General features: G+C 37.4%; 1 protein-coding gene across 1 annotated transcript; it reads left to right on the forward strand.

Annotated features, from left to right (window-relative positions):
* The first annotated feature begins 74,659 nt into the window (after nt 1-74,659).
* On the forward strand, nt 74,660-223,798 carry NEK7 (NIMA related kinase 7). The gene is made up of 10 exons (XM_032878204.1): nt 74,660-74,889; nt 130,431-130,515; nt 151,260-151,400; nt 164,615-164,677; nt 166,489-166,599; nt 182,349-182,457; nt 183,351-183,458; nt 198,475-198,569; nt 202,698-202,811; nt 220,740-223,798. The coding sequence occupies exons 2-10, from the start codon at nt 130,459-130,461 to the stop codon at nt 220,848-220,850; spliced, it is 909 nt and encodes a 302-aa protein (XP_032734095.1). The 5' UTR covers nt 74,660-74,889; nt 130,431-130,458; the 3' UTR covers nt 220,851-223,798.
* Nucleotides 223,799-288,358: the final 64,560 nt, after the last annotated feature.

Below are 288,358 nucleotides of genomic sequence, written 5' to 3' on the forward strand. Positions count from 1 at the left end.
GTCAGCAATACTGGTTTATAAGATACCTGAATGGGATTTGGGTGCGATTTATGGTCATGGACCTTTTCTGTTCATACTTCTGTCTTGCTCAATAAGTGCTCACACTGTGACTTCACTGTCATTAACACTGTGCTGTAAGCAGCTAATTAAAAGCTCACACAAAAGAACTACAATATAAAGGCCAATAACATTTGTCTGGAAAGTGGGTTGCTTTATGGAGTCATTGTTCTTTTCCTCTAGGATTTGGAGGGGAGGAGTCCTTTTGCCCCACCCCTCAAAATTTTCTTCCATTTGCCTATGGGTTATGCAAGACCTTCAGAAAGGGTAAGTTCAAGGTGATTATAAAATTAAATTTTCAAAGATGTTTTTAAAAGAACAAAGAACAGTTTTTGAGTATATGGATTATGTAAATTTGTAGTTTTATAAAGATTAATCCAACTGTCTGGTTTTCATTGGAAGGTATAATACAAATTTAGTTTGAATTTTAAGCAGTTTGTGGAAATAAACTTTAAAAGCAATGTATGATTTTACTTTGGAAACTAACTTACTATTATTTTCTTCTAGAATTACTACTAATATTAATTACAAAGAAATATCTGATATTTTCCTATTAATATATAACAGAATAAAAGGTCAAAGGGGGAGGTCCATTAACCTAGGAGTGCCACAAAGATCGTTTTTAAAGATCTTTTGTACTAAAAATAAGGGAGAGTGATTTACAATTCTAGGGACAATTCTGAAAATAAAAGTAAATTAAGCATTACAAGCATGATTTTTAGCACTTCTGTTAAAGCTCTTTTCAATTTTCCAGTTAATACCTGCCTCTTTTTTGTTTCTTCTAATCACCATGTATCTCCCTTCCTCCGGTCCCCAGCATTCAGGACTCACAGTGGCCTGGGAGGTTCCTCTCAAGCATCAGGGTGGCTGGTTATGAGCCCCGGTGCTCTCCCTGCCTGCACTGCCAAATGCTTAATTGGCTCAGCTAGAATAACTCAAGGCGAACTCTTCCAGAACGGAGATTCATGTTACATTAGCCTCAGTGACACCTTTTAATGCTTATGATATTTTTCTCCCTCTATCACAAAAGGGCTCAGGGATTTGCAGGATTGTGCAAAGAACTCAATTCTAACTATGTACATAAAACTTTTTCTTTAAAAAGACAGTGTAAAACATTTAAAAGCACTGCTTGTTTCACTTTGTATTTGCAAATTGATTTCTTCTGAAATATCTATCGTGTGTTCCTGAGATAAATCATACTTGGTCATGTTGTATTATTCGCTTTATAAATTGTTGAATCAGATTGGTAAAATTGTGTTTAGATATTGTACATCTATGTTAATGAGGGATATTGTCTATAGTTATTTTCTCATATATCATACGATTGATCCTTGGACAATATGAGTGTGAATACGCAGATCCACTTATATGTGGATTTTTTCTAATATAGTATCATAAATGTATTTAAAGTGCATTTACATTATGATATAGATATTATATACCAGAGAAATGACTGAGTTGAAGAGACATGTAAAAAGGGAATGCAGTTTTATATAACCAGTCCTCTAATACTTAAGATGAATGATTCAATCTCACAGTCCAAAGGTAATTTTTTTAAATCACTTTTTCTTTTTGCTGTTCTTTCTTGTATCTCAGAAAAGTGATAGAAAAACATAATTTTTGTGGGTATTCCTTTTATGTTTTTCTGTGGTATCTACTCACACTTTCTCACATGCGTGCATGGGTGGTAATTTTTTTTGGCTGCTGTGCATATGCCAAAATTTCTTTGTATCTTTCTCTCTGTATGTCTTCTTTTATAACTGTTAGTTTCTATTAATATTCCTTCAAAATGTGGAGAGGAAATTATTTCCTAGTGTTCTGGGACTCACTGAGGCTAAAGAGAAATCTGATATTCATTTCATCTTAAGATACCAGATTTTCCACTCTGGAAGCTTTCTTGATTTTTCTCTTTATTTTCAGAATCTAGACCATTTATAGGCATAGACAATTTTAATAATTTATTATGCTTGTATGTGGTAGGCTCTTTAAATCAAAATATACAACTATATTTTTAACTCAGAAAATTTTTGAGTTAAAAATGATAGTGTCTATAATTTAATTATCTTCTACTTTCTGTTGTCTCTGATTTTTGCTTCTGGAACTCTTATTCCTATATATTTGAACTTTGGAATCTACCCTCTGTGTTTCTGTACTTTGCTATTTTTCTTTTATCTTTTTGGCAAATTATTTAATTGTTCTGTGCTTCAGTTTTCTCTGTAAAATGGGAGTAATAATATGTTGTTGGATTATTTGGTCATGTCAATTATTTGGTAATGGCATTATATAATTTATTAGTTAGTAATGATAGTCAATTATTTGGTAATGGTAATGTCCTTAGAACAGTGTCTGGCACATAATAGGAGCAAAATTATGTTTTCTGTGGTATATAGTTGTCTACAAATAACTCTTATGTTTTGGAGATTTCTTTGATTTTTATGTCTTGGCTACCAACTTGGACTTGAGAGCTGTTCTTTCTAATCACATTACTCACTGAATTTTTATTTCAACAATCACCTTTTTAAAATGCCAAGTGTTTCGGGGCACCTGAGTGGCTCAGTGGGTTAAAGCCCCTGCCTTCGGTTCAGGTCATGGTCCCAGGGTGCTGGGATCGAGTCCCGCATCGGGCTCTCCACTCAGCAGGGAGCCTGCTTCCCTTCCTCTCTCTCTGCCTGCCTCTGCCTACTTGTGATCTCTGTCTGTCAAATAAATAAAATCTTTAAAAAAAATAATAATAAAATAAAATGCCAAGTCTTTCATTGTCTGATTGCTATTTTTTTGGTGGCACCTTCTTTTTTTTTCTAACATAACTTTGTGATTCCTTTAATCTCTGTGGATCGCATACACACACAAAGATATATTAAATTAGTTTATAATTATTGTAATTCCTGGTGTAGATGACTATAATTTACTTTAATAATAAGAGTAATTATAATCACTTCCAAATATATTACACTGCTTTCAATTCCCAAATGCTTTAACTTAGTTTCTTTATTTCTTTTTCCTTACTTCTTTTAGATTGAGTTATCTTATTCCCCTCTTTTCCCTGATATTGGTGTGAACTGACAGATTCTAAATCAAGTCTTTTAATTATTAAGGTGGAATTTTAACATGCATACTTGATATAAATGTCTAAAATTAATTAATGCCTATATCTTTTGTCCAAAGAGAATTAGGACCTTACAACAATTAAACTCTGAATAACCAATTTAAACTTAAATGTTCTTCTTATCAGAATTTATTTCCAATTAGTGTTTAATTACTCACAATTATTTTTTAATTACTCACATGTTCACTAATTTCTTTGCTTCCTATTGTTTCTTGCCAACACTCAGTTCTTTGGAGTTAATTTCCTTCTCAAAGTATGTTGTTGAACAGTTCTTTCACTGGGAAGATTTTGCTAAATTCAGTATTTGAAGTTCTAAAAGTGTGTGTTTTTCTTTCCCTTGAAAAACAACGTGCCATTTTGAAGAGATCGTTTGTGGCCTTTCCTTACAGTTCATCTATTTTTAGAGATAATTTGTCCTTTCCTTTTGGTTAATTTTAAGATTTCCCTTGCCGGGGCGCCTGGGTGACTCAGTGGGTTAGGCCTCTGCCTTCGGCTCAGGTCATGATCCCAGGGTCCTGGGATCGAGCCCCACATCGGGCTCTCTGCTTGGCAGGGAGCCTGCTTCCCTTCCTCTCTCTCTGCCTGCCTCTCTGCCTACTTGTGATCTCTCTCTGTCAAATAAATAAATAAAAATCTTTAAAAAAAAAAAAAAAGATTTTCCTTGCCTTTGATGTCCTGAGTTTATTAACAATAGGTCAACATGTGAGTTTCTTTTTATTTATTTTTCTTTAAGGGTAGCTCTCATTTTAGGATTCGTATCTTCATCAATTTTGAAAAATTCTCAACCATGATCTCATTGCCTCTCCTCATTTTCACTGTCCTCTCTTCTTGAAACTCTTCTCAGATATGTGCTGGATCTTCACATTTTACCTTCCATGTCTTATAATTTCTCTTTACTCTTCTCCAATCCTTTATACCTTTGTGCTATAATCATATGTTTTTCTCAAGTCTGTCATTTAATTTACTAATTATCTTTTTAACAGTGTCTAGTGTGTTTAGTCCATCCGTTTTGGTTTATATTTCAATGACTTTATCTTCCTTTTCTACCTGCTATATTTGGATCACTTTAAATATGTTTATTTCTTTTTATAGTGTCTTCTATATCTTTTGTAGTTTCTCCCTTCTTTTCTCATTTAAATTATTTGAAGTATAATTATCTTATGATCTATTTATGAGCATTATATCGTCTTAAGTGGTCGAGATACAGATCCTTTTGTTTGTTGTATCTTCTGACTCTTACTTATGCTTGATCATTTTTACATGTGTTCTGTAATTTTTGATCATGAGTTCATCTTCAATGGACTGTGGTTTTTCTGTGACAGTTCTTGAGTCCTGTTTGTGGGAGGGGTGACACAGAACAGTTTTAGGTTTGTTTTTGCCAGATATTAGATGTAGTGAAACCAGACTGGGAACAGTTTTTTTTTTGGCATGGAGAGTCTTTTATCAAATAGATTAAATTCTGACTCTGAATTCCCATATGGCTCTGATATATTTTCTTTGCTAACCTTAAGTTCTGGGCAAAGATAAATTTCCTTGTCATATACATGAATTATTGAACAGTATTTTTCTAGTCTCTCTTTGACTGAGAAAACAGACTGGTTTTATATAAATCTCTGAGTTTCAATTACTACACACTTATGCACCAAATGTCTTTTCTTCTATTCCACCATGGGAATTAGGACCCAAGTGCCTTGTTTGAATTTACTTCTTTGTGTTATAAGCCCCTAGATCTACAACACAGTATTTAATGTCTTTGCTTTTCAATTCCCATTTTTGTTTCTTAGGAATTTTCCTCTCTTTTCCTCCAAGTTCAAATTTGTATTAATTTCTTTTGTTGTTTTTCTATTTTAGATCATTGTTAGTTACTTTAGCTTCATATTCACACTGCCTACCAATTCACCAACAGAAATTCTGATGTATGTATTTTAAAGTTTATTCTTTTTCTTAAATTATCTCTGTTTTCTCTGATGGTATTTTTTTTTCTGTTATTAGTTTTCCTTGAGTGACTGGAATCTTTGTTTTTTGTTCATATTTTTGAATCAAGATTTAGTTGATTATTGTAGGCATTTGGTGTGTGTTTCTTCTGAAGTTGTATGGTTGTACAGTTCTCTTTTCCTGACTCTTAAATGAGAAGGCTAGTTCTAGACTCTACAGTATCCTCAAGACTATTGGAACTTTTATCATTCCTAAATTAAAGACAGCTTTATCTCAGGGTGGAGTGTTTTAGTGTATTTCACCACTGGATGGAGCTGCCTTCTCTTTCTATTAATTTCCTTAGTGACCAGTGTGATGGTTCATCGCTACCTTTGGTTTTGCTCTGCTTCTCTTGCAGGCTCCAACAACATATTGACTCCTTTCCCATTTGGGGGAACAAAATCAAGTTTAATCCATGAGGGCTAAAAACCCGGCTTTATATACTCTATCTATGAAGAGCCTGGGAAAGAGGAAAAGCTGTCTAAATGATTGAGTTATGTCAAAAGCTGCTATCTATTTAATTGTCATCACCATTGATTCTTTCTCTTTGTAGTGGCTGACACTGAGCCTTTCTTTAGAAAGGGCAGTTCTTCTTTTTGGTGTTTGGGAATAAAACTTTTCCTGACTTGTTTTCTCCATCAGTCAGAAATTTTCTGGTCCTTTGGTAGTCCTCCTTCTAGTTTACCAACCCTCTTATGGTTCCATTCCTTTAAAAACACTTTTTGTGTCTTTTCAGGAAGACCTCCTTAAAGACTAGAGGTAAATGAATATATTCGGTCTGCCATCCCAAACTAGAAGGAAGCTCTTACCAATATTTTAGAAGCCAAACATTTAAATAAAAGAAACAAATGCATTTTAAAATTTTTATAGTTTAAGTAGGACATATAAATACGAAAGTACACAGATATATGTGGTTAGATGAAGAAACACAGTCCCGGGGCTCCTGGGTGCCTCAGTCAGTTAAGCGTCTAACTCTTGGCCTCGGCTCAGGTTGTAGTCTCATGGGCTGTGATCTCATGGGTGGTGAGATCCAGCCCCATGTCTGGCTCTGCATTGAGTGGGGATTCTGCTTAAGGATTCTCTCCCTCTGCCCTTCCCCCCACGTTCTCTCTCTCCCCCCGCCAAATAAATAAATAAATAAATCTTAATTTAAAAAAAAAAATAGAAACAGAATCCTGCCAGAATCCCAACCACATGTGGCTTTTGATCACCTAAAATGTGGCTAATACAACTGAAGAACACAATTTAAAATTTTACTTGATTTTAATTATTTAAAAAATAATACCCACATGTGGCTAGTGGGAACTGTATTGAACATCTCAAGCCTAGATGATACAGGGTCTTGCAGTTCATATTACATTTTTTGTCCTATCCTAAGAGCAGTAGGAAGTTTTTCACAAGGGAAAGACATAAGATATTATCTTCAAAAAAGATCAGACTGGCTGCAAGTGGAGAAGGGCCTCTCTCAGCTATCTCATGGCCATTTTCAGTTTTGTTTTTTGTTTTTTGTTTTCTCCAGGGAGTAAAGGATCACTTTGCATGTTCTTCCTCAGTTTTTTGATTTACTGAAATGAGGATTGAACACAGTTGCAGGTGTCATAGGACATTTTTTCCTTGTTGCCGCTGATCACACTTAAATGTGCAATCTCAGACTGTTTCCTAAGGAGACTATTTTGTTTTTTATAATGTGTTGTCTGTACACTGGTCACTGCCACCAGAATGAGTCCAAGCATGTCTTTCAGGTAGCCCAGAAGTTATAGTAGTTTCAGCTTTCCAGCATAAAATTTGAGAAATCTAGAGATGTACAAATGTTTCATATAGAGGAATATGATGAGTGATAATACAACAGAATTTTAAATTTTCTCTTAAATACAAAACTGCAAGCATCATGATGCTGTGTATGTAGTTGCTAATACATGTGGGAGTTTTTTTCAGGTTTCATTTCCAAATATTTAGTTGATCCTATTAGCTGGACATTTCTTCAAGCTTTTGTAATCTAACTCAGGCCCTCTTAACTAGTTGAACCATTAACAATATATAGGTCCTTTTATTGTTCCATCAATGACTTATTAATAGTTTTCAGGTTCATGAATGATTATGTATAGATTATGACTAAGCATTTTTCTTTCTTCTAAAGTAATTATCTACTCTGGGGTTCTCCTTCTCTGCTGCTCATCTGTCTTTTATCCTGGAAGCATGATGAATTCATGGATTTAGAAATAGTTCTATGTAGCAGAAGTGAAGGGCATAAAGCAAAAGGGAAGAGCAGCAGAAATTTGCAGCAGAGAAGATTGTAAAGGCCTATCAGTGCTAGAGCATTATTTAGCTGAAAGCTGTAGGACACCACCAAAGGATTTTAACCATTGGGAATGATGCAGTATCCCAAGTGTTATCTATTCTATAGAGAGAAGAAGGAGTCAAAAAAATTGCAGCTCCCATCGTATTTCCCCGTAGTTCAAAAATTTTGAATGCTTCCTCATAGCCTTCTCAATCAAGATCAGACTGTTTTAAGATTTTCTAGGTTCCTAAAAGAACAAATAGCTGTAATTGATGTAAAAATGTTTTAACATACTGAGTTATGATTAAAAAGTAAAATAAACAGGTACCATTTCAAGTTAGTAAAACAGACTAAATAAGAATTAGATCATTATGGACATGGGACTTCATTAGGGAGATGGAAACTGAATTATATTTTAGCAAATACATGTATTTATATGCAGATACTTAGCTGATTATACGTTGAACAAAGATGGATGTGACTGGGCAGGAGGATATTTCAGGACAAAAGAATTACACAGATGCAGAGTGGGTATGAGCAGTACACGTGAGGAACTGTGAAGAGGTCTGACCTAACTCCACAGAATTGAACAGATCACTATCTAGAGAGAGACTGAACTGGAAAAGAGAGGATCATTTGACAAAGCCCTTGCTCTGAGCTAGTGCAGCTTCTTGAACAGAAATAGCACTTACAGGAAATTTTATTTTGAAATTTGGTAAGGTTCAAGAAAGACCTAAGGGGAGAAATTCTGAAGAAAAAGAAATGTTAACACCCATTAGTCAGCTGTATTCTAACAAATGCACACTAAGCTGAAGCATTGACTTTGTTTATCAGAACGTAGAGTTCTGAGGAACTGAGAAGCAGGAAGATTTGGATGAACTGGGGAATGAAAGCTGCAGGAAAGGCAGTGCTGATGGAAAAGTTGATTCCTGACTTGAGTGAGTCCTGAGCAGTGGAGACTTCTGTGGAAATTCTTAAGGTGGAAATGAAAACATGTATAGAACTCAGCCACAGTTGTGATTAGAACCTTGCCTAGCACTGTTCAACAATGTAAATCGTGATTCCTATTTATTTTCTCAGCATGTTAGTATTCCCCTGCATCCGTCTGCTTTAAAGGCTTCTCTAAAGTCGTAAAATAATAAAGTTCAATATTCTCAAAATAAACCCCCAACTTTGTAGTTTTACTATATTTACCTGTGCAGTCACACATGGTGTTAACAATTCCACATAGACTTGTAAGAGGCTTATCCTTCATCATATAGAAAAGTCTGTGATTCGTAGTATTTCTCTCAGCCGCTAATGTAAAAAGGATCCAAACCTATTCCGAAAATAAATAAATAATTGTTAATAGAAATAAAGGGAACACTATTTATAATGACAGAAAATACATCTTATGAAGAAAAACAATAGGGATCCAAACATAATGAGACATTCTACTCTATGGAAGGTAGCCTACATTTTTTAAGGGCTTTTATTCAAAGTCTAGGGTTACCGTTTCTTTTTTCCCTCCTCCCTCTTTCCCTTTCCCTACAATCCTTTTTTCTTTCTTCCAAGCTGAAAGAACTGATAGTTTTCATCAATGTGAACTGGTTTATCTTCACTTAGAAGAATGAAGAAAAAATTCTAAAGTAGCCTTAAAATTACTCATAAAATACAAAGTGATTGAATAGAAATCTTTGGAGGACATTATTCACTCATAAGTCTTGATAATTTGATGTTTTTTGTGTGTATGATTTGTGTGCAAGTTATGTTAATTATACATCATGTTTAGAAAAATACTTTTTTGTTGAGCAGTGTAAATGTCAGTCTCATTAGCCATCATTATTACCTGCCAGCAAGAAGATGCTTTCAATGAATGATAATTTCCCTTCATGGTTCTGTAGATGCATGCAAGTGTAAAATTGTTTTTAATATTATCTTATTTTCAGTGTTTATAAACTTTTTTCTTCTTTTCAAACTGTTTTCAAACCAACTTCTACACTTGAAAAAGAAAAAAAATTGGACTGATATTAAACCAATAGTTTGAATTAGTTCAGAATGATTCTTGGATAAAAGAGAGAGCAGGCTCATGGAAGACCCACTCTTTTAAGAAGCAGATGCTAATAATGGTAACAAGGTAGTTTTAAAGGGGAGAATGGGGGAGGTGCCATCTCTGATGTAATATTGATAATCTAAAATGTCCAATTTTTAGCATGACCAAGATAAGTGACTCCATCTTTGCTCCTCTTACAACTGTATAGTGCCTGTTAGGTCTAGATATTAGTGGGATTTTAATCAAATATGCTCTTTAAAAGAAATCATGTAAATATATTTATATTCCTTCAGTCCTCTAGTATCATCGCTATGAAAGATTTTATGCTTTTCATATAATTTTCACACCCATTGTCTTTTTCTTTTGACTTCTACAATAACATGCTATGGTATGATCAGAGAATTCTAGAGACTGTCTACCCCAAGTCCATATTTTATGGCTACACTGACACCCAAAGAAGGAGAATGATTTACTTGTATGCTGCACATTTGATATGGGACATGGGAGGCTCTTGATACATATTTGCTAAATCATATTATTACTCTCTTTATATGAGCAAAACCCAAAGGCACAGAGAAAGAGATGAGATATCATAAATTGATGGTAAAAATGGGGCTGGAAACTTGAATCATTGCTTACTTCCCTTTCCTACTCTTTTTATGGACCTGTAATAGAACTGAAAATCTAGATTCAAAAGAACATGTTTAAGGTTGGAACTTATAAAGAGCTAGTGAACAAGAGCCAGGGATCAAATAACAACAGAATATTAAACAGTTTTCACTGAGCAGGCCCAGAAAAGAATAGAAATTATTTAGGAAGTGTTCTGTAAGGGCACCATTCCCTGGTCCACACACCATAAGCCAACTGTAATTGCTGATGGGATCTACTAAGTTCCAGGTTTATCTCTTTAAAAAAGTGAGAAAGTTCTTAAGGTTTTATCAATACGGCAAAAAACCCTTTCCTTAAGAATGACTGAAACCACAGGGCACCTGGGTGGCTTAGGTGGTTAAGCCCCTGATTCTTGAGCCATCAGCTCTGATCATGGTCTCAGGGATTCAGCCCCGCATAAGCCTTCTGCGCTCAGTGGGGGGTCGGCTTAAAGATTCTTTCTCACCTATTCCTCTGCCCCTCCCTCCCTGCTCTCTCTCTCTCTCTTTCTCTCTCTCATAAATAAATCAGTATATCTTTAAAGACAAAAGAATAACTGAAACCACAATATAGAATGGATATAAAATGTTCACTAAACACATTAAATGTTATGCCACAAAATTCAAATAATATACAGAAATGAATTCAGTGGGATTCTAGGTTAAATTTTCAGGCTCTCTTCATTTATATACAGGTAAAGTACTTAGCCTGATCTATTTAAGGAAACTATTCCTCTCCCAGCTTAATTTGCAAACTTTTTTGTATTTATCATCTCATTCTGCATTCTTTATAGACTTCTTGGTCATATTCATCTGTTATACATTGGTCATTTCCCTGTGTAAGGGCTGATAAAGTGTACGTTGCTGGCTATTGTTCTCAGCTTGCTGGCAATTTTTCTTTTCTTTTTTTTTCTTTTTCTTTCTTTCTTTCTTTCTTTTTTTTTTTTTTTTCTGGCAATTTTTCAAAGATCAGAATTCAAATACAAAATGTGAAGCAATAGTAGGGGATGACAGAGGTTGTGGTTTAGTCTGCTGAATTATTTTCCTTTTGCCTTTTGGTATTTGTGCCTTCAACCCTCCCATTTAGAACTTGCCTCCCTCCCCCATCCCTATGTAGTATGACTGAGGTTATCAACCATGGTATCTTGACCCCCGTCTTCCTGACCAGACTAGATGTGTGAGTTGAATCTAGGCACACAAACCATTCATCCTACACACCAAGGGTTCAGAGATGAGCTGATGAGCTTAAGTTGGAACAAGGAGAGCTCTTCCTGAGACTTTTTAGCTAGGAGGAACCTGTCCGGCTTGTCTTTAAGGTTATGACACAAGAAAGTGTGCACTTGAACCTGCTTGCAGCCAGCTTCTTAAAACTCAGTCTTCCACTAATCCTTTAAGGAGACTTTGTATACATATGAACAAAGTATCCTTTCTCTTAGACAAACTTTTAATGATCAGCCTATTATTTATTTCTCAATAATAGCAATAAATGTAATGTCATTTTGTTTGGGCAAATTAAATGAAATTATTGAGCATGAAATAAGAGAAAATACAAATATTTCATCACAATAAATAGGCACCCAGAGTTACTGTGATAAAATAAATCAAGAACGGTTACCAGTTGCTCTTTTGGAATAAAATTCTTTTTGATGTTTATTGGTTCCAATATCTTGTTTTTTCTTGAGATGTTGCAGACATTAAGTAATTTTTAGTATATTTTCACTTGAAAATGGTATATTCTCCACTGGTGTCTGGTTTGAGAAAAAAATTTTTAAATTTAATTTTATTTTTTCAGTGTTCCAAAATTCATTGTTTATGCACCACACCCAGTGTGGTACTCCATGCAGTACGTGCCCTCCCTCTTTAATACCTACCACGAGGCTCACCCAACCCCCCTCTCCTCTCCCCTCCGAAACCCTCAGTTTGTTTCTCAGAGTCCACAGTCTTTCAGTGGTTTGTCTCCCCCTCTGATTCTTCTAATGTGACAGTCTGTACTAGGTCGTTATTTGATTTCAAGGGAAAAAGTTGACATAGATGTAATAGTTAAAGCCAAGATTTTTTCAGTATCATAAATCTTCCTTTTCATGGTAATAATTCTATATCCAAAATAGAAAATGTAAGTTGATTTTGGGAATTTAATTTTGGAATATAGACCCACTTGATCAGGGAATTTGCAGCCAAAATCAGTTCTTTTACTCTTTTCACTAGTATTATTTATGTTACATTGATACATATTGGTATCAATGTCAGGGGTTGCAGTTTGTTTATTGACAATTTTTAGACAACATTACTGCTTCATTTTTCTTCATAAAGATACTAATCCTTTTGACAGTTCCAAGAAAATCATGTACATCGATTTTTGATGCTTGTATAATTTTACTCATAACATTAAATTTACTTCAAATATCATGACTGATTAATCCTGACCATGTAAAAAGGAAATATTTGAAACTGGAAGTTTGGTTTGTTCCAGAAAATTTTTATTAATATTATCAATAGTTTCTAAGAGTAAAGCATCCTACTCTCAGCTTAGTTTTTGGTGACATGATTGCATCAATTTGTCCATCTCATAGCTTAGTCAGCAAAAATCTCAAGGTGTGTTTGCACTCCAAAGTTTGATTGTAGCTGAAAAATGGTCGTATTGATCTTGGGTAATAGAAAACTGATGATATCAAGAAAGAGCTTAACCTGAATTTTTCATTATCAAATTTACATAATGTACATTGTAAGTAATATACAATACCTAATTCTTTTTCTGAGCATTTTTTTTTTTTGCAATCTATTATGTTTTCCACACACACTTGTGACGCTGTTTTAAGCTTAGCCTTTGAGATTAGTTTTATCTACATCCAGTTTTTAAAAATAGGTCACTAACATGTGTATAATTCTTTTGGAGCCATGTGTTCCTGGACCAAATACTTATATTTTGGAAATCATTTGGAAATAACTTCTTAAAATACGCTGCATGGCTTATAGGAAAATTTGATCTATAAAATTGAAATACTAACATTAGTATATAATAATTGAGAAGCATTGTATCACCCAAAATAATATCATTCATTGCATCTGTTATAATTTTAACAATTTGATTTTGTATTTCATTCCCTAAATAGCATATATATTATAAATTATATATGCATGATATATAATGAATATATTATTATCAGATATTGCTATGGTTTCTGGCAAATGAAAAAAAAATCCCATTACTAGGTTCATAAATTCTCTTAGATGATTCTCTGAACGCATGATTATCTTGTCAAAAAATGGTATCACTTAGGAGTTCAATGACAGTATACAGTTTCCCCCATTTTTTAAAAAAATATTTATTTATTTATCTGACAGAGCAAGACAGGATAAGCAGGGGGAGCAGCAGAGAGAGAGGGAAAGCAGGGAGCCTGACGTGGGGCTCAATACCAAGACCCTGAGATGAGCCGAAGGCAGATGCTTAACTGACTGAGCCACCCAGGTGCCCTCCCCCATTTTTATATTGTTTCTTTCTGTAGCATTATTTTTTAAAAGATTTATGTATTTATTTTTGGGGGGAGGGGAAGAGGGAGAGGAGGAGTGAGAACCTCAAGCAGATTCCCTGTTGAGCGTGGAGCCCTATGCAGGGTTGGATCTTACAACCTGGAGATCATGACCTGAGCAAGAAATCAAGAATCTGGTGCCTAACTGACTGAGCCACCAGGATGCTTCTCTTGCTGCAGCATTATTAATAACATTTTTCAAATCAGATATCACTTTTTAACACTGAGCACTTTAGTATGGGCATATATTTCCATTTCTTCGTATTTACTAAAATCTGTACTAGGTGCTGCCCACCCTCAATTGCACCCTTTTTTTTTTTTTTTTACGATTTTATTTATTTATTTGACAGAGAGAGATCACAAGTAGGCAGAGAGGCAGGCAGAGAGAGAGGGGGAAGCAGGCTCCCTGCTGAGCAGAGAGCCTGATGCGGGGCTCCATCCCAGGACCCTGGGATCATGACCTGAGCCGAAGGCAGAGGCTTAACCCACTGAGTCACCCAGGTGCCCCAATTGCACCCTTCTTATTCTTCAAACTATCATTTCTTTTTTTATCCCCAAAGTATTTTTTTTTAACAAATGAAATGCAGAATCTTTTCAGATAGAAAAAGTGACTAGAATATGGGATTACTTGTAACCACTTGGATAGTTTTTGTGTGTTATAGGTTCCCCCAAACCTCCTACTTATGATGTGGTGTCATTTTTTAAACTTTAAATTTCTTACTTGATGTACGTAATTGTCAACAAAATTTTATATTAAATTATATTCAAATTTTATGTCTATGTACCTGGGTTGGCAGAAAATACATTTAGTTCAATGAAATTTTTAGTTTTTAAATTTTGTTTTGTTTTGCAGTTTTTTAATCATAAGTTTTGGTTGACATGGAAGCAGAAGTGAAATTCACAACCTCTACTCTCTGTAGAGAGCATGTTTCCAGGCTACATTTTGTTCAAAGTAGTAACTATGAACACTTGTCCTTTTACTGCAAATTTATATCTATTTTTGCCACATATATATTCACTATTCCAAACATTTTAAACTTTACTTCTCTAATGGCTTTCCATGTTCTGTTTTCTGACTCAGAAAATTTTTAAATTTATATTTTTTTCTGATATATGGTGAAAAATAATGTTATGATTAGTATTTTGTTTAAAAATGTGTAATATTTTGAAAAAATTATGTGTGATAAACTATTATATTTAATAGCAGTTAATTTTGTATTGATGATTTTCTGTAATAACAACATTGTTATAATCAGATTATTACATAATGATTATTATGTAATGATTAGATGTATAATTTATGTCTAAATAATACCTTGTGAGTTATAATTGATAAGTTAGTATGGTATTACATGAAGATTTGAAGCACAATGACTAATTTAAACATGTATTTAAATTGAGAACTCAGAAATTCTGTTTTAGCATAGTAAACAACAGATGACAAAAGCTGCCATTTGAAACATCAACTTATCCAGTCCAATCATACCCTAACAACAGATTTTTTAAAAATTGAGATATTTACCAATACCTCAGTCTAAAAAGCAAAAAAACTGCACCTTGTTTCGAAGCAGAGGTTATTTTAGATGTTGTTAGATCAATAAGTTTTTAAGTTAATTTTTTCTAAGTCAAAGTGGAATAACATACGTTTACCATGTTAGAATGAGACACCTACTGCCATCTGCCCCAAAATCGTCATAATGAGTATAGAAATTGCCCATCTTTAGAGTCAATAAAACTGTAATCATGGACTTAAAGGAGTCCATGAGGTAACTAGTATCTCTTTTCCAGAATTCATGTCGGTTGAGGTAAATTTGATCTCTTTGTCAATCCTCCCTTCTTTGTGGCATGTTTTTATATGACTGAAAAAGATATAAATCTTGCCAGCATTAAGCATTAGAAGTTATGTCTATGTAGTACTATTTAGGGAATATAAAGTCCATAACCTGGCAAGTTTTACTTCAATCACTGTAGCTGAAAATGTTGAAGTTTTTTGTCTGTGTTGAGGGATACTCTTTCTTTTTTCCTTTTGTCAACAAACTAGAGGGATTTGGAGTAGAGGGAAAGCCTGGTCTTTGCTTGGATGTGTGAAAGGACCACGGTTCAAACACTGGCCCATCTGGACGTGACTGCTGGATGTCTTTCACTTGTTTTCATTTGAGGTTAAAGGTGTGAGTGCACAGATGATACACAAAAGGGCCTGGGTTGGGTGAGGGATCTACTAGGAGCAAACTCATTGTGCAGGGAGTTGCCCAGGTCAATTTTATACCAAGGTACTGATTTGTTGAATATATACTGCTCAACTGAGATGATAAAAAATATGTATATATGTTAATATACATATAAATAATATGTATACACTTTGAGAAATATAAAGCTAGAAGGTGTTATTTATTTCACTCGTTTATAGCACACCAGCTAGGAAAAGAAAGGTACCTAAACAGTGGTTCTTGTTCTCAGCTTAACATTAAAATCACCTGGGTCCACATTAAAGGTAAGGATTCTTAGGCCTTCCTTCAGAGATGTGGGATCAGTAGGTCTGGTGTTGTGCCCTGGAATCTGTATATTTTTGAAACTACAGAGGTGATCTGATATCCATCCAACTACTGGATTTTCCTTTTCTTTTTCCATTCTGATTCTTCCAAATCTCTTTTGTTCTGTATCACAGAACAGGCCTGCCTCTAAAGGTAGTCATTTAAAAAAACCACCAGAGGGGTGCCTGGGTGGCTCAGTCGAGCTCTTTGTTTCTGCTCAAGTCATGATATCAGAATTGTGGGATCCAGACCGGCATTGCCCTTGGAGCTCAGCTTAGTGGGGAGTCTGCTTAAAATTCCTCTCCCTCTGCTCCTCCCCACTATACTCTGTTTCTCTAAGATAATAAATAAATACATCTTTTAAAAAAATTACCAGATATCTACCATGTACATAGCATTGTCAGCAGCATTCTAGGAAATACAAATGAGATCCAATTTTTTAAAAATTGTAGTTGACATGCATTGTTACATTAGTTTCAGGTGTATAACATAGTGATTTGACAATTCCATATATTATGCTGTGCTCACCACAAGGGCAGCAGTCATCTGTCACCATATAACACTAGTACAATATCAGTGACTACATTTCCCAAGCTGTACCTGTTATCCTTGTAACTATTCATTCCATAACTGGAAACTGGTACCTCATACTCTCCTTTACCCACTTTGTCTACCACCACACCACCTTCTTTTCTGGCAACCACAAGTTTATTTTATTTATGGTAAGTTTTTGGTTTTATTTTTTTGTGGATTTTTAAATTATTATTTCTTTTAAAAAATTCTTTTTATTTATTTATTATTATTATTTTTAAAGATTTTTGAAATTTATTTATTTGAGAGAGAGAGATTAGATGTATAATTTATGTCTAAAATAAATTATATTTATCTGGGATCATGATCTGAGCCGAAGGCAGATGCTTAATGAATTGAGCCACCCTCTTTGTATTTTTTAAATCCTGTACAGTTAAGATACACTGTTATATTCATTTTAGGTGTACAACATAGTGATTCAGCACTTCCATACATCTCCCAGTGCTCATCACGAGTGCCCTCTTTAGTCCCCATAATCTACTTAACCTATCCCCCTCAACTCCCCTCTGGAAACCATCAGTTTGTTCTCTATAGTTAAGAGACTGTTTGTTGGTTTGCTTCCCTGTCTCTCTTTTTTTTCCCCTCCTTTGTTTGTTTTGTTTCTTAAATTCCACATATGAATGAAATCATATGGTATTGTCTTTCTGTGACTTATTTCACTTAGTATAGTACCCTCTAGGTCCATCCATGTTGTTGCAAAGAAAATCTCATTCAAAATCCAGTTTTTGAGGAGGTTAGAATCTGGTAGGAGAGATCAAAGATAACCTGTAAATGGTAAGTAAGGCTATAGGCAAAATTGTTACACTACCTGTTCCATTCACAAGAAATTGATGGTGCTTCTCAAGGTCATGGTTGTTTTAACCTATGCACAGTGTCATTGGTAGGGCTTCCTAGCTGGCATTCAGAGATGAAGGGCAGGTGAAGTATTATATGCAGGCTCAAGACATTGAATATAGTAATTCTTGGTCTTATAAAAAAGATAGGAATAATTAAAAATTTCTACCCTGAGTTAATATAGAGAACTATATTTTAAGATTTAATATTTCACGGAGGTTTACTGTTCACCCTTTCATTATTGTTGTGGATCTATGATCTACGTTTACGTAAAAATATAGAAGTGTTATTTTCTGAACTGACCTGTAATTTATAAGGAACATAATCATAATTATAAATACTACCATATTACTATTTTTTTGTTCTGCATTCATTGTGTTAGAATGATAGCTTAATGCTTATGATAATTCCTTCCCTATTTCTCCACAACTGACTTATGACTTGTCTGACCCAACTTCCCTGCACACCATTGTTCTATTTTCTCTGTACCTCTCACTTCACAGAGGAATGTTAACAATGGAATATGTTATTCAGTTATTCATTTGCAGGCTTCTAAGATGCCATACTCTATAATTAATCACCATCACAAATATCCTCATATATATGCTTTATACATATGTACTCTTTCTGGGTCACTGAACTATTAAAACAGCTTATTCTAAGCATTGTTGCAAATCACAGCCTATGGTTACAAGATAGTTAGTAAAATGCATAAGATAAGCATAGATTTGCAAGGTATTTTTCACTCAGGTGCAAACATTGGAGAACTTTGTTTTGAGGTAATATATATGCTAACAGGATCAAAATTAACCATTTTGTATTATGTTTAATAAATAGTACTCTTCTTATGTATTTATAAAATAGTTTTAAAATAAAATTGGTGAAAAGGTGGGACTCTTTTTCTCCACACAGTGAAGTTTGTAGCATATCGACTCTAGATAGAAAATTTCACCTTTCACTAAGGTCAAGCAACGTACCACATATTAACCAATTAAGTGAAGTATCTTCCCTTTAACTGTATTTCTCTTGATCTGCAGAATAGATGGATTTCTCAAAAGATGGGGGGTTATAAGTAAATATATCTTCTTATACTTTGGGGAGAGTTTTATCCCCCTGGAGATGAGGACCCTCTATTCCTTTTTTCCCCATTAGTTTAATGGCACTGATCATAACATGGAATAGAGTTTATTTTCTTCCAGTTAGGATGAAAAAACTACAAGTATGATACTTGGGATTCAACCCAGCCCAAAATGCCAACTCTGGAGCAAGGATGTAGCCAGAAAATGAAATCAGAGTAAAATAATCAGATCAGTATCAGAAACATGGGAATCAGAACTTCAGCTAGGCAAAAGTGCCAGAAAAATTGATGTTAAGAAACATAGCTTGTTTGAGGTTTGCTCATCCATCCACCCATCCATCCACTCATTTGGGAAACATCTATGGATCAGTATGCAAGGTCCTTCCCTTTATGGGCCTTAAATTGAGGGGTGTAGGAGCTATGGGGGGGGTGGAGGCAGATAACGTTTTTCTTTGATTGGAATCCCTATAAGAATATTAATACACAGTACTATATAAAATGGGAACCCAGGGGCTAAAGAAAGCTGCCGTGAAGAAGCAAAGACTGAATTGAGCTTAAAGGATAACCAGGAATTTTTAGAACAGAATAATGAACAAAAGCATGAAGTCTGGGCTAGATTTCCAAGCTGGACTCAGTACAGTTAAGATGGGAGGCCAGATGGTAGGGTGGCATGGAATGTTCATGAGCACAGTGAGGGGCAGAGCTCGAAGACTGGGAGAACAGTTGGAGACAGTTCAAATCCCAGGTTCGCTTTTTACTAGCTACATTATCTGGAACATACCAACTTATTTGAGTCTCAGTTTCATAAATAAACATGTCATAGTAAAATAATAATGAATACTAACATCTACCTAACAATGGTGTTGGGAGAAGTAATCTTAGAATTCTAGTATTATTGAATTGATAACTTCATCCACATAACTAGCTAACCAGTAATAGTTCAGAGCTCCTTTGTGTTGTTTTTGCAGTTTATTATGAGTTATTCCCTAATGTGCAAATTGTGATATTTATTTGTCATGCAGTCAGGATTCCCATTAATAGTGTTCCCATGCATTCCGTAACATTTTTGTAAAGAATTTGGTCTAGGTTTCATATTCTGAAGAAGGAGGTGGGGGGTGAATTTTTATGAAATAACCAAAACCAAACCCAAAAATAGTGTATCTTGGAAGAAATGAATTGACTTGGTCACTAGAGGGAGACCTCACCAGGTTTTGAAACTTGCCCCAACTTTCACAGAGATAATTTTTTTCTTTCCCTTGGCGTCTCGGGAGAAATGATGATGTAGGAAAAGGCACTGAGAAAATGGTACTGGAACAGTTTTCTCTTCTCTTCTCTTTTTCCCCTCCTCTCCCCTTTATTCCCCTCCCCTCATCTTCTCTCCTCTCCTCTCTTTTTCCTTAACTAAGTGTGTTCTCTGCGGTGGAGAATAAACCTTAGGGGATACAGACACCAAGACAGCCTAGGTGACAACCAATGGTTTGAATTCACTTCCCTTGAGTTTGTGGCACTGTTATACAAAGTCCTGGAAGCATCACATGGGGCCAAGACTTCAGAGGGGTGCAAGTCCAAGGGGAATTGAGTGTCTTCTGATGGCAGCCATCTGAGAGAACATGGACATTTAATAAACACTGCATTTTCTCACTGGAATTTTCAGTGACCATAGACAGTCTATGAATATGCACATATATATATATATAATATATATATAATAGAAAAAAGTATCTACTTTTTTCTATTATATATTTTTCCACTAATTACATTTCACTATGTAATCTTGAATCATAAGCACCTGGGAAGAAGTGAGGGTGACCTATCTTGACCATTCTAGAGAAGGAGAAAGCCAAGGAGTACTAGGGAGAAATATGCCTCTCAAAAATGATATTCCATGAACTAATTACCCAAGGAACTAACTCATAGAGGGTGTGCTGACACAGGTGTTAGAATTATGTTCAGTTAATTATACTTCTTATCAAACAGCTTAGAACTTGGTTAATGGCAAGGCTATTTAACTTTTTAACTCTAATCTAGCAGTTCATATATTTTACTTTATAGAGAATACTTGGAATTAAAAATAATTTTATTTAGGAAAATTAAGAATTAATATCAGCATGAAATATAATTGGTCATGAAGCTGTTTTAAAAGATAATTTCAGGCATACTATAGATATTAAATGCTTCTAACTGTATGGTTTATAAATATCAAATTCTAAACCTCTTACCAAATGCCAACTTGTATTTAACAACTTGGCTATTGCCTTACTAAATGTCCTTTCTTAAGTTCTTGTGAATTCCATTAATATAAAGTTCAGAAGATTCGAATTATACTATGTACAGCTGAACTGGGTGTTTCTAGAAAACTAGTGGAAATTCTTTAAGAGTATCTTTTTCTGATTATAAAAATGAATGCATGATAAAGAAATTTTAAATCCTCTGTAATTTCTTCACTAAGTGATAACCACTATAGACATGTTAAGCTATTTTCTTTTAGTCCTTATTCCATGAAAATTTTTTAAGAAAGTTGAAATCATTCTGTATGTACAGTTTTATATTCTGATCACATCTTTCCCCCAAAGAACATGCTTTGGTGTTTCTATACTCAATGCTTTCTACAAATGGAGGACATTTCATACTCTCCTTTTAAGCACAAAATCACTCTATATTCATTTTTAAACTCCACAGTTACTCATCCTTTTATCATTAAAAAAGCCTTTGTAAGTATAATTTTACTGGTTATAAGATATTTTATCACAGGGATATATCCAACTTACTCTACAAACTCCTTATTGTTAGATATTTAGTTGTGTCCAATAAATAATTTTGTAATTAATGTCTCTATTCATTAAATTTTAGCCACATTTCATTGTATTTAATAAGGATCTTTGGCATAGATTAGATAATTATATTTTAAAATAAAAATTAGGGGCATCTGGGTGGCTCGGTGGGTTAAGACTCTGCCTTCGGCTCAGGTCATGATCTCAGGGTCCTGGGATCAAGCCCTGCATCAGGCCCTCTGCTCAGTAGGGAGCCTGCTTCCCCCTCTCTCTCTGCCTAAATGTGATCTCTGTCCATCAAGTAAATAAATAAAATCTTAAAAAATAAATAAAAATAAAAATTATAAACCACTAATTGTAGAAATACCAAAAGTATAAGAATTACTGTGACATGTAATTTCTTAGGACATTCATATTTTTTTCATGTCAGGAATTGAATATAGGTTTTAAATGTTTCCCACAGTAATGACTCCAGATTCAGCCCTTCAGTAACTCTCTAGGCATAGACATTGGGTTCCCTGGTAGTGTATGCTGAGATGGAGTTTGGGGATATATTTACTAGGGATCAGTATCTCTGAAAAAAAGGAGAAAGCAGGATTGAGGCAAAGGGAGAACTGCAAAACAGGCCTTACAAAATCTCAGTTAGTCTAGCAAGGAATTTATGCTTTTTCTTTGTTCAGTACCAGACCTATGGGATGCCCCCAAAAGGGTGTCATTGTGGAGGAGGCCACTCCGTGCAGCTGAGGCAGACCCTGAAGGACCCTGATAATGGGCAGCTATGTTGTCCCCATGCTTTCTATAGCTGGGTGGCAAATCTTGCCTACATGGGAGATATGGATGGTGTGTCTTTGGGTTTTCCACACTGGGAAATTTATCAGTGTGCTATAAGATTGGGTTAATACTGTTGTAAAAAAAGACCATAAATATTGAATGTTTCTTTGATAAAAGTCTGATTGATTAATTAAATCAATATTTTATTATTGATAATTTTATAACTTTGTAATTATATAATTAATTACTTAAAACTCTAGTTAAATAAGATTGATCTTTTCTTACCATGATAAGAACACATATTTCAAGCTATAATCCAGGATCATAATTTACAAGGAAATATTAGAAGCAGTTTCTATTAAAGTCAGAATGCCCACTACCATCAGAATTATATGATAGTTCTCTGGAAATTCCATCAATGCAGTGAAGACAAAGAAAGAGTAAAAGTTTTAAGTAAAGGAGAGAAAAGACAGTATTATCATTAGTGGCATGAAATAGGGTTTTTTAAATCTAGAAAACCCAAGAAAAATAAAAATGATTAAAACAGGGGTGTCTGGGTGGTTCAGTCGGTAAAGCATTTAAGTGTTTGCCTTCAGCTCAGGTCATGATCCTAGGGTCCTGGCATTCAGCCCCTCATCTGGCTTCCTGCTCAGCAGGGAGCCTGCTTCTCCCTCCCCTTCTGTCTGCTGCTCTGCCTGCTTATGTTCTGTATCTTTGTCAAGTAAATAAATGAAATTTATTTTTATTTATTTATTTATTTATTTATTTATTTATTTATTATTTTCTACTATTATTCGGTAGAGAAGTTGATTATAAATTAATATATAAAATTTAGTAGCTTTCCTATAGATCAGGGGTTGGCATACTTTCTCTGTAAAGGGATAGACAGTAAATGTTTTGTGTATTGCATTCAGTGTATTGCAATCCTTCAACACTGCAGCATGAAAGCAGCTATAGACAAGGTGAAAACACAGGGGCATGGCTACGTTCCAATAAAACTTTATCCAAAAAACAGGCAGCAGACCTGATTTGGTTCATGTTGGTAGGTGGCTGACCTTTGCTATATACATAAAAAAAAAAAATTGAGAAATTACAGTGGAAGAAGAACTCTTATTCATAACAGCAAACAAAATGAGTAAATATTATAATCTTGATTAAAAATGTGCAGGACGGGGGCACCTGGGTGTCTCAGTGGGTTAAGCCTCTGTCTTCGGCTCGGGTCATGATCCCAGGGTCCTGGGATGGAGCCTCGCATGGGGGGTGTGTGTCTCTGCTCAGCAGGGAGCCTGCTTCCTCCTCTCTCTCTGCCTGCCTCTCTGCCTACTTGTGATCTCTCTGTCAAAAAAATAAATTAAATCTTTAAAAAAAACTGTGCAGGATGTTAGAGAAGAAAGACATAAAAGAAATTTCTTATTTTTTGTAGAGATTTATTTCTTTATTTTAGAGAGAAGAGCACGAGCAGGAGGGGCAGAGGGAGAGAAAGGATCTCAAGCAAACTCTGTGCTGAGCACAGAGCCCCACACAGGGCTTGGTCTCCGGACCCCGAGATCATGACCTGAGTTGAGACTGAGAGTCAGTCATTTTTAATTGACTGTGCCAACCAAATGACCCCCTAGTTTCCTTCTTAAAGAAATTTAGGCGAAGAGATAGTATTTGACATTATGAGAGAAGGTAGACATTTTTTTTTTTCATATGCTCACTGACTGCAGGTATTTTTTTTCTAAATTGCTTTTTTATACCTCATTTTCAATGTACTTGATTGCTCTCTTACTGATTTATGTGAGCTCTTTATTAGTTGTGGAAACCATCTCTAGGTCTGTCATTTTCCTTGCAAATTGGCTTTCTCAGTATATGAAGAAATTATATATATTTTTCTTTTATGAGTTTAAGGCTTTGTGTACTTCTTAGAAATGTCAGTTCTTTATGTCACTCAGGACTGTGAAAAAAAGACACCTTCTGTGAAGCTTTTCTTAATTACCTACCTAAAATTGTAGTATTTTTAATCATTATTTAGATAAGGAAACTAAAGATCAGAGAGAATAAGTAACTGGCCCAAGATTACAAAGCTAGTGGATGGTTGAACATGGAGCCAGAATTTAACCTCAACATTGTGTGACCACAAAGCCAGTATTATCTATATTACCTTGTCCTATTCTGGCCTCACCCACCTCCCATGGATAGTGCTGGAAGGGACGCAGGTTCCTAAAAGATCCATCATGAAGGACATATAGATTTCTGGTAGTAGATATTTCATGCTTATCAGTTTGACCAACAGTTACTTTACTTGGAGTTTTTGGAATTATATTACCATCATGTACAAAACCTTTGTTATTGACTATTTTTATGAGCATTAATACACTTTCATTTTTAGGACCCATCATGGAAATTAGACATTATTATATGTAATTATTATTATTATTTGCCTTAGGAAAGTTGATTCCTAGCTATGATTCCTAGCTGGATTTAATAATGAATCCCCATAAGTATACTATTTATTATTCAGAACATTATTTCGTAGCAGAACCACGATTTTCAATAATTAAGAGTTTCTATGAAACTCTTTTGGAATGAATTTTCAGATTTAGGAAAAATAAAAGGCTGATTAATGACATATTCTTGCTAAATATCATGAAAACAAAACATATGCTTCTGTCAGTATATCAAAATAACTGGTAGTCCAGAAAGAATGCATAATCAGAAAAGTAGGTAATATGCTAACTCATTTTTGTACCTGAGTTAATAGATGAATGATTAATCTTTACTGACCATAGGAATTATATTATTTGACTTGAAAGTTTGGGGTTTAAGAGTTCTACTCAGCATGTCTCATTTGCAATAAATTCATGATTCAAAAGTAGAAAAACTAAAATAAAACATTTGATTTTAAATAAATGGTGAAGATATAAGAAAGGAGGATCAATTTGAACTTGATTCCAGGAAGATCCTCCTTTGAGAATGTTCATAAGTTTGTGTTTTGGAGAAGAGACACGCAACTTGGCACAAGTGATTGTTGTTAATGCCGTCAAATGCTGTAACTGCTATTAACTGGTTTTTCAACTTATAGAATCAACGTATAGGCAAACACCAAATACTTTGTTCTGGCACATAAAAGAATGTAAATGTTATCAGTCTTGACAATATAAAAGTAAAATTTAAGAAGTGGAGAGAAGGATGCAGGTGATAACGTGGTCATTTACAAAGAGGGAATATAGATAACCAATAGTGGGATCAATATTAGTGATATAACTCTATTGGGAAAGGAGGGAAGAAGAGAAGATTGTTACAGATAAACTAGGATCTTCATGTAACATTGCAGAAATCAGTAGATAACACTAAAGCTGATTATTTCAGAAGAACTAAATACATGTGGCTTTTAATTGATCCCTTAGTGTTCATCATCCCTTTCTATACAATAAAATAAATCTGGGTACATGACTACCCAGCTAAAAACTACATTTTCTTGCAGCTAGATATGGCCAACAGTAGGCTGAGATGCAGTATTGTACAATCTCTAGATCATGTCCTTAAAATAAAGAAGCATGTCCTGCCTTCTCTTTCTTCACCTTCCCTAGGCTGGAGTGCAGCTGAAGTAGAAAATCTATCAAGCCTGTAGAAAAGGGCCACATCCTCCACAAGGAGGCCAGAGTTTATATCGCTGTATTTTTGAGTTCCATCTTAGAACAGCCTGTATTCTAATCGAACGAATAATTGTTTAGAGACATAAAGACATGTAAGACTCAAAACAGAAATGATTAAAGGTTATTTTTTGGAAAGTAGAATCAAGTGTGGGGTGGTGGTTGGATAGGAGATAAACATAACATTTCATTGTAAATATTTCTATGCTATTTAATTTTTAAGCATGTACATGAGTTGATTTAAAAAAACCCAGAAGTTATTCTCATTAAAGAAAAACAGAACATATACAGTGTAAAATGAAAACAGATAACATATTCTCTCACCTCTCTAGGAAAACATTTTGGTGATTTATTTCAAACTGTTTTTCTACATGTAGTTTTTTGTTGATGTGACTGAAAGTTTACATTTGAAGTTTGGACAGAGGAAAGGAACTCCACCCAAGGAATAAAATGAAATATTTGGAGAATTAATGGATAAACTAAGAAAACTCAGTATCAAGAAAGCCAGGAGACAACAAAAGCTTCAGTAAAGAACAGATTGGTTAATGGCTTCAAACATAGTAGAAAAATCAGTAAGTTGAGATCTGACGATAGTTTAATTGAATTTGGCCTCTTCAGTCATTGATGATCTACAAGAGGGCTATCAACAGAGTAAATGTGATAGGAAAGAGTCAAGCTAGAAACAAAGAGTATTTCAGGATAAGGAAGAAAGTCTGTGTGTCTGGAACTCAGTGAGCAAATAGAAAATAGTAGGAAATGAATTTGGAGAGGTAGGCCGAGTACCAGATCATGCAGGGTCTTGTGGGCCATGGAGAAAACTATAGATTTTATTCTGCATATTAACTTAGAATATTTATTATTGTATATATGTATTATTTTATTTTTTTAAGATTTTATTTATTTATTTGACAGAGAGATCACAAGTAGACAGAGAGGCAGACAGAGGGAGAGGGGGAAGCAGGCTCCCCGCTGAGACAATCTCAGGACCCTGGGATCATGACCTGAGCCGAAGGCAGAGGCTTAACCCACTGAGCCACCCAGGTTCCCCTGTATGTATTATTTTAAATGGGCGTTTGACTCCTTTGTGAAGAATGGCATTTAAGAGATAAGATAAAAAGCAATGCAACCAGACAGAAGGTTTTTGTGGTCCTGGCAGGAATTAATAGTGGCTCAGACCTGAGTAGTAATGGTAGAAGTGATGAGTAAGTTTGGGGTTTGGATGCAGTTTCAAGTTTGGTGCTAAGAGACAGTGAACGATAGGATATGAGGTGTGAGGACATGGAAGAGCTACTGGGAAAATGGGAAGGAAACAATTCTCAATGATAAGTAACTTATGGAGGAGTAGGTTTTAGGTAGGAAATAAAAAATTCTGTTTTAGTCATACTGTTTCAAATACCTATTATATATTTAAATGGAGATGTTAAGTAACAAGATATAATAAGTCTAAAGCTTGAAGAGAATTTAGAAATATCTATCTATCTTAGGATCATCAATATGTAAGTTGTTCCTAAAATCAAATGATTGGATGACATCACACAAGGAGTGGGGGAGATAACGAAGGGTTCCTAGGTAATGCACCACATAAAGATCAAGAAGTAGAGCTGAACCTGGAGAAAGAGTGGTCAGAAGGTAAGGGAGAAAACCAGAAGAACATGGTCTGAAATCTAAGTGAGGAAGTGATTGAAGAAGGAGTATGCTGCAGAGTACATGTGTGTTTCCATGAAATTCTTTTTTTTTTTTTTTAAAGATTTTATTTATTTATTTGACTGACAGAGATCACAAGTAGGCAGAGAGGCAGGCAGAGAGAGAAGCGGGGTAGGGGGAAGCAGGGGAAGCAGGCTTCCTGCTGAGCAGAGAGCCCAATGCGGGGCTAGATTCTAGGACTCTGGGATCATGACCTGAGCTGAAGGCAGAGGCTTTAACCCACTGAGCCATCCAGGAGCCCCTCCATGAAATTCTTATGTTGACATCTAATACGCAGTATGTTGGTATTTGGCAGTGGAGCCATTGGGAAGTGATTAGATTATAAGAGTGGAGCCCTCATGAATGGGATTAGTGCCCTTATAAAAGAGATCCCAGAAAGTTTTCTCTGTTCCTCTCTACCATTTGATGGCATAGCAAGAAGGACCATCTATGAAGCAAGAAGCATGTCCTCAACAAACCCAACCATGTTGGTCACTTGATCTTGAACTTCCCATTCTTCAGAACCATGCAGAATAAATTTCTGTTGTTTATAAGCCACCTAGTCCCTAGTATTTTGTTACAGCATCCTGAATAGACTAATAGCGGGTGATTGTGTAAAATGCTGCTGACAGGGCAAGTGTGAGGAGTGCTGAGCACTGACTCTTGGGTATGTCATTGCACAGGTCAGTTGTAATGAGGGTAGATACAGACACTGGTCAGAATGATTTAAAGAGAATGGACGGTATCTTTATTATTTTTTAATTTTTTTTAAAGATTTTTATTTTTACTTTTTTAAGTTTATTTGTCAGAGGGAGAGAGAGAGAGAAAGCACACAGGCAGGCCGAGAGGCAGGCAGAGGGAGAAGCAGGCTCCCCGCCGAGCAAGGAGCCCGATGTGGGACTTGATCCCAGGACACTGGGATCATGACCTGAGCTGAAGGCAGCCACTTAACTGTCTGAGCCACCCAGGCATCCCTTTGAGGGTGCCTTTAGATGAGAGAGATGTGACTGTGTTTGTACATAGGATTTAAGATCAAAACATAAATTTGTAGGCAAATTTGCTCAAGCAAAGACCTGGTGGGGATTATAATAAATCAGTTCAAAAGAATAGGTGGAAACTTTGCCTTAAAAAAAGGACATTTCAGGGCACCTGGGTGGCTCAGTGGGTTAAGCCTCTGCCTTCCGCTCAAGTCATGATCTCAGGGTCCTGGGATCGAGCCCCGCGTTGGGCTCTCTGCTCAGTGGTGAGCCTGCTTCCCCCTCTCTCTGCCTGCCTCTCTGCCTGCTTGTGATCTCTCTCTTTCTCTCTCTGTCAAATGAATGAATAAAATCTTAAAAAAAAAAAAAAGGGACATTTCATCCTCCAAGACCAAAGGAAAAGGGGAAATTTGAGGAAAGAAGAAGTTTATCTTGTCATTAATGAATTAGTTTACAAAGTAGTATTTTAAAAGAGTATGTCCATGGGCTTAACAAGGAAAACAGTTTGAAAGAATTGACCTGGTGATTTCTATAGGAGACAAACTGAGGGTTCACCAACGTGTCCTGTGCACTTTGATAAGATTATCCATCATGGATATGTAACCAGCTGGATCATGGGAATTGATCCAGTAACTCCTAGCAGCTTAGAATTGGGAACAGAAATAAAGACAGTTGGGTTAGTCCAGGTTATTTTATTTTGCTAGTATTACCATTTCAGAACATTTAGGGTAAAAGTAGTTTTGATGTTTTCTATTTCATAGATAATTTAGTTATACTGAATAGCATGTTCACTAGTGGGTCAAATAAATTTGACACATAGCAATAATAAGTGTGCCTTCCTTTTTATTTATATAATGATTTCTGCTTTTTTCCTCACAGAAACTCAGTACATTTGTATAAGTCTTGCTCAAATTTATCTATTTTCTCCCTGCAGAAAAAGAAACACTCAAGGAATTTCTTTGATTTATTTGAAAAAATTAATAAATAAGAAAATAAAATGGAAACACATGCAGAATATATTTAAAATGTGTATTAAATCTGTTCAGCCATTCGAATTGGACTCATTGACTATTTCTGCCCTGATTATTTTGGACACAAGCTGCATGGGCCTATATTTGGTTCATAAAATACTAAAGGAATGGATTGTGATGTTTTCATATTTTCCTCTGTTTTCTGACTACAGAACTGACAGTGACTCTTTGTGACAGGAAGGGTTTAGCTCTAACCCTGTGGCAGCCTGGTAGGGGCCAATGGAGGCTGGTGATTTAGTTGTAATTATACTAGAAAATCTTGGCATGTTTTCTCTATATAGCATGAAAGAATAATCTCAGAAGTGTAGTCACAGTTGCTGAAATGGGTTCAGAATCTGATAAGAAGCTTTTTGTTTTGTTTTTGTTTCTCACAGTTTTTTTTTTAATTTTTAAAGATTTTATTTTTTTAATTTATTTGACAGAAATCACAAGTAGGCAGAGAGGCAGGCAGAGAGAGAGGAGGAAGCAGGCTCCCTGCAGAGCAGAGATCCTGATGTGGGGCTCGATCCCAGGACCCCGGGATCATGAGCTGAGCCGGAGGCAGAGGCTTTAACCCACTAGGCCATCCAGGTGCCCCTCTCACAGCTTTTGACTGAGCTTCAGATTCCCTTACAGCCAAGGTTATTTGTGCAGAATTTCCCCAACCTGTTCATACCTGAACATAACAAGGAACCTAAGGGCAGTTAAATAAAAATATAATTTCATCATACCAAGACCACTTAAGAGCTTTCTGTTATATTCTTTTCTCATACTCTCCTGCATTACCTTTTTTTTTTTTTTTTAAGCTCTGTAAAGGGCTTAAACAAAGTAAAACAAATGGCAGTTTAAAAAATAACCAAATGAGTTCTAGGTATACCTGCTGCTCTAGTAGTCCCTGCAAAACTTCAAGAATCCAAAGGGTCCTGAAAATACCCATTTGGAAATCACATTACCTACTAATTCTAGCTCATGTCAGTGTAACCAGGGATATTTTATTACTAGAAGACACGTTTCTATTTTCTGTATCATATCTTTTCTGGTCCTAAAACACAATTTCTCAGAAACCTAATGGCATCTTTTCTAAGGTAATCACCCAAGGAGCTAGGATTACACAAGGCAAGTGACAATCTTCCTTTTTCTTTTACAAACTTGTTAAACCCATTCATATTGTACTTGTCCCCAGAATTAGACAGGGAGCTTGGGGTCTCTGTATACACTTGGGTGGGGTTAGGGAGGAATTGGTCCTGATTTTTCATTTTCAGAGGAAGTGATGAGAATCAGAAGCACAGAAAAGCCTTGGGTTTCATTACCACATTGAAGTAATGCATTTGTATGCTGGTTGTACCTAAGACTGCAGAGTTTAAGAACAGCAGCACTATTCCATGAAAGATGAAATAAGTTTTATGATATGGAAACTATAAACCAACAACATATACATGAAGCCTATTTCAGACCTCCCCATGAACACAGGGACCACATATTTGCAGTCTCTCTTAGCCCGGGCACTGGTGGAGAGGAGTGACTCAGTTATTGTTTGTTTCAATAAAACTTAAATAAAAATTTGTGAATGCATTATTTGGGTAATTAGATTTAGCACATTCCTAAATTTTTGAGACTTAAGTCATAAGCCACTAGTTCAACCACCTGTCTGATCCAGTTTCACATTATGGTCTTAAAGCTGCATGCCAGACCTATTCGTAAAGATAATAAAATTGAAAATTTTTTGAGCTGGAGGGGACTTACAATTTGATTCTAAGATTGAACATTGCTTGACTCATCAAGATATTATAAACATCTGTGAATTCAGTGAGAGATCTCAAAGGAGCCTCGAAATATGTGTAAAGAGAAGGTTTAATAGCCTCCTAAGCCCTGAAAATTATTCATGTTGGTGAAATTCTGCTTTGGGCTTTGGGCAAATGCTCTCTCTTCTCTTTTCTTTCTGATTTACTGGCAATTTTAACACTTCAGCTGAAAGTAGTCATAACACACTGTAAACCACATTTCCAAACTGTTTAACTTTTGCTGTAACTTTCAATCTACTCTTAAGCACAGTAATGCCAGGAAGTAGGAGGGCGGTCTCTAAAACATTAAATGTGGCAAAGAAATAGCTGTTAAAAGGAAGAAAAAGAAAATGTCCGAGATGCATTTCACTTATATCAAACACATAAACACTTCCTCTGGAAAGAGGAAGAATGTGTTCAGAACTATGAGTTCTGCTCATCAGCAGTCAAATCCATGAGACAGTCTTAAGTTTCAGATTCTGCTATTGAGGACGTGGCTTTGTCTACATTCAGTGCTTTAATCACACAGAACCTGGAAGTTCTCCCTTACACATTCTGTGCCCCTGAACATGCAGAGTTGGGTTGAGGTTGCCATGTGCTGATGGAGCAGGGAAGCTATATCATTGGTGACCTCATAACTAGAATAAAGGCTCCCAGGATGGAAGGAACCTTGGAGACCATCTAAAGCCAACCCCCTCATTTGAACTTCTCCCACTCAATGAGGGGTGGCTTTTCTAGTAAAATTACATTTTTGTCCATTTCTTCTATAGTCAAAAGAGTTTTTGCTTTATGTATTTTGATGCAATGCCATTTGTCAAAAGTCTATGGCATTGGTTGGTGGGTGATAAGTTGGATCTTTAGATGATAGCCACCTGCACAATGCAAAGATTACAAAACAGAGATCCAAATAACCAGCCTAGAAGCAGAGAGATGGTGAGAGATGCAAAACCAGATACAATCTTCCTTTTCTAGCTATAGCCTGGAGTTTTTTTTGTTTTTGTTTTTGTTTTTTAATTCTTGTGCCATATCAGCTAGTTTGGGTTTTACGTGGCTATCACACAGAGACACAGCCTCTATGTATATCATTTTATTGCCAAGTACCTTAACTCTGTAAATAATGGGAGGTGAATATGCAAAATTTCTAGACATTGTTAGGTTCTGGGACAATTGGAATTAAATTTTTCGGAAGACAGAAAGCAAATCTAACCTTGGTTTAAAAGCTGGGCAAATGTAAATGACCAACAAAAATGCAACTATGCTTTTTGGCAACTTAGAGATTAAAGTTAGAGTATACATATTCCAGCCTTGCCTCTGCCATTTCTATCAAGGCCACCACTGGAGTAGCATGGACACATTAAGCCTGATGCCATGACATTGAAGAACCTAACTGTGGGCCCCTCCTAAGCAGTGACCATGAGAGCCCAAGCATGGTGCTAAGGCATAGAGATCAAATATGATCTTACTAAATTACCATAGAAAATCAGTCTCAGGCATTCTGGGTGAGTTTCAAATCAGGAATAGGCAGGGCCCCTTCAAACAATCTGGCATTTGTTTCTGGCCATGAGGTGCCAAGAGACTTTGATTATTGTGCTTCATTTTATCCTGTAAAATTCTTATGGGAACACCCCCACCTGTGACAGCCCCAAGCAGTGAAGCCTATTTAAAGGGAGACTACAAGGAGATCTAATACTTATAAAATGATAATTTTCCAGGCATTTAAAAATATATTATCTTATTTAAACTTCACAAAAACTCTTGGAGTCAAGAATCGTTTTACCTATTGGGCTGATGCAGAAATTAAAACACAGAAGTGAAAGGCAGAATTCAAATCATTTTTGTTTGATAAATCAAGTCTCTTTCCACTATATTATACTGCCTTCTACTCTAGGAAGCTGCATTGTCTAGCATATTGGGTGCTTCCAAAGAAAAACCATTCTAAGATATTTTATATTCTTATTACTATGTGCAAATGAATTGGATTTTAGAAGTCTGAGGGATAAAATCCTATGCATTCACTAAGGAAAATGGCAATTCTTTTGGCTTTCTGTTGGAATCTGAGAATTTCTCATTAAGGTCAAGGAAATTATCATTATTTTGCATAATGAGAAGAAAAAAGAATTTTATAGGTATAATTTTTAAAGACAAACAACCTTGAAAAGAGTCAAAATTATATTTTACCTTTGATATTAGTATTTTATTTTGCAATCTCAAAAGAGAGCATGCCAACATATTTTTATGGTAGTCTTCAAATAGTAAAGATGTAGTGTTAAAATTCTTCCCATTTTATGGTTGAGAAATATGAGAAAAAGAAAGGACTTCTATGAGGTCACCAGGTCAGAAACCAAATCATTAAACTGTGGTTTTAGCTCACGGCAGAAAGATTTTTTAAAAAGAATTCAGGGTATAGATCTCTGTAAACTGTGTAATACCACATGAATGTTTGTTATTTGTGTTATTATCTCCGGGTGATGATGGAGGTCTATGTAGGATATGAATTCATTTCAAGCAGCTGTCGTACTAATGACTTGGAAAACCACCAGCTGGTCTATACAGTATCAAAGAATTATGTTTATTATGTAAGTAAACATTCTTTAATATGATTTTTTAGCTCTTCATAAAATATCAAAAGAAGTAAAAATAAATCTAAGAAAATAGCATACCAAGCGCTAATTTCTGATAGCATTTTTTCCCCTGTCTTCTCTCATCAAACTTTCAGCTCCTTCTTCTTTCCTCGTCTTTCCTTTTCAAAGATAGAGATGATATTAGAGATGGGAATGCAGTGGAATTATTTTTAGATTGTAGCTCTTTTGACTTTGTCTCTCCTTGGATATTCTGGGACCATCATCATCGCTGGCTGTGATTTGACGGAGGCTTCTGAGAGCTCTTTTTGATCAGTCACCCATTTGGCTTGGGATTCCAAGGCACACAGCGCAAAAGACCCCAGCTGCAATCTGCTTCCCACCCTTCCATTGGAGAAACAGGTTTGGTCTTCATTTCCATTAAAATACTCCTCCGTTTTTAGTTTTAACAAGCTACACTTTTTTTTTTTTTTTAAAGAAAACCCTTGGAGCTCCTTACAATTTTTAAAACAAACTGACAAAGGACACAAGATACAATTTGAATGGTCTGTGAAGAATTGAGAAAGAAGAGACCAAGGAGAGGTATATATAAAGAAATTTACTCACCCTCCAATGATCTCTCTGAGCTTCTGAAACCTTCTACAACCCATTACTGTGCCTCTGTCACATAGTTGATGGTTTCTAAATGAGTAAACAAAACCCCAATACTTGATCTGCACTTGGGAGTTCAGTTTTGCTTCCTGTCTGGGGATGAAATTTCTTTAGAAGATATTGACATCATTCCTATTGAACACTTAGGTAGTTCAGCATTAGGGGCCTTGCTGCGGATACGGCTCCAAGGGTCAAATGCTTTGGAACCTGAGTCCCTTTCTTCAATGCAAACCTCTAAACCAGAAACGCTGCTCTGTTTGTCAGTTCTTCATTCTTTGCCCATAAAATTTCAGTAGAGCATGAAGCCCTTTTTCCTCTTGAAAAGTCCCCTTTTTTCTCTTGAAAAATACCTCCTTGTTCTGCCATTGGGCCACTTGCTGCTATGGGTACCTGTGTAGAACAATGATCCCCCAGTGATACTAATCACAGGAACATGTGAATATGTTAAGTTACACTACAAAGTAGAATTAAGGTTGTAGATGGAATTAAGGTCGCCAGTCACTGACTTTAAATTAGGAAGATTATTCTGGATTATTCACAGAAGCCTAATACATTTGACCCCTGACATTATGAGTTTGAACTGCACGGGACCACCTATATGCGGATTTTTTTTTCAATCAATGCAATTCAATACTGTAAATGAATTTTCTCTTCTAATGATTTTCTTTCTTTCTTCCTTCCTTTCTTTCTTTTTTTCTTTTTAAAAGATTTTATTCATTTATTTGACAGAGCAAGAGAGCACAAGCAAGGGGAACGGCAGAGCAGAGAGAGAAGCAGACTTCCCTGCTGAGCAGGGAGCACAATGCTCCATCCCAGGACCCTGAGATCCTGACTGACCTGAGCGGAAGGCAGATGCTTAACCCACTGAGCCACCTAGGTGCCCCTCTAATATTTTCTTAAAAACAATTTTCTCTATCTCACTTTAGGGTAAGAGTACAGTATATACTACATATAACACACAAAATTAGTGTTAATCGACAGTTTACATTATCAGTAAGGCTTTCAGTCAACAACGGGCTATTAGTAGTTAAGTTTGGGAGAATGAAAAGTAATACTTGGATTTTCCTCTTTGTGTATGGGGGAGAGGGGATGTCAGTGCCCTTAACTCTTACATTGTTCAAGGTTAATTGTACAATCACAAGAACTCTGATATGTGGAAGAAGAAACAGAAATGTCAGTGTCTGAGAGGTGAGAAAGACTGGACTGGCTCCTGTTGGGTTTGAAGAGGGAGAAAGGTGGTCTTGAGCTAAGAAATGTGGGTGGCCTCTACAAGTTGGGGAAGGCCAGGAAACAGGTCCTTTACAGAAGGAATGCACACATCTTGTTTTAGTTCAGTGAAACCCATTTCCGACTGCTGACCTCCAGAACTATAAAATAATAAATGTGTATTGTTTTAAAACACCACCTTTGTGGTAATTTGTTACAGGAACTTTTGAAAACTAATACATCCTACACGTTCTTTCATTTCTCCCCTTTGTGTTTAACCCCCTGGTGAGCCAGCCACCTCACTGAATCTTTTGTTAGCATTATTGAAATGGCTGTGTCTGTTGGTGAGTGTGGGTCATGGTAAGTCTCCTCTGCTATATGTTAAGGTTGTCCTTTCTATAACCATGTCACAGAAGTTGGTATCCAAAGGGTCACCATATAGAACCCGTGCCTGAATCTGTGCCTCAAATCCTAAGGCTCTGAGTCAGCCAGACTACGTCTATAGCTACCCATTTAGCTACACAGACCAGCTCCCCCCATGTGTGACCTTGGACAAAGGATGGTGCCTTTCAGAGCCCCGGTTTTTCCACCTGTAAAACGAATAGTAAAACTTTCAGCAGACAGGATGCTTATGACAGTTAATAGAAAACGCCAGAAAAGTGCTTAAAACAGTACGTGGCACAAAGTGACATTTACACAAATATAATTTTTTATTACTCTTACCAATATCTGGCTCATTATTTCTCATCTGGTACAACAGATACACGAATTTAACCAAAGACCTGGGTGAGATGCCATGGGAAATCAGGTCTGTGGTTCCCTTGTATTGTATGGATGGAGGTTTCTGTGATTTGTCCCACACCCCCCACCTCCCCGGCCCACCCATAGGCAGGCAGGCTAAAGCATAGTGTTTGTGAGACTTGTGCTGCATAAGTGACCTCAGGAGCCTGATGAGTTTGACATTAGCTGGCCTCCAGGTCAAAACTGGCCCTTCTGGTCTGGATGCTAAGAGCTATCTACACATTTTGCCTTAACATCCCCTCTCTGGCTCCAGGCTGGGCAAGCACAGCAAGCCCAGGCTCCTTAGATATGTAAAGATGTGATAACAGAGGAATGCAGCTTGCTCCAAACTGCAGGTAGGCAAACACATGTTTAATTTCAAACCCTATCATTTGCCTTATAACCGTGGGCCTTAGGGGGATGGTCAGTTGCATGTCTTAACCGAGGGGAGAGCTCTCTCTCCGATGAGACACCAGCCAGGCTGTCTCCATGGGGCTTCCACGGTGGATGAGGCTGGATGTTTTAAGTACCTGATTCGATGGAACTGTTATTTTCCTTTAGTGCTTACTATTGCCCTCATCTATGCACAGATTTCCCTTTCTGTTTCTGTTGATTTTTATAATATCAATAAAATGTTTTTTCCCCTTTGAAACTAAGAGTAGGTCTACTGACTCTCTTTTCTTCAGAACAGCCCTTTACATTCAAGAACCACTGACTGTGTTACTCCAGCATGTAGACTGTGAAATACCAATCCTGCCCCCCTAAAATCCAAAGAGCTTGGGGCATCTGGGTGCCTCAGTTGGTTAAGCATCTGCCTTTGGCTCAGGTTGTATCTCGGGATCCTGAGATGGAGCCCAGAGTGGGGCTCCATGCTCAGCAGAGGAGTCTGCTTGTCCTTCTCCCTCTGTCCCTCCCCCGACTCATGCTCCCTCTCCCTCTCTCTCTTTCTCAAATAAATAAATAAATAAATAAATAAAATCTTTAAAAAATATAAAAGCCAATACTACTGATAAGCCATATTAAATGAGGACCTAGAAAAAAAATATAAAAGCCAAAGAGCTTGAGATCCAGTGCAAATATAAGTGAAAAAATTGTATTGTCATTGGTAGTTGATGACTGCACTTCCTTTCGTACGTAGCATATTAAATAAATTGGTTCTTGGTGTAATCCTAAAACTGGTAAAGGAGCTTAGACAAAAACCTGACAGGCTCCTTCCACAGATTCAGCCCTTGTGTTGGAACCCCAGATTCCCACCAAGTCCCTGAAATGTGTGTCTTCTCAATAAATACTTCTAAGTAAAATGTGCTGGACGCCTAGAACCATGTGAATTAGTATTTATTATTTTAAAATATCAAGTCTATTTTTCAGTTCACATCTGTGTCTCCTAAGTTTTGGTCGTAAAAGCCAGTTCTCCCAGGGGTTTCTTGATCCTGGAAGAAATTGATTCTAAAGACTTACGATGGAGTGAAGTAGAGAATCAAATCAGGACCTACAGAAACATATCAAACCATCCCATGCCCTTCCCCAGATGTCATTTCTTCATGATTATGAATCTGCTCCTTTTTGTAGTGACAATTTGGTGAAGGAAGCAGGGTAGAGGCCAGGGATTCAAGATGACACTGGTGCCAGGGAGATAGAGCCTGTGTGTGTCCCTTGAGAAGGGTTTGGAGGAGATATGAGAACTTTGCTCTCAACCTGAAGGTGCCTCACAGAGCTGAGGGGCCTTGTTGCTCCTCCAACATCATGGATTAATAATTGTGCACCCGTCTCTTTGCACCCAGATGGAGTTGTGTTGTAAGAGTGGGAACAGGAATTTCCTGGCTTAGGTTTGAGGTGTGTGAACCTTTCGTTTATGGGAAGGAGAAAGTAGACAAAGAGAATGTGCTGTGTAACTTCCCCTTGGACCCCGAGACTGGCGATCCTGACCAGTCTGTGGAGCTGGTGTCATCAGAACCAGCCCACTGGCGACTAGGAAAAATTTAATCTCTCTTGATATGTTCCAAGATGAAATTCTATGTATAGACCTTAAAAGAGCCTATAAAACGGTGTCCTTATTTTGGCCTTATAATTAAGTAATAATAGAAGGGCTGCACTGTTTTACAAGGCAATATTCTAGTTCCTAAGGGGGTAAGAGACACAGATGCTTGCCAAAAATTGTAATTTATTCTGACAAGTACCCGCCACCCCTGCTCCCACCCCATTCTTGATGAGAGAAACAGGTTTAGCTGCACTGTGAAAGAGTTAAATAAAGATACTTAAGCTCATGTGAGGTTAAAAAAAAAAAAAAGGAGCAGCAAGGGCTGTTGACTAGAGCAAATTATGTTGGGTTTGCCATTAGAGTAGGCATTTTGAAGAAAAGTCCTGGGATTAGAAAATGAAGACTTTGTGGCTGTTGTCTCTTTCCCCATGTAAGGGGCCAAGCAGAAGTGCTGAAGTCCACTCCTGGTCCCAGGCAAACCACAGGAGTCACGGGAAGGTGCACCATCGTACATAAAGAAAAGTGAAATGTGTTTTCATTTTTCCTCCATAAAAATAATTTTTAAAGTACGGTTTGGTTTCCAGACAGTTTTAAGAGCTAAAAGGCTCAGGAGGTGGGGGTGGGGTGAGTTACGAATAGTAGTAACATTTAAATGTGCAAAAAATTACCTTAATTTGAGTGACTTTCAGGAATTGTATATTTGATATCGATTTCTTTTCAAATCACTGGCCTAATTCTTAAAATATTCACATTCCGCAGAGTCTGGATACAAGTATATTATAAAATGAGATGTTTGAAAAGCATTTGTTTCCAGAAAATATGGTCCCAAAGGCTCACATTTTAGTAAACTTGACTTTAGAAGACCTGCTCCAGGCAATTAAATCTATGTAACTTAACAAAGCCCAGGAGCAAGGCTGCCTTCTGCTGCACTATTAGAAAAAAAAGATTTCTCTAAAACTGGCTTTCTCTTATTCTATTCTAGAAAATGATTCTTTAAATATTGCTCTGCATTAAAGATAGATAAAGTAGAATGATTCTTAAATGAGCTCAAATTTATGTAAAAGGAAATGAATCTACAATTATTTGCATCCTTTCCTCTGGAAGGAGGAAGGAGGTAACACGAAAATGGAATATGTAGTGATTGGCTGAATCCATTCCTTGGCCCTTCAGAAATTATGTGCATTTCCCAAAAGCCTCTTCATTGCCAAAAAGCACAATGCTAAGTCATACACATTTTTCCCATTTGGAAAAAAAAAAGTGCATAATTGAAATGTTTCCAAAGCAAAATATTTGATTGTAGCTTTGAAAGTGGCTTTCAGAAAGGCCAATAAATCTATGGACCCAGTGATATGTAGAAAGAATCTAAATATGTCATTTTCTTACTTATGGTCTCTCTACCAAGTATCTGAAATATTCCATTAGACAGAGAAAATGATCGACAGCACTACAGATACCCCAGCATCTCCCCAGAGTTCTTTGTCAGTTATCTAGTGCTACATAAACACTTCCAACTTCAGTGACTGAAGATAGTAACAATGATTTCTCACAATTCTGTGACTTAGATGATTTTTCCTGGTCTCACTCATTCTTCTCCATTCATTTTCTCTTCTCAGCTGGGACAGTTGGGCCTCTTTTTCCAGGTAGTCTCACATCCTGGGATTCTCTATGTCATGGCAGCCTAGGGGAGCACTCCAAGAGGCTCAAGATGGAAACCCTAAAGGTCTAGGCCCTGGAATTGGGTTATCGTGTCACTTTTACTACTTTCTCTTGGTCATAGCAAGTAACAGATGTAGCCCAGATCCAAGGGGGTGGAGAAATATATTCCACCTCTGGATAAGAAAAGTGGCAAAGTCACACAGCAGGGGAGTGAGTATACTGGGATGGGAGGAATTTGTGTTCACTAATTCATGGTGCTATAACAAAATCCTACAGACTGGGTAGCTTGTGAAGAGAAATTTATTTCTCACAGTTCTGGAGGCTTGGAAGTCCTGCAAATCTGGTGTCTGGTGAGGAAGCCATCTTTTTGCTGTCACCTCATATAGAGGAAGGGGGAAGGGACCTTTCTCAGGTCTCTTTTATAAAGGTACTAATCACATTCACGAAGGCTCTGCCCTTATAACCTAATCATCTCTCAAAGGCCCCACCTTCAACTATCACATTTGGCTTTAGGTTTTCAACATATTAATTTTTTTGGGGGGGAGGACATAAACATTGAGTCTACAGCTGTGATCTACCACAGGTGTTTGTAAGATTTGGTGCTCAGGTCACGCAGGATGTGTGGGCATCTTTTTTGACTAGACAGATGCTAACAGACTAGGAAACAGACTCACTGGTATTTTTCCAGCAGCACCCACTGATTCTTTGTACCATCTTGATTTGATGAAGTATCAACTTGGCCCAGGAAGTGGCTGGCACATTGTAAAGCTAAATAGCTAAGTACATATTGAATGCATTGAATGAAGACAACACATACAAATAATTTATTTCTTTCATAATAAATTAATTTGCAAGAAAAGAATTCCATGGTTTTCCCAAAAAGGCAGTGGGGTCGAGTGGAACTGGGTCCACACTAGGAGTCAGACTCTCATCTCCTCCATCACATTTTTATGTTACAGTGCAGTAAAAAATAGTAATTGTACAAAGTGGAAGCTGCTGTGTGTGTGTGTGTGTGTGTGTGTGTGTGTGTGTGTGTAGTGGGGGACATTTCCTGTTGCTTGAAGGCCGTGGGGATCTATTTCTCAGAATGCTCCTATTTGTGGAACACCTGGGCTGAGACGAAATGAATGAACTACTGGATATGTGGCCCTGATCAGATCACAGGAGCTATTACAATAAGGCTAACACCCTTCCCTGCTTCCTCATAGGTTACTATGAGGATAAAGTAACACTGGAATAAATTTGGATGATAATACCTTATGCCTTCCAAATCCAAAGCTGGAATGAGAAGAATAAATTCTTTTTTCTCAAGTGGACAAAAGTATTTACGGAATGAGTGTAATCTATCTTACATCCATGTATTTGCTATTTTGTAGTGTGTAACCTCAAGGCAATATGCATCTGAAAGGGTGCCTGCTATAGTAACCATTGCAACCATTATTCTTGTTATTCTAGAATATATCCAAGCCCTGAAAGAAAAAGCCAAGTAAACTGTAATGACGAAGGACTGAACATCATGAAGACATTTGCCAATAGAGTTGAGTCCCAATAATAACTTTTATGAACAGAATGGTTATATGCCATGGTAAATAAAATGTTTTATATTTTATTTAACTCATATGACTTCTCATGTTTGGTATTATTTTCGTAAATGTAAGAAGATGACTAGAGAAATGCGTAAGCTCACTGGTGAGTATGCCCTCCAACAAAAGTTAAAAGTTACCCAAAGTGCGATTCCAGATCTTTCCTATCACTCCCAGATATCTCCAGCTTCCATGCTCTCATGTCCACAGCACTGCCTTGATTGTACTTGCATCGATGAGATTAGAAACACAGCTTTTCACTAATTTTATTAAAACGAAAACCTACGCTTACCAATCATTTTAAAATTTTAGAAATTTCACTGAGGATTTGAAGATCACAGAACAAAATACAGTCTTAGTTTGCAGTCTTCTTTGTGCTGTTTTGTTTTGTTTTGTTTTGTTTCTCTCTCTTCCTCTCTTCAAGAAACAAAGAAAACACTGTTCTCTTTGTCCTCAGGAGATCAGCTCCACCTTAGAATCCCAAGTGAATGTGTTAATCAGTTTCCCAGCAAAGATTTCTCACTAAAATAATCCTCAAGCAGTGAGTAAAAGTATCTTCATAGTTTAGCATAATTTTATCCCATGTTTATCCTATACGCTGATGCCTATATTCTGTTTTATTCACTGAGATTCCTAATTTCATTAATGTTAAAAATATTAAATTGGGAATTCTGTTTTAAAACTGTAGTATGACCTACCGGCAATCTCTCTGCATGTCCAAACTTCCCGGTTTCTCCACTGACAACATTGCATTCCTTCCCCAGCTAACTCTACCTTTGCAATCTCTGCCCATGTACTTTCTTGTTAAATCACAGATAAAACAGGTCAGGAGGCTTACATTCCTAAACTTGCTTCTCCTCCACCTTCCGTCTGGTCTCAGAGGAAATGGTAACCCCCCTCCAAGCTTGAAGTTAATTCTGCCAGCTATTCTCTTGATCCAGTCAACTTCTTTCCTAGTTGGGGGTTTATTTCATCATATCCCTTTCCTGACATAGTCAGCCTCTCTGTTTCAGCTGTTTGTCCTAAAATTTTCATTCACCCCATTCTAACTGTAGTTCTCTCTTCTTGCCTCTGCAGCCAGACTCCCTAAGATGGCAGATCATAATCACTGTGACAACCCACTTGTTTTTGCTGCTAGCCTGCCTTCTTAGCTTCTGATTTCCCTCTGAGGAGCCAGTCCCTCCTGCCCCATAGTGATGGAAACCCTGTCTAACCAATGCCTTGATTTACATAAGCAACACTGATTGAGTCAGAGATGGACATGTGACCCAAGTCAGGCCAATGAGACTCAACTTTAGGAATTGTATACAAGTTATTAAAGTAAGTTATTAAAGTAAGTATTCTTTTCTAAGGGCTCAGGGCCTGGAAATCCATGGTGCTAGAGCTGCAATGGGCTATCTGTCCACACAAGGAGAGATCCTAGCCTTGAAGGGAGCAAACACAGAAGAGTGGCCGAGAAAAGGAGAGGAAACTGGATCCTGGTGACGTCATTGGTGCTGCTGAGTCCAGCAGTGACTAAAGCCAAAAATAGTCTTGGATATTTTAGTTACATGAGCCAATAGATAGCTTTTTGCATAAGTTGTTTCAGTTGTATTTTCCTTGACATTTTCAGGCAAAAAAAAAATGTCTTATGGGATACTCCTCACTGTTTCCAGTTATTCGTTTTTTTCAATCCACTGTGATCCATTTTCTAGTCTCACCACACCACTGAAAGTTCTGTCACTCAGGTCATCCCCTCTTTGCCGGGTGTTATTTTGCTTGTCTTTTCTGTAAGATTTGAAAATACCCACCAGTCTCTCCTGGTTTGAAATTATCATAACCCTTGAATTTCTTCATTTCATTTTTGATTGGTTTTCCTCCTGCCTCTCTGTTTTCTTTGCTCCTTTCCTCAAATCTTAAATCTTATCACAATCAAAATCATCCTTTTCTTCTTCTCCAAATCTGCATTCTTTCCCTGGATGGTTTCACCAGCTCTCAACGTTTTAATTATCATTTATATTCTAGGAGTTTTCAAGTTTCTATCTCTCTGTAATAAGTCCTCTTTCAAACTCTTGACTCTGATAGCCAAATGGCCTTAGGCATCCTCACCTAAATGTCCAAAACTACAAGTACTATCTTTCCCCCAAACCCTTTTCTTATGTTTCCTGTATTTTCTTACATTTGTATATTCATCATGGCTAGCAACAACACTGCTAACATCTCCAACTTACAAGTTGGTCACCATCTTTGGCTCTCCCACCTTCACTCCTCCTCTTCCCTACACCTAATTCATCACCAAGGAGCTGCATGACCTTGTGGAAATGTTCTAGGCTCCAGTTTTCTCATAACTAAAATAGAGATCTCCATAGTATTTGTTAAGACTAAATGAAATATTCATATAAGGCACCACAGACAACGTTTGGCATATACAATGTCTTAGGTAAATTTTAGGTTTTGTATCAGTTGTCTACTGGTGTGTAACAAGCTACCCCATAATTTAGTAGTTTGAAACAAGCAACTGATGACTGTATTTGCTCATGAAACCGTAAATTAGTTATGTCTTGGAGAGGATAGCTTATCCCTGCCCTGTGCAACATCTGCCAGGGTGGCTGCAGTGGGTCTGGAGGGTCTTTTTCAAGATGGCTCACTCAGATGGTTGGGAAGTTGGTGCTGATTATGGCTGAGCTCACCTGGAGCTATGGCCCAGAAACCGAGGTTCTTCTCCATGTGTGCTCCTCTGCCCATTAGTTGTCCTCACAGTATAAAGAATGAGTCCTGGGGAGACAGGAGGTAAGTTCTAAGAATAAGCACCCTACAGACAAGAAGTGGAAACTGTTAGTATCTTACGGCCTGGGCCCAGAAACGGGCACACTGTCTCTTCTACCGTGCTCGCTTTTTCAAGCAGTCATAGAGCCCAGATTTGAGGAGAGGGGTTATAACAATTTTTGATGGGCAGATTGTCAAAGAATTGAGGGACCAAGTTACAATACCACTGTGGCTCTTTCCTTCCACACCACACTCTCCTCCTCTGCACAGCCACTGTTAGCACTTTGCTTTAGCTTCGAGTATATTTCCTGAACTCTTGTCACCGGATGTCTGCTTGTCTCCTTGCCTCTATTCTTACTCTCCTCTGATCTCTTCCCCATGCTGGTATTTCTAAGACTATGTTACTTCTCTGACACCTATTCATGGCTCCCCATGTTATAAATAATCTCTTAAATTCTCTAGTATTTTTTAGTATAGTGGCATAAACTGTGCGCCAAGTTACTCAGGGACATCTCATCAAACTTGGGAGTGGTAAGGTGGATTATTTAAAATTTCAAGATGAACAGAGACATCTATCAGATCCTGCAAAAATGACCTCTAGCTTGAGGTCATTAACACTTTCAATATCGGCTCGAGCTACCTTTCTTGTGGTGATGTCATACCTTTGCAAAGCTTTCTTTTGGGTAATTTCTGTGATGAAAAACAAGTAAATGTGATAAAAAACAAGTGTGAAAATCAGAGTGGGACTGGGAATAAGGCTGGTGGTGTGCAATCTGATTCCAAAGCTTGAGATGTTATTCATTGGCTGATAGACGTGCATACCCCATTAGTAAATGATTATTAAAGAATGATATGAAAATTTGCCTTTTTGTTCAATTTATGTGAATATAAATTTATTTTCAAAGAGTTATGTTTTTAGGACACAATTACTTAGGGAATTGTTTGGATCAATTACTTAATAAGCAGAACTGTTAGGTATTTCATTTGTCCCAGGAATCCTGTGAGAATAATTACTGAGTTGCAAAGGGCATGGCAAACTGAGGAAGCTTGGGAACCCTGCACATCTGAGACAGAAATTTAAGAAAAGGTATTTTTAAAACTCTTGACTACTTTTCCTTTGTAAAGCCTCTTCCCCAGCCACCCCAGGACCTAGTGAGGAGGAGGTACGTTGTTTGCTTGAGTTTGTGAGTATTATTTGACTTTGTGTAACTCACATCCTATTTCCTCTGTCTTTCCCCAAATTGTCAACCCTCTCTGGCCAACTTTATTTTTCCAAATTCTTGATCTCATAATACTTTCTGCCTCTTGTTCTGTAATCTGGGTTTGTACTCCTTAACTTCTGGTCATTATACTCTCCGGAACTTTGTCCATGATTCAATGACTCTCCCATGTCCTGAATTTCTTAATAGCATATATCCTACTCTTTAACCAAAGCCAAGTCCTCCTCTGTGTACGTGGCTTTTTCAATAGCCTTCTTAAATGGAAGCTTCTTATTCTAAGTATCTCCTTATATATTCTTTTACTAATTTGTTTTTAAAGCTAATACCAGACCTTTACTTCCTAGTCTTTTTGAATTACTCCTACTCCTGTAAGACTCTTGCTGTGAAGTTACATCCTTTAACCTCACCCCCAGCACCTCTGTCATGAAGAGCCTTTTGTTTTTGTCTCCTTACTATACCTTCCCCCATTAATTGATGACTTTGCTTTCTGGCTCACAGTCCTTTTCTCCACCCTGTCTGGTCTCCATCCTGAGTGACCTCAGCAGCCATTGGACTGAGTCACCCTACACCCAAGCCTCCCAATTCCTTGGTCTCCTCATTTCTAATTACCTGCTCTTCAACTCTGTGTCAACCAGCCAGAGTCATAGCCTAGCCCAGACTTCTCCAAATGTGGTCTTGGGGCTGGCTGGACCAGGATTGTCTAGGAAGCTTGATAAAATACATATTCTAAGGCTGACTGCCCAGTCCTACTGAATCACAGTTTTTGAAAAAGGGTCCTGGTATTTTAGCAATCCTCCCAGGTGATTCTTAGGCAAAGTGATATTGAGAACCACTGTGCTACACTTGGTTGTCATCAAAAACTACTTCAAAATCACATTCTTTAACCAGAATCTCCTGTCTTTCCAGATAATTTTCTCAATTGTTCCCAGTACAACTGCTCTTGTTATAATGAGGCCTTTCCCTTTGCATTCTTTTTCTTTAGGTGCTCTCTTTTGTTTTCACTTCCCTCTCTCTTTAGCTTAGATTTTTAAAATAATTAATAGTAATAATAATAATAATAATAATAATAATGATAACAATTCTTCCCGAGTATTTACTATGTGGCAGACACTGTTCTAAGTCCTTTACTGTATTAATTTTTTAACCCTCACAATAACTTAATGAGGGGAGTACTTGTTTTAATCCTCATATTTTTCTTGCCTGAACTTTAAGTTTTCTTATGCTTTTATGCCTTCTTTGCTTCTGCCTGGCATTCCTCAACCCAGGATCCACCCTCTAATGCTTGCACCCTGGCCACTGAGCACAGCAAGAAGGATTGGTACAGTATGAGTTCATGGGCACTTGCCCTAATGGGCTATAAACACTGTATTTCTGGAGTTGCTATGCTCTCTGTCTTGGCAAGCTAGGTCATACCTCCCCCTCCAACCTCTCCCTTCCTTTCAGCAGAAAACTTTGACTTCTACTTCATACAAAATGCGAAATTTCAGAAAAATGCAACCTAAACTGCTTACCATCAGATCTACAAAAATATTTCCATAGCCCCTGTGCTTCTTTCATTGGCTCACCTATTTAACAAACATTGACAGAGTACCTAATGAGTAATCGGCTTCTGCAATGCTGTTTCAAGAAAGACAAAAGTTCTATGCCTATTCCTATTTTACAGTGTGAAAACTAACAGAGAAGTCAAGAGGGTTTCCAGATTACAAATCTAGGCAGTGGTGCAGGAGCTAGTCAGACTCAGCGTTTGAACTCCTACTGGTGGATGGTACCGCTGCCCCACAACGCCCCAGGAGTGTCTTGGCTAAGGGATGGGGAAGTTTAGCAGCTGGCACTCTGCCTGGGGCTGCAATTCAATGAGAGCAGCTGTTTTCTTACTTGTATTATGTATTGGATGTGTCTTAAGATTTTTTTTAAAAAATTAATTAATTAAAGGAAAATACTTTGTTTTCTTAACAAAGTTGGAGAAACCACTATACCTCATTTCTCCAGTTCCCTTTATTAATAGCCATCCATGATCTATTTCTTCTGGGGATAGAGCTGGTGGTTCAAAATAACTTTGTTAACTCTGGGGAATCTATTTGTTTTATCCTCTGGACATTGAGAATTACATAATTTATTATAGTAAACTTTTGCTTTGTGATCCTGGAAGCTTAGGGCCAAATTCCAACTCAATGAGGAACTTGTGGCTTATCCGTTTGCATTGTTTTCTCTTGGGTCTTAACCATCCGTTCCATTCCCCCACTGTTGGTCCAGAGGTTTTTTGTTTTGTTTTGTTTGTTTCTTTAACATATGTTTTCAGCGAATTGCTTCAAATCCTTTTTGGAGCAAGATTTGATACAATCAGAGATAATGTATATGAAACATTTTCTAAGCTATCACTGTAAATGTACAAACATAGGAGATAAATACAAGAGTTTTAGTCTCTCAACAACTGCCTTATAGTCCAGCTCTGTGTCTCAGATATGGTCAACTAAAGGTTTGGAGCACTAGATAGAGCTCCGTAATTCCCCATCTCGACTTTAGGCAACATTTGAGGGGAGCATCTACTTGAGCTAAGGGTTCATTTGTCGGCAGTTCAAGAAAAATTGGGATTCCCGTTTCTTTTAGATAGAGTGCTTGTTATTTTTAGAGCTAGCTTACTACTCTCATTTAAAAGGACTTTATCCTATGAATATTTTCTCTAAATATTCAGCTTAATTTGATCTGTATACAATAAATAGAAATAACATGCACCTGTGGACAATTGACTACTCAATTTTTAAAGAGATGGCTACAGACTTGTTATGTTTACTTAAATTATATAGTTACACGGAAAAGCTCACAGAGGGAAAAAAAGTACACAATAATATTTTATAAAATAAAAAAACGTACAAAGGCATTCAACCAACTATTAAATATTTATTGAGTGCCTACTATATACCAGGTGGGGTTCTAGGCACTGGGCACACAGTGATAAAAAACACTGGTGGGGCACCTGGGTGGCTCAGCTGGTTAAGCGTTTCTTTATTTCAGCTCTGGTCATGATCTCAGAGCTGTGAGATTGAGTCCTGAGTCCTGCTTGGCACTGAATGTGGAACCTGCTTAAGATCTCTCTCTCTCCCTCGGACCCTCCCCTGCTTGCACACTTGTGCACATGTGTGCTCGCTCTCTCTCTGTCTCTCAAAAATAAACAAAAAACAGAGGCAAGGGCTCTGCAACCTATAAACTAGTTAAGATTTGCTCAACCTCAACTATAATCCTGTTTTGGAAGGATGCATCCCATTTAAAAATTAACTCATTTACCTATTTCAAGGTATATATATTTACATATATATATGTATATATATATATATATATACTTAAATACTTACATATTTCAAGGATATATCTGCTAAGTATACCCATGAAGATGCTATTGCTAATTATTATATTATTATAGAATATTATTATTACAGAACATCTCAGTGAAGTGTGAGATGCTGTACTAGTATTCATACTGATTAGCTCCCTGCAGTGATCTGTGTAGATCATTGAGAATTTCTTTGGATATTTTTATTTGCTCAAATGTATACTGGACAGCTTATTGAAATAACTCTATTTGAAAAGATAAATAAATATTTAAATCGAAAATATTTAATTTAAATAGGAAATATTGAGTTTTAAATGATTTATATGGATAAAGGAATGTGTAGCCTTATAAGCTCTTGGGAGCTGAGGGATAAGTTATGAATAGTAGTCACTATAAACTAGCTGCAAAAAAAGAGGAAATGTTATTTAAAAAAATATTTCAGATGTAAGACAAGAGGATATATTTCCTTGAAGTGCAGAGTAAACAATACAGGTATGCCGCTTCATCTACGTCTGTCTGAACCACAAGGTTTACTGGTTGGAAGTTTTGCTACTCTCTCTCATTTTTCTAATTTGACTTCATAGTCTACTCTCTTTTCAATTTTTAGAACATATTCCCCAACAAAATAAATAATTAAACTATAGATGAACTGTCAAAAGGGAACATTATTTTAATGCAACATTAACATTTTGGTAATTAACATGGACGTTAATGCATTTAGCAGATGTAACAACATTAGACTTGTAAATTTTAATTAAAGTTAATGGTTCATGATAGCTGTAGGGAGCAGGCATCCTCTCTAGATACTGAAAACATGTCTAATGTGATTAGAAATACTAATTGTAGAAAAAAGGATAGTGCTGGCAATGACTGTTCCTCATTTCTCACTAAATCAGCAACTTGAAAGTCCTTTCAAATGAGGAAATTGGCAAGCAAATAGAAGTTAATAGAAAATGTGATAACAAGATTTAAGGGGCTGCATCAAAACATAGAAACTGTTCTCATATACTTCCCTTTCTCTACGAAGCTACCCGAGATAATTCCAAGACAAGTGATGAAGGTATTTAGCAATTTTAAACTAGGGACTACTGTGTCATCTTTAATTCTCTCTGCAGCTTCTAATGGAAGGTTGCCCCAAAACTATATTCACAGGGCTCAGTCTAGATTTTTTTTTTTTAAAACAAGAGAGTCAGTGACTTTCATAGGCAAACAAACAAAACCCCTCCATATTACAATTTTGTTAAAATGATAAAAAAGATGATGGATAGGTAGCCACACTTACCAGCTAGCCAAAAGGAAGTGTAATATTCAAATTCAATCATCTTCATTTCCACTAGCGCCTGATTGAGCTACTAGTTCTAAATAACTCACTTGAGGTTTACTGTATATCTCTAATTCTAAGACATTTTTATTTAATGAGATGTAAGCTCCTTGTCTGTCTTGTTAAGAGAGCAGCTTAGCAAAAGTAGGAACTCAATAAGTACTAGTTGGATAAAAGAATAAATTTAGTAACTTTAAGTTAAAATTTTTTAAAATGTAATATTTTAATAGAAATTTAATAATAATTTACATAGAAATTTAAATTTATAAATTAGAATACATTTATAATTGATATATTTATTTAATTATACATTATATTACATATACAATTAATATTACTTTATTGTTCTGTCCCAAAAAGCTATCTTAAAATCCAAAGTGTCTTATAATGAGTGGTGGAGTAGAATCAAAATGTAGACAGTTAAATGTTTCCATCAAATAAATATTCTGCAAAGAATAAACCAAACTCCCCAATAATAAATTATGCCCTCTTTCCAAGCAGCTCTGAGTGAAAATTTTTCATGAATCTTCACTGAGAGCACAAAATACAGAAGGCTCAATTAGGATGAGCTTTAAATACCAGAGACTTTGAATGCTGGCACTCCACCAAAGAAATCATTCCCTGAGACAGCAGAGCTCACTCATCACTGTCAAATTCCTCACAGTGTAAATTCCTCATAGAACTGGCCAGTGTTAAAACCTTCCTCATTTTTCACTCATAACAGTGGTGAGGTCTGGATTGCAGAAATTATGGATTAAATAGAGACCACTTTAACTTCTTTTAACACTCCATTCTTGGCTTGGTTTCCAACCTCGATGTAGACAGGCTAATTTGCAGGGCTAGTGAAAAGTGGTAGCCCTGAGGTTTATTGTATATTATAAACCCAGTGGAATGTTGAGAGTTAAAGCTTGCTTTCTAATTGGTTACTCTGCTACTCTTAAACTATTTTTTAAAAAAATGACGAGAAGTACAAGCAGAACAGAATCTGTTGGCAAATGACCATTCAACTTCTCATATTTCAACACATAAAACATTGATTATGTAATATTTATGTTATGAATTCTAAGCCACTTTCAATAATAACAGTGACCCCTAGGTCAGGTATTTTCTGGTAATTAGTAACTAGCTGCGTTAAGGAGTCCAAATCTCATAAAATATTGTTAAGATGATTTTATGTTTTTATAATTTAAAAGGGTCAATCAGTGAAGTTAGAAAGTTCTGTTTTTTCTAATGGTGAAAATGAACTTACATCTCAATATCATTTGTCATTTTACAAAACACGGACTCTTACTGTCACCGAGGCAGAAATATACAATTGCACAAATTTAAATATTTGAAAACACAGAAAAGGTGAATAATAAATTTGCTTGTGAGCAGAAATTTTAATTCAAAACATGATCTGCTGTCCAATCCAGTGTAGACACAGTAATTTTTCCAGTCACCAATATTTAGGTCACTCCTGACTTTAAGAATAATAATGGTATATCAGCCTGACATCTAGTTTTGCACTAGAGTTGCCAGATTTAGTAAATAAAAATGTGGATGCCCAATTAAATTTGAATTTCAGATAAAGACCTTTTTTTAGTTTATATGTAACATACTGATGCTAAAATATCATGTTGTTTATCTGAAATTCAGATGTAACTGGGCATCCTGTGTTTTTTCTGGCAACCTTGCCTCCTTATCCAAACTCTGATCTCTTTCCCTCACTGGTCTTTCAACACTCTCCAGTCTCCCAAGGGTTGGAGTTCAAGTGGAACATCTTGCAGCAGCTATGTGTGCTGTCCCACAATTATGGACAGTTGTCAAGGATCAAGAATTTTTCCCTGAAAGGTCCATCTTGGCAGACTAAGAATCAGATTGCCATGATACAGATTAAAAGGAGAAAATCAAATTTAATAGGATAAGTATAGGGAGTCCACATAGACATGGAAATTCCAAAGACCGTTACACAAAATGAAATATGTATATCATCTCCAACTAAGGAAAGGGGATAGGGGTCTGGGACTTCAAAGGGGGAAGAATATAATCCTCATCAAGATGAAATAGAGTAAATGTTTGGTAAATCAGTGTTTGCTGGGCCACTCAGAAACAATGGGTCAAAGAGGACTTTGATCAAGCAAGCCTTGCTAGGTTCTTTCCTGTCTATTCTACATACTTCATATCATAATGTAGTTATCTATAGTGAAAACTCTCTTCCTGGAGCAGTTCTTTCATCCAAATTCTTTTTAGGCAGTTGTCGGGAGAGATGAAGGACTTTTCCTGAATCTGCTGGGTCTTCATTTCTTTTAACTCAAAATAATCTCTGTGGCAAAGTGGCCCATTTGGGGGCAGCCTGCCCATGGTCCCTCCACGATCTCAGCCTCTTCTCTCTCCCCAGGCCTGCCATACCACTGTTTACACTTCCCTGGGTCTGTCCTATGTTAGGGTGGGACTTTGAGGTCCTCTCTTCCTAGAGCTCTCGGGAGGAAGTAGGAATAAACACCTGTGCTCAGGACAGGAAATCTGTCCGGTGGTCCCTAATGACACACACTTCCAGCATTCTCAGCCACAGGGTAGAAGGCAGTTCGGAATCCTGATCCTGAGGTACACCAGACCTCCAACCTGTTCCCCTTTTCCCTTTATCCCCAGGGTCCTCCTCCCACTCTGGAATAACTGCCCCTCCTCTTTGTGAGGCAAAAAAATCACTCCCTCATCAAGATTTTTCTCACTACAGTATGGTTTAATCACCTTGCTTTTGAATCGGATAACCTGGGTTTCCCATCTGTTGTTTCTGACAGACTTTGGAGACCAATTTTTGGAATTGAAAAGCTGAATATTGAGTATTTGTTTTTACCTTTAATCTATTTAAGGGGAAAGATTGGTTGAATTGGGGGAGGGTAACCCGTCACAATACAACAGAGGGCAAAAAAAAAAAAAAAGAAAGAAAGAAAGAAAACAACTTTATTATTGTAGTTTCACATTATTGGGTAGCTACTCTTAGAATGTCACTTCTGCCTAAATGTTTTGTCCAAAACTACTTCTATATTTTTAGATTGAGCCAGGGGTCATATTTATCTGAGTGAGCTTATGAAAGTATTTTCTGTATTTACAAAATGGAATATGTTGGGGGGAGGTTATAAAATATGGTATCAAAAGACTGTTATGTGTCAGGCAATATGAAGTACTTTATTATACACAATACCAAATACAATAATTCCTAACCCATAAGGAACAAAATAGAGTACAAAACATGCATTTGAAATACAAAGAATGAATACAGAAGTCTCCAAGTTTCCTTCTTACTATGAAGTGTATGATTCTATGTGGTGATGTGATCATATTATGTTGTGGATGGGTCACAGAATTTCTGAGTTAACAAAGATTCAGATTGCTTAGTCAAATCTCATTTCAAGACAGCACTTAATTATATTTTTCAATTAAGAGATAAAGTTAGGAAGCCTCAGAAATAGTCCCACTGTCCTTTATAAATGTGTAATTTCACACTTCATATTTCATGTACATCACACTTGCCATTTCATATTTGTCTTGTTAGTAGTATGTGTCACTTTTTAGATTGGTAAGTCTAAATAAAAGAGATCATCTACCTAAGATTGAGCTGATCTTTACTGGGGGTACTATAGTCCTGTGTATTTCCCTCTTAGCTCATAAAAATCATACACAACAATTTAAGAACCATGACAGGAACAAATGAGTCTATGGCGAAAATGTGTATTAATTATTGATAAAGAGGGGAAAATATGTAATTTTGTAAGTAATCAAAGAACTATCAAGGCACCTGTGTAGCTTGGTTGGTTAAGCATCTGACTCTTGGTTTTGGCTCAGGTCATGATTGCATGAGTCATGAGATCCAACTGCACATCAGCTCCCCGCTCAGTGGGGAGTTTGCTTGAAGATTCTCTCTCTCCCTCTGCCCTGCCCCTGTTTGCTTGTTCTCTCTCCCTCTCTAAAGTAAATTAAACTATATGTATTCAGACCTGTATAGTAAATACTTGATACTTACTTGGATGACTCAGTTACCTCAAACTCAATACCATAATGGGATGAAGCCATATATATTGTTCTGCAATTTTATTTTCTTTTCTCTAATCTTTAATTGTGGGTGTTTTTTCATGGTGGGGTTTTTTTTTTTTCATGATGGTACATTTATATCATTTAAAAAGATAAGCATATCTCAATCTGTCCAGTTTTGCTCTCCATTGTCAATGTTAATCCCCAGTCAGGCCATCATAATAGGTAACCCGGATTTTTGCAAAACTTTCCTTTACTGATCTTCTTGTATCCACTCTTGGCCACTATCAATCTATTTTTCCCTAATTAGCCAAAGTTACCTTTCAAAAATACTAAATTTAGTTCTTCAAGTATTAGCTGTGTGATCTGAAGGACCTAGTAGTCCATGGAAAGAAGTTTGAATTTTATTCCAAATGAAAAGGAAAGCCATTAAAGAGTTTTGGGGGTGGGGAAGTCACATGCAATGACTTACCCTTTTCAAGGTTTCTTTGACTGCTGTGTGGAAAAATGGATTGTAGGGAGCACTAGTGGAATCAAAGAGACTACAGTAATGAGGAGGCTTTAGCAGTGGTACAGATGGGAGGTGAGGGAGGCTGGGCTGAGGTAAAAGCAGTGATGAGAGGTGGATGAGTCCTTGAAATATCTTGTAGATTTAATTGAAAAGACTTTTCAATGGATTGGATGTGGGAAGTGAAGGAAAGAGAGTAATTGGAAATTATGGAAGCTGGAGAAAGGAATTAGTCTAAGGAAGCAAGAAGAAATGTCACCTTAGGTATATTAATTTTGAGATGCATCCAGTATATTCAAGTATTTTTACTTGAATTTTTAAGTAAGCACTTGTATACTAAATCTGGAGCTCAGCAGAGGAGTTTGGGCTAATCAAATAAATTTGACTCATCAGTAGAAGATGGTATTTATTGCCAGAAAAATGGCAGAGGGTGGGAATATAGTAAGGGAAATGGACATAGTGATGAGTCTAAGGAACTGGCACATTTAGAGACTGGCTAGTGGAGGAAAAGCCAGCAATAGAGACTGAGAAAGAACTGCAGAGAGGGAGGAGAAAAACCAGGAGAAGGAAGCATTACAGAAGCTGAAAGTGACTGTGGTTTAAGAACAAGGAAACACTGCTAAAATGTTGTGTAAACTGAGGACAGAAAAGTACCCAATGGATCTGGCAACAAAGAAGTCAAAGAGAATTTTGACATGAGGTATTACTATTATTATTTGCCAATCATAACTTGTGAATCTTCTGCTTCAAACATTTCTTTGGCTTCTTTTTGGCCTATGATACTGTTCAGAATACTCATCATGGGGCTCCCGGGTGGCTCAGTCGGTTAAGCATCTGACTCTTGGTTTCAGCTCAGGTCATGATTTGGGGTCCTGAGATTGAGCCTGGCATAGGGGTTCTACACTCAGCAGTCTGCTTCCCCTCTTCTCCCTCTGCCCCTCCCCTGGCTCGTGCACACTCTCTCCTTCTCTCAAATGAATAAATCTTTAAAAACAAAATACTCATCATGTACTTTCAGTCACTCCACATTCCAGTCAGTGTTTTGTGTCCTGACCCCTGTCTTAGCAGCCACAGTGGATTTTTTTTTTTTTTTTAACATTTGCAGTCCTGGAACATGCAGTGCTCTCTTTCCTCTCAAGGTCCTCACACTGGTCTGAACTGCTAGACTCTATGGGGAATGAGAAGCCACGTAACATGGTGGTTCAGAGTACAGACTTTAGAGCCAGCTGACCTGGATTTGAAGTCTGTCTCTGGCTATTCTATTTGTGAAATCTTAGGAAGATCCTGTTCTCTACTTCAGTTTCTTCGATTCCTATTGGCCCTTCAGTAAAATGGGAACAATAAAAATACCTGCCCTTCAGGTCATGATCCTAGGGTCCTAGAATTGAGTTCTGCATCGGGTTCCTTGCTCACCTGGGAGTCTCCTTCTTTCTCTATCTGCTTCTCTCCCTGCTTATGCATTTTCTTTCTCTCTCTGACAAATAAAATCTTAAAAAACAAAATAAAACCTTAAAGAATACCTGCCTTATAGAAGTATTGTTTGAGGAAAAAGTTATGTTCAAAAGAATGAGAATTATAAGACATCAGCCTATAGATGATGAAAAGGTAATAGAATAATACCTTTCAAATCTCAAAGGAAAAGTATTTATAATCCATATTCCTGTATCCAGAAAAAGCGAAACCCATTAGAAGGGCAAAATTAAAACATCTTTTCAGACATGCACGGATTTAGAAAATTATTGCCCACATTACCTTCCTTGGGAAGTTATTTGAATACATACTCCTAAAAATGAATTAAACAAAAAAGGATGGGGTGAAGACATGGAGTGCAAGAATTAGTGACAATAACAAAGAAAGAAAAAGGCTGAAAATAGCTGTTGAGCAGGCTGAGATGACAATTAGTCCTGATTGGAACCAGAGGATGGAGGACTTTAGAAGTTCCAACATACAAAATCCAGAAATTTGATCATATTCCTAGACTTAAGGTGCTGAATGGTATGAAGAATGAAATAAATGCTGGCAGTACAAGAAACAAAGGCAATAAGATACTCCAAGATAAACAAAAATGGTACATAGGATAGGTAGGTAATGGACATGAAATAAACAACATTTACATAAAGATTAAGTTTCATTGACTCTTAACTTCTGGAATTAACTTATAGACAAAGCATAGAAGATTGAGGTAGGGGGCAAAACCAAATATAAATCAACCTTGATTCCCTTGAAGTTCAAATTTAGATGATTGAAGTTGGAAGGTAGAAGGTGGAGAGTAAGCTGATGGGAAAGATAGGGCCATCAGCGTCCTCATCTTACAACACAGGGAATGAAAAGACAATGTCTCCAGTTTTGGGGATTGACCATGGGTGTTACTTGAGACCCAAGCAAAGGAGGGTGACTTTGACTTTACTAAGCAGGAAGGAGATCATTAAAATTATATGGGAAAGCTAACAATGAGTTTAGTTTTGGCAGAACTAAAACAAAAAAACAAAAAACACCACCCCACCCCCCAAACAAACAAGCTCAAGGCTATTTCTAAGAACAGTACCCAAAAGCATGTTGCAGAACAGGTCTGTAACTCTTGGTGCTGTCCACTGAAGATTGCAAGAAACTGCCTCAGCTGCTTAACCAATTGGACTTTGTTTCAGGAATGCCATCATGCCTCCCTGGCAAACCATTGCCGCTATCATTGCCACCATCTGACATCCACTGCCATCCACACACCCACACAAATGGAAATTCCAGAGGAGCCTGTTTCTTTTCCTTCATGTTGTTCCCATGAAATCGGTGCATCTGGTTGGGAGAAACTAGGTCACCTGATTCTGTCATTGATGCAAGGAAAATAGGACTTGGAATTTGACTCTTTTTTTCTGGAAAGGAAAGAGTCACAATATAAGTTGCCCCCAAATATGATATTTAAAAGGTCATTGGAGGTAATGGCAGATGTCCACCACACCGAGGAACAATATATAAAAGCATATTATTTAAAGTTACAAGGATAATTTAAATGGAGACTAAACCTATTGCTTGATAAAGCAATAATTTGTTTATCTCTTTTTCTTACAAACTGAATCTAATTCATGAGGAAATTCTGTTCTACTTTTGAACTATATACAGAAAAGGACCTCTCTTAATTTCTCTGCTGCTAACATCTTCATCCCAGCTCCTGCAGTCCTTGCCCTAAATTACTAAAATAGCTTCCCAGCTGGTCCCCCTACTTCATTCTTTGTCCCTTTACAAAATATTCGAACTCAGCAGCCCCTTTCAAGATGTAAGAAAGATCCTGTTATGTCTCTGCTCACAACCATGCAAAGAATTCACAGATAGCCCCGAGTAAAAGTCTAAGGCTTTCTCAGAGTCTTCCAGGTCCTCCATGATCTACTGCTCTCCCTCATCCCACTGCGACCTCATCTTCTTGTCCTTCTGCCCTTGCTCACTCTTCTTGCCACTGTGGTCTCTTGTCATTCCCCAGATGTGAGTGACGGGCTCCTAAGCACCTGCTTTGGCCCTTAGCACTGATTGGTTCCTCCACCCAGGGAGCACTCTTCTCCAGGTATGTGAGTGGCCCACTCTCATGTCTTGAAGACCCACCTATACTCAGTCCTACCAGACTCACTCACCCTTTCTGCTTTACCACTTTATCTTTTTTCCTGTATCTCTGATTACCTTCTATATATATTATATATCATTTACATAATTATGATGTTTATCTTCTGTCTCAAGAAAGTCCGTAATTTTGTGTCTTTTATCAGCTGATATAGCCAGGCACTTAGAAATCTCCCTAGAATAGGAAAATAATAAGCAATCGCTGAGTGAATGAATGGACAGATGAATGGGTAATTGATTTGGAACTTTCTAGGGAAGAGTTAGAAGAGTTTATTTACCCAAACTCTGGTTTATCAGAGCAGAAAACCAATAGATAGGTCCTAAAATTGATGAACCAAGCATATATTATTTAGAAATGTGGTGGTAACTACCAGAATTGCTAAAAGCAAAAACAAGAAAGTGGTTTTGTCTGCGGAACAGGGCTGAGGGAAGAAAGAACTGGGGCAGAGCCCTGTGGCTTTTCACATGCAGTCTTTCTGAACTCTTTGATTTTTAAAAATCATGTACATACAACATTTTGACAAAAAGCTCATTATCTTTTAATATAATCAATATACAAGGAAATGTAATGGTGTAAAAAAATTAAGATGGAAATGAGGAAGTAAATAATCAGCAAAAAAAAAAATTCTAAATACATAATTAAAAAAATCATTACATTTTCCTTATCAGTAAAAGGCAGAATTTACAATGAGGAGTTGATATGGGCTGAATGTTTGTGTCTCCTCATTCATGTGTTAAAGCCCAATACCCAATGTAATAGGAGGGGTCTTTAAGGGGGATGTAAGAGGAGGGGTCTTTGAGGGGGATAATTAGATTTGGATGAGGTTGGGGGGAGTAGCATTCATGGTGGGATTAGTACCCTTTGAAGGAGGTGAAGAGCCCAGAGTTCTCTCTTGCCAGCCATGTGAAGATATAATAGGATGTTGGCAGTCTGTCACGTGAAAAAGAGCTCTCACCAGAACCTGACCATGCTGGCACCCTGATAGGACTTCCAGCCTCCAGAACTGGGAGAAATAAATTACTGTTGCACCTAATCTGTGATACTTTGTTACAGAAACTCCAACTGACTAAAACAGAAGCAAAAAGCCTATATAACAAATATAATAAAAATAATGAAGTAATTTCAACATTCCTTTGGACAAAATATCTTGCTAATTTTTTATTTTTATTAAGATAAATTTCGAGCAAAGAATGAATAAATGTGTCTACCTCTTAGCTTTATCAAATCCTAACATGACCCTTATTTTTAGGTTCCTGTTCTTTGGTTTGCCTGATATGAGTTCTAAATACGGGTATAGATGATTCATGAACTAAGGGGTTTGCAACTAAAATATTGACAGATAACTCTACACATTCTTAATGATAAAGGTAATAATAGCTCACGTGATACTCTGAAAGGAATTTTGTAAATTACAAGTAGAATAATGCTGCTGCATTTCGCTAGGCAAAATATAGTTCAGAAATGCATTTCTAAATATTTTTATGTAATAAGAAATATCAGTGAAACTCTAAAAACAGGTGTTTTTTTCTTTTTCTGGCAATTCAAAAATATGTATAGAATATATGACATATAGGGACACCTGGGTGGCTCAGTCGGTTAAGTGTCTGCCTTCAGCTCAGGTCATGATACTGGAATGGAGTCCTGCATCAGGCTCCTTGGTCACTGGGGAGCCTGCTTCTCTCTCTGCCTGCTGCTCCCCTGCTTGTGCTGTCTGTCTGACAAATAAATAAATAAAATCTTAAAAAACAAAAAAACAGGGGCTCCTGGTTGCGTCAGTGGGTTAAAGCCTCTATCTTCGGCTCAGTTATGATCCCAGGGTCCTGGGATCCAGGTCTCATTGGGCTCTCTGCTCAGCCGGGAGCCTGCTTCCTCCTTTCTCTCTGCCTGCTTCGCTGCCTGCTTGTGATCTCAGTCTGTCAAATAAATAAATAAAATCTTAAAAAAAATAAAAACAAAAAAAACAAAAGAATATATGACATGTATGTAAGTGGGAGAATAGGATCTGAAAATTACTTTATGAAGATGTTATATACTCTTGTGTATAACCGAAACTCCATTGATGACTCTGGAAATCTGATTGCTGGGTGCCAGGTTCATCCTTTGAATAATAATAGAAGTTAATCCCAGTTGTTTCTGTTGAAATTTGCAGCCCTATCTCTGATCTGTTATGTATAATGCTGTCTTGATAAGAAATGTATGATAATGTTATCCCCAACATACCATATTGTTTTAAATTGCTCTTTTAATGATTCTTTGAAACATTTCTTTTACCTGGTTACAGTCTAGCACTCAGTGAGGACAGTGGGCTTCAGCTGACTGACTTGGGACCGAGGAGGCCACATCACTCTTCAATCTGTCTTCTCACCAAATTAATGAGCTGTATTACCACCTGCCTCAGGGGAGAGTATGTGATCAATTCCCCCAGTTCTGGTAAGGCTGTCATGATGACGAATGGCTGAGAGATAGATTTTGGAGAAAGAAACCTAGTTTAGTTAAAAAGGAGAAAGAGCATAACCTATTTTAATAAGAGCAAAATTAGTATAAGCACCCTTAACCATTTCAACCAATGTAACCCTCAAAAATATGAAAAGAAAAATCTTACCAATTTAGCTCTTTCTACTTGTTTAGTGTCCTTCCTAATGAGTGATTCACAGACAGCCTTGGTTTTGAGCTAGCTGTCAGCTGTAGAATGTATAGGAACAGAGAAAATAGTTGCTATGCACAGTGGTCCTATGCACTGTCTACTGAATTCTCAGCAGAAACATATTAACATAAAACCCTTGGGAATTATAGTTTTTGACTCCGGATTGTACTAAACTCACATTAAGGACCAATATTTTGTTAGTGATATGAGAAAGCATTTATTTTCTTCTTGTGACACCCCCAGTTTTTCATAACCATGTTACCGTCACCTCAACATTTTTAAGAACTTGAATTACATTTTGGTTGCTTACAAAACACAAACTTTGTGAATTTAATTATTTTTATTGAGATAAATGTAAGGACTTCACAGACAAAGAGCTCTAACAATGTTTTTCTAAGTGTATCTCATTTTCATGGGAACACACCACCAAAACCAATCAGATTTATATGAACTTGCACATGTTGTGCAAATAAGAATTCAGAGAAAGCTATGAAATTAAAAAGAGCTATCAGAACTTACTATAAAATGTAACTAAACATCAGTAAAATTCCAGCTAAGCTCAAATTTAGTAACTACCCTTCACTGTAAATTGGGCATACCTAAGAAAACATTATACTTGTCAAATGAGTTGAGAAAATCACATACCACTGGAATTTGCAGAGCACTGTTTCTCTCATGGAGTTTTAAAACAAAAGTAAACCTAGAATCATTTTTATTTCTCTTCCAAAATTCTATCCAGCATTCCTATCAATGGAGAATATTGAAGAATTTTATAATAATTATTTAAAAACCATGCTCCATTTTGGTTCCTTAAAAAAGAAAACTGAATCTCCTCTGATTTTTGGAGCCTTCTATGACAGACTAAAACATGGTTGAGTAATAGCATAAGATTTCAAATATACTCTAGTTATTGTCTAAGATGCCATATTTGTTTGCTAGGGCTCTTACAACAAAATACCACAGACTAGATGGATTAAACAACAAATTTATTCTGATAGTTCTGGAGGCTGGAAGTTCACGATCAAGATGTCGGCAGGGTTGTTTTCCTGTGAGGTCTGTCTCCTTGACTTGTAGATGATTGCCCTCTTGCTCCCTCTTCAGTGGTCATTTCTCTGCGCGCACATATCCCTCGTGTCTCCTTTGTGTCTACAAATAACCTGTTCCTTTAAGGACAGTAGTTAGAATGGATTAAGGCCCCCCCCTAACATCTTCATTTTAACTTAATCACCTCTCTAGAGGCCCTATTTCCAAATACAGTTACATTCGGAAGTCCTAGAGGTTAGAACTTCAACATATGAATTTTGGGAGGGTCACAATTCAGTCCATCACAAATGCCAAGCCAGCTCAGTATTTCAGAATTTAAGTAATAGTTTTGCAAGTAACCTTCTCAATGTCTGCCCCCCCCACACTGTAGAATATACCTACCTACTACCTACAGTTGTCACTCAAATTGAAAAGAGTACCAACTGGCCCTTAGAAAGTTGTATAGGTAAAATGATTATAAACATTCTAAATGGTTAGCAGTTAGAATTGCCTATTTAAATGAATATGTTTAATTTATCCTCAGATTTACAAAATAGATAATCCACCAGCTCATGGTTAGTGAAGGAGGAATCACTTTTCCACCTAATGGATGAATAGGGGAAAGAACAAAGAATCCTGGGAATGGTGAAATAACATATTTGGGATACATATGGGAACCAAAGGAAATGTTTGATAAAGACTGCTTATTAATTCCCCCCCCCTTAGGTATTGGCGATCTCAGTAGGTGGCAGTCTTCCATTCAATGTAGTGAGTGTTTTCAACAAAGAAGACTTATGTAAAATGAGATTGTTTTCTTTTTTCTAAGCCGAGAAGGATGGCTTTTTTTTTTTTTTATTGGTGGAAACCCTTTGGCATAAGAGCAAATTTTAAAATGCCAGGTTCAACATTCAGCTTGAATAACTATTGTAAATTGGGCTTATTTCAGTTCTTTTGTAATTATATTGATCTATTTCTCCTCCTCCTCCTTCTTCTCCTTTTTCTTTCCCTCCTTTTGCCATTTTCTTTCTTTTTTTTTTTTTTTAAAGATTTCATTTATTTATTTGAGAGAGAAAGAGAGAGAGAGTATGAGCAGGGGGGAGGGGCAGAGGGAAAAGCAGACTCCCTGCTGAGCAGGAAGGCAGATGCGGGGCTTTATCCGGGACTCTGGGATCATGACCTGAGCTGAAGGCAGATGCTTAACTGACTGAGCCACCCAGGTGCCCTTCTTTTGCCATTTTCTTGATAATTAAATAATTCAAAGTCTAGTTAGGGAATAGTGGAAGAAATAGGAGAGAATGTTTTAAAAAATTAAGTTTTTTTCACAATGCTTTACTCTAAATCTAAATCTGTCTCACTAAAAGAAATCATAATAAATTTGGGAACCATTCAGAACTTTAAAATATTTGAGGGCCTGAATTTTTTCCATGCCCCTTTGGTGTGCTTTGGCAATGGCTATGAAGTAAAATATAAAAAAATTCTTTAAATGAACACTTAGGCATTTTCTAGTACTAAATTTTTATCACTTTACTTTGGTATTTGGAGTCTCTTTATTTAAAATACAAGTAGTATTATTTTGTTTAAATTAAGAAAAAGAACAAAAATAACTAGTAGAACTTTCTCAAGAGTGTTTATCCTGTGGGATCAGATTGTCCTAAAGTTAAAATTCTCCTTCCTTGTTGCCCAGCACATCTGGTGGAATCTCTCTTAAAGGTGAAGTGACTAATTTTTCACCCCTGAAGGGTAATGATCATGTTAGCAAATGTTGAGTCTGCCTTCCGGTTCCTTAGCCACAAATGTCATCTTGCTACTTTGTCTAAAGCTATTGTTCTTACAGTTTCAAATTGTCAAGTATATGGCACATGAAGTTTTCTTGAATTATTGATAAATCTGCATAATTTGGGGAAGGTAAAAATGATAATGTGGTAGAATTAATAGTTGCCCTAATTCTATCTTCAGGGATATGGTATTCTTACATGTGTTGCACAGAAGGAAGATCTTATAGCTAAATAGTTCATTTTGTAGAAAGCATATTTATGGAGGAAGATATAAAGGATACTTAGAAAAGAAGTTTTGTATCATTCATCAGTATGTGCCCGTGGGTATTTCGTACCTTATAGTGAGTCTTCAATAAATACTGGTTGAATAAATAGGTAAGTTGAGATGGAAACAAAGCAAATGCGGGTATATTAAAATTCAGACCGTCAAGAGCACTAATTCTCAGCTCCAATGCTGCCATTCACTGGTATGCTGCAATCAGATATACCATAAGCAGAGATTCCAAACTTTCTCAGTTCATGTATCCATATTTTTTTTTTTTTTAAACTGAGGTCCTAGGCAAAACAAACCAACCAACCAACCTAGCAGTTTAGTTGCTTACTAATAAGATATGCTTGTATGTTGGAGAGTGCCCAGCTTCTTAAATCTCAGTATCAGATTGGACACCCCCTCATCATTTTTGGTTCTACAGTGATTTTCTCATGCTATTTGCTTTTTTAACCTCAGCAACCTTCCAAGACTTAGTTGCACAAAGATATGCTGTCCTGAAAAGGAGCATAGCTCTATTTGATGTCCAAACAGTGAACTACCTAGAGTTAGGAGTTCAAAAGATGTCTGACAATGTCTCCAGTATTGCTGTGATTCCCTTGAATATTTAAAATATCCCTAAATATTCCTAGATGAGTTCACTGTGATGAACACAGTTTGAGCAAATAATGTGTTACCAACAATAGTTAGAATACTGAGGATATCAAGCATTTTCTTAAAAATAAGAGTGTATCCAAAGTTATCTTTATAACAATAAAACTCACTCATGGACTTCTTTTCTGTAGTTAGAGGGAAGCAATGAAGATAACAGCTAGGATGTGGGGACTGTACATAGTTAACAACCCTGTTTATCTGTGCCCCTGTACCTGACAATGACTGTTAAGGATGTGTCATTAATATATTTTGTAATTAAGGCTTAAGGCAATGTTTTTGATTACAGGCAAAATTTATTTCAATACCTAGATATAATGTTATTCCCTACCCCTAACCCCCAAGATCACATTCACACAGGTGAACGCTATCTCCAGAAGGAAAAAAAAAATGTGGCTTATGCTGGTGGTTTGAAACTTTTCTGTGAATTAAAATCACCAGGGACCTTCCTAAAAATGCAGATTTCTAGAATCCTTAGGCCTAGGCTCTGGAATTCTATAGTCCTGGGGTAGGGCGATAATATTTTTAAAATCCACCTGATTTTAATGCAGACCATGTTTTAAGAAACACTGGTAGAGGGGACTCTTTGTGTAGCACAATGAAACAAATAATGAGACTCTCAATTTTTTAAATATATGTCTTATTAATGTGCTGTTTGAGTATGTATGTGTGTGGGCACATGGAAGGTTCACATGCCTCCTACCAATACCTAAAGATGATAGTACTAATCTAATACAAGTCTCAAAAGTACTTAGCATGATAGTGGTAGAGTTTATGGTGGTTCAGGATCATATTATTGTGAATTCTTTATATATCATATTCTTTATATTCCTCGGGACACTTAACTTTATGTTCCTTAACCCTTTATATCCTCCAAGGGTACTTAATATGGAGCTTTAGCCATAGCAGGAACTCAATAAATATCAATTACTTGTCATTCTTAACCAAGGCTGAACATTCTTAACCAAGGATCTCACTTAGAGAGCTTCTTAAAATATGAATTATCAAAGACATCTCTCTCGAACTAACTGAAGCCGAATTTGTGCAGGTGAGGTCTGGCAGAGCCAAGGTTGAGACCACTGAGCTGTATCTTACCTTGGACCTCTATTTTTACCAAATGCATGCATCCATCTAATTGGGCTTATGGGTATGTGTGTGTATGTGTGTGTAAGTGTGTGTGCGTATGTGTGTGCACACACATGTTTTTATGGAACTCTTCCAAAATAATACTATAAAGGAGTACTTCTTTCTTTTTCTTTGCAAGTATTTGTTACTCCCACCTTTTCTGGGCACTTATTATTCTTTCTCAATTCATTTATGGAAAATGTGGAGAATATAACCAGTCTACTTGCTATCTCCTGAAAGAGGTTTTTTTTTTTTTTTTTAACATTTAAGAGTTTGCTTGGCAACTCATTCTTTCATTCTTGCGTACTCTCACCTGTAATTAAGCTACTCAGACACTTGGTGGTGGTAAGTGCTTTATTCATAATGGTCAATTAACAGATGTGTTTTTTGAGATCCAGTCAAAATTATTTTCCCATTATTTTCAGATTTCTAAAATTATTAAAACAATGAAAATAGAAAATATTGAATTGTAAAGTAAATAATTTTATGAAGAACTTGCAAAGAAATATGAAAGATTTGATTCAATGACTTCCTCAATAATCCTTGCATATAATTTACTTATAATTTGTATTTTATACTCAGATTTCAATAAAAATATTTTATTTTGCTTTTAAAAAAAACAGAATCACTTCTTACATCATTGTATCCTAGGTCATTGATGATAAGATATCATTGGCTATGGGGTGCATTCCAACTCACAGAGGTTAAATGTTGAAAAGAAGAAGTGGGAAACAATGAAAATGCTATATTTGTAGAATCCACTAAAGTCTTAATGCATGGAAGACATTTAATAGATAAGTCTGGGGTAGGAAGAAAGGGAGGAAGGAAGCATGCAAGGAAGAAGATTATGGGGGAAGGGATAAGAAGGGAGAGAGGAAGAAAAGCAAGAAAACTGCCAGCAAAGAATAATTACATACCCATCCCAAAGCATTAGCATTATTCTGAGATTTTCTTGGTAGAAGAATTTTCCAATTTTCCTTTTCACAGATGGAAACTTTATTTATTATATCAATAGTGATCCGTAGTGGAGCCCCTGAGTTGACATCTTGTAACTCAGGCCTGTAAGCTCCTGCATGCGTTTCTTCCATGTTGAAGGGAGGGAAAACAGATGTGGCTGCAGCTGGGCTCAGTGCAGGTGCTCCGGCTTGCTGGCTCCTTTCTATCCTTCAGCTGCCATTTAAATGTCATTTCCTCAGAGAAGTATTCCTGGGCTATCCAGTCTCGTTATTCCCTCATAGGGCATCTTATCCTTTGTTCTCTTCAGACTGTCTAATCATCCCCACAAGGTGCCCATTAAGTAGGGCTTAAGGTGTAACTTCTTTCCAAAACATATATACTTTAGCAAAGATTATTGAAGATCAAGACACATTTAAGAACCCAGGGTATAGAAGCCTACGACATACTAATCACAAGATTCAGATTAAAAATAAACACAGAGGGTCCCTGGGTGGCTCAATTGGTTAAGCGACTGCTTTCGGCTCAGGTCTCGGTCCCGGAGTCCTGGGATCGAGTCCCCCATCGGGCTCCCAGCTCCATGGGGAGTCTGCTTCTTCCTCTGACCTTCTTGCCTCTCATGCTCTCTCTCACTGTCTCTCCCTTAAATAAATAAATAAAATCTTAAAAAAAAAATAAACACAGAGATAGGCACTAATGCTTAGTACTCTTAAAACTGCAAAACTGAAAATGTATGATTAATCCATGATAGTAAATGGGAACAAAGCTCAGTACCAAGGAAAATAAGAGTGAAACAGGGACAAACTTGACTTATTTCTACATTTTCCTGGTGCTGGACTGCTAATTACCTACTATGTAAGCTTATTGTGACTTATGTCAACTAAAAGGTATAAGCATATGTGATTCTAGCCCATCTTCTTGTGTCTGGGCAGTTTATATTTAAAACCAGGCCAGAGGGGCACCTGGGTGGCTCAGTGGGTTAAAGCCTCTGCCTTCGGCTCAGGTCATGATCTTAGGGTCCTGGGATGGAGCCCTACATCGGGCTCTCTGCTCAGCAGGGAGCCTGCTTCCTCCTCTCTCTCTCTCTCTGCCTGCCTCTCTGCCTACTTGTGATCTCTGCCTGTCAAATAAATAAATAAATAAATAAATAATCTTAAAAAAGAAAAAAATAAAACCAGGCCAGAGAGATAAGCTAAATTCCATTTTAAAATTTTATTAGAGAAGGGTATTTGAGAACCTATTTCTGCAAGGTTAGGAATTCCTTCTTACACTTAATTCTAGGCTGTATTTTTTGTAAGTTTTTCCTATTTTGCTTTAGGACACTTTGCTACTCTGGAGTTTCAATCTCCCTTTGCAATCTTGGGATGTGATAACAGGAAAACCTCCCTTTGCTTTTTATAGTGGGCACCTTTATTCCCTACCTCAGCAATACCATCTTTTCCTTTGCATCACATCGCACTCTGTCATCCCAGGTAGAACCCAGAGGTGGAATACTGATGAAATTCTATCCCAAAGCTATATTGGTCCCAGACCTGGTTCATGAGCTGCTGCCTTATCATAGTGTGAAAATCTCTTAATATAGCAGCTGATTATCTCTGTATGTGTTAAGAATGGAGGTATTGATTTTGATTTTTGTATAGTTTATGTACACATAACTTTAAATAATTGTGAAATAGGGAAATATATAGAATATCCATAAAATGAATTAAAATATTAGATTCTGAAAGTGATAAAAGTGGATTCTAGCTCTTAGGGCCTAAATAATAAGCAGCAAAGATTCAGATGACATTGATTGTTCTGACTTAATATAATCTCTTTACACATTTAGATTTAGGACAGTACAATAATCTAAAATATCACTAGCTAGGTATTAGAAATAAAGGCTTGGTTATGTAGTGGCTACAGAAAAGTATTTAAAAAATTTACGTAGGAAATTAAAACTAATTCATGACATAAATCATTTTCATGTGTTTTTCCAGTCATCTCTAATTTACATTATGCTATTTCTACAATTTTTCTGTTGTAAAGAGTAAAACATACCTGCCTACTTAGGAGTTATAGAATATAGACCTGATAAAGAGTTAATTACATTTAATTTAGAACATAAAGAACTAATACTTTTGTTATTCATTTGTCTTCAGAAAAAAGGTGATTATTTTTATCTTTCAATTTGAGCAAGGAAAGAGCAAAGAAAAACAATAGAACTTTAAAAATAGTTGCATACTTTGGCTGTGTGTGTGTGTGTGTGTGTGTGTGTGTGTTTAGATAATTTAAAATTATTTTAAAAGTTATTTATATGTATAAAACCTTTAAGTAAAATTTAAATGTATATACATCTTTAAAATAAGCTTTTAAAATAACTTTAAAAATAATTAACTTATATACAAAAATAATAATTGTATATTTATATATAAATAACTTAAAAATAATTTAAAAGTTCTGTGGATTGATGAACCTATCAGCGATGTAACAATTAATAACACCAAGGAGAGGCACCTGGGTGGCTCAATCGGTTAAGCCTCTGCCTCTTGATTTCAGCTCAGGTCAAGATCTTGGGGTTGTGAGACCGAGCCCCGAATAAGGGGTTCTGTGCTCAGTGTGGAGTCCGCTTGGGATTCTCTTTCTCTCTCCCTCTGCCTCCCCCTGCCGCCCGCTCTCTCCTTCTTTCTTGCAAATAAATAAATAGATAGATAAATAAATAAATAACCAACCAACCAACCAACCAACCAACAAACCATGATGAACAAATGTAACAATATTGTTCACTTAGGATGTTTGCAGTTTCCATGGCTGACAGTCCACTGTTAGTCCTCTTCCACTGTTTCAAAGAATGGGTTATTCCATAAACCCATAAAGCCAATATTTATTGGCTTGCCTTCTTCAGTAGTTGAATGAATTTAAAGGTTTATGAATTTAAAGGTTCTTGCCCTGACTTTGAGAACAGCACATCCCTGCGGGGGGCTCTTTGCTCAGCGGGAGCCTGCTTCTCCTTCTCCCTCTGCCTGCCACTCCCCCTGCTTGTTCTCTCTCTGTCAAATAAATAAATAAAAGTTTTTAAGTACATCTCTGATTTTTGCCCCCAAATTCTCAGCTTTGGAAATGATCCTGTTTTATTCTGCAGAGTGTTATTCTCGGGAGCCCTTCCTCTACAGAATGCTAACTTACAGATGGAAAAGCCGATATAACAGAGTGATTAAAGAGATAAAATATCTCCCTAATTTGAATTTTACCCAACAGTGAATTCAGTGGCAGAATTATGGAGGAGACTGAGGCTGTTTATGATTAACTAGGTTTATTGTCATAAAGACAGTAAGAGCTGGCTTTGAGTATATCTTTGAGTTTGATGTGGCCAGATTCCAAATCTGGTTTACTCACATCCTGTATTTCCAAATAGATTGAACATTAACAGTGCAGTTGAACTGCTAAAGAAATAATTAAGTATTTTAAAGTACACTTAGGACATTAGATAGAAAAGTTGAAGAAAAGATGAAGACACATAGGTTTTGAGCAATAAAGGCTGAAGTAGGAGCAAAGAGGGTTAGAAAGGTGAACACAATAGTGAATGCAACTTTTCACCCTTGTGTTGACATTGTTAGGATGTGCTTTTGGATCTGTAGCCTGAGAGTACGGTCTCAATTTAACCATGTGAAAATACTAAAAGTGAGCAGGAATACTTATTATTTGCCATTTTTTTCCCTACTTAGTAAATAGAAATTGCTCCAGCTGTTCTTACCTGAATGGATTTGGTGCATCCCAAGATTAAGGGAAGAGCATAAAAGAGGGCTTGATGAGTCAGAAGATGTAGAGGGAGGCAGAAATTAGGTGGACATTTTCAAGACCTTTCCATTCAGCTTTGTGAAATTACAGGGTATTTGTAATATCCCTCTCTCAGGGTAGATACATGCACACAAAATACTCCAGAGAAATCTGTACTTTCAAAAATTATCTTTAGGATTTGGTTACTGTATCACCACAACTCTCTTTGAACATAGAGAATTAAGAGGGGCTTGTGAATATGTGAAAACGCTATCATTGTTGAGGAGAGCGTGTCCTGTGAAATGGACTCACTGTTTGGCTCCACATCAAGGGTAGAGTGTACAAGTGTGAAAAGGGAAGCGATTTTTGAATATATTTCCTTCATTGCTTTGACTTTTGGCCCATTGCCTATTGGCCTTTGGCTTTTAAAGAGACAAAAAGCATAAATTCCACTGGATTCTGTTAAACAAAGAAAATTATAATATAAACATGACCTACCAATTGTACTGTTTCTTCTATATTTTGCAAGCAATATAAACTGTTACATTCCCCTCCATTAAGAGTATGTATTTAAAAAAATATGTATATAGTGTATTGAAATGTTTCCCCCGTTTTGTAACTACTACAAAAATAGCCAGGAAAAAAACACCATCAGTATGCCCCAATTTTAAACTATGACCTGTATTTTCAAAATACCATAAGTAGATTCTAGGGACAGAGCAGAATTGCCTTCCTGTGATTTTGAATTCCAGGGATTTGGTGTGAGAATAAAATGAAGGCAGATTATTTTGTTTACATAGGAAGCTCATCTATATGATCCACTAAAAATTAATGCAAGGGGTCATTAAAGTGAAAAAGTAGCTTTCTAATATTTTTCATGAGTGTTTTCAAAGAAAGATATTTATTTTCTGACACTATACGGTGACCACAGCCAGGACTAGAGAAAAGTGATCTCCCTTGGGTTGTCTGCAGTCTGCACTTTGACTTCCTCCTCTTGGCCCAGTTCAGTCCAGACATTTCAACAGCTTGACTAAGCCTCATCACCATTTAGCTGCCAAGTTCAGTGCCTGCCAATATCACTAGGAGCTTTTTAAGTACACCTGTTGCCAGCACTATGTTTGTGAGTCAAGAAGACTAGACATTTCTGGTCTACCCCAGTGGCTAGGATCATTTTCAAAGGAAAATTATTTTTAATATTACTTCACCATCCTTCATTGGGAAAACACCTTTCTCCCCCCTAGCAGGCTTCTCTTCTTACAGAGAAGTTGCATTTACCATGAACATTGGTATGTAACACCTGGTCTGGTTTAGCCTAAGGATAAAAATGGTTTTAGTAATCAATTCTACATTTAATTTTTATTTTTAATTGTGTGGGGCCAATGAAGCTATATGAATAATAAAATAGGAAGACTTGGTATAAGCTGACAGGCTCTCAGTGAAATACTCAAATATCATTTACAGCAAAGTTAACCTGATAGTTAGTGGTATGTAATTGTGTAGTAATTAGGTATAAACACAGCTCATATAAAGGACTGTGATTAATGCACTTCATGGAGTCAAACAACATTTTTGGAGCAAGTTTGTTGGGAGATGAATAGAAAAGCAGTTAAAGCCAGCCTCTGTTCTAATGAGGGCTGGGGCCAGAGGAACCTCTTCCAGATATCTCTGTTTTTCCATTAACATTTGCTCCAGGCCAAGAGAGCCAGTGGCTGGGGCAACCCTCCCTTATCTCCACACAGGGTGATAAAAAGTCACAATGAGAGAGTGCAGTGGATTCAGTTCTGACAGTTTTAACAACCTTGAAAACACTTTACTACGAGAATGTAGCTTTGTAGTCTTTTAAGGTGAAAGAAGAGGGCACATACAGATGATTTAATACTTTGGGCACCATAGAGCCACTAAGAGGATATTAACTAGACAAAGTCTTTGTGGCTACTGGGGCTTTGTGAGCTAATTTTGATTTACTTGCCTATTAGTGTTCATAAAGTATATAAAACTTTTCCTCATACCAATGATAATATCTGGTCTATATATGAATCTGAAGTTTATTTAAACTGGGATATTTTACTATCTATCAATCTATCTACATTTTTAAAAAGGTGGTCCAAAAGATAGTAAAATACAAACACCACCCCCCCCAAACCTTTAATCATACTTCCTGTACCATATCGGGTTGAAATGTCTTCACCCTAGGAATATCTGGTTATTTTTCCTGCAAGATGTGCTTTTGTATGACTCAAGTGACACTGTTCTTATTTGATGGACTGATGTTAATTTGTTGTAATGTGACAGAATGATCTAGTTCAAATACCAACTTTATTGGCTTCATCTTTGCCTCCTTTCTTACCCCACATCCAACCCATTGGCAAATTTTAGTAATATATCTGTAATCTGACCATTCTTATTACCTCCACTATATGCACGATGATGTAAGTTATCAGTATGTTTCACCTGACCATTAGAATAGTTTCCTCTTCTAGTTTTTATTAACTTGCAATCTATTTTTCACAGTGCGGCTCTTGTATCCTAAACGAAGTCTGATTTGGTCACCCCTCCAATGACTCTACATTTCATTCAGAATAAATTCTAAAACTTAACAAGTTTCTACATTTGTCCCCTTCCTGTACCCCACCCCCTTTTCTGATCCCATCTGCTTGTGCTCTCCCTTTGTTCCCTGGATTTTAGCTACACTTATCTCTTGGCTATTCCTCACAGATGCCAAGCCCACTTCCACTCAGGGTATTTGCATTGCTGTTCCTTCTGTGTTGAATGCTTTACTCCTAGACAGACATATGGCTTATTTTCTCACTTCCTTCAGGTCTCTGCTCAAATGTCAGAGAGGCCTTCCCAGGTAAATATATTTCAAACAGCACGCTCCTTGTCCTGTTTCCTTATCCTGCTTTATTTTTGTATGAATCACCATTTGACATAGTATGCATTTACTGGCTTGTGATGACGATTATTGCCTTTTCTAGTACAATGTAAGCTCCATCACAGCAAGGACTTTGTATCTTGGTAACCGTTGCACCTTCATTCCTTAGAACGGTGACTCAAACATTTATTATTACTTCTTGAACCAAAGGAATCAACCTCTCCTCTTGAGATCTTGACTTTTTTTTTCTTCTAAAAATAAACTTTCCAAATCTTAATTCCATAGTTGTAACTTCTTAAGTCTTTGAGCTATAATCTGCTCACTCTTGGGTTGAATCCCTTTGGGGTAGGTAAGTCAAACTAGTGAAAGTCCTAGGGGCAGTAACAACTACTTAATGAGTACTTATAAGCTACGTTCTTGTATTTAAGCACCTTGCTTATCTCATTTAAGTCTAACCTTAGTCCCAGGGATCAGTATTATTACCATTCTTGTTTTATAGACAAAGAGACTGATACTTCGGAGAGGTGAAATAACTTGCTGCCAGGTCACAGAGTTAATCACTGCACAAAGATTCAGATGAAGGCGTGGTTGACTCCATACTGCCTCCTAGCTGTCATCTCCAGTAATACGTGTCCAATTATTCAAGTAATAAAGTCTTTTGTAGTTCTGTACTAGGGGTTTGGGATATCCACCCCGCCCCTCAATGATTCCCAATACCAATCAAAGTCGTTCACTTTTCAGAAATGTCCTAAAAGCCACTGTTCTTTATGCTAGGACTCTTACTTAAATGTAAGGTGTGCTTAGCGCGGGGAGGTTGGCCGAAAGGAGGGGAATGGGGGCTCAGGAGGCAGATCGACGCACCCCACCCCTCGCTGGGTCTGATAACAGAGATCCGCACGGCGGAGGGCCCCCTCAGAGCAGCTTCGGCTCCATCGGGGAGGTGACGGAGCTCCTTGCGTTCGCACAGCGACGTGCGGGGTCCCGCGGGCAGCCCCGGCGTGCAGTCGGCGGGACCGGCGGCGCGGGGCTCCCGGCGCGGGGAGGGGCCGGCGCCCGCCCCGCCCCTCTCCTCGGGGATGCCGGGATGTTTACACTCCTGACAGCGGCGGCCGGGGGAGGAGCGGGAGTCGCGGGAGGATGGGCCGCCGCTAGGCTCGCACTCGGGACGCGCCTCGCCGTGCGCAGGGTAGGGTCCCGCGCCTGCAGCGAGCGTCCGCGGGGGCGGCGCGGCGGGAGGTGGCGATCGGCTCCCGGCCTCGCAGCCACAGCCCCCGGCCCAGCGGGCCTTTCCGCGGCGCCGCCTGGCCGAGCCTCCCTCCCGCCCCGGGTCCCTCGCGGGCAGGAGATCGGAAAACTCTCAACTTCCTGGTGAGTGGCTGCCGGGGTCTCGGGCGCCGGAGTTGGGCCGCCCCGGCCGGGTGGGGCAGCCTGCGGGAGCCGGGCGGGGAGAGGGAGGCCGGGAGGGCGCGGGGCGGCCTCCCGAATCCCCACGCCGGGGGAGGTGGGGCGGGGCGCGCCGCCCTCGAGCTGGGTGGGGGTTTCGGTCCGGTTCGTTGGCCGTGGCGGGAGCGGGCGGCAGGAACTTGGTGCCTGGCGCTGGCTTTGGCGGCCCGAGGCCGCCGTGGGCGCCGCGGTAACTAAGAAACTCCGCGGCCACCGCGGCGGCGGCAACAGGTCTTTGGTTTCAGGACCCGAGGAACTTAGGCGAAGTCCCGCCTCCCACCCCCCGGCTGCTGCTCATTGGCGCCGTCGGTTATTTATCCGTCGCGGATTGGTCAGGTCCAGCTGTCAGGATTCGGCAGCAGCCAGACTTGAGAGGAGTGAAGTTCGCGGAGAGAGTGGGTGGTGGGAGCGGTGCTGCGAAGGGAGAAGCTTCAGGGGCTGGAGAAGTACAGGGAGGACGGCCTAACCTGTCGGAGAATGCGCTTTCTCGGGGCCCTGTCGGGATCAGCAAATGTGAGAGAGATCGCAAGGCAATAGAGATGGTGATGGTGGCAATGGGAAGTAATTACTTGAGAATTGAGGCCAAAGTCAGAGAGACGAAGGGGACCCCACAAAAGAAAAACGGGAAGACCACATTGTCTTAGGACAGTGTCAGGAAGCAACACAGCAACCTAGAGGATGGTACAGTAAGATCTGAAGAACTCTTGTTGCCTCTTTCCTGTGTACCGCGGGCCTTGGGAGATGATGTGTCAAACAGATCGTGCTCTCTCATAGCTGTAGTCCTTATTAGGGGTAAATACTAAAAATATACTTACTTTGCAGAGGTTCTCTCTCATCCTTGAGCAGTTCTGGTGACGGAACTGAAACTCTGAAAACATCACAAAAACGAAGTGGTTTTCCTCGACCACTGATCATAAGGACGCTGTTGAAAAAAATCGAATGCGTGTAATTTGTAGAGCGTTGTGTGCCCATCATGACTAGAACCATTGTTTCTAATCCTTACTCCGAAGGGTTTGTAGTTTCCAGAAGTATGCACATGCCGTGTAGGCAAGAGCAGTTGTCTTGTCAGGTTGCTTTCCGGGATAAAGTACAGCATGCACGTGTGATAAGTCTGTCCTGGGGCTCGGCTGCTGCGGGTGTGGTCGAAGAGTGGCATAGTATTAGGGACAACCGCACAAAACACTGAAAACGGTGGACAGTTCAACAAGAGATTCCGTTAACCCTGGCATACCTTGTGGCAAGTCTTACTGCGTGGACACCGAGTATTCTTGGCTTTATAGTACTTGGCGAAGGCCAGTGCACTTAAAACAGTGGACAGAAGACTTAAGCAATTATCTCGTTGCCAGAGGAAGGAATCCTCTGCTACCCTCGGGAGATCCAGTCCACAGCTTGCTTCACTTCTAAAACCGCAGCATCTTTCTGTTTGGTCCTAGACTGGGAGCTTGCTGGGGCGGGGAAGAGATGTTGGAGCTTTGAAAAATTGCCGCGTGGAGGAGTCAAACGGGCAGAGACTGGATGGGGACTTTGAGAAGAGGGTCCGCAAAATAAAAAGGAGAAGGAAACCCTAGTGGGACGCTGGCCGCTTTTTCTGGCGGTGGGGAATCCCAGGACCCTCGGAGAGGAGCGGGCCTGAGATTCTGCTCTGAGCCGGGAGGCCCCGCCCTCTGCAGCACTGACGGCCTCCGCAGCCAATGAGCGGCGAGGACACTGCCGTTCCCTGCTCGGGAGGGCGGGTACTTCCTACCTCGGCCCTGGGCTCGGAGGAGGGAGAGAAAGTTCCTCTTCCAAGGATGTCTGCTGGTTGAGGGACTCTAGTGTGAGGGATGAGAAATAAATGCGTAAAAGTAAAGGGGTGGAGGTTCCAGTTTCTTCTGACCCCTCGTGCACGTCTCGTTTCATAAATGAGCTACATCTTGAACACACTTCTGCATCTGAAGCTTTATGGTCGTTAAGAAGCGAAGGTGGCCCTCAAATTAAATGTCCAGATGGACTGATGGAGTTTTACTCCGAAATTGTCTGTAAATGAAAACCAAAGAATGTCAGAATCTAAATTGTGAAGCTTTTCCACAATACTTGGGAGTCTTGCCACGGTTAAAAATCTTGATCAATTTGGGGCGCCTGGGTGGCTCAGTGGGTTGAGCCGCTGCCTTCGGCTCAGGTCGTGATCTCAGGGTCCTGGGATCGAGTCCCGCATCGGGCTCTCTGCTCAGCAGGGAGCCTGCTTCCCCCCCCCCCCCGCCCTTCCTCTCTCTCTGCCTGCCTCTCTGCCTACATGTGATCTCTCTCTGTCAAATAAATAAATAAAAATCTAAAAAAAAAAAAATCTTGATCAATTTAAAAAGTAAAGAGCGTAACGAGTGCAGATTTATTCTATACTTGAAACTATTTCGGTTTATTTATGAAGATGACACCTGTAGCACCTTCCAATCCCTTTCCCACTTACACATTTTCTTGGCTGGACAATTTCAAGAGCTCTTTTCCAGCCCAATAAAACAGCACTTACTCCAAGAATGAGGAAAGCACATCTGGTGTGATGGCAACATACTGGTGGAGGAGGGGAGATTTAAGGCCAGTATTATAACATAACCCAAATCATAAAAATCAAAATTGTCGTTTTAAATGACCAAAAGTGCAGTTTTAGTTTGTGTAAGTATTTAACCTCATACTTCCCTCCCCTTTGTCTTCCTGGTGGTTACAATTGGCAGTTTTGGGCTCTGATTTATCACCGCAATTTAGGTATTCTTTTTTTCTCATCTATTGTGCCTTTACTGAAATGTAGATTTCTTTTTTTCACTTAAAGATGTGGTCTGAGATATCATTAGAGAGTTTACTGAGTTTCTGGAACCAAACTCTCTCATGTTTTAAAATGTGTCTTTGTAATGTTACAAATGTAGCCACATTGGGGCATCTGGACAGGAGAGAATAGTGATTACTTAAATGCAATTTTGGAAAAGAAGTTGCTTAATTAGATAATAAGTTGCAAAATTCCTTTCAGGTTTTGTTTCCTTTGATCTTTTTTTTTTTTTTAATGGGCTTTGGTATTTAAAAAATTTGCAATGTAGCTGCAGTTGCACAAAGCTGCACTTTGTCCACTTTCCTGGTTTCCTTCAATTAAAATATTTGTCCCTTCAGATATTTGCTCTAGTTAGTACAGTATGCATAAAACATGGCCGTATACTTAGTATAATACTTGAGGGTGTCTTGGAAATGACACATAAAGTTATTGTTTGCTCTGAATTGCTTTATCAACAATTTATTGACAGTTCCATAAATATATAGCTAGATGTTTTAAGGAGTGTTTCTTCATACTTTTGAAGTATGTTTCAGTTTACTTCCTCCTCCCCTCATTTTTGAAGGGAATATTGGTGAGTAACAGTTATATGACTGTAATGAAATATATTTATTTGCAGGATATAATGGCCACTTAGAATATTTAAATATATGTAAAATTAATGTAGAATGATTCACTCTTAGATTTATAAAACTTCTAAACTGCTGATTCCTCTTTTGGTGACTAATAGTTTGATTATCTCTGTATGATACATTATAGGTCTATATAAAATTTTTTTTCATTCTGATGAAAACACTGAATGAACCTATTTCATGGTTTTTAGTGAGCAGTGGGAATGAGAAGGACAGATGATCATGAAGTATTTCTTAATTTTCTTGTGCAGGAAAGCTTTTTTAAACTTTTGTTAAAATAACTGCTCTGCCATACTGTTTACATAATGTGCTTACAACGAGCTGTTTTGTATTAGCTATCCAAGGTGTTAATCAAAACAGTGTATAAATGAATGAAGCTTATTTAATGGGTCTGTAAAAATTTAGAAATACATGTTTTCTGTTACTTCATGGAAGTAGACCTCTTTCTGTAAACCTTGCCATTGGTCTTCTGTTGATAAATCAGTGTAAGTAATTAAAGGTAACTTTTTCACTCCAGGCTGCTTTTGTATAGAACAGGAGTTTGTAAACTTTCTAAAGGGCCAGCTAGTAAATAATTCTGGCTTTGTGAGCAATGTGGTCTCTGTCATTATAGTCATGGCCAGTACCTGAACAGTTGGTCATGGCTGTGTTCCAATAAGGCTTTATTTATACAAATAGGTTGGAGGCCCACCCCAGTTCTAGAATATAATATCAAAGATCTAAATATGATTTTTGGGCCATTGATACTTGACTTGATGTGGATTTTCCACAGCAGTATTTATAGCCTTTTTTGTTTCTTGAACTCAAAACCCTGAGATCAAGACCTGAGCTGAGATCAAGAGTTGGAGGCTTAACCAGCCAAGGAAACTGGTACCTATATGGCCTTTTCGGGTTTTAGACATTTTTGATTATCTCTTGATCTTTCCCAATCCCCTCAGAATAATGCCCACTTAATCATACCCCAATTTTCATATCAGAGGCTTTGTAAGTATATGAACCTCTTTTAGATTTATCTACCTTTTCAGGGTTTTCTACCATTCTTTGCTCCTTGGGGATCCCACATCCATCCTGTGACATTGAATGACTAGGTAACTATCCAGCTTCTTCCTTACTAAACCAAGATGAAATCTGATGTCACATATTTAATCTTGGCTTGATTGACAGATAACACTAATATAAATGTATTTTAGTGTGTTTCTTTAACTCATAGTTTTAATTTAAATCTATAGGAATGACCACCTTTGTTGCTTTTAGAAGGAGTTTCTGGCATGAGCGAGAGGATAGGCAGACTTTTTTTTTTTTTTTAATGAAAAAATTGACTTAGTCTTTTATAAAAGACTTTTCCCCCCAGTTAAAAAAAAGAAATACTGGAAAGGGCCTGTTTGTGGGAGGGCCAGCAGTCAGGGTGTGTGTGTAGCCTGGGGATATGTGGGTACCTCCTCCCTTTGTTTGAAGAATTGGCTGTCGGCTGACCTGGGTGCAGCTACTGAGAAGCCTGAGAATGGAATGGAAAATGCAGCCGCTTTGACATCACTCCGTAGAGTTTCCTAGCCCTAGCCAGGAGTGGGTTCTGGGTGTGCCAGAATTTTCCTCTCTCAGCGGTCAGGTAGCGCCCAGGGCATTCAGAGCTACCAGGCTAGTTGCCGCCAGCTACAGTGAGCCTCTTTATCAGAACCTGTGCACAAGTATCATTTTCTGTTTTTACCATGAAAAACACTAAGCCCAGGTTTGTCTCCTTAGTTGAGTCACTTGATTTGTTGGGACTATAGTTTTCTCAGCTCAGGTAAGATTGCTTTGAGGAATAAATGAAAACATCTTTGTAAAAATAGGGTAGTGGGCTCTAAGTGTTAGTTTCATTTCACCTCTTTCTGTTTTTAGACGTTCCGCAGTAGGAAACGCATCTGCTGTTCTCAGTTTTTCTGATGGCAGGCTCCGTCGCCCAGCCTGGGCCCAGCTTCGCATTCTGCCTGGGCCCAGCTTTATCTCATCAGGCTCCTACCTAGCTCTCCTGCCATCTCTACCTTCTTTACTTGAATTCTTCTTCCTCTTTACCTTGTGATTTCCATATTCATAATTAATCCCATGTTTGAGTTCATGTTTTTATGTTTTTTGGAGTATGGGAAGAAGGCATTAATTCTTGGTTCCTCACACAGGAAAAAGCACAAGAAGCTTGGCGGGGCCTTATATTTTGGACAGTAAAAAATGGGAGTTGCAAAAAAGATCCTTAAGTATTGATTAAAAATGGAAAAACTAAGAATATTCTTTCTAGTAGTCTTATAATTTGGCTTTTTAAAAAATCTTTAGAATGTTTTCCTCATATTCTTATATATACTGGCAGATCAATGTAATTTTTGTTGTGGTTTTAACCATAACGAAGCCACATATCCTCTATTACATTATGATTGGGAAAATTGCGTAGATATGTTTAGAAAAGTTATTGTACTTCTAAAAGGTAAGGAATTGCAAATCTTCCATTGCCTTTTATATCTAACAGGTGGACCATATAGTAAAATAATTTGATATGATTATACTGTCAAAAAGACACCCAGAACTGGAAAGTAGGTAATATTTTTAGGCAAATGGCATGACCTTATCCAAACAATTTATTTCCAGGCATGGTTTGTTATTTAACAAATACAAGTAAATTGAAAGATAGACAGGAAGAATGCTTATTGATGGCTTGAATTTATGGGAAAAAAACTGATGTTTATTCTCAATTTCTTATGGCGGCCTACAAATTAACTTCTTTTGTTTATAGTCTTTGGTGTTAGAACACACTTAGAATAGTGTCGTGGCAGGGAATGTATTCAGTAAAAACTGGCATTTTTTAACATCTTCAACATATATCTAAAATAAAGTTTTAATATAGTTTATACATTTGATAAGTATTTTCGTTGTCGAATGGCATACTGTTTTCAACTTTGCTTTATCATTTTATGACCTTGAGTGTTTAAAATATGAGCTGCTGATAAAGAGTTGTATTTGATTAAACAGTTCTCTTGTTCCATAATCATTCTCTTTGTTTTTGTAAAGGAACTTACTGCATTGTATTTAATAGTATTTGATGGTTGTGGGGCACGGGGTACTTTGATTCAGCAAATTTTCCCAATACCAGGCCACCAAGGGAGTTGCTGCCTCATTCTTGATCTTAAATCTGCCAGTGTGAGAGTACACAGTCTCTATCCTGATGAAGACACATCCACAATAAGGAAGATGCTGCTGTTTTGGCATCTCTAGAACCATACTCTGCCTGCCGTGGTCCAGGAAATGGATGCTCTGGGCACTGGCTCTTAACACCTGTATTAGTTCCCTAGGGCTGCCCCAACAAAGTACCACAAATTGAGTGGTGTAATGCAACATAATTTTACTCTTTCATAGTTCCAAAGGCCAGAAATTAGAAATCAACGTGTCCACACAGCCATGCCGTCTTTGAAGGCTCCAGGGAGAATGTACTCCATGATCTCTCTTAGCTTCTGGTGTTGGTAGCATTCCTTGATGTTCCTTGGCTTTAGATATTGGTCACTTCCGCCTCTGCTTCTGTCACATGGCATTCTTCCTATGTGTCTCTGCTCTTTTAAGGTCAGCAGTCACTCTTGCACTTTAAGTTTAACAAGCTAAATCGATACTTTTTTTTTTTCCAGATTCTTCAGCATACAGATTACAGATTTCTGATCTTTTTGTTCTGAACAGAGTATTTTAGGATTGTGCAGAAATTATACCCAAGAGATAAAGGTGCCCAGGTTATCCTGTACATATGTAATCTGCAGTTAGTACTTTTTTTTTTTAAAGATTTTATTCATTTATTTTAGAGAGAGAGTGTGCATGTGCACATGAGTGGGGGGAGGGGCAGAGGGAAAAGGAGAGACTCTCAAGTAGACTCCCCACTGAATGCAGAGTCTGATGTGGGGCTGGATGCAGGGCTCCATCTCATAACCCTGAGATCATGACCTGAGTCGAAATCAAGAGTCAGCAGCTCAACCAACTGAACCCTGCAGGTGCCCCTGCAGTTGATAGTCTGTTGCTACCACAAAACAGCTATTCCAAACTCAAGTTTTCCATTTACCATTATCATCTTATAGTTTCCTTTAGGAGACCCAAGTGTATGATTCACTAAATCAGTTATTTTCAGAACTGAAAGGAAACTTTTAAATTATCTAAACTGACCTTTTCATTTATTGTGAGAATAAACGAAAACCCAAGGATGTAAACTTGCTAACCCACACTCTGCTAGATTCCGTAACAGTCAATATTGCCTTGTGTTACCTTTGTAATGTTTTTGATAGCAGGCACAGTGATTTCTTTTTTTCCCCCACTTCTCCTGAATTAGCAGAATGTTGCTCTGTTCATGGTACTTGCTCAATAGAGACTTGCTGGTGGAGTGATGACAGTGTATCTCCGATTGCCTACATCAGGGCCTTGATTTAAGTTGCAAGTATTTGAGTACCTGATCGCACAGGGGTGAAGTATTTCTTTTCCCTCTAAAATGAGGAACAGTAGGGTGTGTTGCTGTAGCCTCACTATTTAATAGGATCCAAGTGGGACAAGAAATTTACCATTATGGAGGCCAGTCCCAGGAAGGAGCGTTTAGTTAGAGGCAGTTCATAGGATACTAGGTTCATGAGTGGTTGTATGGTCAATATTTCATAAGTACATACTTCACTTTATTGGACACCCTGACTCATAAGAGCCAGCCTTCATGTTGCTTGTCATTTTGGTATATTGAAAATAACTTATGTGCCCCCACTGCTTCTTGTATATATACCTGAAATGTTCTGCAGTGTCACTGACCAGTTTCTCCCTCTAATATCTTCTCTTCTTGCTGTGATTCAGAGATCGTGATTGGCTCTGTCTCCTTTACTTTATAGCCATAGCCATCTCTTAGAAGTTGGTTCTCCATTTGTTTATATGTTCCCTGTTCTAGTGAAAATTCTGCTTTACAAAGCAGAATGATTAGAGATTAATCAAATGAATCCTAAAGGATTTATTCATGATTCCTTGGAAGAGTTATATCTGTTTATACGTTGAAGATGATTTACAAAATTTGTACAGTTGTTCAAGAATATATGGGTGACTTTTTTGCTACCACCAAGATAAGCTGTATTTTCAAAGGATTTGTCCTATTACTGCGCTGCTCAAAATGCAAAATGTGGTCCTCAAAATGTTTGTATCAGAGATTCTGATTTATTAAGTAGGAGCATTGGCATTTAAAACTAAGTACCCTGGGGGTGCCTGGCTGGATAGTCTGTAGAGCATGTGACCCTTGCTTTCAGGGTTGTCAGTTTGAGCCCCGTGTTGGGTATAGAGATTGCTTAAAAATAAAATCTTTAAAAAATAAAATGTAAACAACTGAGGTGATTTTTACAATAAATACAGATTTGGAAAGCCACTGGTCTGTGATGGGAACCCACATTGAAATAAGTACTGCAGGTGATTCTAATGTAGGTGTTCCTCAGGACACACTAAGAAATGCCACGTGGTCTTTTAAAAAAATATTTTTTAATTAAAAAAATATTGAGGAGGGCATGTGTTGGGATGAGCACTGGGTGTTATATGCAACTAATGAATCATTGAATACTCCAGCAAAAACTTATGATGTACTATATGCTGGCTAACTGAAAATAATAAAAAATACTTATTTGTAATGAGAGCCCATTCCTACTGCCAACATTTCTGGCCTGGGGTGTGCAGCCCTTTGGAGCAGTTTATGTCTAATAATTAGACTCTTCTAGCATGTGTAACCTGTGTCTCAGCTCAAACAAGGGATAGGTGTCATTGAAATGATGGTTATAAATCAATGAAAATCACTTAGATAAAGTATAAATATTTTATAAACAACAATTGAAGCAATAACAAATGAGAAAATTCCACTTCAAACAAGTAAAAGAAAATAATACCTTGTAAGTATTAGTTTTTGTTCTGTCCCAACAAATGGTCCCTTGTTAATGTACTGCTTATAGTGCATGCTGTTCTCACCATTTTTGGCATTTCTACAGTATTTCTCTCAGCTAGGTGTGAAAGCTTACCACTTCCTTACCTCTGAGATGGTTTGCTTTTTGCTTAAGGCTAACAGCCCTTTGCCTGCACCTAGAGAGTTTGCCTCTACTCACCATTACCTTGCTTCTACCTGTAGTTCTCAAATTTGTTTATGGGCTTGGCTGCACCAAACCTTTATGTCTTGTGTATCTGGCCATGTTGAAAAGTATTCAAGAACATCATGATGAGTAACTTGTTCCTTTTTCCATGACTGTCTTATTTCCACTGATAACAAGTGTCTGGTACTTGAGTTGCTTCTAACTTCCCTCCTTGTCATTAGATACAGATCTCTGCATGCAAGTTGTGTTCTTTATTCAAGAAAGCCTCCTTGGCCATTCATTCATTCATTCAAATTCATTCATTCACTCAAATGCTTGGTCATTTAAAAATTACTTTCTATTGGTGTTTTTTAACATGTTTTTCTTAATTTGGAGTTCATCAAATCAGTCCAGGCCCTTGTTGTTTTTGACCCCATTTCTATTCCCATCTTTTTTCACATAATAAGAAGAGGCAGCTTGATAAAGAAGGTATTGAAGTCCTGGATTAAGTTCAGTTCATTTTTATATGTTTTCAAATGCCAAGCACAGAGTCCAGCTCTTAGTGTGAACTAAATTAATATTTATAGTACTCAGTTTAGGAGTTGAGTGTCTAGCCTAGGGGAGAGCATTGGTAATGCGATGAATAGTTCAAATAATAAAATGGAGCCTGGACTGTAATGATGCCATGAGGATGTTGACGTAGTATATATTGGGACCCTTGTCCCAGTGTGTGGTCCCTGATAAGGTAGTGCTACTACCATTCCTAGGCCTTTTTGGTTCATGTGTTGTGTTGTCATCTCTTGAATGTCAGTATTTCCACAGTAAGACATGAATGCCCATTTTTCTTTCTTTCTTTCTTTCTTTCTTTCTTTTTTTTTTTTTTTGTGAACGTTGTGGGGGTATTTGCATATGTTTTTCAGAAGATGATCCCGTGGGTTGGATAGGGCTGAAGCTTAGTTTCACAGTGAGGTGAGGTTTCTCTGAAGTTGGACGATTTACATGCCTGCAAGCCGAGGGACAGACCATTTGATCTCTGGGCATCTCCAGCATTTGTAAGATGAATGATTCTGTGATTCTCTTCACTTTATTTGTTCTTCAATGTTCTCCCCATTTTCCTACTGGGTTGCACCAATTCATGGGCCGAAGAAGGAGAAATTTGGGGTTGTTGGTAGGTAGCTGGGAGTGAGTAATGAAAAAAAAATAATCTAAACAAAGATCTAGCTTTATGCTTTTAAAAACATTTCAGTTTTTATTAATCACAGAATATGGGAGCACAGGAATGACCAAACACTGCATCCTATTGCCTGGCTCTACATTAGAACCTCTGCTTTCAGCCTGACCCTGACCTATCTTTCTAGATTCACTTCTTTATACTCTTCTATATTTTAGTCATGTTTGACCATTTTTTTTTTAAGTTAAATTTTATACCCTTTATACCCTTTCTGCCTTCACTACTTTATGCATTTCTCACTCCTTTAAATGCCTATTTTCTGTGCTTTAGCTATTCAATCTCGCTATATTAATATAATCTTCATCCTTTAAGGCTTTTTCCTAGCATAGTGAATATAAAGACATCCTTCTGCTTCTTTGGGCCTTTAGTACCTATTGACTCTCCCTGTAGTTACTTGTCTTAGCTTCCTTCCTGGAAAATAAGCTTCTGGAAGGTATGAATCATGTCCTGTACATACTTGTGTTTCTTACAGAGCCTGGGACCATCTTTGTCAGAACTGGCCATTCAGGGGATGACAGGTGATTGCCTCCCAGTGATGATATGGGGCAGAAGGTCTGGGCAGATCCTAGAGTTAAACAATGTCCAGAACAGTTGAGCAACTGGCTTCAGGGAAGTCTGTGATGGTTGTGATGACGGCCAGCTGCATGTCTCTGCAGGGCCCATAGGGCATAGTATGAGGAACATCTTACCGTGTGACAGAGAAAGATTGATCAGTAAGTGGGAAGTGCCGGGATATTCAGAGATCTAGTTTGAGAGTCTGGGTTTGGTATCTGAATTTTGAATTTAAGTTCTGGAAGATCTCAGAATAGGATGACATGGGAACCAGGACTAGGATAAATGGGTAGACATGAAGTTGGTAGAAACGAGAAGAGTTACGGAGTCAAGATGGGTAAGTTTAGCAGGTAGGTACAAGTTAGAGACCGGGGCAACAGGGAACAAATTGAAATTAGGACATGAGGTTAAAACAGGACCAACAGTCAGATTAATTTGATTTGAGCCTGATTTATTAAACCATATATTACATATCCTTACAGCTCTCTTCCTTAGAGGCAAGCCCATTCCTAGTTCAAGTTCAGTGGCCAGGCGGCCTCTCTCTGCCAAAAAAAATGCTAACCATGTTGTGTTCACCAAATGAATCCCGTTTTGATGTTCTGACAGTCCCCTCATGAGGAAAACATTGAACTGAGTTAAATAAAGAAGTAACTAGGTTACTACTGGAAATTAGTCCCCTCTTAAGTATAACTACTAATTGGGAATTGATGAAGGTTATCCTTTGATTTGTGGCCATCAAATGCTGATCTAGAGGAAAAGGTGGTTCCACTTCAAATAGATATATTTTATTTAGTATATTTTCATTGCTTTCATTGCTGGAAGTTTAAAAGAACAATCACAATGTCAATAATTATTTTAAAAACATTTAAGGTACTTACAAAAGGCCTGTGTCAGGTGGACCAAAGATACAGTGTATATTCATGAATTAATGGACAAGCACATGGTAAATGAATCTAGAAAAGATACCCAGATCTTGCATTATGAAAGGCCCCACATACAATACTAAGAAGATTGGCCCCCTTCTTCTCCTTTAATATGATTGTAAAGAGTTATTTGTACCTTTATGTTTTCAAATTTTGATTGTAATAGCGATGAAAGCTATAGTGCTTTGATATCTTTTCACTGGTTTTTAGGTGATCATGTATCAGGAACTAGTGTCAGAATTGAATCAAGATTATTATAAAGGCAGCCATGAGGTAGATCTGTTAAAAAATGTCTTAAGAAAATGTGTTAAGGGATATATGAAAAAATTAAGTTTAGACTGGAAAGTCCAGGCTTTGGTGATAGTACAGTATGCTTTAAGTTTACCAAGAAAAAGTGTTATTTTGTTTTTTATGAGCAAAATATAAATAAAAATACAGTAGGCTCTGTTTTTTATAAACAGAGCCTACTGTAGTTTCTGCTTTCTTTTTTCCCCCTTTTGAAATTTAGTATTGGGTTAGATTTATTTATGTATTTATGTCCTTATTCAATCTGTGTATGCTTTTTTTAAAATTTATTTTTTAATTTTTTTGAAGAACCACCCTCAATACCTTCTACCCACTTAAGGTTTTTTTGTTGTTGTTGTTTTGTTTTGTTTATTATCTTTTTTTTTTCCTTGCTTAACATCCTTCACTTACTATCTTTGGAATAATTTCTAATCCCTTCGTCTCTTAAAAATATGATTTGGGGGGCACCTGGGTGGCTCAGTGGGTTAAAGCCTCTGCCTTTGGCTCAAGTCATGATCCCAGGGTCCTGGGGTCGAGAGCCCCGCATTGGGCTTTCTGCTCAGCAGGGAGCCTGCTTCCTCCTCTCTCTCTGCCTGCCTCTCTGCCTCCTTGTGATCTCTGTCAAATAAATAAATTTAAAAAATCTTTAAAAAAAAAATCTTAAAAAAAAAATATGATTTGGGCCCTTGGCTCTTGGCCTCTGTTGCGTCAGACCCTCCTGTCTTACTGCGTTACTTGTGGTTCCTTCCTTGCTCCCTGCTTTAGTCAGGAATGTCCTGCCTCTTTTCTGCCTTGTTAGCTCCCACGCATTCTTGAGGACTCACTTCCCGTGGCTCCTTTGCAAAGCCTTGCTGACCTGCCAGCCTGCTTAGGCACCTCTCTTGCCAGTTCTTGTAGCAGTTCCCTGGGATGGTGTCTGTCAGAGAATACTTGCTTCCTTGTGCTCTAAAAGTCCTTTCTTCTGTCTCTCCTGGGAATAACTTGAGGGATCCAAACTGCCTGAATCCTTTTTGTATTCCCAGCAGCTGTAATAGACGTGTCGGCTGTGCTCAAAAGTGGACCTACTAAATGGGTTGGAGTAGGTAAGAGAGAGGAGGAATCTAGGAGGGCCCACAGTTTGGGCAGGGGGCCTGAAGTTCTAGCACCTTTTTCTCTTTATCCCACTCCCCCCCACCTTTGAGTAACTGTGGCTTTAACTGAAAAAGGATGAAATAAAACAATTAGCAACTTCACTTAGGACATTTTATTTATGCTGTGGTATTTGTTGCTTCATTGAGGGTACTGCTTTATATAGATGGCTCTCACTAAGTGTGGAAAGGTATAGTCTTCCATTTTTATTGGCATATTTTCTAATTCTTTTGCAATTTTGACTTTCTTCATAATCTTTTATAAGCAGTAAGTAGTATGATCAAACTTTGTCCTGGTATGGTTTTAGAAGCCTTCTCATGTATTCTACAAAATGTGTTTGCAGCTGGCCTTTGCATATCATTTTAGTGTTAAGATAACCATATAGGTCCTCCCATGCAGAGTACCTACAAATCAAATGGCTATCAAATGGTATATACATTTCTTCTTGTTGGCTAGAGAAAGTGAGAGTTGAAGTACTCTAAGATACAAGGGAATACAGTTTGCTTTAGTCATAGATAAAGTTGTCATAGTGCCTAATGCTGATGAAGAACAAAAAAGAAATCTTAACTGGATCAGCTTAAAATTCAGAGTTCTGTTGTTTAAGCAGAGAGTAGAGAATAATGTGTTCAGTTCTCATTGACGCTACATTCATCAAAACTAGCCACGTGTGGTAGGAGGAGGAAGTCTCTCATGTTGAGTTTGGGCTGTTTGTGGGATATACAAGTGACCCTATCTAGGCAATTGGTTATAGGGAGCTGGAGCTCAACAGTGAAGTCTTGCCTGGTGTAGAGCTCTGCTGTCATCAGTATAGAGGGGCAATGGATTATGTGGGGTAGCAGGGAAGTCTGTTTAGAGAAGGTGTGTCAGAAGTCCTGTTCTTCCTTGCTCACTTAAAAGAAGATAAATAAATACTCAACAAAATACTGAGAGAAACTAAAAGTTAACTCATGTGTTGCTGTCTGACTTTAAGTATATACTATGTAAGGTAAGGTGTTTTGTTGTGAAAACCCAAATAATGCCATTTGCATCCTTAATAAAACAGTGCTTTTAAAGCTTCTTACTCTTTGCTGTCTTTCTAAGATTTTATGATTCTTTGGTTAGAGGATTGGATTTTCATAGATTAAGAAGGTTTCTGAAAATAAAATTTAGATATCAATTATATATAACTATTTTAGTGTTTGTAAGTCTATAATCACTATTAACCTGATTTTTAATTTTTTTGTGAGTTATTTATATTTCAAGTCTGTCATATAAAATCCCAGATAGCTTCTGATGAACAAACATTATGTTTATTATTCCTGTTGCTAATTTAAAATAACAATCCTGGGGCATCTGGATGGCTCAGTAGGTTAAAGCCTCTGCCTTCGGCTCAGGTCATGGTCCCAGGGTCCTGGGATTGAGCCCCACATCGGGCTTTCTGCTCAGTGGGGATCCTGCTTCCGCCTCTCTCTCTGCCTTCCTCTCTGCCTACTTGTGATCTCTGTCTGTCAAATAAATAAATGTAATATCTTAAAAAAAATAAAATAACAATCTTTATTCTTCGGATAGTATTTCCTTAAAATCATAGTTTCACATAGTAAGTACATTTGTTTGTATATCTGTTTGTGTATGTTAACAGACACATGGACACAGTTTGGCGTGATTTCGTGGTCTGATAAAGAGCAGGAGGGGGATTGCAGGATGGTGCAGGTCAGGACTGAAAAAACTTGGCAGAGTTTGGTGAGAAAGTTTGCTTAGCAGCTCTCTTGGTTAACTTTGTATAATCCACTCAAAGGCTTTTTCAGTTCTGTGATATTAAGAATAAAATAGCAACTGCATTTAGTTTCTTAGAAGGCTGATTTTATTTTATTTATTTTTTAAAAAAGATTTTATTTATTTATTAGAGAGAGAGAGAGAGAGAGCGAGAGCGAGCACAAGCAGGGGTAGCGGCAGGCAAAGGGGGAGAAGGAGAAGCAGGCTCCCCAAGAAGCATGGAGTCTAATATCCCGTGACCTTGGGATCATGACCTGAGCCGAAGGCAGGTGCTTAACCAACTGAGCCACCCATGTGCCCCATAAGGCCAATTTTAAATTATAAAATATAATCATGATTTACCTTATAAGTAAATACATTGAAAAATATTTTTATTAAAGTTTGGAAACTTTTGTGTAACCTATGAGTAAATGGCTTTTACATACTTGCTTTTTCTCCTCCTTTCCTAATTTTCTCTTAACTTGCTTTGCGTTGGAAGTCTCTGCACAGTAAAAAAGAGATGAAGAAAATCGAGAGATACAGTTGTTCTTCTGCTTTCTTTCTTTTTGAGTGGAGAGGAGAGTGGGCAGGAAGAGGGAAAAGGCAGTTTTCCTGGAAGTAAAGTAACACATTAGCTTTGTTTTTTAAACACCGATTATGTCCTACTAACCTAATTATCCATTAGACAGACTCTGTTTTTAATGACTAAGTCAGATCTCAAGAATGTTTTGGGGGTCTGGGTGAGGGTTGAGTGAAAACGTTCACTGGACCTGCGTTGGGGTCATTTTTTACTGTTTAGTTCTAGGTGTCAGTTTACTTGTTTAGTTTTTAGGACCATCAAAAGAAATAATTGATAAATCTTTTTAAAACTATTATGGTTACTATAAACTGTAGTATGTAAAGAAAAGAGGATTTTGGAAATTCAGGAAAAAGTACATAGAACAGTGCCTAGTAGAGTGGTTATGTGAAAAATGCATGAATAAACAGCAATTAATAAGCTTTTAAAAATAAGGATAAAATGTACAATCATGTGTTAATTCTGGAAAAAAAATCTATTAAAATTTCCCTTTATTTAAATGAGAAGTGTTTTAAATTTTTTTCTGAAGACTCTTTGGTTAGTGAGTACTTGTTACAGACCAAAGTCTGTTAAAACAAATGACCTTACAATAAATAATTCATAAAAATGGAAGCATTTCCAACTACTATTATGTATTCCACAGGGTCTTATCAGCTTTGTTATGATAGAATTCACTGCTATGAATTATTTAGTACAAGGAATTCAGTAGGATGTTTTTTATAATCAGGTTGGGAAATGGGTCCAACCTATTTATCATAGCTCTTTATTTGTGTGGGTCTTTTTAGCCTGTATGGTATTGTTCAGTTGCCATGATTTTTCTAGTGCTAACAGCAGAATGGTTAGCTTAGTAATCATGTGCTTTTGCCAGGGGTTAGTTGTTGCTATGTGAGTAACTGAATGACATGGCAGAAATATAAGGGAAAATTTATTATATTTGTAACCCATAGTAAACTAAACAAATGGGAAGTCTGTGTAAAGCTTTTGGGCCAAAGTTCTTTGAAATGGCTGATAAGGGATCACTTGTCTTTTACATCCTCTCAGGGAGATTTTTCTGTATAGATAAACAGAAAAGATAATACTGTCTTACATTTGTATACATATCACTTAACACTTTTGAGAAGTGTTAATATTTTATTCTTCCAACTATTTGTTGGCCATAGGAAGCTCCTGTATTGGTTACTCTAAGGATTTAGACCTTGCTGTCACCACATGCTATGTGCTTATTATGAACTTCCTTCAGAGGGAACTAAACTGAGACTTAGGGAGGATAGCTGGTTTTTAATTATTCAGAAGTAGATGCTCATGTAAATTCGAATTAATTAGGACCTGAATTTTTGATAACTTCTCACTTTCTGAATTTGATTATTCAACAAGTACTTATTAGACCTTAATATGTACTGGAGGTAAAAGGAAGAAGAAATGGATTCTGCCCTTAAGTAGTAGTTGCTATAGTGTCGTTAATGATTAGGACCTCAGATGGACAGATGACTGATTCACTAGAATACGTTAAGACAAATATTTCAGAAGGTATTTACAAAGTGCCACTGATTATTATATTTTTAAAATATTTTTACAAATTATTAGAGAAAGAGTGCACACGAGGGAACATAAGTATGTATGGGGGTGGGTGGGCAGAGGGAGAGGGAGAAGCAGACTGCCCGCTAAGCCGGGATCTGAAGCTGGGCTCTGTCCCAGGACCCTGAGATCATGACCTGGGCCAAAGGCAGATGCCTTACCAACTGCACCACCCAGGCAGAGGGCCACTGACGATGAAGCAAGGTTGGCTGGGCAGACTGGCTTGGGAAGGGTGCTGTCAGTAAGTTAGCACAACCTCTGTCAGAGGCACATAGGTATGAAATAGCCTAGAATTTGGAGGAAGTATAAGTGGTTATGAGGGCTGACTACAGGATTTATAAGAAGGAAAGCACTGGCAAACTAGATGTAAGGCTAACCAAATTGTGTTTCATTCGTTAAAGGAATATGCCATAACTAGATTTTCATTTTAGGTAGATCATTATGGTGAGTGCATAGAGTGGGAATTATATTGCCAACGTCAGGCAAAACAGTTGATAAGTTAATAGTAGTAGCAAGAATTGTGAAGGTTCAGGATAAGCAGAGAGATGTTTGGGAGGTAGAGTGAGTAGAGGACCTACATGGTGTTGAGGTAATAAGAGGGTCTGGTATGACCTAGGAACTATATGGGATGACTGGGTGGCAATGCTATTCACTAAGAAAGGGAGTAACAGTGTACGATGGGTTGGAGATCGTCCAGATTTTAGACATTTCTGTTTTGGCAATCAGGCAGAAAGAACAAGTAGCGTTGGAAATGAGGTTCCGGAGCTCCTGGTGCATAAATCACCAGTGTGCAGGAGGCAGGTTATGTGCCAGCTGAAAATGCATTATTATTGATTTAAATAATCAAAGGATGAATCATTAAAGGAAACCTGAGCAAGAGAATCAGCAGAATTGCTTATTGATCATAGAGCAAAAGATGTATTTTGTATAGAAATGAAAAAGGCAGATAAAAGAATACCCTATCATGCCCCTTAGAGTGGTGAATCACATTACTATCTTGATTTATTCTAAGCTGGTACTAGATGAAGTAATAGCAAATACATACACACTTTTTTTTTTTTTTTTAAGATTTTATTTATTTATTTGACAGAGATCACAAGTAGGCAGAGAGGCAGGCAGAGAGAGGCTGGGAAGCAGACTCCCTGCTGAGCAGAGAGCTTGATGCAGGGCTTGATCCCAGGACCCTGAGACCAAGACCTGAGCTGAAGGCAGAGGCTTAACCAACTGAGCCACCCAGGTGCCCCTACATACACACTTCTTAACTGTAGCTGACAAAAGTCACTGGAACTGGTATCTTTATCCGAGAAATTGGAAAGGATCAAAGTATTCTCTTTGAACACTTTGAACACAGCAACCCAAAATGCAAGAAGTGATGGAGCAATTGCTTTAGAGGTCTGCAGAGAACAAAACAGAGGGTTGTGGCCAAAAAATTGTATACGCAGCCAAATTATGGTTCATGTGTGAGGAAGATGGAAGGGTATTTTTAGATTTTCAAGAGTTCGAGAAAATGTATTGCATGTGTGCTCTTTAATTTTTTTTTTTTTAAATGAGAAAAAGTCAAATGAGAAAAGTCAAAATTGGGGAAAAGGACATTTTTGTCCAAAAGCACTGGGAAATAAGCATTGAAACAAATTAAATGTAGAAACAAGACTAAGCAGTTGTTATACAGGATTGGAAATAGTGCGGAGTACCGGAAATAACTCAGAAAGATAGGCTGTGGTTGTAAGATTTACAGTCTGAGAACTCAGGGATAGAGGGTGAGAGGCAAGTGTCCTGGTATGATCAGTTGTTGGCCAACCTGCATCAGATTGTGTATCATAAGATAAATTTCATTTTTTCCTTTGATAATCCACCAAAAAGTGGTGAGTGAAGAACTATAAAAAAATCTGGGAAGTCACTGTTAGTAAAATTTAAAATAAGAGAAGATATATATTTGTTTTCTAAATAGCTAGACAAGGTTAAAGATTATGGCAAGAGATGGAAAAAAGAAAACCGGCAAGGAAACAAGAAGGTTTAAGAAAGACAAGTATCAGCAAACCAGTTTACATATAGTTTATTATATTTCCCTTTTAAAAGACTGAATAAGGCTAAAAAAATGATCCTCAACTATGTGCTGTTTTTGAAAGGGATATTTAGCACAAATAAACCTAGAAGAGTTAAAAGTAAAAAAAGGTAGGTCAAGATTTATTGGGAAAACACCACAGAAAAGGTAGAAGAGTAACAGTACAAATTCCAGAGTAGAATTTAATGAAGAAAAGAACTAACTAAGGTAAAAGAACAGTTTTTTAAATTGACTGAAGATGTAATAACTTAATAGACCAGTAACTATGGAAGAATTAAAGTTACACATGTTGCCTTCACAACAGACTTCTAGGCCTGGCTTTTAATTTTTTTTTTTTTTTTAAGATTTTTAAAAAAATTTATTTGACAGACAGAGATCACAAGTAGGCAGAGAGGCAGGCAGAGAGAGAGGGGGAAGCCATCTCCCTGCTGAGCAGAGAGCCCTTTGTGGGGCTTGACCCCAGGACTCTGGGATCATGACCTGAACTGAAAGCAGAGGCTTAACCCACTGAGCCACCCAGGCGCCCAAGCTTTGAATTCTTAAGGTGGTTTTAAATTTGGTCTAATGGTTAAGTGACAGGAAATTTATAAGGATTCTTGAACAGTCAAGGGATATTATGAATACTGTTTAAAATAGGATTATTCTGTTTTTTTTATGGCTGAGTAATACTCTGTTATATATCATATAATTGTATATATGTAATAATTACACAAATTATATTTATAAATTCAAATGTTGCTGTGTACAGGGGGTACAGATATCTTTTCAAGTTAGGGTTTTCATTTTCTTTGGCTATTTTCCCAGAAGTGCAATTGCCGGATCATATGGTAGTTCTGTTTTTAATTTTTTGAGGCTCCTACATCCTCCATTTTAATTTTTGAGGATTTTTCCATAGTGGCTGTACCAGTTTACAATCCCACTCACAGTGCACGGGGATTCCCATTGTTACACATCCCTGCCAGCCTTTGTTATCTCATCTTTTTGATGATGGCCGTCCTAATTGACAATGGCTATTCCAAGAGGCATGAGGTGGTATCTTACTGTGATTTTAACTTCCATTTGCTACAATGTGGATGGACCTTGAAGGCATTATACCAAGTGAAACCAGTCAGCGAAAGAATTATGGTATGACCTCACTTATATATGGAATCTAAAACCAAAGAAACTGAAACCAAAAATAACCAAATTCATAGAAAAAGAGATAATCAGATTTGTGGTGACCAGAGGCAGAGGAGGGTGAGGAGAGGGAGAGTTGGAGGAAGGTGGTTAAAGGTTACCAACTTTCGGTTATAAGATAAATATTACGGATGTAATGTATAACCCAACTATAGTTAGCACTATATAGGAGAGTTATTAAAAGAGTAAATCCTAAGAGTTCTCATCACAAGGAGAACTTTTGTTTTCTTTTTTTCTTCTGTTTTTGCTCTCTATTGTGTTTATATGAGATCATGGATTCTTGCTGAACCAATGTAGTGATCATTTTAATCATTTCACAATGTATGTGTATCCATCATACTATATGCCTTAAACTTCTGCTGTCAGTGACTGCTCAGTAAAACTGGAAAGCCCCAAGTGTTCTCCTGGTCAGAAGTATTATCCTTGGTAAAGTAGGATGCATAAGGAGGACTCTTGTGATGGCAGAGCTGTTTGTTCATGTAGGAAACTCAAGGGATTTGGGACCTGAGGCTGGATCAGGATGTGGTTGGATTTTGAGCTGTAACGGTTTTCCTATGGCCTTAGGACTGCCTTACCGCCCATGGAACTCTAGCCTTGAAATGTGGCTTTGCAGGGCCTGGGAACATTTCATTCATATGCAGATTTCTGCAGTCTTTCCATTTCCGGGAAGAAGCTGCCGTTACAGCCTGTGTCTGTATATAAACACACAAAATAGCCTGGATGTGGTAATGCTTTAGAGGAGTTGGGAAATCTGAATTCTAGTGTTTTCTTCTTACGTAATCTTGGGTAAGTCCTGTAGCTTTTCTCTTTTGAGTTTTCTCATCTGTCATCCAGAAATTCTTTCCCATTCACTCCACTGTGAAGTTTTGAGAAGGTACCCATGAAAACTTCTTTAAATGTACAAAACTGGTTAAGTGTGTAAGATGTCAGTAAAGCATATTGGTACTTATTTTGCTGGAAGAGTATGTGTAAACACAGAATTTGGAAACTAAAAATCATGGCAATAGGGAAACATGAAGATTTTTTTTTCCTTTTTGTTCTTTTGGGTTTTCAGTCGCAAATTAAGAATGCACTTTTAAATAACATTTAAAAGCCTTTGCATTATAGGGGCGCCTGGGTGACTGAATTTTGTTGAATATCTCACACTTGGTTTTGGCTCAGGGCTCAGATTGAGCCCAGCAGTGGGCGGGCTCAGGGCTCACCACCTTATCTTCTGCTGGGGATTCTGTTTCCCTGTCCCTAGGCCCATGTGCCCTGCCCCCTCCTGCACACAGGCAGGCTTTCTCTTTCTCTGTCTCAATAAAAATATTTAGAAGCCTTTGCATTACAGAGAGCGAATTAATGTGCAGTGCCATTATGTAATAATTCAGAATCAGTATTTATGTTGCTAACGTTTTGTTACGTATTCTAAGATAGTGTAATTTATTCAGGATATACACTGAAACCTGTTGTTTTAACTGTATTGCTAGATGAAAATATGACAAAAGAGGTTTGAATGAGTTTTCTTTTTAGGTAAGAGTTTGCTTGAGGGATGGGCAGGCTTTTCCTCATTTAACAGATGGCATAGGAAGGGCACTGAGAAGGCAAATGGATTTCCTAAGCTTGCATTTGCTGGATGATGATAGAGGCAGGGCTAGAATTCATAACTTTTGTTGTTACCTAACATATTTTTCCCTTTTGGGTACAGCATTTTCTTGTTGATAATTATGACTGTGTAATAATTTTTGGTAATCATCATACTCTTTTAGGAAAATAGTCAAATGAAATGTAGCTTTGCTTATTGAATGAGAACCCACATGAGGTATTTTCAAGAGGACATATAATTTCCATTTTCAGAAAACAAATTCTCAGGCTTATTAAATAATTTTATATTCGTACAGTCGCAATCGTTTACTAAAAGTGTGAATAAGTAATGGCTTTGTAGCTCACATGTTTTTCAATGTTGATTTATGATAGGAAAAACTGCTTAAAATACTTTATGTAATGATGCTTTAAACATACACTTATAATGTGATTGACTTTTTAAAAATTATTTTTTAAAGTTTTATTTATTCATTTGAGAAAGAGAGAGACAGCATACTAGCAGAGGGGAGATGGAGAGGAAGAGGGAGAGGGAGAGGGAAAAGCAGACTCTCCACTGAGCAGGGAGCCCAGTGTGGGGCTCAATCCCTCCAAGATCATGACCTGAGCTGAAGGCAGACAACCACTGGAGCCACACATGTGCCCAAAGATTGACTTTTTTTTTTTTTTTAGATTTTATTTATTTATTTGACAGACAGATCACAAGCAGGCAGAGAGGCAGGCAGAGAGAGAGGGAAGCAGGCTCCCTGCTGAGCGGAGAGCCTGATGCGGGGCTCCATCCCAGGACCCTGGGATCATGACCTGAGCCAAAGGCAGAGCCCCAGCCCACTGAGTCACCCAGGTGCCCCCAAAGATTGACTTTTAATATGAGAGAAATATCTGTGTGGGAAAAGTTAAAAGGGGGTAAGTTATGAAACTGAGAATGTCACCTGTTTTATATATAGTTTTCCATTAACTTTAAGCACATGGTAATTCCCAGGCTACTTCGAGGAGACTAATAATTAGAAATTGGAATCTTAGAGCATTGCATCCATCATCTTTAAATAATTCAGAAAACAACAAACCCAGAAGTATTAACTTAATATTTTTGTGAGGTCAGCTATATACTTGATATGTCATTCAAAGCAATCAAACCTTTTTCCTTCTTGGTATTTTGTTTTTCAAATTAACTGACCATTCATTTATTGACTGTTCCCCAGTAGTGCTGTCTTCCATGAAGACTTTAATAAGGGATCGCTTGGGAATTAGTTGTGCATTCCTAGGAGGCTCTGTTCTGTGATAATAACAATCTGTAGCTGCTGTTCCACTTGAATAAAAAAAACCTCTGAATTTATACAACATGACTTACTTGTTTATTATTTGTTTAAGAAATTAGTATTGAGTGGACTTTTGAGACTGGAAGGGATTTTGGAGATCATGCAATCCAGTACCTTCATATGATCTTTGAGGTAACTAAGGTTCTGAGGGATTGCTTAGATGTCACAAAGAATGTAGCTTAAGAGTTGTCGCCTCTGTGTCATATTCCAGTGTTTTTCCCCTTGTATTATTTGTGTTTGTGAGATTCTCCTTTATCATATTGGTAAGATTACCAAAGGAGTAAACAGTAACAAAAATAAAATTCTAAATTAGCAGTTTGGATGATTCTTAGAGTTCATGCAGTGCCATAATGGAAGAAATGATCATTTGGAAAATTCTACCTGGATGGTGGACTAATCCACATAATGATTTTAAACTGTATTTTAACGTTTACCAGCATACGGCAAATCATTTTCCTAAAGGTAGCATGTGGAAGGGTAAGTGCTTGAATTGAAATAGAGACCTTGTTAAACTGTGTCAATTAATGAAATAATCACATATGTTAGGACACTGGGTTTTATTTTTAAATATAAAAAATGACAAAATGTACCATTTAAAAATGTCTTTGTGTTTGACATATTAAACAAGATATGGGTAGATGTTCTTTAGATTTATTTCTGTTTGATGGAAATAAAGAGTGAAATAATCAAAAGATAGGCATTAGAGAGAAGTCAATAGAGGGTATCAGAATAATCAGCTTCTATATACTTGACATAATGAAGATTTTTGCCTACAAAACTGTAAATCCCAGAAGAGTTAGATGTGTACATAATCTCTGATGGTTAGCTTTCAGTTAGGGAGGTGTTGTTGGACATACATTAATGGTTTCACCATTCTAGATTTTTCTCTTTTGTTTAATTGTGTATTAAATAATAAGTAGATCAGTTTGACCTCTATTTCTAAGTGGGCAAGGCTGCTTTAATCTTAGGCTTTGAATTGGAAAGAAAGGAAATGGACGAGAGTAAATGTATGTGTGTGTGTGTGTGTGTGTGTGTGTGTGAGAGAGAGAGAGAGAGAGAGAGAGAGAGAAAGATTTGTGTATGCCTGTTCTCTTATTATGGCCCAAGATTATAATCATGAATTAAGACTTAAGGTTGGTTTTCTGGTTGGTATTCTTGCTGCTAGACCTGTGGCTTTAATTGCTGTAAGTATAATGAGTAATTAAGCTATCTGGAAAAGAACAATGCAGGGCTTTTAGGGTTATTTTTAAGGTTATTTTTTGGGAAATAAATGCTTCTGTTTTCGGACTTTAGGAACTGTTCTTTTAAAACTCTTTGTTCTGTGCTAACCACCTACTTATGGACTTTCACACACTCTAATGTTTCAGTAGATACAATCCAGCTGCTGATAATCAATAGTTATTCATTTTATCTTGTGAAGACGTATTGTGGAAAAAGAACTGTGGTAAATACGGTGGGAGATTCAGTTGAATCTACTGCAGCCTTTGTTCTCAAGGGCTTTAAAATCTGGACTGATAGTGTCATTAACAATATAAGGAAGGTCCTTAGAGGCTCAGAAATATGCCCTAGGAGAGGGCTGCTACTGGGACATCAAAGGAAGGGGAGTTCTCTTTTGATTTGAATGGACTCCATGAAGGTCCCATGGGAGCACAGGGATTTGTGCTGTGCTTTGAGGGGAAGCCATTGCGGTAGATGAAATTCGGATTTCTAAAGCTCAGAAGTGGCCAGTTTGGCAAAAGAAGTGGGACATGAGGCTCTGATTCATTTCCCTTATAGATGCCAAAGTGGTATTTGTAAAATGAAAAACCAGCTCTATAACTCTCCATCTGAGAACCAATCTTGAGATTGTACCTAAGAGCCTGAAACTTGAGAGTTTCTAAAAAATTTTTACTGGCTGTATCTCTGCCAGATGCTTCTGAACACTTCTTCACTAGGTTGTGAACTCTTTAATGGAAAGGTCCATTTGTTGTTTATCTTTTTATCCTTAGTACCTGCCAGCTTCAAAGAAGAAAGTCAGTACATTCCTGTTGAATAAATAGGGGCCTGCAATCCAGGCTAAGGAATTTGAACTTTATTCTAAATATAGTGGAGAACAATTAGAGATTTTTTAACCAAGGAATGACACAGTGGAAGATATAATGACAGGTATTCTAAGATAATTACTATAATTGCAGTGAATTGATTATTTTGCATGCTAGCCTTATAAACATTTTACTCTGAAGTACTTCTGACTTACAGCAAATAAACATTTACAGTTAATGATGTCCAAAACGTGTGTAGTAATCAGTTCATGAAATAAAATTCCAAATTCCTGATTTTTTTTTCTTTTTTCTCTGAATTAGCAATAAGAGTCAGTTTTTAGGGCACCTGGGTGGCTCAGTTGCTTAAGCGTTGACCTGCTTTTGGCTCAGGTCATTATCCCAGGGTCCTGGGATCGAGTCCCTCATCTGGCTTCCTGCTCAGCAGGAATCCTACTTCTCTCTCAGCCCACCACCCCCTACTCTCCCTCACACACACCCCCTCGCAAAAATAAATAAACAAAATCTTAAAAAAAAAGTTTTTAACCACTAGCTTTTTAAGTTCACTAAGACAAAGTAGGATTAGGTAGACCTTATGTTTTTCATTCATTCAGCATATACTTGGGTGCCTACTGTGTGTCTAACATGTTCTAAGCATTGGAGACACAATGTTAACAAGATTAACATAGCAAATGACTTCAGAAGGCATTTTAAATGTCTAATGTCATCAGGAACCCATAAGTAGTTCAAAAATCATGTGAAGAAAATATAAAAAAAATTTTTTTTCCTCTCTTGTGTTCTGGTTTCTTTTTTATATGTTTGTTTTTGTTTTTGTTGTTTTGTAAGAGGACATCACAGATAGAAATCTGGGAGTTTAGAGGCCTCTCCTGAACTTATTTGGACGTTGTGTGTATTGGTAGTACCTGATGCTTAATTAACAATAGCTCTTTTAAATTGATTTTTTTAATGAGATATGCATATGCCAGATTGTTGTTTTTTAAAAAATATATTGATGTTGCTTAATATTCCTTGATTATCCGTGACATAGTAAGTTCTCTAGTAGTATGCAAGGCTTTAACATTATTCATTGGACTGTTTTCACAAATGGTAGATACATTAAAAATAAATGTGCATAATATTTTACTTAATTAGGCATCAGAATTCTTTATGATAATTAGTTTCTGACTTTATAACCAAGTGGTATTTTTTTGAATGAGTGGATAAAAGCACTGTGCAATTCTGAACTTTTATTTCATCAATTGTTAGGCGTGGCTGACTTCCTGTCAGCCTGTTTGAGAGACCCATTTTACATGGTTATTTTTGGAAAATTCAGAATATATTTTCCATTTTAAATAGTTAAACTGCTTGGATATTTATAGAGCTCTTGCATTATTTTTCTAGATCATTCAGAAATCTTGAAGATTTGGGACTAATGGTGGACTTAAGGATTCTTAATTTGGTTTGTGTTTAAAGTAGCTTTACCAACTTTAAAGCATGTATACACATAATGCAACACAACAGTGATGGCCGCAGTGATTACAAGATTATCCTTATCTTCATTAATGCAATGACAAAACATTCTAAGCCAAAATAGAGTACTGCTGGTGGTTCTGGGAGAGTCTGGGGACAAGACACTTCAGAAAGGTACTAAGAACATTTGTATTAAAAAGAATGTCTTGGGGCACCTGGGTGGCTCAGTTGTTAAGTGTCTGCCTTCGGCTCAGGTCATGATCTCAGGGTCCTGGGATCGAGCCCCACATCAGGTTCCCTGCTTGGCAGGAAGCCTGCTTCTCCCTCTCCCACTCCAACTGCCTGTGCTCCCTCTCTCACCGTGTTTCTGTCAAATAAAATCTTAAAAAAAAAAAAAAAAAAAAAAAAGAATGTCTTCACTCTTCTGTTTCCAGAATACAAACAAGCAAGACACTGGGTACATTAGTATAGATTTCCATCTTCCCCCTCTGAGGTGTTTCTTTTACCTAGCAGTTATTGCCCATGTTCTGTATTTTTCTTTTCTCAAAAGGGAAGCTTTTTTGCTTAGTCTGTGTTTCAACTTTGCTCTATTATGATTGGGAATTTGCGTCCATCAGTTGAGATAAGCCAGGTTTTCTGGAAGACATTTTGTTTTAAAGAAGTATTATCAATGATTGCCTCCTTTTGTGTGTGATCCAGATTTGTGAAACTACTTTAGACGTACATTTTTCACTTTATACCTCCCTGGGAGAGAGGGAATGTATTTCTCTCCATTCAGAATGTGCCTCAGTAAAGCTTTTTTGATAGATCTATTAAAGTCTTATTCAAGTCTTGTTCTGACTTGAACTAAGAATGTCATTTCTTGAATTATAGTGGTCTAATATAAAACGTAATAAATTTAAGAAATACCAAGTTTTGACATATTGAAAGTTAACAGCCCCCTCTGACCATCCGTGAAATGTAACCTTTCTGTATATAATGAGTACTTGGGAGAGACAGAATACCTCCTATCTGGAGACAGTGCTGCCTGCAGTGCTTTCTCTGCGCCAGTCCTTCCCCTTCCCGTATCCCCTTACTAAATGAAATCCTACTTACCTACGTATACTCTGCAGTGGAAGAGTTCCTTGACAGTCCCCTACCCCACGCTCTATTATATGCTCCCTTATCACTTTGCATTTTTCACTTGTCAAACTTCTCACACTACCCCTCAAAGTCAGTCTTTTTAACTAGATCACAAGGTCCTTGGGGGCAGAGCCCATGTCAGTTTTGTGCAGGTTGTATGCCCAGAGTCTAGAATAGTCCCTGGCATATAATAGGCCCTTAAATAATGTGGTAAGGGTGTAAACATAAAAATACTCAAATGGATTAAGTTAAAGGTTTTTAATTAGATCTGTGTCATTGACGATGTCAGTGTACATGACATTGGGTAAAACACAAATTGAGTGGGTCTGAAGAAAATAGAAGAAAAAGGCGGTGTGATTTGTGAATTGCCAAGAATTGGAAAAGACATATTGGATTAGGAGATTTGATCTATAATTATACTGACTTGCTTCCCATTGTGCATTTTGACCTAAAAATAAATTTACCAGGGCCTTCCTCCAAATCAGCTATGATTGTTTTATTTTTATCTCCCCTAATTTTGTGGCTATCTATGCATTAAGTGTGTTAAGGTGACAGCTCTATTGCCTTCCTAACGACTGAATCTGGGTTTTTAGCATGTATGATTTTCGTTTTGCCTAACTGATCAGGTTCTCCTCGGAACTTTAATATTGTGGCTGATGTTTATGTTTCCTTTCTTGGAAAACATTGATCTCCCCACTCCCCCAGGGTATGATGGATTTAAAAGCTATTTTTGTTATTGTTTATTGCCTTCTGTAGTGACCTTTTGATGTCTCCTGAGTGGTGGGAATAAGTTTGATACTACAGATATAAAAGGAGCAAACCTCAAAGAGTGTGCCTTTTCTTTTTCTTAATTCTTTTCTTTTTCTTAATTGTGCCCAAACCGATTTAAACATTAAAGACTATTACTCTGAAATTTTTCTCACACTAACGAGAGTGTTGTACTGAGTACAAAACATACCTGTGAACAACAATTATGAAGTGTAGGTTAATTTAGGAGTGTATTTTTTCTTGTATTCTTAAAAATTGAGAGCAACGCATTCATGCTAACTCAAGTGTCACCTGGTGAAACAGCCTTAGAGAGCTGAAAATTGTTGATTTTGATAAGAAAACAGACACTTTCCTCAGATAGCCTGAACTGCAGTTTTTTTCTGCACATTGTATGGTAGGTGTTTAAGCCTTAACTACAAATTGGTGAGGTAATAACAATGGATGGAAAGGGCCAGAGAGAGGAGAAAGATAGTAACTGTTACTTGTTCCAACAGAGTTTGCATAAGAAAATTATATGTAACTATATAAAGCTGGGTTTTGTTTAGAGGACATACTCAGTTCGGTGATTGGTTGCTGGTTGTCTTCCAGATGTCATTTCGATTTCAGTTTCCTGAGGATGTACCAGGGGGTGCATACTGAAATATTGAAAGTGAAAATGAAAATCTATAAAATCATTTTCTTTTTAAAAACATATACACAGTATCTTGGCCCTGGAAGATGACCTTGTCTCAAGGGAGCTGTGCAGTGCAGGAAAGAGATAATTTATGCCACCCTTTTTTTAACTAGTTGCAAGATTTATGGTGCTAGATCACCTTTCTAATGGTCATTTTATTTAGACTTGTGATAAATGTGTTTAGAACAGTAAAATGATTAGTGGAGATATTTTTTTTGTTTGTGAAAGGATAGAATTGAAATGATTTCTATAGCTGTTGACCCGTTATCTTTCTACTTACTTAATTTTCTGTTTGGAGATACATTCAGGCGATATTAAGGCATTATCAGTTGTGATGTTTGGTGAAATCAAAAGTTAAATCCATCAAAGTAAATATCCTGATTTGTGGAACTTTCTCTTCTACAATATCTTTTAAAGGTTTACGTGCTGGCTTACTGTGTATGGAACAAGTTGTTACTGTGTTGTTGGTTAGTACTGTGACTTGCTGGCCATTGTGCAGGTTGGCAAGGTGTACCAAGGCTCTAAAGTAAGTGACGAAGCAAGCAAGTAGGATGTTTTGCCACAGCTCTGTAGGTCTGAAAGTAGACAGACTCAGAGATGAGGGCAAGAACAGTTCATTGTAGCAGAGCAAGCAGCAGGAGCATCAACATCACCACACGAATTCTCTTGCTTGCAAGTCCTGAGGAACAGTGAGATGGGCCTGGATGGTTGCTGTGCTTTCGTTGAGCTGGGTCAGTGTCAGAGCCCTGGGCTACAGGCATAACACCGATGAAAGCAAGCAATAAGCAGGCCTGTCCCCCTCGCTGGGGATCCAGCAGGGAGCAAGCTGTCTCCCTCAGTCATCCTGTGGTTGCCTTGACCTACATCACTAGCTACAGCTGGCTGGCAGACAGGGGATTGGTTGGTGTATTTGCAGTTTGGTGCATTTGGTGAGGAGGATGTATAGGGGCTCTTGGGACCCATGCTGGGTAGCCTTTTCTAATAGTCTACCTTTGGCCCTAATTGTTCCACCATCTAGTGGTATTAATTCATACGTATTCTGCTCTGCCAGGGTGTAGTTTAAGGCTAGAGCGTTATCCATTGTGGCTTGTGCAAGAGAGTTTAAACTGACCTACTGATCTTCTAGAGCTTGCATGGTCTCACAGCTAAAATTAAGGATCAGTTCCTGACCATTTGCTCTAGGGCATGAAATCTCCTGCCAGGGAACAGTACTTGAATTGCTTTATGGAACCAGGAGTCTGTGTAACCCTAGTAGGATCTCCTAGTTGGGGCGCATGTTGTCTCCAATCCCCAAACAGTCCAACTTACTGCCCGGCCTCCTTTTTAGTAGCTGGAGGCCAGAGGATGAGTAATTTTTCCTTTACTGACTGAGGGTAGCTCACATTGCCCCAAGTATTTGCCTTGGAATTTGCAAGTCCCTGTGTCTTATCAGGATTAATGAACCAGCCCTGGGCTTTCATGTGAGTCAGTTTCTGTTCCAAAGCCCTTGCTACCTGCTCTTTATTTGACTGAGCCTAACAGTCAGCGGGATATCAGGAACGTAGTGGAACCAAGTCCTTCCTGAAGGGAAAGGCCTTCTTCCACATTGCGTTTGTGGAAATGCCAGGAGAATTCTAGTGCCCCTGAGGCTATTTAGTAAAAACCTGTCTTAGAACCTGCAGGTGGAGGTAAACTGATACTGCTCTTATGGTACCAAAGGGATTAGGAAAGAAGGATTGGCCGGGGAGGAAGGCGTTAGCAATGGCAGAGAAGGCGGCATACCCAGTGTGGTCAGTTCGTGCTGTTGGTTCAGTCACAGTCATGGTACTGGGAGTAGCCAGAGCAACAGGGGCAACAGCTGAATTCAGGGGGTGGCAGTCCACTGTAGGCCTCCAGCTCCCATGAGTCTTTTTCACAAGGCCACACAAGATGATTTTATTGAAATACTGCATCTCTCAGTATTCATGCTGTCTTGGGATTTTTAACCAAAATCGTGATTTCTTTTTTTTCCTTTTGGAATTCTGTATTGGTTTTGTTGTGTAACATAGGGAGAGAACTGCCAGACTAGGCAATCTGTTATGCACTTGTTCTGTGATCCCCTCCAACAAGCGCATCTTCTGCATTGAGAAAAGACTCCTTGGATTAAATGAGCATCTACAGTACAACTACAGTACGTCAGACATCGATAGCAAGTGTACCTTCAGCAGTGAGAGGAACTGCGGCGCAGTGCACAGCAGGGATCCAAATGTCCCCACCTGGAGATGTGGGACTTCAGCCAGTTGAATGTGTGGCTTCTTTCTTCCCTTCAAGAGAAGCTGATGAGATAGCTACTTAGTATCAGTACCAAAAAAGCCAGAAAAGCTTCTGTCTCTCACCTGTCTTTTCTTCCCCTGCAGTCCTCCCTTGGGACTGGAGAGATCTTGGCTCCATCTCTCCATCTTCTTTAAAGGCTGGTAAGTCAGGGCGCAAGGGCACAAAGTTAGGTAGTGGAGGTACTGAAGGTATTGTGTTTAACGGTTGCCACTCAGCTCTGTAGTTCTTCCAGTAGTTGGGGATTGATTTCCAGGGAGAAATCTGGATCTGTAGAGGCATTCTTGGTTTCAACCAGACTGCCTTGGTTTCAGCCTGTTGTATGCTTTGGGTCTCCCATAGTTCAGTTTCTGGACCAAATTTCTTTGGTGCTGATTCCATCCATCTCTTTTCAGGGAACTCGTATTTTAACAGTTGTAACCACATTGTCTTCTAGCTGGGCCCTTTTGGAGGAGTTCCAAAAAATCACTGTCTGTCTCATATCTTAGCATACGACTTGGACCAAGATATTTCCAAACCCCATAGAGAATGCATGAAGTAACAAGATCCCAAAAGAAATGACTAAGAAAGCAAGCAGGTTGGTTTGCCCCAGCTTCATAGGTGCGAAAGTAGGCAGCGAGACTTAGCTATCAGAGCAAGACAGTGTTTAAAATACACCAACAGCAAGAGCATCAGTATGGATCGCACTGGCTCTCCTGCTCACAAGTACCGTGGTGAGACGTGATGCATCAGGGTAGTGGCTCTGCTTGCAGGGAGTTGGCTTACAGCTGAGAAACATAGGACTAAGGGCTCAACACCTTTTGTGGCAAGTGGCAACCAAACCTGTCAACGTTCACCTAGGAAAGGAGCAATTGTGCTGAAGTTACACTGTGGTTACTTTGGTCACTAGATAAAGAAAGGGCTCAAGGTCAGCGCACCTTGTAGTTTGCTGTACTCAGTGAGACCATATGGGGGCATGTGGGACCCATGACAGACTGGCTTTCTTGACAGTACTTTCTAGGTAAGATGTAAAAGATTATAAGAATAGTTATTTTTCAAATAACATGCGTGTCATAGTATAGTAACCTATTGCATTTGAGTTCTGCTTTCAGAGTTCATAAAACATATTGATAATTTATGTCATCAATCATATGTGAAGTAGGTCATGGAAGTGTCACCATCTCCATTTTGCACAAAGAAGAAAACTGATGCTCAGTGAGGTTCAGTAACATGTGGCAGGTTATATGTGTAAGAAGTGGAACCAGATCTTGGATCCATGTTTGTTGACTCTCATGTTTTCTTTTTACTACCCTGAACCAAGTTTACTTGAATGAGTAGAAAATGATCATTTGTAGCTTATAAATAAGATTTTTATGCCAGTGATATTTCAGTAAAATTATTACTCTCAAGTCTTTTTTTCAAAGTCCTAAATTAACGATTTGCTTAGGAAATATGTCAGTGTTAAAATTGAGTTTAAATGTGGCTTATTATGTATTTTGAATTATGATTTAACTGGTTCTAGTATGGCATGGAAAAAGAAAATGAAAAATGTTACAGACATTTAAAAATTTTGTTATTTTTGTTTATTGTGATGTAGTAAGTCCCTGGTTGTATGAACCAACATCTTATAATTTGATTAGTTATACATAAAGCACAATTGAGAGAAAAAGTAGATTATTGGTATTTCTCAAGTTGAGAGAACTAAGGATCATTCAAACTCTGTGTAGAATGAACATTCATGGGACATTGCTGAGTATAACGCCATCCGAGCAGTCAGGCTGATCTTAGGTCAGACTTTCCATTATTAATTCTTCTTTTGGTTTTTATAACTTTTGGTTGAAAATTCTTTCCAGGGAACAACTTGTATACAGATTTTCAGCCTGGGAGCAAATATCTTATGACCCACTTACAGGTCTCTTTAAACATTCAGATTGATGTTAAGAACTTTTAAGATGAAGGCTAATTTTATGTTTCAAAATATTTTAAAATATTCTTTTAGAATCAACAACTTAAAATTATTTTATTCATTCCTTGTGCAGCTGCATTGTATTTTTAGACGTATGCTCAAAATAGCTCCGATGATAGGCTTTTAAAAATAAATGTTAACAACTCAATTGAATAGCATTTTTAAAAATTGAAGATTTTAAGATTTTAAGAAGTTGTCAGAATGAATAAAGATTTGTATACTAATTGATTTAAAAGTTAAAACTTAACTTTAGGTTTCAGTAATTTAAAAAAAGGGGGATCATTCTTTTGTGTTTATGTAATTATTTGATTTGTATTGCTCTACAAACAAATGTTAATTTAAGAATCGAGTATTGTTTTAGGGTTCTCCAGAGAAACAGAACCAATAGGATACACCTACACAAACATACACCTCTCTCTGTATATGTGCTTACCTCAGCCTGTGCCACTTGCTATATTTCTAGCTCTGTACACACACACACGCACATGCACACATGCACACACGCATACACACAAACAAACACACACAAAAGATTTATTGTAAGGAATTGGTTTACATGATTATGGAGACTGGGAATTCCTGAAATCTGCCATCTGTAGGCTGGAGGCCCAAGAAAGCTGGTGGTGTAGTTCTGGTCAGAGTCCAAAGGCCCTGGAACCAGAACCTGTTTTGTATGTTCTAGTATCAGTGTAAGGGTCTGAGAACCAGGAGTGCCAGTGGGATAACTTCTAGTGTAAATCTGAAGGCTTGAGAACTAGTAGAGCCGGTGGTATAATCAATCCCCAGTCCAAGAGCAGGAGAAAACCAATGTTCCAGCTCGGTAGTCAGTTGGAAGGGTTGAATTCTTTCTTGCTCAGTCTTTTTGTTTTGTTCAGGTCCTCAAAGGATTGGATGAGGTCCACCCACATTGGGGAGGACAGTCTACATAACTCAAGTCTACCAGTTCAAATCTTAATCTCATCCAGAAACACACACTTTGGAAACAATGCTTAACCGATATCTGGTCACCCCATGGCCCAGTCAACTTGACACACGAAATTAACTGTTCCAAATACCATGAATAATTCTTTCCTATACTCTTAGTCATATTATTTCCAAAAGTGCTGGTACTCTTAGTCATATTATTTCCAAAAGTGCTGGTATTATACTTGAAACAAATGATACAGATGAAAATGTTCTGATGAAAATATTCCTGGAGCAGTTTTTTTTTCCTCTTGAAAATGTATAAAAAATATCCAAAGTCCCTAATATGGTCAGAATTGCTATCAAAATCCACTGTGAAAAACTGTAATTTAGTTCATTTTAGGGCAGTCATATGGGAACATGTTAACAGTTTTCAGTCAGTTGTAACAAATGTAATAGACTCTTAGAGACTCCTCAAAATTTTAGCATGCCTCCACTTTCCTAAATCTATACCCTGATATTTTCTAATGAAACAGGCAAACCAAATCAAACTGTCTGGTGGAGTTTTTATGCCATTAGTTTTCTTTAATGCTTTTAGATGGCTTAAGATTTAACAAAATTCATACTTAATTGAATATGCTGTTTTATGAAATGCTAGAATTAAAATATAGTTTTTCCAAATGAATAATCATTATCATAATTATAAATTTAGAAATTTAGTCCTTTTTTTCCTGGACGTATTTTATTTTGTTCTTTAATTTCACCATGTATTAGGAGGTTGGCCCAAGAAGAGAAGGATGATAATTTTTCTTTTATTGGCAACAGGTGGAACTTACTAGAGTGATAACTTTACTAAGTCCACAGAAGGATTTTGCTACGTTTTCTATTAGATAAATAGAAAAGGGGTAGTCATAGATTTTATATAGTATTTTCTTTGGTGCATTAGCTGTTATTTTATTTACTGTATTTCCGAATATCACTTTTATTTGTTTAAAGTGTCTTAAAACACTAACAGATCAGCATTCAAGTTTCCAAGTCACTTTTATTTTCACTTAGTGGATTAGGAGCTCTCAAACTGGAACCCTGAGGGGTGATGCAGTCCCAGGCAGTTACTCTCCTCTGGGGTTGGGGGAGGGGGCAGGTGGGGCTTGGCAAAAGCCAGTGCTCTTTCCAACAGTTGCTGTTATAAACATTGTTTCCCTAAACATTCTTGTGTATGTCTTTGTGCACATGTGGGAATTTCTTTGGAATATATTACCCAGAAGGGGAATTGGGAGGTCATGGGGACATTGTCCTCCATTTAACAGTATATGGCTTGGTTTTATTTTGCCAGAATGTAAAGTTTTTAGCTTGTTGATGGATAGAAATGGTATTCTATTGTTAATTTAATTTGCATATGCTTAATTTGTACTGAGATTGAATATTTTTTCAAATGCTCTTTTGAAAATAACCTGTCCGTGTCTTTGGCCAGTCTTGAAAAAATTGGATTATCTTTTGTTTATTGAGTTCTTTACAAATCCTAGATGCTAATATAAGTTGGTTTTATGTATTACGAATATTTTCAAGTTGGTTCTATATATTTCGAGTATTTTTTTTTTTTCTGGTCTGTAACTTCTTTTTGCACTTTTCAGTTGTCTTTCTTGATGAATAAACTAGATTTGTTAGTGTCTAATGGCCATACCTTTTATCCTGAAGTATATTTCTTTCTACTTTGATGCCATGAAGATACTTGTCTGTTTTCTTCCAAAAATTTTAAAGTTTTACCTTTCACCTTTAGGTCTTTATTCTTGTGTATAGTGCAAGGTGGTTATTCTTATGTATGTAGGCGTGTAAGTGTATTTTTTTCTTATTTAAAATAATTGACAACCAGTCGCTTCCATATCACATACTGAATGGTCTATACTTCTTTCTTTCTTTTTTTTTTTTTTAAAGATTTTATTTATTTTACAGAGAGATCACAAGTAGGCAGAGAGAGGAAGGGAAGCAGGGTCCCCGCTGAGCAGAGAGCCCAATGCGGAGCTCGATCCCAAAGACCTTGGGATCACGACCTGAGCCGCAGGCAGAGGCTTTAACCCACTGAGCCACCCAGGCACCCCTGGTCTGTACTTCTTTCACTTAAAGTGTAATGACTGTTCGATCAGACATAAAGTTTTCATACATGAGCAGTTCTGGTTCTGGGCTGTTTGGCTGTTCCATTGGTCTTGTTTTTTCCTGCTTCAGTTGTACTTTCGATAGCTCTTGATATCTGTTTGGAAAAGGCCCTTTACCTTGGTGATGTTTTTCAAAAATCTCTTGGCTGTTTTTTGATTTCTTTTAATTTCATATTTGAGAATTAGTTTTGTACACATACAAACACGTGTTTTTTAGGAAACTGTCCATTTCATCTTAAGGTTTTTAGACTTACTGACATAAATAATTCTTACTATTACTTTTATTCTTCTCTCCTTCTCCCCACATTTCTTATTCTGCTGAATTTATAGTTATGCCCCCTGAGATTCTTCTTCTTTACCCTTGCATTCTTTTCTCTTGATCAATCTTGCCATAAGTTTGTCTGTGTTAATTTTTTTTTTTTTTTTAGATTTTATTTGTTTTTTTGACAGATAGAGATCACAAGTAGGCAGAGAGGCAGGCAGAGAGAGGGGGAAGCAGGCTCCCCGCTGAGCAGAGAACCCAATGTGGGGCTCGATCCCAGGACCCTGGGATCATGACCTGAGCTGAAGGCAGAGGCTTTAACCCACTGAGCCACCCAGGTGCCCCTATCTTAATTTTTAAAATTATTTATTTATTTTTTAAAGAATCAGTTTTTGGTTTTGTGGCATTTTATGTTCTTTATTTTCTGTTTATTTTCACTCTTTTTTATTGTTGTAATTTGGTAATTAATAATAATTTGTGATTGGATGTGGGAGAGACAGGGTTGAGTGAAAGATATTCCAGTGTCTATCAGAGTGACCAAGTGGATGGCAGTGTTTACCAGTTGAAGTAGAAAATGGCTGGAGGCAGTTTGTGGGGGAAAATGGTTAGTTCACTTTTGGATATCGAGTTTGTGGTATCTATAGGAAATCCAGGTGGAGCTTATTTAGGAGAGGCTGGGCCTGAGATAGTGATTTGCTATTTGTATTGGTAAAGATAGCAGAGAATAGTGAGAAGAAGGAAAGACACAATGATTGGAGGTCAATGGGAAGCCTTCCTGGCGCTGGTCATACTGTCCCCGTCCCTATTTCTATTCAACTTAAAGGCCTTTGTGCTTCCAGGAGCATTTGTGCCTACGTTTGCAATATTTGACATGTTTGTATCCCTCACTAGACTGAAAAGACAGGGAACCTTGACCTCCTCATAGGACCTAGGGCAGCCAAAGCATTGGATATGTATTTCTGGAATCAATCCTATTGACTCTCCTTGAGTTTGGTTGTGTATACATGATTTCACAGGAATGTGTTACGGATGCTCTAGAGGATTCAAGACAATTACCAATTTTAACCACTAAAAATATTTCCCCTGTTACTATAAACTGAAAGAGAGTAAGGATTGACTTTTTTAAAATCAAATTTTAATTTGATTTTTAAATTTAACCTGAATATGAGAATTTTTTGTTTGAAGAAAACATTAATCTCCCATATTTAAGGAGGAAAGAGTTACTTCTTTTAATGAAAAGGTATCTGCAGATGTATCTTCTGTTACTGCTTCTGTTTCTAGAAGGCATTTCTCTTCTTGGAATTAGATCTTAATGTGAAGATTAAAAGTTGCCAACTAAAAATACTGCAGACTCTATGCACCCCTATATTGTAGGAAAATTGGAAAAAGTTTAATGTTATTAATTCTGTAGCTTAATGCTTCTGAAACAGCAGCAGGGCATTATTGTTCACAAGGTAGTGTATAAAAAGCTATATACTTTAAGATCATGAAGGGGTCATACAAGTTTATTCAGTACAGCAATCAAGTAAAAATGATGACAAGAGAACAGAATTCTTGAATGATTTATCTTCTTGATTTTTTACAGATTACAGCTGTCTGGCTTTGAAACAAGCATTTAGATGTGGAAAATACATGTATTTACAGTTTGGAATAAGCTTTCCTAGAAAAATTATCCTGTTTGAGGCTTTGGAGATGGACCTAGTTTTGAATCTCTGTTCTGTATTCACTAGCTATGTGACAAATCTGTTAGGAATGCATTTAGCTTCAAGTAACAACAATGGCATAAACAAAAAGGGAGTTTATTTTCCTTAGGTGATGAGAAATCTGGAAGTGTAGATAGCTGCTGGCTTTGGTGTAATGTTCAGTGAAGTCAGGACTGGTATCTCGGATTCTTTGTCCTTTTTCCTGGAGCAACATGGCTGCTTCAGCATGAGGCATCACATCCACATTGCAGGCAGGGAGAAAGGGAAGGACAGAAACAGCACTCGTGTGTATCGCTATCTCTCTATCTATATAGTAAGGCAGACACTGTATTAATTAAAACTATTCTTTTAGAAATGTCAAGAAAACAATCTTCATACCCATTAAGTGACAAAATATGACAAGTGTAATCAAATTGTGAAAATTTCTGTTAATGTTTAATAAATTGATATGCTTAATCACTGCACATACTGAAAACAAAAATAGATATCATTTATAGGTTACTAAATGTCAAGCACTGGGCTAAGTGCCTTAAATTCATTATTCATGTAATTCTCATAATCTTCATTTATGTAATTCTGAATAAATACACTTATAAGATATTGTTCTAAGATCTGAGAGATTCAATAGTACACGAAAAGTCCCAAGTCCTACCTAGTGGTGCTACTACTGTCCCCAAGAGGACATTGAGGCTTACTCAGGTCAGCATGGAGTCAGAGACTGTAGACTGACCAGCCTCGCCTTCGTTCCCACCCTCTCCCTTGCATACATCTGCCACAGATGCTAAAAAGCAAATTAGTCATCTCCCCGCCTATATTTCAGGGAAGATTGATCGTTTGACCTAGTTTTCCAAACATAAACAGAAAGTTTCTTCGTCCCACCCGCCTCAAATATCAGCATTGGTCTTTTGTCCCATTGCAAGCTTGGGAAGGACACAAGACTGAGCAGGAGTTGAATTGTAGTGTAGTTTGCAACAAAGGCTTCAGCCAATCCCATGGGACCATTAAGGAGCTAGTATAGCCCTTCAGGATTGTCTCAGATTGATGCAAGGGGTCTGGACCTTTGTACCCTCACACTGACCAGTCACTGGGTGCAGCTGCCTGGAGCGGGACTCTGCTGGGAGCCCTGAGCTGCCATTTTCCCCTGCAGCGTGGAGGACGAATGCTTCAGCCCTAAAAAGCTGTCTGGGGGGCCCACCGCAGCATCCCCTGCAGATGCTAGCTTTTGATTTTCAGACTTTGTTCTTTTCCAGGGCATGCACTTAATGCCATTCATTAGTTATTGGGCAACTTAACTCTTTCCGGCATATACTATTTACTTTTTTGGTCTGCTTGGTGTGTTTGTTGCTGAGAGACGTATTTTTAAAACCTGCAACTCTTGATTGTAGAATTGTCTTTTTTCCTTTGAGTTCTATCGGTTTCTGCTTAGGGTTTTTGGCCGTGTATTCAAATGTAGAATTGTTGTGTCTTATTGTCTTGTTGTGTCTTTTATTTTTATGAAATATTTGTCCTTATTTGTAATAATGCCTTTTGTTGTAACAACTACTTTGTCTAATTTAAATTTAGTTACACTAGCTATTTGGGCCAGTGTTCACATAGTATTTCTTTTACATTCTTATAAATTATCTTCCTGCGCTCCACTATAAGACCTATCTCACAGGCATTTAGAATTTTAAAAAGTCTGATCATTTTTGTCTTATAATTGGAATTCATAGTTCATTTATATTTAATGTCATTATTGATGGATTTGGACTTAAGCCTGTTATTTATTTTCTACTGTTCGAGTTGTTCTTTGTTCCTATTTTGCCCTCCCTTTTGGCTTTCCTTTTTTAACTGTTCCGTTGATGTCGTTGTTATTCTATCCCCTGCCCTGTCACCTTGCTAGTTATACATTCTCTCACTATTCTATTAGTGCACACCCCGGGGATTGCCGCGCGTCTTTGATCTGTTTGAGCCAGCGTTCAGTTAGGACTTTTGTTTGTTTCTGTTGTGGATTAGTACATGTGTCTCTTTTTGTAAATTTCGGCTTTTGGATGAAATTCTCCTTATTTTCAACTAACTTACAGAACATATCAATCATAATTATTTTAAGGTTCATCTCTGATGGTTCTCAAATCTGGTTTACTTTGTAGACTGTTTCTGTTGTCTGCCCCCCATCCAACCCTTCTGTTAGGTTCTGTGTATGATTTCTTGGCTAGCCTGGTGATTTTTTTTTATTGCGTGGCAGGGGTGTCTGAAAAGTTGTAGAGACTCTGAATGGTGTCACCATCTCCAGAAAGGATTCAGTTTTTTTCCTGGTGGGCATATGACCTTTCATCTTGATTAAGGGGAGGCTAGTCTATCTTAGGGGTCTTGGCTGAATGTCTGGGGTGTTTACCCAGACCTCTGCTCCTTCGTGCTTTCTGTACCCAGTTTTCTTTCCCCAGCACCATGAGTCTGCCAAAATCTCTGCTTTGCTTTTTATCCTCTCAACTGCTTTCTCTTTGGTTTCTTGGATTATTTGTAATAATAGACTTACTGGGTGCCTTCCCTTGACTTTGTACTTAATCATATTTGAGTTGTTGGGATCCATAGGATTTTTGATAGTGATACTTATGGTTGGAGACAGTACAAACAGGTTAAAATGGAAAAATGGTTGGTTCACTTTTGGATATTGAGTTTGTGGTGTCTATAGGAAATCCAGGTGGAGCTGTATATGGGAGAGGCTGGGCCTGAGATAATGATTTGCTATTTGTTATTGGTAAAGATAGCGGAGAATAGTGGGGAAAAGGAAAGACACAATGATTGGAGGTCAGTAGGAAGCCTTCCTGGCTCCTTACTTACAACCCACCTTCTGGTATATGATCATGGGGTTTGTTCCATGTATAATTTTATTAATTTGTGGACTTTTTAGTGGGAGAAGGTTATGTTTGTGTGCATGATGGTAGTGTAAATTGGGGGCCTGGATGGCTCAGTGGGTTAAAGCCTCTGCCTTCAGCTCAGGTCATGATCCCAGGGATCATGGGATCGAACCCCGCATTGGGCTCTCTGCTCAGCAGGGAGCCTGCTTCCCCCTCTCTCTGCCTGCCTCTCTGCCTACTTGTGAACTCTGTCTGTCAAATAAATAAATAAAATCTTTAAAAAAAAAAAAGTGTAAATTGATGAGCTCCACTAGAAATCTTTCCATAGGGCCTATCTAAATTCATGAAGTATTTAGGATAACCACAAAATATTTTAGTCTTATTTCAGTATGAAATTAAGAGGTCTGTTTTTTGTTTTATCTTATTGATTCATTTTATTAATTCCATTTGAAATACCAGGAGTTTGTGGTAGGAAAGGGCAAGCCCCAAGTTAACTACAGAGGGTTTCAGATAACAAGGGCTGATAGAGTACTTTTGAGATTCCAGATTTTCACTGGGCCAAAGAGTAACAAATGTTACTTCAGATCAAAGGTTGGCAAACTGTGGCCCATGGGCCAAACGTGGCCAGTACCTTTTTTTGTAAATAGAATTGTGCTGGAACACAGCCAGTCCTCTTCCTTTATATATTCTCTGTGGCTGCTTTGCTATTCCAGAGTTGAGTGAGTGAAGTAGAGGTTGGCCTGTGGAGCCTAAGATGTTTACCATCTGGCCCTTTATAGAAAAAGTTTGTTGATCTCTGTTTTAGATGATCAAACTCAAGAGATTCAGTTCTTTTTATAGAATCCATCATTAATATTCTAAGGAATTGGCTGTAGCTTAAAAAGTGCATTTTTCTGTCTTCTCTCTTAATGTCCTCACTTGATTTTTAAAATTGCTTTTCTGTTCCCATTTCTTCTCTCTCTGGAACCTCACTCCGTTGATAGTCTATCAGGAGAGTACAGGTGACACTGAGAGACATTTAGGGTTTCTGTGCTGGAGATGTGTTAAGTGTCGAGGAAGCAGTAAGGGTGGGAGGTGTGGCCTTTGCCGCGCAGTGACCATTAACAAGAAGCACTTGAAAAGTCACATTTAAGCTTTATTTCAAAATCAGTGATATATTGCAACTGGCTTGAGACAAACTCTGGTTCAAAGCCATCAGAATTGGGAGGCCCTTTGTTCAGCAGAAGGCTTTTTATAAACTCTGCAGCAGTCACAAAGAACACTGTAGTTTGGACTTAGCACCGAGCTAAAATTTCATGTCTGAGGACAGTTTATTACAATCATTCATCTTGGGCATCCAGTCTGCTGACTCTTTTTGGCCGAACCTAAAAAGTCAGAGGTACTTCAGCCACATCTGTTTCCAAACCAGAAATAACTCAGACGTGGCCTCGGCAGCACTGGAGTTCCACATTAGTTCCACCGACTGAGGATTCCAGTGCTCGCAGGCATCAATCATCATATTAGCGTTTTAGTGCCGTTGTAGGTGTTGTCAGGAATATGAAAAAAATGTGACCCAGTCTTTGTTCGCAGGGATGACTGGAGAGGGCTGGTCTGGCGCCCTCCTCTCTGTAGCGATCCCCTGTCAGTCACTGAACCACTCGACTCAGCCCTCAGTGTGGAAACTTACTACTCTGGAAGGTGTTATTTTTGGGTTGGAGGCAGATGACTGTAGCACCTCAGTAGTGCTGTGCTCACAGCCCCAGAGGCAGGCGGTGCTCGGCTTCCATGTTCTTCCTTCCATTTGCAGCCCACGGTCTCCCCAGGAGTCCGTGCAGGAGCAGACTTCCTGCTGTGCCCTCTGGTCTCCCCCTTCTCCAAACAGACTCTTGGGTCAGGGATGAGGAGGCTCAAGAAAAAAAATGGAAACAAAACTTTGTTGGCAAAAAAAGCTTTCCTGGTACTTTTTTTTTTTTTTTTTTTAAAGCTAGAATTGACAATTGGAATTATTAGTGCTTTTATTTATTATTTATTTATTTATTTATTTATTTTTAAAAGATTTTATTTATTTATTTGACAGAGAGACATCACAAGTAGGCAGAGAGGCAGGCAGAGAGAGAGGGGGAAGCAGGCTCCCCACCAAGCAGAGAGCCTGATGCAGGGCTCGATCCGAGGACCCCCGGATCATGACCCGAGCTAAAGGCAGAGGCTTTAACCCACTGAGCCACCCAGACATCCCTATAAGTGCTTTTAACATAAAATACTTAATATGAAATTTTCATGAACTCTCACACGGCATTTGTAACCCTTTCCCCTTCCTGCTAGTCATTTCTGAAGTTTGTTAATTTTTGTGATTAGAATTATTATATAAAATTCAAGGGGGTTAAAGATACAGATGTAGTGAAAAGAAGGGCTATCTGTACCCCAGTGTTCATAGCAGCAATGGCCACGGTTGCCAAACTGTGGAAAGAATCAAGATATCCTTCAACGGACAAATGGATAAGGAAGATGTGGTCCATATAAACTATGGAGTATGATGCCTCCATCAGAAAGGATGAATACCCAACTTTTGTAGCAACATGGACGGGACTGGAAGAGATTATGCTGAGTGAAATAAGTCAAGCAGAGAGAGTCAATTATCATATTGTTTCACTTATTTGTGGAGCATAAGAAATAACACGGTGGACATGGGGAGATGGAGAGGAGAAGTGAGTTGAGGGAAATTGGAAGGGGAGGGAGATGAACCATGAGAGACTGTGGACTCTGAAAAACAACCTGAAGGTTTTGAAGGGGTGGGGGGTGGGAGTTGGGGGAGCCTGGTGGTGGGTATTATGGAGGGCATGTATTGCATGGAGCACTGGGTGTGGTGCATAAACAATGAATTCTGGTACACTGAAAAGAAATTTAAAAAATTAAAAATTAAAAAAAAAAATAAAGGCTGAATAATATTCCACAAAAAAAAAAAAAATTCAAAGGGTGTGAAATAGATGATGTATCACATCCCTTTAGATTCCGCAATGCTGAGATGCGGGATAGAGTGTCCAGTTATTACCGGTCATACTCACTTAGGGCTGCACCTTGTGAGCCTGGTGCCTGAAACCATCTTCCTGGGCCATCAGTTACACTTGCAGTTTTTTTGGGGGAAAATGTTTTATATAGTGAAGAGGAGAATGAAAACTTTTCCTCATCTTTCAAAAAGAGAAAGAAGACTCTGAATGGATTTCTCCTTTACGTGGACTTCTAGCCACACTCCTTAGCTTCCATGGGTAGGCTTTCTCCTCAAGCTCATGGAAAAGTTTGAGAAGCAGTGTTTCAGACCAACACTTAAGAACTCTGTTTCTTTAACGGCCAAGAGAAGCAAGGATTTTTGTGGGTAATCCCTAACTCTACGAAAGAAGGGAGAACATGATCCTATTGTGGACTCAGTTTTACTGGATTTTGCAGGGCAAAACCCGTTTTGGTGGGGGAAGGATTGAGAGGAGTAGGTTAAGTAAAATTATGTACATGAAAACTTTTCCTAATCAGTAAAATACTACGGCGGGAATAGTAGTGGCAGAAATAAGAGAAGAATCAACCCCACTCCCATGCCTAAAGCGGGGACTGCTAATAAAAGCCTAGAAAAAGAAGCATTAGTATAATCCGTGGGTTAGAAAGTGACAGAGGTTGAATTCCATGGGCTTACTTTGGTTTTCCTCCCTCCTTTCCTTCCTTCCTGTTTTCTTTTATAATTTGTTTTTCGTAGCTCCTTTTCAGAAGAGTAGTAGTCTTCATATTTGGATGATAAAATAGAGAACTCTAGAGATGAGAGCATGTCTCAACATTTATTTTTTGCTGTGCTGTAATGTACTTTGGCTCATGTCTTAAACTGGCGAGTATTAAGATGGTTAATTTTTTTTAAGTTCAGTAGCTTAGGCCTGTATCTTTATTATTTTTAAAATAAACTCATTTATAGGTATTGTCTAAAATAACTATTCCAAATAGTATAATTTGGGGAGTATTCAGTTTATATATGAATTTGAAACTTTACTAGTCCTTTACTAGGACTTCAGGTAGTCTTTAAACAAGGAGATATTCACAAGAGACTTCTGTATGTGCCTGAGATGTTTGCTTTCTGCCTCAGTTTTCCTTTAAAAAAAAAAATACTTCATAACATAAAAGAATGACAGTATTGACAATGGCAGGAATCCATTGGGATCCTCCAGAGCTCCTGCTGCTACTACAGCCCCCCTTTCTCCTCCTTCCACGAAGTTACTAGTCAGTGTCCCTGAGTAAAAACACATTGCTTGTTTCTGTTTGGATCTAGTTTAGACTCAGAAGGAAGTGGAGCCTGAGCTGCTTCCTCCGTGTTCTTTGCCTGAGTCTAAAACAGCGTTATTAATGGGGCCAGTGCACGTGCCAGTTGGGCAGCCCTTGCTCATCATTTTCAGCCGTAGTGATGCTCCTGGACGCAAAGAGCTAAATTGCATATTGACTGAACTCACTACCTGTTATATTCAAATACTGTGTAGTTCTCAAATCTAGTTGTGCATCATTATTACCTGTCTTTTTACTTATTTGTTTTTTAATGGAGAAATACAGGTTCTACTCACAGATCTGTCCAATCAGAATCAGAGGATGGGAATGGGTTGGGGTGGGGTGGTGGGGCGGTGGTGAAAGCAACCAAATAAAAAACCCTGTAAACCTCCACACATGATCCTGATGGCCAGCCAGGGTTGGCTGATTCATAGGATGTACTCAAGGTTAATTTTATTTAAAATCCTATATTAGAAAATAACTAATATTTAGGTTTAAATAATTATTTACGATGAGAAAAATACATTAATGCATAATTAAGAAATGAAGGAAAAGTATTTACTCAGCCTACTCTGCACACTTTGTTTTTGGCCTGCTCCTACATTACATTACGTTACATTAGGTACGTTCTTGCATTGGAGTTAATCCTTTCCCCTATCTAATAGAAATATTAATTTTATAGAATTAATAGAAATTTAATAAAAGCAATAATTTTAAATGAAATAACCATATTTAGATTAATAAATATAAAATTTATATTAATGAAAATGTGGAGTCTGTTTCTTATTAGGTTTGCTGAACTAGAGAAACAGTAGTAAAAAGATAAGTAAAAAGGTGGCTTACTATTATATAGTAGTTCTTTTTCTTAAAGAGGCATTTAAATTTATTTATTTATTTTTGTTAAGAATTTGAAACACTGAAGTTTCACAGAGGAAGAAAGTGCCACTTCTTTTCCATATTGTTTTATAATGAGTTTAGAGCAAAGGAGGGTGGTGAAGAGACAGTAAAATTTTGAGGTCTTAATAAGTCTCATGTATAACTGTTTTACAAGTACAGGATTTTGGATTTGCTAAAGCAAACCAAAAATTACCGGTATATTTTTAAAGACATCTACTTTTTGGCATTTTTGAGTTCTAGTAATGTGATCCACTTAGCTTTTGCAGGTTAAGTAAAGAATGTAACTTTAATCTTAGAATTCTTAGACTTTAAGTCTCAGAATTAAAGAAGGCAGAATCAAAATATTAGGTAATAATTTAATTAATTAAATTAATTGGGAAGTGAGTTACAGTAAAGCCAAACACTGATTTCAATAAGTCAATGGATATGGGAGGCGATTAGTTGAGTAATGTGTGCTCATTTAGTTTTTGAGTCAGTGGTCCATGGATTCATCTAAGGATTCTTTTTTTGTGGTACAAAGCTTCATATCTGAGACTTTTAACACATCAATATATATTAAGGAGGAAGATAAAATTGAACCAGCAGGTGTCAGCAAGAACCGTAATAAAAACATTAGTCTGGTTTACTCAACCTTTATTTTGTTCCTCAGGGATGCTTCAGTCAACCTTCAAATGATATTTCATTGGATACTTATTTTCATTTTAATGTAGAATCCTTCTTTTAGCTGTTTTAGGGAACATGCCTAAAGTATAGCAACAGCTCTAAAAAGATTTAGTTCGAAGACAAAGATATTTGCCAAGTGCTATGAACTTTTCCTCATTTCAGTGTCTTGAAAAAACATTACCCACAAATTATCCCAAATCAAAAAAGCTTATACTTAACAGTTTACACATTTCTCTGGTTATCTGCATCCTACTTTTTTTCAATATGCCATTCCTACAAACACATTAACCATATACATTTTATAGGAATAGGAGTAGGAATTCATAAACAATGGACTTAATTTTGCAATGAAAATACAGCATTTTTGTTCTTTCAGAATACGATTAGCTATTTTATTTTAGACCTATTCTAATTCAGTCAGGGGAAATAATGTCTGTTTTTTTACAAAATTGAAAGATTTATTACTCTTCTTGTTTTCCTATAATTTTTATTAGAAATCCTGTCTCTTTTTTCCTTCCTTTTCACTTGATGACTTGACAAAAATACAAATCCAGTAGGCAAACATAATATCCAGTATTTTGTGGTAATCTTACTAGCGCCCTGTAGCTTTGGCGAGGAGCTGGGATTTTAGTCTAAGTGCAATGAGAGTGTTATGAGGTGATTTACGCTTTCAAAATATCACTGTGAAAATGCGGAAAAGAGGGCCAATTAGTAGGGTATTGTAGTAGCTCCTGGTGGAGATATAATGATAACTTCAGGGTCTTATTGTGGTGATAGAAGACTGTGGACAAATCTAAGATGTATTTTGGAAATAGAACAAATGGCATTTACTGATGTGTTAGATACGGGGAACTGGGAAGTGAAGCGGGGGAAAAGAATAAAGAATGAATTTTAGGTTTTTGATTAGACCACCTTTTCCTGAAAGTGTGATCTGCAGACTTCTGGGGATGGTGGAGGTGGAAGGTTGGGTAGGAGCCTTGAGTCTGTTTCAAGTGGTTTGCAAGATCAGACAATTTTTGTAATACTAAGACATTATTTTTTACAAAATTTGTTATTTATTTATTTGACAGAGAGAAGATCACAAGTACAGGGAGCAGCAGGCAGAGAGAGAGGGGGAAGCAGATTGCCCACTGAGCAGAGAGCCCGATGCGGCGCTCGGTCCCAGGACCCTGGGATCATGACCTGAGCGGAAGGCAGAGGCTTAACCCACTGAGCCACCCAGATGCCCCTAAGACATTATTTTTAAGCCATTGATGTCTTAGCTTGAGTCAGTGTGCACTCTAGACTGTACTAGTCTTTGTGTTGTTTAAATGTTCTGAATTTTAATAAAAAAGTGACTTTCATTTTTAGATGTCTTTGTTGAAGCATAGAGTATTATTTTCTTAAATCAAATCTTGACCTTTGAGTACATGTCTTTTAATATGTGTGATGAAATGGGAAGTATACTTAATTTAGTACTGCTGCACCAAATCAAAGTTGTATCAAGGAGAAGCATTTGTGCAGTTCTTTGAAGAGCAAGCCGAGAGCTGCTGTTTTCACGGAGCACTGTTTTTACTTGAAAGAATGACTGAAAGACAAACTTTGGTTCTTCAGACCTGGGTGCTTTGTAGACATTTTCTTTCTTTCTTTCTTTTTTTTTTTTTTTTAAGATTTTATTTATTTATTTGACAGACAGAGATCACAAGTAGGCCGAGAGGCAGGCAGGGAGAGAGGAGGAAGCAGGCTCCCTGCTGAGCAGAGAGCCCGATGCGGGGCTCGATCCCAGGACTCTGAGATCATGACCTGAGCCGGAGGCAGAGGCTTTAACCCACTGAGCCACCCAGGTGCTCCCTGTAGACATTTTCTTGAAAATTAAGTGCCAGTCATTTAAAGAAAAATAATTGACACTGTTTGTCACTAATGACAAGATTCGAACGTTCGAAAGAAAAATTGGAATTTTGGAGAAGTTACATTTATCACTATGACCTTGACATCTTCCTGGTATAGAAAGACTTTTTTGATGAGATTAGTTGTAGTATTAAGGAAAATTTTTTTTTATTTGTATAATGAAATGGTCAACATTTGATGATCTGAGTAACCCAGTGAACGAAAATTTTCCAGATGACCAATGTGTGGTGTTACAAAATCAAGCATGAGTAAAAGGTCTATTCAAAGGGCAAGAGAGACCATTGGATTTTAACATAACAGAGTATAAAAGTTCATTGATTTGAGCATCTACATGGCAGTTAACCTTTAAGAATTTGCCACCTGTCAAGTTTGGTGTATTATCAAAGGAGACTATCCACAGTGATATCCATATTGGTTATCAAAATACTCTTCTGTTTTCCAGCTATACATTTGTATAAGACCAGATTTTTAAAAATATATTTCTGCCAAAACAACATATTTGAACAGATTGATGTAGAAGCTGCTTCTCTGAAGACAGACATTAAAGAAACTTGCAAAATATAAGTCAGTGCCTCTTCTGATTTTTTAAAATGTAGATATTTTTCATAAAAATATGCATAAACATGTAATAGTGTTATTGCTGTTATTTGTAAATGAGTTAGTATGTATTTTAATCATTTTTCAGTTTTAATTTCAATTATGCAAAATACTGATAGAGACATGACCCACATGAACAAAAGATCTTTGGGATCCTCAGATAAAGAGGTCCAGAGGCCCCCCCCCAGAAGCTTGAGAATTTGGGGGCCAGACCAGCTGAGTAGATGATGATACATATAAAGAGAAAAAATATTAAAGGAAAAGCATTATTTTATTTTATTTTTTTGGAAGGATGGGAGATGGAATCCTCAATTCAAGGCGGTATCAGATAGACAGTTGGATATTGGTATTGATAGCCCAGAGCTTAGACCATACACCTGTGGGAGAGATAGAGATTTCAGAGTAATTATATAGAGACCATATTCAAAGTCATGGGACTGGATGGTATGACTTCAGCAGAGACAACAGGTTTTTTAAAAAAAGATTTTTTGTAAATTAATTATTTTAGGAGGGGTGGCGAGTGCGTGCACACATGAGTTGGGGGAGCGGTAGAGGGAGAGAATCTTCAAGACTCTGCACTGAGCACAGAGTTGAGGCAGGGCTCAGTACCCTGTCCCATGAGAGCATGAGCTGAGCTGAAACCAAGAGTCAGATGCTCAACTGACTGAGCCACCCAGGTGCCCCTCAAAAAAGATTTAGGTCTTAGAGCACTCCAATATAAATGTTAGATAGAAAAGGGAACTTAGAATAGGTCTGGTGTGGGAGAAAAGTGAGAACAATAAGAGGTCACAGAACATTTTGGGAAAGTGAGATAGTTGTGTTGAAAGCAGGGTGAGGTCAAGAGGACCACGGGGGCAGCTGGGTGGCTCACTCCGTCAAGCATCTGCCTTCAGATCAGGTCATGATCTCTGGGATCAAGTCCCATGTCAGGCTTCCTGCTTAGGAGGGAGTCTGCTTCTCTCTCTCTCCCCTTCTGCCCCTCCCCACTGCTCATTCTCTCTTTTTCTCCCAAATAAATAAAATCTTAAAAAAAAAAAAAAAAAGATCTTGATGAGGGGCTTTTTCATCCCTTGCCTGTTGTCATAGCTTCTTAACTGATCTTGTTTATGGTTGTGAATTCCTCTACTCTGTCACATGGCAAGAAAGACTACTTTCACAAATAGTGAAATCCTCTCTCTTAGCTGCTTGAAACCCAACATTAACTCTCTAGTACCAACTGAATAAAGTAAATACCATCATTTTTTCATGAACTGACACCTCTCTGTGTTGTTAAAGTAACCCACTACTAACTCCACCCCCTATCTCCTACTATCTGCCAACTTATATTTGAAGCTACTTATAAGGTGTTGTGCTCTGCTTTTGAGTATTTTGATGTGTTTTTTGTTCTTCCCAGAATTCCTCTCTTCCTTGGCTCATCTAAACCTTGTTAACTTTTCCTCTTCATTATTTAAAACCCAATTTAGGCAACACCTTCTTTGGGCACCCTTTTTTTTTTTCTTTTTTTTTTTTTTTAAGACTTTATTTATTTATTTGACAGAGAGATAGAGAACACAAGTAAGCAGAGCAGCAGGCAGAGGGAGAGAGAGAAGCAGGCTCTCTGCTGAGCAGGGTTGGGCACCCTTTTTTGATTGAAGTTTGCCAGATTTGTTGAATTTGATTATGATTTTTCTCATCATTCACTTTAGACTTATTAAACTGTAACAAGAATTATTTGATCTTTTTATGGCAGACATACATGCATCCGTTAATTAAATAAATGTTGATTCAGCATCTATTTTCTGCCAAACATTGACCTAAGCCCTGGGGACACAGCTATGGATGACACATATAGGTCCCTGCAACATGGAATTTATAATCTAGAAGGCTGAATACATAATTAACGTATTTTATATCTTAAGATGGGTTTTTATTTTATTTAGGAGATTAGTAGAAAGATAAAATATGAATATTTTTAACCTTTGAAAATATGATAGTGGTATAAAATCAATATATAATCGTTGACATATTCTTATTTTGTAATAGTATGAAGAATGTAGTGACACATGGAACCATGTTAGATACTATGCGAAGAAAACTCCGTTGCTTTTTATTCATTGTACTTATTAAGCTTACATGAAATATGAGTACTTCATACAGATGTTAATTTTCCAAGCAGAGGCTTTTTGACATTTGTCAGGAATACAGTAGAAGTGAGTTCCTTGTTATGCAGATGTTAAGTTAAATTACTCATATGGTTTCTTTGAGTTTATTGGTTTGGTGTTTTTGTTTTGTTTTGTTTTGTTTTTTACTTTGGCTTCCTTCATAATTTTATTGACTTACACATTGTCATTCAATAGTATAAAACCCACCTTATTATAATCTAGCACAAACTTCTCAGGTTTGTTCTTGGTATTAGTCAAGCTGTGGGATATTAGAAAATGTTACACAAAGAAAACATTTTATGATTAAATAAGTTAAATATAAATGAGGCTTTCAGTGAATTTGTTATCAGTTTCAGGCCTGCTTGGATCCTTTAGTGTGCTGGCATTTATTATGATGTTCTAAGAACAATATACATAGCAAGTAGTATTTCACAGAGGTCTTAGACCTGGAAGCCCTTTTTTTCGTGAATGTTTTTGAAAGTACTTATGGGACACTAGATGTGAAATACTGATTTTAATGATTTAGATTTCACAGTAAAAGATACTCTAATTCATTATTAGAGTTCTCTTTCTCCTTCCCTCTCCTCCTCTCCTTGGATCGAACACTATATAAAATCCAGTCCAGAAATAGAAAATATGGTTATAGTCGTGACTAAATGATGTTCATCCCAGAAGTGAATACCGGCTTAACATCAAAATGAATCACCGTACTTGAACATTTTAACAAAAAAAAACTGTATAATCATCTCAGATACATAAAAAGCATTTGACAAAAATTTAACATTATTCTTTATAAAATCTCTTAGCAAAGTAAGAATAGAAGGGCACTATCTCAGTCTGATAAATTAAGACATTATGAAGAATGTATATCTTTTATTCATATGAAAAATGCTTTTGTAAGGGAGCATATTTTTCTAAAATATATCTCTTTGGCATTTTGATTATTTTAAGCTGGTTATTTATTTACTTATTTTCTAAAAGATTTTATTTATTTATTTGACAGAGATCACAAGTAGGCAGAGAGGCAGGCAGAGAGAGGGGGAAGCAGGCTCCCCGCTGAGCAGAGAACCCAATGTGGGGCTCGATCCCAGGACCCTGGGATCATGACCTGAGCTGAAGGCAGGGGCTTAACCCACTGAGCCACCTAGGTGCCCCAAGCTGGTTATTTTTAAGATGCTGCAAACATCAAGTTCTGAAAACTGAGTATAAGTTACCCTTTTTTATGAGACATTTATATTTATAAAAAAATCTCCATTAGTAAGGTGTCTTCCTTGCTGTACCAGGAAGAGGGTTTGACTCAATTTCTAGAAACTATTACTGATAGAGATGGCAATGAGTTGATCTGCATAACAACCTTACTCTTGTTTATTGTGCTTTTCCTGGTAACCTCCCATAACTGAGTCCCAACATCTTTCATCTTTAGCTAAAGATGGTATTTAAGTTGATGGCTTTGACTGTTTGGGGGAGTTGCTCTATTTTCCTGAGTTGTTTCTATATATATATATATATATATATATAGAGAAGGTATATATTTTATCAGACTTTTCTCCTGTTACTCTGTCTCATGCCAATTTGATTCTTATAGCAGCTAGAAGAATCTTGAATAGTAAAGGAAAATTTTTCCTTCCCAACACTTTCTTCCTGCTAGGAACAATAAAAGAATGTCTACTCTCTACTTAGGTTCATTGCACTGGAAGTTCTAGTCATTAAAATAAGGCAAGAATCCCCCCCAAATCTACTTGGACTAATAAGTGAGTTCAGCAAGTTTGCAGTATGTGTGGGGATGCATGTGTGTTTATGTAAATATATGTTACCATTTGATATATGGAAAGGATGACATAGTAGTAGTGTTGTGGGGGCTGATCATTTTAATATATTATTTGAACTCAATTGGATATCCATATAGAAAAAAGCCTAATATTGACTTTACCTTGTATCATACAAAAATTTAATTCCAAGTCAATTATAGATCTAAACTTGAAAGGTAAAACAATAATTAGCTTATGTTAGAAGATAATGTATGAGAAATTGAAGTATAGGAATAATTCTTAAATAGTACACAAAGATGTTATAAAGGAATGACTGATTAGACCATACTAAATTTATGAATTTCTGTTCATTAGTTAATTGAAAGATGCCATTAGAAAGGTTTTAAAAAAGACAAGTTACAGAATGGAAGGAAATATTTACAAATAGTCATTTTTAACTGTTTTTTTAAAGAGTATAATGAAGTGAGGTTGTGTTTTAGTTTCTCTGTTAATCCCATTTAAATGGATCCTAGTTTTTCAACCCTTACATTATATTTTAGTTATAAAATAACATTTGTAAGGAACCTAGAAATAATTGAAGTTGTGTAGAAAAAGTGTTGGGTGGAACAGTAGCTGTGTCTTATTTGTAGTTCAGTTCTTGAACTACAGTAGGTGCAGTAGGTGGCAGAATTAGTAGTAGAGGGGCACCTGGGTGGCTCAGCGGGTTAAGCCACTGCTCAGGTCATGATCTCAGGGTCCTGGGATCGAGCCCCTCATCGGGCTCTCTGCTGCTCTCTCTCTACCTGCCTCTCTGCCTACTTGTGATCTCTCTCTCTGTCAAATAAATAAATAAAATGTTTTTAAAAAAAAAGAATTAGTAGTAAACATAGAATTAGTGACATAGAATTAGTCTTCAGTTTATGTTAACTGAGTTATGGCTGAGTGTATGCATACAAAGTATGCATACTTTGCATACTTTACTAAGTATTCATAAAAAAGGAAACCCCTTCATAGGAGGACTGGCCTTTTAAGTTTAAACCTAAAAATTACAGTAAGAAGTATGGTTGGACATACATAACGAAAGTACTAACATTTTTAGAATATGAAGATAAGGTGCATTTTAGAATTGTAGAACATTTACCACATTTATGGGAAGCTTATGGTAATTATCTTTGCATATTGCATGGGGAGGGGAAGCCTGGTGTGTGAGGTTTAATGGAGAAGAGAGAATTTCATCTCATAAAATAGGATTTTTCTAAGCACATGATACTAATTTGAAGTGGACTTAGTTGAGACAGTGAATACCTTTTGTTTTAGCTAAACAGAGCTTGGATTTAGCAAATGACAGTTAGAAGAGTATGGCATATATCTTAATGGATGCTTTTTGAAACATTAGGTAAATCCAATATTTGAATGCAAGCCTTAGGCATATGATGAGCAACATGACTTGGTAATGATTATGTCATTTAAATTACAACTTTATATTTTTGCAGAGTTCTAAAGTTCCTGTTGCTTTAGACAATGGATGAGCAATCACAAGGAATGCAAGGGCCACCTGTTCCCCAGTTCCAACCACAGGTAATTTCTTCTAATGAAGGCTGGTGTGTGTGTGTGTGTGTGTGTGTGTGTGTATAAAAGTTCCTTTAAGGAATAAAATAGCCCCCCAAAATGCTAATTATGAATTCCAAGTTTTAGTCAGAATTGTGTGTATTTCTTTTCTTTTCTTTTTTATTTATTTGACAGACAGAAATCACAAATAGGCAGAGAGGCAGGCAGAGAGAGAGAGGAAGGGAAGCAGGCTCCCCGCCGAGCACGGGGCTCCATCCCAGGACCCTGGGATCATGACCTGAGGCGAAGGCAGAGGCTTTAACCCACTGAGCCACCCAGGTGCCCCAGAATTGTGTATATTTTTAGATATTGTTTTAGAATACTTAATTCTCATGTACAAACATTAAAAAGCTGGCAGCTTTAGATTTTGACTTAATTGAATGACCTGTAGGCTTTGAGAGTTAATATTAGACTAACAGAAAAAAGAACACACATTGAGGCTGTGCCCACCTTGTGGGGATGCCTGTGTATTTGGTCCCGTCTTTGCTTTGGCTGGCTGATCTGCCTTATCCACAATTGCCTTCCATTATTGCTACTTTTCTCATGTTCTCTCACGTGTAGTATGTTTCTCCTGTTAGGTGGTTGCTTGCTTTTTTGTAAAATGAAATGAAGTAAAAGGAATACTTCCTATTATACAAAGCTTCCCATTAAGCTCAGGGTGTAATGATAGGGTTGCAATCACAAACACCCCCATGGGGGCAAAACCTCATTTTTATTGTCATTCATAAAAGCCATATTTCTCCGTTTTGTGTATGAGGCATTCTGTAATATGTCTCAAATTTACTCTGCTTATCTTATCTCAGTTTTGCTTAGATAGTAATTCTGAAATTGTTGGAAGAATTGATGGATGTTCTTTCAAATGAGTTCTGTAGTCATAGGTTGGGGGGACTTGGGCTCACAGTTACTTTATGACTATCCTTGCTCAGAGCCTTTCTTATTCTAATGTGCATTTTAAATTTCCAAGAGGACATAGGGTGTAGTGTTTTTTACCTTTACTTGACTGTGGGACCCCAGTGAGACTTTTTTTAAAGTGTCTATTGACTTCTTCCAGGGTTGGTGTCTAAAACACAGTCCCGAAAATACTGCCTACACGTACACCACCTTTTCTGCCTCTGTGATTTTGTTCACTTGGCACCTTCATTTGTCTCTCCAACTTTTGAACTCCTGCCCATCTTTCAGGCACTACCTAAAATGCCATTTCTATCGTGAAATTTTTTCTGATTTTCTGAATGTAATATCTTTTCTTGGAAACCTGATGATAGACATTCTTTATATGTCTTACGGTATTTATAAAATAACCTTTGTGTTATTTTATGTGGACATTTTCTTGTCTCTACCAGGTTAAATTCTCTTTGAGGAAGAGGACTTTCTCTTACTTTGGTACTGTACTTCCTTACATGGAGCAGGGCCTCCACAAGAATGTGTAATTGAAGCCAACCAGGGACTCACTCAAATGAAGAAGTTTAAATTAGCCCTTTACCTAATTGAATTTTACATTGCTTTTCTTTGTGATACTCACCTGAATTCTCTGTATTCAGAAAAGAGACCCTTCAGCTTAATGTAAGGGCAATATTTTAATTTCTTTATTTTTAAGTTTTGAATTAAATTCCAGGTCGTTAATATACAGTGTCCGATTTTTTTTTTTTTAAGATTTTGTTTATTTATTTGACAGAGATCACAAGTAGGCAGTGTGGCAGGTGGAGAGAGAGGAGGAAGCAGGTTCCCTGCTGAGCAGAGAGCCCGATGTGGGGCTCAATCCCAGGACCCTGGTTTCATGACCTGAGCCGAAGGCAGAGGCTTAACCCACTGCGCCACCCAGGCGCCCCCTACAGTGTCCAATATTTTAATTTCAGGATGGTTGTTTTGTAAGATCTACTGCCTGTATTTTGTGTTCTGGTCATAAATTACTGAGATTGTACTAAGCAACTTCTAACTATCAAATAGATGTAAACACATCCTAGTGCCCATTTTACACATCTAGGCAAACACTGTTGTTTCATAGTATGCTGTGTCTAGTGAAGACAGTAAAAGAAGCACTTCTGAAAATTAGATGGTTCGTGTTATGATTTTGAAATCCACAGTTTGGAACAGCCTTTAGTTTCTAAGGGGGGGAAAAAGCACTTTCATTTTTGCCTCCTACTGAGTCACCAACCAGGAAAGGTCGGAGTGGCAGTAGGAGGCAAACATGAAAGTAATTGTTTTCCTATGAGACACCAGGCTGCCACACAGCATACATTGCAAGATTATATATGCGGTTCTGCATCTCTTTTCACACTGTTCCCTTTAGTTTATGCCTCCTGCTGCTGCTCCTGTGTGGGTGGACCTCTCTCCCTGTTGGAAACAGGCAAGTGTCATCCCAGGTTCTGGCTGCCTGTGGCAAGTGGGGGAAGGGAGAAGGATTTTTTTTCCCCCTTCTCTGAACTGATAGTGTGAGATAGTGAAAGAAAAATTACCTGACAAGAGCTTATAGGCGTTATTGCTTGTTAGGTCTGTGAAAAATGTTACTGCTCTCAGTAGTGTTATTTTAAAGGGCTGGGAAAGCACAGGGTCTGTCCGGGGTTGACAACCTTCTTTTGTTTTGTTCCACACCATTGGCCTGAATAACAGGGGTGATATGGCAACATATGGTTAGCCAAGTGACTTCTTTCACTTTTGTTATGCTAATATCAGTGTGGACATAAACAGAAATCAAGGGAAGTCAGCTTTTTAAGTGTCAAATACCAATTATACCCTGTTATAATGATGAGTGATGTGTATTTTTGGCATATCTTTCCTTTCCTTGTTCCAAGATGAATGCTGTAACCCCAAAATGCATAATATATGGTTCTTATTTTTAGTATAGGAGTTTCTTTCTTTTTTTTTTTGTTTTTTTGAAGTTTTAGATTGTGAGATTTATGTATTTTTTCAAATGTGTTTTTCTATTATTGCCATTCTCTTTAACTTAGGGAAAATTTGTCCTCTCAGCATCCATTTTTTTTTCCCTTCCCTTCCTTCTTTCCTTCTTTGATTCCCTCCATGAAAGCCTAGAAGGTACTGCAAGGATTTTGACTAAATTTTATTCTATATATTCTTAATGCTTTAGAATTCCTATTTGTGGAATAATGGATTTGGCTTAATATTTTTTTTTAAAGACTGTGTATAATATAATGACAAATAAATAGTAAAATGTTTGCTTTCAACTATGAGACTAATTTTTAACAAGGAACGTTTACAACTAACATTTTGTGAGAATTTTGATTTATGGGCATTGATTGAAGAGTGCTGTGGTACTTCACATTTTTATCATAAATGTAAATATGGAACAATTATTAATCAGTACAGTTCTAATGATTTCTGGGGGTGAGTAGAAGGGGAATAATTTTTTTAAAGATTTTATTCATTTTTGACAGAGATCACAAGTAGTCAGAGAGGCAGAGAGAGAGGAGGAAGCAGGCTCCTCAAAGAGCAGAGAGCCCTATGCAGGGCTTGATCCCAGGACCCTGGGATCATGACCTAAGCCGAAGGTGGAGGCTTTAACCCACTGAGCCACCCAGGCCCCTTGAAGGGGAATAAATTTTAATTGCAATAATCTTCAGGGTTTAAATTATAATTATTACTTGTAAATTTGTAGATAACTAGTGTAACACTTTGGCCACCTCTGAAGGAGGGAGAGTACCCCACATTTACAGCTAGAAAAATAGACAGTCTTTGTTTTACAGCTTGGAAGGTACGAAAATCTTGTCTTGCTGTTTTCCAATCCAGGCAGTAGGGTAGACTGACCATTCCTTAAAGCTTCATGGCAGCCCAAACTACAGTCCACTTGTGCTTTTTGCATCTCTGTGAAAGGAATGTGAAGAGTTGAGATGAGGTTTACCTTGTAGCATGTCAAGCTAGTAATCCGGGTGCACTGTGGGCCAGAGCGACGCAGCCCCCAGTAGACTTTGTTGAGTGGATAGGATTTTTGGACATGAGAACTGTATTGCCTTCCTCTGTCTTTAGCTCATCTTAGAGAATTACTTTCTTTGTGAAATAAGGTCATCATTTACCTTCTTTTGATAAATTGATTTTGCCAAGGCACCTTTCATATAGCGTCGAGTAGAGCTTCTATTTTGGGGAGTCTTTATATGTAGTGTTCTCCTTTTAACAGTTTAGTTCATTGAATAACATTGTTGATAAAGGTACAGGAGAATGAGCAGCAGCTGTTTTGAGGAAAGAATACTCTTGCCATGATTTAAAGTCACGACCGTGAACCTCAAGTAACCCTTAATTATATATGTCATTAGCCATATCCTGAGTGCCTCGGCTCCCCCACTTCCTCAGTGACGACTTCATCTTTTTTCTCCTCGGCTCCCAATACTTTCTCCCCCACGCCCACTCTCAGCTAATGCCCTTGTTTCCTACTTCACTTAAAAAAACTGAAACAATCAGAAGAGATCGCCCACTGACTCCTGCCATGGATATCCTCCTCCCAGAACCTTGTATACTCCTGTGATCTGCTTTTTCTGTTACCAGGTGAACTGAGCCAACTGTTCTTAAAGGCTGGCGCTCCCATGAGCCCCAGATCCCATCTCCATCTCCTGCTTATTTCAGCTTTCTCTACTGAGTCCGTCCAGTCACATACTATTGTGCTGTTATTTCTTCCATCAAACAACAAACCGAACCAAACAAACTCAAAAAACAGCTTTTGAAGTCCTTCTTCTCTCCAGCTGTTGACCTATTTCTCTGCTGCCTTTTATTGCAAAATTCCTAGAAAGATTTATTTGTAGTTTTGTCTCATTTCTCCTTTCACTCCCTGAAACGTACTCCAATTCAGCTTTCTCCCTGACAATGCCGCTGAAACTGCTCTTGCCAGGATTGTACTTCCATGTTGTTCAGTCCAGCTGTCTGTTCTTAGTCCTCGTCTTCCTGACTTACCAGCTACATTTGATAGCGTCGATCATCCTTTCTTCTTTGAAGCCTGTTCGTTGCTTAGTTTCCGAGAACTTTGTTTTTCTCTTGTCTTAGTGGTCCCTCATTTGCTGATTTCTCCTCACCTGAACCTGTAAACAATTTGGGATTCTTAGTATGATCTGTATGCTGGTGACTCAGATTTATATTCAGTGCAAACCTGTGTCCTGAATTCCAAACTCATGCATCCACTTGGATACTTGACAACAGATTTACATGCCCCAAACCTAAAATGCCTGAAACAGACCTCTAAATATTCCACCTAAAACTGTTCTATCTACAGTCTTCTCTTTCTCTCTCTCAAGCTCTTTCTCTCTTTTTAAAAAAGATTTTATTTATTTGAGAGAGAGCATGAGCTGGGGGAGAGAGGGAAGCAGGCTCCCTGCTGATCAAGGAGCTGGACATGGGACTTAATCCTAAAACCCTAGGATCATGACCTGAGCCGAAGGCAGATGCTTAATCGACTGAGCCACCCAGGTACCCAGCTATAGTCTTTTCTATGACAATTAGTGAGAGGCCCATTTTTTCATTTGCTAGGCTAAAATTTTTAGAGACATTCCTGACTCCCTCACATCCCTGTCATCTAATCTCTAATCTGTTAATAGATTCCATAGGCTCTATCTTTAAGATATATTTAGAATCAGAATACTTCTTACTCTCTGCTACCACTCTGGTCAGAATTATTTTAACTTTTCACATACCTTGTTGTGATAGCCTCCCACTTGGTCTCCACTTCCACCCTTGCCTCTCCTTGTCTTCTCAACACAGAAGACATAAAATTATACAAAATTTAAATATAAAATATAACATTATAGTCAAGTGATGTCTGTTTAAAACCTTCTAGTAGTTTCTCATCAGCTTGCTCACTCATCTTCTTCAAGTGTATATTTAAATATCACATACTTTGATCATTCAGTGAAAATTGAAATTTCATTCCAACACAGTATGCCTTTGCTGCCATATTTTTTCTCTATGGAATTTATCACCTTAGCACTCTTTATTTTGTTCATTGTCACTGTTCTGCTTGAGTATAAGCTTTATCCCTAGTGCCTAGAATAGTACCTAGATACATAGTAGACATTCAGTAAATATTTTTGAATGAATATAAACTTGGTGTGAAATCGATCAATTCTCTAAGCACCACCTTTTTGAATATGAATATTAAAATATACAAGTATCTACAGATTTTCTCTTTCATTGTACAAGTAACTACCTATGTCCCTCATTTCTTATTGAACATTTTTTTTTCCACTTCTTTGTTTTTAACTGGAATGTACCTCTTTCCCCCAAGGACACTGGTTTTCCCCCTTAACTGTCCTAAGTAGAGTCTACTTGTTCTTTAATAGCCATAAACCGTAAGGATCAGGAGGAAGCAAGAGCTGTACTGAGGCTTCTGCTTCCCATCTAAAGGATTTTCACCTTTCTGACAGCTGTGATCTTCTACCCTCCTCATCACTCCTCACATTAGTTGAAAACTTGACCACCTGGCTCACTGTCTTACCACCTTCATCCTGCTTTTGTCTGGGGTAGTGGTATGGCCACTACTATTGGCACCTACCGATTATTGAATTCTTTAAAATACACCTACCTTGTGCTAAGCATTTTGAATACATTGCCTCATTTACTTCTAACAGATAACATACAAAGCATTATTTTTCATACTTTACAAATAAGAGACTGAGGCTCAGACTAATTAATTAATTTGCCCATGGTAACATAGCTAGTTAGGGGTAGAGCTGGGATTTGACCCAGGGTTGTCTGACTCCAAGCCAGTGGTTCTTTAACTTTTGCAGAGAAAGTTCCTCATATATTTCCTGGCCAGTTTGATCTTAATCACCATGGCTCTTAATATTTTTTTTAAAAGATTTTATTTATTTATTTGACAGACAGAGATCACAAGTAGGCAGAGAGGCAGGCAGAGAGAGAGAGAGAGAGAGAGAGAGAGGAGGAAGCAGGCTCCCTGCAGAGGATCCCAGGACCCTGGGATCATGAGCTGAGCGGAAGGCAGAGGCTTAACCCACTGAGCCACCCAGGCGCCCCGACCCTTATTATTTTTATAGGTACCTCGAGCTCTTAGTCTTCAAAATGAAATTTATTGTATTTTGCCCAATATTGCATTTTTGCTTGTGATTATTACCACCATCCATCTGGTTGATCAAGCTACAAACAAGGGACTCTCATATCTTATGTTTAGGTGGTTTCCATGTTCTCTTGATTTTATTTCTTAAAAAGCTATCAGTTCTGCTGATTCCCTACATTGTGACTTGACTACTCTAGTTAAGATTATTGTCGCCTTTTGCCTGGGTTATTGCAGGAACTTTATGTAACTGAGCTCTTTACCTTTCATTTAACCATTTCTAGTTCATTCTTTACATTGTAGCATGACTTATCCTTTTAAAGTGTATATTTCATTATCTCATGCTCCTTAAAGGGCTGCCTTTTTTTTTTTTTTTTTTTTTTAAGATTTTATTACCCAACAGAGAGACAGCAAGAGAGGGAACACAAGCAGGGGGAGTGGGAGAGGGAGAAGCAGGCCTCCTGCAGAGCAGGGAGCCCGACACGGGACTCGATCCCAGAACCCTGGGATCACAACCTGAGCTGAAGGCAGATGCTCAATGACTGAAACACCCAGGTGCCCCTAAAGGGCTGCTTTTTTATCGCTCTTAGGGTGAATTCTGTATTTCCTTATATGACTTAGAAGGTCTTGCATCATTTTGTCTCCTTTTACTTCTCCAATTACATTTTGTGTCATTTCTTATTTTGGACTCAGATTCAGTCATGTCTTGCTTATACTATGCTATTTTTCATCTGCAAGTCTAAGGTAGCAAGGTAATGGTATTCAAATATATTTAGTCACTGATGGAACATAGTGAGCGTAAAAGCTCATTATAATGTTATATAAACTACATTTCATGATAGAGATACTAGGGAAAATGTTATAGTTGTGGAAGTATATAATTTGGAGACAACAAAAAGATAACTCTCAGAAAAAATAATGATTATTGGCTAATTCCTTATACTCATATGCTTCCATTAAATAAGATTATACTTTGAAAAGATATATGCATCTGTATGTTTATTGCAGCATTATTTACAATAGCCAAGATATGAAAACAACCCAAGTGTTCATTGATAGGTGAATTGATAAAGAAGATATGGTATGATCTTGCCATTGATGACAATGTGAATGTACTTATAGGATATTATGTTAAATAAGTCCAATAGTGGAAGAAAAAACCCATATGATTTCACTTATATGAACAAACAACTAAAAAAAAAAAAAATGACTCTTAAAAACAAAGAACAAAATGGTGGTTGCCAGAAGGGAAGTAGGTGAGGGGATGGACAAAATAGGTGAAGGGACTGAGAGGTAGAAATTTCTAGTTATATAAAATACGTAAGTCACAGAGATGAAGAGTACAGAATAGGGAATATAGCCAATAATATTGTAGTAATGTATGGTGACAGATGGTGACTATACTTAATTGTGATGAACATTGAATAACCTATAGAATTATTGAATTAATATGTTATAAATCTGAAACTAATATAACATTGTACATCAAGTGTACTTCAATTAAGAAAAATAATATGCTGTGTCAGCAGTGCAGTATTCACTTTTGTGGATCGTATTTTATGTCAGTGATAGTAGATAATGGCTATGCAGTAATGTTTGTTAGATGAATAAATTAATCTCTAAATAAATTAATCTCTAAAGGTCTACCTCAAGAAGCAAGAAAAATCTCAAACAGACCTAACCTTATACCTAATGGATCTAGGAAAAGAAGAACAAACAAAACCCAAATCCAACAGAAGGAAGGAAATAATAAAGAAATGATACAAAAACTTATAAAGAACAGTAGAATACATCAGTGAAACTAGGAGCTGTTTCTTTGAAAAGATCGACAAAATTGATAAACCTCTAGCCAGACTCATTTAAAAAAAATAAATAAATAAAAGAAAGCAAAAGATAGAGGACTCAAACAAAATCAGGAACAAAAGAAGATAAATAACAACAAACAGTGCAGAAATACAGAGGATTGTAAGAGAATATTATGAAAAATTATATGCCAACAAACTGGACAATCTAGAAGAAATGGATAAATTCCTAGAATGTATAACTTACCAAAACTTAACAAGAAGAAATAGAAAATTTAAACAGATCGATTACCAGCAAAGAAATTGAATTAGTAATCAAAAACTCCTAACAAACAAAAGTCCAGGACCAAACAGCTTTACCAGTGAATTCTACTAAACATTTAAAGAAGAGTTAATACCTATTCCTCTCCAATTATTCCAGAATATAAAAGAGAAAGGAAAACTTCCAAATTCATTCTATGAGGCCAGCCTTACCCTGATTTCAAAACCACATAAAGATACAACAAAAAAGAGAGATACAGGCCAATATTTCTGATAAACATAGATGCAGAATTCTTCAACAAAATATTAGCAAACCAAATTTAACAATACATTAATAAAATCATTCACCACGATCAAGTGGGATTTATTCCTGGGATGCAAGTTCAATATTTGCAAATCAATCAATGTGATACATCACATCAATAAGAGAAAGGATAAAAATCATGTGGTCATTTCAGTAGATACAGAGAAAGCATCATGCTCATTGGTGAAAAACAGCTTTCCCTTAAGTTCAGGAACAAGGCAAGTATGTCCACTTGCACCATTTTTATTCAGAGTGGTACTGAAAGTCATAACCATAGCAATCAGACAAGAGAAAGAAAGTAAAGGCATCCAGATTGGTAAGGAAGAAGTAAAACTTTGACTATTTGCAGATGACATGATACCACATATAGAAAACCCTAAAGACTCCACCAAAAAAACTATTAAAACTGATAAATGAATTCAGTGAGGTCACAGGATACAAAATCTATATATAGAAATCTGTTGCATTTCATACACTACTAACAAGGCAGCAGAGAGAGAAATTAAGGAAACAACCCTATTTACAGTTGTACCAAAAATAGTAAGATACCTGGGAATAATCTTAACCAAAGAGGTGAAAGACCTGTACTCTGAAAACTATTAAACATTGCTGAGAGAAGTTGAAGATAACACAAAGATATGGAAAGACATTCCATGCTCATAGATTGGAAGAACAAATATTGTTAAAATGTTTATACTACATCTACAGATTTAATGCATCCCTATCAAAATACCAACAGCATTTTTCACAGAAGTAGAACAAACAATCCCCAAATTTGTATGAACCAAAAAGACCTCAAATATCCAAAGGAATCTTGAAAAAGAACAAAACTGGAGTTATCACAATTCCAGACTTCAAATTACATTGAAAATCTATAATAATCAAAATAGTATGGTACTGGCACAAAAATAGACACATAGATCAATGGAAAAGAATAGAAAACCCAGAAAGAATCCCCCAATTTATCATCAACTAATCTTTGACAAAGGAGGCAAGAACATGCAGTGGGAAAAAGACCGTCTCTTCCACAGATGGTGTTGGGAAAACTGGACAACAACATGGAAAAGAATGAAACTGGACCACTTTCTTATACCATACAAAAAAATAAACTAAAAATGGATTAAGGGCCTTAATATGAGGCCTAAAGCTTTTACAAATCCTAGGAGAGAGCACAGGCAATAATTTCTGTGACATTAGATATAGCAACATTTTTCTAGATATGTCTCCTGAGGAAAGGGAAACAAAAGCAAAAATAAACTGTTGGGACTACATCAAAATAAAAAGCTGCACAGCAAAGGAAACAACCAACAAAACCGAAAGACAGTCTACTTGAATAGAAACAGATATTTGCAAATGACATATCTGATAAAGAGTTAGTATTGAAAATAAAGAACTTACACAACTTACACATACCCGAAGGATATAAAAAGACCCCAAAAAGTAATAATTCAATTAAAAAATGGACAGAAGACATGAACAGACATTTCTCCAAAGAAGACATACAGATGACTAATAGACACATGAAGAGATGCTCAACATCACTCATCATCAGGGAAATGTGAATCAAAACCACAATGAGATATCACCTCATATGTCTCAGAATGGTGAAAATCAAAATTGTAAGAAACAAGAGTTGGCAAGAGTGTGGAGAAGTAGGAACCCTCTTGCGCTGTCGGTGGGAATGCAAACTGGTGTCACTACTGTGGAAGTCAGTATGGAAGTTCCTCAAAAAATTAAAAATAGAATTACCCCATGGTCCAGTAATCATATGGTTTACCCAGAAGATGCAAAAACACTAATTTAAAGGGTCATTCACCCCTATGTTTATTGTGGCATTATTTACAATAACCAGATTGTGGAAGCAACCTGAGTGCCCACTGATGGATGAATGGATAAAGAAGAGGTGGTATATATGTACAATGGAATATTATTCAGCCATAAAAAGAATGAAATCCTGCTGTTTGCAAGTACATGGATGGATTTAGAAAGTATAGAAGTGAAATAAGTCAGAGAAAGACAGATACCATAGGATTTCAATCATATGTGGTTTTTAAGAAACAAAACAAAACAAAGGGGGAGAAAAAGACAAACCAAGAAACAGACTCTTAACTATACAGAACAAAAACAGATGGTTATCAGAGGGGAGGAGTGTGGGGGGATGGATGAAATAGATGAAGGGGGATTAAGAGTAACTTACCTTGATGAGCACTGAATAATATATGGAATTGTTAAATCACTGTTTTGTACATCTGAAATGAATATAACATTGTATGTTAAGTTCACTGGAATCAGAATTTTAAAAAATTGCCAGTACATATAGGATATCTTTATATTTTCCTTTATATCATTATTATGTGAGTATTATGACTTTTTCATGAAACTGTGATTATGTTTCAGACAGCTTTCTCATTAAGTATTCATAAAGCAAATATTTCTTATATTTAGAAATTTTGATAAGTACCTCTTTTTTCAGCCACATTTATATAGAATAAATTTAATTATGCATCATTTCTTTTTCTCTCTTGACTGGATCTCATTAAGTATAGATCAAGGGGAGGTAGATCAAGGCAGAACAAAGAGATGGAGGAGGAGTTTCTAGGAGAGTTGGGATAGAGTGTCCAATAGAAGGTATGGGGGATATGTGGAATCAATTAACACTAACTTCCAGAACCAATGAATGGGTGAGATTGAACAGTGAATTAGATTGCCTAGAGTGAATGAGTAAAGTGAGAAGAGAAGGCCAAGGGTAGTACCCTGTGGAACATAGAAGCATTTATCTGTAGAGTTGCTGGAAGGAAACAGGGACTGGCTATGTAGTGTGGTGGTTGAGAACATGAACTCTGAAGATAGATTGTCTAGGATGAATTCTGAGATCTCTCATTTTCTTGCTATGTGATGGAGAGCAAGTTATTTAACATCTATAAAACTTAGTTATCAATAAATGAAAAGAATAGTATTTTTCACTTCATAGAGTTGATAGGGAGCTTTTAGTGTGGTGCTTAGCACACAGCACTCATTAGTTGATGGTGATGATGACCACATCAAGCATGACTATGATAGTGACAACTTTTTGCCATAAATTATTTGGCCCAAAGATTTCTCTACCCACTGATTGTTTGTATATCACATTATAATCTTACTAAATCTAAATGTAATCTAAAAATTACATTTTTATTGCCTATGTTCTGCCCAAACTGCCTCTCCTTTTGCCGTGTTTATCCTAGTAAATGGCATCAAGATTTGTCTGCGTGCTCAAGCCAAAAATCTATGACTTATTCTTGATTTCTCTCTGCCCCTCACTTCTTATATTCAATTCATCAGCTGTTCCTTTGACTCTATGTCAAGATTATATCCTGATTCCAGCTGTTGTCATATCTCACTATAATTCCCAGGTCAAGTCCGTTACCTATGTCTAGTCTCCCAGCTTCCACTCTAGCTTTACTCATCCTCCTCTCCAGTTCCTTTTCCATGCAGCACTGTGACTTACCTTTGTAAAAGGTATGGTAGATCAGAGCACGCTGCTTCCTGTGTAAACCTCAAACTCCTTATTCTAGCCATCAGAGTACTATGTAATTTTGTCAGTGCTTACTTACCTCTTGAGCCTCATTCCTTACCATTGTCCCCCTTGACAGCCACACTATCCTTTTTACACCATCATTTTTGAGACATTTTCTCCAGCTGTTCTTTCTGCTGCTTCCTTTCCTTGGGGTCTTTTAATTACAATGTAAATGTCACCTCCTCAGGTCATCACTGAATTACCCAATCTAAAATAACCATCTTCTCATTTTCTGTATGTCATCCTATTATATTTCTCTGCATAGTACTAAAGAATGTGGAATAAGTATTAGATACTATTATGTATATGTTTACTTTCTTTTTGTTGTTTTTGTATTATGTATGCATTTGTTTATATCTCCTCCCTTGCTAATACTTGTGGCATAAATGAATAAACTTCAGAAAACCCCTTCCCTCTACTTCTCCCTGTCTCTATCTCTGTTTTCTTAGTAAGAGACTTTTCCTTGCCATATTTAATTTTTCCAGGTATGGCTGGTGGTGCTCATGGGCGGAGTGGGGGAAATGGGAGTATCTTTGTCATTAATCAACTATTCTGCTCATGATAAGGTGACAAAGATAGTATTTTTGGTTACATAATTTAGATACAGTAATTATTATGCTAGGAAGTATAACTAATGATGATTAAATGATACAAATACTAGGGTCTTATAAATGTTTAGCTAGATAATTAGTTATATATGGTCACTCATTTTCTTTTGCTACAATGAATTCCCTCCTTTGGTAAAAAGCCAGTAGTAATGATTAATGGCATATTGTTCAAACTGGTGTAAATCTCCAACACTTACTAATCTTTAGGAATTGGTTACCTTTGAAATAGTTCAAGAAATTCTAGGGAGGTAATTGTTCAAATGTGGAAAAAGCATGGATCATTAGACTGCTGGTGCATGTGGTGTTTTTTTGTGTTGTTGTTGTTGTTTTGGTTTCCAGTGAGGTTTATAAAAAGTTTATAGAAAATAATATTTGACAGAGTTGTGTTAAATATTGTTAAAAGGCTATTCTAGTTTGAGTAGATTGGTGATGAGTAATACCATTTTCAAGGCCAGAGCATGAATTTTATTGTTAAGTAAAATTGAAGAGCATTTTGAAGTTTGTTACTCTTAAATTTTGGAGAAATCCAGTAGCATTAATACAAAATATAAAGCAGGTTATTAACTTGCATAATTGGTAATGTGAAAACCACCAGTGAGGGATAGATTTGCAATAAAAATGAAAACCTTATTAATGATGTTAAATATTGTAATTAATACTGGCTTGTATATTAGATCATTGATAACAATACCACTAGGAATTATCAGGATATAATTTTCTCCCTGGGGTGTTTATTGAGTCCATGCAGTGACTCTTCTAATTTCCCGAGAGAGAATTGTCATAATGTTATCCTGAATTATCTTATTGCTCATTAAGTGTCCTTGCCTTCAAATTTAAAGCAAGTTAAAGAAATTAATTTAGTCCTAGGAAATCATTGTTTAAAGAGTCTGCACCTGTAAGACTAAGAACGACTGGCACAACAGAATAATTTTTATTTTAAAAAGAGAAGTTTTATATGAAGGAAGCAGTAGAAGTTAATCCCAATTAGTAAGATCTTATAGGATTAGAATGCATTCAGATCAACAAGAGGCGCATTAGTAAGAAACCGGAACATTTAAGGTGTTATATAAAGCTTCATTCACCCCAGGGTTTGTTTTCTTAGTTGTTCTCTATAATTTTGAATATTTATGTTATGTTTCTGATATTTCAGAATACTTTTATAATATAACCTGTTAGTATATAGATTCTGGAATGGTATGAGCCTAAACATAATAATTTACCACAAAAATGTAAGATAAATGCTTCCAAGAACAGTTTTAATTATGCTCTTTAAGTCAAGAGTTATGGGTATCTTATGGTTAGTAATTATGAGATAAAGTAATATTGAGAAACAACTTATACAGGCTTATAGTTATGTTACCCATGTTAATTAGTTACATTTTAAGACTTCTTCCAAAAATTAATCTGTTTGAAAATACTTCTGTGGGGTATGTAGTCTTTTATCTCAGTAATTCTAGAAGATGCTGTGTACTGAATTAGCCATGCCCTTTCTCAGTTTTCTTTTGTCATGAAGCCAGACAGTTTAGACTAGTAGGGTTTATGGGTTTTGAACGAGTTATTCTCCTCTTTCACGTGCCTGCAGTTTTAAACTTCATTTTAAGCATGTTCTAACCAGATAACCAGATTATAAACATGGTGTTTTTTTGGTACTAAATGCCCTTCTCTCAATAATTGTTAAAAGGACATTGGGTAGCATAACTGTAGTTGGACCCACTGTATTGTGACCTAAGTAGCCTCATACCCAAGGGGTTAGGCTAGTTTCCTTTGTGAATCAGGAAGATAACCCACATGATAAATGAGGTATCCCTGTTGGAAGGCAGAGCACAGGGTGGGGTGATACTAAGAACTCCTAGTAAGCATGCTCTTGGCATTGGGAAATCTAGCAGCAAACGAGAGGACATTAAAGGAGGCTTTTCAAACACAAGAGCCCTGTTAGAGTGAGTTGGTGGAACATTGTCACTGCTGGTACTCTTGGGGAAAGGAAAGTCTTCTTTGATACTGAGTATGTGCTCTATGCTTGGCTCTGTCCTAGGTACTTTATAATCATAGTCTCACTTGGACACAGTTCTTTGGGTAGGCTTACCCCTATTTTACAGAAGTATGAAACAAGGTTTGGGTAGCTTGCTGCACAAAAAGACACTGAGCATCAGAGCTGGGATTTGAGCCTAGGTCTTGCCGATTAACTCCAGAACCTCTGCCTTTTCTAAGGGGCTATTTGGGAACTCTGTGGATTCTTTCGTAATGCCATGCCTAGTCAGGCTTCGGAGCAAGATTGATTTGAAACACAGTGTTTAATGCTTCCCATAGTACTCTAACGTGGATTGTGGATTATGACTAAGTGTTCTTTAATAATGAAAAATAAGGGAATTCTCTGTTTCACCTGTGCGGAAGCTGTAAGAGGCAGAGACAGTTGCCTTGCTTTGTGGGACTGAAATTTTTTCCACTGCATCGTACTGCATTTCTACCTGCTTCTACTCAGAGCCTCTCAATAGTTACAATCATGCAGCATGTATTTAAAGCCTTTTCTATTAAGTTCTTTCGGTTGCATTCACTTATTTAGTAAATACTGATTATCTAGTTCATGTCAGAGCACCTTCATGGCAGCTGGATACAAAGATAAAACGTGGTTTCTGGCTTTGAGAAAGTCAGTTATGTGGAGGAAAAATACATATATGTAAATGAATAATTAAATCCAGTGAGATCCAGAAACTTGCTCAGTGCCGGAGTTTGTACAGCTGTTGGTAGAGTTGAATGACTACTGTCAGTTGCTATGGAAGGAGCCAGTAAAGCTGCCCACAAGCCAAAGATGATTCCTTAGAAGGCTGGCAGTGGAATCTCAAAGATGAGTTGTGGTTTGCCAGGTGTGAAGAGCAAAGTAATTTAGAAGGCATGGGGATAAGCACATGCTTTGCATGGAGAGGCCAAAGCTCATGGCGCACTTGGGGAACACTTGGTATGGCTGGTAGGGGAGGCCCATGGCTCGGTATAAAAATGACTTGGCCCTGTGTCCTAGGAAAGGCCTTATTATCTTTATTTCAGCGGAAGAAACAGCAGAGGTGTTTTTGTTTTTATAAAAATTTAACATCCTTTAAGTGACTCATACCAAATCCAAAAACCATTTTGTGTAGCTCAGAAAAATATCCTGATCATTAAGGGACTGTAGGAAACAGATGCAGTTTATACACCAATTTGAGACCAGGAAAAAAGCAATTTAAGTGATTTTATTTGGTCCATGTTTCATACTGATTTGAATCTCATTATTTTGCTGGGTTATTTATTCCCAGTATACCTCAAATGCTAAGCTATACACACACACACACACACACACACACACACACACACATATGGAATTGGACATCATTCAAAAAAGAGAATATAGCTCTTTCCTAAAAATAGTTCTTGTGTGGGCACTCGTTTGATGATATCTTTTTATTTAAAGCACCTAATACAGTGCTGCCTACAATAGGATATAATTCATGAAAATGAAGTATAGCATTGAATACAATATAATAGAATCATTGCTAAAGTATATGTATTACGTTCTGATGATCTCCTAAAGGAGATCTCCTACTACACAGGCTTATTTTTATACAAATTGCAGTGTGGCAAAGGGACCCAGGGGTAGCTGGAGATGTGCAGCTATGCTCCTTCTCATGTCAGCTCTCCATGTCTACACTGGGTGACAGGACATGGGAGCAGATGAGACAAGCTGTCACTCACCCACACTGCCCTTTGAAGAAAGGCCATAGGGGGAGAAAGGTGCCGCAAATGGGCTGTGAAGTTTACATACACTGCCCACTGTTAAACAGATTATGTCTAATGAAGTGTCTAATGCTCAGGCCATATCAACCTAATCCTTGGTGGCAGTTCATCCCTCAACTGCCAAAAAACACCGCCCTCTGGCCCTCTCTCGCCACTCTGGCCGCCAAGCGCAGGGAGGTGCCCAGTCTTAATAAACCAAGACAGTGTGTGATCTGACATGCAAATGTAGGTCATTGCATATGTAAATGTGTGATTACAAACCTGCATGCCAAAACACATTAGTGAGACTTTGCTCTCAGCATGCGGTTGTCACACTGTCTTAGCAGTTCACGCTAATATTTGTCAGTTACTGTGCAGACAGAAGATGGAATTCCCAGTTAAATTTAACATATATGGATTGTATGATAGTGTTCCTAATGATGAAGTTGTATTTTCCTGTTGAGATTGACAGGTTTTCATCAGGAGTAAAGAGGGTATGTACATATATAGCAGAAGAAGGAATTCTCTTTCTTTGAGGTTGCAGACTATCCTCGTGTGTTGATATTTTAAAAATTTTTTCTTAGGAAAGCGTAGCAGTTAAAAAAATCTCTACTCTTTAAATGTAACTTTTATTAACAGTTAAGAAACTACGAAAAGTTGCTACTATCTATTGACTATATCTAAGAAGTGGTACTTTGTAAGTTTCCTTTCTTAAATAGGTATCATGTTGTCACAGAGGCACTTAATCAAATTAATCTCAGTGACTCCAAGAAGAAATCTTATAAATGAACAGCATGTGTTTTGATAATTTAATTTTTCTTTTATTTTTCTTATTGTGTGTATTTTTGTTTTCATTCTTAACACATGTTTTTATTTCTGCTTTTCTTAATCAAAAGATTTGAAATTGAAGATATTTGTGAATCGTCATGTAGGAGTCCCATAATATTGAGTCATATTGTAGAAGATTTTGTTTAGTGACTGTGTAGCATGGTAAAGGCTATACGTGGGAATCAACTAGACATAGATATGGTTTGATAACATGAGAACGAGTTAGATGGCATATAAAGTCCTAATATATAGGAATTGTTAAGTTGTAGGTACAGAATGGAACCTTCCTTTATTATGGTAGTTGCTACTATTATTCTGTTATACCAGTTATTTATGGTATTATATTTATGGAATGAATTTGTAAAATTTCTTGTATACTGGTTATTTTGCATGTCTTAAATGAAGAATGGTATTTTTCTTGACAGTAGTTTGGACTTCCAGAAGAAAGAAAATCAGTTTCTCTTTTTGAGAAACATTGTATTTGAATTACAGTGTAACTTTAGCAGAATTTTAGAATTTTTGCTAGCATGATAGATGTAGTAAAATCAACAATGTTAAAAGTATTGGGGTTAAGGTAAAGTACTACCTGTATATCAAAATAGCCTTCTGCATAAGTCATGGGGTCATCAGGCTTAACAGAGGTTTATTTGAAGGACTAAGAGTTCAAGTTCAATTTAGTGTGTTTACCAGCCAGTGCTATCTTTGATTGCATTAATAGGCATTTAATGTTCACTCTTACTAGTCAGTGCACTAGTCAGACCCCACAAGAATGACATGTGTACTCCACGTTGGCTCAGAGAATAGAGGCGGTCCAGAAGGATGTGAAGAGAATGGTAAAGGCTTGGAAGAGTGTCCTAACAAATAATCCAGGGACCTCAGAACGCCTTCGCGTATTTGGCCAAAAAAGAGAAGCTATAAGGGTATTTGATAGCTAAACTAGGCTATTTTGTTATAGTTTGGTTTTTGGTAGAGGAGCTGAGATAGATCATGAGTGTCATGAGGAACCTAAAAGGCAGTGTGTGTTGGGTACGTGTTGTAACTTCAGCAACAGTGGCTGACTGTAGCGGGTATTCAAGTAACGTTTACTCTGTAACTGACTTAATGACTGAAAGAGTCTATGAATAAACAAATGAACAAAAGTACTAGGACAATGGATAAAATGTATAAGGAGTTGGGCTTTATCTCAAAATAGGAATGACAGTTGCGCTCCCTTCCCAATACCCTGTAACTATTTCTCTCATAGAGCATTTCTGGTTCATCTCTATTTTCCTAGCAGCTAATACATAGTAAGTACTAAAAAGTGTTAGTTAGAAGTGATTTTTTTTTCATGAATAACAGCAAAATATTGTTTAACAATGTAATTATGGGGGCACCTGGTTGGATCAGTCTGTTGTGTCTGCCTTCGGCTCTGGTCATAATCCCAGGGTCCTGGGATCTAGCTCCTTGCACATCAGGGAGCCTGCTTCTCCCTCTCCCTCTGTGTGCCACTCCCCCTGCTCGTGATCTCTCTCTGTCAAATAAATAAATAAAATCTTTTAAATTAAAAAAAAATGTACTAAGTGAAAGAAGCTCATCTGAAAAGGCCACAGACTGAGTGACTTCCACTATACGACATTCTAGAAAACAAAGCTATGGAGACTGTAAAAAGGTGGGTGGGGTGTGTTAATGGGGAGGGTGGGGGTAAATAGGAGGTACAGAGAGGATTTTTAGGGCCCTGAAAATACACTGTATGGTACTATGATGATGGATACTTTTATACATTTGTCCAAAGCCATAGAATGTGTGACACCAAGGGTGAACCCTAATGGGCGCTAGGAGCTTCGGGTGTCAGTGTAGGTTCATGAATTATAACCAAAGTAGCCCTATGGTGGCACAGATGGGGAAAGCCATGCGTGTATGGGGGCAAGGGCCTCTTCACAGTTTTGCTGTAACCCAGCACTGCTCTAAATAAATAAAGTCTTAAACAAACAAACAAACAAAAAACAGTGATGATGTGGTGGTAAATTCCCTGCCCCTGGAAACGTTCTTTGTCAAAGTTAAGTAACTCTCAAGAAGTTCAGATTTTCACGCATTAGTTGGCAGGTTGCACTGTGTGTGTGTGTGTGTGTGTGTGTGTGTATGTGCGTACACACATTCTATTTCAAGTCAAAGATTCTGTGAAAAAGAAAGCAAATATCAAAGGAGTACTAGATTGAGTGGGACAAGTTTATATTCTAGGAACTGAAGATAATTTTATGGAGTTCCTATCTAAAATTTCAGAAGTCTCCTCCTCCCCGGATATTTCATGTCCTTCTTCCTTGATTGATTTATTTTTTTTTAGCCCTTCTATCTCACACACTGTATATATATTTTTCATGTTTACCCTCTTTGTTATTTTTTTTTTTTCCCTGCCAGAATTTTTCTTTTGAGGGTAGGGATTATCATCTGTTTACTTTGCTACTGTCTCCCCAGGATACAGAACAGTACCTAGCATGAATGGCTCAATATAATATTTGTTGAATAGAATAGATGTCTATAGGCTTATCATAGGTATCACCTACTTATGTCAAATAGTTAATGATTGTGTGAATATTGTATGATTGAAAACTTATTCTGACTTTTTTAATTACAGAAGGCTTTACGACCGGATATGGGCTATAATACATTAGCCAACTTTCGAATAGAAAAGAAAATTGGTCGCGGGCAATTTAGTGAAGTTTATAGAGCAGCCTGTCTCTTGGATGGAGTGCCAGTAGCTTTAAAAAAAGTGCAGGTAAGATTATTTTAATTATGTAAATCGATGTAAAATTATACTATATGAATAATAAATAGAGGAAAGTATGTCCTGAATGATTAGATAATGACAGTCTTAAGTTGAGAATGCTAGAAAGGAATAAAAATTATACTTTAAAAGCTTGAATTGAGTGTAGTACACAGTGGAAATTAATTTTTAATTTTAATATTACTTCTGCGCTTTAAAAATTTAGCTGGTTTTGTTCACCCAGATTTAGTACTGACTGCAATGATCCTAGAAAAGCTTTTACAACTCCAGATTTTAAGAGGCAGATTTGACTTCTCACCACTTGCTCCTAACTCAACAGGTTACTCACAAGAGGAAAGTAGACTTTACAAAATGTATTGCCTAGAGTTTGTAAGTGGCAGTCCAGGGTATTATATTAATGTGGAGAACCACACTGGCAATAAATGAAAGAACAATGAAGTTAACTTTCTTTATTGGAAAATTTTAAAAAGAATGAAATGGATTGATTAAATCAGAGGATTGATGACGTGTCTGAAATTGCCATCTTGTATCTGTATCCTTCTGGAATCAACTTTGCTCTCCAGTCCTGACTTTTCTTTTGTTTCCCTCAGATTCATTTATCTTGTTCTAGCTCCTCTTACCAAGTCCTGACCTAACCCTAGTGGGCTAGTCCCATTGAGCTACCTGCAGGTATACTTGCCAGAACCCTGGAACTTTCATTCACCTGAACAAGTCTAGAAAGTCTAATGTCACTTGCCTTGTTTTTGTGTCGCAGGGTATGTTTGACATCACACAGTTTTGCTTCCCATTTTTCAGATAAGGCAGTTATTGTTCATACCTGCCCATAGACTTCCTATTTTACTCTGCAACCCTGATACCTTTTTTCTGTAGTGACCTGTGAGACCAGAGTTTCCTGTGTGTGTGTGTGTGACTTCTTAAAGCATCAGTATACTTGAAGTAGCCATTACAGAGATGAAGAGTTTTCCCTTACCTTTTTAAGGAAATATTAAATGTTTATAAAAAATGTTATGTGGCATATATGATATAAAGAATAATAAAAATGCCCTCATATCCACCACCCAGCTTAAGAAATACAGCATGAAAAATTTTTTTTGATCTATAGGTGCCACTCCCTTCCCTCAGAGGTAACCACGTCTGGAATTCTGTGTTTAACATTCCTTTGCTTTTCTTTACAGTTTCCCCACATCTGTATAAATTTCTAAATAAATCTGTTGTTTGCTTTGCATTTTTGGAGCTTTACATCAGCGTCATCACATGTTGGTGCTTGTGGCTCTACGTTAACCTTTTCACTGCCGTATCGTTTTCCATGGCTCGTGTTACATGTTGCTTGCTGGTTGGATTGTTTCTAAGTTGTTTATTATGGTAAACAGTACTGCTGTGCTAGTCTTCTGTGTCTCGCAAGCATCTTGTGTGACATGCGAGCATTTCTCTTTTGTCTGGGCCTAAGAATAGAGATGGTGAGCCACAGGGGATACGCATGGTAGGTTCTACAAGTTAATAGCAAGTTACTTTTCATAGTTGCACCAGTTGACTTTCTCATGGGCAGCATGTAAGTGTAGTTGTTTTCTCTCGTTTAATGTGCCACTTAGAGCTTAAGAAAACATAATATAGAATGCAGATATTAATGTTCGTGAAGCAGATGACTTTTGGAAGGACGATTCCCTTATAAAAGAACTCTGATCCATTTTTTAAATGTATTTATGAAATTTCTACTGTGCATGACTAGGCACCAAGGGGCAATAAAAAGGAAGCTAGTCATATGATTCCTGCGTTCCAGAGAAAAAAGAGTTTTTGTGGAACAATTAAAGGTTAAGCCTTGTGGCATGGATTCCTGATTTAAACAGGAGTTCACAGAATGGAGATGTCCGTTTGAGCCATTGGTGGAATCGGAACAAAGGCCGGGCTACCAGTGCGAGACCAGCTTCTGGAGAGCACTGGAGCCGGGATCAGGAATTTGTAGAATAGGAAAGTAAGGATTCACTATGGATCCTCATGTAGAGGAATAATCTTTAAAATTCATTTATTTAAAAGGAAAATTACAAACCAAACGCACAAAATGGACTGGAAAGAAGTCAGCCACTTATTTGCTACAGGTAGTGAATGCCAGAGGGTAGATGGATTGAGAAATTACCTGGAGGTCTCGAGGCTTCTCAGCTTCCTTCTCCAGCTTCTAACTGACTCTGAGTGTAGAGAAAGAGACACGGCTCCATTCCACCTGTACTGTCTTCCTTTTGATTGGAAATTTGAAAGGACATGAGTTAATTTGGGCAATCATATTTCCATTCAGTATTAGATGCCCCTCTAACTGTTCCCATTCTGCACCGTGATAAATCTCAGACGGCGGTCTCCTGCTGGGTGAGGTCCATTTGTGCTCTTGCGTTAGAACGTTCTTTTTCGCTTTATACAGCGTTAATACTGGGTCATGTTCCAGTTTAAACATAGCTTCTTTATAGAGGAGAGAGATGCTTTTGTAAAGATATTCATAGCTTATTTAGTTAGGAAATGGTGTCTTAAACCTTTGTGAGGAGAAATGTGTTTGCATTTCAGATATGGTATTGATTTTTGTGATGTATTAAACTTGTGCTGAACAATGAGTCCTGTGTTTCTTCCTTTAAGAAAAATCTCTGTAGCTTAAAGTGAAAATGTTTTAAAAATATTGCTAACCAGACTATCGTCCTTTCTGGAGAATCTTAGCCCTTCTTCAAAAAATTCATGAAGAATCAAATACTGGATTTCCTCATGCATCTTGTCACTTGTCTGAAGATCTGTATTACTGTTCCCAGCTCTTCTAGAATCTTTCCCGAATACTGTGCTTGGGTTCATAGGCTGAAGTGCTGCTTTTACAATTCGTTTGTCTGCTTCTATATCATTCAGGAGACACGTCAGAATTACCATCTACATTCTTCAGCTTAGTTTTCAAGGCATTTCTTTACTTTGTCCCACACCATCAAGTTTCACTTTTTCAAGACTTTAAAAAAACAGTGTCCTAAGCCCTGGTGACGTTCCTGTAGGTTTGCCTGTTACCTGTATGTGGAAAGAAGAGTGTGTGTCCTGAATGCCTGAACTTATAAAGAGATCTGAGAGCCTACAGTGCATGGCAGTGTTAACTAATCTTTTCAAAAATGTACCCACATCTCATCATGATTCGTTTGCCAAAATTAAGATGGTGCCTTAGCTGATGTGACATTTTTGAAATTCCATGAACCACCTTTGCTTCTGTCTCCCTGTTTCCCTTTGACATTTCCCTTCTTACCACTCATTCACTCATTCCATCTCGTGTTAATATTTGGTTCAACTCATGTTCAGTGGTCAGTGTGGAAGGCTTTGGGAATACTAAGATAAATAATAGGGCTCATGGGATTCCAGAAGAAGTGCAACAGAGAAACATCTGAAATCACAGGATAGGCACTGTAGTTAAGAGCGGCCTCCAGGAATGTTGGTGAGAGGGAGATTGGGATAAATCTTCACAGAGGATGTGACCTGGGTCTCAGAAGCTCTGTTCTTTATGTTAGAAGACTGTTAAAGAATTATTTTGATCTGGTACATGTAATCTCTGTTTTGTTATGCTTAGTTCATTGATTAGAGCTATGTAATTGGAATTTTTATTTTAGCAATCTTATGACACGCTACTAATATGAATTTTGAGTCTCGCTGTGTCTCAGTCCTTTGATCTTTGTTACCCTAATTTTCGGATAGTAGGTGAAATATTTTGATCTTTAGTTCTGTTTGCCTAGTCTTAAGTTATATGTCCAGATAACACTGTTTTCCTATGGGACATTCATTGTCAGAGATACTTATTGGAATGGAAAGTACTGTTGTATAGTACTAACAAAGATAAGGTACTAATGTATTTTGTTCAAATTCACCATTTTGATACACAGGTTAACTTTCTGAAGAAACGGTATTCTTTGATGTTTATTGCTTTACTTATATTTGATTATTCTAGTAAAACATTTATCAAGAAAATCGCTCTTTAAAGTATATTGAGTTTACCTTGCTTCTTTTTACATATGTTGATTTTAGTTTCTTAGAAGCTTTTGCATGTATTCATGTATTAGAAATTGGGATTGCATGCATTTAGAAATTTGTGAGCAATGATAGCTTCTTCCATAATGCATACAGATTAGAATACAATCATAATCTCTACAACTTTATATCCAATCTGTATTCAGTGTTTACAGTGATCACTGAATTCATCCTGCAGTTTTTATCAGCTTTGTTATTTGATCTCTGTAGATTTCCTTTGAGCCTTACAATAGTTATTTGGACAAATGAAAAGTAGGAAGCATTTGTAAGAATAATCTGTAAATTATATATTTTTTTAAATTGGAGAATAATTTAGTAATTGATGTTAGTTTAGTTGTTAAGGAGACACAGTTTTTTATCTTAAAAATGAAAGCTTCTTAATTTTATTTATTGTACTTGTAATTTTTTTAAGGCATTTCTTAGGCATATAAGAAATAGAGAAAATTTTTAGTTTTATTGAAGGTTTAGGGAATAGGGCATTTTAGTTAACATTTTAGGGTTATAATGAATTACACACATGGCATAAATAGATTATGAACATTAAAATATTTAAATGACTTAATGGATATCAATGAAATAATTTAGTCCTTTGTCCTTTTTAGATGTTCCACATTGTTTTTTTTCTTTAGCATCTTATGGTGCCTTAGGGTTTTTATTATGCTAGTACAAGTTTTGATTGTACCAGTTGGTAAACTCTTCTAGTGGCCAAGCTCAGTGAATAAATATAGTTGAAGTAACTTTTTATTTATGACCTTTGAAGATTTTTGATATGCTCATTTAATATTTACTGAGGACCTACTATGTGGCAGACATCTACTCAACACTGAGATACAACAATTGAGTTCAACATTTTTGGTGGGGGGTATAGACAGTAAGTCAAATATTTATAGCCAAGAAGGAAGTGACTGTCATGTGACAGGAGAGAAAAAATTAGGTGGGGCGGGGGGAGGAGGACTTTCTGATAGAGTATCTAGCAAAGGTTTCTCTGAGTATGTGAAATTTAAGCTGAAGTGGAGGATAAGGAGTCAACCATCTGAACAGCAGGAAGCAGAGGATTCCAGGTATAGAGAACAGCCTTGAACAATAGGATTAACTTAGAATATACTGAAAACACATTGTTGTGACCCCCGTAAATGGAGTGCGGAAGGGAAGTAACATGGGGTTACAGAGCATGACAGGAACCAGAATTTGAGAGTTTTGTTTGTGAGCCATGAAGAGAGGTCTTGTACATTTATGTGTTATATGTTGTAAGGGTAATGAATAGCCATTGGAAGAGCTTAAGTGAGTGATGATAAAATCTGGTATATTTTTTAAAGACTGCACAGACTGTTGTGTAGAACACAGTTCATCCTTTCAGTACACATTGATAATAAGACCAAACATTATTAATTGAAAAATATTTAGCTCTTAAATAAGTAATATTATTGGCAATATAAACAAAAATGACAGAAGAAGAGATTTCTAAAACTTTGTAAACATTAAAGCTAAAAGAATATATAAAAGCAAATAGAGTTATATGATAGTTTTCATGTAGGAGGCAGATTTTAAGAGGTAATACATTAGACCTTTTTTCCACAAATAGTTTTTTAGTTCTTGTTCTTTAAATGAGTCTTGCTTTGCCTCTGACATTTACTCTTTCCTCACAACCGTCACCAACGTCATGTGCTTCTCTTTCTTGACTTGAGACACTGTGGAATCATCTTCATTAGGGCTTGCTTTCTCTACCACTTCAGACCACATTCTACACTCAACCATCTGTCATTCCTCCATCTTTGAAACTAGTGTCATCCAGTTCAATGTTTTTTTCCCCATCTTTGTCCCTTGTCTGCCAGTCTGAAATACTTTTTCTTTGTTTTTTTAAGAAAAAATTTTTTTTCTCCACCCATTGCTTGATACCATATTAACTCTGTTGAACCCAGGCATCATCGTTTCTCAGCATGCCTCACTCCATGACACTCCGTCAGCTTCTCAGTCCATTATCAGGGCACACCCTACACTTACTGATTCTAACTCAAACTCTCAAAATTCCTTCTCTAATTAAATTCCCAATTCTCTCCCATTCCCTCTTTCCAGTAAAACTTGTTCTTTGACCTCATCTTGATTACCATGGACACTATTCCATATTCTCCAGACCTCTTTTTTAAGGTCTGATTTCAATTATTCACTTCCGTGGACCTTTGTCAGCGATTTGAGCAATGCCCCTCCATTAGAATCTTTCCCTGTGTTGCTAATTCCCAGTCATGGTTAATCTTCACTGTGTATTTCCTCATTTCTCTATTCATGTGTAACATTGTTTCGTGTCCCATAGCACAGGAGGATTAAGGGTATGTTTTGGAGTTCTTGTTGTTTGCTTGGACATGCGCTGTCTTACACTGCCCACTTGCGTATATTTTAATCACAGTATAATAAGAACCCCAATTCAGAAGATATATGATTATAATGTCCACAGTGGAATTTAAAAACTACTACCCTGAAGCCTCAGCTTCTTCCTGGATGCATTCACGTTCAGTAGAGAATGCCGCCTCCTGTTTGACGGAAACAGTCTTTGTGTTGGTTGTGTTTTCACGATCACGTAGCTGTTCTGATTCTACTTCTGCTAACTCTACCCGTGCTCTGGAAGGAATTTTTCTTTTTTGTTGTCCTTTGAGACATTTTCACCAGTTGCTCCATTTGTCCCACTTCAGCCTCCCATCTCTGCCTGTAGTGTCGTCGTCTGACTTTCTCACTGACCCCACTCTACAACCTGTTGCTCAGCACCTGCCTGTAGCTTCTTAAAAACTTGCCTCTTGTGTTTTCTGGGATTCCATGCTCTTGATTCTCTTCCCTCTCTGGTATCCCTCTTCTGTCGCCTTCAATCCCTTGTCTTTTCCATCCCCTTTAATTGATTCTATTTTTGGGTCATGTCTTACAGTTTTAATTTTGGATCTTTTACGTCTCTTCTAGCCACATTCTCACTCACAGCTTCCAGTGTCCTCCATAGGGTAGCTTCTTAATCTGTAGCAGACCTGACTAAGCTTTGATGAACTTTAAACTCTATAAAATCTGAACAAAATTTTAAAATTTTAAAACAAAATTTTAAAATCTGAATGAATTTCCTATGATAATTTTTACAGGTCTTTCTTTCTTTCTTTCTTTCTTTTTTAATTTTAAGGAAGCCTATTGAACAGGGCGCCCTGCTGCACTTGAAGTCAGGTCACCTATAGCCTATTGAGTTAAAAGGCATTCCCTTGGAAACAAAAGTTTTTTAAAAGTCAAAGAATAATGAGTGCCGCCGTGCACTGATACCTAGCTCTATACCATCAGGACATTAAGGAATCCACAAGAAAGGAATCGAGGCCTGTCTTGTCATTTGCAATTCAAACATGTTGATGTATTAAGAGAGGAAGGCAAACAGAAGCTAGATCGGTGCAGGCCCTGGTGTTATAAAGGGAGGAAGGTTTCTGGCTTCCATGTAACTCTTCTCTGCTCACCTTCCTTAAGTTTCGCACCCCCAGCCCAATCTCTCCACCCTCTAGAGTGTCTCTGGATTTAGTCAGGCAAGTGCTGGTGGTAGACGTCAGTTATGTGGACGCTAACTTGTTCGGTGATTGTGATTTGTATCTAGAAGACCTCACAGCCCTTCTGCTATAGATTTTCCACACACACACACCCCCATCCTCTGTCCCTTCAAATAAGAGAGAGAGGGGCTCCGTAAGGGAAAGTCTGCCTACCATTCAGCAAGTAGGGGAAGCAGAAATTTGCAGGCTGATAGCAAAAACATTCCTTAAAGCTGCTCTCCCCTCACTCCAGCAATGGTAGGGGACGGTCTGTACAGGCATCGGTCAGTGGGAATAAAGGGATGGAAACATCACTTGGGCACCGGGTCAAAAGGACCAAGAACACTGGGATGAAAAATAGCATAATTCAGGGGTGTCTGAGACTTGTCACATGGAATACAGGGACTCAATTTAGGCACAAGCTGCTCAGTTCATTTATTCAGGCTCTATAAAGCTGGGGAGGCCCAAGAGATAATTTGGTTAGGATTTTCATTTACATAAGACTTATTTAAAAGGAGATATATCAGGTTTTTCAAACTTTCTAGTATACATTTTTAAGTACTTTCCTTGCTACATTTTAAGTGTTTTTTCTTCTAACAGATTGACATACACCTTTGCAAGGACATTTCTATTAAATTAACTTCAAGGCCTCTTTTTCCTCTTAAAGATTTCCTTTTCAGTTTCATTAGTCATGAGTAATTTTTTGGCAAAATTTAGAGATGACAAAACAAAACTTTTAAAATGATTGAGAAAGTACCAAGAACTTATTAGCAAATACTTGCCTAAACACTGTTATTAACTTTGCTCTTACCAAGTATACAGTAAGTTTAAAAACCCACAGAAACTTCGGTAGAGCCCAGAGAGATGCCTTCTGAAGATAAGCTTGTAAATATTCTAAGAAAAGGTTTTTTGTTTTGTTCTGTTTTGTTTTACTAAATCCAGATTTTTTTTCCCCTTATGTGTTTTCTTTTCTTGCTCATGAAATCAGACAGTCTTGAATCTGTCTGGGAATGATTTAATCTAAAGATGCAGTTTTTATTTTTGTCTGGACTTGCTGGCAAAGAGAAAAAAAAGCTACGATACTGCTGAATTCCCAGTTAAGTATATTTATAAATGTATTTGGTTCAGAATTTAGTTTTCTCTCAAATGGGCCAGTAATACTTATCTCTCAGTGACTAAGGAAAGTCTTTGCTATTACTGAGAATTCAGTTAAAAATAAAAGTTAAAGGGCGCCTGGGTGGCTCAGTGGGTTAAGCCTCTGCCTTTGGCTCAGGTCATGGTCTCAGGGTGCTGGGATCGAGCCCTACATCGGGCTCTCTGCTCAGCAGGGAGCCTGCTTCCTCCTCTCTCTCTGCCTGCCTCTCTGCCTACTTGTGCTCTCTGTCAGATAAATAAAATATTAAAAAAAATAAAAGTTAATTTGTAATACTTATTATTTAATTGTAAATTGAATTAAAACTTTTTTTTAAGATTTTATTTATTTGACACAGAGCGAGCTTGAGCAGGGGGTGCAGAGGGAGAAGCACAGGCAGACTCCCCACTGGGCAGGGAGCCCAATGCAGGGCTTGATCTCAGGATCCCCGGGATCATGACCTGATCCAAAGGCAGACACTTAACCTACTGAGCCATCTGGGTACCCCGGAAATTCATGATTTCTATGGAACACCCTCTTCTTTGGTGTTTTGTGTCTAGTTAGGGTTTCCTAAAGCTCTCGTACACATCTTTTTCTCATCTCATTCATTAGCTTCACTTTTTAAATATTTTTCCCATCATAGAGATATTGATTATTGGGAGATTAAATTTATACATGTCAAGTTTGTGATTTTCTTCATTTTTAGTCACTAATACCAGAATTATCCTTTCTCTTTTTCCTTAAAAAAAGTTTTCAGGAATTCCTTCAAAGTCAAAGACATTTAAAATTTTATACTTCCCGGCATTTCTTTGAATTATCTGAAGTCCATTGTGACTCATAGTTCCTGAGAATGGCATCCGCGTTCATGATTTGGAGAGAACCTGTTAATTCTCTTGCCGCTTCGACTTTTAATGTGTGTGCATTTCGTGTCTGTACTAATAATCAACATCAACATTTTATTTACATTAATATTTGTTATTATTGAATAGGTTATATTAGTCACATCAGTTTTTACAGCATCACCTGGCAATTTGGGGAATGGGTGGCTTTTCTGTATGAAGTTGCTAGGTATAAAGCTTATTCCTTTAAAATAATGATCTTTTGGGGTGCCTGGGTGGCTCAGTGGGTTAAGCCTCTGCTTTCAGCTCGGGTCATGGTCTCAGGGTCCTGGGATCGAGTCCCATATGGGGCTCTCTGCTCAGCAGAGAGCCTGCTTCCCCCTCTCTCTCTGCCTGCCTCTCTGCCTGCCTCTCTGCCTACTGGTGATCTCTCTCTGTGTGTCAAATAAATAAATAAAATCTTTAAAAAAATAAAAAAAAATAAAATAATGATCTTTTGATTTTACTTAGTTCTAGAAGAACTCTTTCTGGAGTGTTTCATACTTTTCTGCATCTCTGAATCCTGCATATAGAGTCCCTGCCACTCCCCCTTGTTGAGGTTCTCCCATCACTTTGTACAAGCAGCGTTTATTAGATTGTGTGTTCGTGTTCTGTGTTCCAGTCTGCATGCTGCATCTGATAGCAGCAAGCTTGTTTTTTTTATTTGTATCTACAACAAAATCTAGTAACAAGTTGACAGCATGGTTTTATGAATGAAAGAAAGCCAGAACATGAACAAGTTACATTATTTATGTTAATCATCTACATGTAGAATAAAACTATGATGCTCTTAAAGAGGTTTGTGTTTATATGAGGTTTTTCCTTCAATAGGTAGTGTTACACTGTTTGTGCTTTAATGCTGGTCGTTGCTGTTCTTTTTTTTTTTTTTAACCCCTGCAATTAGTATCCATTTATAGCTAATATATTCTCTCATTTTAACAAAGTTTGATATATATGAGCACTTGAAGGTTGCAAAAAATTTCTCTTAGTAGATATTTTATGTAAACTTTGTGACAGTGATTTGCCACTTATAATCTTTTCTTTCTTTTCTTTCGCTCTGTTGTGCAATCATAGTAGTCAGTGCAAGTTGATTATGGTCAAATTAGTTAGAATTACTACTAATGGGGAAGAGTGAAGCCACGCTCTCTAATACATGTGCTAGCACACACATTTCCTTTTCTGTTGTTTGTATGAAGTGGGAGGAAATTTGATGCCACCTTGTTTATCTCACTCCCTTTCTAAACCATTAAAGGGGACTGGCATCTGGGTGGCTTAATCAATTTGGGTCCGACTCGTGATTCGGCTCAGGTGGTGATCTCTGGGTCTTAGGATCAAGTCCTGCATCAGGTTCCGTGTTCAGCTGAGAGTTGGCTTGAGAGTCTCTCTCTCTCCTTCTGCCCTTCCTCCCTCTCACACATACCCTTCTGCTCTCTCTCTCAAATAAATTAATAATTTTTTTTTTTTTTTAAAGAAAAGCACATTAGGGGCACCTGGGTGGCTCAGTGGGTTCAAGTGTCTGCCTTCAGCTCAGGTTGTGATCCCAGGGTCCTGGGATCGAGCCCTGCATCGGGTTCTCTGCTCAGCAGGGAGCCTGCTTCCTCCTCTCTCTGCCTGCCTCTCTGCCTACTTGTGATCTCTGTCTGTCAAATGAATAAAGAAATCTTTAAGAAAAGCCCATTAAATAAGATATGATTCTGTATTTTTTTTCAGATCTTAAAATGCAGTTCTTAGCTGTTTCACATTAAAACTTGAAAAACATGATACTCAAAATTTTGTTAGAAAATTAAATAAATAAAAAAAATAAAGAGGACATAGAAATAAGAGGAGTATTTTGCTATAGTGTCAGGTGAAAACACATATATACCACATTGTACCCTGCTGCTGTTTTCACTTTCTGACACACATATGTTTGTACAAGAAATGGAAGGGAGTGAGCAAAAGCTAAAATTCTTTAAGGAAGTGAGTTTGTGGATATTTTTGTTTAAAATTTTATTTATAACTTTCTTAATTTTTTTAATAAGGGGAAGATTAGAACTACATCTATGTTTGGATATTAAGAATGTTATCGAGCAAAAGTTGTGTATTACAATTTGTGATTATACCCCCATATTCTGTATTACCTTTTATGCCTTCGGTATCTGTTGTTTCTGGCTAGAAGAACTTACATTGTCTTCAAAGTTTCAGCTTTAATGTTACCCACTCCTCGCACGGGGATTCCTTCTTTAGATTTCTCATACTACACTTTGCACACACGTGTATTTTAGTACTTACTAGCTAGTGGTGTATGTGTTAGACTTTACAACTACCTGGGACATTGAAGGAAATGCAGATTCTGGAGCTGGAATGATCTAGATTCAAGTCCTTGTTCTGTCACTTATTAATTTTATGACCATAAGGAGGTATTTAGCTTCTCTGAATCTGAGTGGTCATTCTAAACTGGAGCCAGTACTACTGACTGTAAAAACATGGGCAGGATGATAGCACCATCTGGATGTAAAGAGGCTACACCCTCTGGTGGGTGTTCAGTGATTTCTTCTCGAGTCAAAAAGACTTGGATCATGCCCTCCTTTCAAGTTACACACCTACTTTTCCTGGAACATTTTGACTGTCTGAATCAGGAAGACTTGGTCAAGTTGATGACTATAAATGTTATTAAAGTCGTTTTGTTATGTGGCTAAGGTTTTAATTGGCTCATAGTAGTGACTTATCCAGATATTTTCTACAATATTTAGCATACTGATTTTTTATTATTGTTTATTTTCCATACGCTTAGAACATTGAGAGAGTTGTTTTCAGAGACATCATCAATATCCCTTTGATTACATTATTTATTATTCTGTTTTTACATTAGACCAGTATTTCTCAACCTTTTCTTCATTATCACCCCAAGGAGCCTTTTTAGGTTTGTTTGTTTGTTTTTTTTTTTTCCTAATTACTACCCTCCCTTATGAAATTTTAATTCCACAGATAAGAGTATATCTGTTTATATGTTGTATGTATATCTGTGCTCTATCTTTAGTAAGGGTGAGACTCTCTCTCTGTTCTCTCCAAAGAACCCAATTTTTATCTCCTTCAAGTGCTATGATCCCAGTCAGGGTGTACATTAGACCTTTTAGACATGATTTGATTGTATAGATAATGGTTCAGAGCTTGGGATATATTTAGATAACTCAGAGTGAATTCTGGCTGTTCTATTAATTAGCTGTGTGAACTTTTGTCAGTTTCTTAAGCTTTCTAAAACCTGCTTTGTCTCATCTGTAAAATGGGAATACTGATGTTAGTTGTCTTCAACTGATTGGGTGACAGTTAAATGGTAGTTAATGCAATATGTTTAGTAAATATTAATTGTTAAATATATATTCTCATTTTATTATGACCACAGTATCCATTCTATTTCATTTGAACCTGAGTCCCTCATTTCTCATTTTTAATACTGAGTTCCTTGGGAAGGAAAAATGTAAACGTTAGAGGTAACATCAGGTAAAATACAGTTCTTCATAGCTCTTATAAATCTAATCAGGAAGAAAATTTCTTAGTGTGTGTATAACTATATGTGAACTATTACAGTGTATTTACATGGTTCTTGAACCATAGATTATTATTTTATTAAATAATTCTGGATTCTCTTTTTAGATATTTGATTTAATGGATGCCAAAGCACGTGCTGATTGTATCAAAGAAATAGATCTCCTTAAGGTAAATAAATGAACTATTGATTATTTTGAACTAGATGAGCATGTTGATAAAAGTGATTTATGAAAATATTACACTTAACAAGCAAAAGGATTTTTTTAAAGATTTTATTTTATTTATTTGACAGACAGAGATCACAAGTAGGCAGAGATGCAGGCAGAGAGAGAGGGGGAAGCAGGCTTCTGCTTCTGCTGAGCAGAGAGACGATGCGGGGCTCGATCCCAGGACCCTGAGATCATGACCTGAGCTGAAGGCAGAGGCTTAACCCACTGAGCCATCCAGTCACCCCAGCAAAAGGATTTTTAGAACTAAACTTAACTTATGCCACACTGGTTTGAAACAACATTATACAAATATGTATCTCAGTATATGGAAGAATGTAGTTATAAATATTTAATTCATTATAAATATTTAATCAGATCATTTGGTAGGATTAGCTCCCCTCCCCTGCCTTTCAAACTAGGAAATAGATAAAATGGGCAAAAATATTGAAGAAATTTTTTCTTGACTGTCCCAAGCAGATATATTCTAAAGCTTAAGTAACATAAATGAGTATTAGTATTAACTCAAGATGTAATATATTGAGAATGTGGACTGATCCAAATGGGTGCATGCTTTTTGTAATATGTCTCTTTGTTTTTTCCAGATTTAGAAGGGATGATATAAAGAGTATGTTAGAATTAGCTTTTCAGTTTCTCATCCACTCAGAGAATATAACTGAAATTTCAGTTATCTCTGCACTGGTTTTATTCTAGTAAAATTTCCTTTGAGGAATGCTGTACCTTATGTTATATTTTTAACTGTAAGATAAGACTTGGATGTTTTTTATGCTGTACATTTTTGTTTGTACCTAAAATGAATCCAGTTTATCAAGAAGGATAAGAGTAAGTTCAAAGTGAACCATGCTTTCCAGCTGTTCTGTTAGTTGTAATTATTTCCTGGGCCATGAAGTAACTGCTCTAAAAAGATATATAAATTGTTATTAGAGAAATAATGTATTAGCATAGAAGATGTGGCGGAAAAACCTGTAAGTAGAAAGAAAAGAAGAAAATCATGTATATACCCTCTGGGAGAATTCTTGAATAATTTTTTTTGATAAACTATTTGTTTTATGTTAACTTGTTTAAAGATTGAACAGAAAGCAAATTGTACAAAAGGATTGTCAGTACGTAGAGACTGATGCATATATTTCTATAAGGTGCAATTTTTCTTAAGATCATTTAATGTATCAACCCTATAGGTAAACTCAGTATGTTTATACTATTTGATGTAAAAGCTGTGTTTAGATAGAATACACCAGATGTCCTTTTGTTTTGTTTTAAACCACTGGCTGCAGTTATATAGGATCAGGTCAACTTCAGAATAGGAGTAAAAGGAATACTTTATTTACCATTGAATGCCCTTAATGACAGTTCCCATTTCAAAGGGTATAATTTTTAGGAACTGGTGCTATAATTCTGCAATTCATTTATATTTATATACTTATTGAACATAGCAATACATACTCTAAAAAATTTTATGTGTAATTTACTCTTTTTCTAATAAAGAGTATTAAAATTAAATTATCTAGTATCTAGTGTCTAGTATTACTTTCAATAATTATAATACCTGTTTCAAAATTCACTGAAGAAAAATATACTGTCATGTTAAGATTTCTGTAACTTAAAAATGAAATGCAGCAACTAAGTTTATTCTTTAGTTAAGAAACTGTAAGTGATTCCTGGGAATTTACAATAAGAAAACTTTCTGGTGTTTGTTTTTGTGTGTGTGTGTGTGTGTCTGTGTGTGTGTGTGTGTGTGTGTTTTTCCATCAGCAACTCAACCATCCAAATGTAATTAAATATTATGCATCATTCATTGAAGATAATGAACTTAACATAGTTTTGGAGTTAGCTGATGCTGGTGATCTGTCCAGAATGATAAAGGTAAGGTTTTGTTTTGCTTTTTTAAAACTAAGTATTTTTTTTTCTGATAGAATTGCTCTTTAATAAACATATAGGTATATCAGATATTTTAAAGACCTCGGTGAAATACTTTAAGATATGGTAGATATGTAATGAATGATAGTAGTGTTAACTATGATTATGAAACTGGTTTACCTGGTAAAACTCACTCTGCTCAGTTGAGATGTGTGGACACTCAGAAACCAACTTGGAAATAGATCAACGGAGTTGTCTTCTGTAAGCTGAAGTTCAAATTTTGCAGCTTGATTTTCTGAGCAGACCATGCTTGATCCTTTATCTCTCGACATTGGACAGAGGGGACAGAAAGAGATTCTAGAGAATCCTTATCTTTTCCTGGGAGGGATTCATCAAAGAATAAAGTGGGCTTTGCATTCAGACCTTGCACATCAAACCCCAATTCAACCACTTTAAAGTTTATTTAACTTTCTTCTCCAAGAGCATGTTAATTGGGCTTAAGTTCAGCTACAAGTTATAGAAACCTCCAAATTACAGTGCTCTAAAAATTGCTTGTCCTTAGGCAGGTTACTTCTGTGTATGACAGTTTCTCAAAAACAAAATAATAATAGAACCTACCTCATAGGATTGTTGCAAATGACTAAATATTTGACATTTATTAAGACCTAAGAACTCAGGGTGCCTGGGTGGCTCAGTGGGTTAAAGCCTCTGCCTTTGGCTCAGGTCATGATTCCAGGGTCCTGGGATCGAGCCCCACATCTGGCTCTCTGCTTGGCAGGGAGCCTCTTTCCTCCTCCTCTCTCTCTCTCTCTCTCTCTGCCTGCCTCTCTGCCTACTTGTGATCTCTGTCAAATAAATAAATAAATCTTAAAAAAAAAAAAAGACCTAAGAACTGTCTCACACATAGTAAGGTCTATGCAAATGGAAGCTACTGCTGTGTTATAACTTATTAATTATATTTCCCTGTTACATAAAATTCTGGAGCTGATATGGCAGCTCTGAGCTATCAGATTCTCAGAAACCAAGCCTATTTGCAGCAGATCAAGTCAGCTCTCTGAGGCAGGAAGGCACACAGGGTACTTGCTGGCTGTATCTTGAGGCCCATTACTGGATACGGCCACATAACATTTTTAGCTTCATCCCTTTGGCCAGAATTTAGTCTTATGAATCTAAGTAGCTGCAAGAAAGGCTGGAATATACAGTCTTCATTCGGCTGGTCATGTGCCAGCTGAGCTTCTGTTACTCAGAAGACATGTTGAACAGGGTGGGAATCAGTGAAAACCAACCAAATGAGAAAAGCAAGGCTCTTTACTCTGAGCTTGCTATAGCGATGGAGTCAAGCATTGTCAGTAACATTTTGGCAGAGATTCAATCAGTGGCAGGCAGAGGAATAGGAAATCTTTGTAATGGGAAAAATAAGCCTTTAGGGATGACCCAGTTAGAGGTTGTTGGCACAAAGAAGCTGTACATGAGCTACTTAGAAGTGAGGCATCTCACCTGGCTGTCTCTGATTGGTCCTAAGTTGGAAGCAGGGACAAAAATTAAGGAAGCTGTCAGTTAATTCAAGTTCTGGCCATTTGAGGCTGATTGTCCCAGAGTTACTGCTCAGCTTCGTGCATTGTCACTAGAGATGGCCGTCTGGCTTCCTGCACACCGGACATCGTGGGCTGGCATCCTGGGATGTTTGTTATGGATAAAAGATTGGTTTTCCGGTCAGGTTGCGGTTCAAAGCTCTGTTTTTATATGATCTGGACATTGTCTGTATAGTCAGTCTCCCAACAGATACTGGAACGCAGCCACTAATCCCTGCTCCGTGGAGTTATTCTAAGGCATTCTTAAAAACAATGTTAGAGGCTTTATATGCATTACCATGTTTATTGTTCAAAAGGATTCTGGGGCTAAATTTGACATTTAGAGAAGATAACCATCATTACTAGTAAATAGAAGACCTGATGTTTGAAATTAGGGTTTATCTGATGCAAAATTACATGTGTTTTCCTTTAGAGGCCGTTAAAGATTTTTGTATCGCAGAACTCCTTTGAAAAATCAGATGAAAACCCTTGACCTTCTCCCCAGAGAGATGTTGATGCATACACACTTTGCCTTCCATTACTAAGCCTTCAAAGATTTTCTCATCAAGGTGCTCACTGGTTCTCTGGCAGTAGCTAGGAACCCTGCTATCCAGTGGGAGCGCCCTGTCAGCTGGGTCAACTCTCCTGCCATTTAACTTCTCTTCATCCATAAGATGGAGGCAGTTTTGAGATTGCTTGCTACATTATAAAAATACTACATGACTGGGAGTTAATATTTTTATTATCGCAGAATGCTATCAAGCTGACTCTGTTCAAAGTCCCCTGGTGAGAGTGACTCACTGCTAATCAGTTATCTGATCTTCTGTTTTAGGGACTTCCCAATACTAGCGCTGTCTTTCCACATTAATAAACACTAATTTAATTAATCAAGTACTTAATTTGCGGTTTTAATTTTAAAAAGAAATGCAAACACACACATGCCAAATTTATTAAATAATTATCAATCAAGATGAGGTATATAAAAGCAAATGTAAGTAGTCCTTATAAGAGAGACAACTAAGATGCAATTCTTGGCTTAAACTTTAAGTGCAAGAGTTCTTTAAATGCTTGTAATAGGAAGCAAAGAGAGCAAATCTTCATTGGGCAAATACCGGCTGAAGGCAGATAAAAAACAAACAGTTTCAGTTATCAAGTCTTGCTCCTGATTGAGAGATTGATGTTTGGGGGTTTTCATTCTCTTCTAGAGTTTTTTTGCTCTTTTCTAGTCTAATGCTCTTTCTTTGCAATGGTTCCTCCACACCTAGAGGTTGCTGTCCCTGCCCATTGCCAAGGCACGCCTGAGCCCATAGCATTCACCTTGAAAGAATACTCCTGTCCTTTCACCACTTGGGAAAACTAGGGCAAGATCAGAGTGCTTTATAGAAGCCCTGTGATTGCATCTTTAGCAGATTTGGATTTCTTAAACCCATGAGGGAGGAGAAATTTGTCAGTGTGTTGTTATACTTATTGTGGTGATGAACTCAGCTCACTTATTTAAATGGCTTTTGCCATCAGTTGACATTTTCAAGGAATTTTTTTAATTAAATGACCCAGTGGACATAGTAAGATCCGTTCAGAACAGCAGATTCTGTGTTTGGTAATGAATAGTTACATACAGTTGTAGATTGATAACTATACTCTTAAAGCACCCTTGGGGCTTTTGACTAAAATTTGAAGGTATCTGTCATGTAAAAGATTACTTAGGAAACTTTTTTTTTTAAACAAAAGATATCAACTTATTGCTAGTAAGTTATATATTTATAGAGCAATTTATTGTACTTTGATAGAACTGAAGTAGTTCAGAGAATTGATAATATCATTCTTCCTTCCTGTCTAGTAGACATTATTGTATAAACCTCTAGTGATCCTGGTCTTTATTGTAGGTACCCTTAGTCTACCTCATCAAGATGTAAGACATTCTGGGTTCGATGTCCCAGATCCTCTTGGAGCCCTCCTAAAGGTGGAAAGTTGTATTGCAAACTTACAGATCTTAGAATTGTCTCAGCATGCTGGCCATAACAGAAAGCTATTCCAGTGTCCATAAAAGAAAGTCTGACATCTGGTTACATTTATGTATGTCTTTTATGATAAATAAAGAAGGACAACGAGGAGATAGGGGTGTTGCTGTTCTAAGTAGGGTGATGAAAGAAGACCGTCCTGATTTCCGTCTTGCACTCCCACCTCCACCAGCCTTTTCCTACTTACTGTCCTGGTTCCGTTTTTTCTTGGCAGACACTCACTCCTGACCCTGTTCCCAGCACCACAAGAAATGGTTCTTGAGGGGCGCCTGGGTGGCTGAGTTGGTAACGCCTCTGCCTTTGGCTCAGATCATGATCCTGGAGTCCCAGGATCAAGCCCCACGTCTGGGTCCCTGTTCAGTGGGGTTCGTCTCCCTCTACCCCTCCCCCTGCTACTTCTCTCTCTCTCACTCTCTCTCTCAAATAAATGAATTAAGTCTTGGAAGAAAGAAAGAAAGAGAGAAAGGAAGAAAGAAAGAAAGAAAAAGAAAAGAAAAGAAAAGAAAAGAAAAACCTCTTCTTAAATCCTTCTCGAGTTTCTAGTTGGTGGTGAAGATGTTTGTCAAGATTTACTCAACCTGTGGGATCCAGAATGTAAGCTCTCAGAGGGAGGAATCTTTGTTTCTTTGGAGACCTCATGAATCCCTAGTGCTTAGGACAGTGCCCTGCACAGAGTAGATGCTCAGCAAATATCTCCTGTAGGAAGGTATAGATACCTTCAGTTTCTAGGGAAGTGCCTGGCTCATAGTAGTAACTCAGTAATCACATGGTCAGTGAGTATGTAAAAGGTGCTATTTTCCTCCCTCCCTCTCTCCCTCCCTCCCTCCCATCCTTCCTTAATTCCAAGTTGACTCTTTTTACCTCTGCTATGCTTCTCTGTTCTGGGGACCAGTAGATGAATATGGGTGGTTGTTTCTTGCTGTTTGACTCTCGTCTCACCCGGAGTTGCTAAGATATCGAGTGGTATGCTGGTGAGAGAGAAGACAGTGTTTCAAGCTGATACAGGAATGGTATTTTTCCCCGCAAGAAATTCAAAACATTTTCTAAACATTCTTATTTGTGCTATAAGCTGATCTTTATAAAAGAGACTACATTAAGGAAAAAAAAAATCATAGGAACTTCTTTTATGAAGGCACATGATGGTGACTTAATGCTTTATAAAAGACAGCAGTAGATACTTGAATTGTAAGAAAATGATTCATTTCTTTTTAGGGGGTAATATTGTAAATCATAGTGCATCACAACAATATATTTCACTGTCTCAAGTCTTCAGCTTAATTGGGGTAGAAGAGAAAATATAGCTTCTGGTCTGTATTCCAGAAACGAACCTCTGGATAGCATTGCATCAAAGATTTTTACAAGTAAATAATTAATTGGTTTAGAGCAAGCTGACAAATATAATTAAGCAATTTATAGTTGAAATATTCAGTATTTCTCTAATTAGTGACAAAGGAATACCTGAGGCTGTGGTCAGATGAAATACTTCCCAGATGAGTTTTAGGATAAAAGGAAATCTAGAATTTTTCATCATATATTTCTTTGTCATCAGTAATCAGAATTTTAAAGGAAAAATAGACTCTTAAAAAACAGATTTCAGTGTATCAAGTTGTGATTTATATACTATGTATTTACTTTATCATACCTTAAATTAGACCAATAGTTTCTCCATTTTGCCTTATTAACACTGTTTATTTCACTCTTTGTACAGCAAAGAAACAAATTTGGTGATAGAGATTTGGTATAGAGAAGACGAGACACAAATCTCAGAAGGGTATAAACAAAAGCTTTTTTTTTTTTAGGTGTCAATAGAAATATTGCTAAAATGTGTTTAAACTTTTCATAGCCCATTTTTCCAACGTATAGTTTATTCATTGAATTATTTATAATTTTTTATATTTATAATTACCTCTTAAAAAGTCAGTTTGAGACAAAAGAAAAAAGTGCACATAAAAACCTTCCTTTTGTTAAAATGTCAGTAAAATACAATATAACCCAATGTAATAAATCTCTTAGGGGAAACTTAGAAGTTTGTTATCTGTCAAAAGATTTTCATACCACAGCACACTGGCTAAGAAGTCAGTCAGCATTATACTTGCAGTTTTTTTTAGTGAAATATTTTTAGTGAATATGGATTTAGTGAATTATGGATTTAAGTGGGTATCTACTTTGTGTCAAGAGTTTGGCACAATTCCAAATAATAAGACTATCTCTTTTTTTCCCTGTTTTATTGAGATGTAATTAACATACATCACTGTGTAAGCATAAGGTGTATAGCATTATGGTTTGATTTATATATATTGTGAAATGATTGCCGCAATAAGTATAGTTAGCATCTGTCATCTCAAACAGATACAATAAAAAGTCTTGTGATGACAGATCTTAGGATTTACTTTTATAACAACTTTCCTGTATATTATTCAGTACAAGTATTTGGAGTCATCGGGTTGTACATTCCATCCAAGTACTTATTTATGTTGTAAGTGGAAGTTTGTACCTCTGACCACCTTCCACCCGTCCTTCCTCCACCCCCCCCCCACCGCCCCGGGCTCTGGAGACCACAAATCTGGTCTCTTTTTATGAGATTGTGTGTGTGTGTGTGTGTGTGTGTGTGTGTGTGTGTGTTAAATTCCACATATAAGTGAAATTATACAGCGTTTCCCTTTCTCTGTCTAACTTACTTCACTTATAATGTCCTCAAGGTTCATCCCTTGCAAATGACAAGTTTTCCTTGTTATTTTTTTTAATGGCTGAATAATGTTCTTCTGTGTGTGAGTGTACGTGAGATATACATACATATATATATATATATATATATATATATATGTATGTCACAACTTTTTTTCATTCATCTGTAGTGGTCATTTTTGTGGTTTCCATGTCTTGGGTATTATAATTAATGCTGCTGTGAACATAGGGATGCCAGATATCTTTTTGAGCTAGTATTTTCACTTCTTTTGGATATATTCCTGGAAGTAGAATTGTGGGATTATATGGTAGTTCCATTTTTAATTTTTTAGGAATCCTCCATACTGTTTTCCATAGTGGTTGTACCAGTTTACAATCCCACCAACACTGTACAAGAGTTCCATGGCAGCATTTGTTATCTTTTGTTTTTGTTTTTGTTTTTGGTGATGGCCATTCTGACAGGCATGAGGCAATATCTCATTGTGATTTTGATTTGCATTTCTCTAATGAGTAGTGTTGTTGAGCATTTTTTCATGTATCTGTTGTCCATTCATATATCTTCTTCAGAAAAATGTCTATTTAGGTCTTTGCCCATTTTTTTAATTGCATGATTATTATTATTATTATTGTTACTATTTGCTGTTGAGATGTATTAGTTCCTTATATATTTTGAGTATTAACCCATAATCAGATATATGGTTTGCAAATTTTCCCCATTCCGTAGGTTTCCTTTTTGCTTTGTTGATCATTTCTTCTGAAGTTTTTAAATTCAATATGATGACCCTTGTTTATTTTGTTTTTGCTGCTTATGCTTTAGGTATCCTTTCTGAATAACTGCTGTCAAGACCCAGGTCAAGGAGGTTTTTCCTTTTTCTTTTCTTTTCTTTCTTTTTCTTTCTTTCTTTTTTTTTTTTTTTTAGGAATTTCATGGTTTTAATGGTTTCATTCTACTTTCATTCTTTTACATGTGAATAATATCCACTTTTCTCAGCACCATTTATTGAGGAGACTATTTTTCTCCATTGGGTATTCTTAACTCCTTGTCCAATATTTAGTTGACTGTACATGCTTGGGTTTATTTCCAGTCTCTCAGATCTGTTTCATTGCTCTCTTTGTTTTTATGACAGTACCATGTTGTTTTGATTACTGTAGCTTTATAGTATAGTTTGAAATCAAGAAGTTTGATATATCAAGATGCCTGCCCCTTTGTTATTCTTTCTTAGGATTGCTTTGGCTTTCATTACTTGGGGATCTTGTGGTTCTGTGCAAGTTTTGGAATTGTTTTTTCTACTTTCATAAAAAATGCCATCAGAATCCTGATAGGGGTTGCCTTGAATCTGTAGATGGCCTTTGGTAGTATTGACATTTTAACAATTTAAAATTCTTCCAACTCTGAACACAGGATATTTTCCATTTATTTTAGTGCCTCCTTTGATTTCTTTCATCAATGTCTTACTGTTTTTAGACTAGAAAACTCCTTGGTTAAGTTTATTCCTAAATATTTTATGGTTATTGATGCTATGGGATCATTTTCTTTATTTCTTTTTCAGATAACATATTGTTAGTATACAGAAACACTACTGATTTTTGTACATTAATTTTGTTCTGTGTAACTTTACAAATTCATTGATTAGAATTAACATTTTTTTGGTTCAGTCTTTAGGATTTTCTGTATATATAAAATCATGTCATCTACAAATAGAGATAATTTTACTTCTTCCTTCTTCCTTTCTAATTCTGATACCTTTTATTTCTTTCTCTTGTCTGATTGCTTTGGCAAGGACTTCTACGATGTTGAATAGGAGTGGTGAGAGTGGGCATCTTTGTTTTGTTCCTGACCTAGGCTATCTTCTCTTAATATATTTAGATATGTGCTGTCTTCTTGAATATGCAGCTTGTATTTTCTGCATTGTTACCACTTGTATGGCATTCCCTTTAAATTTGGTAGAAGCCTTAAAACTCCTTTCCTTTATACACACATAAAGTTACTTTTAAGTGTTGATTTTACTGTGTTTAGAAATTCACTTGGAGGGACGCCTGGGTGGCTCAGTGGGTTAAGCCTCTGCCTTTGGCTTGGGTCATGATCTCGGGGTCCTGGGATCGAGCCCCGCTTTGGGCTCTCTGCTCAGAGGGGAGCCTGCTTCCCCTCTCTCTCTGCCAGCCTTTCTGCCTACTTGTGATGTCTCTGTCAAATAAATAAATAAATAAAAATCTTAAAAAAAAAAAGGGAATTCACTTGTATTTTTCTTTTATGGCTAATTATCACAAAGTTAGCAACTTAAAACAATACAAATTTATTATCTCACAGTTTCTGTAGATAAGTGAGTTCACATACTGGTTAGTGGGTTCTCTGCTCAAGGTCTTAGAAGACAGAAATCAAGGTGCCAGCTGGGGCTGTGATTTCATCTGAGGATTAGGGCTTTCTTCCTTGTTTGCTGGTTGGTTAGAAGAATTAATTTCCTTGCAATTACATGACTATCTTTGTGGTTATCAACTGGGGACCATCCTTGGGTCCTAGAGGTCTCCTACTGTTCCCTGCCACATGGCCCTCTCCATAGCCTGGCAGTTTGTTCCCTTGAGGCCAGCAGTCGAGTCTCTCTGGCTTTGAATTTCTAACTTTTATGAAGGGCTTACTGGGTTAGGCCAGGCCTACCAAGGTGAACTCAAAAGAAACTGATTTGGAGCCTTAGTTACATCAGCAAAACCTTTCCTGCCATGTAAGACAACACGATAGAAGAATGATAATTCATCATATTCACAACTTAAACTCAAGCAGAGGGAATTAAATACAAGAATTTCGGGATTTGGGGGGGTTGTCCTACAATTTTGCGTACCATAGGCTTTGATAAATTAGCTAAAATACAAACTGTGTTATAAAGATAATTATTAGCTCCAAATATTAGAACTTAACAAATCTTGTTCATCTTTTTGGTGTGGTTGTTTCTTATATTTGCAGACACATTTTTATTTGCACTTATCCAAATTTAGAGGTTGGACTAGAAATAAAATCACTTTGAGATGTCTTTTACACTTTTGACCTTTGAATCCTTAAAGCAATAAAATCTTCCCAGTAGTATCATCTATCTTGGATGACTCTGATTTATAGTTTATAAGGACACCTACACTTTCCATTTCAGTTCTGGGATAAAATGGATAGTCCAAGCCAGGCAACTATGAGAATAGCCAGTGATTCCAAATGTGATGTTTCCCTCTGAGTCTTTTGTATAAGATTGTTATCTATGTTGCATATGACTTTAGAATTATTTGGAAGTTTAAGGTTACAGATCAGTGGCACTATTTGAAAAAAAATCCATACAGAATTGAATATTATATACATATGTATATGTACATAATTACCCACTCATGCATGGGCAGCCATGTGTTTGTGTATCCATATAGATTTGTGCCTACATTGATATGTACATGTAGGTGTGTTATACAGAATTATTTGTATAAAAGCAGTGTTACTGATAAAATATCACCTGGGTTTTCTTCGATACTTAAGTACTTTGATATAATAAAGTAGTATAGAACTTGGGGATTTTAGTAAATTAAATCCTAATGACCATTATGTAATTCTGTGAGTATAACTAAAAGGTGATATGTAACTTCAGAACTATATTTACTTGGGAAAATTAGAAAATAATTTTTATTTTTTATTTATTTTATTTTTAAAATTTATTTGACACAGAGAGAGACAGTGCGAGAAGGGAACATAAGCAAGGAGAGTGGGAGAGGGAGAAGCAGGTTTCCTGCCCAGCAGGGGCCGGATGTGGGGCTTGATCCCAGGACTCTGGGATCATGACCTGAGCTCAAGGCAGATACTTAACCATTGAGCCACCCAGGTGCCCCTAGAAAATAATTTTTAAAGGACAACTTGCTCTTTACATTTTAAGGTAACACTGATCCTAAAGCTGCCTTTAAAAAATCCTGTAACATCACGAGCAGTCAGTCGTACTGGTAGCTACAACAGTTAAGTAGAGAAGAGATACAGACTCCCAACCCCCCCCCCCCCCAGCCCAGTGAATTTCTGCCAAGAGACGTTTACTGTCTCATTATTGTGTTTCCCTTGTCCATTAAGAATATTGAAATATTTTTCCAACTATCTTACTGATGTCTGGTAGAACAGAACCAGAAAGAATGTATTAAAGAGGCAAATGTTTCTGTTTATCTTTGTGACCTTGTGTCTTCCTGAAGATTAACTTTCTGCTTTTGTGTCTCACTCTTTCTGTCTCTAGTACTCTTGTGCAGCAGAGAAAATGTCTTAGATTTCCAAGTGTCTTCTGTATTAGTTTTAGTAACATAGAAGCTTCTCTTAAAAATTAACCACGTGGCAGCAGTTCGGGGAATATTTCTTGTAGTAATTCTGATGCATTCATCTATTCTTACTGATTTTTTAATGTCCTAAGTTTCCTCAGTATGAATGTGCTAATGTTCCGAAGGCAACTTCTTTGGAGGAAAAACATTATAGGAGCTTATTTTTCTTGTTTGCTAAATAACTTAAGGGTTTTTTTTTTCCCCCAAGACTTAGTTTCTCAGAGAAAAATCTTTACCCTTCCTACCCTAAGATGAAACATATTTCAGCTTCCTTAATAACCCACATAATTTTGATAAGGGAGAATGAATAGATTATATTGGTATTCTACTAAATTATAATCTAAAAACAGCTGTATACTCTTAGTGGGTTTTCTGACATTACGTGAAAGGATAAAAGACAAGTGGAACTTGCATGGGAAATATCAAAGTACATAAAGTCAGATGCCAATGATAAGTATTTTCAGTGATCTAATGGCCGCCAGTCCCATTCCACTTCACACCTTCTAGAGTGACTTCACGTTGCTGAATTTTATTCAAGAGTGCCAAGAGGGAAAATATTCACATGCTGCAAATTAGTATTACAAACCAAAATTCTAACTGATACATAACTATTTTACACATTTATATAATTCTCAAAATTGTGTATAGCAAGTATTGTGTGATTTAGTCTGTTCAGACCTCCTTATACCCTTCAGAAGAAAAATTTTTTTACAGAAAGATTAATATGTAATACAAATCACACTTAGAACCATCAGTTACGCTTTCAGAAGCATTCTATCCTTTCCATCACCCAGTCTCTGTGCATTGAATTTCTTTGAAACAACCATTGCAAAATGTAGTCTTATGAAAAAGCATTATAATTACAGAGATGTGTTTGTCTGGGAACATAACATCCCTTCTGATGGTAAATGTTTGACCTATTGCAAGTTTCTCTAACTACCTGTCATCTCATGTGAAGATCCTTTATAGTCTTAACTGTACCTATGGGGATCTCTGAGGTATTACTATTATTATTATTTGCTTTGTTTTTATTAACTGGAGATTTAAGGGATAGGACATACCAGGAAAGTAGCATTATTTTTATATGTGAAAATGTGCCAAGCAGGCATTTCTTTATGTAAGTTTTATTTGTGCCTGAGAGTGTAGAACCATAGATTCTATTTTAGAGACATTGGGGACCTTATAGCTCATCTCCAAACTCTGTTCAATATAGGGAGGAAATGGAGGCCTACCAAGATTAAGTTAAGTGGCATGCTCGGGGTAACACAACCAGTTATGTCAAGGCTGATAATCAGGTCTTTATAAAAGATGATAATAATAGATATATTAGTGGCACATTAAATATCTGATGACATTCCTAAGCAGGAAGTATGTCCTTATATTAACATGAATTATTTACTTCCTCTTGTTAGTTACTTGGAAGAGATAGGCTTGGGGCTTATAATTCTAGTTTTCTTATTACCTCATAATTTCTCATTATTTAATTATCTTTTTCCTGATCTTCTGCAGGAATGCCTTGCATACCTGGGATCACCCTTGCTGCTTTTTGTTTTTGTTTTAACTACAGCAGTACATTTCTAAAAGATTCTGTGTATATTATTCTGGGACCAGCTACACAGTTGTGGGTCCTTCACTGTAAAATTGTTAAGAATTTCAGGATGGCAACAACAGAGCATTAAACTAAATCAGTGCCCTGCATAACTACACAGATCGCTCATGAAGCCAGCCCTGGCTGTTCTAGATGTTTTGTCTGAAACTTTCTTCTTTAAAGAATAACATACCAAACTGTGGACTTAAATATTTTGATACACCATGGAGATTAATTTTTTTAATAAAACAAGAATATAATTTTCTGCTTTTTCTCTGTGGATGAGTTTATTATAGGCAATATCATTGAAGCTTTTCCCAAAATTTCTTGAGAGGAATGTTAGAATGGCAAAACTTAGAAATAAGTAATGTATACGTTCCATTTGGAGCAATGGTCTAGAGTGCAGAAATCAAGTCATCCAGTTCAGTCCCAAAAAAGGTCCTCTTAAATATGCAATCGTCCGCTATATAACTGGATTTGGTGTTGGGTATTTAATTTGGAGGAGGATGTTAGGTGATTTTTTTCTAAAGGTGTGACTATTTTCCAGCATCTTCAAATGGAAGCAGCTTGCCTTAGCATCCACTTTTATATTAGTAAATATGTATATACATTGCTGAAGTGGCAATATGAATATATTTTACCAGGTGTGCTGAATTTCACCTAAGAGAAGGCTGGTAATCTTTTTACACATAAGTGAGAATATAATATATTGTGATGTTTTATATGTACATTGACTAGCTTTTTGATACATCTGTCTCTTGAATTTGAATGATGTTCAGTGTTTACTTGAATGATGTTAATGGAGATAGTAAATAGGTTTATAAAGTATACAATATTTGAAGCTTTGCATAGTGAAAAGACTACCCTGTTTTTTAAAAAAGACTAAATAAAAGTTAATTCCAAGTGATAAGGTATACCTGAGTGCCAATTTCTGCCTCTTTGTAAATTTTCAAATACTTTATTTTCAGATTTAAAAAACTTGAAGTTCAGTTTCATAAGTAAATATAATAAAGTGCCATATTGGACAATCTTCCTTTTCACATAAATGTTTATTGATACGAACCTTTAAAAAATTTGGCTACATTATTTCTTGCTTTATTAAAAACTTACCACATGACAAATATATGTGCATTTGTAATTTCTGTTTCTTGGCATTAGATTTTTTTTCCTAATCTAGTGCTAAGTAGTTATATAGGGCTGTCTTTATTTTAGAAAAAAAGTGGATTTTTGAACAGTAATGCTATTTGACTAAAGAATTAACAGATATGTCTATATTAGAATAAATTTCAAGAGAAGTTTTTTTTTTTTAATACTTTGGCATTGTGAAAGTTTCTGCCCTGTAATGCTAATATAAATTTTACCAGTAGTAAAAAAAAATTCAAATTTTCATTGCCTTTTTTCCATTCATTCTCTTTTTAAGAGATGGCCAACAGTGCCACCATCAGAACAGACAGGCTTTTCTCCTAAGTATTGGTTTTGTAAAACAAACAAAAAAACAAACAAAAAAACCCCTGCACTTAAGAAGTGATGGAGAACTGCATGCGGTGAAACAGATAAGACATATTTGTGAGATACCAGTGACATAATGAAACTGCCTCTGATTTCTTTTATGAGCAAATCAGGTTCATAAAATAATTCTTCAGAAACCTGTTACTGATGTGGATACTTACGTTTTTGCCAGGTCATTCTGTCTAGGTAGCATTGTATTGATACCAGTTTATATTGTCTTCATCTTTAATTTGTTGTTCAAAGAGATGGTCTCAAAGCATATAAAAACATGAAAATGATCAGACCCTCTTGGTCTGATAACGTCTTCCCGAACGGTGCATTTTGAGGGCCATTTTTTTCATTCTGCTTTTTCCTATATATGTGATTTATTGTTTAAATAATGAGACTTTAAAAGGAATGTGCCAGATTAATTATGACTATGATGATTTCAGAATCTGTATTAAAGCATAAAATTTTTCTTTCATGGTCTGATGCTTACATGATGCATTATATTTATTTTTGAATGAAAAGAAACCTGGTCCCCATCTTCCTGTTGACATCAAACAGTCTTCTGATATGCTAATCCAGCATCAGGGAGAGCACATAGACAGGCTTTATTTGGACTCATTCCAAATCGGAAAGAAAATTATGTGTATAGAACTGATTTTGCAGCATGGCCCCTTAGAATGAAGAGTGATGTTGACACAGTCTGCAATTAAAAATACTGAATATTGAAACATGATATGGGAGGTTTTCAGCATTTTATTAATACCCTGATTTGCTCTTTAATTACCTGGTCATCTAATTGTTACTTGCTTTTTCCTACTGATGTTAATGGCCCTTGAAATTACTAAATTCGTTTCCATAATTAACATTAATCTAAAGTTACTGGCTTTTCCTTAAAGATTTATCCTTTTGGTATATTGAGTGCATATGAGACAGTAGATAACAATCTTTTGCTAAGTATGAAGTAGGGATATCAGCAGATTTCCCTATGTTCTTCTTTCAGCCTGCCCTCAACTGGTCACAGGGGTAAAAAATTGACAGAGAAACTTGCTTTGCAGTTACCCAAATTACAGTTTCTCCATTTTCAAATAACAAATCAAATCAGCTGAACTTCCAAAAACTTTTCCAGAAAAAATGCACTATAGTACACACTTAAATGTTGATATCTGTTAATAACTATTTGTGTTTTTTAAAAGTTAAAATTATCAGAAGATGTCATAAAAAATTCCTTATATGTAGTATTTCATGTTGGTCATTTGTAAATATTGTTAAACAGGAAACCAATTGCATTTTTGTGTTAGAAAAATAATTTTTATGTAATCTTTATGACTTTTAGGAAACTAAAAACTTTGTTCTTGAAGGAGATATATTCTTCTAGCAAATGTAATATAGGAAAATGGGCATAAATATATACCTCTGGTTTTGTAGTTCTTTGGGTGATTGAGGGCCCACTCTTTCCCAGCTAGTTGTGCTCAGCTTTTTGCCTGGACCTTCCTATAATGTTTTTCTTCTATGAAGTTTGGTTTCATCCATTCGAAGTACAGTTTTTTTTTTTTTTTAATATAATGTGCAGTAGAAATATTCATGAAAACTTTTTACATAAATCTCTTTTATTTAATTTTTAATAAATTAACTGATAGTTCAAATCACCAAGGTGGTTCAATATTTAAAAGGAATTCTATAGTGAAGCCTTCTGTCAGGAGAAGAATTGTCTTTTAATGAACATAATTACCTTCAGGTTTTCAGACTATTTTATTCCGGGTTTTCTTAAAATGAAATTTGACATCATCCTTTTAGGATAGGAAATTATTTTAAAAGATGTTAATTTTTTGAAATCTTGGACATCACAAAGATGTAGCTTTATATGGCCTATGCGGACTTCAGATATAATAGTGAGAATTTTAAGCTAATATGTCAGGTAAAAATTCTTGAAATCATCTCACTGTGGGACATCATATGCTTTTTAGTTGGCAATAGATAGATAAAACTAAGTGTTTTTCTGACTTAAAGCATTTTGCATGTCAGAATGTAGTCTGAAGATATTTTAATTCCTAATAATTCTTATTTAAATTTTTTAAAAAGCATTTTAAGAAACAAAAGCGGCTAATTCCTGAAAGGACCGTTTGGAAATACTTTGTTCAACTCTGCAGTGCATTGGAACACATGCATTCTCGACGAGTCATGCATAGAGGTAGGATAAAAATCACAAATAATTTCTAAAGTTGTTTTAAGTGATACAGGTTACTAGGCAATTTAAGAATAAATACCTTCCAGTCGTGGCATAGTATCATGCTTTCTCAGTTAATTTATTTTCAAATTATCATTTACTAGGATGAAAAACCTTTCAGTAAGGCCCTACTTGTTTTAAAGAAAAATGAGAATTAGTTACTGTTTTGCTTGCCTCTTCTGAGAATCCTGCTAATAATGTTGGTAACTTAAAAAAAAGAAAAAGTACAGGAAAGCAGTTGATTATGTATAAGGAAGATTCAGCAAACAGTATATATCAGGGCCATTTCATTTCTTAATTTTTAACATTAGCTCTTAATATATTCTTGATTGTCAATCAAATAGTTGGGCAGAGCACGTAAAGATGGCATTACTTAGGAACTCATCCTCTGATTTTGGGGTGTGAAAACTTTCAATACAGTTTATTTAAGCAATTATGGTTTGTAAGGTCATCTAAATATATAATTATATTCATAGTAGAGTTATGATTTTATATTTTATGTAAATGTATCAATAAATTAATGTTTATAAGATATTTAATATTGATATAAAATGGGCATAAATTTATTTTGTGCTTTGCATTTCACAAAAGTTTCTTTGAAAATGAATTTTAAGTGAAGATTAGGAGCAATCTCTATCATGCTGCATTGATGATTATTTCTTTATCAGAGGACTAAGAACTCAGAAGTAATAAGGCCCTATCAAAATTACCCAGAATGAAGCAATTGGGTCAAAATTCAAACTGACTTTCTTTCATTTTTAAGATAGAGTTTAAATTCTGCCATGAAAAGTATTTTAATCCCTTGAAAATACCTAAGCTGACATCATCTTTCACCTGATTCCTTCATCTCTTCACAGATATAAAACCAGCTAATGTGTTCATTACAGCCACTGGAGTGGTAAAACTTGGAGATCTTGGGCTTGGTCGGTTTTTCAGCTCCAAAACCACAGCTGCACATTCTTTAGGTAAGAGACACAGTATAATTTCATTCAGTTATCGTGTGCATGCGTGCGTGCTTGTGTGTGCATGTGTGTGGTGAAAAACAACATAAGGGATGTACTAATTATATGCCAGCTCTTACAGTCTCAAGACAACTGTTTTTAAAATCATCAGATCCTGAGTAGATCCCTATTATTCTCTATTAAACATAATGTGTCCATTCTCATGACAGTTGGATACTTCTGTTAATTAGACCCCAGGTAGACATTTGGTAAAAAAAAAAATACTAATAAACAAACTTGGTTTTAACGGTTGCCATGGAGCATACTTTTCATTCTTCATTTGACAACATTGAGATCATATGGAGATATGATGATTAAACCATATCATGAAAGGGTACTTCACCTGACTATTTAAAAATAACGTAGTAATTTGTAAATGTTTGTTTATTAAAATAACACATATAGATGTGATTACTGCAGAGGGGAAAACCTTAAAGATGGTCTAAAACTAATGAGGAAAATATTCTCCTAAGTTATACAGAAGATATCTGCAGTATATTCATTCTAAAACTAATAATATAGCAGTGGCCCTTATATCTAAAATAGAACAGAATGTAGTAGCTGTTACATTACGTTAACGATGGAAAAAAGTTGTCCACTTCGGAAACAATAGAAATTACTAGGAAGAAATAATTTTTAAATCTAATAACCTAAAGAGAGAGACAGAGCTTCTCTTAAAACTCTTCAAATCACATTTTGTTCTTGTAAATATAAATCTTAAATAAAATGGTAACAACCAGAATAAAATAAGAATTAAGATAAAAATAAGTTGACTTTAATTTAATGTTGCCCCATCTTTGGTATCATAATTTCATTGAAAACCATTAAATCTTTTTATAAAATCGTGTTTAAATGTGAAATAAAAAACTTCAAAATGGCCTGATGAGGAATAAGTGAATTACACTAAATAGTAGAGTAGTGAAATGAGCATCTAAAATGGTTGACTAGACTTTTTAAAGTTTTTCCTGCTTTGTTAGTAAGACTCTGTGGCCCTGAACCTGTCATTTAATTTCTTTTATGTTTAGAACAGTATCTGGCACATAAGTAGGCAACCGATCACTGCTGAATGACAAAATATTGGATCCTGGGTTAAAGAGTGATAGAAAGATAATACTTTACCCTTTTCAGAGTTTTTATTTTGTCAAGTGTTCTAAGAAAATTAATTTTCAACTGATGTCGAGTAATACTGTCTTGTTCCCTTTCACTTTACATTTATTTTTAGAGAGCATTACAAATTTTTCTGGTTAAGAAGATTTGATAAGAAATGCATAAATTTTAGTGGCACTTTCACAAGTTTTATTTGGAAGTTACAACTCTTAACAATGCAAATATGAAGAAAACGTAGACTATTCCATGTCAGTGTCATTTCTCACAGTAAAAGTAACATGTTTTCACTTAGTTACTCACCTGAATGTTTTAACAGAATTCTGTCACTTAGTTTACCTAGAAATGCTAAATTACACTTACAGACACAGACACACGTACACACACACACACACACACACACACATACACTGCACACCTGCATACCCATGCTCAGGCACACACGTGTGTTTCTTAAATGCTGCTTTGCAGACTGTCACTGTGAGCATGCTGTAAGTCACCTGACTCTAAGGATCTGGGGAGTGAAACTAACAGCAGTTTTGGAAATGGACTTCTTTAGCTTGCCTGCCCGTGCCTTGTACAAAAGTTCTAAACAAGGTTGACAAACGTGCATCTTCAAGTTTAGGTGATGTGTTAGTTCAAACTTTGTGATATGGAGAATAAATTCATTAAGAAATTCTATCATATCAGGTTTTATCTAAATCACTTTACTTAGGGTCATATAGTTTTTTTTTTTTTAAGATTTTTATTTATTTGACAGAAAGAGATCACAAGTAGGCAGAGAGGCAGGCAGAGAGAGAGAGAGAGGGAGGAGGAAGCAGGCTCCCTGCCAAGCAGAGATCCCGATGCAGGACTTGATCCCAGGACCCTGAGATCATGACCTGAGCTGAAGGCAGAGGCTTAACCCACTGAGCCACCCAGGCAGCCCAGGGTCATATAGTTTTATGTAGCTATGTAAGTATTATATGTGTGTGCATGTGAAATAGATGGGGCCACCTGTAATGCAGCCAGTGAGGAAGTAGCAGCGAGACATTTTCTTTGATGAATGAATCGGTAGAAAAATAATTTCTTTCACAAATATTTTTTCCCATATTATTTTGAGAAAAAAAAATAAGAAAATGTCTTTTATTCCTGCTTGTCTTCTCTGCAAAGTATAGATTTTGATAGTCTGAAACTAAAGTTCAGTAAGCAAAGTGTAATAAACATCCAGAATTAAAGATTAAATTCTGGCCTACCATGACTATGTGGACCCAATAAAAAACCGAATTAGAAGGATCAGGAAAAATTGTCTGCTAACCAAGAATATGTATAAAATAACAAGGATATAAATCCTGACACAGACTTACGTTTGTTGACTTACATTACTTATATTAATTTATTGTTTTAAAAGATTTTGTATATTTATTTGATAGAGACACAGTGAGAGAGGGAACACAAGCAGGGGGAGTGGGAGAGTGAGAAGCAGGCTTCCTGCTGAGCAGGGAGCCTGATGCGGGGCTCGATCCCAGGACTCTGGGATCATGACCTGAACTGAGGGCAGATGCTTAACGACTGAGTTACCCAGGCACCCCAACTTATGTTACTTTTAAAAGAATTATTACCCTTATATATTATTATCATGTATTTTTATTTTTGAGAGCAAATCCTAACTTTGCTTCTAAGAGTTGATTATGAAAAGCAGTTGAAATTGTGGCATCTATGTGAATTTATTTTGCTTATAGAAAATATGATAGAATTATAGATTTTATTCTGTGTTGATTTATTTTCTGATTTTACTGAGGGTAATATCTGTAGGGCATGATTTATCACTAGGGCAGGTCTAAATTTTAATGTAACCACAAATAAGTGAGATCTGTATGTAGTTTATACTGTTTTTACATCAAATGAAGTTGATCTTGGAGCCCAATTTCATTTAACTTTGTAAAGGAGATGTTTTTAGGAATCTAATTTAAATAAGCAAAAATTAATAGGATTTTAAAAACACCTTGCTACAGTTACGCACTTACATTTTCTGTTTTCCAAAATATATATTACTATTCAGAAATGAAGTAAAGGATGCTATTTTTTCTTACTTTGATTCATTAATAGGAACTCACACTTCCAACATTTCTTATTTTTTAACAATCTTTAAAAGATTGTCAAGCGTTTGAATTTTTCAATTTTCTGTTCATTCTGTATCACTTATTTGTATTATTTCATTTTTTGATAACAAATGAACAATGCAGTAGAATCTGTAGTTCTGTAGCAAATAAAGTTGTACAGGTGGTCACATTTATAGTGTTTTCAGAACCATTTTTCTTAATTAAAAATATGTCAACAAGGAATAGGCTTAAAAATTACAAATCTGTTGTTGCTGGATGTTCAAACTATGTTCAAATCCTCAGAATAGAAAAAAAAAAAATTCTCAGAGGCCTTCACTTTTCCTTCTACTTCCTCCCTGTTCCCAGCATATATGTTGAATCACAGTCTCTCTCCTTTTCCCGCTTCCTTAACCCATAGTGACTTTATGTTTAAACTAGGAAAATGTTCTCCCTTGTTTCTAGTATTTTAAGAAAGTCAACTATAAACATTTCCAGCAGACTTACCTTCTTATAAAAGATTATCTGATTATATCACTTCCCCCCAAATCCTTGATTGTTTCCTGTTACCTAAAGAATGTCGTAGAGTCCTTAAGTAGTCGAGGTCCTCTAGAGTTTGATGTCCTCTGTAACTTTTCATTCTTGCCATTGACTACACAGCCCTCCCTCCTTATGTGCCAGCCGTGTTTCTCCTCTTGCTTTGTTCCGAATGTGAGAAATAGCATGATGTTTTGGAGAGAATGGAGGACATCTGGATTTACATGTCCCTTGTACTGTAGGACTTTGATCAAACCATTTATTAACTTTTCCCACTTCTCAGTTTCCAACTGATGAAAATAGAAATGTGGATAACTATTCTATGTTTTGCCCTAATCTCTAATAATACATGAACATAAAGGTGTTTTCGTTCACCATAATGTGCTGTTAAGTTGCTTAGGTGAATACGAAGGTGGTATTGGTGGTGAAGATATAGCAAAGGGATAAAGGGAAAAGGGAGAAGGAATTCATGTACTGTTTATTGTTCTTGTAAAGTACCTGAATTGAATAATTTAAAAGACAGTTTTAGTACCTTTCTGATGCATGTGCTGTTCTAGGGACCAGGAACAAGCCTAAACAAGACCAGTGATCTTCATAGATCTCAGTGTGGGGCGAGGGAATAGATAATTATCTGATGCTTTCGTTTTTTTATTTGTTAGCCATGTGACAGAGCGTGACTAGGAGGAGGATTATGTTAGAAGAGACATGGTCAGATAAGGCCTCCTCGAGGAGGTGACTTTGAACCAAGATCAGGATGCAGAAGAACCAGGTACACATGACCTAGGGAACAGTGTGTCAGACTGACGGAAGAGCATTTTACACAAAGGGGCAGACGCAGGATAAGCTCAGTCTGTGGAAAGTTTGCTGGAGCAGTGTGAGGGAAGGGTTGTAGCCAGATTGTGGGAAGAGCTCCCACATCTCATTCTAAGTGCGGTGGCGAGCTTCTGCAAGACGGTAATTGGAGAGCAACATGACATGCTGTGAAGACTGAAGCCATGAGCCTCTTTTGCCTTCTTTGGGATAATCATGCCCACTATTGTCTGCTGTTTTCAGGTTCTTCTGGGTCTGGTGGTGGCCCTCCTTTGTCTCTGAGAGCCTCTCAGGATGTGTTACCCAAAACTGAACAGAGACACCACATGAACTCATTAGCTCTCATAGTACAGAAAGTTCGTCGCTGCCTATAATCTATGATCTAGACAGTACCTTTGTTTTTGTTCCCCTCCTCCTTTTGTTTTGTACATGAAGTTATGTTAAGTCAGATCTTCATTTAGTGCTTTTGTATTGATTTGGACAGAGGGTGTTGCTAGGGAGACTAATAGTAGGATTATATATATCCCTGTGAATCTTGCCTTTTTTTTTTTTTTGTATTGTCAACCTTATAAATGTTACAGGTGTTAAAAAATCTGTTATATATATATAGATACGTATATCTATATCTATATCTATATCTTAAAATTTAAATGACACATCTGTCTCCCTTGACTCAAACTTCTTAACAGTCTAGGTAAGTGGCTTTTAAATTTCTTGACAGTGACCCCAGCAACAATGTGATTGCACAGGAATGTAATCTTATATAATTGAAACAAAAGGTTCCTGAGACAGTGCTTTACATTACAACTGAATTGTCTGTTCTGTTTTATTTTACTGAAAATAATGCTAGTTGCAACCCACTAAATTGATTTTACAACTCATTAATTGATAATGGCCTGCAATTTGGAAAACACTGGTCTTTGTTTACAATTCATCCATCCATCCTTCCTTCCCTCCTTCCTTCCTTTCTTTTTCTTTTTCTTTTTCTTTTTTAAAGATTTTATTTATTTTGAGAGAGAGAGAGAGAGAGAGGATGAGAGAGAGAGAGAGAATGAGCTGGGGAGGGGGAAGGCAGAGGGAGAGGAAGAAACAGATTCCCAGCTGAACAGGGAGCCCTACACTGCTTGATTCCAGAACCGGGATCATGACTCAGGTCGTGCATGATCTGCCCATGGCAGATGCTTAACTGACTGAACCACCCAGGCCCCCCCTTCATGCTGTTCCATTTACTTAAAGACAGATTCCCACTTTCCACAACTTTTAGACATTCTCCTGACTTGCTGCTTGGTTATTAGGTCATTTGATCAATCAAATTAACCATTTACAGTATTCTCTGTGTTTCTGGGGGTGGGTGATAACATGCGTGGGGGCTCTGTACAATTTACAAGTCATTCCATTCCCTAAGACCCTTACTGAGATGTGTGAACTACGGGTATGGATTATTCCCCTTCTAGAGTCACAAGAACTGGGGCACAGAGAGGTAAATAGCTAGAGGATAGTGACTGGGTCTGTGGCTTCCTATACAGGACTTGCTCTCTCAACAAAACTGACTTTTTTTCACCGTATCAGTACCTTGTGGCATGTTCTCCTACTCTAGTAATGTGTTTTCATTTGTTGTTTTTATTTCCGTGTGCAGTTACCGTGTTCTGTCCTGTTTATTGCCTAGGAACCCACAGATGAGAGCAGAGGTTACCCCCTCTCCTGGACTTGACTGCTCTTAATGCTCCCAGATTCGGAAATAAACAGGAAACAGACCTCAGGGATATTGAGGTCTTTCTTCACAGCCATTCTGCCTACGGGCAACTTTAGCAAATATTTCTAAGTGGCTCTTCTAACCTGAAAAGTGCAGTTAGACCAAAACCTGTGAAATAGGAACATGGTAATCAGGGTATATTTTTCTCACGTCATGAAACACAGAATATACTTTTGTTACACTTTTTCCTTAACTTACTCTAAAGTCTCTTTTCAGCAGATGTCTGACCCAGAGGCAGATTGCTAAGGGATCAAGTATCTTTACCTTTGGATATTTAAAAACACAGCAGAATACACGGAATAATTTTTATGTATTCCAAATATATGGTTTTTAGTAAAATCATATCACACTACCCTTATTTCCTATAATAATGACCCAGAGGAATCCTCTTCTGGTATGAACTAGCAACAGCAGTAAGAACGAATATGTATATAGCATTGTGTAATTTACAAGCAGTTTTAAAGGACATTTTCTCCTTGTTCCTCAGTGTTCTCTAACTAGGTAGATTGGCTGTTACAAAGTAGGAAACTGAGATTCCCTAATACTGAACCTGACCTCTGCTCCTTTACCCTCCCTAGAATTCCTGATCCTTACCTTGTATAACTTCTCTTTTCTCATTAGGACTTCTTACCTCCAATATGCTATATAATTTATTTGTTATGCTTTATACTTTTTTCTCTCTCCTCCAGCTAGAATTTAACCTTCATGAAGAAAGGGGTCTTTGTGTTTTTGGTTTCGTGATGTGTTCTAAATACCTAGAAGAAGGCATTGCACATAATAGGTAATGAGTATTGATTAAATGATGAATGGGTGTAGAGACAGGCTACACATCAAAGGATGGATTTAACAGAGTCTGTCAGTAAGTGTGGGTTAGATTATGCTCAGTAAGCAGAGGTCAGGTTCAGTGTTAGAGGATCTCAGTTGCTTGGCACCAAAGCATATTCTGTCTGGTCACCCGAAGTCCACTGTGGGCCTCGTGTGGCTCGCTAGTGTAGCTGCCCTCTCTCCATGTGGCGACTTGGCATATCAACGTAAGTTTTTGCTATCTCATGAGGGTGAGAGAACATGGTCAATCACTTACTGGCTCTGAATTAAACCCGTTCTACTTCTTTGTAACACAGATAATGCCCATTCATATTTTATTGTCCAAAACAAGTCTCACGACCTTACCTGTCTCAAGGGGATGGGGTAGTACAATTTCCGTGTGTTAAGGAAGAGGAGAACCAGAGATAATAAATGTGAGCATTGTCCATGGGCATGAGATGTAGCAGAAATTACCCGACTTATTTTTCCAATTGTTTGTTTTGTATTCTTTCCCTAATTGTTCATTTTTGTGATACATTTGTTGCTGTTGCACCTAAAGCATAATGAACTCTCTCAGTGGGAATGTGTGCTAATGGTGAATGCAGAAGTAGCCATAGAGAGCCTTAGGGAATTTTCATTATTCTAAAAGGAAATTCTGAGCAGAGATTATTATTAGAGTTGGGATTAGGATTATTTTTCTTTCGGAGAAATTATTTTTCAAATCAGAATAATTCATGAGGTTCACCAGACTGTTGATCCCTCATGACTTTTCTCTTGATCAGTAAAGCTGTAGTTAATACCTGCTGGACGTATTTATGCTAGGGACCTTATTTTGGTCAATTTTAAAAATTTCTAATAAAAACTACTACTTATCAAGCTTCAAATACCAGCTATGGAGTAAGTGCCATGTAGCACATGAACTGTTTTCTGTGCCGATCACTAATTCAACATTAAGGTGGTTGTGATTACCTGGATTAGTGTCGTATCAATTAATGAACAAGCCAGAGTTCATTTAAATTACAAAAGACCATAATTTATTCTTTTAGTCTTCCTATGGTAAAGAAGACTTCTCTTACTACCACGTCCCGCCCCCCCCCGCCTCCTCTAAAAAACTCCCCAAAGCATAACTCATCCCATCCCAAAATAATCCAGTGAGTTCGTAGGGGTCAAACATTTTTCAAACCATATATGCTTCTCTTTTTAGCTCCCCATTGCCTAGTGTAGTTATTGGTACATAATTGGTTCTCAGCTCATTGAATTGAATGTTCCTCTCTCCCATGCAATGCATTAATCATTAACACATTTCTTTTTGTTTTCTATTATTGTCCTAATAAATTACCATAAATTTAGTGGCTTAAACCCTTTTTCACATCTCTACAACCAGCAGTGGCAGGTAGAATTCCTCTCACACTTCAGATCCCTCCTGCCCCTTCCCTTACATCTCTCACTGATAATCTAGGATAATCTATTGTAAGGTCCATAATCTTACATCTGTGAAGTCACTTTTTTAGAAGATCTTTATTTATTTATTTGACAGAGAGATCACAAGTAGGCAGAGAGGCAGCCAGAGAGAGAGAGAGAGGGGAAGCAGGCTCCCTGCTGAGCAGAGAGCCTGATGTGGAGCTTGATCCCAGGACCCTGAGATCATGACCTGAGCCGAAGGCAGAGGCTTAACCCACTGAGCCACCCAGGTGCCCCTGTAAAGTCATTTTTGCCAGGTAACATGGCTTACACAGTATGACACCAGAGGGCAAGGATTATGGGGGCCAGAATTCTGCTTACCACACTGTTTTAGTAGACATTATGGGAATGTGTTTGTATCTTCCTTTAATGACTTGATAAGGTGAAGTTGTTTAAAAGTTGGAGGTTTAATGAAAGTTTGCATTAAACTAAGCACTTTCTTTTTTGGACAGATATTTTGACATAAAAATTTCACATTTTTATTATAAAGCTTTATAGGTGTTTTATTGCATTGTGATGTACATTTTCTTTGTAGGGAAGAATATACCATACTTGGCATAATGTAAATTTTGCAGACAAGTTCTCTCTGTCTTATTGTTAGTTTATTGCACTTTTTTGTTTTGTTTTGTTTTGCTTTGTGTGTATGTGTGTGTGTGTTTAACAAAAGTTTATTTAATTCTCAAGGGACTTTCTCTCCTCAGTTCCAGTCCTGCTTCTTGAGTGGCTTGCTCCCTCATGGACTAGAATATAGGCAGAGATAAAAAGTAATTTTAATAATATTAATTAGGAAAGCTAATCTGCTACAAAATCTAAACACATCATATACTCCAAATGTGTATGTAAGTAATTGGGGGTAGTTAGCTGCTATTTAAGCAGATCTATTTGCAACGGAGTTGCATTTATTATACACAATGGAGTGTTTCCTATCTGACTGCTGGAAAGAAGAAAAATGAGAATAGTTCGATAAATAATGTTTCAATATCCATTTTACTTGCTTTCAATATCCGCCCTTCCCTGAAAAGGAAAGATGGAAAATTTTCTTTTTGCATGTACATGTGTGACTTTAGCTATTATGTGTGTTTGTTGTACATCCTGAAAAGGTAGATTTAAAAAAAAAAAACAAAAACAAAACAAAAAAAAAACCCAAAGTAGGACTCTCTGATACAGATCCTTGTGCTAGATAATATTTGAAACCCCTTGCGGGGAAATTGTTGTTTTTGTTGTTGTTAGAAGATTGTTTGAACTTCTCTTTACCTTCCACAGTGAGACAAATGGTTCTCAGATTTTGTGATATTACCAGAAGAGTAAATGCATGACCATCACTCAAACCAGATACCGGCATTTTCACACTGGAGTCTCTTGAGTGTACAAATCATGTTCCCCACACTATTTCCAAGTGTGATATAGCTTCTGATTTCAACTTGGGAAATTAGTGTTCTTGAACCAGGCATTAAAACAGTTTCATTTTTGGTGCCAAGTGCCACCTGCGGTCACATACTGGTTTTTCCCACACCTTTCCCTAGCACCTTTCTGCGGAGCTTTCTTTGGCTTATTCCCCGTCAAAGTCCAAGGCGACTTGGGGCCGTAAAGGCAACATATGTTCAGTCAGTGCTATCGGCTACTTTCACTGATTTATTTTTAACTTTCAGCCCTTTCTAGACTTCAATAATGGCTCCAGGAAGAAGCTATGATCTAATTTTAAACTGTGCACATTTAACCTCTCCGTCACTGTAACGAGCATGTGTTTAAAACAATCAGAGTAGCTACAAAGTAGTATAATTACCGCGTGTAGCCCATTGAACCCAGATCCTTATTCCTGGCTTTTTGTATGTACATATTAACTTGTAGAAGATTTCTCTGTGTCTTAATGTGGAAGGATAAGGATACAGAATTTCGTTATTGTTGTTATCGTTTAGTTATGTTTCACAGTGGTCAGTTTTAATGGAATAACCGTCTGTTTAAATGCATGGGACAGAAACTACGTGGTTTGAATTCCAGGTCCACAACTTACCCATTTTGTGATCTTTTGCAAATGAGCTGAACTCCCAAAGCCTCTTCTCTAAAACAAGGTAACAGTAGAATCATCTTCCGAAGCTACTTCATAATAGTCCTCATTTCACTAGTGCATGAGCCCCATAATGTCAGGACTTAATCCGTTCACTTCTGTCTCCCCAGCGCCTAGAACAGTGTGTGCCCTGTAGTAGGGACCTGCTAAACATTTATTCAAAGTTCACCCAGATAATACATGGAATGCAATTAACCCAGTGCCCAGAGCAGAGTAACAGTAACAATACAGTTTCCTTGCTTTTTCTCCCTCCGCATTATTAAAGCTCTTCATGCCATCAGGGGCACTTAAAAGATGACAAATTTTATTTTAGATTTGTCTTTTGCAGAAAAAATACTAGTCTACTGCCCAGCCATTCTGTATTAACCTTAGATGATACTCCTTACAATTAAATACATTGGGCTTCTCTCCTTCAAGTCTGCCAACATGACTTCTGGGCTGACTTAAGAGTATGAAGGAGAGAATGGAAATTAATTCTTATTCCCTGAAGTTATGTGTATCTATTTTTTAAAATCAAACCAAGGTATAAGATAACTCTTGTCCTTTTAATGTTCCCAACAAGACAGGTTCAAAGCTTCCTTTCTGTAGTTTGCTTTAATTCTAAGAGAAAAAAGCAACATTTCTAAACTGGATTTGCTTGTTTGTACTGTCTGATTTAAAAGACTTTGCACAGCTCTCCTATGTAATAGTTTAAAAAAAGAATATATTGCTTTTTTCCATTTCATTTGCCATATGGATTTTTTGTAGGGTTTTTGTGAGTCCTGCAAAATTTAGAGCAAAATTGTTTCAGAAACCATCTCCTCTTTCTCATCCCTTCATCTTAGAGGTGAGGAAAGTGAACAAAGAAAGAAGTTAAGTGGTCCTATCTAGTTAGTGAGGTAAGATGTGAAACGGAGTTCCTGACCTTTGACTGGTTTTGCCCTGCCTTCCTTGTTTAAAACAAACAAAACAAACAAACAAAAAAATAGCAACCCACTCTAACCATATAAGCAGATGCCTCCGTAGTGCTATTGTTTTTCTCAATTCAAGTCTTTGCAGAAATTATGCTACTAAATGTTGAAAAAATCCAAAACAAGCATATGGCTTGTTTTGATAAAAGGGAAGTTATTAATTAATTTAGTCATATATTCCATAACAGCATGTTAGCAAAATTTTTTTGACTCTCTTAAACATAATGTAAACTTCTGAAAATCAGTCTTTTGCTCAGGATAAATTTTAGAATGTATGTATTGTTAACAGAGTATATAAAATATAAAACTTTCCTCATTTAACTAGGAGTAAGTCAATTAATGGAATTAAAATCTGTTTACATTTGAATGATTTCATATATTTTAAAGAAAAGTCAGATAGCATTTTCAGATGTTAGCAATTTTTCCCTAAAATCAGCTTTTCTCTGTTGGTTTTTTTTTTTAATGACGTTATCATCCACTTCTTACTTTCATACGTATCAGGAGGTTGAAATGGCATAAGTACCCGCTCTAGTAAAATACATTCTCATTTTAGCTACAGCCATAAATTCTCAAAAGATCAGTGAAATTACGCAACCTGCCTCTCCATGCCCCCCAGTACATAGTAATTTGCATGATCGTTTCATGTCTAATCATATCACTCTACAAGTCTCCCTTTCCTTGTACAGCTGTTAAAAGAAGTCACAACATTCTTGAGGCAATAGAAATAATAGACACGGCTGTCGCGGATTTTTAAAAAAGGCTTTTAGGAAATAGTTGTGTATCCCTTAAGTTTGAAATGTGGAAGACCTATCCCTGCATTTAAATGTATTTCAGGTTTTTCTGAGCAATTTAAACTTTTCGACCTCTCTGCTAGGTAGAGAGGAAGGATGGGTCTGTTGGTTTGGCGGGGTTCAACCTCTTTGCCCAGTGTCCATCAGTGGGAAAGCCCTTGTCCACAACGGAGGCTCACTTTAGGGATCACGTAAGAGGGAGCAAGTGGAAACTCCCTCTTCGGCCGTGCTCAGTCACTAATTAGGAATCAATGTGATGAATAATTATTGTAGGGCAGGATACAAACTTTCTCTTCTTCCTACATAATGACTCTTCTGGAAATGTGTCAGTCATAAAGGTGAGTGGCATCCTTAGATTTGCATTTTCATATCTCTTCGAGGTCCCTATAATTTAAATATTAAAATAAAATGTGCATATTTAGCATAAGGAAGTTTGCTGTTTACAAAATGAAGAAGAATCGGTGTCTAAGTTTACAGTGTCAGTGTCAACCCAATATGTCATTTTTTAGAATGGCCTCCAGCAGCTCCCCAGAAAAGGCTTTCCTTCACATGAAAATTTTTTACATAATAAGTTTAGTTGAGTGGACTTCCTGATCATTCTTTTCCTCTGCTTCCTTCACTCGCAGGTCATCTGTGAGTTCAGTTGTGTTGCAGTTAAGGTGTTATGTGGGGGCTAATCTCTGTAAAATGCTAGCATTTGTTCCTCTTTTTCCTTATCGTCAATCTTTCACACTCATATCAAACCCCTAATGTATCAGCAGGTTTCCCAGAGCTACTGGTTAAAATTACCTTTGCTTTTGGTAAACTCTAACCTTCAAGCCTCGGTGTTTTCAGATGCCCCCCTGTGGATTCCGTGAAGCCTCTCTCTGCACGTTCCTCACTGCCAGTCACTTGCTTTATGTCCTGAAACCCGGAGCCTGTGCACAGCCCCTGATTATTCCAGCTAGACCCACCACCCTTACTTAAATGGAGAAAGGGTGTAAATACCTCTGGTAATCGGTGTCGCGAATGCAAACGATAAGGGAAAGGGGTTGGAACTCCCAAAGCTAGAGAGCTTGTGTTTATTTTACCCGGTAACAGTTCAGATGGTTTAAAACTCTAGCTATTTCCGAAAGTTTCTTGGCTTTTTTGACCCCGACAGAGATTGGCAGATTTACCTGTCTTCAGAGTAGATGCTACACCGAGATCATTTCTTTCTTAAGGTTTGTTTTACTAATTGCCTGTGTGACTAGTTCATATTTTATTTAAATTTATTTTCTCCTCCTGTGTGCCTGTCTTCATTTCTTCACTTCCATAAATACTTCCCTTTTGTCTATTCTGACTAGGACTATTCCCCTTATTAGTAAAAATGGATTCCAGTACTAGGTAGGATTTCTTGCAAATACACGATGGGTGATGATTTCAGCTTTAGCGCAGTGTAGTTTCCACACACAACTATTAGGTTACAACCTTATTCTTTTGGAAAACTGACTCCTGCCTTTGAGGAAAATGCTTTGATTATTGGTGTGACTCTGTTTCCTGTTCAGTACTGGGAGTCACAGTCTCATTAAGATTTACCCTAAATATCTGGGGAGTTCTTGAAAATTAATAGAGAAAGGGGAATGCCCTTCTCTCCATGAGTAGCAGCATATTTTGGGGAGGTTTTGCCTCAAGCAAGTAAAATTCCAAAATATTGTTCTCAAACCTGGACTCTGTATTTGTCAAAAAGCCCTAGGCTAATGGTGTTGAAGTAGCCATCTAAATTCGAAATTGAAGATACTCACTTTAAAAGTCACGTAAGTGTTTTTACCCTTCAAACTATGACATACATGCTTTGCCTATTTTAAATGCTTAATAAGTATTAATTTATTACATTATCATTTATTATGTTACCTTTTTCTAAAATGGCCATTAAAAAAAAAAAAGGAAACAAGTATAAGCACCTCAAAAGAAACAAAAATAAAAATTATCTGGAGGATCTTGTCTTTAAGAAAAAGTCTCAGTAATAATAACCCAGACAATTTTCCAGAGGTGTCAGTGAACTTTCATATATGTTATTATATAACCCTTTGGTGTACAAAAGTCTGTTGTCCTTTTTAAAATGGTAGTAAGTAGAGTACTGAAGGTTAGTGATTATATCACTTGTAATTTTAAAAGCTACAGCTATATTCTAGGGAATGTTTCTATTAAAAGTTAATGAGCAAGATTTATTTATACACACTACTGAATTGTTATAAATTAATGTTTGTATTTAAGTAAATGTTTATATGATTATGCTTAATTGTTTGGGATATGCAAGCCAAATTTTTTTCAAAGTAAATGAAGCTAAATGTGAATCGTTTAAGTAGATTTTTCTTGTTAGAATTCCTCATTTTTCCTTTAGTTAAGCTCCCTAGATTTTCCCTGAATCGATCAAAAGTTTAACTCAGCACACCCTTTTTAATATAGGATGGATGTCGATGTGCTGCTTAAGGGTCAGGGAGCAGAGGAAATCAAATAGTTTTAAGTATTCGCAGAAACAATTTCCTGATTCTGATGAGTGATTTTGGTGACATATTTTAATCCAGAATAGTGTGTGTAGAATTTCTTACCACTGCTGCATCTTCATTTTTATATTCCTCTTGTTTGGTTTGGTTTGTTTTTTGCAGTGGGCACTCCTTACTACATGTCTCCAGAGAGAATACATGAAAATGGATACAACTTCAAATCCGACATCTGGTCTCTTGGCTGTCTACTGTATGAGGTAGGTAATGTTGATAGAGTTCACATATTGATGTATTTTTAGTTACTGTTATAGATTTCCTCTATCCTTATAGTATACACTTATTTTTTTTCTGGATGGTGTTTAAGAATTAGCTTTTTAATTAGGAAGGGTTAATCCATTGACTTAGTAGCTGCTTTTATAATGGAAACTGTACATTCCTGCACATTTGCCTCCTCTAAATATTTTTAAGTTTTAGGGAGAATTTTATTTTAAAAATGTTTCTAATGTTAATATGTTGTTTCCCTGCATATCTTCTTTATAAAAATGTACATTTGAACATCTGTAAAATAACTTGCTTATCCATGCATAGCAGGAGAGGTATGGAATGGATTTAAAACATGAAAGCATGGTAAATGGTAAATATCTTTTCCAATATTTCTTTTGCTCTTACTTAGAATAATTTAGCTTTAAGGATAATAGGCATATAGATAATTTTTCTAAGTTGCCACTTTGTTTCATTTCCATGAGTAAAAGTTGCATTGGTAAAGCTGGGTAAATAGTCTCTCTCCTGTTCTACTGCTTATAATTTGTCAAAGGAAAATGGAACCATCTAGGTATATCCTCAAACACATATTTCAATCCAGTAATTTGGATGGGTAGAAAGAACATATTATGTAAAAGCACATTTTACATCCATGTTACAGAGTAATGGTATCAAAAAGCTCTCAAGACTCTACTGACTTATGTAAATTTATTTTTTAATCAAATGGTCATTTTCCTAGTAGTTTCAGGCTTTAAGTCAGAGCTGCTAATTAAAGGTTAGTCTACATCTGAGTAACTAATAAAATAAAATGAAGGAAAATAATACATGGTATCATTTTCAAGTTTTAATGTATACAAAAGAAGTCCAACGTGGATAGATGGAAACCAGTATATTTCTTACTCTATATTTTGTATTTCCTGTCCTCCTGACTTAAATGAAATACATCATGAGATCATCTATTTTAATTGCCCAAACATTACTTGGAAGTAGAGCATTAGAAGGTTTATTTTTTAATGTATATCATGATCTTTAATTATTATAGTTTACAGATTCAAATTTCTTTAATTTAAGGAACCTGAGATTATTTATTTTGTTCTTCCTAGTAAAGTAACTAATTACCACTTTAAAAGAACAGATTTTTAAATGTTCTTCAATAACATTACTAGGACAATTTTTTAGTGAAAAATTATGAATTAGTGATATGGCAAAACATGTGTTTAGGTATGCACATGAGATGAAAAGAGACTGCTCACTATATGATATTCTGTTACTAATTTGATATAATGCTGAAAAGAATTGGTTTGATTATATTAAATTACTGTAATGTTTAAAGTCACTTTGTACATTTTTAAATGTATTATATTTATTTCGGTAACATTAGGTTCCTCAGGCCATAGTCTAATATTATCAAAGTGGCATTTCCTTTTTAAACACCTGAAAGTAAACAGCAAATTGGTTTGCACTAACAAGATGAAATTTAGCAATGAAAAAGAAAAAGTTCAATTAAGGTAATGCTTTTTGAGAAGATTGCGAATTCTTTTAGGGCCACTGGATTCTTATGTCAAAACTGAAATAATGCTTCACATTCTGAATTTGCCTTTGAGAGGCAGTGTCCCACTTTTATGTGTATTTAAAATGATCACCAAAATAGAAATTTTTTCTTTGGATACTCCTATAGCTATGAGTTTTATGTGTTGTGGATGATTTTGAGTTAAAAGTATTTATCATGCTAAACGTTGGTTTTCATCTCAGTGAATTTTCTCAGTTCCTCTATGCAGGTCGTGTGGAAGAACTAAAATTTTTCTAAAGATTTCATTTACCTTTATATTCTATCTCCTTCCAGTTATGTTTCAATATAATGTTAATAGAAATGCCCAGGAACTTAGCCTTAAAAAATTGGCCACAACCTCTCATGGACATTTTATATTATATCCCTCTAAGAATTTACTATTAACAATGAAGGAGTAGGAAGCTTTTTTGAAAATGTATTTTAAACTCAGAAAATTAGACTTTCAAATATTCCTGAAACCTTAAAAAAAAAAAAAACTAGCAGTACAGTTTTAATTGATATGCAACAAAGTAGACTTTACTAATTAAAATCAAGATGCTGTGCTTTTGCTACACGGACCTTTACATGGAAAAGTAGGTTTTACACATTTCCTTTATTGTTCAGCGCAGCAATTGCATCCTTACAGGGTTGTAGGTTGGTGGCTTACAGTTCAAAAAAAAAGAGAGCTGCCACCAGCCCCGAAGACAGACAGTGGGCTTTCGTCCCTCCGACACCCCCAGAATACTAATCAGGAAAGTCAGACCCTGGAGGTCAGGGAGCAAGTCAATCATTCTAGCGATCGTCTCAGTGTGGAGGATCAAATTAGCCTGAAAAATTCAGCTGCTGGGAGGAGAGGGCGAGCAGCTGTCAGGGGCAGCATCGAGATGCACTAATGAACCAGATGAATAGTGCAAAAGCTTGAAAATAAAAACAGGACAGTTGACATTTTTCATCTGTCAAAGCAGGAGATGCATGAAAATATACTATTCCTGTTTTAACTCCTTAGGGGACATTCAGATTTTTTTTTTTTAACACTCTGCAGTATTGAGACAAAAGTACTGTAATGAACTCCTAGCATATGATAATGAATATATGTACATTTACATAGGGTTCTTGCAAACATGGAAAGACTGTAGTTTATTTATACAGTGTATTTTTTAAGGTGCCCTTAGAATACTCTGTCATCAAGTGTCCTTGCATTTTAAAACGGAACAAAACAAATACATGTTATTACTGATAGCTCCTCTTCTGGAAATTTCCTCTCAGATGGAGGGTTTTACATGTTTAGGGCCATTTATATTCTTTTTACTTTTCTCTCCTCATGTGGAACAGCCTTTCCTGAGGTGGTTTCATACAGGTTTATGTAGGTTTCATATAAAATGTAGGCTAAGTAAAACTACGTCAGGCTACTTTGCAGGTTTGATTTCCAGTGTCATCCCCTCCTCGTTTAAGGCTCTGAAGGAGTTAAAGCTCTGCCTGGAGCACCAGAAGACAGATGAGAGCCATTTTCAGCTTGTCCTGTCCCCACTGACGCTCACTGAGTAGCACAGCATGGACTAGCGTGTTTCACACACACTCTGCCTGTCTGGGGAATGTACACATTGTCCTTCCAAAATCAAACTTATTAGCACATGTAGAAAAGGGTGACTGACTTTGGGGCAGCCTCGCACTCCGTGTTGTATTCTCGCTGCTGCGGTTCAAAGATTTAGAAGGTTTTGAACAGGATGAGAACATTTTAAATTGAATTTTTTAGTTTGTAACCCTGCTTACCACAGTACTTGCTTGCACTTTAAATGTCAAGTTAGAACCTTGTCTTAAAATAAATTTAAATTCAATAATGTCTTTTTTAAAGTTGATCATTTTTAAGTCTTTTTTTTTTTTTCCCTGCATAGAAATCTCATTCAGATGCCTCAAAGCAGCGGCTATGACTCAGAGAGCTTTTGAACATATTTAGTGTTTTTGAGACATTATCAAAAGAAAAGAAGTTCTAGTTCATTGTAAACCACTTGAAAGTCAGTTATAACATTGAGATTGAGAAGACTTTTTTTTCCTCTCAAAATAACCATTTCCTGCAGAAACTGTCATGTATAAAATGCTGTACATTCTACTCTCTAAACTGTTGCTTAGATTATAATTCATTTTAATTTGTGTTTCATTTTAGTGATATTTTAACTATTGCATGGTTGATACATACCACCGATGTCTGATTAGTCATGAGATCTATTACTTGTTTTTATGACGGTGTATTTACAAAGAGTTTTAAGTTACTCTATGTTCTTTTTCTTAGTATTACTTTATGTCATATATGTATGTATATACATATGTAAGTATGTGCTAACCATTTCTCCCTTTTACGGTATTTTAAATATTGACCCAAAAAACCCCCAAATTGAAGTAAGGTTTTTAGAACTTACTAAATACTTCTCAGAAAGGAAGATTCATAAAAATCAAAATGCCCAGATAACTTTATTTAAAGTCTTTGTAATTATTTTCTACCTGAATCTAATATACTCGATAAAATCACCTTTAAAAGTTAACATGTAACTATATCAGTTTCATTGGGAGCATTTTACAGATGGCTGCGTTACAGAGTCCTTTCTATGGTGACAAAATGAATTTGTACTCGCTGTGTAAGAAGATAGAACAGTGTGACTACCCACCCCTTCCTTCAGATCACTATTCAGAAGAAGTAAGTCATTTTTCAGTCCATGTGTTTATCGGTTGTTCATTTTGCTAATGTTAGCATTTTATGAAGAGTTTTTTGTTGTTGTTGTTTTTGGTTTTTTGTTGTTGTTTTTTTCCTGTCCAGCAACACAAATGACGAATATGGTAGCAGAAATAGCACTTTCCATTCTGTTTTCCTTCTCTTGGAGACTTACTGTTTAAAGAGTTGGCTCTGCCGTTCCTAACGTGGAGTGGAGCACAGCACAGCACAGCATGCGGTGTGCAACTGGTCACTTCCTAGGTGTGACGAGGAGGGCTGGCTCTGCAGCCTTCCGAACGTGGCAAAGGGCAGAATGCATGCTCAGACCCCAGCTCGGGTTGACCAGCGTGTCTGGTGCCCTTCTTAATAAGACCACTCCTCATTCTCACAGCCTCAGAGCAACCATTGTAACTTTCTGCTTATTATAACGGCTGATTATACCTTCCCTCTCATCTGTGTTTTCCAAAATGGGAAACATCCATCTCCTAGCTGTGTGTCTGTCAGCCTTGTTCTTTCAGCTTTGCCCTGCCTCCTTTGACCATGCCTGTCCCGTCACCACCTCCCTGCTGCAATCAGATTCCTGTAGGAGATGTTCTGAGGTTTTCATTAGCAGACATGTTAACATGTATACTGGATGGGACTGAAAATTTTAGAAGACTCTACTATATTAGAATCTGAGTCTGAATCCCTACTTGCTTTGGTAACCCACTGAAATGAGTTGTTGTGGCTCAAGCCAACGTACAGTTTTTCACTGAACAAAACATCTCCCATTTTAGCCCAGTACATAGTGATTTTGCCAGTATTTAAGGAGGAGATGGGCAGAACAGCAGTATCTTGGGTTAACTAAATGTGTTCACATAACTCTTTTTGGGAAGCTTACTGGGGAATCTACCCAGAGAAAACACTGTCTTGAGTTAGGACATCTCACCCTCTCATGAGCAACAGATTTCTTTGCCCAAGGGAGGTGGCAAGGAGCAAAGGAAAAATATAAAACAATTATAACATTCACTTATTAGGTAGTCTTGTCACTCTTTCTATCTTGCAATGAATAGCAATCAGTTTGAGTTTTATATAAGAAAAATTGAGTCCGTGTAACTTGAATAATAAATATCTCTAAAGAATTTTTACCATACGTCAAGCACTTGAGGCCCTAGAATGCTATAAGTACCTTTTCTCCCCCATGGTTTTGATACTAATAATCAACGATGCCTGGGTTTTTTTGTTGTTGTTTGTTTCATAGCCTTTGTATTCAGGTAATTAAAATAAACTTATATAAGGCAGTGACGATAATTTAGAAGTATTATCTTTATTTGATGTTAATGCTGTTATGTTAGCCATTTTTAATTACTATTTTGGGTATAGAATATAAATATGGCATTTCACAAAACCAACTTCAGAACTCCAGGCCTGGAAATACAGTAGGGTGTGAACAATAATGCAAAATGATGGCAAGAATGTCAGGGGCCGCTCTTTGTTGTGTCATTCATGCTGTCTTCTTTTTTCCGTGAAGCACATGAATATTTCACATATCTGCATCCTCATCCCCTATTCTTCTTGACTAATTTTCAGACTGTCTGAATTTGCATTTCACATGGTAGCTGATTAGGAGATGCCGAGTGCAGCAGTGAAGCCTCAGCCGGCGGTTACCATGGTGACCTTCAGCAGGATTTTAATGATGATACCACTAGTGGTCCGTTGAAGTCGGCCTGCCTGCAGGGCTACTTTACTGCAGCTAAGTGTGAAGCTGGATACACGGCTTCTCAGCCAAGGGGCAAATATCAAAGTCTGGCCCAGATAGAAGAAGGTCTTAGAGTTGGGAGAGGAAAATAAGATTCCACTTTTTACTTCACTCTGTAGAGTTACCAGTTTCGAAAAGAGATATAAAGCAAAACACGTTCTAGGGCGTATTCTCCAGAAAAGACAGGACATGCAGCGCCTCATGTGGGTAAAAATCCGTCCTTGTGCTGTGGGGAACTAGGAAGCTATAAAACTAGGTAAACATGGAAGCTAATTCTTATGACAAAAATGAGGTATGAAACATACAGACTAATTACGTTACTTTAATCTGTTCGGTTATGTAGAGAAGTTCTCACAACAAGAGCTTTGAAATGCAGATGTGCTAATAAATATTTTCTTTCCTTAAGCAGGAACTCTGTTTATAAGATAATTATTCAGAATTTATGGCAGCAAAAAACCTGGACAGATTTGATGCTGCCATACTTTAAGGATATCTTAAATATTTCCTTATATAGTAAGCTTTTTCCATCTTTCCCATGTTCAAATGGCCATTTAATTTTTTAGCATGCCAGAAGATAGGAAACAATGAAAAGTGGAGTGTAAAGTTTTTAAACAGTGAACTTTCACTAGGTGTCCATTTTACAGCTGAAATGGTAGCAGTCTCTGTAACTGTTTGAAGAATGAAAAAATTAAGCAAATTAATGTACCACTAAATACCTGTTTGAAAGCTTATCAGATTGAGTTAGCTACTGTTAAATTTTTAAGGTTGTTTCCTGAAGAGGTTTTGAAGGGAACATTTTATGAAAATATTGGCTATGCCCCCAACCATCCTTGATCAGTAGGAATAAGGAACTCTGTAAGATTTATTTCTAGGTATAGTCATTCCAATTAGAAGAACTCAGAGTTTAAAAGCTGGGAGTTTTTAAAATTTCTTTTATCCTAAAAAAAAAATAGATATACTTAAGCATTACAAACCAAAAATAAGAAATAGTGTCCTTTGGAAAAATAAGTCTGTATGTCAGATCTTTTTTGAATTATGCTGTTATTATTATTATGTATAAATGGTTAGGATTCTAGATTGAAATATGTCAGCTGTACATGAATGATATTAGGATATGTATGTTTTGTAGCTTACTAAAATAGTTTTGTTTATGACAGTATCTTTTGGTGTTCAGTATTCTCTTTTTTTCCAGTAATGATCTCATCCATATATCAGTGGGAAACTACTATACTTAACCCTAAAAATCTTGAGTTGAAAAGATAGGTTTTTTTTCCTTAGATATCTCTTACGTTTATTTAAAGTTGGTATCATTAGTGATTGTGAAATTAACCTCTGTGAAGCCAACATTTATTGAATATTTACTGTGTACAAGGAATTATGACTCAAAAGGCCCCTTGTCATCTGACCCAAGCTTATCTCTCCAGACTTATGGATCACAGGAGACACTCTTCTTTCCCCCACTCTACCAGTGTAGGTTCTACTGAAAGTTCCATGAATTTCCATGATTTTGTGGATGCTGTTTACTCTTTCTGAAACATCCCTTTCCCCTGTTCTTTACCAGGCAAACTTCTCTCTTCGAAGAAAAGCTTGGGCATCATTTTCTGCATGAAGTTATCTTGCTCCCTTTTCTTCTCTCCCCATATCTGCACTCCCACTCCCACTTTGGCAGTACACTGCATGACACTTGTTTCTTTGTGTGTGAGCACACACACACGCACACACACGCCCTCTCACCCCTGTCTAGTCCTGCTGAGGAACAGTAACTGCTTTTTAATCTGTGTCTCTCTAGGGCCTGGCATATTAAAAAGGTTCAGTGATTGAGGGAATGAGGAAGGGAAAGAGTGAAATTAAAGCAATAAATGAATAAAAATATAAATGCACCAATTGTTTGACAATTGAATGAGGGAAACTTCTCCAAAGATCTCTCCATTCAGTAACGGTAGACAGTTACTCAAAAGACAGGCCAGAAGCTATGATGATTTTATTTTAATGATATTACCCATTATATGACTTTCTGTTCTTATCAGCAAGCAGTGTCATTTCTGGAATGCCCAGAGTTCATTTACTGGAAAATAAGACAAACGGATTTTTTTTCCTTCAGTTTCAGTACTTAATTTCTTTGAGAGTCACAGGAGTGGTCATCAAAAGTATGGATTTTCAGGGCACCAGGGTGGCTCAGTCAGTTAAGCATCTGCATTCGGCACAGGTCATGATCCCGGAGTTCTGGGATCGAACCTGGCATTGGGCTCCTTCCTCAGTCAGGAGTCTGCTTCTCCCTCTGCCTGTCATTCCCCTGCTTATGCGCTCTCTCTGTCAAATAAATAAATAAAATCTTAAAAAAAAAAAAGTATTCATTTTCACTGTTCACTAAATTATCTCATGACTCTTAAATTGAAGAAAAAAAAACAGTATATAGTTATATTGATAACTATTTAGCAAGTACAGAATGCAACTGAGTTCTTTTCAGCCAACATCTTTCTTGAAAATCTGAGCATTAACATCATGCAGAATATAGATTCTCTTTCAATGTTTATTATATATTGTAAAAAAAATTCCTAACTTAAATAGTGAAGACATGAGAAAGATTGAGCAGAACTGTACCTTGGTGATGCTTTTAGCAGATGTGTCTTCATTTTAGGTTTGAACAGAGAAGCTTCGATGGAAGCTCTAAAAGTTGAGTAAAGGGTTTGTAGATGGAAGTGAAAAATGGGAATAAGTAGGGGAGAATAAGGTGATCTTGGTTTGAGAAAATAGAAATTAAACGGAGGATTTGAAAAAACAATGGTTTGTGTGAAAAAGAAATTCAGCACCTACTGGGCACTGGTGGGGGGGTTAAAGGCTCTTCAGTGAACTCAGCGGTATCATGGGCAGTGCCTGTGGGTCTGACCTGATGGCCGTGGCAGATACTTAGCTGGTTAGGGGTCGTTTTAAGTTCATCATAACTAAGAAAAACTTGTGTAGGACACAGTATCTGTTGTTGTCTTCTAATTATATTTTTGAGAACTTGCTAATTCAGTAGGCCATCTTCATTTTATTCCTGGGGAAACCAAAATGTAATTTGGGAAATAGAATTATTGAGCCAGTAATCAATTTTCAGATCATTTAATCCTTCTCTTGTTGTGCATTAAGTGTGTTCGTTTTGCCACTTTTTATCTCCAGCTCACAGGTAGAAAGGTATCTGTTTTTATTAAAAATCAGTGAATGGGACTGCTTCTCAAGTACACAATTATCTTCTTAAATATCAGCCTGAAAGGTCACATCTAGTCAAAGCAGTAATGGAGAATGAATGAACTCTCATAAGCTTTTACCTCATAAATAACGAACTTCTTTTTACCTTAATCTCCCACTCCCCCTTTTTTTAAGAGAAATGGAAGGCAGGAAGGGAGGGTTTTGTTCTATCTTTCTACCTTCCCAGAACTAGTTTCGTGGTGCAGCCCTCTGCTTTGCTTATATGCATTAATTGAGAATATCTAGCACTAGAGGCACAGGGGTGGCTTAGTCATTAAGTTCAGGTCCTAATCTCGGGGTCCTGGGATGGACCCCCACATTGGGCTCCCTCTGCCGCAGCCCCTCCCCCTGCCTCATGCTCTTTATCACTGTCCCTCTCTCTCTCTCAAAAATAAAATCTTTTAAAAACAAATATATTCAGAAAATATTTAGAGAAGCTTCTTAGGAAATTTGAGTCAGTAACAAAAACCTGACCTTTGTTTAAGCGTAAAAGAACTACTTTGTGTATATAAGGGAAGAACTGAAAGTGTCAGGTACAGGTTATTTTTGCATATTTTGAAGTTAAACTAAGTTGATTAAGCTTTTTTATTCATTTGAGCAGTCTAAATAGTTCCATTTTATAGGTACTAGATTCACAGATTTTAATAGAACTTTATAAATTCCCTGGAGTTGTTAGTCGAAGTTAACCAATGTTATTTAAATTGGTGCTGGAAGATTCTTCTAATACACTATCCCAAGAATATTTAAATGAGAAGTGTTACATTAAATGGCACAATTAATGTTTGGAGCTAAATCTGTTTTCACAATATTTCTGTATCCTTATAATCATGTAATCCAATGCTAAGTGAGATGAGACTGTTTATAATAATAAATATGTAACTGTGCCTTTATTTATTAAGATTAACTTAACATTGGAGGTTTATCTCAAATACTGGTAATAATATTTGATTTTCCTTCTTAAAAATGGGTTTATTAAGTTAGATAGTCTCATCACTTACAATATCAATTGACTACCTTATTTAGAGTTGCCATATAAGATTAGATCTTTAAGCTTCGAAGGTTCCATTTTTGTTTAAAAAATATATTTAAGCAGGTCCTTTGTTCACTAGTGCTTCTGAAGTGGCACAGGGGACTTGCTCCTTAAAGACATGAATCCAAAACGGTGCCCTGTATTTCACATATCCTGTGGGATCCTATAAAACCATGTAACTTTCTGTAAGACTTTCACAGTTTTCAAAAGACACACAGAATGATCTTCAGTTGTGAAATATAGACATTACATTACCTTATATCTGTGTAAGATTGCTTTCTTTTCCCTTTTCCCTCTACCCCCAAGTCAATCACTAGTGATGCTTTGGTGTACAAGTTGGATACGCCTAATCATTTTGTATAAATATCTAAAGCTCCGAAATATAGTGTACTTTAATGTATTAGACCCACTTTGGGGTGCTAAAATGTGTCCTTGGGTAGATGGAAATTGGGTATATCTGGGAGGCTGATATAATATAATTGGTCTCAGAGGGATTAAGATGGGGGTGAAAAAGAAACAGTACCAATAGCACCAGTCTTTATTATTCTATTGAGAATTGTGTTAGTGACCTAAAGCTATAATGCACAAAGAGCCCTATTGTTATTACCTGTACGTGACTGAACTTGATACGTAATTGGGTTATCACCCTGACAACAATGGCTGTTAACACTCTCTTCTTTTTAATATTTCTGGTACTAACCCATATGCTTTGATATTTCTTTGGAAATATAGATACCAATATATATTAGTATATTAGTATTTTCTGCACTTTATTGAAAGTGCATACTTTCATGTTACAAATAGCCACAGACTAAGTTTTATGCTTTTAACTTTAATAATTTCAAAATAATATTCATTAATTTCTGTATGACCTTCTGATTTCATAATCCCGTAGAAATGTTATAAAGAACTCATTTTATTTTCCTATATGCTTTTTCTCAATTAAATGTTTCTGTATTGCTTTTTAAATTTCCCATAAGCATCTGAATTAAGCCGTTTTTTTTTCTTCTCTGATTTTGTAAAGGCTTTGCGTATTCAGACCTCTATTTTGCCTTTTTTTTATCTTGTTATATAAAACAATTAAAACAAAGTACATGTTTTTACAAATGTGTGTTAAGTAATGCAAGCTAAATAAATTTTTTGACATAACATAAACCATAAAATGTTTCTTTACTTCTATTTATTTTTTATCAAAATTGTAAAATCTACTGGTTTGGCTTTATTTTGAAGGGATAAATGAAAGCTAATTCCCTCAATTCGAACACAAAAAATTTTTTTTGAGCAAGTTACCTAATGAGGATATTAGAAATTGAAGCCTGACATACAGGAATATATAAAAAATTCTTAAAGTTATTGTATGAACATGTTTTCCTCAAACATGGTTAGTGATATAGTACTTAGAGTTTTTGCAGAATATTAGATAAATGTTAAAGGTTTTTAATTTCTTTTCTCCCCGAGGCTTATAGGAGCTTTTTAAAAAAATGTAAAGGCTAACATTGAGGGAAATCTCTAAGGTAATTATTACATTCTGATTATTTAATGTCTGACTTACCGATAGAAAAATTAGAGACTTTTTTTTTTAATAATTCATCAAGTCACTATGTAAGTTTATAATCTGGCATAAAGAAATCATTCCATGTTAAAATTCAGCTACATTTTATTTGTTTGGAGGGAGTTACTGTCACTTTAATAAATGAGTCAGATTAGAAATAACATTAAAATTGTCACTCAGACCATATAATACTGATCTTAATATTTTTGTGCCATCATTTAAATGTATTTCTTATGCATAAAGTAGGCCTGCATCTCATTGTGAGTTTTATAGAGCCCTAGAGAAAATTTCTGGGTTTGCTTTTTGATCAGAGTTGGCCCATGAAATATGAGGACAGATAGATTAATTTAGAAACTAGATGAGCCAGTGTTAGAGATAGCATTCTTTTGAGAGTCAGATAGTCTAGAACTGTCTTTGTCCATCTGGAAGGTCTCCCACTTCTGTGCAGAGGCGGCCATGAGGTTACCTACAGACCACGTTAGGATTTTTCTCAGGCAGTATAACACAGTAACTGTAAAAGCCCAGACTCTGAAGCTAGACTACTTGAGTTCAAATCCAGGCTGTCGTCTTTATGGCCTTTGTGACCTTGGGAATGTTACTCCTCTGTAAAATGTTATAGTAGTGCCTATCCCAAAGAGTTGTTGGGAAGACTGAATCATTAAGGCATGTAAAAATATATAGAACCATGCCTGACTCATGATTAGAACTCAGTAAATATCAACTTTTAGGAAATGGTTTTCCCTCAGCTCTGGTACTAGAAATACATATAGTCAAAGCCCCAGAGTTACCGTACAGAGCATGAAGATCTTACCATATAGAACATGAAAATGTTCAAGGGACTATATTCTAGTTTTTCACTGGAAACCTAGGAAAACTAATGACTGGTTGTATGGAGTCTCTCCATCCAAGTAACATGGCTTCTATACATGTCCACAGGCTGCAAAAAGTGAAACTATGAGTAACCAAATGAACCTGTTATGGGTAGTTATTTAACAACTTAAAAATTTGGAAACTGTCTGGCAAAGGTAAAGAGTTTTTCCTCTTCCTCTACTTAATAACTTTTAAACTCTTTATTCTGTCTCTTGATGTTTCTGGTTTCTGATATGTAGGTGACAGTTTTATACTTATATTCATTATATCAGGAGCACAGATAACTCTACCATGGAAAAGTGGAACTGTACTTTTGTATACATTCAAAGAAGACAGGATGAGATGGGACCTTATTTATAGAACTTGAATTGTTATCTCATATGACAAGAGACCATTCATAGATCCATATAAATTTGTCATTTTAAACCAAATTATTAAAGTTAAAAGCATAAAACTTAGTCTGTGGCTATTTGTAACATGAAAGTAAGTTTTATGTTGTGATTTTTTTACCCCTTTACATTGCCAAAGACTATTGTAGCTGATTTTTCCTCCACCACGTTAACGAGTCTATTTAAATGTATCTTTAGAACAGCCAGTAGTTCTCTCATATGTATTAAGGAAAACTGCATCCAGTTAAGAATGTAGGTCTACGTAAGTCTCCCATTTTCTCTTACAATCTGCCTTTTTTTCAAAAAGGATTTGAGGTACCTCACAGTAAAAGACATGACTTGGGGCACCTGGGTGGCTCAGTCGCTTAAACGTCTGTCTTTGGCTCAGGTCATGATCCCAGACCAGGGTCCCGGGATCGAGCCCCATGTCAGGCTCTCTGTTCAGCAGGGAGTCTGCTTCTCCCTCTCCCTCTCCCTCTGCTCCTCCGTCCATTGTGTTCCTCTCTCTCTCTCTCTCAAATAAGATCTTTAAAATAAATGAAAAAAAGACATGACTTAACAAGTTACTAAAATAGAAATGGAAGTACAAATTCAGAACCAAGGATAAAAGAGAATGTAGGCACACCTAGCTTCCTGGCCCCAGAGTTGCCCTGGTTGAGCTGTTCATCTAATTACTGCTTCCTTTCTGTCAGTGCTCAAAGGGTTGTTTCTGATTTTAAGGAGGAAATATACTGGTACCTCAGAGAAGACAGAGTTTTCTCCTACTAAATTATAATATAAATATCTCCTATAAGGGCCACCTGGATAGCTCAGTTGATTAGGTATCTGCCTTCGGCCCTGGTCATGGGATCAAGCCCCACATCAGGCTCTCTGCTTGGCAGGTAGCCTGCTTCTCCCTCTGCCTGCTGCTCTGCCTGCTTGTGCTCTCTCTCTCTCTCTCTGTCACATAAATAAATAAAATAATTAAAAAAAAAAAAAAAAGGAAGAAAGAAAGAACTATCTCCTAGAAGGATCTGTGAGTAATGAACCAGGCAGTGTCTTTAGTAGCAACTACACAGAAAATACCTATGTGGTATTTGATAAAAAGCCAAAAGCAAGCATTAAAGCATGGCTTTGGAAAGGTGATTTGGTGGCTTTGATAAACCATTGTGCTCCCGTGATGCAGCTTCTGGTGTCCCAATTTGATTAAAGGGTAGAGCTAAGATTATCCAAAGTCATAAAGATGAACAGAGTCTTATATATATAAAGATACAGAGTCTTCCCTAAATTTTCATTCTCTTAGAGGAGTTTGATAGGGGCTATGTAGCACACCTTTCAGTACTCTTTGAACATTCAGATTTTTCAATATTCAATACACCATTAAATATTCTTTGATAAGGACTGAGAGTGGTGGATTCCATGCTGCTGATTTGCCTAAGGGGAAACAAACAACAAGTCAGTTTTGACACCGTTGATTAAAGCTGAGGCATCTCACCACTGTGTTCATTGGACGGAAGTCAGACCAGCCTCTGAGAATTTGAATAAAGTACCTGAGATGCTCTGTTCTCTACTCTGTGATGATCACTACATAACTGGTATCTTCTATCGATACCTAGTATCTCATCCTCTTGCTCGGAACTTAGATAATACCTCAGACTAAGTGATACCCCTCTGTAGTGATAATGCTTTGAAACTCAACCAGTTAGTGTTACTGAGAAATCGTTATATATGCAGAGCTGTATTAGGCATTATAAGGAACTCAAACCAAAAGGCCAAATTAGATGAAAGTAAGCAAGCTCTCAACAATGGTAAGTGGAAAAGGCCTGCATTAAAAAATCAAATGACTTGGTTCCAGTTTGGGTTTCAGCATTAATTTTTAAATTGGCTCTTGGGTTGTTTCCCTCTGTAAATTGAGATTGTTATGAGACATTACAACACTTTAAAAATAAAAAGATATGGGGGGCACCTGGGTGGCTCAGTCAGTTGGGTGTCTGCCTTCAACTCATCCCGGGATCAAGCCCCACACTGGGCTCCCTGTTCAGTGGGGAACCTGCTTCTCCCTCTGCTCCTTACCCCACTTAGGCTCACTCTCAAATAAATAAAATCTTAAAACAAATAAATAAATAAATAAAAGGATATGGAAGATTTAATGAAATATGAAATGCTATATAAATTTAGGATTTTTAAAGATCCAGGGGCACCTGGGTGGCTCAGTGGGTTGAGCCTCTGCCTTCAGCTCAGGTCATGATCCCAGGGTCATGGGATCGAGCCCCGCATCGGGCTCTCTGCTCGATCAGCAGGGAGCCTGCTTCCTCCTTTCTCTCTCTCTGCCTGCCTGTCCGCCTACTTGTGATCTCTGTCTGTCAAATAAATAAATCTTAAAAAAAAAAATATCTAGAATGATACCTGCCATTAAGTAAGACTAATTAACACGTGAATATTTAAGAGAACCATACAATGCAAAACTATGTTCAGGATAGGTTAATACATTTTCACTAAAGCTGTCTCCTCTATCTTCATGATCTTAATATGGGTAGAGTAAAAAATTATGTAATATATAGAATTCAGTTACCTAGAGATGGATACAGAATTAAACACCAAATTCAGGAATTCACAGTTCTACCCAGGTTGCAATCTGTGAGTACATCACAGGTGATACCTTCAAAACTTAGTGTCCTTGTTGCCCCTGCAAAGCCAGTCTTCCTTCTTTGTCACATACTTCTGTTAGAGGACACAATGTCCTTTCACATATCCTGATGGAAACTTCTGGTGAACAATATTTCTTGCCTGAAATCTTAGAGCAACTTTGAGCATTCTGCTGGCATTGCTCTGTTTTTGCTCTATCTTTGACTATTCCAAGAAAATATTGTTCTGAAGTGCACCTTTAGTGATCTCTGCCTCCTGGCTTAAGTACTGACTTCCTGTTGCTCATAGCAATAGATTGTAAACTCCTTAAACCTTTACTTTATTTGGCCTCAGTTTATCATTTCATCCCTGTTGCTTGCTCCCCAGGCATGCAGAAGTACTAGCCACTGCTTTCACACACCTCACACTTTCTTCGGCTCAGCACCTTTGTTCAGTCCGTTACCTCTGCTTGGAATTTTCCATACCATTTTATATGTCAAAATTGTGTTTGTGCTTTGGACTTGCATTCAGTTGCCACAACCACAAAACCATTCCAGTTTCCCTCACTCAGAAGTTACCCATTCATTCTTTCACTTAACCTGTTGGTGAGCATTTACTGTTCATACAATATCCATCTTCCAGGTCTTTCAGTTTAATAGAACACATATTAAATGAAGGACAGGGCGCCTGGGTGGCTCAGTTGGTTGGGCAACTGCCTTCGGCTTGGGTCATGGTCCCGGAGCCCTGGGATCGAGTCCTACATTGGGCTCCCAGCTCCATGGGGAGTCTGCTTCTCCCTCTGACCTCCCCTCTCATGCTCTCTCTCACTCTGTCTCTGTCTCTCTCTCAAAATAAACAAACAAAAAATACCAAATGAAGGACAATAATGAAGTGGTAGAAAGGCTTTAATTAAAGTGTGCAAACACCTGAAACTAATATAATGTTAATGTCATACCTCAAAAAAAAAAAAAAGTATGTGAAGGGTATGATGGAAAACAAATAGAAAATACCAAGATATGGATGGCGCCTGGATGGCTCAGTCAGTGAAGCGTCTATCTCATGATCTTAGCTCAGGTTTTGATCTCAGGATTGTGAGTTCAAGCCTCAGCCCATGTGTGTGTGTGTGTGTGTGTGTGTGTGTGTATAGAGTTGTTATGAAAGGATCTGAGAATGAGTAGGTGACAGGCAAGGGCGCGGGGTATTTCGAGGCAGTCTTTATAAGCAGAGACGCAACATACATAAAGATTCAGGGCATAAAACAGTTTGGTGAATGAACACAGAACTGAATGCTTTGTTATCATTAGATTGTAGAGTGGGGCTGGAGGGAGGAGGGGTTTGGGGCTAAATGTGAGGCTGGAAAGGTAAGCAAGAGCCAGATGTTAGAACCCCATAATATACTATGCCAATAGTTATACTTTCTAGAGGGCAGTGGGGAGCCATTGAAGTGCCTAATGTTGAACTGTGGTCAGCTTGGTGTTTACCGGCAGTGCTAGGGAGATTGGAAGAAACTAGAGGTAAAGCTGTCAATTGGAAGATTGTCCCTTCAGTGTAAGCAGTGGAGCCTAAGGCAAGAAGAAATACAGTCAGGGAGCAGTAAGACTTGGTAGATGATTGTTGTGCCTGGGGGAAGAAGTACGAGGAGGTGTCTTGTATGAATTTCAGATTTCTGGCTTGAGAAATTGGAGGCACTGCCAAGATAGAACTGGTTTGGGGAGAAAAAAAATAAGATCTCAGTTCTAGGCATGTTTAATATGAGGTATTTGTAGGTAGGTATGCTCAGAAGCCAGGTGGAGATATGTGAATGGAGTCCATGAAGAGGTCTGGCCTGAAGATACATATGTGTGTGTGTGTGTTGATTATTAAATTGGTGATTATTAAAGTCAGGGGAGTAAATAAAGTTGTGTAGGATAAGAAGGTAGAGGGAGAAAATAAAAGAGATGAGGAAAGAAATGAACCTCGGAACACACTGACAGTAGAGGGATTGCCAGAGGAAGATAAACCTACAAAGGAAGGAAAAGTCAGAGAAGTAAGAGGAGAACCAGTATGGTGTGTTGGACCCAGAGGAGGAGCAACACCCAGCAAGGCTGTGATCAGAAGCATTGGCTCTGCAGAAAGGTCGAGTACCAGTACGAAGAGGTAAACAGGAAAGAGTTCATCAGATTTAGCAAATGGGAAATACTGCTAACCTTTGCCAAAGCGATTTCAGTGAAATGTTCTTGGGGGGTGGAGGAGATGAAAAAGTGATTATAGTTGGCTTAAATAAGTAGATTAAGGAAGTTGATGTAGTAAGTATAGTGGGGTTTTCCCCCCACCCCAAAGAAATTTGGCTATAGAGCAAATACATTAGATGGGGCACTGGTTAGGAAGTGAAACTTGACTATACTTACAGACTATGATGAAACAGTCAACAAATGAGGAGAGGCTGGAAATACAGAAAAGTAATAACAGACTGAATATTCACTCATTAGACATTCATAGCCAACTGTATTTCAGGTGCTGATGTATGATGGTGTATAATGTATAGTCTCTTGGAAGAGATTCCAGTGATAGAATTGAGAGTAGTAAGAAAAAAAATATTCTTCTGATGCTAGAACAGAAATGATATGGACCAGATACTGACAAGGTAGGTTGAGATACCGAGGAAAGTTTAAACCTAACAGTGTTGATTTTTCTCTGTGGAGTAGGAAGCAAGACCTGGGGGAGAAAGAATTGAGGCCAGTGCCTACAGATTAGTGAAGATTGAGGTTAGCCGTTGTGGGAAATGGAGTTTATTGGGCAAAACATTTGGATTACAGAACAGCTTTTAAGGTCCAACTGCAGTTGGAACCATGAATCTGGTGACTCTGGATTATATGGAGTCTGTGATCTTCTCCAGCAGTCCTTCGCATCCTGGTAGAAAAGCGAAGAAAACAATTGTCAAGGTTGATACTGTGAAAAGATAAAGGATTATTAATGGTGCTGCCAAAGAAGTTGTTAAAGGATTGTACTATGAGGTCTAGCCTGGAAATGAATGACGAAGTCCAGAAGCCGATGATTGATGAAGAGGAAAGGTATCGGAAAGGGTCTCAAATCAAAGCACAACCATATTGGGGGACAGGTGTGAGCCCTGGAAGGACAGGGGCTTGTGTCCACATTTATTATGCAACACAGGAAATTGTAAAGCTTAGGTTGTGCCCCTGGGTGGCACAAATGACTAAAATGGAGTAAAAGTGAAGATTAAGGCCAGGTAGTCAAGTTTGTTTTGGATAGAGGATCCAAATGGGTATCAGAGTGACCAAAGATGTGGTTGTTGTACTTGGGATGAAGAATACGGTCAGCTAGATATCCTCAGTGAATGAGATGAAACAACTCAGAGCTAGGCAGATGGAAGGCAAAAGAGGAAAGTAATGATTGTCTCTTCCGGGCGGCCATCTACAGTCTTTTTACCTCTAACTACCTCACAAATACCTCTTGAGATACCTATCATTTTGTAGTTATAAGAGAATTAGTTAATATGGTTTCCTCAGTCTCACGTTTGTCAGTCTTTCTTCCCACACTAGATTGTAAGTGGCACAAAGGCAGGTATCCTGTGTATTTCATTTATTGCTTTATCCTTACTACTTAAGTATCTGGTGCATAATAAATGCTCAATAAGATTTCACTGAATGAATGAATAAATGGAGAAGGGAGAGGTAGAAAGGGAAGAAGGGTCAGACTGTCAGGAAGGAAAATGAGTCAATCTCTCACTTCTTTCCTACACAATAGGCCTTCCTTTCTGGGCTGGTTCTTCACCCTGATGGATCCTCAGTGTCCTCAGATGCCAGCATAATGCTCTATTCTAGATGAGGGAGGATAAGCATATTTTATTTTTATATTTTAATTTTATAGGATCTAAACTTATTTTAACTTTATAGGATCTTGTTTTCATATTTTATCAACTTGTTTATTAGGTAACAATTTAGGGAAAAAAATTGATCAGATTATTTGATTCATAAATATACCGAGGTATGCCAACTTTATATTGTATATGATTTTGTACCACGTGACTTGTTAGAAGCTTCTTTGGACAAGATAAATCTTGATGACACAATGAACTACACTTCAGATGGAGATCAAACCACGTGAGAAAGAGGAAGAGTAAATGCAGTCTTGCCCTGGCTCTGTCTACCGAAGCGTTTCTGAGTCTCCTGTGAGTCCTTAGGAAGGCTGTCCCGAAGGAGGGGGTTCAACATGGTGGTTCAGCCGCTGTCCTCACTCCCTCTCCATTTACTGTGTTGTTGACTTCTCTTCCTCTTGATTACATCTGGTTCTCATCTTCTGCTTTGGAGAGCCAGAGAGTCTTTGTCCTCTTCGATTAAATTTATATCCATCTATCTTTAATCTTGGGGACTTTCTCCTCCGGGCAGGAGAACTTGAGGACCATTTGCTACAGTAGGTTGGAAGTGTCACCCCATTCTGACCTATCAGGCTGGGAAGAGAGGGCTTCTGGACTGGTTTGAAGGATGTGGTAGTTTTATTCAGTCAAAAATTGCCATTACATCTACGTGTATTCTGGTTAATTGGAATGAATTTTTGTACCACAGTTGTCTTTTTCTGTTATCTTTCCTGCTGCTTTTGTCATTTTTATCTCTAAACAAAATATCTAACAACTAGGCGACCTGTTAGAACACATTATCTTTTAAATACAAGTATCATTATAAATGTTTTTCCTGCTGCTTTCTGTATTGTGTATAATTGGATGTATTTGTTTTTATTTTAATGGGTAAAATGCCAGTCTCTTTCTGATTTAAATTTCTCTCAGATAGCCATGATAAAATGCCTTGTGGATTTGCTGTACCCCTTGAGGATTTTCAATGCTATTGTCTGCTGCATTACAAGGAATATAAATTGAAATTCTCAGACCCTCTCAGTGGATGTAATATTATCATTAATATTTACTACATGCTAATAACTGGCCAGAAAGAATTAGTGCAGATTTTCAAAATATCTAAGTTATTCCTCAAGACATACTTCAAAAGCCAAAGAATCTGGCTCTTCCTCTTCATTTGACTTATCATCTGTGAAAGATCACACACATGGAGCTACGAAGGCACATAGTGTCGCAAACTGATGCAGTTGGAATTGAGAATGAAATCCCATATACTTCTACTCACTGGTTCTAGGACCAGATGGAAGGATGTTTTTTTCCCCATGTATCGAGGTGTGCATTTTCTGTAATGTAAATACATCAGTAAACTTTAGCTCTCTCTGTAAAGTGAAGATACTAATACTGCTTCATGCAGTTGAGGGTTGGGATTGGGATACAAATAAATTCATAATTTACCTCACTTTATTATTCTTAGTTTAGAAGAGTACTTTTTCTTTAATATGAGGCTAATAAAAACATTTTATATTTATATAAAATGATTTATGTTAAGTGCATATGATAGCCATCTACCCTATGCCTCATATAAACTTAGATCTGTAGATACATGCTATATAATTATGAAAATTTAAACTTAATATCAAGGCTAATGTAATACATTCTTGATCAAATAAATGTGTATATATCTACAGTTAATTTGGAGCCTTAGAGATAAAAACCTGTTGTCCTTTATGACTATTGTCTTCTGATAAGCTTTTTTTTTTAAGATTTTATTTATTTATTTGATAGAAAGGAAGAGATTACAAGGAGGCAGAGAGGCAGGCAGAGAGAGAGGGGGAAGCAGGCTCCCCGCTGAGCAGAGAGCCCGATGCGAGGCTCGATCCGAGGACCTTGAGACCATGACCTGAGCTGAAGGCAGAGGCTTAACCCACTGAGCCACCCAGGATAAACTTCTTTGAAAAATAGTAACATCATTGTAAAGCCTCTGAGTGTAGACAGTACTTTTTGCTTGACCTTAACACTCACCAATGATTATACATACTTCTTAGACTTCAACTAATTGTAAAATCATTGACAGCAGTCGTATATATTCTTTTTTTTTAAGGTTTTTTCGTTCTCATCCCAGTATAGTTAATGTACAGTGTTACATTAGTTTCAGGTATACAGTACAGTGATTCAGCAATTCCGTGTTACTCAGTGCTCAGCATAAGTGAGCTTTAATCTCCTTCACTGATTTTGCCCATCCCCCCCCACCGACCTCCCCATCAGTATTCTCTGTAGTTTAATAGTTTGTTTCTTGGTTTGTCTTTTTATTTTTCCTTTGCTCATTTGTTTTGATTCCCAAATTCCACATATGACTATTTAGTCAGAAATTGTACTTCCCTTGTAAATCTGTATCTAGCCAGAATAGTTTCAATAATTAACTGAAATGCTTATTTATTTATTTACTTAAAGATTTTATTCATTTGCCCGAGAGACAGCACAAGCGAGGGGGAGGGCGGCAGGCAGAGGGAGAGGGAGAAGCAGGTCCCGACTTGGGGCTCAATCCCAGGACCCTGGGATCATGACCTGAGCCGAAGGCTGACGCTCAACCCACTGAGCCACCCAGGTGCCCCTGAAATGGTATTTTAAAGCGTCTTGTATTTTCTTCCTCTGTAGCTACGACAGTTAGTGAATATGTGCATCAGTCCAGATCCAGAGAAGCGACCAGACATCACCTACGTTTATGATGTTGCCAAGAGGATGCACGCGTGCACCGCTAGCAGCTAAATACGTGGAAGATCATGGAGAACACAACCAAACTAATTTAAAGTATTTTTGTGCAAATCATACCTCCCCGTTTTCGTCTGGGTGTTAAGATGAATCTTCCAGAGCTAATGTGCTTTGAATCCTTAACCAGTTTTCACATAAGCTTCATTTTGTACCAGCTTAAGTCACCTTCTTGCAAACAAACCCCAAATGACTTTGGATCGTCATGTTGCATGTTAGGAGAGTAAATTAAACTTAATGGTTTTTTAATGGCTAAAGCTTTTAAGAATTATTTAGGGTTTTTTTTGTTTTGTTTTTTGTTTTTTTTTTTTATCCTTTTTGCTGATGAATTGTGTTCAGATAGACTCTCAGTGCCAAATGTTGAAGGCGCAGCTTGGCACTCATCAAGATAGACTTGTAACCTGAGGAAGAGTATCTGAGCACATGACTTGTTTGCTTTTTTGTCATTTATGGACATTGGAGATTAACACAATTGTGAACTTTTGTGATTATTTTATTCTTAAAAGTTTGAAGTATGTGTTTTAGTTCTTAGCATTGTAGCTTTCAAATATAATTCTTAAGATAAATGTAGACATAAACTATTTGAGAAACACTTAAAATTCTTAGCTCATACATTCAAAGGGCAACTCTTAAATGTGAAAAAATTGGGGGACAAAATGTGAGTCAGACACTGAAGAGTTCTTTGCTTTATTTTGTTTTGTTTTAATCTCTCTGATAGTCTTTTTGCATTAAAATGGTATAAATGAATCCATTTAAAAAGTGGTTAAGGATTTGTTTGGCTGGTGTGATAGTAATTTTGAAAGTTGCACATTGCCTGAGGCTTTTTTTGTGTTTTTATTATTGTTTGTACATTTGAAAAATCTTTGAATAATCTTGCAGTACTATATTTCAAGTTCTTTATAAATTTAAATTCTCTCTTCATAATTGTATACTATAGTGTACGCATATGTTTTTATGCATAGATTTTATTGAAGTTCTGATTGGTCCCCTTCAGAAATTTTTTTGAATTCTTCAAGTTACTTTTTTATTTATATTGTATGTGCATCTTATCCATTATGTTTCAGATTTTCTGAGAACATAATACCCTTTAAAAAATATTTGGTATACCAATACTTTTCCTGGATTAAAAACATTTTTTTAACTTTTATAAAATTTGGGCCACCCTGTATGCGTGTATTTTGTCAGAGAGGAAGAAAGGATGTGTGTTGCATTGTACCTGTGAATGTTGACACAGTTTCAGTTCATTTGACAAGGTTGTAATTTTAGAATATGTTTAAAGCAATGAAAACTGGCCATTACCACAGCCAGAATTTTTATGAGATTAACACTTCTGTTGAGAAGCTTTTAAGCCAAGTACTGTATTCATGCATGAAGATGACAGAGATGGTAACGCTTTGTTTAGTTTAAGGACATGCGCAGAGTTTAGTAAATGCTGTTGTGGAGATGAGTTTTCCCTGAGTGCCTTCATGTTAGTGGTGACCTGTTCATCACAGAATCATGAAAGCCAAAAGGCCAAGTGGCAGTCACCGTTCAAGGACACCAGGCTACCCTGGAACCCTGGGATGGATAATCCTCCCAACATGGAAACCTCGTGTTTAGAGAGTACCTACCTTTAGCTGATGTAACCTCTGGTTTTGTCTTCTCATATAAGTATTTTTCTTACAGTCGTTTGAATACTTTCAAGTCATTTGTAAACTTTAAAAATGGTTTATAAACGGCAAAAGCATAAACTCCCCTCCCTCCCCAAATGTAATCAGTTGTGGTATCTGAAGGGTAATTTTGTCTTGGGATAGACAGAGGACGCCCGGGTGGTCCTTTAAATGAGGGCCAGATACATCGTTTTTACCAGATTCCAGTTACCTACAGCTTTTACACTGAGCATCGTAGATTTTCTCTAGAAGGATGAGTAAGTAGGTTATTTCTGTTGACCATTAGTGTCATGTTCATTTTATTATAATATAATTGAGAGGAAATTGTTCTGAGGTTGGAACAGATAATCTCCTTTTTCTTACAATCTTTAGAAAAATACATGAACCTAAAATTCATCTGTGTAACCCCTCCCAGTGACTTTTAAGCAAAAATTTAAGCTTTTCTTTGTTAGAAGGAAATAGCTAGGAAGAATTTAATGATCAGGGAAATCCATTATTATTTTCTACAAGTGGAAACTTTTTGTTTTCGATATTGTATCTTTTTCCTATCTAAGTGTTCATATTTTTTCCTGAAGAAACAACTGTGTACACAACAGATTTTAATTTTGAATGAGATTGTTTCAAAGAATTATGAAGATGATTAGAAGCTTTAATTTTTATAATCACCTATGAAATATTCTCTTTATATTTCTGTTTATAAGTAAATTTTGTACTAAGTAGAACATATGAATTGAATTGGGAAACAGTAAAATGAAAGGTACATCTGATTCTAAACCTTATTTAGACTTTGGTACCGGTTCCCCAGAGGAAAATGTGGGGTAACTGTTTTTGTATGCTGAGGTTTAGGAATGGTGGGTGAAGTGTATCCCTGTATAAATAAAAGTGCTCAACAATGTGCAATGCTTGTAAATTTAGTAAGATGTTACAGCCATTTCATGAATGCTTTACCATTTTACATAGTACCCTATTACAAAACACCTTTCTTGTATCAATATGCTTCAGGTGTTGCTGTTAACATTTACATGATATTTATTTTAGCCAAAATGTTATTCATATTAAATGTTTTTTCTTTAAAATGAATGTATTATGTTTATAACCCACAAATGCGTAATTATCCTATGCCTCATATTTCAATAGTACTGTAATATGGACTTTTTTGTGAAATACTTTTATTTTGTTATGCTTCAAATACACATACTAAAAAGATTCTGTTGTTAGCTTTGGAAATTGTATAATATCCTAATATAAATAAAAACAAAATTAAACAATGGGTACAATAAAATTTTTATGTATCTGTGATTTTTTTCCCACTAAAGTCTGCCATTGTTTATTTCACTTAACCTACAGAAGAAACAGCTCTTGTTCATTTCCATGACGTTACCATTTTGGGAGAAGCCTAAGAATTGAAACAGTTGAGGGTGATAAGGGAGCTCTGACAGACACTAAGAAGTAGTTTAATAAATATGCATTAACTAAGGTACATCTCCACATGTTCCTACTCCTCAGTACATCATTTTCTGTCTTTTTTTTTTAAGATTTTTATTTATTTATTTGTCAGAGGAAGAGAGAGGACAAGCAAGGGGAGGGAAAGAGGGAGAGGGAGAAGCAGACAGAGCAGACTCCCTGCTGGATCCCAGAACCCTGGGATCATGACCTGAGCTGAAGGTCACCCAGGCATCCTATTTTCTGTCTTTGAATAAGAAAAGGAACTTTTCCTAGGGTCCTGGGATCCAGTCCCGCATCGAAATCCTTGCTCACAGGGAGTCTGCTTTCACAGACCTGTACCCCTAAAGCAAATAATACATTATATATTAAATAAATAATTTATAAATTTTAAAAAGTAAGTAAGTAAATAAAAGGAGTTAGAATGTGAAAAAAAAGTTTTCTCAGATTGTAAAGTTATGAGTCTAAAATTCAGGTAACCTGTTCCATTCCTGTCACCGTAATACGCTGCTAGCAATCTTAGAAATAGTTCGAATGTTCTTTTCACATAAAAAGCGAAGATTACTTTCTGCATCTAGAAATGCTGAGGCTAAAAGATCTTTATGGGGTAAAATCCTCCAAAAAATCCACCAAAAAACCCTACCAAACTTTCATGGTTGACATTAAATGTAGTTTTTCAGGAGCCACCCAGACCGCATCCTGTACGTCTCCTTTTGGCACTTACCCAACTGTCTTTAGCCAAATGATTCCTTGTGTGATTGTTTACTTTCATTCTCCCCGCTAGAGCCTCAACTCTAGGTGGACAGGTACTTTCTCTTTTGTTCTGTGTGATACGCAACACCTAACACAATTCTCTTGATAGTCACTCAGCTTATTTTTGTTGAATTAATAAATGAAAATTTTGATGCTGGAGGTGGAACTGAGCACTTCAGGGGGATAGTATGCAGAGATGCAAAACCAGCAGAAATCGGGAGAGGCGAGGGCGAGTAAGGGGATGAGAGAAGCAAACACAAGCTAAACTAGAAGAAAAATTTTAAGTTACAAGTTGCCATCAATGACAAAGAAGTTGGAGATAATAGGGATTGACAGCCGGCTCCTGGACTTCCTGAGAAGGTCATGGTCATACAAGTTCAGTAGAAGAGTGGAGTGGAAAACAAACCCAGGTAAAAATAGGAATGATGATGGCAGGTGAAGGAAAAATAGAAGGTAACCAGAAGGAGTCATAGCTCACGTTTTAAGGTAAAGTGAACTTAAAATGGTTTGAAGATTAGGAGAGGTAGCATGTGGAGGAGAAATTGAAGATACCGGACAGGGAGTACAGAGGTGATAAGAAAGAAAGAGGTCCACAGAAAGGATTTATCCATTGAGCCTGCAAGTGTTTATCATGTATCCTCATAGATCCTGTATTAGTCTTGAGAAAAATATTTCTTTTTTTCATGGAGTTAAAGTCAAGTTGGGTAGAAACGCATTTACAGAAATAGAAATATATAAATGCAAATTGTTACGGGTGCTATGGAGGAAAGGAGACACTGAGGAGGGGACATTGAAGTAAAATGACCTAAAGGATGAAAAAGGAGTCAGCCAAAGAACAAACAAGGGAAAGAGCCTGCTGGCCTGTGGGAAGTTAGCTGGGCTCTCAGAAGCAACAGATGAGAGTGGGTGGGTTGGGATGGAGGAATACAAGGTAGATTTAGAGATGTGTAATAGTAATATAAAAATCCATAGTAGGGATTATAAAATACTTAGAAATAATTGAGTAAGAAACACGTAGAACGGATATGAAGGAAATTATAAAGTCTTGTTGAAGAACACAAAGCAAACACAGAACAAATAGAAAAAGAGTCTTTGTTCCAGATGGGAAACTTCATGTGAAAATCAAGTACTCTATAATATTAGTAAGGTAGTGTCTATCTGAATCTCACCTTTTTTCGGAACCAGGTAAAATGACGTCAAAGTTCATATGGAAAAGTAAATCTATAAAAATAGCTAAGAACATTTTTTTTTAAAGTTATCTGGAGACTGCCCTCTGCACCTCAGGCATCATGACTCCTCCCTTCACTGTCAAGGAGCAAGAAGAATACCCCTTGGACCGAACACAACCCACTCCAGATTTCCCCACTTGTCTCAGATTGTCCCTGAAGGAAGAGCTGGGAGAAGATGTACAGAACCCAGTCTTGTGAGCTTGTGAGAAGGGATTTCAGCACAGCACTGAATACACCGGTGAACAGAAGACATGAAACTCATGCCATGTGGGAGCTAACATTGTACATTACACTATGGAATCTTCAGACCCTGCCCCTCCCCTCTGAAATAGAAGTATTTATAAATTAGATAACAGGAAGCACAATTAGAAACATTAAATAACTTGATGTAACTTGCACAGCTAAGAAGTGTTGAAGCCGGGGCTCATTCCCAGAGTTACTGATGGCGGTGTTTTCCCATTGTGTAACCAGTCCCTATGATAGCTCATTGCAGTGTTTTGAGAAAATTACAGGTTGTGACCAGCCAGCATCATTACAATAAAATAGAATTAAAAAAAAAAAAGTCATCTGCTCTTGACTTATCATGTGCTTAAAACTTACCATAAAGTTACTTAAATTAAGCAGTTGTGGTATTGGCAGAGGAACAAGGGCATGGAATGGTGGAACAAAATAAGAAGGCCAAATACACAAAGAAGTATTATGGGAACTTGCTATATGAAAGGGGAAAGTTCAGTTAAGCGACCCACTCTGAGTTTTGGCTTGGGTCATGATCTCAGGGTCTTGGGTTGGAGCCCTGCGTCGAGCTCCGTACTCAGTCTGCTTGAGATTCTCTCTCTCTCTTTCACTAAAATAAATATATCTTTAAAAACAGACTATAGGGTGTATGTGTTTGTATGTGATCATTTGAATATGGAGAAAGGTGAAGGACACAAACTAAGCTAACTTCAGTTACCATATGAGTGCGGGTGACAAAGATAGTTAAGTTCTTATACCTCTGTATTTTTCTTTTGTTCAGTACAAAAACATGGACATTTTTCCTACTTAAAATAACTTTTGAGTCTATACCTCTTTTTTTAACTTTCAATTTGCAAATAATTTCAAACTTACAAAAAAAAATTGCAAGGTTAGTACAAAGAACTCCTTTAGAATTCTTCACCCAGATTTCTCAGATGTTAATATTTTGCCACATTTGCTTTATTTTTCTTTTTAAATCCCTATAACTATATAGATTTTTTCCTGAACGAACTGAAAGTAAGTTGCAAACATGATGCCTATTATCCCTAAATATTTGTCGCTTTCCTTAAAAAGACCGTCTCCTACATAATCACAGTACAACCATAATAATCAGGAAAGCAGTATCATTACTATTATCTAACCTATGAATCACATTCAAACTTCAAACAGTTGCTCTTTATAGCAAAAACCATTTTTTAAAATTTTCATCCAGGATCTAAGCAGTGGGTGTTGCCTTTAGTCGTAGACCTCTCTAGTCACTTTCAGCGGAGAACTGTTCCTCAGTCTGTTCTTTATCTTTCGTGAACTTGAGATTTGTTTTTTTTTGTTTTTGTTTTAGATTTTATTTATTTATTTGACAGAGAGAGATAGAGCAAGAGAGGGAACACAAGCATGGGGAGTGGGAGAGGGAGAAGTAGACTTCCAGCCAAGCAGGGAGCCTGATGCGGGGCTCGATCCCAGGACCCGGGACCATGTCCTGAGCCGAAGGTAGACGCTTAACGACTGAGCCACCCGGGTGCCTGAACTTGACATTTGTTAAAGGTACAAACCAGTTATTTTGTTGAATGACCTTTAATTCAGGTTTGCCTGATGTTTCCTCATGAAATGGATTATTACTGAAACAAAGCCAAGTTTATCTGCATACAACATACCAGGAAGCAATAATGTCAATTTGCCCATTACTCTTGGTGCAAACTTTGATCGCTTAAGTTGATGAACTTAATTATGAAGTTATTGTTTTTTGCTTTGTGTTTAATAGTATGTAGTAGACAGATACTTTGAGAATATGTAAATACCACGTTTTTCAACAAACTTTTGCCCACTAATTTTAGCATCCACTGATTATTCTTGCCTGTGTTATTACTTTGATGATAGCCAGATGATGATTTTCCCATTCTGTCATTCCTTCTACATTTATTAGTTGACATTCTACTGTAAGGAGTAACTTTTCCTCCAAATTATTTTTGTGTTCCATTATCAAATTTTAACTCTTATCTGACAGAAAAGAAACCTGGCTCACACTACCAATGTTTGCTCATTGCCACTCTGAAACTAGTTCCTGATCTCACCAACTACCTCCTTGGCTCAGACTGCCTCCAAGGTCCCGGGCTCCATGACTGCCGCCACCTCTTCTGTTCCTGCTGAAAACGTCACCTGCATGAAACTGGTTATCTCGGTAATGGCGGCAGTAGAAGACAGTCTGAGAGTTTATGAGGCTGGAACTAAAAGTGTCCAGCACAGAAGTCTAATCAGAGTCCTTTTCTCCTTGCTGTCGGCCATCATTCAGCGAGAATCCAGAGAGCTGGCTACACTAAGGGGTGGGTCGCTTTGATTTGCAAGGGATTTGGCTGAAATGAATTCTTCATTGAAAGCCTGGAGTTTGAGGGCTCAGGAAGGACTGTGACTGGTCTAAGGGAAGCATGAGGGAACAGGAGGACAGGGAAGGGGCTGGGAAGGACACAGAATAAATGTCTCTGCAGTTTTGCCTAAAGCTGGGATGAAGTACCTGGCAGAGAGGCACTTACTACTTTTTCAATAAATAAATGGATTAATGCATGACATATTGAAAGCTTCTGTCAATCAAATTTGCCTGGTTAACAATGCATAAGGAATATACGTTATTGGTTAATGTTTGTATTTTTCTTTATCATTTACTTCTGTATCCTCAACAGCCTGAAAGGCATGTTCGAATACCTCAAGCATCATGTATGTGTTTGAAGCTATGGGCTATTTAAATAATGTATTTTTAATTTTTTAAATTTTATTTCTTACTTTTTAAAAGATTTATTTATTTATTTATTTACTTATTTGAGAGAGAGAAAGAGCGCACATGCCTGTGAGCAGGGGGTGGGGCAGAGGGAAAGATGGGGAGAAGTAGATTCCCGGCCGGGTGTGGAGCCTGACGTGGGGCTTGGTTTCATGACCCTGAGATCATGTTGGGAGATGCAGTCAGAGTTGGAAGCTTAACTGACTGAGCCATGCAGTTATGCCATAATGCATTTTTTAATAAAAATGAAGTAAATTGAGTAATCAGGAGACATTTCTCCATTTTAATGGTTGCATGAGTCCTGGATCCAGGAAAATAAAATTCATTTCTTATATTCCTTGCACTTACCAAGTATTAAAATGAAGCTGAAATCAAATCTTTGTTTTACTCAGCCTTTCCTGACATTCCTGTTAACACACCGTGTTTCACTCTTATAGCACGTGCCACTCTTATAATGAAATACTCTGCCATTATTTTGTGTATGCTTTTCATGCAAAGTTAGAAGCTCCCTAATTAGGTGAGGCAATGTCTGTCATAATTATTGCTACATCCTCAGTGTTTAGCAAAGCACCTAGAACATAGTACGTACCCAACAAATACTCATGGAATAGATATTTACATACATGAATTCATTTGTACGTATATTTTTTAATATTCCCGCAAGTTTGGTGTCATTGCCCCCATTTAGCAGTTGAGAAAACTGAGGCCCAGACAAGATAAAGCATTTTCCCAAGGTCACTGAGTCAGATCTTATTTTCGTTCTTCTGCTCAAAGTCTCATGCTGTCATGTTGACTACAGAGGTATCTTCTGAGAAAATCCAGAGTTGCATGAAAGAGCTAAAATATAGATGAGTTAAGACATTTGCTTTATTCTTTATTGTTCTTTTCTTATTTGTGTCTGGCTGGGAAGGAGGAAAGCCTGCTCACATATGTGTGTTGGAGGCAACACTTGATTAAAGAATGACGTGGGGTGGAAAAGTGGTGGCTTTAACACTGAGCTAGTGGAGAAGGAATTGAGAAGAAAGCTCAGTAAGGCACTTCTTTATCGTTCCATGAAGATCTCTGTTAGTGGTCATCAAAGAGATAGAAAAATGGAGTGTATTTACATTTAACTTGTATTTAATAGGGATATTCTAAGTGCCAGGTGTAATACTTAGACACATCCCTCATATTAATTTTTTAAAAATTGTCTCACTTAAGTAGTTGTCGATATTATCTTCAATTTTAAAAAATTATCAAATTAAGTTCAAAATGTTGACTTGTGCAAGGTCACAGAGCCTGGAAGTGGTAGGAGAAAGTCATCACTTGTCCATGATACACTCAAAGCAAATCTTTGTGGGGAAAATCAATGCAGGAAAAATTTCGGGGGGACAAGAAAAGGGAAGATTTGGGAAAGAATACTGGGATGTTGATATAAGTTTCGGGGAATTGGTTCATTTAAAAAGATAATGGCTCCAAAGTGTTGATTGTGCCTTCATGAGTTCACATTCTGTTCCACTAAGATTGTAAAAATAGGTGTGCTTCTCTACTATTTTATTTATTACAATAGGGTTGCTTTGAAGACAGGTCTGTTTTAGCAATTTGTCAGTTATCTCATGAAGAATGGATTTATCCTACTGCCCCAAAACAAACATAATGCATTTTTTATCAGTTATACGGTGGATTATGATATAGAAACCTGAAACATGCACAAATGCTGTAGATATCATCTGAATTCCTTAATTTAGGCTGCATTGTGCTAACGTTTTCAGGGAAGTTATGCCTTAATTTTAATCTCACCAACACTTAGAAACAAGTCTTTAAAAGGACACAACTGCCTCATACTTGCTAGCACAAAGGCAGTTTAAGGAAATTCAAGAAAATTTAAATGTGACACAGTTCTTCTGAGTTAGGACCGTCCCTTCTATTTTCCTTTTTACTCTCAAGCGGATGCCAGATACAGCATTTGGGAGAGGTGCCCTGCTGAGGCTCCCCCATAATAATGAGGCAATAATGAGATAAATTAGGTGTAAATCACATCAGTGGAGTTTTTACCTGCTTCTCCTGATTTGTCAAAACACTTTACCAGGGAAAAGCACAAATGAAAACAATGATTTTCTCTCTGTAACTGAGACAGCATGCTTTGGGGTGGGTGTTTGGCTACAGACTCTGAGAGCTCCTTGACTATAAAGCTCTCTGAGCAATTCTCCCAGAGTCCTGTGAACCAGCCAGCCTTGCACAATCTCTTTCTATCATGTTTTCCTCTGTGTTCTGTGCAAGGCTCTCTTCCAGTTAAGGATTTAAAGCTAGCTCTTATGTACACAAAAATCAGATTTATATCTTTGTACCACAAAATGAAGCAATTATTTTGTCTTCCAATGGATTCCGCTTCCTCTGCGTTGGCACCGGAGCGACCCACTGTTGTCAGCAAGGCGGTGACACTGGTGTAAGCTTCATTAAATAGAGCCCCGCTGATACTGACCATTGATCCAGCAGCTAGCTCAGGTGCATTGGCCACAATATTTTCTCCCTCTGCTCTTTACTTCTCTCCAGGGATAACCAATCAGAAGAAACGACCCTCATGCCTAGTGTTTTGAGAAGCAGAGAGCAGTTTGATTTCAATTGCCAACCTGTCCACTAGCTTGGTAAATCAAATTTCAATCTCCTAAGGGCAAAAAGAACATGGAGCTTGCTTGTGTGTGTGTGTGTGTGTGTGTGTGTGTGTGTGTGTGTGTGTGTGTTTGTGTGTGCGTGCATGCATTGTACTCTAAGATCTGGTCTTTCCATAGGTTAAGCCACGGGAATTCACCTGGTAACTGAAAAATGAGGAATTCAAAAAGTATGTGCTCTTTAGAAGTGAGTTCAGTGTTCTTTAAACACCCACTATTCCTTGAAATGTGGGATTACGTGTCTAACGCTGGCTATGAAAAATGAGCAAACATAAATTTGATTCACATTGTTACAGAAACCATGTCCTCCTTTTTGTGTATATTTGGTGGCAAAGTGTGAAGAAGGATATATATCTATAAAATATATTTATATCTATATTTTATCTCTTTACTCGTATCTCTGCTAAGTCATCAATCTAGGAATCTAATTTCTTTCAATAAAATTTCAAATAAAAGCCATTCCCCCCCCCCACATTTGTCCTGTGAGACTCCAGTAATGAAAACCAATCTAAATACTAATCTCACTGCAATGCATATAGGACAGCTAGATATAAAAATGGTGGTACTACGCCAGCTTACCTTGAGCCTTATACACTTTTTTCTCTTAAATATATCATCTGCTCAAATAAGCCAAAGATCTTTTCTCCTTTGTGTTTCATAGGCGTAACTAGTTGAACTACACAAATTAGTCAGTTCTTGCTTTTTATGCAGGTTGATTCCCTGGTTTGTGTCTTTAGAGAATCAAACGAGTTCCCAATATTGTATGATGATACTTCTCCTTTTCAGGATATGTTATTCCAGTTTTAGAGAACCTAGAGATTCTTCAATAATATTTCTTTTAAGACACCAAGCATAAGCCATTGTTCAAAACCCTTATCATCATGGGTTGTAAATAAAACCCAAAGTTGCTCTGGTTATAGAAGGAATAGAGATGATGTGTAATTCAGCAGTTCCTTTAGCAATCCTTTTACCCTCACCTCCCCCGCCACTGCCCTGCAATGCTGTTCCCTCCCTGGACACTAAGCATTTTGTAAGTGTATTTATAAAAATAAAAACTGAATTTCACATATCCCTGACATTTTATGTGATAGCCCACATCTGGCATCCCACATAATTGAATCATCCACTTAGGTCATTATAAGGGATTGAACTTGGTCATTCTTTCTAAGTTTCTCTGTACCCACTGTTTGGTGATGTTTTGAATCCTTGCTCTTGATGATGTATGTAACATTCATCCAATTAAAATTTTTATATTTTTAAGTCATATATGGCTGTCCTTTAATTTAACTAAAATGGAATCTACAAAATTATTTGGGATAGTGGCTAACAGAATATTATGGTGTTTTTCCCCTAAAAATTACCAGTGTTTTGAAAGTTTTATTTTAATTCTGGCTCTGAAGATAAAAGACCTTGATCCCTGCAATGAAATATCCGTCTGTGCTACATTCATGGTCAATACATTAGGAAGTTAACCCTGAGAAAATTCCCCCATGCTCTGCTAATGGAAGCTGTTTCTTCACTAAGTCAGTAACAGGAAGTACAACTGTGAATTACAAAGTGACGTCATACCTTCAAAGATATTTTTCTGTTATTTTCATTTACGTTAATCACTAGTAATCACTTAGGCTGGTGATTCTCACCTGAAAAGATTTTGCACCCCAGAGGGCACTGGCAATGTCTTAAAGACTTTTTTGATTGTCACAAGTCAGGGGTGCGAGTAGGGAAAAGATACTACGGGCACTGAATGGGTAAATGCCAGAGAGCTGCTAAAATACTGTTTTTTGTTTGTTTTAAGCTTTTATTCATTTGACACAGAGAGAGAGACAGTGAGAGAGGGAATGCAAGCTGGGGGAGTGGGAGAGAGAGAAGCAGGCTTCCTGCCCAACAGGGAGCCTGATGCAGGGCTCCATCCCAGCACCCTGGGATTATGACCTGAACCAAAGGCAGTTGCTTAAGCAAATGAGTTACCCAGGCATCCTGATACTGAATAGGACAGCCCTTAACCATAAAGAATTGTCATACCCCAAATGTCAATAATGTTGAGGTTAAGACACCCTTGTGGACACCAGAGAAGCATCATGGAATGGTGGAACTTGTACTTGTCCTTGAGACAAAATTGTCTTTTATCAAAGTCAGACAGAAAGCTCATTGTCTTAAGTTTACCATCTATAAGGACTTTGGTCTCCTTTCTAATTTATCTATAGATAAATTAGGATGCATTTCTACAAAAAGACATGGTATGGTTGAGAATGCTAATCTTCAGCAAAAAGTTGAATTAAAAATAACCAGGTATTTCAATTTTTTTTTTTTGTCTCTCCAGCTAACAGAGGAATAAGCAGTAGTATCTTTGCCCATTTGTAACCTACCTTTCATTCCTGTGAGTTACTGTGCAACCAAAAATGAAGGGATCTTATTTCTCAGGAAATAGCATCCACTTCAATATTTTACATTAAGTCCAAAGGAAAACATAAAGTTGAGGTCCAATAATGAAAAGATGTGTTTCATTTCTTAAGTTGTTTGTGACCTGAAATCAATTAATGTATTGTACGTATATAGCAATTATATTTCTGTGTAATGGTTTACGAATAACCAATTTACTAAACTAGGCAAATGTTGGCAGTCATCTGTGTTTAATTCCACATGTCACTTGTTTTTATTACCTCTGCCAAGTTAATTGTTGGCTATTCATCCTTCTTATCGCCTCTGGCAGTTTTTACTGAACAATATTATAGAATTGTTTACCATTTTTAAAATTAGTTTTTGAGGGACGTCTGGGTGGCTCAGTCGGTTAAGTGGCTGCCTTTGGCTCAGGTCATGGTCCCAGGGTGCTGGGATCAAGCCCCGCATTTGGCTCCCTGCTCAGAGAAAAGTCTGCTTCTCCCTCCCCTCTACTGCTCCCCCTGCTTGCTCTCTCTTTCTCAAATAAATAAAGAAAATCTCTAAAAAAATAAAATAAAATTAATTTTTCAGTGCTACTTTATCTCATAGTAAATCATTTTCTGAAGTTACTTACACAAATACTGTATATTTTTGTCAAGAGCACAATGTGTAAGTAGGAAAGGATGATTCAGAAAGTATCTATTTTTATGATTCAGAATATGGTTTGCACACTTAATATAGATAGTAATACAGTAGAAGTGCCTTAACAAGATGCTCCCTCTCTACCTTACACTTATTTGTACTTATCAGTGGGTTTAGAACCTTGTAAATACTAGACTGTAGCCTCATTAGGACAGAAATTGAGTATACTTTGTACATTGTTGCTGCTCTAGTATTTAGTTTGGTGCTGGTCCAAGATGGACCTCCATAATTACTGTATTCATTTATTGTTTGCTGCAAATGACTCAAACATGGTGGTTTAAATAATATCAATGTATTCTCTTCCAGTCCTATAGATCAGCAGTCTCACATGAATATCATGGGTCTAAAATTGAGGTCTCAGTGGGTTGTGTTGTTCTGGGGATTCCAGGGGGAGAATATGATCTGTTTTTTTTCCTTCTTTAGTAGCTGCCTACTTTCTTTGGTGGGTGGCCCCTTCCTCCATCTTTAAAAGCCCAAAATGGTGCATAGAGTCCTTCTTAGGCTGCCATCTCTCTGCAGCGGATAAAGTCTCTCTGTTTTTAAGGACTCATGTGGTTAGATTGGGCCCACCTGGATAATCAAGAAACTTTCCCAATCTCAAACTCCTTAATCTTAATCACAGCTGCATAGTCTCTTTTGCCATGTAACCTAAGATATTCACAAGTTCCATGGACGTCCTTGGCAACCTACCATAGTGTTTGTCAGATGAAGACCATTCCTGTGATCAACTTATTAATTTTCATCACCAAATCCAATGAGCTACTTCTAACCATCTGTTAAGCACCACTTACGTCAGTGGAACACCACCACTTCCAATGGGCATCTCTGCCAATCTTCCTAAGAATCCCTTGTTTCAACAAGTCTTGTTCCCTCTTTTTCTGTGCACCTCTGCCTCTGTTCATCATGACTCCACCAGGTCATTGGTCTACGATGAAGGGTCACTGTCACCAATAAATGGGGATGGGAGGAATCTTCCAAGTGCCAGAGCTTCAAAAGGATGTGTGACAAAATGCGAGAGAGGTGGGGGAAAGAGAGAATGCCCCTTTCTCCCCATTTTGAGCTATATGTGGTGAAAGCATAACAGAGCAGTGTTGTTGGCATCCATTGTACAGGCTTTTGAGTAAACCGTATTGTTGGTATTTATTTATGGTTCCGTAGAACCCCGACTTGAGTCTATGACACTGGATCATGGTCAGAATCAAGTTACAAAGGCAAAGAAGTGCTGTTGAGCTTAATAAATAGATCAATTTGTTGTGTTTGATTCATCCTTTTCTGACAGTGAGATTTTTTTTTTTCTTTTACTGGAAAAATAGATTTTTGGTTGTATTTGGACATGTCTGTATACAAGCTGAAGCTCATGTGCGGACCTTCCTACTTTGGGTCATTTCGGTTTTCCTGCCCTTAGCAGATTACAAGCAACACGTGTTATTGATACTAGACAGAAGTATAATGGCAAAAACAAGGAATGACAGTTTATTTTCAAAAATATTTGTTGGGTACGTATTAAATTCTAAGCTCTGTTCTTGGGACTAAGGATATAAAAGTGAGAAGAAACAAAAATGGATTTTGACAAACAGCTAGATTGATTAAAAAAACATGAAGTCTACAGAAAGCCACAAGTAGAATTCCAAGAACAGAGCTATCAGACAAGGACAGTAGGCTATAGCTGGAGACATCTTCTGAGTCTCTTTCATCATTGCGTATTGTTGAGAAGAAAAGTTAGATCATGATTCTATTCTATTACCGCTGAGTATTGATTACGTGCCAGAGACTGTCTTAAGCACATTTATTCCTCACAACAATCCTACAAGGCTACTGGTATTATTATCCCAATTTTACGTATGAGGAAATTGATAAAGGTGAACAGAAAGGTTAAGCGTCGTGCCTGATTGTAACAGATGGGAAGTGGCAGAGGCAGGATTTGAAGCCGGACACTCTAGGACTAGACTATACACCCCTGAGCACCACGCGACACTCTAAGAAAATGTGGGATGTGTTTCAAAAAGGGTCTCATGAAATGGTTAGAGTAAAAAGAAATGTCATTGCTTCGTGGTAATTCATAGAGCTGAATACGTGTAGGATGAGTGCTCTTTTCTATACACAGTATGCTTCAGTTTTTGAAAAAAGAGGAATATCATGGTACTTAAAAGGCTAAATCTAAGTTATCTGAAAGATTTTTGGAAAAGCACATAATTTCCAGATGGTGCTATTGAACTGTATTTATTCACAAGCAGATGGATGGGGCGGGAAACAGAGAGAGGCAGTCGGTGTCTGTGGGGAAGAAGTAGCTTCCAGTGGGCAGGAAGACCTCGAACGAGTCTTGCCTTTTCAGTTTCTGTATTTCTAACACTTGGACTTCTGGGGGTCTTGTTAACTCTGGATAGACTGCTCCTTTTATTGCTAGCCAGTCTTTAGAAACAGCAAATGACTCAACAGCTAGGGTGACTTTCGTATGCACACTAGCCAATCCAGAGCCCATCACCCCCAAACATCTTGTCAGGTTCTTACACTCTGGGGTCACTATTCCCTGCTCAAATGGTCTCCTGGCTGGATATCAGACAACTAGGGACAATCCCTACACCTACTGAAATGATTCAAACTAGTCAATCTTAAATCTCCTTATCTGTTTACCCAGCCTCTTCCAATCTTTCCTGAAAAAGCCACCAGCAAGGTTCTTGCTCAGGATTCCATCTTCAGCCCTCACCGCCCCCAGTGCTTCCCTGTGTGGCCCTTGCATGGCCCTTGCATGGGGGAGGGGGGTGGCCTGCAAAAGAGTGCCACCTTCTCCTGGCAACTTTGAATAACAAATTATCTTTCCAATGGCAGGAATCGACGTATCTGTTGGCCTCACCATGACTGAATTACGGTAAAATGTAAATTTTAAAACAAAGTCTCCCTCTATTCAGTATTTCCAGCACATTTTTTTTTTTTAAATCCATGACATACTTGGGTAAGTAAGTGTCTTATAAAGCTAAATTCAACATTTTTTGAGGATGCATTATGAACAGGTTAGTTCTAGGTATTATAGACATTTCAAAAATGGGTAAGGCATGGCGTCATTGGCAAGGGATCTCTTTTCTATCACAGGAGATATCATACATTGATCATATACATTAAAAGAATGTGTGTGCTATTAAAGTGGGTCAAATGAAAAGCTATAGAAGTGTAGGAGGAAATAATCATTGAAACTTGTTAAGAAGGTCAGGGAATGCTTCATGAAAAAGAGCATCTGAATTGAGCCTCCAGGGTTATGGGGCATCTTGAGAAAGGAATATGATTTTGGGCAGAAGAAACACCATTAATTTTAATTTAACTACACAAAGGCCCAGAGACAGGAGGACAGAAATCTCGACTATTTTCATCGAATAGAACCCTGGGGTCCCTGCCTGGGAGAAGGGCTAATCACAGAGATGGGGGGTAAAGCTTTGGAAGACCTTCAATAAGGAATTAAGATGAAGTTCAGGAAAACGTTTAGGTGCTGGTTGAAGCATAAACACGTTCTATAATTATGAATTATACATGACTAGGGCGAAATATTGGTAAGAGGGAAAACCTTTTCTGTCTTCTTTTTGTAGCCAGAGACAGGTGCATAGTAAGTCAGCCTCCGTCCCCACAACTATACAGAGCCTTGGGTTTCTTGCCGCCAACACTGAATACTGGAGCAGATTTTTTGGCAGAAAGTGCCATGTCTCTCTTTGGGAGAACATCTCCCTCCTCATTTTTTATTTACTGGTGCAAGGCCATGGTTTCTCCCTCCTGCCCCCATTCTTCATGAAAAATTAATTTTAGGTTAAACTCAAGTGTATTTATTTATTTCCAAAGAAAGAATTCTTCAGAGGGTGAGATTTTACGTTTTTAAAATTAAAATGGCAAGTGGGACTTAGGCATAAAGCCTAACCCTACAGAAATAAATAAATAAATAAATAAATAGATAAATAAATAAATAACGTTAGTTTTATAAGCCGCAGCCTTGTGCTCTGGTGGTTCCTTTATTCTAAAGCGTCTGATAGCCACAGGCCAGCAGGGTACTCAGCAACAATCAAAAATGATTGTTTATTTGGTTGAATAACCTGACAACATATAAAAATCAAAAGTTATTGTGAGAAATGCTATCTTCCCAAACCCAAAAGAGAGCCAAAGATTTGCTGGCAAACAAGTCCAGTTGTTGAGATTTGCTGGCAAACAAGTCCGTGTGATCAACAATCACTGCGAAGCTGACCCTCGCCTTCATGCCAGGCAGGCAATGTCAGAGCCCATCATGACAGCCCCCTCCCTGCGCTGTGTTGCTAAATCATCCTGTACTCAGCCACAGGGAATAGGGAAAGAAAGAACGAAGCTCCTGAAGAAAGAAAGGCTTTCCTACCCATCTTCCCGCCCTCAGCTGTTAGAGCCAGCATGGAAAGGAGGTTTTGAAGTGACTCTCTACCAAATTGCAATAAACAAACAGGAGAAACTTTATTGATTTCCTTATTCTTTGAAGAGCGAGGAAGCAGTATAGGAAATTGTGAAACAGCAATATCACGGAGCTCAATAAGTCTGTTCTTAGAGCAGAACCAAACAGACGAGGGAATTTACAGATCACCTGCTGCCCAGAGACTACTGGGCTTTGTGTATGTATTTCTGAATACAGAGAAGTTGTGCAAACAGGCATTCATCTTTTGCCTTGCTGGGTAGGAGGCTGGAATGGACCTTATTTCTTCTTTGATACTTTCACCCATTTATAGCTGAAGTGCCATGCTGGTGATTGGCATTCTGAAGACCGGCCCACGAGCCAAAGTCTACCACCCCTTATTACAGACACATTTTTTTTTTTTTTTAAGCATCAATGTCTCCAAAGAATCCTTTTGTTTTTAAATGAGATCAAGTGGTTTGCCACATATGCCACTACAGATTGTACTCTTTTCTAAAGCATGGAGACTTTTGCGATGGTGTAGCTCATTGGCGTCAACCCCTGAAATTTACAAACGTAATCTCATTGCTTGGGATATCATCAGGAGACCGGGTCTGAAGTAGAGTCCACGCTATGGGTCAGATTACACGTTTTGTTAAATGGTTACTAAAAATGACTTGTTTCTAGAATCCCAGTATCATAAATTGCACTTTACAGGACTCTCAATTATTGTCTTCCTATCTACTCCAAAAGGCCTCTTAAGTTGAAATGCAATATTTCATCTCTGACATTTAATCTATGAGGATGTCCTTGGAGATCTATTATGTCTTAAAAATAATTTACGTATATTCCTTAATGATTGTGCTATGCTGAATGTGTTATCAAAATGCTTTGGGTTTTATAAATAGGTGCAATGGGAAAGTCAGAGTCAAACTTTTCTAGTTAGGAGTTACTACTGAACTAGGGTCAATCAGAAAAAATAAGCACTTGATTCAGATGGTTACCCACATTCTCAAAGTGGTACAAATATATGGATGTCATCCTTTTTATCATCAGCTAAACATTTCTAATAGACTATCATGGAAAGTGCACAGTTTTGGAATCGGACAAGCTTGACTTTTTCTTTTTTCTCTGCCACCTTGAACTACTTAGCTTGGGCATATCTCTGAACCTCATTTTCTTCATTCCTAAAATAGGGAATTAAATATCCCTAATTCACAGTTTGGTTGGGAGGGTAACACAAGCTCTCTGCCCAGGAGCTGTTATATTACTGGTAAGGCTAGACACTTGTTTGCTTTCAAGATGGGTCAAGCAGATCACAGTCAACCTGCTCCCCCACTTCTCAGAATCTTTACTATGTATTATTCTGAAGATTAAGTCCAGATGAAGTTCCTACGTGGTCTCCAAACTCACTCTCAGAGACAACCTGTGAGCAGTGATCCCATCTGCAGAGGGTGACTGTGTTCTGTAGTATTTCCGTAGGAGAAGACCACAGAAGTGACACAGGTCTTTTTTTTTTTTTTTTTTAACATTTTATTTATTTATTTGAGAGAGAGAGAGACAGTGAGAGAGAGCATGAGCAAGGAGAAGGTCAGAGGGAGAAGCAGACTCCCCGTGGAGCTGGGAGCCCGATGCGGGACTCGATCCCGGGACTCCAGGATCATGACCTGAGCTGAGCTGAAGGCAGTCGCTCAACCAACTGAGCCACACAGGCACCCGTGACACAGGTCTTTATCAGCTGCTGAAATGGCTGTATCCTTCCTGTCCAAGTGGCATGGCACCTAGAGGTATTACGAGATGACAATTACCGGCATCCTCAAACCCAAAACCAACCCCTCAGATGAGATTTCTAAATACTCAGATGGAACCTTACCACCTCTAGCACACTGAGCCAGTGTTTACAGGTCATGCGGTGCCCCCCCCCACCTCCTAGGCCACTTTCTGCTTAGGTTTTCTTTTTTTCTTTTTTAAGGATTTTATTTCTTTTTTGACAGAGAAACAGCGAGAGAGGCAATACAAGCAGGGGGAGGGGGGGAGGGAGAAGCTCCCGCCAAGCAGGGAGCACGATATGGGGTTCGATCCCATGACGCTGGGATCATGTCCTGAGCCGAAGGCAGAAGCCCAACCCACTGAGCCACCCAGGCGCCCCTCTGCTTAGGTTTTGAGCACGAGTCACTGTGGGTGTGTTTAGTAAGTAAAGACTAAGAATGGGGGTGATGTAGGACCAGGGACAGAGGAAACCGATAAATGAAAATGAGTTGACAAGAAAGAAACTTATCAACATATCCAGGTGTGAACTCGTTAATCGTGCTCCCAAAACCAGCATTCTATCTTTTATCTCTGTAGCATTTAATAATGCCAACATCCCTTGCAGTCTTCTTAGCTAGAAATGTCATCATCCTCAACAGCTCTCTCCTCCTAATCCACACATTTATTTACCTCATGAACCTTACATTTTCTTGCAGAAACATCCTACTTTTGTAAGTTTGGCAAAAACAAAAAATACATCACAACACAACACAACACAAGAGCCCCACATGATTCTGTTAATATGTTATTCTGCCCTTTCACAAACTTTGGAAGCTTAAGCTTTATTAACTTCATGAAAAATGTGCTGCTGGTGACAAGCACCTGAATACTGACTTTCTCAGGGGCCTGTCCGAGCAAACCAAACTGTTGAATTTTACAGCCTTGGAGATTTCATGCCCCTCCCCCACGTTCCCAGCTAGAATCAGCCTCTGGTGGTCTACCTGAGTCCCCTGCTGTGGTGATTTCTTCACTGACCTGACGGTCCTCATGGATAGGGCAGCGATCCTGTAAGACATGATGCTATCCTTACTGCCAACTTGACCCATGGAAAAATCATCTCATGGAACAGTTTAGAATATGCCGGCTGTTATTCAGCTGTGCTGGCCCAGCCTCCTTCTCCACTCTATCTCTCTGATTCTCTTTTCTTGTTTTTTTTTTTTTTTTTTTTTGCTCAAGCAAGTACAGGGCACAGATGAACAAAACCCATTATGAGTTGAACCAGCAAAGAATGCCAATCACCTTTTCTTGTGGACATCCTAATTTTCATGGATTGCCCTCTTGTGCTTTGGGGGGAGAGGGAAAGAGAAGCCCCTGTCAGAACACTGTACCAGACTGAACACCCGTAACTCAAATGGTTCTTTCCTTCTTTCCTCAACCATTCATTTAGGAATTTCAGAGATGAGGGTTGGAGTCGGGAACAGGATTGACTATGGTAAGGCTCTTTCTGAGGCTCTTAGTGCGTCTTTGAAGTGCTATCTGTCTCCAATTGTTGGTGTTTATCTCAGGGTACGTCTTTCATCTGCGGATCTTAGTTGTGATCGCAAGATAACAGAAGAAGATAATTTATAAACCAGAATCTCGTTTTCAGGCCAATTTAGCACATTAATCAAGAATTCATAGGCCCACCACTCTCCATAATTTGTTCTATTTTCTGTCCAGGCTACCGATCTCTTTTTTGTTCCCTATCCTCTGCTCTCCTCTCTCTCCACTTTCCTCCACTTTTCTCTCCATATGTCTTCTTCCTTTAAGATAGGCCATTTTACATTCCAAGGAGCTCTTTAATTAAGAAAAAAAAAAAAGAACTTGAATATCATATGGTCTAGTTATTTTCATATGAATGGTCATTGAGAGCTCTTCTATCCTGATAAATATCTTTAAGAGAATCCTTTCTGGACCTTCTCCATTCTGAACAACCCTTGATCCAGCCCTCTCTCAGGTGCCTTTAATAAATAGCCTCTCGTTAAATCATTCTTCATCTCAAAGCTTTTGCAAATATCTTTATTTTCCTGTTTTATCCTTGATCCTTCCCTGATCAGTGGCACACAGTGTGCCATTTGCATTCGTATTTCTGACTTCACTGCCCTTTGGTTGCTGAGCACTCATGAAGTAAGCAGATCTACTTCTACACTGGGTAACTTTTTATTCATTGGGAGAGATGGGGTCACACTTTAATAGGTGGTAGTCTTTGGAAGACGATGTTTATTCACGACCACAAAGTCAGGCTGATTTAGTAAAATCGCACATGTGGTTAAAGCCCTTGCTTCAAGTAAAAAACCCAAAGAAAAGAAAATAACCCTCTTCAAGCCCCCAACACACAACCCCCCAACCTAAAAAGACAATAACAATAATTCACACTGTGTATGCATAATGAGACTACAGTAATGGGATGGGTGGATTATTCTGGAAAAAAATATATATTTTTGATGTTTAAGAATACTGTGTGGTGTAGAATCATAAAAGAGCAGGGAGAGAACAGAGAATTCCCTGAAGTCAGTCTATCTTATTGACTGACAGACTGAATCAATGGGAAATAGATTCTTTAAACTTTTAAAGTTTCCCAGTCAAAGATGAAAATTAAGTACAAACAGTCTAATTTGTACCATTCTTAAATTTTAAGACACAAGAAAAATGACTTCACAGAAAGGTGCTCCCCTGTCAAGTATCTTCAGTGTGGATTATAACGCTTCTTAGTTTGAAATGAGACTTTTTAGTCTAATCTGTCAAGTCTTGCAGGCCCGCAAAGGCTGTATCAAATATGTTGGTATCTTCTGCAGCTTAAATAATGGAGTGACTTGTACTAATCTTCAGTTAAAAGAATAACCGAACCCCCCTATCCATTCATGGTCTTTTAGTTAAGGTTGATGTGTAAGCCTTATGCTATTCAAAATCATTTTGTTCCTGTTTCCACTTGATGTTATTCTCAAAGCTCTCAGCTGCACGGTGCCTCTTAAGTCTCAACCTGTGAGCCATTCTGGCTGCTTGTCAGCTTTGGTTTTTAACTCTTCTGTTCTCCCAGTGTTTACTCCATTGCTTACAAATAATACTATACAAACACTGATTTTTAGAGGACCGTGCATTCATGAGTAAGATATGAAAATTCTGGGTTTCTAAGCCATGTATCTCCTGGCCATATTGTTCTATGTGTATATAAATCAGATATATGTGAAAAGGAAGACGAGAGCTTTAAGTAAAACCATAGCAGGTCCAAACTGATATCACAGATCATATAGTCTTGAATATTTTTAATCTTATTCAGTCAATGTGTTGGTTGAGAGCTACGAACCAACAGAATTTATCAGATTAGTCTTTTCCAAGAGTGATTAACTTGATCCGGAAAAATGAACACTACCCTTCCCCGATCCTGGTAAGCTACAAGATTCTTTCTGCAGAAACAATACGTTATTGGCAATTTGTGCTCCCTCTCCTCCTCCCAGGATTCCCAAGGTAGATTAATCCCCAACTTTGAGCAGCTTTCCAAGTTTCCAAACAGAGTTAAGTTTGCATCTGAGTTTTAGGTTACGATTTTCACATAACTGAAACAATTCGGCATGACCGCAAGCCTCTATAAGCACCTTTGTCTATATCAAGAAAAGGAATCTCTGTCCTCAAGACATTTTCTTTTCATCTGTCAGAAATTGTTATAATATACTAATTGATTTAGAACAAGACTCTTTACTGCCACCTACTGGGAAAAATGTAGCAAATACGCAAGTCTATAAATGGCACAGAACCGCTAATGGGGGCCCTGAGGTGAGGCTGGAAAACCCAATAGATTTTAATGAAGTTTAAATTCTCTTGTTAATAACCACAGAACTGTAACAAGATCTAAGATCTTTGTTTTTCCTGGCTTGGTCTCAGTGCAGAGTATAGTTTTGTTGATGGAGCGTTGTATTTCCATAACAGAAGTTTTACATTTGCTTCTTTTGCTTTAGGTTTTGTTTTGTTTTGTTTTCCTGTGGCTTTAGGATTTTTCTTTGAATAGCATTTGTATGTCAATACGTCTCTAGATAATGCTTGATTTCAGATGTATGGGAGTACTAAAACATCCCATTTAGTCTGGCAAGTTACAAGACCAGTCTGTGTCTCATCAGGGGTTGATCCAAGTTTGGGTGTGTCTGAAGCTTATATATTTTGGGGAAACTTAAATAGAAATGCATAAAATTATCAATATAGAGTTGAACACAAAAGTGAATATGTATCCAGAATTGAGTGAAGAAATACACAATTTTATTTTATTTTGAAATTTTAATAGTTTTATTTGGCAAAAAGAAGCCTAAGAATTCCTTTAAAAACATTTCCAGAGGAAACATCTTTTTACCATAAAATAAATTTGTGTGATTTGGGAGGACACATTTCAAATGGATACTTTTTTACATATGTGCCAATTTTACAATTAATACAAAAAAGATAAAGTTGAAATATTTTAAAATTGTAAAAACCAGTCCAGGCAACATAACTACACAATCTTGCTATAAAAGTACTTGTATCAAATTCTGCCCAAAATATGTATGCAATATGGTAAATTTTAGTTCCTCAAGTCCTTCTTCACTGCTGGCTGGCTATGCCATTTGCAGCGTTTCCATTCCATTTTCCTCTTTAAGAAGTTGATACACTTCAGCTCTGTTATTAACAAGTTCAAACATCCAGCAAATTCCTGATGTTTTTTGGAACTGGCAGTATTGATTCTATTACTCCACAGGGATAATAAGGACCCTGGCCCTTTGGCAAATACAAAATTTTAAAATGTTGACAGATACCACCAACATCAACAAATCCAGAAAAGACACACTATTTTTATTAATTAACTGCTTGGATACTCTTGATTTTCCTCTTCAAATCACAAACATTTGTCACAATTCTAGTTGAGAAAATAGAAAGATAATTTATTTTTTTTTCTTATCTCATTGTTAAAACTTCTTTATCATTGTTAGATGAGATGCATAGAACATGGGATTTCACAGATAAATGTTTTCGTTGTATGTGAACTGCTACAGGCTTCTGCCCTAAGAACAAAAGAACTCTTAAGGATTCTATTTCATTTTAATCCCATCAAAAAAGAAAAAATATGCATGGTGCATAATTATATATGCTTCATTATCAAATAATAAAGAGAACTTCCATTTTGACTAAGTAATTTAGGAGAGCTGAAGCCTCTGCTTACCGTTGTTTGTGTCTAATGACTGAAAGAAATCTCCACAGATTAGCTTGTCTTTGTGTATTTTACACCTTGTTTCTTCTTCACCTCTCATCGCTCACATACTTCCAGTACTGGTTGCCAAAATTCCCATTTTGTGTGGTATTGGCCACACACCTTTGTGTTACAATGTTTAGTGAAGACGCACAGTGAATCCTGAGAGTCGTTTTTTATAAGAATGATTGGAAGTAGATCAACTAAACATGGAAGTGACAGAAAACCACATAAGAATATCTAGTCCCTGGGCACCTGAGTGGCTCAGTGGGTTAAAGCCTCTGCCTTCAGCTCAGGTCCTGATTTCAGGGTCCTGGGATTGAGCCCCACTTTGGGCTTTCTGCTCAGCAGGGAGCCTGCTTCCTCCTCTTTCTCTGCCTTCCTGTCTGCCTATTTGTGATCTCTCTCTATCAAATAAATAAATAAAATCTTAAAATATAGTCCCTCCACAGAATACTACCTGGGCCACTCCATTGACACCATTTTATTGATTGAACTTGTTGAGCAGGAATTAGTACATACTTGAAATGTCTTACTAAAACAGATGTGGATGAGAGGGCGGAACCCCACCGAAGTTCAGGTTCTTACCACCTCAGTTAAAGTTTCCAAGAGTGTGGAAGTCTGGAGCATGCCAAGACATCCTCTCCAAAGTGAAAAACAAGTCGCTGGACCCTGCACCATCTACAACAAACTTTCTGAATTTTGGAGGCAATGGATAACCATGTTTGAATGTGCTACTTCAACTCATCCAAAGAGTCATTCGTAACTTGGCCAGTTTGAAGCTGACAGTGAGGAAAGGAACTTAAGCTTGGTTGCTTTAGAGTTTAGTCCACAAAAGGGAAAGGCTTCCATAGAGGGGACACAGCAGTTCTGCCACTGAGCTGGAAGGGGAAAGGGACACGTGGCCATCTGGGACCCCTGATGCACTGAACTAACAGGCAAACAAAAATGGGTTCATTTTCTAGCTGATTATACCTGTTTAGCTCAGATGACTTGGGTCTCTGCTACAGAATGAGGCAATGTGGGCAGTCTGGAATCCATAGGGATCTCTGGGATGCCTTTAGAACTTGCCTACCCAAGACTCGGGGTCATGGACGATCAGAGCAACCGAAAAAGGGAAGGGCAGCTGAGTGCTCAGACCTTTATGGAATGAAGGTTTGCATCACTCCCCCAGGTAATGAACACAGAACAGCTGAGCTCCTGAAGGCAACGGAAACACAAAACAGAGTTGGAAAAAGAAACCAGAGATAGCAACTATGACCTCACAGACAATTACAGAACAAGGACTGTCACAGCTTTCCAGATTTTCTCTTCTTCACAAGTGCATGTTTATGTATGGGTACCTATCATTTTTTTTTTTCTTTTTTCTCCTTTCCAGTTTGACTTTATATACAGGTTGTTGAATGTTAATTCCATTGTTTAGTCTTTAGGTAATGGAATTTGCACTGGCACTGGGACTGAATATGAGAAATGATTAATATAGGTGGCAATGGATACCATGACAGTTGGGATCACGGTTCTTATTTTGAGGAGTGAGAACATCTTCATGTATAAGGCATCTTGTTTTAGGTGTAAATATAGAGTTGTTTTGTTGATGTACAGGAATTCAAATATGTGGGCAAGTAAGAATGCATACAGAAGCTGAATAGCGAAAGGGGTTGACTGTGCTGGTTACCGATTTATTACTCATCTCCAAATTAATTGCCTGCTTTATGAAAAGGGATCTGGGCCCTTTATTTCTATTTTTTCCAATGTCAGCGGGCACAACATTAAACTTTGTCAGTAGAGGGTGCTGGAGAGCGTTATAGGAAGTAAGGGTTTTGCTTCCTGTTTCTGGTATGCTCTCCGGACAGTTTCCTTAATGCGCTCTGCCCATCAGGCTGCTGGAGCTCTCCTGCAGGGCAGTGACCAACACTCAGCATTTCGTGGCTTCCCTAGTATTCTCCCCTAGCAGTGAATGGCTTCTCTCCCCTAGGGTGGTTCCACAGTGGAGTGCTTCTAGCAATATTCTTTCCCACGAACAGCCTTCCCTGGCACACTTGAGGTTGATTTCTTGTAAGTTCTGCCAATGTGGCACCATGATGACTTCTCTACCATTTAGGGCACCATGACCAGGCCATTTCCAGCAATGTCTGGATCTCAGTTATGGAGGTTCTTCCTTGGGCACTCTGTCTCAGCCCTAGGGGTGGCGGTTTCTCCTTGTATCTGCCATTCCTATATTGGTCAGAGTTTTCTTTGTAACCGGCCAATCTCTTTTCACTCCAATCCACTTTTACAGTTAATAATTCTTTATATTAAGTCTTACCACTTTAAATTACTGTAATTTTAATCTCCTGATTTGACCCAGACTTATACTCCAAATTAAATGTAATGAACTTTTAACTTTTAAATGTAATTAACACCTTAACTTCCCCTCTGCTGTCTACTAAAAATGCCTGCAGCCACTCCATGCCATCTCTCTCAAAAGTGGAAGGAAGAAGGAAAAATTGGAGTAGACATCCTGGCAATCCATGTAGCATTTTACTAATTCCTATAAAAAAGCAAAAGTTGCCTTTCTGATTGCTCACCCATCACCTCTGCTACCCTTTATCCATTTCCTTTCTTTCTTTTCTTTCTTTGTCTCTCTCTCTTTCTTTCTTTCTTTCTTTCTGAATCTCCTCCAATGAGGAAAACAGGAATATCTCATATTTTCATTTGAAAATTCTCAAGCTTCAGAATGTTTTTTCCCTAAGAAAAGTATTTTACTCTTGAGGGTTGTGTGCCCTAGGACAGTATTCTATCCGCCTCTGAAGATCTGTTGTCATGATGTCAACAAATCTTTGCTGGGTTTGAAAGCATATCAGTTATGTATTGAAAGTTGGATTACCATTCATGGCCTACATGTCTTCTTGGGTAAATAAAAAATAATTACCATTAGTTAATAAACATATATAGTGGGACATGAATTTATTTAAAATAATTTTTGTCTAAAGATTTATAAATCCTAAGAGTAGAGGAATTTATTCAGTAAATACGGAGCTTTAGTGGAAATTGTCAACATCCCCTGTTGAAATTCATGGCTTCTTTCTGTACTTCTCATTTCTACTTTCCACCATTTACCCTTAGTATTTTTATTCATTCTTTTAACTGAACAATTCAGAATACGTACTCAAATCTTTCATCAAAACTCTGGCTGAATCCAGCCGTTTCCCCCTCTACCCACTTAAACAAGTTCAAACACTATTCTGATTGACATCTTTTATTCCCCAAACTGACATCAGCAAATGAAAAAAGAAGTATCTTTGGGCAATGTTTATTAGTTACCAAAATGTATGGGTGTTGACAATAGTGTTTATGAAAAGTACTCCTTTAATTACAGTCACACAATGATTGAATACTATCCAGACATCCAAATATACTACTGTTTTTTTGTTGGACAAATTAAAAAAAAATTTTTTTAAAGATTTTATTTATTCATTTGGCAGAGAGAGACACAGTGAGAGAGGGAACACAAGCAGGGGAAGTGGAAGAGGGAGAAGCAGGGTTCCTGCCAAGCAGGGAGCCCAATGTAGGGCTCGGTCCCAGGACCCTGGGATCAAGACCCGAGCCGAAGGCAGACGCTCAATGACTGAGCCACCCAGGTGCCCCAAATTTTTAAAATATTTTGTGTTTATTTTTATGGGAGCACAGACTCTGTTTCCTAATTCTTTTGTATAGTATAAGCCATAGACACTTAGATGACAACCTAACAGTGAGCAGTTTGAGAAATGGATCTGTGCTTGTTTTGGTTGCTTAAATGTTTTCCCAGCCTTTATTCCCAATCTAATTTCAAGAGGCTTTACTCTCAAAAATTTCAGAAGCTGAGGACAGATCAGTGGTAGAAAACAAGAAATGCCACATCCTTATATGGCAAAGCCATGTCAAACATACGGGACAAGAACTAAACAGAAGGGAAAATGATTTATTTTATTACATAATGTTTAGGGTCTGGTTTTTGTTACCTTGCAGTTTAGAAAGGATGGCATTGATTTGACTGAAGTAAATACATCAATGAAAACTTAAGAGGGAGCTGAAGGGGATGGATACTTTTTAATTAGGACTGTGTGGATGATTCAAACTCTGAATTATTCCATGCCCTTATACCAGTTACCTAGAAATGAACACTGCTACCTGTATACATGGAAATGACCATAAGACTTTCTTCATTAATGAAAATAATCTGTGTTGATAATTTTTATAAATTGCTTAAGTGTTTTATTTTAAGTTTTTTTTTTCAGTAATAAACAACCACAAAAATGTAGAATTTGTATTGAAGAGAGCAGTGTTAAATATAAAAAAAAATTTCACAAGTAAGTTAAATCTTAATTTATTCAGAGGGTTAAGAAATTCTTTTCTTTTATATATCCTGCAGAGTTGTGAGGATTAGAAAAAATAAAGTACACGATGCAAGTTCGACAAATTGATTGCTAATATAGTATTAAATGAGTGGATGAAACTAGTAGGGAGAAGAAAAATTTGGAAGATATTAGAGTGAAGGAAATGATTATGTGATTCTCTTTTTTTACTAAGGTTTTATTTATTTATTTGAGAGAAAGGGGGAGAGAGAGAATAAGCAGAGGGGAGAGGCGGACGGAGAAGCAGACCCCTCCGTTGAGCAGGGAGCCAGATGTGGGGCTTGATCCCAGGACCCCGGGATCATGACCTGAGCCAAAGGCGGAGGTTATGCTTAACCAACGGAGCCACCCAGGCGCCCGGATTATGTGATTCTTGTATAAGCGATAAGCAGTCCATTTACGAGCATATTAGAAAAAGTCTTTCTAAAAGTTGAATAAATTTAACATGTAGCGTTGTGCAAGTTTAAGGTACGGCATGTTATTTTGATACATTTATACATTGTAATCTCACTGTTGATGTTAAAATATTTACCACATTACTTCATTATAGTCTAATATTGCTGTCTATATTTCTATTATACCACCCATTAGATCTCTGTGGTTTATGTACTACTCATTACAAGTTTGTCCCCTTAAACTCCATCACTCTTATTCCTGTCCTCCAGCCTTCAGTAACCATTTTGTTCCCTGTTTTGACAGGCTTAACTTTTTTAGATTCTACACGTAAATGAGATCATAGAATATTTGTCTTTCTCTGTCTGACTTACTCACTTAGCTCAAGGTCCATCCACATGGTTGCAGATGGGTGCAACCTTTCTCATGGGTGAATAATATTCCATTATGTGTATGTGCTACATCTTTTTTTTTTTTTAAGATTTTATTTATTTGACAGACATCACAAGTAGGCAGAGAGAGAGGCAGAGAGAGAGAGAGGGGGGGAAGCAGGCTCCCTGCTGAGCAGATAGCCTGATGTGGGGCTCGATCCCAGGACCCTGAGATCATGACCTGAGCTGAAAGCAGAGGCTTAACCCACTGAGCCACTCAGGCACACTGCCACATCTTTTTAATCCATTCATCCATTGTTGGGTATCTGGGCTGTCTCCATCTCTTGGCTACTGTGCACAATGCTGTGATAAACATAGGAGGGCATATAACTCATTGGAATCCAATTTTCATTTCTTTTGGGTATATACCCCAAAATGGAATTGCTAAATTGTATGATAGACCTATTTTTAATGTTTTGAGGAACTCCTCATTGTTTTCCACAGTAGTTGGACTAATTTACATTCCCACCACAGTGAACATGAGTTTCCTTTCCTTTCATTCTTCTTGGCATCCGCCATCCTTTTTCTTTGTGATGATAGCCATTCTCACAAGTGTGAGGTGATATCTCATTGGAGTTTTTATTTGCATTTCTTGATGATTAGTTATGTTGAGCATCTTTTCATGTGTCCGTTGCTCATTTGGATGTCTTCTCTGGAAAAATCTATATTTTGCCCTTTTGCCCACTTTTTAATTATATTTTTTGTTATTAAATTGATTTCTTTATATATTTTGGATATCAACCCCTTATCCAATATATGGTTTGCAAAAATTTGATCACATTTTGCGGGTTGTCTTCTCATTTTATTAATTGTTTCTTTTGCTGTGCAGGGACTTTCGATTTTGATGTAGTCCCATTTTATGATTTTTGCTTTTGCTGTTTGTGCTTTTAGTGTCATGTCCAAAAACCAAAGCCACAACCAGTATTTTCTTCTTCTAGGAGGTTTATGTCATCAGTTCTTATGCTTAAGTGTTATCCATTTTGAGTTATGTTTGAGTGGTGTAAACTAGGGGTCCAATTTCATTAGAAAAAGCCTTGATGAAGAAAAAGAAGGGTTACTTTTATGTATCCAAGGGAAGGAAATGCTATATCCGTAGAGATAAATAGGATTCTTGCAAGTATGAAATATGAATGTGTAATTTATGAGCTCCTAAACGACATTAGATTGCATTCTGCCTTATTTCAACCTCCCCACTAATAGCAAGGTTTGATTGTTACAGTTAAACCAGGCAACAAAAGGCCTGAATTTCTCTAGAGGGGAGGCTTGTGGACTCCTTATGGTCTTTGAAAGGGATTTTTGTACTCATGCTCTGGCAGATCAAAATTTCGATTTTTTCCAAAATCCTCCATTTCAGAGTAGGATGTCACACCCACAGGGGCGTTTTTTTCCCCTAAAGGGCGAGGAAGAGGAGGAGGAAAGAATCAAGGATATAAGTTTTCTTTCTTTTCATGCAAATGTCAGGCTCATGCTGGAGGTAACTGGGAGTTCTGGGAGGGAGAAAGATGGGAAGTGTGCAAGAAGCTGGCCTTCTGGAGTACTTCGCTCCATTTCTTTATGGGGGAAGCAGCATGGGGTTGTGGAAAGAGCCGAACCATTTGCACCAGGTTAGACCTGAGTTTGAATCCTGTCACAGCCACATAATAAATACAACCTCAGCCAAGTCACTTGACATCCCTAGATTTAGTTTCAATTGCATAATGGTGATAATACTACCTGTCTTTGAAAATTGTAATGTGTAAAACAGAGATAATATTAAAGTGACATTATACTAAAGTGTGTTCTGGAGATCCCTTACTTCCAGGAGATATAAATCTGAGCTCCAACAACTAAAGTCTCTGTGGTCATATAAATGTAGGAAAAACTACTTTACTAAATCCCCTTCTTGGAGGTTTACAATACACAGGCTGGCAAATATATTAACAGCTCTGAGAAAATCTGCATTAAAAAAAGGAAACTTGGTTAACAGGTAAACATATCAAATTATTTGTTTGAAACTTTTTTTTTTTTCTTTCCATGGATCACCTAATTACATCCCATGAAATATTCCTACCTTAACATTGTTTGGGGAGCCTTGGGCTAGTGCAAATCATGGAACATGATAGATTTCAGTAAATGATAGCTGTTATCTGTGGATTTCTAAGAGCAAAACTTGAGAATAGCAAAGGATAGAAGGGTTTGTCTTTAGTCCAATATAGAGCTAATAATTAAGATGGAAAGTTCCTGTAGAGAACAAGGCTAACATAATTAGGTCACAGTTAATCTATATGACTACTTTCTTTCTGTCTATTTATAGTGAACTAAATCAATACTGGAAGTGCAAGGGTTCAGATATATATTTTGGACTTACATAAATGATCTTTGACAAATTAAGCACACACCCATTCCTCTTAAGTCAAAGACAATGTTAGAGGTTGTCTCAGTTTATTTTAATTTAAAAATAAGCCAGTTTAAGAACTCGTTTGGTACTTATCACTAACCAATCCCCTCTGCCTTTAATGATGAGATTTCCTTCCTGTATTTGGGAGAATAATTATGTTTTCTAATTAAAAATGGAGACTGTGGAGCCAGATGGCCTGGGTTGACTCTGAGTTCTACAGTTTATCAACCATGAGACCCTGTTATCTCATTTATCTGAGCAGTATCCACAGCAAGAATGTATTGCAAGAATTAAATAAATTAACCTGTATGAGGGACTGACTTTAGCACTTGGCACATGGCAAACAGTCAATACATTTTATTTTATTTTATTATTATTTGTAAAGATTTTATGTATTTATTTGACACAGAGAGAAAGACAGTGAGAGAGGGAATACAAGCAGGGGAAGCCAGAGAGGGAGAAGCAGGCTTCCCACTGAGCAGGGAGCCTGATGTGGGGCTCGATCTCACGATGCTGAGCTGAGATCATGACCTGAGCTGAAGGGCACCCCAGCAGTCAATACATTTTAGTTATTATTAGTGAGAGTTCAAATATTTCTTATTTAGAAAGGCAACTCAAAATATGTTTTTAACAGAAAACTAATCTACCTTGTGCTGAGTATCATTCTAAGTGTTTTACAAATCATTTAATCCTTAGTAAAACCCCATGAGGTAGATACTATTATTTTCTCCATTTTATATTATGAGACTGACACACAAGGAGGGTAAGTAAGTAACTTGCCAAAAGTGATACATGTACTGAGCTGATCTGGGAATCCCTCCCAAGAGGCTTATCAGGACGCTCTGCTGCCCTCCTGTAGGACGAGGTTATTCACGAAGAACAGCAGAGGTTCAGGGACTCCTCAATTTTCCAGCATAAAATGCTATTTTTGCATTCCCTTCCCTTTGTTCAGGTTTGACATACAAGTAGTTTTCAGTTTTCTGTTGTGAAATCAGTGAGCGAAGTTTCATTCTTTTTTTTTTTTTTTCCTTTAAGATTTTCTTTATTTACTTGACAGAGAGAAAGCAGGAGAGCACAAGCAGGGGGAGCAGCAGAGGGAGAGGGAGAAGCGGACTGCTGGCTGAGCGCAGAGCCCGGTGTGGGGCTTGATCCCGGGGACCCTGGGATCATGACCTGAGCTGAAGGCAGATGCTTAACCAACTGAGCCACCCAGGTGCCCTGTGAAGTTTTATTTTTATTGATGTAACACGAAAGGGGGATTTATCCTTATAGATCTATGGTTTTGATAAAGCTTTCCATGCAAGCCGTCTTGTTTTTGTCACGAAATTCTGAAGAGAAGTTTAACTTTATCTAATCCTATGCTCCAACTTACTGACATGAATTCTTGGCCCGCTTCATTCCTGTAATTGTTGTCCATTGTAAATACAAACCTAACTGCATGTTTTCAAGGTTTTCATTTTTCATATATTTAGCATGCATCTTGGTAGTAAGTTAATCGTCAGGATGTACACATAGGGTCTTCTCTTTCATGGGAAAATGCCAGATAAGTTTTTGGAAGGCAATTTTTTGCTTTTGTTTTTGGAGATATCTGAGTTGTTCTAATCTCACATAACTTTAAAAAATACTGTGATTTCAGAGGCACGCCTCAGGCTGAGGTGTTTTGTAATCAGACCTAGAGTAAGGTCCAGGGTCTTGAGTTTTGGATAAATTAGTAACTTTTTAAGCTATCCTTTTTCCTTTCACAGTTGAAAAGATTCGATGAGATAACTCATGAAAAGCACCTAGCATGTGCCAGACACATAATAAATGTTCCAACAATATTAGTGATTATGTTATTTTAATAACAATAAAACAAATAATATTTTTCTTTGCAGGTAAGACCAGTTCAGATGAATTTCTTGCTTCCTTTTCATATGAGTACTGCATAGAACATTTGGGTTACAAGTAACATTTTATCTGTAACCAAGATATTTTAATGATTTTTGTTTTGTTTTGCTTTTGAAAACGTGTTAATTCTCTTTCTGCCCTCTAAGTTTCTATAATACCACAGACAAATCAGACCTAGCCAGAACCTTTTAATCAGAACATTTATTGGGTATAAACCTCCTTGTCTTCAGAGAAATAATTTGTGCTTCCATGTCCTTGCTGAATAATTTATTTGTATACAGAGACTTTGGAAAATTGAACAAACGAATGTTTCACTTTTATGTTATATGATTATGGACAAATATAAACTCATCTGTGTGTGTGTGTGTGTGTGTGTGTGTGTGTAAGCATGCACACGCATCCACACTCCCCCATGCACTTCTAGCTTCTTTCTGCTAAAATTATAAGAAGGCTGATATTTAAAAAAATAATAATTATTTTTTACTAACATATAATGTATTATTTTATTTATTATTGTAAAACATTATTTTATAATTTATTATTAACTTATTATTAACATATAATGTATCATTAACATTATATCATTAACATATAATGCTGTTATTATTATAACATATAATGTATTATTTGTTTCAGGGGTACAGGTCTGTATTTTAAAATAGTTCCTGTCAATTTACGCTTCAAACAGTGCCCCCTACAGGACTAACACAAATAACGTCTGTCGATGAGCCTTGTTACTGCCAAACACACCGTTAGTTGCTTTTCACAAATTATGTTAATGTCTACATCTCATTTCCCCAGTTCCCAGATGAGAAAATTGAGGTTCAGAGTAGCTTAAAGGACGGAAGCAAGTCTCTGGAAGTGCCAGATCTAGAATCTACACCCCGATGCTTCTATCCATAGCATGTGCTGCCTTCACTGAACCCTTCTGCCACCAGCTCCGGGGCTGACACCCACTTCTGCTCAGTCACGTGTGCACAGGGCTGAACATTGTCAGACGGCTCTCTGCTCAGGGGTCCCCACTGTGCTCATTTTTCCATATTAGAAGTTTGCTGGTCATGTGAAATATGTTTGCCTTTGGATATCACAAAACCAAATCACTGAATGATAAATGTGGTCCAATAAAAGAGACGGGACTGATCAAATAAGAGGGAGAAGGGATTACCGCGAAGTGGCAGTTCTCGTAAAGTCTTCCAAGCCCTGAAAGATTCAAACAACTGCAGGCTTCCCTCCATGCATTAACGCAGTCTGGGGGAATAGTGGTATCCCATTCTTTGCCATTAACTTCTCCCTAAATTAATTCCTAGAGAAATTATGGGCAAATAGCACCTTCCCCGCAGCGCTTTTTTTATGTTGTAAGATAAGGATTAAGAAACCCTGTGGCCCAGTAAGAAACCTATTTTGTAGTCTCTTTGTACTGATAAAATTTCTTCTGGCACTGAACTCTCACTGTCAAAACTACTATAACATTTTACTAGTTTGCAAAAGATGAAAATGTTACCAGATGTTAAATTCAAGGAGCAAGTTAACAACTTCTGTTTTCAAATGGGTAGGTTTCCATCTTAAAAAGAAAAAGAAAAAAAAGACTCTGTTCGCTAGCCACAGTTAAAAAAAAAAAAGTCTAGTCATTTCTGAATTGAATTTTATAATTATTTATACTCACAGGATTGAGCTTTTGAATAATGGGATATGTGCTAATTATTTTAATTTCAAGTAGGCTTTATAAATGCCTTCTTTTGAACCAAAAAGGCTGGGGGTTCCAGAATAAAGTAATTAAATAACTTTCACCTAGTGACATTATGGCCACAGATAGGACATGCCTCAATGCAGGAAATCGTAACTATTGTTCGTGTGTTACATATCTTTTGCTCTACCATGACGATGTCTTTCCTCCCCTGGCCTGGCTCCTTAGCATAAAAGGTTTATTGAAATGAAAGCATTTCAGAGGTCATTTCCTCACCTGACTCGTTAATCAGGGCTGGCATTTTTACCCAGTTCTGCTCTACTCCGCATGAGTAAGATGAGTAGATCTGCAGCCACACAGAAAATGCGAGAGAATAGGAGAAATGAATACATGTATCAAGTGAGTGTGGGCCTCTGTTTTTATTAGTCTTTTGATGGATTGCACCAGCTACTTGGAGGAAACACACATGTGGCATTTTTCAGATGTATCCCGAAAGGATTTTTCAATGTTTCACCTTAGGTTCTTCAAAAAATCATTCTTTGGTTCAGTAATAGCTATAGAAACCTTCTCCTTTGATATCCAAGGGTGGTAAGGAACTCTTCTTTTGATTAAGGAATGCTCGGGCGATTGAAGAACATTACAATAGATGAAATAAGGAGAGTACATCAGTCATATCATATTAAGTCAGCCCTATATTAGAGACAAAATTGAGTTAAGTGTAAAAGAATATTTGATTCCACATATTAAAACATTCAGAGTGTTTCTTACCCTGTGTAATTTTTCCTTCTTTGTTTCTTCTTATGATATGCTAATCATCTCTTTCCTTATTCTGAAACATTCTTGGTAAAGACAGTATCAAAATGATCAGAGATGAACTCAATATTGAAGCAGCAAATTGACTCAATAATGGTTGTTGCTTAAATACGGTATGGGTGTGTTTGTTGTAGCTGCTGAAAACTTTGGTTTTAGGGATTCATTTCTCAGATTGTGTCTGTTAGATTATCTGCAGTTTGCTGAATACTCTGTGTTATCCTTTGGAATGGGATCGTGAAAATGTGTTATTGAGGACATTGTGGTACTCCATATGGGAACACAAGGAAACCTTAATTGGTCACTACATTTTCAAGATGCTTTTTAAAATTAAAATAGAATACTATTTCAGTTATAGATACTACTTTAAAAATCTATTGTGTAGGGCACCTGGGTGGCTCAGTCCATTAGACATCCAACTCTTGGTTTCAGCTCAGGTCATGATCTCAGGGTCATGGGACGGAGCCCCTGATAGGGCTCCACGCTCAACAGGGAGTCTGCTTGCGATTCTCTCTCTCCCCCTCTCTCTGCTCTCGCTCTCATAAATAAATGAATCTCAAAAAAATTAATTGTGTAGATGCAACTTCACTGGAAATAAATATATACATGTAAATATGCCCTTCAGCCAGGAAGAAATTTGTTGATTTTCAAAATCCATATTGGAATGGAGGTGTTAAAGCTGCATTTATACAACAGCACTGATTCAATAGCTTTCAAATCAAGTCTGAGTTTTATGAGAATGATCCTATTTGCTGACCTGTGCTCTTCTCTCCTGAACTCCCACTTCAACCACTATCTCTCAACTTTCTCCTTCTTTCCCCCTTGCCTTGCTCCCATCTTTCTTTCTTATACAAATTAAACTGAGCTCTTAGTCTGTACCAAGCAATATGTCATGGGCATCTGTGGAATTTAAACCCAACAGGGGGGCACATTAAGGATATTTCACAAATACATATAGCATTACAAATGGGATAGTGACAAACTTTCTCACAGAAATTTGATTCTTCTGTTGTTATCTTTTCTTCTCTCCATTATAAGTAATGCACCCACAAAAATGAAATCCACAGAGTTCTCTTTCCTCTGTCCTCAACGTCCAACCTCTAAACTAGTTGGTTCAGTTACACTTTTTAACATGTGCTGGGTCAGGCCCTCTGGCTAATTTGATGCTCTTATTTCTCCCACCTGTAGCTGAATAATTGTAGAACTAGTCTCTCTTCAGGGCATTTCCCCTCCCATACAGGCTTCATATTCCTTTTCCATCATCAAATACATATAGAGTGCCTGTTACGGCCAAACATGGTACTAAGATCTCTCTTCAGCAAACATCTGATAATGTCTCCCCTTTCTCCAAGCTTATAAACTTCTGCTGTATTGTCATAAGCTCTGGGATAAATGTCTGGCTCAATTCCTCAATGGTATGTATATATGGTCTTTCAGACTAAGCCTCAACACCTACCTTCCTTCCTTCCTTCCTTCCTTCCTTCCTTCCTTCTTTCTCTCTTTCTTCCTCTCTCCCCCTATCCCTTCCTGTACCTTCTCTTGCCAGCCAGTCCTTTCCACTATTCCATTGTTTCTTACCTTACTGAACGTTTTCATTACTCTAAGTCTTTTCAAATAAGTCTCTGTGCTTCTTATCTCCTCTTCAATTGACAAATTTCTGCTTATTCTTTAAGATCAATTTTAATCCTTTCTATCCTCACTTTCACACCTTGTTTATGCCCCTATTTTGCGCTATCGTACTACATTTATATGTGTACCACTTGCATTAGACATGGAGCACTTTGAGGCTTGGAGCTGTGTCTCATCTTTCATGTGTGTGTGTCCCAATGCCTATCTCATTACCAGCAACACTAGATGGCCAGTAAAAACCCAACATATGGCATTGTAGCTTAATGAACTGGCAGTAACAAGCAAGAGCTGACATGTTTTTCACTTTATCAATTTGTTGCCAAATATTCTTTTACATAATCACATTGAACTGGTCAAGGAGATTATTTTATGATTAATTTTTACTTCACTATCCTGTGAAAACTGGAAATGTCTAACCAGTGTCACACTTAGATGCTGAGATTATGGAGATTTATTTGGGGAGGGATTCCTTGTTTTTGTTTTTGTTCCCCCCCTCCCCATTCTGATTGAAGGGAAGGAGCAGCCGGTGAGTATTGGATGTACCTGAGAGATCCAGAATGAAGGCAGACTGAAGACAGGTAGTTTTACAAGCCGGGCTGTGGGAAGAGATGATCTTTGGGACACACATCTTAGAACCCATATTTTCTTTCCATCACGAATGTTTTCCACAACTTGCCTGTTTTCTTCTCCAAAATTCGGCACAATAGACTTAATTTTTCTATTACTGTTTGTAGAGTAAGTCACATTGTCGTGCACAGTTTTTTGTCGTGACTGTCTCTTAGAACACGTAATTTGTGCTGTATTATTCACCATGTGCAGGTACATCACCTTGATGTTGTATCCTGAGTGAGTGCCTGTGTGCATGCTTGTGCTTGTGAACCGGGGGAAGACAGATGCGTGGTGCCTTCTTAGGGCTACATACGAGAGATTTAATGCCTGTAAAAGAGGGAATTTCATCCTCCTGCTTCCCAAAGATGAGCATGCATTTTCATTGGTCTATCTAAACAGTTTCTACAGTCTTTTCAGTTGAATATTACAATTATTTATTGACTTTTGGAATGAAAGGCATAGTCAAATTTCATTAAATAATAAAGGTAGGAAATATACGATTACATTATTGCTGTTCAGAGCCCCCACTGCGTAGTCTGGTTGGTACATTGCATGTATCTGGTTTCCCTAGAGCAAGGTGATTGGCAAGGATTAGGATAAGTCTGTGGCTGAAGCACAAATACCGGGAACAATTTCTCTGTCTTACAGGATAGCTCTCTAAGGTCAATATTGCATTTGAAGGCGGCTTTGCTTTGAATATGACAGATAGGTTACATAGAAGACCACGGGGAATCAGTTGGTTCCTGGAATAAGTAATAAGAACTGAAACAGTAATCTTTTCCTCAAGTGCAAATTTGACAACTGAGCTATGTCTGACTAATATTGAACATCCATATCGACCTGTTGAGGTCAATAGTTGGGCTTAGTTATGCTCTGTATTGACTGCTTACATTTTCTAAATGAGAAAGAAATGGCCCAATGGGAAAATTCAATTGCACCTGGAGAACAGTTGGTTTCTTTCCTTCTTTTATTTTTTTTAAAGAATAATTTAATTTTACGTAGCAAATGAAGTCTATCTTTCGAAAAATTGGTCTTAGGTTTATTTTGTTCACATGAATTAATCTTGTAGAGATCAATATGTTTTTAGAGGAATTAAGGTGAAATAGTTATGTTCATGCAACTCTAAGTCTTGGCTGAAGTTGTTTTCATAAACCAAGAGAAAGTGGAGCATAATAGAAAGAGCCTTTGACTTCGGATCCACAGAGATTTGAAGCTGAGCCTTGGCCCCATTTATGTTAGATGGCATCCTTGGACAAGTGCTTTATGCTTCTCATTTTCTCATTTGGTTCTCATTATGGTTCTCATTTTCTTAATTAATAATTATATAGCAGAAGTCCTCTGATCTAATCCAATTAACCCTGATTGTTGATTAATGAAAAAAATAATTTAAATGAGGAAAAATTCTAAAAAATCCGTACAACACAAAACTTTAATTTTACTTAAAATGTCTAAAAGTATATTCATTCAGCAATCTTTTGATGGCAGACCAATGTCAATTCTCTGGATAAATTTTGCTGATTAGGAAAAAAAGTATTTTTTCTTTTTAAACCTAAGTTATACTTATAACTGATGAGTCAATTTAAGACTGGTTTTGAGAAAATGGTGGGCAGAGGTGGGAATGGGTAAATACTTTGTAAATGATAAGTTCAAAATACCACTATCACTGTATGAATATACAGTGGGACATATATTATGTTATTATATAAATACCTGGTGGAAAAGACTAATAGAGGAAGCCCTGTGAAACCTATCTCAGTTCCAATGGGCTGAGGACAGCATACGTACGTATACAATTAAAAAATGCATACATATGTGTGTGTGTATATATGTATATATAAACTTAAAATATGTAAACTTAAAATGTATTAATGAAGGAACCTAGCTGAGACAGAAGTATGAAGGAGAAGTAGAAATCTGCCTGGCAAAACCAATCAGAGGGGAAGAGATGGCAGAACAGGGATCCAGGCAGAGGTGATAAAGGTGTAGGCAGTGCAAGAGAAGAGAGAACCTGCCAGGGTTAAGGGGACAGAATGAAACTATGGGTGCTAGAGATGAGATTAGAAAGCTGAAAGAAGGATGGAGATCTCTATGTTTAAAGCTTTTAGCATATAGCTTTGCATGAAACTAACATAAATATAATCATTTAATTGATGAATGAGCCAATGAGTAAATCCGTACACAAAAAATGCATGGTATGTTTTCTTTGTTGTTGTTTTTTGTTTTGTTTTGTTTTCATTTTTTGGATTTTTACAAAAGTTTCTGAATATGTGGACAACAAAATTATATACATTTCTCACCTACAGGATCTAGGGAAAACTAATTTTCAAGGAATTAAGAACATCTTTGTGAAACTGTGCTGCACGTAATGATCTTTGACTACTCAGACAGCCGTCTGCGAACTTGCGGTCGCTCAGACCCATCATTATGGTAATGGATTATCAGCGTACTGAGAAATGTGCACATCCTTGTTAATAGAGATTCCTGGCTGATTGAATCCTGGGTGACAGTTTACTTTTTTTTTTCTCCTTTTCTTCATTTAGTAACATTTCCTTTCAATATCCATACCCAGGACTGTCCTAGAATCAAGAAAAATTCTTGGAATCAACTTCTAAATGCAAAGCAAAAGACATAAATAAATAAATATAAAAAATAAATAAGAAATGCTTGGGGGCCTATTTTGATTTGTTTTTAACCACAGCAGTAGCTGATTTTGTTGGGTTCTTTGAGGTCAGTGGATGGGGAGCACATGAAAGCCGGCTTTTAAAGTTTTCCTTAAAGAAGCCTCAGTATTGTGAGGAAATTGCTTCAGAAGAGGGTGGCTCTGTTCAGAAAGCATGAAAGAAGGTATAAGGGGGATGAAATCAAAGTAAGAGAGAAGAAAAAAATTATAATAAAAGGCTCATCTGTTAAGGAATGTCATTTGGGCTTAGGGGATGGGATGTGAATGAAATGGAGATGAAATGGAGAAATATCGAAGACCCCATAAAACAAAAGAACTTTGAAGAAGAAACTGGCATCCCGAAGAGAAGAGATCTGTTTGCTTAACAAGGAGGATTCGCATTTGATCTAAATACTCATTTAGACGAGATGAAATGGTATAATAAAGAATTAATTTCCACTGTATTTTGTCCATATGGACTTTAGCGTTAGTTTCAAATCTCCATTTACCTGCCATGGAGGAAAGGCTCAACCTTGCAATGTAGGGGAAAAGATGTGATACAAACAGTATTGAATTCAAATTCTAGAACCGATTTTCAGAGAGAATTAAGGTGAATCACGTTTTCTATCTCCCATTTCATATTTATTCCTTCCTTTGGAAATTGAGGTTTGTATGGATGTGGGCATTTAAAGTGAGTTTGAGAAAAGTGGAAGACATTCATAAATGCTTTGTAAATGGAAACTGGAAAATGCCTCTGGCTTCAGTTCTAGGAAGCTCATCTAGCAATTCGGAAATGTTCAAGGTAGTGAAACGAGGAATTCAAATTGTATATATCCTATGACTGCCACTCAGAAAAAAAAAAAAAGAAGAAATAATTAAGATGGTAGAGACAATGACTATCTTTTTCTTCATATTGTTTTAGCATGATTTATACAATATTTATGAGGTGATAAAGAATCGACACCCAGATGCTAGGATGCTGTCTTCCTCCAGTGTGTCAAGTCCTCACTCCACACGCAATTTGAAAATATTAAGATGGAGGCACCTTGGTGGCTCAGTGGGTTGGGCGGCTGGCTTCAGCTTGGGTCATAATCCCAGGTTCCAGGATCTAGCCCCTTGTCAGGCTCCCTGCTCAACAGAGAGCCTGCTTCTCCCTCTCCCTCTGCTTGTGCTATCTCTCTGTCAAATAAATAAATAAAATCTTTAAAGAAAAAAAGAAAATATCGAGATGACAGATTACTTACGCTCACAATATGTCAGAGGGGACCTCTGTCCCAACATAGGAAAGATGGGATTCTTTATAGAGAAAAAACTAGGGCTGGTAGGGGGTGGAGGGATGGGTGGGGGTAGTGGGGAAAACCATGGACCACCTGGTTTCATCCTACTTGTAAATACCTATTTCTAGTACCAGCCACTCCATCCCCAACTGTGCATAATTAAAGCCTGAATGACACCCCAGGGACTCCCCTAAGGAAGTAATTTCCGTAGCTCCAGGAGGATATGCTCCCAAGTTATCTCCTTACTGAAGAACTATTCCTTTGTCTTAACTCTCTCTCTTAAAGGCCTGCTTTGAAAGGAAAATAATCCCAGGAGTAGCCATGTAACAAATCACCAACCCTTAGTATGAATTAATTCTTCAAATCTGACATTAGGAAATACTCTGCTTTTTTGCTATTTTAACTCTAGATCCCTTGCCCAGACCACTTTACCCGCTGTCCTTCCCAGACTCTCTGATTTCATTTCCTCCATTTTCCAAACCATCTCTCTTCTGTCATTATTTTTCTTTCTAAAACTTGGATTCAATGTATTATTCACATTTTAAAACCAATTGTCTATAGCAAATTTTCTTTCAGATTGAGGTCATGGTCAATTTGGAGGGTTATAATGGACCCTCACAAAATGAAATAGAATAAAATTAAATAGAAATATTAGTGTTTTACAAATTGGAAGGGAAAGTTCTGTTTTGTGAAAATTTTCCTTTATTTAGTGCATATATACTGGGCGGCATATATTAAGTATTTTTTTTTTTTTTTTTTTTTTTGGCCTGGTGGTCAGAATTTTGAAAGCCACAGGATAAGCTGACTTTCAGCATGGCTTATAGGGTTTTCCCAAATGGCCTTCGCAGCCTTGTCTCTCTTGCTCCTCATTCTTTCAAACATATTATCTAACTGCCTTCTTTCCCACACACCTCCTTGAACATATTTTACATCTTGATGCCTTTGTTTGTGCCTCTACCCCATTTTTCTGCTTGATGAACCATCAAGGTCTAGTTCAGTTATCATCATCTCTGTGTTCCTCCCCAGCAGAATTAAGCACTTCCCGTTGCATTTTGGATCTCTCTTTCCCTCTCTCAGTGCACATAGCACATCCTGTTATATTTACCGTGTCATCTCTATGTGATGAGAAACTCCTCAGAAAATTGCTGGACATAATGCCAGGCTCTCAATACCCACTGAATAATTGAACAGAAACACAAATAAAATAATAAATTATGTAAAGCATCGAAGAGCTATTTTGACTGCATAATTGTGGAATTTTGAGGAAATCTTGGAGGAAGCAACACATTTGAAGGCCGTAGACTGGGAAGGAGCTTTTATCCAGACAATGATGGTTGAGAATTCCATGGTGAAGTAAGATGCAAAGTAGATATATAATAGATAGTTAGCTTGATGATGAAAAATTTTAAATAAACTGCTCAATCTAAATTTAGAATACTAGCTACTTTTCAATATTTTCACTGGTCATTTTCAGTGATAAAAATGTGTCATGAAGCAGTTGTTACGAGGGCACCTGGCTGGCTCAGTCAGTTAAGCATCTGCCTTCGGCTTGGGTCATGATCCCAGGGTCCTGGGATCGAGTCCTGCATCAGGCTTCTCTCTCAGTGGGGAGACTGCTTCTCCCTCTCCCTCTGCTGTTCCCCCTGCTTTTACTCTCTCTCTCTCTCTGTGTGTGTCAAATACATAAAATCTAACAACTAATAGTTGGTGATAGTTACTGTTGGACTAGAGACTGCCCAGGGAAATATTCTGTCAGTTTCATCCCTAGTAATTTTACTATTTCTTAGACATTTTTTCCTTTAAGTTAAAGATGTTATTTTGTTCACATCTCTTTTCAATTTAATTATTTTTTGTATAACAATTTTTTTTCAAAAATGTGAAGAATTTCTAAATGGCACAGTTAATTCTTATGAGAACAGAAACTGTTAACATAGGACTAACCAATAATTATTTCTACACCTGACAAACTTAATCCAAATCAGAGCTTTAGTTCACTAATATCTGCACTTACACTCATTAGCACAGTTCACTAGAGATTAGTGTATTTAAGTGTTCTCACTTCTGTCACTGAAATGTGTTCCTCTTTCCATTCCTCGCATGTTGATGATCATCAGACCTGTGGTTTATCTAATTCGAGTTGAATGAAGCAGAACTAGATTCATTCCAGAGGGAATTAGAATTAATAAGGACAAAAACCTTGTGTTCAAATTTTATTTTAAGAAAAGCCTGACACAAATGAGAATATAGGTACGGTGGTGTGTTGCTCAGTTCAAATCATTTTGAGGGGGAAAAATCCCAACTTCAGATCTGTGGAAGAAAAACAGATCTCTTTTTCTTCCTCAACATTATAAAACGTTTATAAAATACGGCTGTAGTTTCGCCTTTAATTTGCTTTTGCATTTTTCATTGCGGTGGATTCCTTTTCCCCCTCATTTGTTGTTGTGGCTCTTTAATTTCCCCCTCATTTCTTCCCCCTCCTTTTTGTTTATCCCCAGTTTTCTCTCTTCCTCCTCTTTCCATTTCCTCTACTCTCCTTCTTTTTTCTTTTCTCTCTTTAAGCATGCTGTAAACTTATTCATTCCCCAAAGGCAAAAACAGCTATCTGAGCAACACTTTGTCAGCATAATACATTTACAGAATGCATATTTATGAACCTTTGAGCTTTTATTGTTCCACAGGGCAAATAAAAAACATGAAAAGTAGCAATATAGTGTTTCAAAGGTCCCTCAAGGAAAACAAAAGTAGCTGGAAATAAATTTGGAAAAAGGTTCTTCTGTAAAAACAGAACCTTGAATTTGTACATGCAAAAGGTTGAATAGTAGAAACCATTTTTGTTCTTCCTCCTAAACTAAGACTTAGGAAATTTTAAACTTTTTAATAGGTCTAGCCTCTTAAAGTTTGGAAAAGAAAATAATTTAAAAAGAGGATTGGACATAAATGTTTATAATCCAGAAAATCTTAAAACAGTATGTTGCATTTCGCTGTAATAAAAAAGGGGGGGGATTTTAAATTGAAAAGCCCATCTTACTTCCAAATTACAAGTTTGGCTTCCAGCATGGAGTCCTATACTAAATTAGCTAGATTAAAGAGCTTGGAAGTAGAAATGAAAATCTTATAAAATGTCTTATTTTAATTGATCTTAGCAGAGTCATTAAATTCTCATTGTGTTCCCAAACTTTCCAAAATGAATAGATTATTCGTATTTAATGGCTGGTGGGGAAGCAGCCACAGGTCCTTTTGACTACATCCAAGCAGAGTGGGATAAACTGAAGGAGGTGAGCATCCTACAGGTGAGAATTCTAAAGAATTCTGAGGGACCTCTAAGTCCCATGTGTTGGTTTAGATATCAAGCTCCAGGAGGGTGATTTTTTTCAAGATCTCCTCTGTCCTTCAATACATTCCATTGATTGATGCCCTAAACTTCAAGCTCTCAACCATCTAGTATCCCGAAGTTCTATGTCTAAAAAGTATCAAAATTGAGCTTCCAATTTTGTGGGTCCTACAGTTTGGTTAGAATTGGAAAATGCTTTCTAGAACCATTACCTTAAAGTTAACCTTTCATCACTGGGCAAACAGGACTTTGCAATGAGCTGTACCTAAATCAGGGACTGAGTTCCAAATTTATTTATTCCAAATTTATTCCAAAGAATAAACTAAAACTGGATTCCAAATTCCATTTGAAGTGGGAAGAATTGTAGACTTCTTGGAATGAAACACTTAATATTATGTAATTTCCATTGGTTAATGTGTGCTAGAGAACAGTGCATTCCTAATGATTGCATTCATCTTGCCATTGTATACTTTAGGTGTAAGGCTGCAATAACATAACACTTGGAGGAAGTCTTCTTTCCTACAGGGGACAGAAGAGAAACCCTAGTCCTCAGCCTTGTTCCATACCAGCCTTCAACAATAATTTTCTTGAACTTCCCCTCTTCTAGTCAAGTCATTGCCTTCTATTCCAGACAAAGGAACAACCCCATGTAGTGACAATGTGTAAGTCTTAACAGCATCTCAGCCAACCCAAGGTTAGGAGGAGCTTTTGTTAATTCTTATGGTCCTTAGGAAAAGTGCCATTCCTTACCTATCACTTTGTTAGTAAGAAAACCAGGTCTTGACAGTGAATTCCAAAATTTCTATCAAATGCCAATTGGGAGACAGTAAGCACCAAGAGAGCAGAAACAGGTCTATTTCGTTTGTCATGATACATACAGCTCGTGTCTGTTAATGTGTCGGGGGTATAGTTGGTAGACAACAGATATGGCTTATGTTAATGAATGTAAATTACAATTTAGTCTTTATGAATTGCCCTCCTTGATTAAACCTTTACTAACTCTTACTGCACACATTATGTTTGTTCTGCTGGGGTGTTAAACAACCATCTCTGTATTTCACTGAGAAGAACAAAGGAATTGATTTTTATGCCTTTGACATTAAGGCATGTCACATTTCCCTCTCCTTCTCTCTATTTTATCTGCTTCTTTCCCTCTTCCTGCCTCCATTGTACTGATTCCAGTTCTATGTGGGACATTAATAATTCTAACAATTGCCTCCAGGAAAACCTACACACTGGGCCTCTGTGCATAAACACCCAGAGTGTCTCCATCATCTAAGGCTGACAATTAGGAAAAGATTTTCAAGAGCAGTAGTTAAATGACATCTGATAGCACTGAGAACCATGTAATATACTATCTGCCTGTAGTGTTATTCACTAAGGGAAACATACTAGGACTGGTGGTGCTCAGGAAGAAGAAAGAAAGAAAATGGCCTCAAAAACTAGATTGCTTGGGGGCACCTGGGTGGCTCAGTGGGTTAAAGCCTCTGCTTTCAGCTCGGGTCATGATCCCAGGGTCCTGGGATTGAGCCCCGCATCGGGCTCTCTGCTCAGTGCAGAGCCTGCTTCTCTCTCTCTCTCTCTCTCTCTCTCTGCCTGCCTCTCTGCCTACTTGCGTTCTCTGTCAAATAAATAAATAAAATCTTAAAAAAAAAAACAAAACTAGATTGCTTGGAGGGGTCTCTCCTGTTCAGTGGCTCCTTACCTACACGGATTAAAATATAGTCTCCTAGAATGACATACGAAATCCCACTTATATCTCCAGCCTTATCATCAATTTATTTCCTATACATACTATGTCCTCCCTTCACACTGAACTACTCTCCATTTTCTGAGCACTAAAATTTTTTCTTGCCTCCCTGACTTTGTATGTGTTTTACGTGTCCAGTAGACTCCTACACGTCTCTCAAAAGACTGGATTATGGACTCTAGGAATCTAATCTAACACCATGGCCCTCCAGAGCCCTCTTTATCTCTGTTAGATCACTCCTAAACTTTTGCTGTAATTCCAAAATTGTGGGTTTCTTGAAGGGATTGGCTGTGTGTGGTTTATTTTTATATCTCTGAGGTCTAGCACAGTGGAGAGATGAATAGGAGGATGGGTTAATGAGAGATTAAGGATTTAGTGGGATATTTTAGGGTGACAGAGCCTGCGATATTTGAGATGATGATAATGTGTAAGAAAAGTAGAAATGGAGATGGCTAGAAATGCACTGTCTGCCTCTTCCAGTATTAGTTATCCCTTATGTATGTATTTTATTTTTTCCCTTAGGTCTCACACATACTATCACCATCTGTTTGTATGAAATCTCTCTCCTTTTTTTCAGATAAATATTGCTGAAATTGATTTCTGAGATCATCAGTTGGCCAGCATTTTAGAGATAGTATTCATCAACTCTGATCCTAGTATTTTCCACAGATGACAAAGTTCACTGTTTTCTTTAAACACTCAAGTTGTGAATAAAGATGTCTATAAATCCTTTGCAGTTCTTCCCATCTAGAAGGAAAGTCCATTTCCCATCTTCTGGCATCTGAGCTGGCATTATGGCTTGTATTCACTAATGGAATGTGGTAAAATTGAGGACATGCTGGTTTTGTGTGGAGGCCTTCAGAGAACTGGTGGCTTTCAGCTATATTCTTTTGGAATCCTAGGCTCCTGCACAAGGAGTTCTGGCCACTCTGCTTCAGAGATCATGCGAACAGAGAGAGATAGCCAGCATATTTCCAGCTGTTGCAGCCATCTTAGCCATGGGGACAGACATGGGAATGAAGCCATCTTGTATTTCCAGTTACAACCACAGGATGGCTACAGCCACATGAGTGATCATGACTGAGACTTCTTCTGAAGAACCACCTTCCTGAGCCCAGCCTCGATTATAGAATTTTGATTCAGTGAAAGCTTATGTCCTAAACCACTGAGTTTTGAGGTGGTTTATTAAGTAGGATAATGGGAACTCTCAAGAACCCATTTATGATTACTTAAATCAGCTTTAAAATGGTGTCCTGAATGATGTATTATTTTAGCAATGAGTCTGCCAACATATGACCCCTCTAAAACATTCATTATAATTTGAGGAAAAATGCATTGTTAGATACATTTCATAGTTTGCTCTTGCATGGTGGTGGATATGTTCCTTATTTTTCCCACTGCCCTCCTCAGCGGCTCCCTTTTAAGCTGTGTCAATGCTTCAAGAGTAATGTTTTCCTGCAATTTATAACTTAGCCATAAGATTTTGACCGAGGCTGAACCTCGGTATCTAAAGTGTCAGAAGGGGACATTTTTATGTTTATCCTGTAATCGGCTCAAAGAAGTATGTACTAACCTTATGTCTTTTTCAATGTGTATGTTCTCAGTAGAGCAACTTTCAATGTCCAAGGACACATGAGAGCATCTGAGTTTTATAGAATCATGGATCTACTTACCACTTGAATTTTTCATTAGACTTTAGCTAATTCTATCAGGAATGTTAAGTTGGAAATTTTGATGAAGAGGCAAGTTACAATTGATATGATTTTTCCAACTTCTTCTAGGAACTGAGTTAAAAAGACAGCCTCACAACTCTTGGTCCACATCCATTCTAGGGGAATAAAAAGCTTTTGGTTGATGAAGATTTTATAAAGAGAACTTGCTCAGAGGGAACTGAGCTCTGGGATCTTCTGACAACAGGGAAGGTAGAAGACATATCCCTCTGCTTACCAAGCTTAGTGAGGGCACTTCAATGGACCTCTTGGAGAGTGTGGAACATGTCTTTTGCAGTCTTGTGCCACAATGGTGCCTGACTCCTGTTAAGGACTTGGGATCACAGATTTGTGGGCTGCCTCTGGGAGTGCAAAACATGATCTTCTAATAGTAGGGTTACCTTTGAGAGAATATCAGGGAGTAGATGGGGAACTCTTAACCTAACTCTTAGGTCCTTTCCGAAAGGGATCTTACCTAAAAGGGATTTTCAGGTGTGGGACTCCAGAAGGGGTGAAACAGAGTCAATGTCAGGAGCAGCCAGACAAAAGGGTCAGTCTGTGTTCTTCTGGCACCAGGGCCTTGTGCCTCAGGAAAGCAAGGTGGGCTCAGAAAACCTGTGAGAGAAAGTCAGTTTTAACAACAGTGGCCCTGGGAGCATCAAGGTAGCTTCTAATAGTCCTGGCCAGGAACATCCTGCTTCTCCTCCCCCCCTTTTGCCCCTGGAATGGGTCAGAAACAACTAGGAGGAATGAGGTAGAAAGAAAGAGGAGGAACCATATGCCTTCCTCTACAGTAATGGTGGGCCAAAGTAGAACCCAGACCTACATCTAGGATCCTGGGAAGAGGAAAGTTTTCCTCTAAATCAAGTATGAAGTTATGATCATTATCAGAGCCTGGACACTTTTGCCTTAATCAAAACTTGGCTTTTGACGTGTGATTGTAGGATGTTCTCTTTCTCAAGTTAGACCAGAAAAGTCATGAATAAGAAGAAAGTAAAAACTATTTCTACTAAATACATTTTCCATGAGCAGAGGAAGAGAAAATTAAATTGCATTGTGATGATATTTCATATAATCAGATATATTGTACATCAATACATTGGTTATATGAACTGAGGTGATTTTTTTCAAGAATTGCTTTTTTGAAGTATTTAAAATGAAATTAAAGTCCATACTTATATCCCTTTACAACAATAAACTTCATTTATTCCCTGGTTCTTTACTTTTCAAAAAAATATGATAAATGAAGGGACTGGGTCACTTTGGAATGATCTGAACAATAAGTATTCTAAAAACCAACTATTATTTATTAATATTAAAATAATATGCTAATTTTTGACAGGCCAACCTTGGTCAAAAATGTATCATGATCACACATCTTAACTTCTTAATTGATATAATATATTGATACAGTATCACCACAGATAAAATCTGCTTTTATACATCTTGGGTTAAAGTGTGGTAAATAGTATACAGAACACATAGGGAAAAGAATTGATGTAGCAATTGAATATGACTATAATCATAGTAGTACAATGTCATGAATTTCTATTATAATATAATATAATATAATATAATATAATAAGCAGGATAAATGAACAGACTTTTTTCAGCAATAATTTTTCTCCAAAGATTTCTAAGTTCTCTCTCAAGATGTATTATTTTTACTTGTAAGAAGGAAAAAAAGAATTACAGGAAGGCTAATGGACTTGCCCAAGGTTAGATACGAAATCAATGAGAGGAAACCCAGAATCCCTACCTGGAAGCCTCAAACTACCAGACTAAATGTAAGGTCTGGTGAAAACATAAGGAAGAGCACAGCTTCAATGGGAAATGAGGAAAGAGGTATATATCCTATGAGGGAACTGTTAGATCTTTTCTATTTCTCATTTTTCAGCTTGTTTGAGTCTTTATGGAGTTCTAAACTAGATGTATCTGACACATATCTAATAAAATGGTCTCTAGATACGCATTTTGGCACACTGTGCCTTGCTTCCATTGTCTATAATTGAGAGTAAAGGACTGGTCCTGAACTTTGCCAACAGAAGTAAAATAAATAAAAAAACCTCTCTTTGTAGTAAAATACACAGTTTGACTTGATAAAGAGGAAGTTTTAAAATAAATGGAAAATATGCAGAAAAATAGAAGTAACTGGGAAAATAATGCTCAGAAGATAGTTTTTAAAACATCATCAACAAATTTGTCTATGTTGAAGCAGAAAAACACTCAGGTCCAATCCTCATACTGATGTTTCAGTCATCTATGGTAGTATAATAAATTACTCCCCAAATTACTAACTTTAAAGAGTAAAAACTTAGGATCTCATGGTTTTTGCCAGACAGGTGTCCACAAATATCTTACCTGGGTTCTTGTTTTCATCGTCTTTCCCATAGTTGTAATCAGTGTTGACATGGGCTGTGGTCTCATCTGAACTCCTGACTTAGGGAAGATCTGCTTCTAAGGTCACATATGTGTTGTTAACAAGATTCTATCCTTGTGATTGTTGAATTGAGGAGGGCCTCAGTTTCTCACTGGCTGTTTTCTCTGGCTGTTTCCACATAGTCTCTCCATAGGGAACTCATAACATGCCAGTTGGCTTCTAGCAGAGTCAAGTGAGAGAACAAGAGAGGGAGAGCAAGGTGAGTAAAACAGAAGCCAGAGTCTTTTTGCAAACCAATCTCAGTTGTGACATGCCATCACTTTTGCAGTATTTTATGAGTTAGAACAAGTTACTGGGTCCAGCCCATACTAATAGGGAAGATACTGCACAGAGGCATAAATACTGGGAGGAAACAACCATAGGGAACTACCTACCATATCAGATTCTGCAAACCAGTAAGTTATGCATGTGGAGCAAGTGGTATCTATTGTCTACTACCCGAAATAGAAGTCTGAGAGCTTCTGTCCCCTGCATCTTGGAATCACAGTTACCAAGGAAAATACAATGCAGTCAAGCACCAGAAAGAACAACACTTCACTCACCTAGAGGAGACACAGAGCACAATCAGTAGTGGGCATCAAGTTTCCATGACCAGTGGGTCCCTCCCAGCAGCCAGTGTAGGGCTGTTGGCCTGCTCACATCCCTCTTGCGCTGCAGCAAAAAGACCTCATCCTGTCCCCACAAAAGGCAGATAGAGTAGTGGGGCTGGTCAGGTGCCATAGGAGGCACACACTTAAGTAGAACAAAGGAGCACATGTTGAGTCTGAAACATGGAAAGACTTTCCTACACAGGATTATAAACCCAGCATAGATTAGGAGGATTCTTATCTCTTGATAAGAAAGTGTTCCAGGTGTAAGGTCCACTTTTGTTCCACCAAGTGGAGGCTGAAAGACTGTGTGCATAAGGCTGCCTTTCCTAAAAATGTGAGGGAGGTCAGGCAAGTCACCTCAAAAAATTTTAGCTTCCTTATGTATAAAATGAAGAATTTGGACTTGTGTCCTCAATGAATTTCCATTTTTCTAGGTCCATTGTTCACTCATTACAAGCTTAGTTAAATAGTAGATATAAGAGAAGGACCAACTACATGGCAAACAGTATTTTGGATCCTGTGAAGACAGTCACTGCTCTTGTGTTCAAGTACTTGCTTGGTACTTGCCCTACTATCCTGAGGACTTTGAGCTCATGTTTTAAACCTGAAGATGAATCTGATTTCTCCATCTGGCTGGAGTTGGTGGTATAGTGGTTAACATAGGTGCCTTCTAGTCTCTCCGGCCAGCATATGTCTGAGAGACTATGGAAATGAAACAATGGACATTGTTTCATTCAGAAATACTTTGTTGCAGCCATATGATACAGTTTATAACTGATAATAGATGAATACAACAGGGATCAAATAGTTTATTGTATCTTGCTTTGTGGAATAAATTTATTTCTGAAAATATTAAACCCGACTCAAAATTGATTATTCGAGCCAGAATTTTGTTAGTACTGCAAATGCTTTGCTCTAACAAAAATGCTTTATTATTTTTTTTTAAAGAAAGTAATAAGTCCATGGCATTAATTTTGTATAGAAATATCACTTATGTGTGGGTGCATGGTTTTTAGGAAAAACAGTTTTTTTTTTTTTAAGTCTTTGTGTGTTCTTCAACAAGAGAGGCAGAGAATAAAGTACAAAGTGAGTCTGTGGAAGGCTCAGATGTGTAAATTCACTAGAGAAATTCACTAGCGTTATCTTTTTTCCAACTTTTATATCCTTTGTTTGCTCTTACCCTGTCTCTATGAGTAGAAGCCCAGACATTTTCATCATTTCATCCTTCCTCATACCCCTCCTAAACATATAGGCTCCCACCTCTAAGAGGTATGGGTTGGATCTCTGGACTATCTCTGTTCTCACGTTGGAATGGCTATTGTACACTTAGTCCAAGGACTGATGGAGAGAAAAGGACCAGACTAAGAGACCACAGAAGTAGTGGCAGTTGTGCCCTCAGGAACAGAGACAATGACAATCAACAGTCATTTAGGACATGTTGTGTGCCAAACACTGTAAGTGCACTATCTTGTGTATTTCTCAGATAATAACTCAAATAAGTAGGTATCTATATCATTCATGTCTTACAGATGATGAAATGCAGACTTAGACAATTCAGTTCTTAGGTAATTATTGACTGAGCCAGGTTTGGAAACCAAGGTCTGAATTCAAAGCTCTATACAATACTGGCATGATAAACTTTTAGGCAAAACATGGTGAAATGAGAGAGATGTGTGATGGCCTCTCCTTCCCCTAAACTTTGGAAAACTCGTTGGAAAATTGCTTGAGTTTCCTTTGCCAAAAACCTGAGGAAAAGAAACATTTATTGAATACCTACTATATGTTATGTATTTTCACATTATTTCATTCTAATATTTGTAATTAGCCCAGAAGATATTTATTCATTCATTTGACAGATACTTAAGTCATGCCTACAATGTGACATAGCCCTGGAGGGGATACAGAAGTGAATAAAACATACATAGTTCCATGGGGTGCCTGGGTGGCTCAGTCATTAAGCCTTTGCCTTCGGCTCGGGTCATGATCCCAGAGTCCTGGGATTGAGATCAGCATCGGGCTTCCTGCTCCACAGGAAGCCTGCTTCTCCTTCTCCCACTCCCCCTGCTTGTGCTCCCTCTCTCGCTGTGTCTCTCTATGTCAAATAAATAAATAAAAATCTAAAAAAACAAAAACAAAAACAAAAAAAACCAACCCAACATATATAGTTCCTACCTAAGATACAAACAGAAAAATGAACAGGCATTTATCATACTGTATGATTAATGGTGTAGTAAGCAAGTCTTAAATGCCTAAGGGACATGGGAGGAAAAATTCCCAAGTGCTGAGAGGTCAGAAAAGACCATTGAAAATACCATATTTTTGTTTCTCATATCTGCAGATTTAAGTTATCTGACATGGTTTCCTTTGTATGGTGGGTACCTGCAATCAGTTGTAATTTATCAGCAAGAGAATGCATCATTCAAATCTTTTAGAATTGATCCAGTAAGGCCAGATAGCACCTGTGGAAACTGAATGGCCATTTCTTCCACATATCTGGGTCAGGAGCCTACATTTTTTAAAAGAAGATGCTGAATACCTTGTTCACTCTTTGGATGATCGTCAAAGCCCATGGATTTCCTATTAATTGCAAAGGAATGCCTGCACTCAGGTTTCAGCTTGGAAAAAAAAAAAAAAAAACAGAACAAAACTAAACTAAACAAATAAAACCTTGAGCTGACTCTTTTCATTCTTAAGAAGTTTGGCTGCAACATTATGTGGCTTGCCTAAAGGCTATGCAGTCTATTGATTCATGGCAGTTAATAATTCATCCTTGAATCCATCTAGTTTATTAGAAAGTACAAGTGGGATGACATGGACTTGCCCTTGTGTAGAGTTCTTTTATGAATGGAAATTTGGCACTGAACCAAACATGGCAGAAAGTGTTATCATGGGTCTAGTGTTCTTTTCTATGAAGATTCAGGGAAGGAATTTTTCTTAGTTCTTGGAGAATCAGTCCTGACTCATGACTGGGTAGATTTGAGCTGTTGCAGCTTTGCTTTGGATGTTAGAAAGCTCAGAATCAAATTCGCAATGTAATTCCAGGAACCGTATACAAACATGCGTGATTCACAGCACGTGTTCGTCATGATACCATCTTATTTCTCTACTCTCATTTTCTCTTCATCCAGCTTTTTTCAGCTTTCTTTTAAAGCCTGATTATATTTCTTAATTAACTCTCTCAGATTCTATTTGGGAAAAGGTGAGCCAACTCATGAGAATAACTGAGCATTGAAAATTTTAGGACATTTCCTACTTTAACAATATGTGCAAGACATGCATCTCTAATTATTTTTAATTTGATTACCCCAAACTCATGTGATTTTCCATAGTAAAGGAGAGGAAGAATGTACAAAGTTTTCTTAAATTATGAGAAGCTCCCAAATAATTTATTTGTATTTGGCTTGAAATAAACTTTGTCATTTACTTATGACAATGAGTTCATCTGAGTTCTCATTCAAAATTTTTCGGGAAACAAACTTTAAGTCATTATATCATCTTAACTTAGGAAGACCTGCGAAATTATCCCCCCAATTTCTGTTGTCCTCTGCTTAGCATATCATCTTTCTCTTTTCTACAAAGGAGGGGGATGGCTCATTATTTTAATCTGATGTCCAAGAACAGGCTGACCTGAACTGAGGTCCCTTTCTCTCTCTCTCTTTGCTTTTCATTGGGGTTGTTTTAACTTCCTCATTTAGCAGAGAGAATATTTTGGCTTCGAGTTTCTGATAAACTGCAAATTGCTTGCAGGAATCAAAGTAAAAATGAAAAATATAACAAGGGACAAGTTACCCAACTACACCCATAAGAACTTGAAAGAATCAAATTCATGTTTAAAAAGTACATAAGCAGAAAAATTATTTCTCCAGTGTGATTTTATTATGTTTGATGTGTGTGTGTGTGTGTGTGTGTGTGTGTTTGTGTTATATTTAGGACAGTTTCTGCTCACGTTATTCAAGTATTTTTAAAAATTAAAATTGGGTTAGAATATAATACCCATGGTTGTGTGACCAATAAATCGTATACACAGCATGTTTTCTCTCTGTTTTCAAATTGCCTTAATTTATTTACCTCTTTCACACAGAGTTCATATATTATAAATCACAAGGATGTTTCAGGGCATGACAGACCCTCGTTCCTGAACAGAATGGTTTCTCATGCATAACTTTCTTTGATCAACAACTCAAGCCAAATGAGTTTAGGGTGAAAAGAACATGGAATATATTTAAGCCAGGGAAGACAACAGCATGTGGATTGTTTGTGGTTTGGTGCAATAGATGTCTATTGTTAGCCTGGTGCTCTGTTTTCACGCTTTATGAAAACAAATGGATTTCTCAATAGGCCATATATGATAAATTTTTTTTTAATAGATTTTAATTCTTAAGATTCAGTCATTCTTTTCGTGGCTCATAAAAATAAACATTTCACCTGATTTTTAAAAAGATAAATCTAAAAACCCTGAATTGCTTTCTGATTTAGTTCTTGGAAAGTTAATGAAACCGGTATCCATCCCTAATTCTAAGTCAAAAGGTAAAGGTTTTTTGAAAAGAGGACCAATGGTAATATGAGTAAATATTTACCCACAAAGAAATCTTTGGCTGTGATATTATAAAATCTACTTTTACAAAAATATTATGAATAATCCAATTTTTACTGCTTAAGAGAAATTGCATAACTTTAGATTGAGATCAAAATAATGATTGACTACTCTAATGTTGATTAGAATATAATTTCAAAAGTTAGACCTAAATCTGTATTAAATTAAAATGTTTTGGGTTGATTTTTTAAATGTTTTTGAGGCTTATTTTTATTTCATCACCAACTATATAATCCTTATGATTTATGCAATATTAGGTGAGTCTTTTGCTAGTAAAGTTAGTTGATGTAATGTTTACCAAATTCTCATTAGCCTAAAACCTAAATGGCATCTTCTGTGTGTTTTCAGCATATTTAATATGAGTTTTGGCCCGAACTTTTTTATTGGAATGTCTACAGTTTGATTATATATTGGCGTGATAAAACAGACCTTTTCTTGTTTGAGCATATGATCCTCATTTAAAGAAAACACCTAATTATGTAATTACATGGAGAGTTTTAAGTCATTCCAACTTTTCAGGTGAAAAATATAGTATATTAACAAGGGTGGAAGGGCTAATTACATATTTATCAGAGAGGAATGTTTTATTTACAATTAATATATTTGAGTACCTTAGATAAAATGTCTTTTGTTAAATAAGCTTCAAGGGTTGATAGTGAAGATAAATTTTAACTTGAATAGCACATATCAAATAAATACTATCATTCTAGAAATGTTAAAGTTAATTCTCTTGTAATTGGAAAGCTGTGAACTAAATTGTTTAAAATAGTTCATTTGCTCTAATACATAAACAATACAAAAATCCTTTCAACCTTTCATTGTCATGAAACAAATATTTTAGTAAATATGTTTATATTCTTTAAAACAGATTTTTATTTATTTATTTGAAAGAGAGAGAGAGAGCACAAGCAGGGGCTGGGGGTGGGCATAGGGAGAGGGAGAAGCAGACTCCCAGTTGAGCAGGGAACCCAAAGTGGGACTTGATCCCAGGACCCTGGGATCATGACCTGAGTCAAAGGTAGATTCTTAACTAACTGAGTGACCCCAGCATCCCTAAATGTATTTACATTTAAATGCCTTTAATCTCTTTCAGTTAATGCCTCAGAAAAATGATATATTTATTTAAAAAAATATTTTAAGTGGTTTTACAAACAGTGTTTTCTTACTACCAATAAGATTCACTAATTTTCATGGTGATTTCTAAGTGTTCTTATGTTTAAATTTTTGTCAAACTAATTCAACTCCATAGCTAACTCCTAACATTCAGAATTTGATTTTTCAGGTTCAGGATTATTCAAATTCTCTGGCACAACACCCTATCTCTCTTTTTTTTTAAATTTTATTTTTTATAAACATATAATATATTTTTATCTTCAGGGGTACAGGTCTGTGAATCGCCAGGTTTACACACTTCACAGCACTCACCATAGCACATACCCTCCCCAATGTCCATAACCCTACCCCCCCTTCCAACCCCCTCTCCCCCCATCAACCCTCAGTTTGTTTTGTGAGATTAAGAGTCACTTATGGTTTGTCTCCCTCCCAATCCCATCTTGTTTCATTTACTCTTCTCCTACTCCCTTAACCCCCCATGTTGCATCTCCTCTCCCTCATATCAGGGAGATCACATGATAGTTGTCTTCCTCTGATTGACTTATTTCGCTAAGCATGATACCCTCTAGTTCCATCCACGTCGTCGCAAATGGCAAGATTTCATTTCTTTTGATGGCTGCATAGTATTCCATTGTGTATATATACCACATCTTCTTTATCCATTCGTCTGTTGATGGACATCTAGATTCTTTCTATAGTTTGGCTATTGTAGACATTGCTGCTATAAACATTCGGGTGCACGTGCCCCTTCGGATCACTACGTTTGTATCTTTAGGGTAAATACCCAGCAGTGCAATTGCTGGGTCATAGGGTAGTTCTATTTTCAACATTTTGAGGAACTTCCATGCTGTTTTCCAGAGTGGTTGCACCAACTTGCATTCCCACCAATAGTGTAGGAGGGTCCCCCTTTCTCCGCATCCTCGCCAGCATCTGTCATTTCCTGACTTGTTAATTTTAGCCATTCTGACTGAACACCCTATCTCTTTTGATCACTGTGGTTTTTAGCTGTCTGTCCATCCGTTCATTTGATCATCATTCTACAGTATTTACACAGTTCCTACTGTGTGCTAGGTTCTATGCCGTGGTATAGACACATTCGTGCCCAAGACAGATTTATTTCTTCTCTTGTGGCTCTTTCATCTAGATATAAGCAATTTCACAAGTGATTATTTAATCTCAGTGAGATAGAAGGGGCACAGTGCTCTGAAAATATTTAATGGAAAGAAATGACTAGCCTTGGGGAAAATGTGTGGGTGGGGTCAGGGCAGCAACACTGAAGACTTGGCATTTAAGTTTAAACATGAAGAATGATAGTTTTTGGCCCAGAGAAGGCGGAAAATGGATTAGTAGAAGGGCATTCCTGGCACAGGGAACAGTATATGCTAAGGTACAGAAATGGAAAGGAGATTTGCAGTCACTGTATAGAAATGCCAGAGTGGGGAGGGTGGCTCTAGATGAGGCCAACAAACTTGATAGTGGTCTATTGCTTACACCACCTGTCAGAGGGACAAGACATGAAGTGACTTGAGTGTCAGTTCATGATTTCTCACCGTGGCTCTCAGAAAGCTTGGAGGAGGGGGAGGGAAAGAAAGAAACGAACACTGGGACCAGGCACTTCTTGTCTCTTCTTCCATAAGGCAGAGACAACTATTCTGGAACTTTCACTTTCTCCTCCCTTGGCAATGTTTCAAACTCTTCCAATCTAATTCTCTTTCTCCTTATTCCACTGTCTTGTGAGAAGTCTCTGTTATGGAGAAAATGCCAAGAAGATGTCTTTGAACACTTCTAGATAATCTTGTGAATGGATTTTACTTTTCTCTTTTCCCTTCATGTTTTCCTCTCGTTACATCCCTCTTCTTTCTCAGTGCCCACCTCTGCTATCTAGTGCCTGGACCTCTGATGCCATCATCTCTATACTATGTATCTTGGCCTCACATTCCCTCCCAGGTACACTTTCTGTGACCCATTGCCTTGAAGTCCTACTCTTAAATGGTTGAGAATGGTTTAAAGCAATAGCAATCAACTTTTGTTTGCTTCCAGGACACATTAAATGGGTGTGATTTGAATGCATGACACATGCTCATGAATATGTACCCAAGTGTTTTTCTTTCTGGGAGGCAGCACAAGTGAGGAAGGCTTCACGGTATAGTTAATTTCCAGTGTACTCACTACAACTTAGTTCCCTGGTTTCTAGAATTTCTACGAGTATCTGTGAACATTTAAAATTCACATTCTCCCAGTAATTCAATTTTTAAGAAGTTATCTTTCAGAAATGCTCTCCCATGTGCCTAAGGATATACATGTTGGGATATTAATTGCAACCTTTTTAATAATCATAAACATCACAAACAAATGTCTATTGACAGGAGACTGAGTACATTTTTGCAATTATCTAACTACTTATCTACATTCATGATTTTTTTTTTTTTTGGAAATGCTGTGGGTTTGAGCTGAAGGGACAGCAAAAGGGGACCTTTGTGTTTTATTCCATAGTTATAGTTTGATTTTTTTTCCCCAGTGAACATGCATTAGTTTTACATAAAAGTCAATAAAAAGATCTTGTTCCTCCAAAATTGTGACATTTTAGGCATTGAGATAAGCCAGGGAGACAAGTACGTTTGGAATAAGGGCCCTTCCAGGCACCCCGTGTCTTACCCGGTGGGGAGTCACCTATTTTGTTCATGTATAAGGCTGTCCTTTGCCTGTGACATTATATGGGGAAAAACAGAAATGGGAGTGAAATACTCAGTAAGACTCTCACTTGTGGTGTTGAAATTATGGGTGCCTAGACAAAGACTCCATCTAATGGCCTTGCCTAGGTCTCCACATGTGAGAAATAAGACCAGTTTCTATGGATTATTATTGCTGAAATGCAGACCAATGATTTTAGGTTCCTTAGTCTAATGAACTACATGAAACTTGGCCCAGTGACCCTGGGAAAAGGGTCTGCAGAATGAACTTTGTTATTTGGGATAGGGTTAGAACTGGGTAGAATGGTTCAGCCTTAATATTCCCTTGAAAAAGAATTTTTATTTTTATTAAATTTTTATTTTATTAACTATTTAACTTTTATTAAAACAAGAAAAACCATGATCCTATTGGTTTTAAGTGGGTCAGTGTGAATTAGTTTCAGGAGGACTGGGAAGCCCTTCCTAGAGGCCCCGTGGGCAAGGATCCTTAGTTTTGCTTATGAATCTGCCTCCTTCACTTCATGGTAAGCTTCTTAAAGGGAGAAAATTCTGCATTCTCATTTTGGTCTCTATTCTTGCTCCTGACACATCACACCATGCAATAAAAAACCCTGAACTTATTAAAGTCCTCTACTCTAATTTAGCCTAGAGAAGATGGGTAATAGGGGTAAAGTAACTTTAAAATTTTTTTTTAAATTTATTTTTATTTTATTTATTTATTTATTTGAGAGACAGAGATCACAAGTAGGCAGAGAGGGAGGCAGAGAGAGAGGAGGAAGGGAAGCAGGCTCCCTGCTGAGCAGAGAGCCCGATGCAGGGCTCGATCCCAGGACCCTGGGATCTGAAGCTGAGCTGAAGGCAGAGGCTTGAACCCACTGAGCCACCCAGGCGCCCCGGGTAAAGTAACTTTTACCAATCTGGCCAATGTGATAAAGTCAAAAGTGTGACTGTGTTGCCGTCCTTCCGAGCTAGGTCAGTATGTTCACTAGTTGTATGTTCTTGGACACATCGAGCCCTGTGAGACACTGTTTCCTCAGATGTAAGGTGAGGATCTTAATAACTTATAGAGTTGGGCTAACTATCAGCGATAATATACATAAAGGACCTAGGATCTACTAGAGGCTTAATAAATAGAAATTGTCACAGGCTACTGAGCTGTGGGACAGAGAGACATCTTAAGTTATTGTTGAAATTATAATAGACCTCAAGTTCCTAACACAGGCCCTACCACTTCTTCCTGCATCCTCCGTTAACCATGGCTGGTAGAGGGTTGCTTTATCTAGAGCAGTCATTGTGGCTTACTACTGAATTTGTGGCTTGTAGCAGGACATAGTCAGATAGATGGAAAAGGTAGGTCTGGTGTGACAGCACGATTATTAAACCTTAGGAGATGACAAACCCTTGAGGGGATTCTTTACGTCCAAGGTATGATCTCCATCACGGGCATCCCCTGTCTGCCACAGCTCCAGATCTCCAAGGGACATCAAACTCATGTCAATTTTATGAACATCTGAGTTGAGAGTGACCTTTTGGTGCAACAGAAACATTAAAGGAGATTATAGGGCCAAATCCTCAGGGCAGCTACACTCTGAAGTCCCTAGTCTGCAAAATGGCAAAGCTGCTGGAAATTTACCAGGAGAACCCCACTGAAGCAAGGGACATGAATAAATAATAGCTATGGGTATCTCTTCTTCCTTTGTTTGAACTCCTAGGGACAAAGACAGCAGCATTGATTACAGTGGATTTTATACTTCTTTTACTTTTTAAAATAATTTTGTTCTACTTCTTTTTAACTTCTTTCATATATTACCTATCTTTTATCTTTCCATGGCTCCATTGTTTTTAATTTCCCCATTTTTATCTTTGCTGATCATTTTCTCCTGTTCAAACATTTTCCTTTGGTCCTGAGTAAAGTTTCACTCTGTTTATCAAGGTATTCACTGGTTTACCTTTGTCATCATCTTCCTTCACATTTATTGTGACCCCAAATGTTTCTTGTGTTTGACGCTTTTGTGACCCCAAACTGTACTTTCCTCCCCACACCCACCTCTTCCCTTTTATTTTCCATTTTAACAGTCGTATTGAAGTAAAATTCGTGTAGTGAATTGAAAAGATCTTAGGTATACAACACTCATTCTTTATTTCCCGACTCCTGTTTGTGAACCGTCTCTCTAACGTAGCATGAAGATGTCAATCCTGCACCCAGAAGTAACGTAAGTTTGCATATTAAGGGTGTAACAAGCCCCAGGAGCAGAGACCCTATAAATGTCAGAATGTAAAACCATTTCAGGGTGGTCTGAAATGCCTGTGTGTGGCTTCATGACTAGACATTTCCTTCATGTTTGTGAATTCTAGGTGATTTGTCATCTAACTCCCTATGTTCTTTTCAACATCTTAAAAATAAAAGACCGTGCAATTTTCTTAAAACCTTGATAAACTTGCCACTGCTTGTCTTTACCTTTGAGAGTTCAAATATCAGCTCGTTCATTAAAGTTGAAGTAGACTATGTCCTCGGACAGCTTCTCAGTACGAAGCTTGCCCTGGGAGAGGCTAGTGTTTACTGCCTTGTTCCCAATTAACCTTGGGGTTTTGCGGCATCCCTCATGCCTGCCAAGCAGATTATGGCTTAGTGTGGTATGAAACTCTGCCAATGCCAATGTTTTGCATGACAAACTTGTGTTGGCTTGGTGCGAGAACGCCCCCTCCCCTGCCCATGCAGACAACATGTTTCAGCAGAACATATGTGCCTGAGCGCATGGGTTTGCATGGGTTTGCACACACGCACACACATGCACACAGAGAGTGTCTACGGTGCACAAGTTCCTCCCAATTATCAGAAAATTCTGCTCACGTTGGCATGATTCATTTTGACGAAGAGGCTTGAGTGAGTGAGTAAGAGGATCTTTTTTACTTAGCGGAGCATTTAAAAATTCCCACCTAGACCCACGGATATTCATGAAGACCTAAGCACGAAGAACAGAAACTTGTCAGCCAGAACTGCAGGGAGCATTTAAGCCCAGAATCTCAGAATTGGAAAGAGGCTTAAAGATTGCCCTGGGTAGTCCCTGTCTGGTGCTGGAGCCCCTCCTCTCAGCAAGGTCTCCCTGAAGCCTTCCTGGATGCTGTGAACACTGCCAGTGAGTGGGAACTCACTGAATTACAATTTGGAAACAGTTTCAATCTACTAGCTGGTTCCCAAAATTTTCTTTGGTAGCAGTTCACTTTCTATCCTTCAGCTTTTTCTGGGGAGGAAAGGCTGAGGTTTGAAGGTCTTCAGGCACACTGTTTTTTTTCCTCCTCCTCCTCTGTATTCCTCTAGACACTAAGTATGCATTGATAAGGGGAAGGGATTAGAAATGGCTATGTCGTGCAGTCACTGTGGAAAACATTATGAAAGTTCCTCAAAAAATTAAAAATAGAACTACCATATAATCCAGCAATTCCACTTCTGGAAATAAATCCAAAGGAAATGAACACACCAGCTCGAAAAGATATGTGCACCCCATAACTCACAGCAGCATTATTTACAATAGCCAAGATATGAAAGCACCTGTGTCTACTGAGCGATGAATGGATGAAGAAGTGGTGGATATATATTTATATGCAATAAATATGATTTAGCCATAAAAACAGGAAATCCTACCATTTGCAACAACACGGATGGACGCGAAGGCATCATGCTTGTGAAATAAACCAGACAGAGAGAGGCAAATATGGTACCACTCCACTTGTGTGTGGAATCTGAAAACAAGAAAAAAAAACATACTACACTCATAGAAAAAGAGATTTGACTTGTGGAGACCAGAGGCCCCGGGTATGGGAGGAGAAGGAATTGGAAGAGGGTGGTCAAAAGATAGAAACTTCCAGTTATAAGGTAAGCAAGTACTAGGATGGAAGGTACGATATGATGGCCGTAGCTAATACTGCTGTGTGCTTTACAGGAAAGATGTTCAGAGAACAAACCCTAAGAGCTCTCATCAAGGAGAAATTTCTCATCAAGGAGAAATTTTTTCCTTTACTTTGTATTGTGTCTATACAAGAGGATGAATGCTAACTAAGCTCATGTGATGATCGTTTTACAATAGAGGTCAATAAAACCTATCATGCTGTACACTTTATACCATGTTATATGTCGATTATTTCTCCATAGAACTGGAAGAAAAGAAAAAAGAACTGCCTGCCTCGTGCCTCTGTCAGTTTAGTGTGTCAGTGGAGGAATGATTCCTTTTGTGTGTAGATCACAGAATCTTCTTGGGGGAGGGTCTGTTTTCCCCTTGGCTGTGTGGCCACTGCTTGCCCTTCCTTTTTCTCTGCTTCTCTGTGGAGAATTACAGAAAACTTCCCTTTGGGCACTAGCTCAGCTCTTACCTTAGGCATCACCTTCAGAATATATTTAGTTAATGGCCCTACTCATGCCATCTTCCAAAAGTGGTGTATGGAGGTGAAATTTTCACATACGTGGTGTCATGCGTTCTGAACAACACAAAGAGCTTCTTCATATGTAACTGATACACAAAACCCGTACTCATAAACCGAATATCCACAGCACTCCTGAAACAGAGTGGCTTGACTGCGTAATATATAGTTAGGAGACTGGATGTCGGAGGCCCTGGTGAACTGGAGGTTCCCTCAATTCTCTCTTCCACATTTACCACATCTCAGGTCTGCCTATTTAGAGAGCTGGTTGAAAATTCATTCTTACATTGAGCTGAAATTTATCTTTGTGAATTTTCCAACATCTGTTTCAGTATAGAGAGTCACTTCAATCCATCTAGCAAAGCCTTACAAATAAGTGAAGATGATGGCCGTGTTCCCTACTTTTATTCTTTTTCAGGTAAAACAACCTTAGTCTCTTCCTTCTTCTTATGACCTAATTTTGAGTCACATTGACTATTGGGTTCCCCTTCTCTCTGGGTAGTCTTGTTTAACTATGTTTCTCCTTATCAGTTGTGGCACCTACACCTCAGTTAACATTATAGGTGCTTCCTGTTGTAGGGTGTTGCCTTTTCTAGATCTGGGGTTGAGTATTGTATACTGCTTCCTACTGAACATGCTACTCCTGAGGACACACATAACATATTGCCCTATTCTACCTTCATAAAAGTGGTCTGGGGTGTTCAAACCCAGGATCCAATGTCATGCTGGGAAATTTCGCTTTCCTAGATGCAGGCCATCATTTCAACTCAAGAAGTTCCTTTTGAATCATGACTTAATTATTGAAGGAACTGACATTTCCTCTTAGCCACAGATTTGACAGGTATGCCCTCTAGATCTTCATCCAGATCATCAAAGGTGATGATGAGTTAAGCAGGGACAAGGACACTATGATGAAGGGAACCTAGTTTAAGACTGAAATTGGCACAGTAACTATTCAGTGCCCTTTGTACATGATAGTTTAACCTGTTACCTTCCTAAGTAAGGCTTCTTGGATCCAATCATATCGCTTCATCTTTCCCTCAAGGACGTCATTTAAGCCATGATAAATTCGGTGCTTCAATACTAAATATCTACCAGATTGTGGAGTCTGTGAGGACAAGAAATATGTGTGAGTCATCTTTGCATCCTTAAAGACCAGTGCATCTCCTGACACACAGTAAATACTTAATAAATTATCATCCAATAAATGGGGAAGATACTGCTAGAGTCTTTGAAGAATTCAAATTTAGGACACAATCTCTTTCTTGAGGAATCTTAGGAAGGTCAGTCTTATGCGTGAATATTGCATTCTTCAAGCTGTGGTTTAAGTACCTAACACATGAAACAGGTAATACAATCAATGGAGAGAGAGAGCACACTTGATGGAGATTAGAGTGTCAGACATGCTTTCAGAGGAGGAGAATTTGAGGAACTTAAACTTGGTCAACTAGAAATTCCATTCCAGTCCTAAAAATTCTATAATTCCCAACTACAAAAAATGTCTAGGAATAAAAGGAGGGGAAAACCCATCATTTAAATGAGAAAAGAATGGGTA

The sequence above is a fragment of the Lontra canadensis genome, unplaced genomic scaffold (genome assembly GCF_010015895.1).
Source record: "Lontra canadensis isolate GAN:19392208 unplaced genomic scaffold, GSC_riverotter_1.0 scaffold63, whole genome shotgun sequence".
Lineage (NCBI taxonomy): Eukaryota > Metazoa > Chordata > Mammalia > Carnivora > Mustelidae > Lontra > Lontra canadensis.

What these genes read in the sequence shown, in the direction of transcription:
- NEK7 (XM_032878204.1), top strand. Translation starts at nt 130,459, where the DNA reads ATGGATGAGCAATCACAAGGAATGCAAGGGCCACCTGTTCCCCAGTTC. An exon ending in ATCTGTCCAGAATGATAAAG is followed by an intron (nt 166,600 to 182,348) that starts GTAAGGTTTTGT and finishes TTTTTTAAAAAG; the next exon opens with CATTTTAAGAAACAAAAGCG. An exon ending in TTGGCTGTCTACTGTATGAG is followed by an intron (nt 198,570 to 202,697) that starts GTAGGTAATGTT and finishes AGCATTTTACAG; the next exon opens with ATGGCTGCGTTACAGAGTCC.